The following is a 243,793-nucleotide window of genomic DNA, read 5'->3' as shown; positions in this document are numbered from 1 at the left end:
CTGCTGTGTCATAACAAGGGGCTTATCTTATGAAGCAAGGTTGGGCTTATATTCATTGGAGTTTAGAAGAATGAGAGGTGATCCTATTGAAACATAAGATCCTGAGAGGATTTGATAGAATAGATACCGGGTGGATGTTCCCACTTCTGGGAGTGACTAGAACTAGGGGAAAAAGTTTAAGAATAAGAGGTCTACCTCTTAAGATGGAGATAAGGAGAATTTTTTTCTCTTGAGGGTCGCTAGTCTGTGGAATTTTCTTCCCCAGAGGGCAGTGCAGGTTGGGTCATCAAACATATTTAAGGCAGAGCCGGACAGATTTTTGATAGATAAGGGAGTCAAGGGTTATGGGGGAAGATGGGAAAGTGGAGTTGAGACCACAATCAGATCAGCCATGATCTTATTGAATAGTGGAGCAGGCTCAAAGTGCTGAATGGCCTACTTCTGCCCCTAAGTCCTATGCTCCTATAAGACACTTACTGACATGGAATGGAGTGGAGTCAAGAGATATATACCTGTAATGTTTCACTCTGTGAATAAATCTATTCCAAGTAAAGACTAGTCCTGGTTTCCTCCTTCACCAACTGGCTATCAGAGGTTAAACAAATGTGTGGAGTGCTCATAGGTCGAGGGATGAGTGGAGTTGGACAGTTTGACAAAATCATTTCAAGGACCAGAGCCTTCCACATGGAAGGATGACTGAAATGTTTTTCAAAGATATAGTAACAAACTAACAAAGAACGGTAGCCCATCTGCATCCATTTTTGTTACAGATTTTATGTTCATTCTAGAATTTGTGCCACAAAGGCGAATTCAGAGAGGAATTGCTGATGCCCATAATTTCCATGTAATTTTCCTGTTCACTTATTGCTGATCTTAAAATAGCAATGTTATGGGAAAAGAAACCTGAAATTACTAATGTTGACTGCCAACATTCAAAGCAGAATCAAGTAGTGTATCTTGAAACTGTGCTTTGTGCAGTATGTCATAGAACATACTGAAGCAACAATGAGTTAAATTGTTATGTCAATACGAATACAAAATTTTTTTTTGGAACATAAAACAGGAATTTGGCTTAATATCACCATTGACCTACCCCATTCTCTCTCAAGCTTATTTCCAAAAATACATTTGTCTTTGTTAATTTTCAGGAAATAGTAAATGTGGCTATGAAGTAGTGTATGCCTGTGACTATTGTTCATCCATCAGCCCTGTGATCATAGACCTACAATGGCTCCTGGCCCACAAATGCCTGGACTTCACACTTTTCATTCTTGCATTCAAAACCCTCCAAGATCCTACAACCCTCTGGGTTCTGCATTTCTCTAGCTTTGGTTTCTTGTGCGTCCCCCACATCCATCACCCCGCCAGTGGCAGCAGTGCCTTTGGCCATCCAAACACTGAATCCTGGAATCCCCTCCCTAAGCCACTGCACCTCTCTTTCGCCTACCTTAAGAACTTTGATCTGATTATGCTCTTGTGAAGAGCCTTGGGACGCTACTACATTAAAGGCACTTTATAAATGCAAGTTGTTGTTATTCACTAAAATTAATTTAAAAAAAAAATTTCAACTGTCTCGTCAACTTATTTGTGTTGTCCGCTCCAATGGTTTGCCCTAGTAAGCCATTCCAGAAGACACATGAATGAAAGAAATGCATAACTTTACTCGTTACTTCGGAAGTTTTATCTGCAGGATGAATACTGACATGGATTAAATTACTGTCTGTTTTTAACTTGCACTCTCCTTTTCTCAGTTCACACCCTTGAGATGCACGAAAGCATCAACAGGCAAAAATATAAAATAAGGAAATGTACAGGAAGCATAATAATTGTCTTATTGTACGCACCTTGATTTTCATCTATATAAATAATTTAAAACGTGAGACAAAGTAATCTAAGAATAGATGGAAATCTGAACATTTTAAATAATTCTTAGTAAGGCTGATCATCATGAAGGAACAGAAGGTCACCCAGTCTAGGCAACTGTGAAATCTTCAGGGCAGACAGATTCCTTGTAGTTACATAAATTAAGTTTAGATTTAGGATCTCAAATTTTAAATTTGAGGCATTAAAGGCCTGGGAACCCATGTAAGTCAGCAAGCATAGGGGTGCTGGGTGAGTGGGATTTATTGTGGGATGGGATAATTGGGATGGCAGCAGAATTTTGGATGAGCTGAAGTTTATACTGGGTGGAGGTGGGGAGGCAGGCCAGAAGAGAATTGCAAGTCAAGACTAGAGGTGACAAAGGCATGGATGAGGGCTTCAGCAGCAGCACCAGTACTGTGGGATAGGGTTTAAACTGGAGTGGCAGGGGGGTGGGAATCTGAGCAGGAAGACACAAGAGAGGGAAACAAAGATAGAAATGAAAGATAGAAAAGTAAAATGCAAAATTGAAAGGCAGAGGAAACAAGGGTTAGAAGCAAATAGGGTCATAGTACAAAAAAGGTGTATAAATGTTAAAAAGACAAGCCTAAAGGTACTGTATCTGAATGCATGGTGAGAAAGGATATTGGCTCAGAAAATCAAGATGTAGAATCAGTCTGATTGGAGCTAAGAAGCAACAGGGGCAGCAAACATTAGTGGGAATTGTCTATAGGTCTCCAAACAGTCGAGGTAAGCTCAGTGATGGCATTAAACAGGAAAAGAGAGACGCATGTAACAAGGGTGCTACATTAATCATGGGTGACTTTATTCTACATATAGACTGGGCAAAACCAAATTATCAATAATACACATGAATTCCTGGAGTATGTATGAGATGGTTTTTAGACCAGTACGTTGAGGAACCAACGAGGGAACAGGCTATCCTAGATTTGGTATTGTGCAGTGAGAAGGGTTTTGTGTGGGGTCCTTTAGGGAAGAGCGACCATAACATGATAGAATTCTTCAATGGGACAAAAAGTGAAGTAGTTGAATCTGAAACTAGCATCCTAAATCTAAACAAAGGAAACTACAAAGGTATGAGGGGTGAGTTGGCTACAATAGATTAGGGAACTTCATTAAGAGGCATGATGATGGATAGGCAATGGCTGATATTTAAGGAACAAATGCAGGCATTGCAGCAGTTATACATTCCTTTCTGGCACAAAAACAGAACAGGAAAAGCAGCCCGACCATGGCGAACAAAAGAAATTAAGGATTGTATTACATCCAAGGAGGGGTCATATAAAGTTGCTAGAAAAAGTAGCAAGCCTGAGGATTGGGAGCAGTTTAGAATTCAGCAAAGGAGGTTGATCAAGAGGGGAGAAATAGAGTATGAGAGTAAACTTGCAAGGGATATAAAAAAGGAAATTATTTACGTATTTTTCCGTGAGGACAGAAAAGAAGTTGTTTAATTGCTCTGCCATTTTCTTGTTCTCTATTATAAATTCTCCTGTTTACAGTCTGCAGTTGAGTCTATTATAATGGATGTGATAATAGGACACTTAGGAAGTATTAACGGGATTATATAGTCAACATGGACTTATGAAAGGGACGTCTTGTTTGATAAACCTACTGGAGTTTTTTGAGGACATAACTAGTAGAATGGATAAGGGAGAACCAGTGGATGTGGTGTATTTGGATTTTCAGAAATCTTTTGGTAAAATCCCACATAAGATGTTAGTGTGTACAATTAAAGCACATGGGATTGGGGGTAATATATTGGCATGGATTGAGAATTGGTTAGCAGACAGGAAACAGAGAGTAGGAACAAGTGGGGTCTCTTTTCAGAGTGGCAGGTGGTGACTACTGGGGTACCACAGGGATCAGTACTTGGGCCCCATCTAGTCATAATATATATCAATGATTTGGATGAGGGAACCAAATGTAATATTTCCAATAATAATAAAAACATGAAAGCAAGATACTGCAGATGCTGGAAACCTGAAATAAAAAGATTAAATGCTGGAAAAACTCAAGTCTGGCAGCATCTGTGAAGAGAGAAACAGAGTTAACGTTTCGAGTCCTTATGACTATATTTCAGAGCTAAAGAAAAGCAGAGCTATGATGGATTTTATACTGTTAAAGAGAGGTTGGAGCAGGTGAAGCAAGATAGAAAGTCGGGGATAGGTGGGAGCTAAGGAGAGATTGACAAAGATGTCGTGGACACAAGATAAAAGGAATGTTAATGGTAGGGTAAAGACTAAAGAAGATGCTGATAGTGGCAGAATGTGTTAATAGCAGAACAAGGGTCAGTGGTCTGTGAAAGCACAATATAGAAACCAGAGACAGATGGCCCTGTGGGTAGGGGGGTTGGGTTTGAGGAAAAAGAATAAAAATGAATAGATAAATAAATAAATAATAAAAATGAAAATAAGCAAGAATTAAAATTGAAATAAAAATTGGATTAAAAAGGGTTAAAGATGGAGGAGAGAGTTCATGGTCTGAAGTTGCTGAATTCAATGTTAAATCTGAAAGGCTGTAAAGTGCTTAATTGGAAGATGAGGTGCTGTTCCTCCAGTTTGCGTTGGGCTTCGCTGGAACATTGCAGCAGGCCAAGGACAGACATGTGGGCATGAGAGCAAGATGGTGTGTTGAAATGGCAAGCGACAAGTCATGCAAGTCATGCTTGCAGGCTGTGCAAAGGTGTTCTGTGAGGTGGTCACACAGTCTGGATTTAATCTCCTCAAGATAGAAAACTAGGTGGGAATGTGAGTGATGAGAAGGGTGTTAACAGGCTTCAAGGCGATTTAGACAAGTTGAGTGCTTGGGCAAATACATAACAGATGCAGTATAATGTGGGTATGTGTGAAGTTATCCACTTTGGTAGGAAAAACAGAGAATTATTTAACTGGTGATAGATTGGGAAATGTTGATGTACAAATGGACCTGGGTGCCCTTGTACATCAGTCACTGAAAGCAAGCGTGCAGGTGCAGCAAGCAGTTAGGAAGGCAATGGCATGTTGGCCTTCATTGTAAGAGGATTTGAGTACAGGAGCAAGAACATCTTACTGCAGCTGTACAGGGCCTTGGTGAGACCACACCTGGAGTATTGTGGAGTCTCCTTACCTAAGAAAGGATAAACTTGCCATAGAGGGTGTGCAGCGAAAGTTCACCAAATTGATTCATGGGATGGCTGGATCGTCGTATGAGGAGAGATTGGGCTGACTAGGCCTGTGTTCACTGGAGTTTAGAAGAATGAGAAGGGATCTCATTGAAACGTATAAAATTCTGATAGAGCTGTGTTGAGGAAGGAAACAATTAAAGGAGTTCAAATGCTAATTATTAGTTAACAACCTAAGTACCCATTTGGTTGTATAAAAGGGATAACAGGTGAGACAAGTTCTCTCTGTGGAAAGGTTTATGACCAGTAATAAAACCCTGTCTTGGTTTTCGTTTTCAATTCCAAACAACTATTGAAGCTTAACAGTGGTAACAGAGAATGGTTGATGCTTGCAAGTAAAAAGATTGAAACCTCAGCTTTCTTTGGACAAAAGGCTGTATTTGGAGTTAACTTTAAGAGCAGAGTGGTTTGGAATCACTCAAAAATGGCTGAATCAAAATGTAGAGTTTTGGGTACGATTACCCACCGATGCTTTCTGAGAGTGAACCCTATAATCAATGGAAGAATGAAATAACCATGTGGACACTGGTTAAGTCCTTGCCAAAGAAAGAACAGAGAATGGCCTTGGCACTTTTGTCACCATACAAAAGCAAAATAAGATGCAAAGTATTTTCTGAAACATGATTTATTAAGTGCTTATGAAGCAAGGTCAGATTTTGACAAATTTAGAAAGTTGGAGGGCAGTTCCATAGAAGATTACATCATGGAATTCAGTAGATTATATGCAAGATTGCAAAAAGTTCTGTCTGGAAATTCCCCAATCATGCTGGCATTTAAATTACTAGGTTGTGCCTGAGTATCAAATATGGACAGGCTTCTAGTTCTGATGGGAGTTAAATTTGCAGAAAGGCACACACACTTTTGGAATGATGTCAGAAGCTCTTAAAAAAAATTCCTTGGGAAACATTCCTTTCCGGCAGCATTCATGGCGCAAATGAGCCATTCGACGATAAGACAGAAAATGGAGGATACAATGTTAACGGGATGGCGAGATCATTTAGAAACAGGATGCAGGCAACAGTACAAAAGGAAATTTGTAGCTAGAAACAATGAGGACAGAAACACCTTGGACAATTATGGCAGGAGAAAAGAATTAGGGATTTACAACAAAAGGATGAACCCCAGAAATGCCCAGGGTGTGGTCAATCAGTGTTTTAGATGTGATTCAAAATACCATTATGCAATGAACTGTCCTAAATGATATAAAGTGTTCAAAATTAAACATGAGACAGAAGACTTGGAAGAAGAAGATGGAGATATTAACCAAAGAGAGAGCATTGTATTGGTTACAAGAAGTTTCAGCCCAGTGATGAATGTGTTGGTTGCAGAGTCCTTCAACTGTGCGGTGCTAGATAGCAGATGCATGTCTACAGTCTGTGGAATAGACTGGTTAAAATGCTAACCTGGACTCCTTAAATGACAAGGACTGGAATAAGGTTAAAGAATTTGAGGGTTCCATCAGTTTTAGATTTGGAGATGATAATACCCTAAAATCTTTAAAAAGGGTAGTGATTCCCTGTAAGATAGCTGGAGTCAATCATTTCATCAACATTGACATAGTGTCTAGCAAAATACCGTTACTGTTGAGCAGACCATCAACAAAGAAAGCGCAAATGAAGCTGGACATGGAAAATGACAAGGCCATCATATTTGGAAAACCTGTGGATTTACAATTTTACACAATCTGGACATTACTGTATTCTTTTAATGAAACCTAACTTTTCTACTAAGGAGATAAAGAAGTGTTATTAGCACCAGGGGATAGGAATTTAGAAGTCAAAAAGGAAATTGTGTTAAAATTGTATTGGCAATTTGCCACCCTTCTTCGCAAAGATTAAAAATTTTGCAAAGGGATGGAGAGTGCACTAAACTTATATCACACCTATCGCTTATCTCCTCTATATGTAAGAAATACAGAAGGACACCGTTACAGCTGATAGTGAGCCTACCCTTAGCGAGGGATTTCCATGAAGTTGTAGCGATGGATTTAAAGGTGTAGGATGAAAAAAAAAAGGACATTTTTATTTTACATTTCGTAGATTTGGCAACAAAGTTTAGCCAGTCCACAATCATATACTGTAAAGAAGTGAAAATAGTTGTAGATCAGGTCATGGAAAAGTGGATAGGGACCAGAATGGGACCACCAGGAAAATTCCTCACTGATGATGGGGGAATTTGCTAATGATAAGTTTTGGGATATGTGTGAAAACATGAGTATAATAGTTATGAATACAGCAGCAGAAAGCCCTTTTAGCAATGAAGTGTGTGAAAGGAATCACGCGGTGATTCCTTCATAAAATATTGGCAGATGGATCAAGCTGTAAATTAACATCAGCTTTAGTATGGGCAGTCTCTCCTTTGCCCCCTGCCTATCGCTGGCCTTCTATTCAGCTTCACCTGCTCCACCATCCCCCCCACCCTTAAACAGTATACATTTCAACACATTTCTACTTCTCTTTAGCTCTGAAGGGTCATGCGGACTCAATGTTAACTCTGTTTCTCTCCCCATAGATGCTGTTGGACCTGAGTTTTTCCAGCATTTTCTGTTTTTGTTTCAGATTTCCAGCATCCACAGTATTTTTGCTTTTTTCCCTCTTTAAGATAGCTTTAAGGTAGGACATGAGCTAATCAAGTTACAATTTGAATTCCTGGCAGTTGGAGGACAGTCACATGACAACCCAACCATTTTGTGAGTTTTATGCACAGGCTCTCTCTGTAGAATGGAACAAGCAGCTGAGAGAGATCTCACATGTCTCTCTCTTCACGCAAATTGCAAGCTTTGGGTTCTGCCTGTTATTGTTGATTTTCTCTTTCCATGTGCAACAGACAGAGATTTTAAAGGAAGAACTTAACTACACAGCTATGTCTGCAGAAGAAAAACCAACAACTCCATCTTTAAATCTGAAGCATTGAGACCATCAAATTCAGCTTGAAGCCGAACTACTGACTGTATACTCTTAATTTTTATAGGCTCTAATTAGGCCAACCTTTTCTTCCCTGCTCTAAACTGTATTGGTTTGTGTGTGGACTTTGAGTGTGCGTGGGAAACTCAGTGCATATTTTATTATTTCGCATAGATTGGTTTAAGTATAATAAAACCTCTTTCTTTGTTGAACTCAAGAAAACCTGTCCTATTGGTTTTTTTTATGATCACAGCATGTACTCATTGAATTGGCACATATCCTCCTCGAACAAGAAAAACATAGTTGCAGTCAAACGAAGAGAGGGAAAAGAGGAGAGCAATTTCAGCCCTCCTCGCTTGGTCGTAACAACACCTTCACCTATTATATGTGTTTGCTGTTTCAACGTGCACTACCCTATATTTATCCACATTTCAGCGCCATCTGCTAGTTTTTAGGAACCTACTTGCTCCAGATACCTTTGAAGTCCATCAACCTCTTTTGTAATAGTCATCCCACCACATAACTTAGTATTTATTAACAAACCTTACTGAGTGCTGGATAAACTTTACCATTTGGAAGCAGTCTTTTTTTTTTAAAAACCAACTGAATATGTATTAATGTCCAATTTAACTGAGTTCTGCCGAAGGGTCATGAGGACTCGAAATGTCAACTCTTTTCTTCTCCGCCGATGCTGCCAGACTCGCTGAGTTTTTCCAGGTAATTCTGTTTTTGTTTTGGATTTCCAGCATCCTCAGTAGTTTTTTGTTTCTAAAGAAAAAAAAAGTTACGCAGCGAGATGTGGTATGATTGAAAGGTTACGGGGAGAAGGCGGGAGAATGGGGGTTGAGAAACTTATCAGCCTTGATTGAATGGCGGAGCAGACTCGATGGGCCGAATGGCCCAATTTCTGCTCCTATGTCTTATGATTTGAAACACACTGGCTGAAAGGATGGTGCCTGTAGAATCACTTTCAAAATGGAATTGGATAAATACTTGGGGGGGGTGTGGGGTGTGCAGGGCTTTGGGGAAAGAGCAGTGGGGGCTGGTTGGATGGATCTTTCAGGCACAGCAAGGATGGGCTGAATGGCCTCTTCCTTTGTGTTGGTGAGACCCTGCGATGTAAGGCTGGGGAACCTGGGACCTGTGCCTGTCGTGGGGGGGTCATGGATGGGAGTAGGTCAGTTTTAGAGGGTGAGGTGGGGCAATGTAAATGATGGATGTGTTTCCCAGAGTCGCAGTGAATGTTGCCCCCCCCGCTCCCTTGGCTCTGGTGCTGCACTCGCCCCGGACGCATTTGACGGTCGTACCCGCCCTTAGCAACCCGGCTGGGGTCTGACAGGCGGCGGCAGCGGGCGGCGGCTCCGACACCGGGGATCATGAGGCAGGTAAGGAAAGGCCATTGTCGGACAGGCCGCTGCTCTCAGGCTGTCGAAGGCCGTTTACAGGCATCGTCCAGCCGCTGGCGGAGGTCTCGCTTCCCCACCCCCCCCCCCCCGCCTCCCCGCAGGTAAAGGCTGACCCGGGTCCTTTCATTTGCTAAAACCCCATTTCTTCTTCTTCTTCTTCACCATCTTCAGGCGCTGGTCGACGACACCGAGGACGTGTCCCTGGATTTCGGCGCTGAGGAGGAGGAGCTGGCGCTGAGGAAAAATAGGATCAGGTAAAGGGCGCTAACGGCATTGACACCTGAGCCAGGTGTGGGTAGGACAACATTGACCCCCCCTCCCTCACCCAACTCTCTCTCTCTCTCCCCCCCCCCCCCCAGCCAGGTGTGGATAGACAACATCACTCCTCTGAGCCAGGCGTGGATAGGACAACATTGACCACCTGATTGGACCAGGTGTGCCTGGGACAACATTGACCACCTGAGGTACTAGGTGTGGCCAGGACAACATTGACCACCTGAGAAGCCAGGTGTGGATAGGACAACATCACTCCTTTGAGCCAGGCGTGGCTCGGGGAGCACTGACCCCCCGATGGACCAGGCGTGGCCGGGAGAACACTGACCCCCCCCAATGGACCAGGCGTGGCCGGGAGAACACTGACCCCCCAATGGCCTAGGTGTGGCCAGGAGAACACTAACCCCCCGATGGACCAGATGTGACCAGGAGAACACTGACCCCCCCGATGGACCAGGCGTGGCTGGGAGAACACTGACCCCCCGATGGACCAGGCGTGGCTGGGAGAACACTGACCCCCCGATGGACCAGGCGTGGCTGGGAGAACACTGACCCCCCGAGGTGCCAGGCGTGGCTGGGACAACACTGACCCCCCGATGGACCAGGCGTGGCTGGGAGAACACTGACCCCCCGAGGTGCCAGGCGTGGCTGGGAGAACACTGACCCCCCGAGGTGCCAGGCGTGGCTGGGACAACACTGACCACCCGAGGTGCCAGGCGTGGCCGGGACAACACTGACCCCCCCATGGACCATGCGTGGCCGGGACAACACTGACCCCCCGAGGTGCCAGGCGTGGCCGGGACAACACTGACCACCCGAGGTACTAGGCGTGGCTGGGACAACATTGACCTGAGTAGGTGTGGCTGGGACATTATTCACCTGAGCCAGGTATGGCCGGGAAAAACTGGCCTTTGTACCAAGGACAGCTTGGAAAAGGAGAAACTTCAGTTCAATTGCTCTCATATAATTTTCCTAAGATACTTTCAGCTAACATTCATAATTTTGCATCTGTCCCAAAATCAGGGGCTGAGGTTTATGTGATTTGAAATGATTACATATCCCTTTTAGATCTGTGAAGATGTATTTAGTCTTAAGAATGACCCATATATGTAGAGTTTGCTTTTCAAAAAAAATCCCAAATGGATGAGACTTGGCAGGTTGAATTTTGAAAAAAAGGTACAGTTCAGTAGTTTGGGTTGTGAGTTCAAATCCCATCATGACAAGCTTTGAATTGAATTCAGTATTTGTGGCAAATATGCAGGCTGGCATCAGAATAAATGGCTATATTGGTTTGTCAGATAATAGCATAAGAAATAGGAGTAGGCTATTTGGCCCTTCAAAAGCCTGTTCTGCCATTCAACTACATCATGACTAATCTACCTCCACACCACTTTCCTGCCCTATCCCCATATCCCTTAGTATCCAAAAATCTATTAATCTATGTCTTGAATATACTCCATGACTGAGGATGCGCAGCTCTCTGAGGTAGAGAATTCCAAAGATTCACAACCTTTTGGGTGAAGAAATTTCTCCTCATCTCAGTTGTAAATGGCTGACCCCTTATTCTGAGACTGTAACCCCCCTAGTTCTAGATTCCTCATCAAGGGGAAATGTTTTCCTGGCAGCTACTCTGTGAGATCACCTCACTGTTAATTTTTCTTGGAATCATAGGCCTAGTGTACTCAATCTCTCCTCATTCCATGACAATCCCCTCATTCAAGGAATCAGTCTAGTGAACCTTACTGTAAAAACCCATTTGGTTTACTAATATGCTTTAGGGAAGGGAATCTTCCACTCCTTCCTAGTTGAATCTACATGTATCATCAATCCCACATTATATGTCCCCTTAGGTGACCGAGCAAGCCATTCAATTGTTAGAGCAGTGACAGGAAGCTAATAAATGCACTCTTGCCTGTGTCACCCATATCCTGGTATCAGATTAAAGATGAAATGAACAATGAGTTGACTGTCAAGATTAATCAAAACTCAGTGATTATCTCACTCTCTCAGTTAGCTTAAAACCCAATCCATTTTCATAAAGCTCAGTCTAAATAATAAAGATGGCCTCCTTTTGCCTGTGGGTTTGTAATCTGTGTCACTTTACGCTGTTGGTAACAGTTACTGCTCACGTTCCCTCTTGTTGATATTAGGATTCAGTTCCATCTTCTAACTCCTATCATTACCTCCTAATTAGTCATTGTCCCTTGTTCCACTCTAGGACTGAAGTGCTTGTCTGAGTGTTAAAATGTGATGTATTTGGATGTGTTTATGCAGTGCGACAGCTCTAGTGTTGAACCAGTTTCTCCCTATCTGTGAAACCACATCCTAGTGTGAAGAAAGCAGTGAACACTGGGAAAATGCAAGGAGTGAAATTTATGATCAGCAAGAATGAAGTTGAACAATAAGCCATATAACTAGCTCTGACCCTTTTTAAATTTATGTTGTGATGTTGCATACTTGAAAAAATCAGTTACAGTCTTAAACCAAAATGATCACCACTGTCTTGTTCAGAAATATCTTTCTTTCATTATGCTGGTTGTCCCACTTCTATCAGCTTGTGTTTTTGGTGTTAGGCCCAGTAAGTGTCATGACTGTAACTTCTTGTTACAGTTGTTACAACTGGATTTATATGAAATTTACATTGGGTGCTGAATGCCTTCTTTTGTAAGAGGTAGTTTTCCAGTTTGTTTGCTTATCCTGTCAATATAACATTATATGTTGTGACTGGCAAATGCTAAGCACTATCTCTGATGTACTCTTTGTACAGTAGCAGTCTTGTCGGACCGCTTGTTAATTAACAGCTCTCTGACAGTCACACTGTTGGCCGATACAGAAGAATGACAATTCAGCTTCAGAGATAAAGCATTGTTAATGGGAGCTGACCTATTCCTGATGTAAACCAAACCAGGTTTGTTTTCTAAACATCGTCGTTACTTTAGTAGCTGTTTTTTTTTTAATAAATGCTTGCTGCTGCCATTCAGGCTCTGACACTGGTGTAAGAAGCTCCACAGAAGCAGAGGTGGCGGCTACTGGCTGATCTTCACTTCAACACCTATTTACTAAAGCAATTCAAAATTGATTCCGTTGCCTGTGCTCTCCCTGTGGCCCTCTATTTTTCCCTCCTTCAAATATTTATCTATTTTTCCACATAGACATGGCATACACTTATGATTTCATTTCAAAAATCAGATTCTAAGTTCCTGTTTTGGTAGAGCAATCTCTCAAGTGATGCATGGTTCTGTTTTTACAGTGCCTGTCTCTATTGTGTAATATGGAGACCCAGGGCACATTTACGCCCTGGGAGCGAGCTGCAGAAAGGCATGAATTTCTTCCTCTATTGACTGCAATTCTAATTGTGAATGAAATAAGAGTCAAGGCGCACCTGAGTGTTTCATAAACCTATGGAAAATTGGGGCTTTGAATAAGCTTGTGGGTTAAGGCTGGTGGTTTTAGTGAAGATTTCAGTATTCCACAGTCGAGTCCATTTTGTCCGCAGAGATGAACTCCTGATGCACTGTATAAAAGGAGGAATGAACCATGCAACATTATTGTACCAAAATGAGAGGCTAGAGTTTGATGTAAAAATACCTTGCAAGTCCAATAAGTGGGACAAGCTCCCAGCATTTACTTCTCTGAAATTGTCAGCTTTAACCCGATGACAAATTTGTATAATTGCTAAAATGTGCTACTGGGCCTCTGAATCGCAGTTCGTTTACACTTAAAGAGCACAGCAAGGAGGCAGTATCATGTGCCTGTTTCCCATATTTTAAATGCACCTTGAAGAACTAACTGCAGTTTGGGCATTTGGAGTACTTCTATTATGCCCCTTGACCTTCCTTAATAACATTAACTGTTTTGGATAATGTAGTATTTTACAGCATAGAGAGGGGCTTTTTAGTGCCTGTGGTGATTCTCTGAAAAAGCTTTCAACCTAGTTCCATTGTCTTGCTCTTTCTCCATAGCATTTTGTTTATGTCAATCCCTCAGAGTTTGGGAAGAGATCAGTAGGTTTTGATAGGCAAGTTTATCAATGGATATAGAAGAAAGGCAGGTGAATGAAATTCAGTTACCCATCATCCATGTAATAGAATGGCAAAACAGGCTTCATGGGCTGAATGGCCTCCTCCTGTTCCTATGTTGTACTCTCACTTTTAAAACTTTTGTATCTGGAGCCTGGAGTCTCACTGCTTTTCTCTTTTTAACATTTAGCAAATTAGTAAATATTTTTTCTTATTCCTCCTCCCAGATATATTACCTCAACATGACTGCATTAAATTTCACCTGCCAATCTAACTGACTAATTGGTAGTGGATAAGCCTTTAGAAGACAAAAATGGGCTAAATTTATTCACTTAGGGAGATATTTGTTAACTAAAGGCAGCTAGCAAGGATTTTTAAAAGGCAAGTGATATCTGATAAATTTATTAGAGTTCTTTTGGAGGAGTGTTAACAAATTTGTGATGGATGTAATGCAAATCAATTGTCAAAAAGCATTTGATCTGGCACTTGTTACTGAAATCAAGGTGTACGATATTAATAGGAATGTGAATGTATGGATAGAAAATTGGCTAAAGGACAAAGAATAATGGTTAATGAGGGTGTTTGGGCTAGAGGAATGTAAGACAGTAGTATTCCTAAGGATCAGTGTTGGAACTAATGCTGTTGAAATATATATGATCTTTAGCCTAATCATCTCCTGTTTAAAAATTTCCCATTGCTTTTCAGTTGTTTTTCTGTTCCATTCATTTCCATCGGTTTCTCTCTTTATTTACTTGAAATTTGCCTCATTTTATCCCAAATTAAGTGCCTTCATCTTTGACTCTTCTCTCCTCTTTTAAGTTTTTATATTGAATCTAATTGTTAAGATTGCTGTTTCTCCTACACCTGCATTATCTATTTGCCCTACTTCATTTCTTAGAACTAAATCCAACTAAAAATACACGGTCTATAAGGTATCCTAGAATTATTGAAATCTCTCTTCTTTGTGACACACAGTAAATGTTGAGTTGATGGGTCATGAAGATGGTGATCTTGTAGCATAAGGATCTGGCACATAAAGGGTTAACGTGGACTTAGTACAGTACTGTCCATACAGTGATACAAGAGGACACATGACCTGCACCTAGGGGCCTGTGCAGTGTTGGACAGAGTTGTGTGTAGAAGTAAGCATGGAGACAGCTTCTAGCTTGGACCTTTACTGTATCTATGTATATAGTTCCTGACAGTTAGTAAATACTTGCTATTGAACTACCTTAGACTATAAATACCTTAATAATACCTAACAAACTATGCCCAACACCTTAAAAAAGATCTCATAACTGAAATTCTCTCACCTTTTCAGTGACTTTTTACAGTGGTGCTTCCAGCTCTCTGATGTAAAACCAGGGGCCAGAAATCAGAGTTCTAAATTGGTGGAAGGCCGATTTTAATAAGATCAGATATGATTTGGCCAGAGTGGACTGGGAGCAGCTACTTTTAGGTAAATCTGTGTCAGAGCAGTGGGACTCATTCAAGAAGGAAATAGAGAGAGTACAGGGCCAACATATTCCAGTAAAGGCAAAGGGTGGGACCAAAAAATCCAGGGAACCCTGGATGTCGAGGGATATACAGGATTGGATAAAGCAATAAAGGGAGGCTTATGGCAGATACCAAGGGCTCAAAACAGCGGAAGCCCTAGAGGAGTATAGAATGTGTAGGGGGGAACTTAAAAAGGAAATTAGGAGAACAAAAAGGGGACATGAAAAAATATTGGCAGGTAAAATAAAGGAAAATCCAAAGTTATTTTACAAGTGCATTAAGAGTAAGAGGATAACGAGGGAAAGAGTAGGGCCCATTAAGGACTGTAGTGGTAATTTGTGTGTGAAGCTGGAAGACGTAGGTAGGGTTCTAAATGAATACTTTGTGTCAGTGTTCACAAGTGAGAGGGACAACATGGGTATGGAAATCAGGCAGAAGGACTGTGATATAATTGAAGAAATTAGCATAGAAAGGGAGGAGGTTCTAAGTGTTCTGGCAGGCTTAAAAGTAGATAAATCTCCAGGCCCGGATGAAATGTATCCCAGGCTGTTGAGTGAGGCAAAGGAGGAGACAGCAGGTGCGCTGACAATAATTTTCAATATCTCTCTGGCCACAGGAGAGGTGCCGGAGGACTAGAGGACAGCCAATGTGGTACCGTTAATCAAGAAGGGAGGAAAGGATAAACTAGGGAACTACAGGCCAGTCAGTCTAACCTCAGTGGTGGGGAAACCATTCGAAGCAATTCTGAGGGACAGAATTAATCTACACTTGGAGAGGCAGGGATTAATCAAGGACAGTCAGCATGGTTTTGTTAAGGGGAGTTCATGTCTGACCAATTTGATTGAATTTTTTGAAAAGGTGACCAGGTGTGTAGATGAGGGCAATGCATTTGATGTTGTCTACTTGGACTTCAGCAAGCCTTTTGATACGATCCTGCCTGGGAAACTGATAATGAAGGTAAGAGCCCATGGGATCCATGGCAATTTGGCAAATTGGATCCAGAATTGGCTGAGTGACAGGAAGCAGAGGGTGATGGTCGAGGGCTGTTTTTGTGACTGGATGCCTGTGTCCAGTGGGGTTTCACAGGGATCAGTGCTGGGTCCTGTGCTGTTTGTGGTAGATATAAATGACGTAGACTTGAATTTAGGAGGGTTGATCAGTAAGTTTGCGGATGACATGAAAATTGGTGGGGTGGTAAATAGTGAGGAGGATAGCCTTAGATTACAGGAGGATATAGACGGGCTGGTCAGATGGGCTGATCAGTGGAAAATGGAATTTAATCCAGAAAAGTGTGAGGTGATGCACTTGGGCAGGACAAACAAGTCACAGGAATACACGATGAATGGTAGGACCCTGGGAAGCACCGAGGATCAGAGGGACCTTGGTGTGCATGTCCACTGGTCCCTTAAGATAGCGGGACAGGTAGATAAGATGGTTAAGAAGGCATATGGGATACTTGCCTTTATTAGCCGAGGCATAGAATATAAGAGCAGGGAGATTATGCTGGAATTGTATAAAACGCTGGTTAGGCCACCGCTAGAGTATTGCGTGCAGTTCTGGAATCTGCGTTATAGGAAGGATGTGATTGCGCTAGAGTGCAGAGGAGATTTACCTGGACTGGAGAGTTTTAGTTATGAGGAGAGATTGGATAGACTGGGGTTATTTTCCTTGGAGCAGAGGAGATTGAGGGGGGATATGATTGAGGTGTATAAAATTATGAGGGGCATTGATTGGGTAGACAGGAAGGAACTTTTTCCCTTGGTGGAGGGATCAATAATCAGGGGGCATAGATTTAAGGTAAGGGGCAGGAGGTTTAGAGGGGATGTGAGGAAGAATTTTTTCACCCAGAAGGTGGTGGGAATCTGGAACTGACCGCCTGAAAGAGTGATAGAGGCAGATACCCTCAGAACATTTAAGAAGTATTTGGATGTGCACTTGTGATGCCATGGCATACAAGGCTATGGGCCTAGTGCTGGAAAATGGGATTAGGTACTTGTTTGACCGGCGCAGACACAATGGGCCGAAGGGCCTTTTTTGTGCTCTAGATCTCTATGACCAATGGGTAATCTTGTAATATGTTTATATTTAGTACACAGTTGGGCATTTTCTCTTCAAATTTTGACAGATCAGCTCTGCTTTTCGAGGAATGTCATTTTTTTTAAGTGTGTGTTCTGTTTTATCAAAGATTGTTTCTGGCTTCTATTTCACATATGTTACGAAGCAGAGGGGGATTAATTTAAACAGCCCTGATTTCTCCTCTCACTATCCGTCTGCAAATAGAAAGGTGTTTTTGATTTCTAATTTCCCCCCCTTTATAAGTGATGGTGTGTTTTCTCCAGTGCAAGACCACGATAAAAGTAAGAGTTATGGTTTCACGTGAGTCCAGTGCCCAGAATTAAAAGTCCAGTGGTGTATTCCTTCAGAGGTTAGCAGGCTGAAACTGAAACTTTCCAGAAGCAAGGACTTCCATGATAGGAAAAGACACATAGAGATGAATTACTGTTGAAGGCACAGATACAGAAGTTCCAATGTTCCAGTAGTTTACAGTGTAGATGAGGGCCAGGCACCTCACCTGGGCAGAGCTCTTTCTGCTGCTACCTGTTGGATGATAAAAGGGTAGACTGTCTGGTTCAGTTCCACATGGCAATAGTACAGGTTCCAGCAGCTTGGGGGCAACATACCTCCCACTACTTCTTCTGGGTGTTGGACGAAAGATGTATTTTCCCAGGTCTGGAATCTTGAGGTGTTTAATAGAGGAGTTAGGGTCCCTTTTGTCCTTGCAGACATACAGTCTCCGTTGGCCGGAGCTCTGCCTTAAAAATGCAATGGGGGTTGTTGCATTTCTTTGGAATTTGATTGTCAGCAGTCACACAGGGCATTGGCACTCTTTAAAGATAACGAGGTTGCTACTGGTTTCTGAAGGTTAGAAATTCCTCTGGTATGAGTCATGGCTAGTCAGGGTAAAACCTTGTCCATTTTTAAAATAAAAGTAATAATTTTATAAAGCAGCCAGGTTGATGTCGACATATATATTTTCCTTCCTACTTCTGGCCGGGACACAGCTTGTGGTACAGAGATTGACACAGGAATTAACTAGGTTTAATATGTTTACATATTATAGGTTGTGCTTTAAAAAATGGCCTAGGACTACATTAGTAAAAGCAAATGGCAGAAACACTCAACAGGGCAGGTACGTTTGTGGAGGGAGAAACTGAGTTAACGTTTTGGGTTTCATCAGAACAGTGTCCCACTGTGCTATGGGCATTTGTATACTAAATGTAATAAATCTTACAAGGCTTTCTTACAGGAGAATCAAAGGGTATAAAGGGGTAGACGAAAAAGTAAAGGCCACAATCAGATCAGCCATGATCATATGTCAGGAAAACCATGGGCAGAATTTTGCCGTCGGCGAGCAGGGGGCGAGGCTCACTTGCCGCACATAAAATGACGTGAGATGATGTTGGGCGGAACCCCCGACGTCATCCCGCCCCATTTAAATTTTCAGGAAGGCGGGAGCACAGCAAAGTCAGCTGCGGGCCGGCCAACTTGTCAATGGCCAATTGAGGCCATTGACAGGATCATTTAAACAATTAAAGGACCTGCCCGTCCAACCTTAAGGTTGGTGGGCAGACCAGGAGCCCCGGCCACAAATAGAAAAAACATTATACCTCATCCAGCGGCGGGATGAGGTTTGATGCAGGTTTTTAAAAAGTTTAATAAAGTTATAGTGTAAATTATGAACATGTCCCATCTCATGTGACATTGTCACATGAGGGGGACATGTTAGGGAATTTTTTTTCTTTTCTATTTTTAATTTTTCTCAATGTGGAAGTGATCTCCTTGAGGCTGCACTTAGCCTCAGGGAGATGTGTGCTCTATCGTGCTCATGCGCGAAAGAGCGCACTCTCGCTTTTGGGGAATCCCCCCCCCCCCACCCGCACAGGAAGCGCATAGCGCTTCCCGCCAGACATCACGCTGGGCGGGCCTTAATTGGCCCACCCATGTAAAATGGTGGCGCGACCCGCTTCTCCGGCGGGGATCGGCTCCCCGCCTGCCGGAGATTGGGTTGGTCCCGCCCGCCCGACAGGTAGAAAATTCTGCCCCAAATCTTCATGAATTGGATTTTTCTTGGGAAATTTTGAAGGACATTGAATTGTTTGGACCTTTGGATGCTGACCTGGAGTTTTTTTTTAAAAGGTCATAGGGTCACCATGGAACTTTCAACAAGCATGCCTTTCCCCAGAAATCACCTGATCAGCATGGTACTCGAGGGGGGAAGAGCTGCGTGCTTGTTTGCATTACAATTACTTTAATTGATGTAAAAAACTGGGTTAAAGGCAAAGAGCTAGCGAGTAACTGGAAATCACATAACTGGGATAAGCTTTAAGTTTTGGACTTGTGTTTCTGAGTTCAGTTGGGACGGAACTGAGAAAGTAGAAGCTGCCCATTTCGCCGCCTTGCTTGGAATAAAGTTGTTGGCAGTATCTAGCCAAGAACCCTCAGCTCACTGGAGTTTGTCTATTTCTTGGAAACTGAGAGGCTGAGAAAAAGGATTGACCCGAATATATTCTCTGCCATGGCGAAGCTCCGTTGGTGAGAACGTCCAGACATCTACTGGGACCAGCGGCCCATCTTCATAAGGAGGGACTCCAGATAGACAGCGTTGAGGCCCTGCGAACATTATCCTTTTTTTTATAATGCTTATTCTCTAAAGCCTATCTCTGCAGAGAGACCCTGTTTGTCCTTTGTGTGTGCGCTGGTGCTGGGTATTTTTAAAAGAGATAGATAGTTCTACCTCTAGAGTATAATTGCGTGTTGACCAGTTCTTGCAACTTGTTTGAAATAAGGTTTTATTAATAGTAAATCAATCATTCTGAGTTTATTAAAAAAAGCCTGGTTAAAGGCTTTTTTTTTAAGGGTCTAACAGTAGCGAAGGTAAATAATTGACCATTTTGGTGAGGTGAATTAAACTTTTAAACTAATGGTGCGACCTGCAGAGTAGTGGGGCCAGATAAACTGCGCACTCCTCCCTTCCTGGTCATAACATAATCAAATGGCAGAGCAGACACAAGGGGCTGAATGGCCTACTCTTGGTCCTAATTTGTATGTTCGAACATGCACAATGTCTCAATTCCGGTTGTCCAAAAACCGAACATTTTTATAATGTGCAATGTGTCGATTTTATTTTTTGTACTTTTTTCATTTAACTTACCTGGGCAATTAGGCTATGTGCTGCATTGTTGTGATTTGGAGTCTGACTGGCTGTCACTTTGCATGTTGGTCTGTCCCACACTCCGAGCAGCCCCTTGACCTGATCTGATCAACCCAAAATCCCGGCAAGATCTGAAATCCGGCATGGCCTTGGTCCCAAGGTTGCTGGTTTTAAGACAATGAACATGTGTGTTCTATCTGACAGTTCACTGCAAACATTTTACTTAAATATTTGTCAAAATCATTTGTTCATCTTTCAGTTTCAGCAGCAAGGTATTGCAATTAGCTTTGAGGTCTCTGGACAAGGGAAAGGGAACAATCAGAGTTGTTGCTCCTTTTTCCAACCGATTGGGGGGAATGGGGTGGCGAGGTGGGGAGCATCTTCTGGAAAGTGATCATTGGCTAAGGACACAATCAGATTTGGCTGTACTGTATATAATTCCTCCTCCTCACTCATGAGCGAATAGCCTGATGATGGTCACTCTTGTGTTGCATGTTCAATGAAACATACCAAGGGATAATTGTTGCCCGGAAAAACTCAGCAGGTCTGGCAGCATCGGTGGAGAAGAAAAGAGTTGACGTTTCGAGTCCAACATGACCCTTCAACAGTTCTGTTGAAGGGTCATGTTGGACTCGAAACGTCAACTCTTTTCTTCTCCACCGATGCTGCCAGACCTGCTGAGTTTTTCCAGGTAATTCTGTTTTTGTTTTGGATTTCCAGCATCCGCAGTAGCTTTTTGTTTTTATTATGATAATTGTTGCCCACTGCTTACTCCACCATGAATCATTGCTTTTGGGAGAATAAAGGGGAAATGGGGAAGGGTCTACAAATTTTTGGATAGCATTCTATTAATACAAATATTATTCTTTAAAAACAAACTGGTATTTTAAGAAGGATGATTAAAATGCATTACTGGTGTATTCCTACCCAGCCTCTGATAATAGCTACTTCCAACATACTGCTTCATGTCTGATTTTCAACAGGCCAGCTGCAGTCCAACTTCAGCTGTTGATAATTCTTCATTTTTATTAAATCTGTAAGCTTTAAAAAAAATCAGCATTTTATTTGATGCTGATTTGAATAGAGCTGATTGAATAAGGCTATAAATCAGTTATCAGAAAATGTAATGTCTGTAAATGTAAAAACTTTATGAATGTATTTGAGCCTTTAATTCAAGCATAACTCAGTGAGGGAACCATATTAAAATGAAAAAGACAACATTTATTTGTCTTTTAAAGGATTAAAGTACATGGAAATTGGCAGTATGCTTTGAAAATCCTCTCCATTACTTCTGCTCAAAAAAAGTAGTTTCTTAAGGGCTGTGATGGTGGAATCTCCTGTTATGGACAACTGTAAAAACAAAATTTGTTAACAATAGAGGTGTGGAATATAAAAAGGCACAGATTACTTCATGTGGACCAGTTACTTTCCACTTTTAATCCATGATCATATGATGACAGAAAATTAAATTGACACCCCCCCACCCCCACCCCATGCATTATTTAGCATTTTGGAATAACTTGAGTGAAACATTTTTCCCACATTTATTCAATAACAAAATTAGGATTTACCTTTTCTGTTTGATCTTATTCATAATAATCTTGTAAACGATTATCAACGTAATTAGTTTGGAAACTTTGACCCTTGCGCATTAGGAGCCTGCGTCTACTTCATTTTAAATAAGTTATTTGGTATATGTTAAATTGTTATATTAGTCATAAAGAGTTAGGAACTAATTGTTACACAAATGTATACCAAGTGTCGCATCTACTGCTGCATGGTGGTCATATGCTGAGCAACAATGTAACAGTGCATCAGCCAAATAGAGAACTGGAAGAAATACACTCAATGAATCTCCAACGTTTTGAGAGTAAAAGTGTGATTATTTTGAACTTCTGAGAACTTGAAGACACAACAGTATATATATGTTGTGCATGTCCATTTTTTTCCTTCCTTTCTGTGAAGAAGAATAGCTCTCCTGTCTTTTTATCTTACTTGGCTACACACTGCTTTGAATGGGTAATCTGATTCAAATCCTCCATCACTATCACTTGCCAGCTGGTTACTAAAGGGGCTGTGTGTGCAAAGCAATCCAGTGATAACTTTCCCTCCAAATCTTTAGTAGCTTGCACCTCCCCAGTAAGGTTGAGAGCGGGAACTCAGCGGAATGAGGATTAAACCTTTACACCTCTGCCCAGTGGCACTGCACTTTGCTTTTCTAAAGAGCAAGTGCTCATCTTTCATTCCCTTGACATGAAATGGTTAATGATTAACAATTGTCATGAGGAAATCTAATTGTTGCATGTTTAATCAAACAGCCATACAATCATTAACAACATAATTATGTTGCTGCACTGCAACTCTGCTGTGGCACATTTGGCTTTTGGCAATACGTTAGCCATGTAATTTGATCTTGAAACAACTTTTTTATTCAGTGCCAACTTCCGCAATGCCACAGTACAGTGAGTGGCATGTAGGAGGAAAAACTGAAACTTGTACAATTTGCCGTTGGCGGAGGCTTGGAGGAAACATGTTGCTTGTTGCTGCATTAAGTCTGGGAATGCTGCAATGTTATTAGCAGGATCAATTATTAATTTCCAAGAAGAAACATGACATAGCTGGTTGGCACTGAGAAATAAAAAAGCTGGTCAGTGTTCTTGCAGTTTGACCCAAGCTGCTTTAATCTGGTGCCAGTAAATGATATAAAATGCTGAAGTAACTTTATTCAATTTGGCTAATGGTTTATGATCCCACTTCTTCAAAAATACCCTGAGTATCCAGATGTAGTATCTGTTCCTGCATTGTGAAATTGAGATCATTGCTAACCCTTGTTACATTAGCAGAATTCCTCCCTTTTCATTACAGAATTTTACTACACGGAAACACGCCATTCAGACCAACATTTCTAATGTGGTGTTTATGCTTCACACAAGCCTTTTCCAATGTTATGCCCTGTCACTTTATCAGTATATTCTTCTATTTCATTCTCTCTCATGTACTTCTCCTTAAATGCATCTCTGCTATTCACTTCAACCACACCTTGTGGTAGTGAGTCCTAAATTCTTACCACCCTCTGAGTAAAGAAATTTCTCCTAAATTCCTTTATTGGATTTATTAATAACTATCTTATGGGGAGAATTTTTCCTATGGCGGGTGGGCTGGGCGGGAGCGAGGGTTTCGGAGCTGATTGCCGCCCGTGATCGGCTGCGTGCTGCCATTTTATGCAATTGAGGCCCGCCCAGCGTGACACGCGGCCGGTAGCACTCAGCGCAATCTGTGCAGGCGAGGGGAGGAGGAAGAGTCAGGGCCTGCGCTCTTCAACGCGTGTGCACGAAAGAGCACAGAAATCTCCCTGAGGCATGGAGCTGCCTCAGAGAGATTGAATAGGCAATAAAAAACTTTATTAAATGATGTTGAAATTTATTTAAACATGTCCCCTCGTGTGACAGTGTCACATTAGTTGGGACATGTTTGTAAAGGTGGGGAAATGATTTTATTGATTTTATAAAAGCTTCAGGAAACCTCCATCCCGCCCGTGGATGAGGTTTCCTGAAAAACGCGAAGGCTGCTTGGGCTTTTCGTCTGCCTACCAACCTTTAAGGTTGGACGGGCAGCATTCTTAACTGATTTAATTACATTCTTAATGGCTTTAACAGGCTGTTGACATTTCGGCCTATGCGCACGCACCGAACGAAATACCGAGATGACGCGTGATGACATCGGGATGCATGCCCGACGTCATCGCGCATCATTTTACGCGTCGGCCCGCCCCTGCATGCCCGACCGGAAGATTCAGCCCTATATTTATGGCTCCTAGTATTAGGCTCCCCTACCAGTGGAAACATCTTCTCTGCATCAGCCCTATTAAACACATTCATAATTTTAAAGCCCCCCCCATCAGGTCATTTCAGTCCTTTCTTTTCCATAGAAAAGAGCCCCAGCCTGTTTAGTTTCCCCAGTTTTATTCTCTCAGTTCTGGTGTGATGTTTTTATTTCTTCTTCAGCGCTTCCATGTCCTTTTTTAATATGGAAACCAGAGCTGTGCACGATAATTGTGGTGTAACCACAGTTCTGCATCAGTTGAACATAACTTTTGAATTCTTATTCTCTAAAAATGAAATCCAAAGGGAAACATTTGTTTGCCTAGCAACACTTCAAGCAGTGCTACAAAGATTAGGTTAATTCCAGGGGTGCAGACAGTGCCATCAGCTGCTAGCTGCATGACCCGCGCAGGTTTAGAACCATAGAACCATAGAACACTACAGCACAGAAAACAGGCCATTCGGCCCTTCTAGTCTGTGCCGAAATATTATTCCGCTAGTCCCATTGACCTGCACCTAGTCCATAACCCTCCAGACCTCTCCCATCCATGTATCTATCTAATTTATATTAATGAATAAACTCACCAGCTTTCAGAGGCGTTGTCTATCCCTGGGGAATGTGTATAACTGTGCATTGCACTGCTTGAAGTGGCGCTATATGAACAAGTCTTTCCCTCCCGGTACTCTATTTGCACTTTTTCTGGCTTTGCTAACCTACGTTGCTACTTTTAATGTTTTCTGAATCTGTACTCAATATCCCTTCGCACTCCACCCTGATTAGATTTTCATATTTCAGGAAGATGTCCGACTCACTCATTCAAAGATCGCCACTTCACAACTACCTGTATTGAAATTAATTTGCAATTTACACATCCATTCTGCAAGTTTGTTAATGCTGCTTTATATTTTGTTGCAGTCTTACCCTCAAGCCCCAATTTAGCATTAGCTGCAAATTTTGATAGTATACTTGCGATTCCCAAGTCCAAATCGTTTATGTAAATGGCAAACAATAGTGATCCCAAAACCAATTCCTGCGGAATACCTTCATCCCACCTTCCGACAGTTGGAGTAATTTTTATTACTATTATTTTTTTTCAGATTATTTTGTTATAGTTTTTATGTCTTCTACTGTTAAATGAATGGAATTAATGAAACTCTTAAGAAGTTATATTGAGCTAATCGCTGTCCTTTCCAGAATGTTTGTTTATTTTAAGTGTGCAAAATTTGGACTGACCCCAGAGGTAAAATAAGTTTCTGTAGGCGACCTACAGATTTAGATTGGAGTAATTATTTTCCAAATACTTGGACTGTAGAAGACTGACAGTTTCTATCTTTTTAGATGTCAGATTTAGCTCAGTGGTCGCTCTCAATCAGAAGGTTGCGGGTTCAAGCCGCATTACAGAGGTTTGAGCACATAAGATTGAAATTCTCCTGGTGTCCGGACTGATATTTTATTCCGTGACCAACATCGCAAAAAACAGCTGATCTAGTCATCTATCTCATTGCCATTTGAAGGACTTTGTTTTGTGAAAATTGACTCCTGTGTTTTCTACATTAGCACTTCACACAAAAGGTAGTGGAATTCTGGAACGCTCTCCCTTCAAAAACTGTCGAGGCCAAGTCAAATGAAAAATTTCAAAACTGAAATTGATAGATTTTTGTAGGCAAGTCTATTAAGGGCTAAGGCAGTTAAAATGGGGTTAAGATACAGATTAGCCATGATGTAACTGAATGTTGGAACAAGCTTGAGGTGAATGACCTACTCCTATTCCTATTACAAAAATGACTGCACGCCTAAAGCAGTTAATTTTTTTTTTGCATGTGAAATGTCCCAACATCTTGAAAAACACTGTATAGTGCAACTTATTTTCTTCCTTCAGTTGTATTTTCAAATCTTCTTCAACCTCTTCTTTTCATTCACCCTCCCTGCAGCAGTTCTCCTCGCTGCTACTGGTAGCACCCATGTAAGATTCATCCATAATGTTTTCCTGTCCCCACAATACAATTTATTCTTGTCTCAGGAATTTGCAAATGATCTGCTCTACCAAGGCTCTCTGTAATCATCTGTTAGGAATTGTTTAAAAAGTAAAACTGGGATAACACACTTACAGTTTCCCTCCATCTCCATTTTCCATGGGGAAATGATTGGTCTCTAATCACTCCTTCCTTGGGATAGCATAGATTAAATCATTACATAACATATGGCATAAGTATACATGTTGTACAAATTATTGTTCCCTTTGGAATTTGGTATTCTTGCATCTGTCCTGATGAGTGCTTCGATAACTTTTTTTTTAGCAATACTTAAATTCCAATCTACATAATTAAAGGTCCTGTGCAAAATGTTATAGTCATTCTTTTTGAAGACATCACACCTAAAGATGTGGGCATAATTATACTTCAAAATGTAATATGTAATGATAGGTGAATGTTTGAGCCTATCTATTAAGTTACCAAATATATAATTTATTAAATGTGAATGAATCAAAAATTAGAAAAAAAAATACCCAATTAGGGATGAGTAACAAATAGAAAACAGAGCACTCGAATTCCCATTTTTCTTCCCAAAGTTATCATTTACAAAGTGGCAAGTATTATAAATCGACCATTTGCATGAAGATCATTACAGGTGAAGGAAGCCATTCAGCCCGTATAGTTTATGCTTCCACTAAGGATAAACTAACCTACATATGACCAATCTAGGAGACTTGCTGTAAACATCTTTGAGTTCAAATCACTGTTGCTGCACAAATTAAAACACGTATCCACTGAATCAACATGCTGCACTCTACTTTTGAAATCCAGTTTCCTTCTTCACGCAAGTCATTTTGGGCGAATAAGAATAACATCAGGAGCCTCCTAGTATTCCCCTCCTTGGCCCAGGGACATTGAAACTTGCTGAGATCTGCTGACAAGCTTGGGACCTTCCTTGTATGAATCATCTGGTCACTGACCTAACCAGCTGAATCACCAAAGGAACCACTAAATTATTGCTTAGGCTGAGAACTTTATTGTCTTTATATTCCTTGAATTCCCAAAGTGATTTGAAAACTTGAGCAAGAACCAGAGTGAAACCATGAGGATGTATTCATTCATTCATTCATTCCACGGCAGTGCTGAAAAATAGATTAATCGGTGTTATTAAGTAATGTATGTTGCATTGTGACCAAAAGTCTTAACCTGCTCCCTTTGACTAAGTTAATTGCAATTTCTATAAACTACAAACCTCATACGAGAAGTGGTAATAGAATTGCCTGGTGTGTTTTTTAGGTTAATGAAATCAAAAACTGTGGTCCTTTTGAATGCAGACGTGAAATAAAACAATGGTGAAAAAAACATCAATGAACCAAACTTTCCCCATGGAAATAACCTTGATTTTAGTTCAGATGGGGGAAGAAACGACTGGGTTAGCGGGGAGTGGGGTAGACAAAAATAGTTGAGCTAAACTGGTATTCCCCTGAAGGGGTTGCAACCATTCTTGTAAAGAGCATAAATGCTATTATAATGTTGCAATATTGCCTTGAATTGCTTTGAGACTTGAATTTCTTTTCAGGAGAAAAATAGTAAGATAATGTGTAAATGTGCAACTGGTTAATTGTTGGTGGCAATGTATCAATGATCAAGAACCCACAGTACTGTAGAAAATCGGATTTTTAGCGGGGTAGAGAGTATTTCTTGAGACTATTTCCTGGCACTCCCACCTCTCACCCTGAGCATTGGCTGGTGCTGTATGTTCTTTCCTAGTGACCATATTGCACATGAGTATATACACAGAAGTACAAACTTATAGGTGTATGTATCATCCTTTTTGTCCTCACAATATCTCAAAACACTTCAGAGCTATTGAACTTCCTTTGAAACATAGTTCCTGCTTGGTTGACAAATGCAGCAGTCAATTTACATACAACAAAATTCAACAACATTGATGTAAACGGTAGGCTGCTTGATCATGTAGAACAGCATTGTTTTGTGTGATTCTGATGTGCACCATCTAGCAGAGGTCACTGTGGCAACAATGAGTGGTTTCTCCATCTGATAATCTACTCTCAGAATCACACAATGCAGAAGAGGTCCTTTGGCCCATCGAGTCTGCACCGACATGTGAGAAACACCTGACCTACCTACCTGCCTAATCCCATTTACCAGCACTTGGCCCATAGCCTTGAATGTTATAACGGGCCAAGTGCTCATCCAGGTACTTTTTAAAGGATGTGAGGCAACCCGCCTCCACCACCCTCCCAGACAGCGCATTCCAGACCGTCACCGCCCACTGGGTAAAAAAGTTTTTCCTCACATCCCCCCTAAACCTCCTGCCCCTCACCTTGAACTTACGTCCCCTTGTGACTGACTGACCCTTCAACTAAGGGGAGTAGCTGCTCCCTATCCACCCTGTCCATGTCCCTCATAATCTTGTACACCTCGATCAGGTCGCCCCTCAGTCTTCTCTGCTCCAATGAAAACAACCCAAGTCTATCCAACCTCTCTTCATAACTTAAATGTTTCATCCCAGGCAACATTCTGGTGAATCTCTTCTGCACCCCCTCCAATGCAATCACATCCTTCCTATAATGTGGCGACCAGAACTGCACACAGTACTCCAGCTGTGGCCTCACCAAGGTTCTATACAACTCCAACATGACTCCTTACTTTTGTAATCTATATGCCTCGATTGATAAAGGCAAGTGTCCCATTTGCCTTTTTCACCACCCCACTAACATGCCCCTCTGCCTTCAGAGATCTATGGACACACGCCAAGGTCCCTTTGTTCCTCAGAACTTCCGAGTGTCATGCTCAATAGATTGGTAATTCTCCTGCTGTCGCCCTGACCAAGATCAGGTAAATTAGCACAAACTGTATGGATTAGTTAATTGTTGATTTAACCAGCTGAACCATTTGTGAAAGTATGCCATAATGACTTTGTGGAACTTGAGCAAACTGATTGAATGTGCTCATTTATTTTAATTATACTGAAGTTTGGTTGTAGTCCAGTTCATGTCACCAGCATTCCTCGTTTTAAAGAATTATTGACCATACTTTTAATTAAGATGGCAATTGTTAAATCAGGATTCAATTTATACACTAGTTTGTGATACTTCTTGATTTGAGTCACTTCTGTCTAGTTACTTCCCCATTTAAGAGGGAACTAAGGTTCACTAGAATATTTATAGCTAGTTCTAGCAATGCACTTTGCCTCTCTTCAGTTGGAATTAGGCTACCTATTTGGGAATTTAATTTTCTCTTGAGGTCATCTAACCTGTAATTGTACATGTTGCCACAACAACGTGGCCTCCCTGAGTTACCTTAACTAACCTGTTTCTGGAAATTTGCTTGTACACCAATCTGTTTAAAATAAGCAATGATTAATGCAATAACGCACACAGAAGTTTGAAATTACTGTGTCAACTAATACCCGACCTTGCTGTTGTGTTTACAAAACGCCTGCTTAACGAACAAATCTCAGCATTTGTTCTCTAAATATTTAACTGGTTCAAAATAATTTTGACTGACTTTACTTCCATTTTAACTGATGATAATCAGCATTTATTATTTACATAATATTGCCTGGTTCCTGATTAGGTATGATTGTTACTCTCGCACTGCAATGTTACTAAGTTAGTGACCATCTGAAGTTCTAATGAATGTTGTCTTGTGATCAGCAATTATTAGACTAAAACAGTTAGTGAACAAAGTTTACAGGAAACTGCCCAAAGTTGTTCAAAGAAAACTAATGGTGAAATACACTCTAATAACAAAAGGCATCAATGAATGTCACTGTCAACATTTAATTGCTTTTAACTCAGCTATACCAAGTTCATAACAGCTATGAAACATCTCATTTCCCTTGTCTGACTCCTGTATTTCCTTGATGAAAATAGTCCCAAGCAATCTCAAAGCACTGTGGATATAGCATTTAGTGAGATTTAAAAGAAGCTACAAACACTAGAAATCTGAAATTAAAAATGGAAAATAATGAAACTATGTACTAATTTAGTCACTAATTCTAACAAGAAAAGACAAGCGTTTGGAGTTTTGATGGAAAGTCATTGACCTGAAATGTTAACTCTTTCTTTCTTTACAGATGTTGCCTCACGTGCTGAATATTTCCAGCATTTTCTGTTTTTAATATTATTGGAGTATTGATTGTGTAACTCTTTCATCATTCTTCAATTCTGATGATGGGTTAGACGCCAAAAATGTAAATAACTTGTCTTTTCTCCCTACAGTTGCTGATTGACCTGCTGTGTATTACCAGCATTTTCTGTTTTGTTTAAGATATTGTGTTTGTGGTTTTTTTTTTACATTCATGTTTATAATACTCAGGTTGGAAAGTACCAGCAATAATAAAAATCTTAATCTACATCAGTAACATCGTAGGTCCTCATTACTAGTTTGATATCCTACAATTTATAAGAGGTAGAATATAACCTATTTTGGAATAATAGTCCTTACAGCTATGCTAAATTATTGTGGTAGGTACCTAGTGATTGAAATAAAATTGTAATACATTTGTGTATTCTTTGAATCTCTGTTGTTAATATCTTCATGTCTTGAATCTTTTTCAGGCATCCACTAGCTACGTTTTTCCACCTGTTTTTCCGTGTAAGTGCCATCATTACTTACCTCTTCTGTGACTGGTTCAGCAGAAGCTTTGTGGCCTGTTTTGTGATGATACTCCTCCTCTTGTCCTTTGACTTCTGGTCAGTAAAGGTAAGAAATATAAATCTGCTGACTATAGACCACTGTTTACATGCTAGGTCAGATACGATCTGCAATTGTGGTAGTCTTTAGTGGCCTTTTTTAAAAAAAAAAATTCCCACCTTACTAACCACTTAGATAAAAAGTTAAGTACTCTAGCACAGGCAGTAAAGTACAATGCTTTGATTTTTCTGTGCGGTTTCTGTCAGAAAGTTTTAAAGTATTCATGACCAGCTCTGGACATTCTTTTGGAAGCTCACGCCTTGAGGGTAGAGGGAAATGGAAAATAACCTTGGCCCCTGTTTTGCTGGAATATGGTCATCATGGCTTTGTGATTGAATGTATTAGACAAGGTGTTCCTTTTATTTGGTAACCCCCCCACCCACACCAGCTTACGGGCAGAAGTTTTCTCTCGGCGTGCAGGCCACGCCCAACACGCTGAAGCATAAAATGATGCGCGATGACGTCAGAAGAGCGTCCCGACATCATCACGTACTCGCGCGATATTTCAGTTGGCGGGCGTGCACTAAACCTGAAAGCGCGCCTGCCGACAAGAGGGCTACTAAGCCCATTAATGGCACAGTTAACCGGGATTTTTCGCTGCCCGACCAACGTTACAGTTGGCGGGCAGGCGAATCGGCCAGGCGGCCTTTGCATTTTCAGGAAACCTCATCCAAGGGCAGGATGAGGTTTCCGTCATTAAATTTAAAAAAAAAATAAAAACACTTGCACGGAATTTTCATGTCATATACGTTCAGGTGACTGTTTCTGATGCGTGGGCATTTTTTCCCCGGATTTTAAAATCTGTTTTTATTGGATTTGAATTCCTCAGCTCCCTGAGGCAGCTCTCCGCCTTCAGGGATGTTTCTGTGAGAGCTCCCCTGCGCTGATGTCAGCGCTCGCTCTCCTCCTGCCCCCCCCACCTCAGCCGCGCTGACCATTTCAGCGCGCCTTTCACACTGGCCGTTAATTGGCCATCGATTGTGGGCCCCCCCCCCACCATCGGGCCCCCGCCGACTGTTGACCTCAAAAACTCTTGCTTACGTTTCCCCATCATCACCGCACAATTTGCTTTCCACTGTCCAAACGTGTTGGAATCTTCAGCATCTGCCGTCATTTTTAACAGATTTCCAGAAGTAGCAACACAAATCCGGGAACAACTACTGCTCCTGTGCATCCAGAAGCCACACCTAAAACAGTATAAATATGGAGGAAAACATTGACCCTTGTGCTCCCGTGACCAACATGGCTGCAGGTTCAAATGCCTTGTTTGTGCCGACTTGTTTCAGCTGTGTTGAGAGGTTTGCTGGTACTTGGCCGGTTACCAGATGATGTTTACTTCTTTGATAGGATGATTATTTTTTTGAGGGATGCAAAACTGAAAAGTTATTCTTCATTTGACAAGTTCACCACCTATTGGTCAAGAAGTAAATGACACTGCTCAGTGATAATGGTGGACTCTGCACCCAGGAGCAATTTTGCTATTTTCTTAATGGATGGAGTAGGCAGACAAATGGGGTATAAAATTCTTCCTTTAATAAAGAATGCTGTTTATTTCCTTTAATAACCTGGCAATGAATCTATGTTTTCAGAAAACACATATTTCAAAACTGTAACAAAAATAAAAATAGCTGGAAAAACTCAGCAGGTCTGACAGCATCTGCGGAGAGGAATACGGTTAACGTTTCGAGTCCGTATGACTCTTCATCAGAACAGAGGAAATATAGAAATGAGGTGAAATATAAGTTGGTTGAGGGGGGTGGGACAGGTAGAGCTGGTGGACGTTCTGTCTACGACATCTTTGGCAATCTCTTCTTTGCCTCCACCTATCACTGGCCCTCTATCCAGCTCCTCTGTTCCTATGTTCCAAATTCAACTAATTCGTACTTTTAAAAAAATAAGGAAAGACTATGACCAGAATCTTCTGGTCCTACTAGCAGCCGGAATTGTGGCGGGCAGGGGCACTTTATTTGGCAGGTGGCAAAAAAGATCAGTTTCCCGACGGTGGAATAAGTTTCGTTCTCCCGACTTTCAGGGTGGGCTAAAGATGAGTTGAGTTTCCCGATGAGCAATGCTGGGAAGCCCATTCAAATTCATTAGCATCTCATGCATGCATCTTAAAAGGCCATCTCGTTGGAATTGAGCTTGCCCTCCAAATTAAGTTCGCTGTCAGCAAGAATTTAGAACATTCAGTTTTACAACTGTATTTAAGCATCGTGCACCTGGTGAGCTTCGCTTCTTCCATGACTTTGAGGTCAGTAGATGCTGCTTTCGCCATCTTGGAGACCTCTCATAACTTCACTCATGTCGAGTGCCAGTAATAAAAGCTGTACCAAGGCTGAACACAGGAGGCAGGCGAAGGCTGGAGGTGGATGGGGGTTGGTGGGGCTAGGGTGGAAGGGTGGAGCGAAGGCTGGACAGAGGAAGCAGGCTAAGTGGGGAAGGGGGAGGACAAAGAGTGTCTGGGGAAGGCAGCAGGGGAGAGTGTTTTAAAGGGTGGGGTCGGTTGTGCCGATGGTGGGGTCCTGGGGGCTGAACTCAGGGTACCAGTGATATGGGGGAATGGTCACAGTCAGAGTAGGGAGTGGGATGCACTAGGGTGACAGGTCCAGGTTGAGAGTTTGGTAGGTGAAGATGTCATGGGTGGGGGGGGTGGCGGAGGGAATCGTGGGTGGCTCGGATAATGGGAAGGGGCAAGGTCAGGGTGGGCATGAGAACGGTAAGGGGTGTTGCCTCTGAGGGGAGAGAAGGCATGTGGAGGTGGATCGTGATAGGGTCCTGGGTAACGGGGGGAGGTTCAAGGGTGACAGAGAGGAGAGGAATGGTGATATTTGGTGGGTCAAGGGTGATGGGATAGAAGGTGATGGGGAGGGTAGAAGGTGGTGTACAGAGTCGAGAAGGTGACGTGCACCGTTTTTCAAATCTGATCTTAACTATGCAGTTAGTCAGTCGGTGAGACCCCTTGAAGTGAGAGAAGAGTCTATTTGGGTGGGTGGAGTTCAAGGTCAGCATAAGTGGCCAACTAAAGGGCCACCCTAATAATTATGAGGCAACTAGATTTCAACCATGCTCAGTTGTGTTCTCTCTATAGTGAAGCCTACAGGGCAGAAGGTTTGTTCCCAACTCATGGAGCTCATAACATTGGGATCCCAATAAGGTGTGGAGCTGGTGTTCATTCTGTGCCGTTTGCCATTGGCTGCGATCAGAGGCAGGGATGAAGGGAGGGAGGAAGGTGGATACCTCCAGGGGGAATGCCTGGCGGATGGCAGTCAACTCCTGACTCCAAACCTCCATTCTCCTGGATGAATGGTCATGGCTGACAAGGGCCCCTGGTTAGTCCTTCCATGCTGCCAAGGCAATGGTGTCTCTATAGAGCCTCGTGGGCAGTGGAAGCAAGTGGAACAGTGTCAGAGGGAGGCTTCTTGCACATGGCTGTCATCACCCTGGTCAAAGAGCAATGCCCCCATGCGCAGTCACGTGTGAATGGGAGGAACGCCACCTGGAAAGGGTTGGGTGGGGATGCCATGTCTAGACAGAGGCCGGGCGAAGGGCTTAGCACTGGCCTGTGGGCTTTGAGACGGATGGAAACATGTAAAGAACATGCTCACTAAATGTATCACTTCAGTTCGTTCATACACCCACTGAGGTGTCGATGATGCAGGCTGCAGGCAACCCTGTCTTGGTGATGGTTCTCATCCAGATGAGGAGAAGGAGGGCACATTGCAGGTTGGCACAGGGGCAGGAGGAGGAAAGACCTAAGCAGCAAGAGGGAGCGGAGCTTTAAGAAGGTCAAGATGTTGGTGAACATGGACCACTGCAATGGCGAGCATTGACCCGACCATGGGTGCTATTGCCAATTGTGCTCTTGTCTAGAGATGAGCGAAAGGCAGTTCCGGAGGTGCCCTTGTTTGTCCCGGGATGTGGTTGCTCACATCTGCCAGCTTCTCCATAAGAGCTGCAGGGACTCTGGAGGAGTAATGTGGAGCTCTTGGTCTGCAGAGAGTGAATGGCTGTCTGGGTGTCCTTTAAATATGGCGTCAGGACTGTAGACCCCATGAAGTAATGGCGGGGCTGGCGACTTCCTGCCCCCTCTGCCACGAGATTTGCCGAGCTCCTCATGGATACATAATTGATGAGCTGAACAGCGGAAGATGGCGCATGTTCAGCTGTCCTGCCACCCAGTGGGAATCACACCGATTTCCCTGCTCGCCACCAGACTTAGACTCCAGGATGGAAGATTCCACTCTGTCTTGTTGTCAGCTTTAGTACAGTTCCTAAAGTTTATAAAGTTGTCAGTTCTAACATAAATAGTGCATCTGTTTTTTAATAACACAATTAATTTAACCTGAATAAATTTGTCCTCTAGCATTTAACCAAATTATTGAAAAAGAATAAATAGATTTTGTTAGAGACTCTGGATGCAATCGTTTGACTAGCTTAACTGCTGCTGATGAATCCTGGAAAGAACTGCACATTGCTCAAGTTCAGGATGGGGGACCTACCTTTAGCTGAAAAAAATCACTGCTCTGAGCATAAATATATCAAATCCAAGCGAGGCTGAGGCCTTCAAATAAAAGCTGTAGCTTAAAGGAGTTTTAAAAAAAATCAGTGGATACACTTAATTGTTGTTGCGTAATGTATATTATTGCATCTGTCTTGTTTAAAGTTCTTAGTTTAGAAATTTAGCTGATGAGTTGTTTTGAATGTGATTAATTGATCAAACTGGCAAAATGTTTGCATATGGTTTTCCCATGTTTAAATAGGAAATTTCCATTCTAAATATGACAAAACTTGTTATGGGAAGTAAAGTTTATGGGCAGGAAGTGTGTATTAATCACAAGAGCCTGGTGTTTCTGCTTTGGGCACAATCAGTAAGTTGGGCGCAAAGCACACTCAAAATTATGCTTGTTTCGAGAAGCTGTTTTTTGTCTCAAGTTTCCACTCAAACTAATTTCCAAATCACCAAATGTAAAATCTAACATGGACCTAGTAGAATCGGGCAGCACATTTTGAAGAATTTCATTTAAATAATATTCCTTGATATATTTTAAGATTGGTAGCCTGGTGTACTCTTATTCACACGGCCGAAAATGGGTTTATCACAAAAAAAAGCGTCTTGCCTGCCACCTGTGAGCATCCTGATTTTTAAATAACTGAAAAACTTTACAGAAACACCTACTGATTACAGTGGTGAGCACCAGTCAGTTTCTTAGTAAACAGATATAAAATACTTTAAAAGCTTTTAAAATTATAGCCAATAGGGTTCTCAGTCCTAAAAAAAAACTTAATTTTAAGAGTTTTCTTGAAGTGCCACAAACTGATACAATTAACGGGGACTCAACAATGGCAATTAATTTGACCTGGGAGTGCGGCGGGGCTGGTTTTTAGCATGATTTTTTTAAAACTAATATAAAAAAATTGCAGAAACTCAATTTGTACTTGTGTAATTTGTGTTTAAAATTTCTTAATCTTTTCACTGACTTGTGTTATGACCGGGGTGGGAGGAGCGCGCAGTTTAGCTAGCCCCCACTACTCTGCAGGTCGCACCATTAGTTTAAACGTTTAATTCACTCACCAAATTGGCCAATTATTTACCTTTGCTACTGTTAGACCTAGTATAGAAGAGATTTTAACCAGGCTTCTTTCAATAAACGAGGAGTGATTGATTTATTGTAAAACAAAACTTTTTAAAAACAAGTTGCAGGAACTGGTTAACGCACAATTATAATCTGAAAGTTTAACTAAAATTCCAGGCGCGCTTGCGCACATACAGACAAAGGACAAACAGTTGGGTACCTGCAGAGATGGGCTTTGGAGGATAGGCTTTTTAAAATAAAGGATAAAGTTTACAAGGCTTCTGGAGCCCCCTTGTGTTTGGAAGTTCTCACCAACGAACCTTCAGCATGGAAGAGAATATAGCTGGATCAATCCTTCTTGTTTCAGCTTCTTGGATTTCCAAAGACAGAGAAGTTCCACTGGGATGAGGATAACCTATCCAGCTAGGTAATCATATGGTTTCAGGCAAGGAAAAGAGAGTGCAAGCTGGGCAGCTTGTCACTTCCTCTGTTCAGTCCCAACTGAATTTAAAAAAAGAATGCAAGCCCAAAACTGAAAGCTCATTCCTGTCATGTGATTTCCAGTAAATCACTAACCTTTTGCCTTTTAAACCAGCTTTTTTTCTTCCATTCATTAAAATAATTGCAGTGCAAACAAGCATTACAGCTCTTGCCCCTCAAGTGCCATGCTGGTTAGGTGATTTCTTGGAAAATCATGTTTGCTCCCAGTCCACAGGTGAATTTATCACACCTTTTAAAAAAAAATCCAGGTCAGCTTCCAAGTGACCAGATAATGCAGTGTCCTTCCATATTTTAAAAAAAAATTATGCTTTTTAGCATTTGGTTGATTTTCTAGTAAATTGCGCTGAAAAAAATGAATACAACCTATTGGAAACCACTGCCTCAAATGTTCCTATCATTTTCATTTCTTTTAAAACTCTTCCTCTGCCAGTGTTTTGACTGATGTTTTGCAAATTAATAAACAATTAGCGTGGAGCATCATGGTGCTGTTCCATAAATCTCCATGGAACAAGGGTTTAAAAGTTTAACTTGTAAACCTGGAGAACTATTCACTGTGCCCACAAGCAACTTGGACATGTGAATGTTTCTCTACCAACTGCCAGGTACAGAGTGGGGGTGGGGACTGAACAAAGCATTCCCAAACACCATAACATTCGTTCACTTTGAACAGATACAAATCCTTTGCTAGATCATCCACTGAAAGGTTCCTTCTGGCTGCTTTCGCATTCAATAGATTAAGGGGTCATAAAGAAAAAAAGGATGAATTATAATGTTGTGGATTTGTATATGTTGTTGACTGCAGAATGTAACAGGAAGGCTACTAGTCGGTTTACGCTGGTGGAACCAGATTGATGAAGATGGAAAAAGCCATTGGCTTTTTGAGGCCAAAAAGGTAAATAGCTTCAACATGAAAGCATTCAGTAAATGGTACGGTCTCTGCCTCTCTTGCCCCTGCTAAGTCTCTTGCCCCTGCTAAGTCTCTTGCCCCTGCTAAGTCTCTTGCCCCTGCTAAGTCTCTTGCCCCTGCTAAGTCTCTTGCCCCCTCTGTCTATCGCTCCTTCTCCGCCCCCGCTGTCTATCGCTCCTTCTCCGCCCCCGCTGTCTATCGCTCCTTCGCCGCCCCCGCTGTCTATCGCTCCTTCGCCGCCCCCGCTGTCTATCGCTCCTTCGCCGCCCCCGCTGTCTATCGCTCCTTCGCCGCCCCCGCTGTCTATCGCTCCTTCGCCGCCCCCGCTGTCAATCGCTCCTTCGCCGCCCCCGCTGTCTATTGCTCCTTCGCCGCCCCCGCTGTCTATCTCTCATCCCTCCCACTTCCTATCGCTCCACCCCCGTTTGCTATCTCTCCTCCCCGCTGCTTTCTATGTCTATCTCTCCTCTTCTCCCCACCCCCCCCACCCCACTTTCTATCTCTCCTTGCCCCTCATGCATCTCTTTGCGCCCCCCCCCCCCCCCCAACCCCCACCCCAACTTCTCCATGCGCTTGTTCTCTCATTCTTCTCCACAAACCCCACCCCTCTCACCTTGGGTGCTTGTTCCCTCATTTTCAAGTTTGGAATGAGAAACTATGGTAGATATGTTTTTGTTTCTTCACAGACTAGCCCTAAGAATAGAGCTTCTTCCACTGAAGCAGAAGCTCAGATCTTCTGGCTTGGACTGATTGTCTGCCCCCTAATATGGACAGTGTTTCTCTTCAGTACTTTGTTCTCCCTGAAGCTGAAGTGGCTGGTAAGGTATTTTAAAGAAATGCTGCAGGAATATGAACTAATCTTTTTTTTCTTGTTCTTTTGAGAATGTAGTTATTTTCTTTGACCTCTACAGGACAGACCCTACCTACAAGTGTGACTTAGCAGCCAAATCCAGGCTACTCCTGGTACTTCTCCAGCCATGGATGTTTTAAGTTTTTACTCTAACCCTCTTGCAATAAAGGCAACATTCCATTTGCCTTCCTAATTACTTGCTCTATATCTTGATTCATGTACAAGGACATGAAAGAATAAAAAAATTGTGCAGTACGGGTGATCAGTCTTTGTTTATCCTTTCTCCCATCTCCCAACCTTCAGTTAATTCCTGCCCTTTATACCACAGCATTCTGTTGTCTCCATTTTAATAAAATTCTGCTTTTCTATTCTTCCCAACAATGTGGACAACCTCACATTTTCCACATTATACTCCATCTGCCAAACTTTTGCCCACTCACTTAACTTATCTATACCCCTTTGCAGACTCTTCATATCCTCCTCACAATTTGCTCTCCTATCTTATCTTTGTATCATCAGCAAATTTGGTCACAAAGCAGTTGATCTTTCCATCCAAGTCATTGATATAGATCATAAATATTAGAGGCCCCAGCACTGATCCCTGTGGCACTCCAGTAGTTACAGTTTGCCAACCTAAAAATGTCCCATTTATCTTGACACTCTGTTTGCTGTTAGATGGCTTATCCAATATCCCGAACTATGAGCTCTTATCTTGTGCAGTAATCTTGTACCTTATCAAATTTAAATTTAATTAAACAAAATCGGGAATAAAAAGCTAGTAGCAGTAATGATGCCAATGAAACTACTGAGTTGCCATAAAAACCAAACAAGTTCACTGATATTCTTTCGGGAAGGAAATCTACCCTCTTTATTCGGTCAGACCTACATGTGACTCTGGATTCGCAGCAATGGGGGTGACTCTTAACTGCCCTTGACATGGCCTAGCAAGCCACTTGGGCAATTAGGGATGGAAAGTAAATGCTGATCTTTCCAGAGATGCTCACATTCCATGAATGAATAAAAAAATTGTGCAGTACTGGTGACTTGTCTTTGTTTATCCTCTCTTCCCATCTCCCAACCTTCAGTTAATTCCTTGCCACAGATGGGCTAAAATTATGAATTTGGTGTGCTCAGTCTTTGAGCCACATTGCGTCACTCAATGCTCAACACACTAGTCTTACATTCTATTTATTGGTAATTGTCATTCAAGGTGCATATCCAATAGAGACATACACTCCTGGACCTCAAAGGAAAGATCTTACTGCCCAAATGTACTTATGGCAAACATCTTGTACTGATGACCATGAATTTAAAAAAGCCAAAATCATATCACAGCATTCATAATGAGCCCAGGTGGAAAACCCAGATGTCTGACCATCTGTTTCTACTGAAACAATTCCCAGGTGGCCTCATTATGAATGTTTGACTGAGCTCCACGACTCTCAAATGCATTGGCTCAGCATGGGTTCTGTTTTGACAACTGAGTGGAGTGTTTATTTTGCTTGATTTACATCTTTAAGTGGTTATAATTCATTTTTCTGTGATCTCTGCCAGTGTCTGAATGTTTGTTTATTTGGACCAGTTTAAGTGGTGTGAAGTGATTACTGATGCGATAATTACCGTGTCTGATTGACACTTTTAAAAGTTTGTAGGAACCGCAGTTCTTTTTTTCCAAAGGAGGTTTGTGAATAGGTATTTTTTTCTCAGCCTTTAAACACTTGCCATTGTTATTACATGGCTCATTGGCTCTTTACATAGTGCATACTGGATGAAGGGGCATGGAAATAACATGGGGCCATGGAGATGATATGGGGGCATGTTTTGAACTTCCCTTTCAAAAGGTTCCCAAATCTGGACTTTTGTCACAACTCTCCTGAGGAGCCATGAACCATGAGTCATAGAGAAGCTGGCCCAACTCCACAAAAATTGTGGGGGTGAGGAGATACCTACCCCTGCAATGGAGCTGGCCAGTTTGGCAGTGCAGGCTCACTACCTGCAAGTTTATTCCAGAATGGGGGCAGGAGTCCTGGAATCAGCCCCGCCCGCTGTTTTTAAATGGCTCTGGAGTTGGCCTGACTCTGCAAAATTCCAGACCTTAGTATTTATTAATTTCAGATTTACTACGATTGTGCATTTCCTTGGAAAGTGTGGCACTGTTGCAAATTTGAGTTGGCAATGTAATTTTAGAAAATCGTAGAGTTGGTGTTGCAACATATGATATTCATGTATTCAGAGAAAGAAATTGCATTACTGTCTTCAACTCATTCCTACTTTCTATTAATTAATATTTAATCTGTCCATTTAATCTGATTTAATATACACAGCCATGTTATTTGCCTTGTGTATCTTTAGCTCATTATTTAATGTGTTATACCTTGCAGGCCTTGGTGATAGCAGGACTTTCCTTACAAGCAGCTAATCTGTACGGATATATCCGCTGCAAGCTTGGAGGCAACAAGAACGTCACAAAAGCGGCTTCAACGTATCTAGGCCAACAACTCTTTCAAAGGGTAAGGCTAAAAGCATATACAAAAAACTAACGTTTGTTAGCATCAGTGAACATCTAACTGCATCTTTGAAAGTGTTTTACGTTCTTAGTGAAAGTGTCTTCTAAATGAAGATCTCAAGAAAAAATATTTTGGATCTTTCTTGTAAAGCATTTCACACCAAAGGAAAGTCAACTTTGAAGCAAATAAGTCGAGCATTAGAGTTATACTCCAAATGGTGGACCCAAACTTAAGCTCCAGTTTCAAGTAACTTTTTAATGTTTTTAGATGTTTTATTTTAAAGGCGCTATATAAGCTGTTTTCTTTTAGACAGTACATGCTTTTGTTTGAGGTAAAGTGATTCATTGTTGAAAAAAATGGCAGGTCTGTTTCTCCGCTCAAGTATTTCTCCAGCAGGCTGTGAGCTGGGTTATGTTGACAGCGGACATTGAGATGTGCAAGGATCAGACTAGCCTTTCCTCCCAGACAAATTAACTTGTCAAATGCAAAATTCAATATCCCAGCCACAGAAAAAATGCACTGCTTTATTTTTGAATGTAAGTAGAAGCCACTTGTGATCATAAAAGCAAATTACTGCGGATGCTGGAAATCTGAAATAAAAACAGAAAATGCTGGAAAAACTCAGGACTGACAGCATCTGTGGAGAGAGAAACAGAGTTAACGTTTCGAGTCCGTAGGTCATATGGACTTGAAACGTTAACTCTCTTTCTCTCTCCATAAATGCTGTCAGACCCACTTGTGATCATGGTATGCTCTATTTGTAACAAAATGTATGAAATGGAATAATGTACTTCTACAACTGCTTGTTATTGATTGAACTGATCATTTTTCAGTTCTGCCCATTCATTTACTCACATGGAGTGCTCTGACTAAAATTATAAATGTATTTGTTTGTGTAAGTGTCAAATGATCCAGCGATCATTTGCACGAAGACTTTGGACTTGGGCTTTTCTATAGATGTGCTACAAGCTTAACTGTCCATAGCCCATAGTGGGTTTAAAGAGTGTTTCAGTTAAATCATTTGGTTTTCTGCAACTCACTGGAGTTGTGGCTATGTAGCTAGCAGAGGCTCCTTGCTTGTGGAAGTCTTATTCCTTTGTAAGCACTTGGTCAAGGTACAGTTGAGATGTTCAGGAAATAGCCTGTGGACCAAATGGTCCCATGAGCTGCTTAATCTGACCTCCCAAGTCCTGTTGATTTCTTTCTTCTTTGCGCACATCTGGACAAAGTTGCTTTAAACTTCAACTCTATTGACTTCCCAGGCTTGGAGGTCCAGAAAAAGTTTCACCCTGTTTGGTCAAAATCCACCAATCAGGAATGAGCCTTTACCGGTTATCCAGGCTCAGGAACTTTGAAAGAGCTGATGCTTCCACATGTACAAATTTTGGAGGAGAGAGTTGAAAATGAGAAATAAAGAAGGAAAGGGCGTAAACTTATTTTGCTTGCAGGGTTGGAATCCATTATTGTCTGGATGTCTTGCTTTTTGAACTTGGGAATGTGCGGTTGTGCATAAACCTATGCAGCCTACTCAGGCTCTCCACTCAAAAGTTGAATGTCCCTGATGGAAAAGATCAGCAAGTTAAAACAGGTGCAACTGAAACCGTAACAGAGACAATATTGCAATCTCGTGAAAGGAATAGCTCCTTTTTAATTTTATTCAACCCCAGCGCTATTACACAAGATTTCTTTTACTATTGTGGCTTGAAGTTAGAAATGGATGTTGCCTTTTGATATTTTGTTTTCTCCAAGTGAGAGATATAGATACTTGGTAAGACTAATTTTGCACACTTGACACATCAGCTTAGAGTTTTCAGCTGGGCGCACTCATTTTTGTTGGGGATTTTCTCTCTAAAAATTGTGTGGAATTTTAGGAATCACAGAAGGCTAGTGTGCAAGTACAGCAAGTAATTGGGAAAGCTAATAGAATGTTATCATTTATTGCAAGGGCAATTGAATACAAAAGTGGGGAGGCTATGCTTCAGTTGTACAGGGCACTAGTGAGACCACATCTGGCGTACTGCGTACAGTATTGGTCATCTTATTTAAGGAAGGATGTAAATGCGTTGGAAGCAGTTCAGAGAAGGTTTACCAGACTAATACCTGGAATGGGTGGATTGTCTTCTGAGGAAAGGTTGGACAGACTAGGCTTGTATCTGCTGGAATTTAGAAGAGTAAGAGGTGACTTGATTGAACCATATAAAATTTTTAGGGGTCTTGACAGGTTGGATGTGGAGAGGATGTTTCCTCTTGTGGAAGAATCTAGAACTGGGGGTCAGTGTTTAAAAATAAGGGGTCGCCCATTTGAAACAGAGATGAGGTGAAATTATTTCACTCAGAGGGTTGTGAGTCTTTGGAACTCTCTTCCTGAAAAGGTGGTGGAAGCAGAGTCTTTGAATATTTTTAAGGCAGAGGTTGATAAATTCTTGGTAAGCAAAGGGGTGATAGGTTTTTGGTGGTAGGTGGGATCCAGATTTCGGGTTACTATCAGATTAGCCATGATCTTATTAAATGGCAGAGCAGGCTTGAGGGGCTGAATGGCCTACTCCTGCTCCTTGTTTGTATGTTCGTATGATTAGATTCTTCAATCAGGATTTAATTTGAGCACACAGTATCTGACAGCTCACGGCAGTTCCATGATCCATGTACACTGATGTGCAAATAGGATTACATCATGTGCACCATTTTCCCTTATCGCCCATCCCACAGCATTTCCTTTGATTGTCCAGTTAAATTGGGTGGAAATCAGCTGAAAGTTAGGCCAAAGTTAATTTATTATTTTTTTTTTCCCCTTTTGTCACTGAGATTTAGCCTTATGGCTTTTGCTGTGGTGTTTCATTTTTTTTCTCTACTTCTGTGCAATAGTGCCATAGTAACTTTTCCATGGGAATTGTTCTAAACCTGTGCTTTTTGGAGGCCGTAGAGGTTGCCAGGCAGGTCATGATGTACCTGAGAAGGTTGGCTCCCTCCTGACAATATCCTGAACAGCAGCATCTGCATACCTGCACTTGTCCGTGAAGTGGTGTTTGATTTATCAGGTAATCCTGAGATACATCGCCTGCTGCAAGCAGATCTACAACCAGACTGTACCATCAGCGTCGACTATGGTATAATAATCTAAGGATTAGCCTGGTACACAGCTTCACCCTATGCTTTGCTGGAAAGTAATAGAATGCAAAGGAAGGCTAGCAGAGATTCCTCACAAACTCAGAGCTGGCTGCTGTCCTTCTATTTCCCCATCTTTGGCACAATTGATGGACATCTACCTCAGGATTTCCACAGTTCTTTTCACATGGAGTAAGAAATCGCAGGTGTGCATGGCCATCACCTGTCACTGCTTTCTCTCTCTTATAAATTTTTGATTTCACAAAAGTTTCAAAAAAATTGAATTAACTGTTAATACCATAACTGGCAGTAATTGTCAGCCTGTGGATGACCAATTCAGACAGCTACTTTATCTAAGAAACTTTGTGTCCATTAAATGCCTGTAAGAGTGAGTGAAGGAACAGTCCCAGTTGCAGTTTGGGGGTGTGAAGGATCCCACCCACTGCCTCATGAGCACTTGCAGCAAGTAATTAAATTATCTTCATCAGAATATGAAGAGAGGTACTTATCGTTGGTAGATGGCCATGCTATAAGATGTAAGATCTGGGTAGTTTGCACTGGTCTATGTTGGATAACACTTTTTTAAAAAGAAAATTGATAAATATTTGAAGGAGGAAGACGCAGTGCTATGGAGAGAGCATAGGGCAGTAGATTTCATTTTTTATCGTTCCAGCAGAGAACCCAGGACATAACGTTAATTTGTAATCCAAGAAAGGACCTAGAAATTCAATAGGACCGTATTAGTTTTGGGCACTAAATGGGTGCCTAAACCTCCAATATGAAAGACAGGAAGTGCACGCTCATTATGAGCCAGATGTTTCCTCCTTTTTTTTACGTTCATGGGATGCAGGTGTTGCTGGCTAGGCCAGCATTTATTGCCCATCCCTAATTGCCCTTGTTGAGAGGGCCTTTAAGAGTTAACCACATTGCTGTGGATCTGGAGTCACATGTAGGCCAGACGAGGTAAGAACGTCAGATTTCCTTCTCTAAAATACATTAGTGAACCAGATGGGTTTTTATAACAATTGGCAATGGTTTTGTGGTCCAGATGTTTATTGAATTCAAATTTCATCATCTGCCGTGGTGGGATTCGTACCCAGGTCCCCAGAGCATTACCCTGGGTCTCTGGAATACTAGTCCAGTGACAATACCACTACGTCACCGCCTACCCCATTGGTGTAGGCAAAAGAGTATGCATCCAGGATCCCCACCTGAAATAGGCATTAAGCCCTTTACAGGTGAAAAATTGGATTGCCCTGAATACAGCTGGCACCTGTTTGGTTGTGTTCAGGAAGGCCAGGTATACTCATAGCCTAACTGGCAGCCCTTAAAGGGACTGCTAAAGGTTGCCATGAAAGAGATAAGTTTGTAGAATATGTTTGTCTGGAGGAGCCATTCATGTCTTCCCTTGATTCTTATTGATGTTTGCATTGTATTCTGAAAATCTTTCATTATATGAAAATCTGTCGCAAAGGATGCATACAGAAGAACGTGAACTCGCTTTTTGTATCTATTCAGCTTGTGTCACTAACTCCTGGTAATTTTTTTCAGTCGGACATCATATTTGGAGAGCTGTAAACTACAGGTAATGCAATAGTTAAGTGTTCACATCACACTTTCTCATAAGGTGAAACAAAGGAACAATTATTTTTAAAATAAAAATCTAGCTATCCAGTGTAACATAAATTCAGTTAAATAAGTACGATTTTGTCAAGTGACTAGTTAACTTTTAGTGGGAAGATTAAGGGTGTCAAAAGACCAAAGCCCTTATACTAAGCATTGAGGATCATTTTTAGGGCGATGTGGGGTTTACACCATTTTGTTTCAGTGAAATCTATTACATTGAACAAACTAAAGGTCTGCTTTGCAGGAGAACTTATTTCCTACTGTTTAAGGGTTGGAGGAGTGAGTTTTAAAATTTGCATTAATTTATGCTCCATCTTGTATGTTATCCTCTACCTTAACATCCTTGCTTACACATTCTTTTGTGCGGAGAACTGTAGGGAAAATAGAGGGACTGTTTCCTGAATAGGACCCTGCATTGTGATATCACTGATCTATCCCTTCTCATATTGTCTTAAACTTCAGTCTGAGCTGTTTTCCTTCAACTGTAATTCATAATCAAATAGAGATTGCTTCCAAAAGATTTCACAGGAAGTGATATTGGCAATTTTAAACAAAAAATAACAAGATGGGCTTGCTATTTGTAAATAAGCTTAGAATACCGGGCAGATTTCTTGTAAGAAACAGTAAACTTTATTTACAGAGCTCCAGATGAAGCTACATGTTTGTACCGAGACCAAGACTAGAAATCTCCGCCCCTAAGATTACCTGCACTTAGGGCTGATTCCTCTGTACCATCACATGATCCTCAGAACAGTATGAAAGGTTTTGCTTACAATTACTACATTCCGCCCCCTTTGATTTTGTTTTACCACTCTTACTTACAAAAATATCTTTACCCATATCATGTACAAATATACAATTTACGCAATTACACATTTAGTCTTTAAGGTGGTTTTCTGATTCGGGTAGAGCGAAGCAACTCTACAACTTTAGATTCTTCTATTGGATCGACTTGATCAGGAACTGCAGCATCAGGGACATCCTTAGACAATGACAATTCAGAATTATTTACTTCAGCAGAGACATTTGCTTTGTCGGTCTGACACTTCGGGGATCAAAGGTTCGACTACGATTTCAGGTGGAGTAACTTGGTGTGTGTCTCGACTTCTGAGATGATCCACATGTTTCGTAACAATCCTGTTTTCCACTTCCACTTGATATGACAAAGGTCCTGTTTCAGAGACGATTGTACCAGGAACCCATTTTTAGTCCAGTTGCAAAATTTTGCACAAAAATTGTCTCTCTCTCAGTTAATTTTTGGTCTTTAATGTGAACACCACGATTCACTTTCTGACTACTCTGGTTCTTCTCCACCTTCCCCTCTAAGTTAGGGAATACTAGACTCAATCTTGTACGAAGGTGGCACTTCATTAGCAACTCCGAAGATGTTGAACCCGTGGTTGCATGAGGAGTTGTGCGATAGTTGAAAAGAAATCTTGAAATTCTTGTTTCTAATGTTCCTTTGGATAGTTTCTTCATGCCTGTTTTAAATGTTTGCTCTTTCTGCTAACCCATTGGATGAGGGTGAAACGGTGCTGTTCTGACATCTTTAATCCCATTTTGGTTCACGAATCTCTGAAATTCAGTACTAGTGAAAGCAGTACCATTATCTGACACAATAACTTCTGGTAGGCCATGTACACTAAAACATTGGTGCAGCTTTTCAATAGTTGCACACGATTGGTGGCCCCACTTCATACACACCCATCCACTTTTTGTCAATGATCACTGAAAACGTAGTACCTAAAAATGGACCTACATAGTCTATACGTAGTCTAACCCAGGGTCGACCAGGCCTCTCCCATGGATGCAATGGAGCTGAAATGGGCAACTTCTGCTGTTGCTGACATTGGAGACAGTGTTTAACCATTTTTTCTATATCACTGTCTGTACCTGGCCACCAGATATAACAACTTCATGCGAGCATCTTCATTTTAGAAGTATGCGCACTATGAAGCTCTGTCAATAATGTTTCTCTTCCTTGCAAAGGGATGATAACTCTTGCTCCCCATAACAAGATACTGTTAGGAAATAGAGAGAGTTTAAGTAGGTTATATTGGTATTTGTTGGTGTTAGGAATGAGTTTTAGCCTTAACGTTTAAGTTTGATTTGTATTTTCTGCGTCTGTGTGTAAAGAGAAGGTCAAGTTGAGATTTAGTTTCACTTTAAAAGGTGCCTGCATTTCTAATGAGAGTTTACGAGTAGAAAAACTGGGCTGTTGCCGAGCAACAAGGGTCTAGAGAGGCAGCGCCTCCCACAGACACACACACACAAGAAACTAGAAATAGCAGTTTGATTTGTAAGCTGTTTGAGCTCAGTTGGTTTTGAAGACAGCTGCCAGGCAGAGGCAACCTGGAAGGGGCAGATAGCCAGTCCCAAGCTAAAGAAGAAATCCAGGGGAGTGGAACAGGAGAAAATCAAGAAGACCTTCTAGTCAAAGGAAGGACAGAAACCTGGAACAGGTCCTGTTAAGTGAAGTTAAGAGTGAGGAGCAGAGAAAGGCTTCAAGCTTAAAGAGATAAAGGCTTGTGATAAGCCAGAAGGTCCAAAGAGGCAACTGAATGTTTGTAGCTCTTTACTATGGGCATGTGAAGCAGTGATGTACTGTTGACAGCTGAGTCAGTATGTGGAAGAAAGCTTGAATGCATGTGGTGACCGAAGGAACAGGAACATCGGAAGGAGAGTTAGGAACCCTGGAGGTGAACCCTTGTGGAAGGTGTCTGAGAGAAAGCATCGGTTTGGGAGGAGATTCCAAGGCGAGTTCTTAGAGAGTGGAGATTGGAAACCCTCATATGAAAGACGGAGTTTCGTAAGACTGGCTGACTCACGGGTGTGACAAGCGTCTGGAGGGAGTTGAAAAGATCCATCGCATTTGGTTGAGGTGACATCTTTCACTTGGTTCCAGAGTGTGGTATGTCTGTCCACAGGTTGCCTATTGGCCTACATGGAGTGTGTACTTACTGTGGACATTGGGGTATAAGATAGTTTATGTAACTTGTGCTATCCTTACAAATCTTTATGTCTGGAAAGGTATAGTTGTGGGTGAAGGAGTATTGTAATATAGTTCATCCTTCCTTTCTTGTTGATTAAAAATTTTATTTTGTTAAAAGTTCATCAGCTGACTCCTGTGACTCTGTTCAGTAGCTATACTTCACATATCTGAACAAACAAATAAAAGTTCGGATCTATGAAGCTGGGTTCCACCCTGGGATCAGGCTTGTCCAGGGGTAACCTCAACTGGGGATCATAACAATACTATTTTGATAACTCAGTTCAGATTTATGGGTATAGAATGGTTTTAATTCTTCAGACTTGTACATTTGACCATTCTTGCAATACCTGTTCTCGGACTCTTGATTTGGATCCTGGTTTGTCCAATTCTTTATCTGTTTCGCATAGACCGGTGAGGAGTCCAGGAAATTCAACACAAGTACAACCTCTTGCGATACTGGTGTATATGTAGTGCTATCTGGCAAAGGAAGACAACTGAGGGTGTCTGCATTTGCTATGTGCACACCCAGATGGTGTATAAAAGTGTACTCATATGCCTACAAAATTAAAGCCCATCTTTGAATTCCAGCAGAGGCTATCAGTGGGATTGCTGTATCTTCACTAAACAAACCCATCAGTGGCTTATGATCTGACACTATGGTGAAGCATTGACCATGCAAATATTGATGGAACTTCTTTACTCCAAATATGACAAGATAAACTGCCTTTTCCAATTTGTGAGTAACCCCTCTCGGCTGCATAGGGGGTTCTGGATACATATCCTATTGGCCTTTCAGATTTGATTTCTGTTTTTTCTTATGTTTGCCACAGGGTTTTGTCTCATCCTTCATTTTAATTTCACAGTCAGGCAAATTTCTCTCTGGTGAAATCTTAACTTGGTTCAGTTCAGGGGTTGAGCTACCCATTTGCATTTTGGACAGTTCCATAACTTTTCCTTCTAATGCCTCTTTTGTCCCAGTCAACTGATCCTTCAACTCTTCTGTCTCTCTTGTATCTTTCGGCTTCCTCTTTGAACATTGAACGTTGTTAAGTTTTTTCTTACAACTGGGTTCAGTTGGTTCAGAGTGGCACTGTATTCGTTTAGCTTCTCTCCACGATTTTCCTGTGGAATCAGCTCTGACCTGAGGGATCCTTGCATCCTGTGAAGGTCCTTTGGTTCTTCTACCTCATTCTAAAAGACACCACCATATTCCCTTGTCAACTCAGGATTTCCTCCTGTTAACTTGAAAAATTTCTGACCAGTTGAGTTTAATTTCTTTCAACCAATCACAGCCCAGAAGGCTAGGTCCTTCACCTCTTACAACAACTATGGCAGCTGGGCTGTCTGTTGCCTGTAGGATGCAGGTACAGAGGTGTTGCCTTTCACCTGTATTGCTTCTCCAGTGTATGTTTTTAGCTGAGCTGTGGGTTTGCTCCAAACTCAATGGCTGGGTACTTCTCTGAGGTATTTAAAGATGTGTTCTCCCGTCACTGTGGTCGATACTCCTGTGTCAACCTCCATGACTAGAAGCTTCCCATTTACTTGAAAGGTATCGCTGATTGGTTCAGTTTTTCTGGCCTTGAGATTGTATAGGGAATAGACATCAGTATCAGCAGCTTCTGTTTCATCTATATTGTGCACTTCATTCAATTTAGCCTGCTGTCTGAATGGCTGCCTTGATCTCGCCCTGCACTTAAATTGCAGGTTTCTGGTACATGATTATCCCCACATCAGTAACACTTTAATTTCTGAATTACCGGTGAGCTGCTTCCAGTATTTAATTTTTCAAGCGGGAAAGACTGTGTCCCACTTCGCGGTTGCCTCACTGGTCTTCGTGTCATGACCGGTGGCAGGTTCCCGCCTCATCTGCAGAACGGCGCCATGTTGCACACTCTGCAAAGCCTGCGAGTCTCTCTCAGCACTCTCCATTGCTAGCGCTATCTCCATGGTGCGCTTCAAGTCTGTATTAACTTGTGCAAATAAATGGTGCTGTCGTGTATGCCACAAATCAAACGATCTCGCAACATGTCATTTAGAGTAACATCGAAGTCACGGTACTCCGTTAACTGTTTTAACTTTGCAATGTATGTTGCGATCGACTCATCGGGGGGCCCTTACTCTAGCGTTGAACTTGAACCTTTGCATGATCACCAATGGTTTAGGCTGAAAATGTGCCTTCACGAGGTCTACTAGCTCGTTGAAGGATCTGGAATTTGGCGTATTTGGAGCTGTCAGACTACGGATTAGGTTATACGTTTTACTCCCGCACTTAGGAGAATTGCCTTCTGTTCCTCCTCCACCATTATTTCATTCACCACAATGTAGAAACCTAGGCGCCCTATGTACTGACTCTAATCTTCGTATGGGTCAATTCTGCTGAAGAGAGGCATTGCTGGCAAGTATACTTTTCTTTCTTCCCTTAAAAATCAAAATACTTACATTCAAGAGGTGAGGTGCAGCTTTGGAGCTACATATCCTCGTTGCCAGTTGTAATAAACTTGGAATATCAAGCAGGTTTCTTGTAAGAAACAGTAAACTTTATTTACCGAGCTCCTGATGAAGCTACATGTTTGTACTGAGACCAAGGCTAGAAAGCTCTGCCCCTAAGATTAGGACTGATTTATCTGCACGGTCACATGATAACAGTATGAAAGGTTTTGCTTACAATTACACTATTGCTAAAATTTCTATTTTTTGATATCTCTTATTACTGCTATGAAAATCACAAAACACTGAGTTATAGGAACTGCACATGAATGGACATTCAAAAGCTTATCAGAATGGAAAGGGAGCTCTAGAAACTCATCAGGAAACGAGAAACCATACATAGCTAGAAGATATGATTTCAGCCACAATACTACTACAACTTGCATTTAAGTTAGTAGAATGTCCAAAGGTGCTTCGTCAGAATGTAATCAAACAAAAATTTCCAAAGGAGACAATGCAGATATATTTTAGAAAGCATTTCAAAAGAGGAGAGTGAAGTAGAGGGGTATAGAGCTTTGAGCCTATATAGCTGAAGGCATGACTGCCAGTGCTGAGACAAAGGGCAGAAGGCAAAACAGATAAACATCAGAGGAATGCAGAGCTCTTGGAGGGTTTGGGCACACACAGATTTGGGAGGGCTGTGGCAATGGAGGGATTTGAACATGAGGATAAGAATTTTGAAGAGTGCCAGTGATGGCTGTAGATCAGCAAGTATAGGGATAATGAGTGAGCATGGCCTTGGTATGAATTATGATACTGATTGAATAGTTTTGGATGAGCTCCAGTTTATGAAGGATGGAAGATGTGGGGCTGGTCAGGCCAGCATTGGGATAATTGGACATGGATAAGACTTTTCAGCAGCAGCTGTGTTGAGGCAGAGGTGATCTGGAAATGGAAGTAGGCGACCTTGAAGATGTGGATTTCGGGCCATAAGCTCAATTCCATCAAATATGGTGAGGTTGCAAACAATCTGGTACAGTCTGAGATAGTGGCCAGGGAGGGGGATGGAATCTATGGCAAGGGAACAAAGTGGTAGAGGCTGAAGACAATGGCTTCAGTGCTTCCAGTGTTTAATTGGAAAATGTTTCTGTTGCTATTTCTATGTAATTCTATCATTGGCACAGACTAGTTGAGCCAAATGATCTGTTTCTGTACTGTAGGGGTTAAGAGAGGTGGTGGTGAAGTAGAGCAGGATGCTGTCAGCATACATGTGGAACTTGATCCAATTTCTAATTTTCCCTGAGAGGCAGCATTAGATAAGAAATAGGAGAGGGGGGCCAAGGAGAGATCCTCACGGTCATCAGAGGTGACAATGTGAGAATGGGAAAGGAAGCCAATTGAAGTTGACCCCCCTGATGCCTATGGCTATGCAGGGAAGGTTGAAGCCAGATGAAGGCAGTTCCATTTAGATGGACGGCAGAGATGTTGGAGGATGATGGTGTGGAAGATCAAGTCAAAGGTGGCAAGAAAGTGGAGGACATGGAGGGATAATGCACTGTGACTAGTTGCAGAGGATATCATTTGTGACTTTGGCTAGAGCCACTTCAGTGCTATGGCAGGGTGGAAACCTAACTGAGGAGATTCAGGCATGGAGCAGCAGGAAAGATGGACATGGACTTGAGAGGAAAGGGAGGTTGGAAATCGGTAATAGTTTGCAAGAACAGAAATGTCAAGGGTGGTTTTTAAGGAGGGTGATGACCGCAGTTTTGAATCTGTAAATGAATCATGAACTTTGAATGCATCACTGCTGGGTTGAAAATGCACTTTTAAAATTACTTTCATAATTGTGCATAGAAAGTTGAATGATTCATGTGGTTTTATAAAGCTTATGAAATGTAAATTTTTAATCATTCAGAAGTAACTGTAGTTTCCATCAGTGTGCAGTGATAGATAACTACTTTTGTATTGAATATCCCTAATACAGGATAGTGGTCAGATGTGGTACCTAAGAACTATTGAAATGCACAGCAGTTATTTTTGTTGCCTAATGTATTTTTTTTTTTCATTTTAACTAATGCTATCAGTGATATTAAGGTAAGAAACAATGTTTTCAAAACTATAGTTTAAGTCATATTTATGGCTTAAAGATTTTAACCAAATCACTTGGTACTTATTCTTTGCATTCCCAGCACCACATTCCATATTTTCCAGCAAACTTAAAGATCGTATTTATGCTTACTGTAGTCTGTAAGTGGAATAATCTAATTGATTAATCACTTCTTATGTATTTGTCTTCATTCACAAAATAACCTTGCCTTGATGTAGAATACCTTTTATGTACTCAGTGATTTCAGCATGTTTGGAAGCATAAATGACAAGAAAGATTATTCATTGTGTGTATGGAAGCTGTTTCATTGTTTCATGAAGGCAGCAGTATCAAAGTACTGGGCAGTAGTCCGCACCCTAATTTAACTCTAGCTATACTATTTAATCTTTCTGAAAATTTTTGTAAATCTTAAAAATCATTTTGCTTTAAAAAAATATATTTTGTAGATTTTTTTCAAAGCCGTGTTGATTCTGGAATTGTTTAGTGTCCTTATAAAAACTTAGCATAAAATTCTGTTCCATTATGTCACTACAGAAGTATTTGTCAGCCAAGTACTTTGGTTAATATTTTCCAACTAGGAACTTTTTATATTAGTACAGACATGTATCGCTTAGGGAGAGAAGTTTTCCATTTGACATTGAAATCACAGAAACCGACCAGAATGCAAAACGGCCTATAGTTAAAAGTATCCCTGAGAAAACTTTAATAATATAACATGGGGGAGAAAGTGGAGAGATCAGAGAAATGCTGCTGATGATGGGAAAATAAAAGGACTGTGTCAATGATGTTTCATTCATAAGGTGAGACAAAGGAAGACCAGCTAACCCATAAAAGGAGGAAAATGAAAAGAATTGCATTTATATCCTGTGTAGAGAGGACATTAGCATTGTCGCTTGAAATCTTTTTCCTTTAAGTAGACTGACTCAGTGGTAGCAATCCCACCACTGAGTCAGAAGGTTGTGGGTTCAAGTCACATTCCAGAGAATTGAGCACAAAATCTAGGCGGACACTCAGCTGATGCTTAAGGGAATGCTACACTGTCAGATATGACTGTTACAGGTAGGGCATTAAACTGTCTGTACTCTCACGTAAAAGATCCCAAGTGATTTCCCCAGTTTTCTGGCCAATATTTATCCCTCATCCAATACCAAAAACTGATTATCTGGTTGTTATCACGCTGCTGTTTATGGTACCCGACCATGCACAAATTGGCTGTAATGTTCCTTACGCTTACAACAGTGACTACATCTCAAAAGTACTTCAATAGCTATAAAGCTATTTGGAATGTACTGAGCTTGTGCAAAGTGTTATATAAGTATCCTTGAGGTTTACATCTTCCTGACAGTAAAACTGCCCTGTTTGTAAGTGCCTTAAGAATGTGTTTGTTACCAGTTACCAAAAGGCAGCCTCCATTCTCCCATGCAATGAGTGGAGTGATGTTCGTTTTTACTCATGGGTTGGGTGCTTCCCCAGTGATGGCAGAAATGACTGAGTATTTTAAAAATTGATTTGGTCCAAAACCACTGAGGCAGGTCATGACTTTTGGTTTTACCATTGTGTCCACTGGTGGAAAACCCAAGTGTTGGGAGTAAGAAAATATTGTATAAAATTACATTATTTACAGTAGAATCTGAATTGTTAATTAGTTTGGCTTCTGATGAGACATGGAAGAATGGTTTGCATGCAGCAGCAAACTTGCCAGTGTCACTTAATTGAGGTGATCTCTGAATCAGTTTTATTACCATACAGTTCTACCCACAGTTTAAAATTAATACAAACAATGTCGTAGGGAAATACTGTGTATTAAAACATTTGTGCAAAAGAATGTTGATCACATTTGACTTGAAACCAGTTCTCTTCTGTCTGCAAAGTATTGCATGGACATTGTTCAATTGATGACTTATGTACTGCAACTGCACTAAAGCAGTTTTCATTTATTTCTGAATTCATTAAAAAGTTAATTTAAAAAAACAAAATGAAGTAAAATAAATTGGGCAAGAGGAACAAAATCCAGCATTAGTGACTTTATCTGCATCTCTTTCCTTCCTTATCTTTCAAAGTTCTTTGTTTTAATGCCTGCAGATTTTTATTTAAACTATGAAGTTAGATTAATGCAGAATGTTGCAAGTCTACTAACAGTTACAGACTGCTTGTATCTTTATGGGAAACTTCTGAGTTTTGTAAATTCAAAAGCAATAATCATTGCCAGAATCCCCACAACTAAATATAGCTTGTCTGGCTGTAGGTTGATACATTTGGAGAAAACGCTTTCTATAAAAATAGATAAAACAGTTGTTGGTTCTCCCGCAGAATGTGTGTAACACTTTTTTTTAAGGAAGACATCAGTTGTGAGAGAAATTTCATGGAGGATATGTATTATAAGTTGGCTTCCACTTACTGCCTCTTTCTAATGGTTTCACCTTTATTTTAACCATTAGACTGCCAGCAGGGAACTTTTTAAGCTCCTTATAATTAAAAATTAAGCAATTAATAGAATCTCTGTCATTGAGTTCCGAGTTCAGAAGAAATAAATCTAATATCTAAACAATTAGAACAAGAAAAAACGCAAGTACAAATTTCTGGCACAAAGTACAAACTTTGGTTATGCTTCTTGCTTATCGGAAATTCCATTTAAGTATAAACTTCAACAGTTAAACTTCTGCCTGCTGAATCTCACTGGCACATCTGGAAAATTGGCCTCTGGATGAGCTTCAAAAGTTGTGTTTTTTCAGCTAGTCATGGCTTGGAGTTCTGAAGATACAAACACCAGGGTAAGTTGGGTAGTCTGTACTCGAATACAAAGTTAGCATATAGGTCCAGAATGCAATTAGGAAGGCAAATGGCACATTGGCCTTTATTGCAAGGGGTTGGAGTGCATGAATAGGGAGTTGTGCTACAATTGATCGAAGTTGTGGGGAGACCTGGAGTACCATGCAGTTTTGGTATCCATATTTAAGGAAGGATATTCTTGTGTTGGAGGTGGTTCAGCAAAGGTTCTCTAGATTGGTTCCTGGGATGACAGTGTTGTCCTATGTTGAGAGGCTGAGTAAATTGGACCCATACTCTCGAGTTTCGAATGGGAGGTGATCTCATAGCTACATACAAGATTTTGAAAGGGCTTGATAGATGAGACGGAGGTTGTTTCCCCTGGCTGGGAATCTAGCACACCAGGGCACAGTCTCACACTAAAGCTTTGAACATTTAGGACAGATGAGAAATTTCTTCACTGAGGGTTGTGAATCTTTGGAATCCTCTGCCTAAGAAGGTTGATGGGTTGTGGGTACTCTATCATTGAGTATATTCAAGGCTGAGATAGATTTTTAGGATCTCGGGGAATCATGGAATGTAAGAAGTGGGCAGGAAAGAGGGGTTGAGACAGAGGATCAGCCATGATCGTAATGAATGACAAAGCAGGCTAAAGGGGCCATGTGGTCTACTCCCACTCCCGATTCTTTGTTGTGCAGAGTGACCAGTGAGAGTGAGAACTGGATCAATGGAGTAGTGGTAGATCTCAGGAAATGAGTAAGTGCAGGACAACAGGCACAGGGTAGTGCTGGTGGAAATCTGGAGACCAGAAGGGAAGTAATGGCAAAGATAATAACTCACAGTCTTAATCTTCAGGCTCAAGAAATCCATTATCTCTTTTGTGCTTGAGGTGTGGAAAGACTGCTCTATTTCCTTAAACAATCTAGATCTTTCTGCAGCTTCTCCCTTCCCTGCACTGCATAAACTGCATGTGCTATTTTGATGTCACCTGGAACTTTTTAAAAGTAATAACTGGTGTGTTCCTGCACATCATTTATAAAAATGACAGAATACCTCGCCCTGCAGGATCCCACTTGGCTACCTCCGTTCACAGACCCTGTTTTTCATCACTCACCCAATTTTCAGTCCATCTTCGTACACACCCAGCAGTACCAGCTTTGCTGGTTGTGAGGCGTTTTAACTTACTAAAATTCAGGCATTGATGTTTGACTAAATGATCGATACTTAACCAGATTGCCCTAGTTCCCATCTTAGAAACCATTACTATATGTGCTATTTTTCAACAGGTCTCTAAATATCTCTGCCACTGCTCTTGCTAATTTGTCATACCAGTGGCTGTATCCTACCAGGTGCATTCTTTAATACTAAACTGAAGGTCCAAGTAATGTTGATTTTAATACATCACTGAATTTCGCAACCTTGGAATATCCATGCTGTATTTTTAACTTGTAAGCACCTATTAACTTGTTTAACCTTTCAGCTAAGTCTACATCGGGGAATGGTAGCATAGTGGTAATGTTGCTGGACCAGTAATCTAGAGACCTGGATTAATGATCTAGAGACTCCCATCATGGCAGCTGGTGGAATTTAAATTTAATTTAAATCTTGAAGAAAAATCTATCATCGATTGTCGTAAAGACCTTTCTGGTTCGTCAGTGCCCTTTAGGGAAGGAAATCATTCGTCCACTCCTGGTCTGGCCTGTGACTCCTGACTGAAAGCACTGTGGTTGACTTCTAACTCTCCTCTGCAATGGCCTAGCAAGCTACTCAGTTGTATCAAAACTGTTATGGAAAAATTGAATCATTGTGGGTAACCTCCATATGGACTGCAGTGGTTCAAAAAGGCAATTCCCCACCACCACCTCAATGGCAATTAAGGATGGGCAATTACTGATTCCCATGTCGCATGAATGAATAAAAGAAAATTCATTAAATAGACTTGTTTCTAAACTAGTGCCTCTTTCCCCCCTCATATACTAAGAAAAATGAAAGCTAACACTTAGTACCACGTAGAGATGAAGCAGAGAGCATTTGTTTTGACTATTTCTAAGTTCTTGGGGATCAATGGAACATTTTTGGTGCTAATTAGCACATATCCCATAGCCAGTGCCAACAAATTAGCATTTATCACAGCTCATCATATTACCAGCTAGCACATCTGTTTTTTCCACAAATTCCTCTAATTTTCTAATGGGATATTCTGATCTGGTGACTTTGGCTTCCTCACAGCATTGGTCGTTGCCATAGCTTAGGCAAAAATGACAGATGTTCAGTGGTAAATCCATCCTATTCATGTGTTCCTTAATCATCTAACCAAGTACAATAAATGCTACTTTTCTGTTGCTGGGAGAAGTTCTTTAAATTGGCAGATACTTGGAATTCTCCAGCTCTTGCCAAGGTCAGAAGAAACTCAAACAGTAAATGGAAAAGTATGAGACCCAAATTTACATTTGTGACAGAAATGTCTCCGAATGGCTGGCGATGAATAATTGTGGAGTCTGGGATTGAACCCTTAAGGGGTTTAACCCTCTCTTGGTATTAACTTTCTGTATTTAGTAATATTTACACTGTACAGTTTTCATAGATCTTGCTGTCTTTGTATGCAGGGTCCTGCATGCCTAAATAGAAATTGATTTTTGACATCTCTCTTCTACATGAGTGACACTATACTGCTTCACCTCAAATGGTGTGGCTGTATTTTTGCAGTGCTTAAAACCAAATCAGTTTTCCAATCACCAGAAGAATGTATCAGGAACTCTGACCCCAGTTGTTGAAGCAATCATCCTATATTGAAAAAGCCATTCCAGCTAGACACAATTTCAGTACCATCTCCATGGTCTGATTTTCAAAAATGATCAAAACAATGAGGATCTTAATCACAAAAGGTTTAATCATTATTGCTAATAATTTTTTTTTTCCCCTAGACACTTTGGACCAACAATGATGGGAAAAGAAAGTCCTTCAGATAAGTTTTGTTTGGTTCCATGGAAATTAACCTATTGCATCGACCAAATGGATTTATTTCTAAATCATTCATAGTAGCTATAACTGCACATGTTCTGAATGGGACTGTAATTGATAATCATCTGTGAATGCCAAGAGTAGAGATGTAAGCTAAAGATAGTTTATTTATGTTGTAAATTTTGGAAAACACTTTGTTCTGAAAGTACAGTGCCTTGCTCGCCTTTGAGGTCAGGTTTATTAAAATGTCAACATACAATTTCAATGTATAATAAATTACTTTACATGATTACTCTTCTGATTTTACAAAACGTTAACAAACTTGGTCAGAATCCAGCTATGTCATGTATCCTTGGGGGTGGAATACAGACTTTTGCACCCACTTAATGTCAGATTACAGGCTAACTGATCATTATATATATTATAATCTATACATAGACACAATACACAAAATCAAAGGTTTGTGCTTCAGCCCGATCAACTCTTGTTTGCTCAAAGCGAAAGCAGCTGAAAATAGTGAGGAGGATAAGGGGGGGCTCTTGGAATCATTATTAACTGAATTATTTCCATTGTAATAATGCAGATTTATTTGGCTGAACTGCTTTGACTTGAGGTATCAAACTTTTATTAGCCAGTTAAACAATATTTAGCATTGACATTTGGAAAGCTCTGCATGATATGACAATTTCCTAAAAAGTATACTGGCAGTTTGAAAACAAACAAACAAACCACTACAATAGTCCAGATGAGTAAAGTAGCTTTCCTTGACAGAGGTTGAAGGAGCTCAGTGTCTTCCTTTCGGTTCAAATTAGACCACTTTTAGGAGTGGTATAAACTTATCATAGTCATAGAGACTTGGCAGCAATACAAAATGTTTGTATCAAAAATTACTAGTGACAGAAATTTGAAATACCGATTTAAATGTGAAGATAATATCTCACTGTAATCTGAGAGCAACTAGGAGAAGGCAGATATTAATGGTCTTTTTCTCTCAACGTATAAGTTAGTAACAAACCTACCAGAAAGCACAGGAGTGAAATTCCTGTGTTGCACAGGAAACTGCAGAATATATTTTAGAATTTTCACATTTGTAAATAAATGGGTATTGAATTCCTACTGACCTCGTCAAATACCTGGTATGGTGCTCTGATTGCTTTGTCTCCAGTAAGAGCATTACGACTTGGCAGCCATGAGAACAACTCTTTTTCCTTCAATTGTCCTGGCCCTCTCTCCACCATATATTGGAGTACAGCCAAACAGGGAAATATTTCCTATATTTAACTCCTCTTCCCATCCTAATCAAACTACTCAGTCACAAATGTTATCTCTCCCCTGTATTATCTTGCCTAGTGGTGCAACAAGTGTAACCAGACCCTTTACTAAAAATCTTTACAGTCATGGTTCTGTTCCATCAAAGCCATTTTAACTGAAATCTAAAATCAAAACTTCATTGAGTACAGGAGTAGAGCCCAGATAGCAAAGAGCAGTTCTTGAATTTCAGAGATTACCAACAAAGATTGAAAGTATGCAGTCAGAATGAGGTCGGTAAACTTCAGCAGCGGTTTCCTCCACTGAATAAATTTGCTCAGCAGATCTCAGAGACTTTCCTTGGACACACTTTAGGCAGTTGTTTCTAAGTCAGGGCTATGAGTGGCACAGTGTTCCTGGATTCCTGTTTCAGAAACAAATTTTTTTTCATTAATTACTATATATATATATATATAGATAGAAAATGGTGCATATTATGGACGAACCTGACAACTTAAAGCACACAACATATCTCGCAGTCAAGTACAAATAATCACAATTTCCATAATTGTCATGAAGGTTTTGCAGTAACCAGGGCAATTTTTAGAGAACACACCTTTAAAGTATCCAAGGTGATGAGGTGTCATGCCTTGGAATTGCTTATGATTTTCTGATGTAATGGAAATGAGAAGGGAACCTCGCCACTGGTACAAACTCAGGAAAATTTAGGCTCAAATGTTTCATCATTTTGTTACTTCCCTTCAGTATTTGTGGTCAGGAAAGGCCATCGTGCATAGTGAACTGGTGCAGCAATTGTTGGGTTTGCTATAAACATGCAATTCTAACTTTATATACTTGCAACACAGTTCTCTTATTCTTGGTCCTTTTTGAACAGATTACTACATAAAAAGCAATTCGACAAATGGGAGGTACTACACTGGGATAAAACAATGATGATCACTTGACTAGTTGTTCTGGCTTGATCCATACAGCTTGATTTACTCACTTGCTACCTTTTGATAAACATTATTTCAAATGGTAAAAAACAACACTGAGCTGCCACAATCACTCCTTTTAGAAAAGGATAAGTGGAACACTTAGCTTGGAGATAAAGTCCAAATTGAGCTTAATCCACTGAGATAATGTCGCTTTCGTGCAGCTGATGCATTCTAAGACCTATTTATTATCTAAGATTACGATTTCTCGATTCTTACATGCTTGTAGAAATATTCTGAAAGTGAGCATTACTTACGCTGAACAATATCGTTGTAGGCGATAGATGCAGAAGAACCTGGAATTTCTGTCAAAAATGACTTGCCTTCATCACAACTCTTTCCTTAAAATTAAAAATCACCAGAGTTAATTAAATCAAAACTCTCACCAGGTAAAAGCTTAAGTCTAACTTTTGTGAAAGTGAAGATATAGATGGAAGAATTTCACTTTTTCAGTTTTTAATAAATACTCTGCCATTTTAGAACTGTGAAGGCATAAGAAAGAGGCATTACCTCATTTACATTCTAGTGCTTAACATGAGAACAAAGAAGTTACTTAACCCACTTTAATTTGTCTACTTTTTTAGCCCTATGATACAGACAGAGTTAAATCAGCTCCAGCACCTATCCTGCATCCTTTCACTTTAGGGAAGTAATTTTTGTGCTTTCGGCCAAGGCAACTGAGGCATTGCCGTCAATGGTGGAACAATATAATGGACCTACCCATTATCTAGCTGTTTAGTGCTCAGCTATGCTAGGGATAAGGTACTTCAGAAGTTTTGTTTCAGTTTTTTTTTATTCGTTCATGGAATGCGAGACCCTAAAAAAGCATGAGAGACAGCAAGAGGCTAAAAGAGCATGAGTGGAAGCGAGGGGGAGATACCCAACGAGAGGCTTAAAGAGCGCGAGAAGGAGAGACCCAACCAGTGGCTAAAAGAGGATGAGAGGGAGACCCGGCGAGAGGCTAAAAGAGCCATCCTATCCATTCTGGTTTATGGACCAACCACAGTCGGAGAAAACTAAAGAGTGGCATCAGAGTGAAATAGGTAAGTGATTGGTTTGTGAGTATTTTGCTCATTTATCTTTCAAAACTCATTGAATTTATTAGTAATTGTAAGGTTTTATTGGTATTAGCAAACTTTACTAGCAATAATAAAGTTTATTGGGAGTAGTAGGAATTATTAATTATAAATTAAGAAAAATAAATTGATTAAAACATAATAAACATGGCAGGGCAAGTAATGTGTTGAGACTGCAGAACGTGGGGGCTCCTGGATACCGGTGTTATCCAGGGCAAACACATCTGCAGTAAGTGTCTGTGGCTTGAGCTGCAGATACTGCAATGGATCAGGAAGGGGTAAAGTTACCTGGACATTTTGTACCTTGAGGCATTCACACCCCTTAGGATAGGGTCTTCTGATTTGGTCAGGGGCAGGAGGGTGTGACTGCAAGTGAGGCAGGTATGGGGATCGAGAAGATAGAATTGGAGGAGCCTCAGCCTTTGCAATTGTCCAACAGGGTTGAGGTTCTTGCAGTCTGTATGGATGAAAGCAGTGGCTACAGGGTGGATGAGCAAACTGACCATGGTACAGGAAGCCATTCAAACACAGGGAATAGGAATGTAGTGATTGTAGGACACATTTCTCTGCAGCCAAGAGCGAGAGTCCAGAAGGCTGTGGTGCCAGCGTTTGGGACGTCTGCTCGGGGCTGGAGAGGACTTACAGTGGAGGAGGAAGATCCAGTGGTTGTGATCCACATAGGTACCAATGACATATGTAGGACTAGGAAAGAGATTCTGCTGAGGGAGTATGAGCAGCTAGGGGCTAAATTAAAAAGCAGAACCTCAAAAGGCAATAAACTCTGGATTACTACCTGAAGCACGGGCAAATTAGCATAGGATAAATAAGATTAAAATGTTGAATGCATGGCTGAAAGATTGGTGTGGGAGAAATGGATTTTGATTCAAGGGGGACTGGCACCAGTACTGGGGAAAGTGGAAGCTGTACCATTAAGATGGTCTTCACATGAACTGTGCTGCGGCCAGTGTTCTGGTGAGTTGTATGACTAAGGCAGTAGAGAGGGCTTTAAACTAAATAGTGGGGATGAGGGATCAAGTTTGGGAAGATGTGATAAACAGAGAAAACAAAACAAGAGAGCAAGGTAGCAATGAGGGAAATGATGATCAGAGCATGGCAAGAAGGGACAAAGTGCAGAAGCTTAAGTGTGCACCAGCAGATACGGCTAGAGGTTACAAAATAGTAAAAGATAAAACTAAAGTCTCTGTATCTGAATGCATGTAACATTTGTTACAAAACAGATTTGAAATAAATTCATATGATCTGATAGCCATTACAGAGACATTGCTGCAAGATGACAAAGACTGGGCCCTAAATATTCAAGAGTATATGACATATAGGAAGGACAGGAAGCTCGGAAAAGGTGGAGGAGTAGCTCTGTTAATTAAGAATGACATTAATAAAATAGAGGACCTTATTCTGCATCTTAATCTTATGAACTCAGTTTGGGTAGAGAAAAGAAATAGCAAAGGTAAGTCAATTGTGAGAGTAGTTTATAGGCCGTCCCAACAGTAACCACACTATAGGATGGTGTATGCAGGCAGAAATAATGGGGGCTTGTGAGAATGGTACAGCGATAATCATGGTGATTTCAATCTACATGTAGATTGGACAAACAGATTGGGAAAGTTAGCCTGAATGATGAGTTCATAGGAGTGTTTTTGGGACTGTTCTTTAGAGCAGCATGTACTAGATCTAGTACTGTACAATGAGACAGGATTAATTACTAACCTCATAGTGAAGGCGCCTTCATAGCAGTGATCGCAATATGATTGAATTTCACACAGTTTGAGGGAGAGAGGAGTGGATCTAAGACTAATGCTTTAAACTTGAATAAGGGAAATTATGAGGGCATGAAGACAGAGCTGGCTAAAGTGAATGGGGAAATTAGATTAAGGGATAGGTCAGTAGAAATACAGTGGCAGACACTTGAAGAAATGTTTCAGAATTCTCAGAAAAGATAGTTCTCCTTTCTCACTGGAATGTAAGGGAAGGATGCACCATCCATGGCCAACTAAGGAAGTGAGAGACAGTATCAAGTTGAAAGAAAAAGGGTATAATACTACAAAGATGAGTGGCAGGTCAGATGATTGCACAGAATGTAAAGAACAACAAAAAATGATTAAAGATTAATAAGGAAGGAGAAATTAAGAGTATGAGAGAAAGCTAGCTAGAAATATAAAAAGATATTTAAAAAGGAAAAGAATAAGTAAAGTGAGTTTTGACCCCTTAGAGAGAGTGAGTCTGGGAATTAATAATGGAAAAGAAGGAAATGATGGATGAACTGAACAGATATTTTGTGCCTGTCTTCGCTGTAAAGAATACAAATACCATCCCAAAAATAAGTGTGTAACAGGAGGTGAAAGGGAGGGAGGAACTTAAAACAATTACAATCACCAGGGAAAGGGTACTGAGAAAATTATTAGAATTAAAAGTTGACAAGTCTCCAGGTCCTGATGGACTTCATCCTAGGGTCTTAAAAGAAGTGGCTGCTGAAATAGTAGATGCATTAGTTTTAATTTTCCAAAATTCCCTAGATTCTGGAAAGGACCCATCAGATTGGAAAATAACAAATGTGACTCTTCTATTCAAGAAAGGAGAGGGACAGAAAGCAGGAAACCAAAGGCCAGTTAACTTAACAGCTGTCATAGGGAAAATGCCAGAATCTATTATTAAGGAGGTTATAGTGGGGAATTTAGAAAATCTCAAGCAATCAGACAGTGTCAGCATGGTTTTGTGAAAGAGAAATCATGTTTGACTAATTTCTTAGCATTCTTTAAGGAAGTAACAAGCATTGTGGATAAAGGGCAACCCGTGGGTGTGCTGTACTAGGCATTTGACAACGTGCCACATCAAAGATTACGATGCAAAATAAGAGCTCAAGATGTAGGGCGTAATATATTAGCATGGACAGAGAATTAGTTACCTAACAGAAACAGAGAGTAGGCATAAATGAGTCATTTTTCAAGTTGCAAGATGTGATGTGTACTGTGCTACAGTACATTTTTATATCAATGACCTGAATGAATGTATTATTGCTAAATTTGCTGATGACAATGAAAGGTAGGAAAGTAAGTTGTGAAGAGGACATAAAGAGCCTGCAAAGGTATGTAGATAGGTTAAGAGAGTGGGCAAAAATTTGGCAGATGGAGTATACCTTCTTACCACCAATCTCTAGGAACATAAACTCACTGTTGAAAGCTGCTGTTTAAGGTTGGCCACTCATCTGTTGAGAGCCATTCACCTCACCACACACAGCTAATTAGAAAGCTCAATTTGTGGCTTGGTGAATGCAGATTGATTGGATCAACCACAATTCATGGCTTTATCTTTGAAATGGATTTTAAATACCAGAGACCTTTGGCTAGAGACCTCAGACTGGTTTCACAGTAGATTTAAAAATATATTAGCTAGCAAGTTCAATATAACAGTATTTGTTTTCCAAAGTCCTTACTCTGCTTTGGAAAAATCAGGCCTATTTAAGAATAGGGCATACCTATCCTGGGATCCAAGGGCACTTTACCAAGAAAGGGAATGCTTAAATCCTTGCACATCTTCATGGCACCTCCTGTGGTTGGTGGAAAAATTTGAGATTCATGCTGTAACATACAGAAGAACACAAAATAAGGAACAAGTAATTATATTCTAATGATGGCCATTTGAAAACATTGCAGACGAAAGGAAAACAAGACTTATTTAAGACTTAATTTATCTTGCACTCTTTGGCAAGGCTGCCTTTCACTGGACTAGGTTGGCAATCGGCTCTAACCCCACAGGCCTCTGTGAACTGAACTCAGCAGCCTGAAGAGTTTTACAGCCATATGTATTGATGGGTACCCACAAAGCCACTACATCAACACAAAACTAGTATAAATTCAGCCACAAATTTTCACTGAAAATTCTACTCTCTCTCTACCCATCCCCTTGAACATTTACAAACTCACCCATTAGCCATAAGCAAAAGGTTTTTACAACTGTCCTTACAAATACTTATTGGAACAAATATACATATTGCAGATTCATTTCTGAAACTTAAAGCTGTGTATTAGGGAACCACTGCCATGTTCAGTTGTATCATGTCATGCATGGAGACCAACAATGCAATACTAGGATTAAAAGCTATCCAATATGATTTCTTTCAACATGTAGTCATGTCCCATGCTGCCACTGGAAACCAGGTAATTCCCCCAGAAGGAATAGAAAAAAAAGATAGAACCGAGCAACTTTCCAGTCCAAGGCACATTTATCTCAAGCTGCCTCAAGTGGGGTTTGATGCATCAAGAGCCAGAACAGAGAAAAGAGGTAGAAACTGGCTTGCACATTTTAAAATAAAGTTTTCATTCTTTATGAATGAAACATCTCACCTGGCACTTTGGACACACAAAGCCACTCATATTTTCCACAACTCCTATTATTGGCAACTTCACTTTCCGACAGAAATTGATTTCCTTTCTCACGTCCTGAAGTGACACTTCCTATCACAAGATCAGAATACAATTTACAGTACGATAAGCAATACAAGATTGGAAACGGAATTCCAAAAGCATTCATGCTCAACACTAATCAATTCAGGATTCCTTATATTAGATTTCAAGATATCACAGAGATGCCTTCCCAAAGATTTCTGTAAGCTTTTCTCAAGAACAAATTAGAATCTCTTCAGATTCTTCAAATTCTAAGCTCGAGTCTCTGGGCTATGAAAGGTATTGTCACATCAAGGTTGAAGAATTCGACAATCAACATTGCTCAAGTGCTCACAAAACTCAAAATGATCCACTTACACTATATCAAGTTCCAGTGCATAATCACAAACATATTCCCTTCATAAATATGCCTAAAATAGAGATTAATGGAGCCCTAGGTGGAAGGGACCAATCTCTGATTCAGTTGCTTTGTAAAATTCTATGTTATAAGGCGTTGCAATTAGATCCCTGGACAACACATATTGGAGCATTTGCTCGAGTAATTTTCACCAAAAACACGATCCCCCTATGTTCAGCTTTCTAAAAGGACAATTTTTAGGCCCACTGTAAAACTAGTCTGTGGTGTCTGACAAAAGGTTTCTGGTATTTAAAATTCAGTTCAAAGTACTCTATGCTGCCTAAGAAACAAGTGATCCATTAGCCCTTGTGGACGAGCCCACAAACTGGGCTTTTGACTAACTGGACTAGTGGTGAGGTGAACTGTTTAGCAGTTGAATGGTCCTACCGTAGACACCAATCTGGACTTCTGATTGGTCCCCTTCCACCAATCCCTACAATGGTTTACCAACTTTATCAGACTAACATCTCAGGGTTTTGGTTAACCACAATTGCTGCTCTAGTATGTGTTGTACAAAGATCCTAACTACAACACAATTATTTACCTGGACTAGTTTTGACAGCTTGAGGGGTCTGAGAGGGGTATTTTCCAGATGTCTTTGTCCTCAGAGGCTGTGATTTCACCATTTTTTTTTGCCAGGAGACAACATGCTCCAGTTGGGGTGGGGAGTGTATTATGATGGATGGGGATGTATGCATTGTGATGAATTGAGGATGAGTTTCAACATTAATTCCATGTTTATTTGGATTAGGCCAAATTTGCAGAATTAAGACCAGTTTGAACTTGACACGCCTATCATTTTACAACCTGCACAGCAATGGGCTGGAGACCCAAAGTCTCCTATAAGAAATAAAATATATTGTTAACTAATCTGTAGTTTCCAAAACGCATGATCTGAATTTGGAGCAATGCTTCAAGCAACTGAACAAGAAGCTAGAATAAGTTATAATGTCATTCTTGGGATGTTGGCATTAGACAAATTCTTCCACATTGATCATCAACCTGGAAGCTGCGAAACCTTTTCAAAAATTTATCCATATCCATAACATCTCTAGTTATACATACTGTGAAGAGAATGGGCAATGTTGGAAAAACTGTAAAGCACAACTGTTCAACACAAAATGCACTTAAAAATACATGTGGCCCAATTTTCTAGATTTATTAAACAGCATTTATGCTAGATATTAGTAAATTACAATGCTTCCAATTCATCTAAACATAAGTGGATTAAGAAAATAATGTAACTCTACAGAGCACAAACAATATCACATGACTGATTCTCATAGGCTGCTCCAGTGGCTTGTATTTTTGGAAAAGGTTCTGGTTCCAGCAGTTCAGATTTTATTTCCACATTTTTAACAAATTAATAAAATTTGATTTTTTTTCCCCCCTCTTCCTGACCCATGATGTCCTCTGCTTCTTTCAGGAAGTTTCGTCTACCTTGGGTAATGAACCAACAGGTGTTCTGCTCTTTTTCCATATCCATACTTACTTCATAGCTCATTAAAGCAATTGCTTTTCTTTTAAAAGGTTAGAAAAAAATATTTGCAATCTGGGTACTAACTGATGAAACTCATGTGTATTCTGCAGGATGGGGTTTATTCCTGGAGGTTTCATCACATGACCTCCCAGTTCCATCATCTCACCAAATCAAGTCTTTTTCTACCCCGTGTCCAATATAAAGGTGGAGGGGTGGGGAGAATTAACTCTCATTTGATTTTTCTCCTGGGTTTTCCAGAGATTAATCTTTAATTCCCAGAGGCTTGACAACCCTTGGGGCTGGATTTTATGGCTCACCCTGCCAGTGTATTTGAAGACGGAGAGCTCGTAAAATAAGGCAAGTGGCCATCCTCCCCCCCCGCCTCGCCTCCCATATTACTGTGGGCAGGGAAGGCATCAGATAGCCTGCCCACCCTTAGACTTATTGAGGCCCTTAAATGATCAATTAATGTCCTCCGCTGCTATTTTACATATGACATGGGAAAGTAGAGGCAATGTGGGTAGCCCGGCAGCTTTCACTGCATAGGCTACTGTCCAGCAGGAAAGTGGGGGGGGGGGGGGGGGGGGGGAGAGAGGGGGCTCCCTTGTGCCCATTGGAGGCACTTCTCCCCATGAAGATTATACCCTTCCGTTAACCCTTCCCCCTACCACCCGGCCTCTCAAACATGGCCCCCCACACCTCTTCCTCTCCTCACTGGGGTCTGCCAACCAGGTCCGTCCAAAGTCCTAGACGTACCTTTAAGTCCGGGCTCCAACAGTCTTCTTCCTTGCAGACTGCCTGTAATCCCAGCAATGGCCATTGCACTGGGACAACAGAGCTGCCAGCCAATTGGATTAGCCAGCAGCTCACTAAGGTGGGACTTCCTTCCAGTTGGGGGCAAAAATCCCACTGACACAATTAAGGCCTCCCCCAGTGTAATTAGGGTAGCCAACTCTCGCAGAGAAAATTAAGGTACACTCTGGCATGAGGGTCCATATGAGGCGGGGGGTGCAGGTGGTGAGTGCTGCCAAAGCTGTGAGAGTGGGCAGATATGAGGGGAGCAGGCACTGCATATCCACCGAATATAAAAGGTCCAAATTACAGGACAAACACGCTGTAAAATCTGGGACGGTTGGTCACCCTGAACTTGATATCGCTGCGAGACAGGAGGGTTTCAGGTGGGCGGGCTGTCGACTGACTTTGGTTAGGTGGGGGAGCATGGGGAATACGTCATCTCATAAAATCGAGCCCTAGTATTCTATTTACATAATGCAGCCTACCTGTGGAGTGGTAATAATCACAGCTCCATCTACTTGTGTAGCACTCAGGTACTGTACAATAGAAAGATGTTCATCGGAGGTGCCAGGCGGTGTATCGATAATAAGGTAGTCTACTTCACCCCAGTCCACATCTCGTAGAAACTGCTTGATTAGACCTAAAGGGGGGTGGTCAACATTTCGTCAATCCCAGCAAATGAAGATCAAAAACTAAAAATAATCTGATCAGTGCATTGCCATCAGGTCCATACCCTAGATTCCTCATTGGCCTGTTTTTCCAATTTGAAACCATACCATTGCTAAAAAAAAACACCAGGCAGAGGTAGGTGCTTCCTTACTGTAAGGCAGCAAGAAATCAATGGAAGAATCATCATTGGACAACACTCTCGCCCAGCTTCAGCGTGTGGTTCCAGTGGTGCCTGCGAGCAGAGCCTGTGCTTGCCCAGCTGTGATACAAGGAGATGTAATTGTGGAGTGGGAAATAAACTTTTAAAAGAGGGAATACTACTGAAATGTTAATGCAAACTTTTATATTTGGCGTTGATTGTGGTAAATCAAATGATGTGCTATCTCAAAATGATAGAAGTATTGTACCATGTACACACAAAATATATTATTCTGTTACCAAGGTGCGTCTGTATTTACGATCATTTGTCTTTGAAGACCAGAAAATGTAATCGCTTTAAGTATAAATAGCTGGAGATTACACAAGAGTTTAGTTGAAATTTGGTGAGGAAACTTTGCCGATTGCCACTGAGAAGCCCCAAAATGCAATGGCTGGGGTGAGATGTTCAGACGCACAGCTTTTAACAAAAACAGAAAATGCTGGAAAACCTCAGCATCTGTGGAGAGAAAGAGTGAACTTTTCGAGTCCATATGACTCTTCTTCAGAGCTTTCAGCACAGTTTTTAATATTAAAATACAAATATAATCTTACATAATTTGAGGTATCATTTGACTTTGCTGTAGCTTAGGTGCAGAAAGCACAAAATTGCAGCTCATTGTGAACTTAACACTCACCTTATTTAGACATCTGATTTATTTATGAAAGTAATGTGGGTACAGTGGTTAAGAAGAATACAGTTCGACAGAATGGACAACAAAAACAGAGCCACAGATCAGCGGCACAACATTAAAAAAATTATTATTTGTGTATGGTCTCTGTATATTTTATGATGAAAGTTTCTTGTCTCTCACACTGTCTAAAACAAATTTCACAGTTTAAAAAAAAAAGACAGTTAATCGCAATGTACTTAAGAGCTCTATAGAAAGAGAAGTGTACCGAGCCAAAATATCCACAGGTTCCTAAATAACTTTCCCACGATCAAAGGCAGGTCATAGATTCCTAAATAGCATTTAATCTCTGAAAGAATTCAGTGTTTGGTCATTAGTTAGACTTTAGCTTTCAAAAGAAAAACATTTTAGCAGTCTAAGAATAATAGCCTGTGTTGTACATAATGTTTTTGTCCTTCCTAGTCATCTGGGTCAACCTTGTAAAATTGTTTGAAGAAACAGAATGGACAAAGAAAATTCAGTGGGTATCACTTATATGGATTTTTAAAAATACATGACGAATCAAGGAAAATGTGGCTACAATCAATAGGGAATTGACTAGAGGACAGAAATACAAAGTGTAGGTTAAAAGGAAGATTTCCTGACTGGAACAATTTGGTAAGTGGTGTTCCATAGAGGTCGTTATTATTTACTATACAACAATGAACTGAATTTGGGAATCAAAACACCACATTAAGGATTTGGAAAATTGTAATGAGAACTGTGAAAGATTGCAGGGGGTCATGGAGAGGCTGGTAGGATGAGCATAAAGTGTCAGGTGTAGTTGAATAAGCAACAATATGAAGCAATACATTTTGGAAGTAAAAATGGGTAGGAAATAGACTTAAATGGTAAGATTTAAAATGGAATAGAGGATCACTGAGATATTGGGCATGCAGATATACTGGCCATTAAAGATCACAGTGCAAATAGATAATATTGTTAAAAAGGCAAAGGAATCCTTGATTTTATATTAGAGACAAATAAATTGTACAACGCTTTGCTTAGGTCTTGTTGGAGAATAGTGTAATTTTGAGCATCCCCTTAATGGAAGCATATAACAAATGTGAAAAAGGTGTAGTTATGCAGGTGTTACCGGGCTGGGGCGGGGGGGGTTACAGTTAAGGAGAGGGAGACATTAAAACTTTTTCAACTCAAGTGGGAAGTTTAAGGAGTAACCTAATCAAGGTCTTCAAAGTTACGAAGACTGCAGTAGGATAAATTTTTTAAAAATCGAACATTTCAACTGGTTGGAGAGATGATAATAAGGTTACAAATTTAAAATAATCACAAAAGGAATTACCAAGGGGGAAAAAGTCTTTTACAAAATGGTTAGAATTTAGAATTCCTCGTCACAAAATAGCTGTTGAAGCAACGTTCATAAATTCTCTTCAGAAGGAATTGGGTGTTTGCTTGAAAAACAAGAATATTAAAGGGTATATGGGGAACTATGTGGAAGACTGGAATTAGACTGGGTGGCTCAAGAAGAGAAAAAAAAAAACACCCAAGCAGATTTGATGGGTCAAATTCCCCATTTCCATGTTGTAATGTTATATGATTCAATAAAACTACTCATCCTCTGATTTACCAGGAGTAGCACAAAAGGAGAGTCACTGGTAACTCCCAAATACTGAGCAGCATTCAAATGAACCTGAAAAATGTTGCGTATCTAGCCAACACAGTAGCATACAAGCAAGAGGAAGTCTCGATCGTGTTGCATAGTGCTCTGGTCTGACCACATCTTCAATAGTGCGAGACATTCCATGCAGTTCAGAGAAGAATCTCAAGGTTGATCCCAAGTGTCAATGGCATGAATTATGAGGAAAAACTAGAGAAAAGTGGGCGGTTCAACCCTGAAAGGAGGAATCTGAGAAGTGATTTTAAGAGGTAAATAAGATTGGAAAAGGTAAATCCAGAAAATGACTTCAAAATAGTGAGTAGGACATACTGTAGTTTAAAAAAATAATGTAGGAACTGGTGCAAGAAAGTTCTTAATCATACAAAGTGTGATTCATCCATGGACTTGTAGATATGGTGGAGGCAAAAACCTTAAAATCATTTAAGAATTGGATGCTACAGTAGGAGTGGGGGTCCTTCTGAATGGATGAACTAAGATGTACCAATTGGAGTCCTCATCCATAATTGTCCTGTGATAGCTATGAGTGTGAAGCAGCTCATCAATCTGTATAAAATTAAGGCAAATAATCCCTCATTTAAAAGGATTTCTAAACTCCTTAACTCTGCGGGTGTGGTTTTCAGTTACAGGGTTTATTAAAGAGAGGAGACTCAACAATAATGAATTTAGCCCATCTCCAATCATGTGGATGGGATCTAATCTAGTCCAGCAACTACAATCATCTTCCTTCCAGTACATACGAATTAGGAGCAGCAGGAGTAGGCCACTCGGCCCCTCGAGCCTGCTCCGCCATTCAATAAGATCATGGCTGATCTGATTGTAACCTCAACTCCACATTCCCGCCTACCCCAATAACCTTTCACCCCTTTGTTTATCAAGAATCTATCCACACCTGCTTTAAAAATAGGGAATTAGAATTAGAAAATTCTTGTTTAAAAGTAATATCAGGCTAATAACAGATGTCAAAAATAAGTAGTTCTGCTTTTTGCACTCAGTTTTACATTTGAAATGACACCATAAACCAGTTTGGTAACTACTGAAAGTATAAACTGTTTCCACAAATTGAATTGGTACTTTAAAAAACCCTCCATGCTAATAAGCACGATTGCCAGTTTAAATACTGTAGCTTTTGTGCATTTTATACGTCAAACATAAGTGATCTTCTGTCTATACCAAGTTAGCTTCCCCTTTAAACTCCCAATCCCAAAACCGTATCCATGTAGTGACTGATTTGAAAAGAGGACTAAACAGAATGTTTCTCTTACCTTTGATCCCAAACCATGTACCACTTTCTGACTCTGACTGACATGACCAATGTTGAAATTCAGCCAATGACTCTCTTAAGCAGGCATGGCTCATGGAAATTTGATCTCTGGGTTTTCTGCGCAACTTGTGGAAAATCTCCCGAATGCAATTTCTCTTCTCCCCGGTTGGTAAAATTAAGATTGGATATTTGACGAGTGTAGAAACTCAGGTGAAAACTAACACAGCACACTGGGGTTCCCGAGTAACTCATTTGGTCTTTGTCTCGTTTTAGGACACACTGCACCGAAATATGTTTTTCTCTATGATGTGGCTCTTATATTTTCCCAGTCAAACTTTATGGTTGCTACACATTTGAAACCCTGTTCCATTGTAATGCTACACAGGACATTGGTTAAGTCAGAAAGGATTAACTCAACAAAAGAATACCAACCATTTTTCTTCGGCCCCCTCCAGATGACAGCATCATCAAGGCTGCCGAGCAAAAATCCTACTGACATTACACCCAGATTTTCTTCCACATACTGCAAGGAAAAAAAAACAAATGAGAAACCATCAATATAACTTGTAGCAATGTTGTTGGACTGTATTCTCTCACAGCAAACCTATTCCTTTATAAAATAGTATTGGGAGACATAATGAACTAACAGTTACAAAGTGGATGTTTTACATAAGTTCTCTAATGATAAGGGAATTGTGCGTGTGTGTGTGTGTATTTGAAGCTACTGTACAACAAAATATTAACAAAGGGGTTGGAAAGGGGGCAAATGAATTGAACAGCATTGAAATGCTCTTCCATTATAACGTTTTGGGTCATGATTTATTTCGAAATGCATTGTTTATAACATTCACTTTTTAACATTTTTTGGTCAATTTTGTCCTTATGAGTGCAATCAAAACAGGGTTGGCATTTTTTCACGGCGTATCAGTATCAAACTCTTCTAAGGCTATCGGTCTACATAGCAATGAGCTGGAAGCACCCAAAGCGCGCCGCCCCCCCCCCCCCCCCCTCCCCCCCTCCACCCCTCCACCCCGTCCTCAGCAAATGAATTTTTCAATTTGTCACACTAGCTACCCCAGTTACAGAGCAGCGCCATCAACTGAATGTGAACCTGTGGAAAGTCCTGTGTTATTGACTCGTGCTGCTGGGCAATAAAAAAACAAGACACCCATCACTTTCACTTCCATTATGTTTCTATGTGAGGCTTTAATCAATTTTTTTACACTGGGTCAAAATGTCCTTGCAGTGCATATTCTGATTAGGACTGTGATCAAAAGTGTTCTTGGACTTGACATCAGAAATGGGCCCACAGTCAATGTTGAGTTGGTCTTCAGAACCGCGGAGTCCAGTTCAGAAGCTTGGGACTCGAAGAGGGATTCCACACTCCCCTCAGACAGCCTCCTCTGATGGGAGCACGGGGGTGAAGATGAGGCTAAAACAGTGTAATCACAATTCTCCAACCTGCACTCCCATCAAGCATGACTGCCTGCTAAATCATTCACCTGCTCGTGATTAAATGAAGCAATACCTACCACAGGAGACCATCCTGACCCACTCTGATGTACCTGTAAGAGCAGAGGAAAAGACAGAGTTTAGTTAATATATTTTATTTAAAAAAAATTAGCAGGGATGATTTGGGATTGATTCAACACATTAGTTAGAATAAAGGTTGGGATCATGGGGAAAGGAAAGATTTTTTGCTGCTGTAACTTGTGTTTGTGACCATGTTGTTGCTGCTTAATCCAACTGGGGCTCCTTAATAATATGTTGTTGGTTAATTGTCTACTTTTTTCCTATCTAATCCTTTCCAGTTATTAACTGTGCCAGCTACAGGGGTACTTCCTGGAAACCCAGGGAAGGGAACAAAAATATAATGAAGAGTGAATAAGCCCAGTCGACCCACATACACATCCTAAGGGCCAGCCAGCCACATTTCAATGCTGTCAGAGAACTGGAACCAAGAACTATAGCTACTATTGTGGCCTTGAATGCAGTATAAAACATGACACTGACAGTACAAACTGTTATAAGCCCAAAGGACAAATTTCACGGTCGTAGATTATTTCTGATTTAATGTACCAACAAACTGATAACTAAAAAACTGAAATGCGGAATTCCTACCTGATCTAACACCAGTTGAGTATAACAATAGCAGGATTACAACCTAATGGTACTCCGCCTTGGTCTGATACATTTCAGATAACATTCTCACAATTAGCTTTAGGGACGTGGCTAATGTTGACAAGGAACACATTTCAGATCCCTGAGGTGGTGGTGTAGAGCCGATCGGAACCATTGCCATGCACTTGCTGATGATGCTGCTGCCACAACACTCCTGGAATTCTATCCAGTGAAAATGAAAGAACGGCAATAGATATCCAGTCAGGGTGATGTCTGACTCGGAGGAGAACTGGGAGGTGATTGCTGCTTTCCCTGCACCCCCCCTCTCTAGGATAGAGATTGTGAGGCTGTGGGATGTTATTTGGAATTCTGCAAGTTCAGGTATGACTATATCAAGTTGTCGTTGTACTAATCTGCTGGACAGCTCTCCAAAATCAAGCACCAGTTTTCAAAGAGGATTCTGCTGGGTTGATGAGGATGAGCTTGCTCGAGTGCCATCACGGCACTATTCCAGAGGTCACAGGCAACTGGTCCTTCCGATATTTTTCTCATTACCATATACTGATTGTTTGTACAACTCAAGGGTTTGCTTGACTGCTTCGTAGACCATCAAAAATAAACTACATACCGTGGGACAGGAGTCAAGTCTAGGCCAGTCAAGGTAAGAGTTGCAGAGTTCCTTCCTTGCAGGGCATCAGTGCAGACTTTACAACAGTTTCGCAGCTTTCGTGGTCCCTTTTCTCTGGATCAGGACTGGTCCATGTATTGCACAGAGTATTGAACCAACTCTTTTAATTTTACAACATTTCATAACCAACTATTTGTCTAGCTTCTTTTAAACCTCATTACTGGATGATACTTTCACTAACTCCAATGAGACTGTGTCACATGTGTATATTCTATGGGAAATCAACAGTGCCAGTTGCTCCACACAGCTTTCTAGGTTCTGTTGCAATGTTCTCTGCCCTTTCCAGGTCCCCAGTTACTATATACACCTAAGAGTATGTATGGCCATGAACTGGGCCCCATGCTCTCTGCCAATGATGACTGTGAGCCGGCCGCCAGGCACTGGGGGATAGCTGTCTGGATCATCAGATAGCCAGGCTAAGATCAGGAACCAATTGTGTGGGATCCACCAACTAAGTTAGTCAAGACCTCAAATATTATTTCATGCTGGAGGACCAAGCAAACTACAGGAGATTTCACAACAAGCCAATCAGAACTCAGAAACTGGGATAGCAAATCAACCTAAGTTACTGATATAGTTGAAAGATTTTGGCATCAACCAATCATGCAATAAAGGCAGAGCAGCTTTGTCATGTGACTTAACAAAACATAAACGCGGCATCAAAAATTAGCCCTCGCAATGCAGAGACATCGCCCACGGATGTATTTAACGTACAAGTTTAGCTACTAAGTGTCACATTGAAAGTAAAAGCAGAAGGCAAATATATGTCACGGGTGGGAACGTCCTCTAGAGGTAAAACGAAAGACACATTGTGATGTTAAGTTTGCTCACCGCTCACCATCTCCAAACAGTGTGTGGTGGTACTACTTATGCTAGGATGTAACAGGATGCTAGGTTATCCTGTCTCATCTGTTCAGTTTCAAGGCCCAGCAGTTATGCTGAAGCTAAGCACTGCTGTGGTCAGGAAAACATAGGGAACTGTGCTCAGTTCTGATTACAAAACAGGAAACCATTCTGCCTATAAAAGACAGACTGATGAGGTTGATCTCCAGCTTTGGAGCAATGAGGAATACTCAATAAAATGAGGGGTGGGGGGGGGGGGGAACGAATAGAGGTTCATGCAGTACTGAATGGAACCGAGAAAGAGATACCCAGAAAAATACTTTCAACACACACAAGGCACAAGTTAAAAATTGTGAAATGAAAGCTTAGGGCCAGGGAGCAATTCTCTATGTAGCAGGTGATCAAACTGGGACGGGCTATCAAAAATGGTGGCCAAAGGCGATATACTGGGCTCATCCAAGACCCAGATCACTGATGTAATGGGGAGATGTACTGGCACTGAGAGAGGATGAGATCTAATGGGCCACAGAGCTTTCTTCATCCAAATCAATCTTATGTCACAAGGATTGCCTCCAGCCACACTATGTACTTTCTTTAATGCAGTAATTTACTATTTTTTCTGCCTTCAAATATGTAAACTAATTTGGCAACAAACCACTCCTTGTCTTGGGGCCTGTGCCCCAAGGTTACAATCAATTTGTAACCTAATTCACTAAATTAGAGTTTAACCAATTTAAATATCTACTCCAATTCAAGCATCTAACTAGAAATACAAAACAACATTTTCAGAACAAATTACTCTTTGTACTTCAGCAGAACTATTAGAAAAAACTTTTAATTATACACTCCTGATAGTTATAAGTAAATAGTCTTGTGTTTAATAAGAGCGTCTATAGGACATAGAAAAGAAGAGACCAGAAATATTAGCAATATTCACAAAATATGTTCATAAAATATGATGGGGGAGTTAATTACAGAATTAAGGTCCAAAAATTCTGAAAAGCCTTGTCAGTCCATCTTACATTTCTGATCTGCTGCAGTATTACTGGTGGGCAGCAGATGGTGCTGCTGAGCTGTCAATCCCTACCTTGAATTTAGGGACTGACAGTTCAGTACCAAATTATTGACAATTTGGTCCAATTAACCTATTCTGAATAGAAACGGAAAAAAAAATGTTTAAAGCAAATTTATGCAGAATGGTTTATAACCAGATCTGAAGGAAACTTTGATTCTATTTGTCCTGACAAATTGGTTGGAAATCAGGATGTCCCAAAACACTTTACAACGAACAAAGTGCTTTTTGAGGTGTAGTTACCGTTATATTGTCGGAAAATTGGCAGCCAATTTATGCACAGGAAGCTCCCACAAACAGCAATGTGATAATGACCAGATAACCTTTTTAGTTAAAAGCAAAATACTGCAGATGCTGGAAATTTGAAATAAAAACAGAAAATGCTGGAAAAACTCAGCAGGTCTGACAGCATCTGTGGAGAAAGAAGCAGAGTTAATGTTTCGAGTCGTATGACTCTTCTTCAGAATGATACTGATTGAGAGATAACTATTGCCCAGAACATTAGAATAACTCCCTGCTTTTATTTGAAATAGTGCTATGGGATCTTTGACATTCACCTGAGGGGGCATACTGGACCATTGTAACTCTCTACCTTGCTCTCACTCTAATCTCTCTGTCCTCGATTTCCTGCACTGTTCCAATGAAACTCAGCATAACCTCAAAGAACATCTTTCAATTAAGCACTTCACAGCCTTCTGGCTCAACACTGAGTTCAACAACTTCAGACCATAAGCTCTACCCCATTCCTTTCCCTTGGCTGGTTTTGGTTTTACTCACATTTTTAAAAAAATCTTGCGGACATCATTCTGCCATTTACACTTCCTCTTGACACATCTTTTGTTTCTTTACGTGTCCCATTCCCACTCCCCCTGTCCTTGCACCACCAACTCTTTCAATCTTTCCTGTCTTCCACCCTATCACAGATCTTCCCTTTTGATCTTCTTCCCCCCCCACCCACCCCGCTTATAACCTACTATTAAAATCCTAACTTTTCCCAATTCTGATGAAAGGTCATTGATCTCAAATGTTAACTCCATTTCTCTCCCCCACAGATGCTGCCTGACCTGCCAAGTACTTCCAGCCTTTTCTGTTTTTATTAATACCCTTCTGAAAATGTTTGTGTGAGGAGGCTGGCTAACAACAGGGTTTGTCTTGTCTTTAATGTCTGCCACAGGCAAAAAAAATTTGCTGGCATCATGCTCAAGACTCACAAATAGAAAACAGCCACTCAATTATTAGCAATTGTAGCATATGCCAATGAGGGAACTGATGCATTGGGAGGAGAGATGAGGAAATGGAGGTGGGGACTGAGGGGAGAGAAATGTAAACATTGCAGGAAGATATTCCAATGTAAACAATGTTATTTGAAGATATAACTTTCAGAACTTTCTGCTCATTTTACTGCTTGGTGAATTAGACTCAAACCCAACATCTTTAGTGTGCATTAGAGAAATCAGCCCCAACAAAATTTGCAAAATTGAATTCAAATAATATTGAACTATGCTGTTGTCATATATGCTGTTTGGTTGACTATCTACAAGATATTTCCTGTAGAAAGAATTAAGAAGGTTTCCTGTTGCAAAAGGACACGTTTCTTTCAGATTATTCCATGCATTCCCTGAAAAGCTAAAAATAACAATACTTTCCACCTGTGAATCACCATTTCACAGTAATTTTATCCATGCAAGTGAACAGCGGTTACAAAAAAAAAAATGTGCCTATTATAGAATTGAGTCATTCATTTATCCCTTCTTAACACACGGATTCAGGAGTTAAAATGAAATTTGGTATGACGTTGTAAACAGATCTAATTTATAATGAATGAACTGGATTAATTTTGAATTAGTAGTCTACGGCTCTGCTTAACTTCTGACAACATCCCTGTAAGAGTTAAAGCTAAAGATTATGGGTAGGGTTAAGTTGCGGGTTTGACAGGGAGCCACTCCATTGGCAAAGACATAAACAGTGCTCCAATACATGTATATACATATAGCCAAGAGACTTCTGGAGAGAATTTCAGTACTGCACTAATCACTGTCACTGTGACAAGATGCACAACCAGAATTCTGCACAGAAATAAAAGGCACTGGTGCATATCCATGAAAGCCAGGAGATGTGATATTAACTGTCAAACTGTACCCATTCTGGCATTTCAATATTGTCACGACGTGGATCACAGCCCTGGTTTACTTATGGGTATATTGAACTTTTTCAGGAAGATGTGTTTTTTAAAAAGACATACAAGCAAAGAAATTGAGCAAAAGCTGGCTGAGAATGTCAAGTAACCAGTTACTGGAAAATTACTACGTGGATTATACTTGACCGACTAGTCCAGACAGAACATGGAATGTCACACCTAAAAAGGTGTCAAGGCCTTATTCAGACAGAGACACTTGAAAGGAAGAGATAAAATGCAAAAGACTGAACTTTAATCCCCTGTGGTTGCGGAGACAATGGAGACTGATTGCCACATCTCAGCAAACCTCTGAAACCATCTCCTGTTGAATTATATCTCAATACGAAAATGATCTGAGCGACAGGTATGTTTGTCTTTTCCCTTCCAGGAATACACAAGGAAATGGGTTAAAAAGCTAGCTGCCGACCTGATCTAGTGTGTGCTGTGAGAGTCACAGAAGGTGGTGATTAACTGGGCATCCCTGCAGCTTGTAGGCAAAAGGCTATCCCTCTCTCTCTCTTTGTTGCTGGGGGCAAGTCAGCAAAGCCACAATCAAAAAGAAAATAGGACAGCATCTTCAGCCAACCTGAAGAACCAAGTATCTTCAAACCAACTGCTAAACTGCCATAGTCAGATCTACCAGAATCACCCAACTTAATGGCTGCAACGTTTTGCCATCTACTCCTCACGGACAAGCCAAAGACTGATTCATTTTTTTTTTTTTACTTCTGCTTTGGACTCACCTTATTTCTGATCACCAGTCACTGAATAACCGAAGGAATTTCTGACATTGCAACAGTGACTACACTTCAAAAGTATTTACTTGGCTATAAAGTGTTTTGGGAAGCTCTGAAGTCATGCAGAGTCCTATATAAATGCAAATCTTTTTTTGTTGTGTTTTTGTTATTTTTCCTCAGGTTTTAGTAACGAATAAACATGCTCTTTCTTTGACTCAAGCAAGCCTGGTTAAATTGGCTCCTTCTATAACATAAATACATTTGGATCGGGAAAAGGTATTCACCAGGTTGTGGGGGGGGGCGGCGAAGGGATCCTTTTTAAAGTAACCTCGTTGCAACCAACCGAGGGGGTTGAATAAAGAAAGGGAGCTAGCTCATTCTTCCTCACCCGGAGACATAACAGAATTGGGGTTCGCTTTTGGGAAGTTAACAAATTGGGGGACCTCGCCCAGGGACCGGTCATAACAATACAGTGTAAACTCTAGAATTTTTTGTGTCCTCCATAAATGCTACTATGATTCTTTGCAGATTAATGAAGATATTTATAAAAGCATCCAAAACGCGTTGCACTGAGATGCACAAAAGGGACACAAGCGTGTCTAGACTGCTTTTTAAGCAAGAACCCAAAGGCTAATCTAAGAGACCGAATTCACCAGTCACTCAATAACCGAAGGAATTTCTGACATTACAACAGTGACTACACTTCAAAAGTATTTACTTGGCTATAAAGTGTTTTGGGAAGCTCTGAAGTCATGCAGAGTCCTATATAAATAGGCTATATAAATGCAAGTCTTTTTTTTTTCCAGTCAGTCAGTGGACTCTCTGGCTGTTCCAGTCCATTTCGCCCTTGTTCTGGTTTAATGTGCTATGATAAAAAAAAATTCACATGAAAGAAAGGACTTCCCTGGAGGCAACAAAATCATTCCAATCAAACCACTCATCTTGCTACATTTTATTTCCTGCCTACCTAAGCCCAGTCAAAGGCTCTTTTACAGTAGACTGGGAACTTTACTTAGAAAATAAAAAATAGATTGGTAGAAATGTGACTTGAGGTTTAACTTGGCCAATTGTACTCAATACTATTATTATTGCAGTAACCTGCTGCTTAGAAGAAAAATTGTTCATAAGTATATTCCCATTTAGTTGCTAATTACCAAGTTACCGGAATGGTAGCACGGTGATTATGTTACTGGACTAGTGAACCCACCATGGCAACTGGGGAACTTAAATTTAATTAACTAAACAAATGTATCTGTAATGATAGGAAAGCTGGGTGGTAATAGAGATCAAGGCAGGCAAGGAACGATCTATCTAAAAGAGTCTCACAAACTGGACGAATGCACCACCAACAAAGATGATCCACACCTCCAGAGCAAGATTAACATGAAAGCCCATGGTCGCCTACACCCTCTTTGGGCATGATACCTGAAGAGACGGAGACCCATAATGGTGACTGTGTAACTACCCGATTGTCATTAAAACCCATCTGGCTCGCTAATGTCCTTTAGGGAAGGAAATTTGCCGTCCTTTGCCTGGTCAGGCCTACACGTGACTCCAGGCCCACAGCAATGTGGTTGACTCTTAACTGCCCTCTGAAGTGGCCTAGCAAGCCACTCAGTTGTCAAAAGCATGGCTCACCACCAACTATCTCAAGGGCAATAAATACAGGCTTTGCCAGTGAAGTTCACATCCTGTGAGTGAAAGCAAAATTAGCACACACTTGTCATGCTACAACTGCAATTTTAAAAAGCTGTCCATTTGAAACAACCCTCATTAGGCATGCCCAATTATTCACAATTGAGAAATTTCACTCCTACCTGTTCACCTTCCACTCCCATTATTTTTGGAATGGACGGGCCACACATGTCAACATCCAGAAGGGCAACCTGTTATCAGAAAAATATAAAGAATGAAAATTATGCACTTGCCAAACCGGAGCCTCCAGAATTGCATTACTCAAACACGGAAATAAGACTACAGAACATGGAGACAATGTTACAAGGGTTAACAGGTCTAACACTTATCCTCTCCAGTGCAAAATTCCTCTCCACATTTGTCCTTTTCTGGAGTAGTGTCTGTGCGTAAAGATACAGCACAGGATAGTTTTGTGAGGGTGCACTCCATTTTGTAACAAAAATTAAATGTGAATAAAGTCTGTTTATAGCAACAACAAAAAGAAACCCTACAAATGCTGAAAACAAAAAACAAAATTGCTGAAAACGCTCAGCAGGTCAATCTGCATCTGTGGAGAGAGCAGCGGAGTTAATTTGGTAGTCGTGGACCTATCATCAGAATCACTTTTATTTAAACAGGGAGTACCACAGGGAACTGATGCTCCATCGTACGAGTATTATGAGCAGGCAGGACACAGGTCAGAGCGTCGCCATTCTTGATTGTGCCAATGGACAGAACATAGTAAAAGCCTCGAGCTTGTCTCCTGGCTGGTAAACTTGGAGCCACGTCGATGGGGAGTACTGCTGAGAACTTAGAAAATTCAAAAATAAGCAATTTTACACTGAAGTTTGCATAAACTTGATTTTCTCCCCCAAATGTCGAATGCAGGGACAAGCCGTTATTTAGTCGGATTAAGCAATACCCAGTAACGATTTCCGTGCATTTTCCCACCATTTTGTCTGACTGTGAAAGATGATAGAAAATCTATCCTTCTGTTCGAAGTCTCCAAGTCTTTGTCACAATGGAACAGTATAGCAGATGGTAAAAACAAAAAACTACTGTGGATGCTGGAAATCCAAAACAAAAACAGAATTACCTGGAAAAACTCAGCAGGTCCGGCAGCATCGGCGGAGAAGAAAAGAGTTGACGTTTCGAGTCCTCATGACCCTTCAAAAGGGTCATGAGGACTCGAAACGTCAACTCTTTTCTTCTCCGCCGATGCTGCCAGACCTGCTGAGTTTTTCCAGGTAATTCTGTTTTAGTATAGCAGATGGCGCTGGCTACTTCAGGACAACACAGGACATTTTACTTAAAGCAACTTGAAGCAGGAATTCAGAGTCCAGAATCATAAGATGGCTTGTTTTCACTTACACATATTTATACGCAGGACATTGTGCAAACAAACTCTGTCATTGTCAAATTAGGCATCAATCACTAGCAGAAAGCACCAGTTTACAATATAATCCCTGTGGGAACAACTCTTCACGGTTATATAGTTATGTGCCAAGCAAGCCCATTTCTTTAAAAAGAAAAGTTGCTAGAACAACCCTCCCAAAGGAGATTTTTTAACAATTTCAGTCACAGGATGTGGGTGTCACTGGCAAGGCCAGCACTTATTGCCCATCCCTAACTGCCATTAACCGAGTGTCTTGCTTGGTCATTTCAGAGGGCAAGGGTCAACCACATTGCTGTGGGTCACATGTAGGCCAGACTGGGTAAGGATGACAGATCTCCTTCCCTAAAGGACAACAGTGAACCAGATGGGTTTTGTTCTATGACAATCGATGATAGTTTCATGGTCACCATTACTGAGACGAGCTTTACATTCCTGATTTATGTAATTAATTGGATTTAAATTCCCCAGTTGTTGTGGTGGGATTTGAACTCCTGCCTCTGAACTATTAGTCCAGGCCTTTGCACTGCTAGTCCAATAACATAGCTACTATGCTACCATTCCCCATATTGGAAGTCAATGTCAGGATTACTAAATATGCTTTACTGTACAGACCATTTATCTCTACTCTTACTTCCTTGATTCACATCAATCACAGCACCAGAACTCAGGGGTGAAAAACAGGAACCATTGATGCATATTTCCAAACTTAATTTCAACATGGCCACACCAAGGAAAGCGCGCACCTCCCTCCTAATACCAATAGGAAGCTGACTCCCGTGTCTCGTAGCTTAATAACAGTCAGATAACAACTACGGAGCACCACAGCTTAGAATATCACTGCCTGGAAAGCTCCTGGGTGTGCCTGGGACAGTGGTTGGGATTGAAAAGAATTAGCCATGGGCTGTGGGGAAAGAGAACAGGGGTTAGGAAATTGGCCAGGGTTCCTGCTCTTACTCACTAACTAGTGGTCCCTGCTGGAAACTATGCACGTACACGCAAAGGCCAGGACAAGCTGGATGAACAACCCACCAGCGTTCATTGGTGAGGATCAGGCACGTGGACTCGGCACTTGGGTGAGCTATGCACACAAGAGAAAGACTCACAAATGTTTATGCGACGTGATGCAGTTCAGCCTGCCCAAGGTTTTGGTTTCAGATATTTCCACTGCCACATCTGCTAATGTTTATGTTTTCCAGGCTAATGCTTCTATCCAGAAGTGGATTAAAAAGGAGCCCGCTTTCCTCCAGCACATTTGTTAGCACAAAAATCACTAATGTACAGAATGAGCGCAATGCTTACAAACAGAGATTTGACTGGAGCCATCTGCAGCTTAATCCCATTTATGTGGCTTTTAATGATACCAAGAGTCCCACAGTCAGAAAGGCAGCACAAGTGAATTAAGGGTGTGTCACACCCATTTGAGACAATGAAAGATATTCTGCTTTGAAAAAATCTATGCCAATTTAGAAGTTTGGGGGAGGAAACTTTACAGACAGCACTTTCTAAAGAAATGCTTCTCTTTTCCTTCTTCAGTGGTTCATCACTTCACTAAATTTGTAATTATTAGGAGAAAATTTCTGTACTGGTCAAGTGATAGTGATATTATTCAGCTGACAAAGCCATAAACTACATCAGTAAATGCTTCAGTGACGCAATGATGAAATTTACGATCTGTTCATTTCCTGCTCACTATCAGAAAGAAAGCAGACATGAGACAGCTTACTGAGTACTGGGTCAAAATAAATGTTCTTTAAATTGCAAGGCTTGTTTTCTCCCTTCCAAATTAATAATTTGCAGTATTGGGTGACCGGGGGTGGATCTATTCGGGATCCTTTATCTTATGGACATGGACTCAAATCCCAATTAGTCTGACAGCATGAAATTTATTTTCCTCTTCAAGTTGTCAGGCATTTACCCACACACCATTAGACTAAGCGACTATCGAAATCATGGGGGTTATCATTGTCCAGAAACTGAATTGGACTAACCGTATCAATACTGTGGCTACAACAGGTCAGAGATTAGGAATCCTGCGGTGAGCAACTTACTTCCTAACTCCCCAAAGCCATCTACAAGGCACAAGTCAGGAGTGTGATGGAATACTCTGCACTAGTCTGGATGAGTGCAGCTCCAATAACACTCAAGAAGCTCGATACCATCCAGGACAAAGCTGCCCACTTGGTTGGCACCCCATCCACAAAAAATCACTCCCTCCAGTGGCAGCAGTGTGTACCATCTACAAGATACACTGCAAGAACTCACCAAGGCTCCTTAGACAACACCTTCCAAATGTTGTTTTTATTCATTCATGGGATGTGGGCGTCGCTGGCTAGCCAGCTAGACTAGCATTTATTGCCCATTCCCTAATTGCTTTTGTCAACCACATTGCTGTAGATCTGGAGTCACATGTAGGCCAGACCAGGTGAGGACAGCAGGTTTCCTCCCCTAAAGGACATTAGTGAACGAGATGGGTTTTTACGGCAATTGGCAATGGTTTCATGGTCATCATTAGACTTTTAATTCCAGATTTTTTTTTTACTGAATTCAAATTCCATCTGCCATGGCAGGATTCGAACCCAGGTCCCCTGAGCATTACCCTGGGTCTCTGGATTACTAGTTCAGCGACAATACCACTACGCCATCGCCTCCCACGACCACTAACATCTAGAAGGACGAAGGCAGCAGATACATGGGAACACCACTACCTGAAAGTTCCCTTCCAAGCCACTCATGAGCCTGACTTGGAAATATATCGGCCGTTTCTTCACTGTCGCGGGTTTGAAATCCTGGAACTCCCTCCCTAACAGCACTGTGGGTGTACCTACACCACATGGACTGCAGCGGTTCAAGAAAGTGGCTCACCACCACCTTCTCAAGGGCAATTAGGGAGGGGCAATAAATGCTGCCCTAGCCAGCAATGCCCACATACCATGAATGAATAACAAAAAAAAACCAAACACAAGACATTTTGGAACCTACTGGGTTAGAGTGGACGTGGAGGATAAATGGTGGCACTGCCACAGTGACTACACTTCAAAATTATTTAATTGGCTGTAAAAGCATTAAGGGTTGCCCCAAAGTCATGAACGGCATTATATCACTGCAAGTTCCATCTTTCTTTCGCTGCAAGTATTAATATTCTTCTAAATTTCTGCTGTCAACTAGATACAACAGGGAGCTTCCACATACAATTCGGGGGGGGTGGGGGGGGGTTAACTGAATGACAGCCCCAACAGATTCACTCTTCATGCAATTGATCAGGGGTCATTGGCACCCAACCTATCTTCCTGACTGTAAGGATTACGTGGCCAGGGAGAGGAGAACTCGTGTTATAAACAGCTGATTCATATGGTTCGCGTTACCCGGTGCATTCCTCATAAAACACCCACCATTCCACACAATATATCTCCTGTGTAAGTAGCTCTCTGCAGTGCTTTCTGAAACATAAGGCTCAATTTCCTCTTCGAGCACCTAGAGGGAAGTTTCTTGGATGGGGACAGAAGCTGGAGATTTAGCTTCTTCAAACACAATGTAAATACAGCCCATTACTCGGAACGGGCTGGATCCTTTTCCCCGGAAACCCACCCCATCATTTTTCCTCAAATCTGTAACAATCGCAAAAGAAGCTTGATCAGTGAAGTATGAGAAATGTTGGCGTGAGATCCAAGCCAGTACATTTGTAAATACGTGCTTGGGCAGGTACCTGCTGCTGTCGCTGTGTTGCATTTCATTTCTACAGCAGGTTCTTTCAACAGATATACGTGTGTCTGAAAAGCTTTGAAAATCCACAGGGCTTCCTGTCGCTTTGTTTGAATTTCTGGATCGCTATTTAAACAAAGTCAGTCCTTAGGACAAGTTTAAAGAAAGGATTTTTGCAGTTAGCTGACATGCCGACTATCCATTCAGTGTACCGGTCAATATTTGTTTTGGTGCGAGAGCAGCTTTTTATTTATGTCAGCCGTCACGGTTTCAAACTGTAAGAGATGACAGGGATGGAGCGTGAGCCTCCAGCAGAAATCTGTTCACATTTCCAGATATTAAGGCAAAAAACAAAATAATAAATCAAAAAATTGAATGATTGTGGCTACAATGCTATAATCAGAACTTGGACTCAGATTCACCAGCCGTTAAGGTTCTAGGAAGAAAGTAGCACCCTGAGGTCCATTTGCCAGTGTCATAAGCAGGTAACATTATTTTCTGGTTTTATTTCCCTTAATGATACTTGAATCAGACGTTTTGGCTTTTACATTTCAAACCTGTGTGAGAATTTTACTTAAAGTACACTTAACCTTTTCCGTTTAAGCCTTCCTATGGTTTATAAACAACAAAGTCAAGACCAATCCCTCTTCTTAAAAGCTAAACTGGATGCACAACTTCTACAAGGGTTTGACTGGCACAAAAAAACATTCACTGTTACAGCCAACAAGAGATCTATAATGACCAAATACAAACTGGTAACATCACTGTCTATTACTATTAGTGTAATGTCAATATATTTAATTTGCTAAGTATGTTGCACACGACATTGACCATACAACAGAGAAACAGGTTTTTCAGTCCATGCTGGTGTTTATGATCCACTTGAGCCTCCTCCCATCCTTCCTCTATCAGCATAACCATTAATTTCCTCATGTGTTTATTCAGCTCTCTCTGAAATATATCCATACCATCTGCCTCAACCACTCCCTGTGGTAGCAGGTTCCTTATTCTCACCACTCTCCAGATAAAGAAATTTCTTCTGAATTCCCTATTTGGTTTCTTGTTAACTACCTTATGTTGATGGCCTCTAGTTTTCCTCACCCCCACAAGTGGAAACAATCTCTCTTTATCCAGTCCATCAAAACATTTCACTATTTTAAAGCTATTAGATCAACCCTCTGGCCTACTTTTTCCAAAAAGTTACTCAGTCCGTTCATCCTTTTTTGGCAGGCTGAAAGTGATAGTTTTGGTCTTTCTGATGTTAGTGGAGAAAATCAGGACTCGTTCAGGAATTGATATTGGAGCAGGTAACTGCCTGCATAAGAATTAGGAAAGAGGTGAGGGTAGAGCTGTGTATCGTCAATGTTTGTATGAAAGCTAACTTCATAATGCTAATAATATTGCCCAGGAAAAGGGGATTGAGGATAGATCATTGGTGGAGGGAAAAAGAACCATTGCTTGGAGATGCTTTAGCTTTATTTGCATAGCTGAGAATGGAATCATGCAAGGGCAGTCGCACAGCAACACAAGAGACATTTTAAAGGAGGATGCCGTGGTCAACTGTAGTGAGCATTGCAGAAATAGTGAGAAGACATAATGTGCCACAGTTACAAAGGTGTCATTTATAACTTTGCCTAGAGGAGCCTTGCAGCTAAGTGTAGGGCCAAAGACAACTGGAGTTTTGGAAGAGATGAGAATGGAATTGAAACGTGACACATTTGAGGATCTTGGAAAGGAAAGAGATAAAATGAAAACACAATTGGGATAGAAGATTGTGTGTGTTATACACAGTTTCTCTCTGGAAATGAGAGATACGGTAAGCACAATTTCTAATGGCTTTATAAATTTTTGAAGGTGGCAGGGCGTACTGAGAGAGTAGTTAGCAAAGCATATGGGATCTTGGGCTTCATAGAGATATTGAATACAAATGCAGAGATGTTATGCTAATTTTTTTTATAAAGCTCTGGTTAGGCCACAACTAGAGTATTGCATCTAGTCTGGTCACCACACATTTGGAAGGATGTGAAGTCCTTGAGGGGCTGCAGAGGAGATTTTCCAGAATGGTTCCAGCGATGGGAGTTTTTAACTACAAGGTTAAGTTGGAGAAGCTGGGATTGTTCTCTTTGAAGCAAGGGAGGCTGAGGGAAGATTTAATAAAGGTGTACACGATTATGACAGTTTTAGATAGGATTGACAAAGAAAAGTTGTACACATTAGACGATTGTACAAAACGAGGGAACACAGGTTTAAGATTTTGGTCAATAGATAAAGCAGGGATGTGAGGAAAAAGTTTTATATTCAGCGAGTGGTAATGACCTGGAACTTGCTGCAATCGAGGGTGGTGGAAACTGAGATGATAATTTCAAAAGGAAATTGGAAGGGCACTTGAGGGAAATAAATTTACAGGGCCACAGGATAGGACAGGGAAATGGGACTGACTGGATTGCTCTACAGAGAGCCCACAGACTTGATGGGCCAAATGGCTTCCTTCTATGCCTTAATGACTCATACTGTGAACTGACATGCAGTAGGATAGTATGATTTACATGCCATCATCTTTAACAGTGATGATCCCACACAAACGCCCATGTTGTAACCTGACACTGCTTCACATAGTGCAGTACAAAACCAAGCATTATTCAAGGTTAACGCATCAAAAAATACACTTCCTCCTCAGAAAATATCAAAGGTCATTTTGAGATGTACTGACTGCTCAAGCACACATACCAGAGTTTGATAAAGTAACTTGTTTTACTCAGTGTTGCACACACAAAGCAACTGATTTGAAACAGAGTTTAGCTGCTTTTTCATACAGTTATAGTGATCCCTTAAAAAACTGTACAGAAATCAAGTTATATTTAATATATGCATGATAATATCCAGCATTATTTCTATCCATGAATGAGTCTGCCTAATAATTGCAATAAAAACAGAAAATGCTGGAAAAGCTCAGCAGGTCTGACAGCATCTGTGGAGAGAGAAACAGAGGGGAGGATCTTCCGGTCGGCGAGCGGGGGGGTGGGGCCTGCTTGCCGACACTTAAAATGACGCGGGATGTCATCGGGCGGAACTCCCGACGTCACCCTGCGTCACTTCCATTTTCAGGTCGGCGGAGGTGCAGCCAAGTCAGCTGTGCGCCCGCCGACCTGTCAACAGCCTATTGAGGCCATTAATAAAACAGTTTAGGTCATTGACAGGGCTGCCCGTCCAACCTTAAGATTGGCAGGCAGGCTGGGAGGCCTGGCAGACTTAAGATAAGAAAACAGTCTCATCCACGGGCGGAATGAGGTTTCATGAGGGTTTTTAAATATTTAATAAAGGTTGGAGTTAAAGCGATGGACATGTCCCAACTCATTTAAGACAAATGTTTAAACGTTTGTCACAAGTTTTAATTCCGAGGTGATCTCCCTGAAGCTGCACTTAGCCTCAGGGAGATCAATGTGCTCTTTCCCGGGCATGCACGAAAGAGCGCACTCCTGGCTGAGGGAATCCCCCCACGCCCGCACAAGGAGCGCATAGCAGACGTCATGCTGGGAGGGCCTAAATTGGCCCACCCACTTAAATGGTGGCGCACCCCCAATTGGGGGCGCCGATCGGAGGCGCGCCTGCCCGCACCCGCTCCTGCACATCCCCCCCCCCACCCCAACGGAGGGAAAATGTTTCCCAGAATTAATGTTTCGAGTCCATATAACTCTTTTTCAGAGTTAATAATTGCAATGTTAGATACCAGTTTGCTTCACCCCTCCCTATCTGTAACCTCCTTCAGCCCTCCAAACTGCCAAGATTTCTGGCTCCTTCAATTCCAGTCCTTTGTGCAGCCCTTAGTTGCTTGGACCCTGGGCTCTGGAATTCACTCCCTAAACGTCAATGCCTATCTCTCTTCTGTTAAAGTTTGTGTTACGTATCCTAGTATCACAGTTGCAGGTTGCAAGTTCCATTTAAAACACATAAGGCAAATCATTATTAAAATTCTGAAGCTTGATGTACATTTTGATGACAAAACAGAGCCATACTGATGCAGAGTGCAGAATGTTTCAGTGATGTTACTGTTTTCCCTTCACAGTACTTGACATATGTTGTAATTTTGTGACCTCAACAGCGCGAAACTAAGAAAAAAAAGCAGCTCTCCCCTAAATGACTGCTTCACATGCCACAGATGTACAAATATCAAATATCAGCATCATTCTGATTGAGATTTATTACTTGACAGAGTTTCTGCAGAAATAATTCCATTATTTCGTTGCCAACTCAATTTCTTCTCCCTCAAAGCAAAACCTGAAAAATTAGTGCTGGGTGTCAGGCAATGGGCATTTTTACCATCCCAATTTCCAAGTGTGAACAGGGGAGTGCCTCAGGCATCGGAATTTATTTCCTAATTGGTTAACTAACCCTTAGCACAGCAAAGAACCTCTATCGTGTTTGAGAATGTGAACGTTTCTGACTAAGATTCAAATAAGCTTTGCAATGGCCTTTTCACTGTAATCGAAAAAATATCCTGTGTCTTTTTACATTGCCATCTCTCTCTATATTTTTGGGGGTTGGGTTTACTGCATCTGGATAATGTTACAGGGATGGTATTGTCGTGACTTCTGTACAAGTCCACAGATTCCAGAAGGAAGAACTGGACAATGTGCCGACTCAGTTAACAGATACCCTGTCCCAACAACCTGATAAAAGGTATTTCTGTAACTATGTGCTCTCAATTATGTAACTATGTACTCTATGTTGGCAAATTGACTAGCCAGCCAATCAGCACCCTTTTCTCATACAAAATAAATTGTTGCCCCCTTTGAAATTTGGCATTCTTGCGTCTGTCCTGATGAGTGCAAGACAACAAACTTCAACTGCAATTTCAGGCTTCTGCATCCAAATATTTCCTTTGAGATTGATGCAACATTAATTTTCTTCTGCATGTTTGATCTAATGAGAAATCCATACAGATGTATTCCAACAAAAACTGTAAAAATACCCAAAGACCATCCATTCTGCAGCTGAATTTAATCGAAAACGTAAACCATTCAGTAAACTCCATTTATTTTTTTCCAGATAAGTGGCTCTATCTCTTTAATGCACTAGGTGACATTTAGTTTTGCTGTTGACTGTAGATTAATGAATGCACACTTGATTCAACAGAATTCTAAATGAAGCACTGGAACACCATCTAGCAAAGTATTCCCATTCACTCCCATTATAACAAACAAGTTAACCACAAATTACCAATCTAACAAAACACCCTGTACTACATATAATGTTCATCAATTCTAAATTCCACTCGGGCAGCAACATGTTCTGGTAGTCTAACTATGCTTGTGTCAATTATTTATTTCCACTTAGCTGTTTTTGTTTCAGGAAACTTAATGAATTCCACCAAAGACGTTGAGATTATCTATTTTGAACTGAAGTTAGAGAAAGTCAAAATTCCTGATCTAAACACCTCGGCAAACTAATGCTAGGTTACCAGGAGTCAACAGTGTCCAAAAGGTCCCATCAGGAAAGCTTACCCTGATCATGGGGTGAGATACACATCTGGAATTGCATGAAAGAAATGTTGACAGGATTATTTACCTCCTGCACAAGCTATTTTAATGCATACAGGAGTAGTGTCTCTCTCTCTCTCTCTGTTAAGCACTGCATTCTTAATTAAAATCTTCTTCCATCCATTCCTAACCATTGTCCAGTACCACCACCCTACATTACATATTTTGTCCATGTCAGTTAGCTACTTAACCAAATAGAACATTGAAAAAGACAACAATATTGGTTAAAAAAGGGAGGAAGCTAATCTATATACATTTCTATATTCACGCAGCAAGTGGTTAGGATCTGGAATACACAGTGGTAGAGACAGGTTCAGTCAAGGAATTTAAGAGGGAATTGGATTGTTATCTGAAAAAGAAGAATGTGCAGGGCTACAGGGAGAAGCTGGGAAATGGCACAAGGGGAAATTGCTCCTGCGGAGAGCCAGCACACACACGACGGGCCAAATGGTCCCTTTTGTGCTGTTACAATTCTGTGATAATAATTAAACTGCTGCAAACTTAATCAAGGCTTGGGAATAGTTTTCCCCAATACATTTTCAGAAATGCAAAAGTGTACAATAGGAAAAGTCTTCTGTGCTTCATCATTGGGTCACTTCTATCTTCAAGGACACCTCTGCAGAACTATTAAAAAGTCCAAAAGTTAAAATTTTTAACTTGTAGCTGATTTTAAAGTTCACTCTAGTGTGGGATTTGTGGAACATTACATTTATGCAATGTTCCCATTTGATTTATGATTGGCTTCAAAGAATATTTTTAACATCACTTGTTGCACTTTTTGGCAGGCACTGAATACTCGTGAATTTAGAATTATTGAATCTGGTAGCACAAGGAAGCCATCCCTTCTCTGACAGAGCTATCCACTCCCCTGCTCTTTCCCCATAGCTCTGCCAAATTTCTCCTTTTCCAGTATTTATCATTCCTTTTTGAAAGTTGCTATCGACTCTGCTTGCACCATCTTTTCAAGGAGTGCACCCAGTCTCTCACACGCTCAATTTCGATAAACTGATATTCGAAGCATCCTGCCAGAGGAGCCTGCCTACCAGTCCAGACGAGTCAACTGAGACAGGCAATGTACATGTTTAGGCAACACGGCTGTTTGTTAGACTGACAGAGACACATAGAAAGTCAGGTTCTTAGCAATGGATATGAAAAGAAATCTGTCTATTTTAAAAACCTATGTGGGGGAACGTGTTATACTCAAACTACCCCAAAGGAAGGAATTGAAACAAACTTTCGTGATTCACTATGATCTTGCCATCAATAGTGACTGATATTTTGACCTAACAACACTTGCCTAACACAGAGTGTTAAGTCACTTTTATAATGCTGTTCACTTTTTAGCTCTAATAACCTGGACCTCCTTGGCCACATGAAAGTAAAATGGCTGCGTTTGTTAGACTAACAGCCAGCAAGGCCCGCATTTCATTGAGTCTTACCATCTGCCACCAATGCACCTCAGGCCACCAAAACACTTTTACATTAGCAGCAAAGTGATTTAGACATATTTTCACAACACTTCCTGTGGTCATCAAAGAATTTTACAGCTGAAGGAGATCATTCAGCCCATCACATCTGTGCTGGCTCTATGAAAAACTACCCAGTATGTCCCATTCCCTTACTCTTTCCCCACAGCCTCATAGTTTCTTCCCCAAATATTTATCCAATCACCATTTGAAAGTTCATTTGAATCTATTTCCACCACACTGTCAAGCAGTGCACTCATATCAGCATAACTCATCTACGAGAAAAAATTCTCATCTCAATTTTGGCTTTTTTGGCTATCACCTTTGATCCAGAAGCAGTGCAGTAAGGAAAATTTGTAGTTTCTTTAAAATATCTGTAGAATCTATAATTGGCTTTAAGAATGGTTCAAAATGACTTTTAAGAGGCTGTAGCAATGGCAAAGGGATCAATCGTAATTTTCTTGAATAATAAGAAATACTGGCCCATGTGACCTGGTGACCCTTAACTTGTAAGCAGTACCAACTGGAAGGAAGTTGAGCTACAGAAGCCATGTGGCCAGCCTCAAAGAGCTGAAAGCAGAATGGGATCAGCACACAGACACAAAGAGAAAGCAGAGAGAGACAGGAGGAGGAAACAGATTTTTTGTGAGGAGAAGAATCTCTCAGGAAGCATTCAGTTTTCTGTTTGGCAGAAAAAGAGAGAGGAGCTCTTGGAGACACTGTGCTAGCTGGCTAAAAAATGGTCTAAAACCTGGAAGGCTGTGAGAGTAGTTCAGAGCCACCGAAGAGCTGGGTGTTTTATCAAAAGTGACCAAATCGTGAGCCAGGGCATTACTGGTTGGTTGGTAAAAAGGGACTCTGGAAAGCTACAACACCAGGACTGTTGTAACCCGAGGGGGAGAGGGTTTTATAATTGTGTCTTGCAGATGATAATCGTAACAATGAAACTCGGAGGTGAAAGCTACTGTAGGATAGGACTCCTGCTCTACCCTGCATGTATAAAGAATGTCATATTGTGGAACAGAGTAGCTACGCAGGCCACATGTCTGTAGGCAGTGATGTGGGTGCTTTGTGGTTGTGTAAGATGTAACTTTATTGTATTGACTACTTAAAGAGAAATTTACCATTGTATTTGAAGTATTATCTGTCTGTTAATTCGTGCTTAATTTACATTGGTCCTGATTCAAGTAAAAGTTACAAAAAGTGAAATCTTGTTGGTGATTTCTTTATTTGGAGGTCATTCAGTAAATTTGGTCATTTTGGTTTACGATTTCCCCACAGGGATCACAACGCCTTCAATCTGTGTCCTCTGGTTGTTGACCCTTCTGCCACTAGAAACAGCTTGTCCTTACTTGCTCTACCAAACCCTTCATTGATTTTGAACACCTCTATTAAATCTCCCCTTAACTTTCTCTGCTCTAAGGAGAACAATCCTAGTTTCTCTAGTCTCTCATGCCTGCTGCCATTCTAGTTAATCTCTTCTACACCTCTCCCCAGGCCTTGAAAGCCTTGGCAGTGTTAACTTTGCACCACTAACATGATGTGGTCATACCACAAGTCATTCTATTGCACTAGCAGTGGCCAATTTATTGTGGCTGCTCTCCACACATACAGCTACTCTGGATGCACTTTGCTGCTGGTTCAGAGGGAGAGAATGGTAGCCATGAGTGCAGTGCCAAATTGGAAGACTGGCACTCTTAGCTGCTCTCCCATCACATGGCTTGAAAGATATCTGGCCTTAAGTTCAAACAACCTAACACTTGGCGTCAGACAAATCAGGCACATTGACCAAAAGCCTGGTGTAGCCCTTCTCAGCTCTTGATTCTAAAAGTTATGGATTCAAGTCTCACTTTCACCTGGTAGTCTAGGCTGACACTAAAACACAGTAGTACACATGTAAAATACTGTCGATGCTGGAAATCTGAAATAAAAACAGAAAATGTAGCTCTGGCTGCATCTGTGGAGGGAGAACAAGAGTTAATGTTTCAGGTTGATGAACTTATTTCAGAGCTGGACTAAGTTAGAGTTGCAAAAGGTTGAAATTTTTGATCTCAGTATTGAATCCAGTAGGTTGTAAAGTGCTAATCAAAAGGTAAGGTGCTGTTCCACAAGTTTCCACTGAGCTTCAATCGAACAGAATAGAAATAGATGACAGACAGGTCAGAGTGGAGTGGAGAATTTTTTTTAAAAAGATATCCTTACATGGGATGTGGGCTTTGCTGCCTGGGCCAGCATATATTGCCCACCCCTAATTGCCCTTGAGGTGGTAGTGGTGAGCTGTCTTCTTGAACCGCTGCAGTCCTTGTGGTATAGGTACACCCACAGTGCTGTTAAGGGAATTCTGGGATTTTGACCCTGTGACAATGAAGGAATGGCGATATATTTCCAAGTCAAGATGGTGTGTGGCTTGGAGGGGAAATTGCAGGCGGCGGTGTTCCCATCTATCTGCTGCCCTTGTCCTTCTAGGTGATAGAAGTCGCCAGTTTGGAAGGTGCTGTTTAAAGAGCCTTGGTGAGTTGCTGCAGTGCATCTTGTAGATAGTACACACTGCTGCTACTGTGCATTGGTGGTGGAGGAAGTGAATGTGGTGCCAATCAAGTGGACTGCTTTGTCCTGGATGGTGCCGAGCTTCTTGAGTTTTGTTGGAGCTGCACTCATCCAAACATGTGGAGAGTATTCCATCACACTCCTGACTTGTGCCTTGTGGACAGGCTTTGGTGAGTTAGTCTCTTCAGAATTCCCAGCCTTTGACCTGCTCTTGTAGCCACAGTGTTTATATGGCTGGTCCCGTTCAGTTTCTGGTCAATGATAACCCCCAGGATGCTGACAGTGGGGGTTCAGCAATGGCAATGCCATTGAATGTCAAGGGGCGATAGTTAGATTTTCTTTTATTAGAGGTGGCCATTGCCTGGCAATTGTTACCTGCCACTTATCAGCCCAAGCTTGAATGTTGTCCAGGCCTTACTGCTTATGGGCATGGACTGCTTCAGTATCTGAGGAGTTGCAAATGCTGCTGAGCATTGTGCAATCATCACCCAGCATCCAGCTGAAGATGTTTAGAAATGGCAAGTTACCAGAAGCTCAGGGTCACGCTTCTGGACTGAATGAAGGTGTTCCAAAAAGCTACCAACTGATCTGTGCTTGATATCCCTATTGTAGGGGAGACTGCATCATAAGCAGCAAATACTGTCTAACAAATTGAAAGAAGCACAAGTAAATGGTTATAAATTGTTCAGATGAATGGTCATCAACTTGAAATGTTAACTCTGTTTCCCTCCACAGATGCTGCCTGACCTACTGAGTTTTTCCAACATACTTTTTTTCTTATTTCAGATGTCCAGCATCCAGTGTTTTGCTTTTGGAAATTATTCTTTCACCTGGAAGGAGTGTTTTGGTCTTGGACGGTGTGACGGGTGATGCTAAAAGGGCAGATGTCACATCTCCTCTGTGCTTGCAGTGGGAAATGTGCACTAGGAAGAGGAGGGCTTGCTGAGTGGACCAGAGTGTCACAGAAGGAATGGTCCCTTCAGAATGTTGAAAGTTGAGGGGAGAGGAAGATGTGTTTGGTGTTGGCATCTTGCTGGAGGTGGCAGAAAATGATCCATCGAACGTGGAGGCTGGTGGGGTGGAAGATGTGGGACGTAGAACCCTATTGTAGTTCTGGGTAGGGGTAAGAGCAGAAGTGAGAGAGAAATGGCTTGAGGGGCCTGTCAGCCATGGTGGAGGAGAATCCTCTGTTGCAGAAAAAAGACTACACTGGAAGCACAGGTATGGAAAAGGCATCGTCAGAACAGATGCAATGGAGGCGGAGAAACTGGGAGAGCAGAATAAAGTGCTTACAGGAAATGGGATGGCAGGAAGTGTAATCAAGGTAGCTGTATCATCTCTATTTTGGTGTCCTAAGGAGAAAGGGAGGGAGTGTGTGTCCAAATGGGCACTTGGTCCCAAACCCACTTTAAACAAGAGATGAAAGGGTCTCTTCTTGTCACACTGCAATGATCTTACATAAAAGGATGTTCAGATAAGCTAAATGCAATTCCAGTCTACACCATACAATTTACAACAATTCAGTACAAATCTCAAAAGCCATGAGGTTCTAGCAGGAAGCAGAAACATAATAATGAATACAGCACTTAACAGAAAAGCAAGAAATTCCACAATTTATAACTGTGAATTTCAAAAAGGGACATAAGGAGGAAGTTTCAGGAATAACAGGACATTTTTCAACCCACAGAACTCTGGACAAAAATAAAGCAGAATTCCAAATTGGCCTACAAAATATTATTGCTGTCGAATGCAAAGGGTTCATGGCTTCTGGCTTGAAACCTATATGAACAGCCAAATTATTTCTGACCATGGGTATTTTTAATTCAGATTATCCTCTCTTACCCTGTTGCTGAGTAAATTACAATTTAAAATGAGTCATCAAAATAACAAGTAGCAACAGATTCAAACTACTTTGCATCTGACTGGATGGAAATTATCTTGAGCTTCCTCTTAACCAGACACATGGCTGAACCCAACGTGCTTTGATTTCCCATACATAAATTCAGTGTAATTATATATTTTTAAAATAAAATGGTTTAATACATTCTCCTTTTGTTAAAAAAAATCTTCTCCTTAAAGGGAATGTCTTGCACGCAGTACAATTTTAACTCAGCTGACCACATCTGCCACCTGATCAGATCAAACAACAGACAAGTTGTCGTTTGTGATTGCAGCTCTTCCACACAGACAGGCAACAGCAGGTTTGCGGTTGCAATAATTTGGAGCCTCCCTTTATTTCATATTGCGTGGGTGTAGATTACTATTGCAGCAACCCAGTAACCATGGTTAAAACATTAGATATGACAACTAAAGAATACCATTCCTTGGATTCATCAGTCTCAAATAATTGTTTCTGATAATGAAACACAAACTACTCACAATTAGAAATCGCATTTTGGAGTTTAATTATGTTTGTTAAACTGTATTTAGATTATCCTTTCTTGGTGATTTTATTTACGAGGTTATGCTGGACTCTTAATAAAACAGTTTCCTTGAGAAAGGTACCCACAGTTTAACAAAAAAGGCACCATACATTTAATTTGGAGGCCATGTGGCGCAGTGGGTCGCGTCCCTATCTCTGAGCCAGAAACTCAGTTCGATCTGACTCCAGGATCTAATGGCCAAGGAAGGTGCATTCATCACACGTTCAAACATGTTAAGCATCAACCTGTAAATCCTTCCAACACAAGCCAATGGCAGGTGGTAAGGGTGGGTCAGCCCTGTAACGGAAAGAAATTGGAGCCTCTACCATCACTATCCATAGCTCCAGGCTACAACACACATGCAAAAGTACATATTGCCACAGCAACTTGGACTCCAGGGAGGTGATTGGCAGGATGGCTGGTGTGAACCAGGTTGGTGCCAACAGCAAAGGGTTCGATTCCCATTCCGGCTGGGATGGATTTGGGACCTGCCTCCTTGCCCTTCCTGTGGTGGAGATCACAGTGCTGTGGGTCGGACTGGCCTTTGGGTAGAGAACTGAAGAAGAAATTCAATTAAACATCACATTCCACAGTCCAAGATGAGCTTTGCCATTGTCTTAATAGTTGAAAAATCAGAATTTGTCAGAGACTCTCAAATGTTTATTCTCTGAAAATAGAATAAGCTCATTAACACTGTTTCTTCATGGGGCTCAATTCCTACAATAAAGACAGATAATAAAATTTCATTTACTCAGACTATGAAAGATATGCAGTACAAAGCAGAAAAGATCTTTTGATGCTCAAATGGTCAACTACATCCTTCCTCAATGATCTGCAGATGTTGAGGGAGGGCCAGTAGTTTGGGAAAATGACTAATATAACTCAGCAGATATCAGAATTGTCAAAGCTGTATCCACAAAGATTAACTGTAGTAACAATGTGTAATCTGGATTTCTGCACCTTTCCCTCCAACCTAAGTCATCTTGACAATAATTCCAATTACTCCTTGGAATTATTTAATTTTCAATTGTTTTAATTTTCCCTTGTAATTCCTTTTTGGTCCATTTGCAACACTATACAATTCCCCAAAATAAGAAGGCAACACACTGACTTTCTCCAGACCTAACTCAATGAGCTGCTAGCAAGGGCTGGGCAGCAACTAGAATCACTTCATATGCAATTTCTCTATTCTGCAGGGCAGCATCTAAATGGCACAGATTTTCCCCCTCAACAGTACAGCCAGAACTTGCTGTACTGAGGAACTGTGTTTGAACCTAAACTCAAAGCAGTCAACATCCTTTAGTTGGAGTCATTAGCAGCATCAACAACCTTTGCTGACATGCATTAACCATCTCCCAATGTCACTGCATTTTTCTACTCGAGGATCCTGGTGAATGTTAACTTCGGCCTAGGCACTGCCTAACCCAGAGAGAAATGTTGTTCCAATTAATTTTTCCACAAAATTGGAAGCAAAAAACTCGTTCCTTTCCTTTCATTCAGAAATATGCCTCGTTGGAGAGAGTCACTGTACATTTCCATTTGGCTCATGTTCTATTTGAATTTATCGGTGGGGTGACTTTTAAGGAGTTAGTATTGAAAAGCAGTTTGCATTTTCCAAGAATTGTAAACAAGGAAGACAAAATTACATTAAGTAGTTTTATAATTTAAAATCTGTGCCTTGCAACGCTGCACAGTCCTTTTAGAGACAAAGGCCCCTTCATGATGAACAGGCACTACCACAATACTAAATCTCCACCTGATGTCCCAACCATCACACAAGTTAGACCTCAGTAAATTTGATTCCCTCCATGTGATATCAGGAAATGGCTGAGTTTGATATTGCAGAGGCTACAGGTCTGAACAACATCCTAGCTGCAGTGCTGAAGGCTTGTGCTCCAAAACTAGCCATGCCTCTAGCCAACTTTTCCAGTATAGCTACAAAACTGGTATATATATATATATATGACAAAGTGGGAAATTGTCCAGGTATGCCCCGCCCACAAAAGCCTGGCCAATTACCGTCCCGTCAGTGTCTTCTCAGTTATCAAAGAGATGGGAGGTGTCATTAACAGTACCACCAAAGGGCACTCACTCACCGATGCTCAATTTGGGTTCCACTATGACCACTCGGCTCCTGACCTCATTACATCTTTGGTCCAAACATAAAGCAAAGAGTTGAATTCCAGAGGTGAGGTGACAATGACTGTCCTTGACATCAAGGCAGCATTTGACTAAGTGTAACATCAAAGAGCCCTAACAATCATGAAGTCAATGGGAATCGAGGGGTAAACTCTTCACTGTCAGGAGCCATACCTAGTACAAAGGAAGATGGTTGTGGTTGTTGGAGGCCACTTATCTCAGCCCCAGGATATCGCTGCAGGAGATCCTCATGATAGCATGCTAGGCCCAACTGCTTCAATGGCCTACGCTCCATCATAAGGTCAGAAGTGGGGACATGTACTTTTAATCATACAATTTTCAGTTCAACTCGCAACTCCTAAGGAAATGAAACAGTTTGTGCCTGCATGCAGCAAGACCTGGATAACATTACACTTATAAGTGGCAAGTAACGTTCCTACCACACTAGTGCTGAACAATGACCATCTCCAATAAGAAAAAGTCTAACCACATCCCTTTGACATTCAATGGATTTACTATTGTCAAATCCCCAACGATCAACATTCTGGGGGTTACCAATGACCAGAAACTGAACTGGACCAGCCATTGAAATACTGCGGCTACAAAAGCAGGTCAGCAGCTGGAATTCTACAGCGAGTAATTCACCTCCTTATACTCTAAAGCATTTTCACCAACCAAAAGGAATAAGTGAGGAGTGTGATAGAATCCTCTCCACTTGCCTGGATGAGTATGACTCCAACAACCAAAAAGTCCTACGTTACCCGGGACAAAGCAGCCCGCTTGATCGGCATCTCATCCACCACCTTAAACATTTACTCCCTCTATGACCGACGCACTGTGGAAACATCAAAGCTTCTTCAGCAGCACATCCCAAACTCACAAACTCTACCACCTAGAAGTACAAGAGCAGCAGGCAGATGGGAAGACCACTACCTCCAAATCACACCATCTGACTTAGAATGGTATCGCCATTTCTTCATTGTTGCTGAAACAAAATCCTGGAATTCCCTACCTAACAGCACACCACACAGACTGCAGTAGTTTAGGCAGGCAGTTCACCACCATTTTCCCAGAGGCAATTAGGGGTGGACAATGAATTAAAATGAAAGCTGAGGCTGCCTGGGATGCCCATAATCCTTGAATGAATAAAAAAAATATGATGATAGAGTGAGACGTAGTAAGGGGTGATATCTGATCTTGTAGAGCATTAACACACATGGACCCGATAGGCCAAATGGTCTGTTTTTGTTCTGTAAAATTTGATGTAATTCTGTGGAAATATTTTACTTCCAAACATTATTTCAGTGAGCAACAAAACAGCCTCTGAATGAACAAAATCCACTGCATTTGCTAATTTAGAATTTTCTAATTATATATGAAGTTCCACGATAACCACATGATAGTAAAAACTAGAGAACAAAATCTTTTATCATGTGTAGCAATTTTTAATGCCAATTTTCTCCATTTCTCGACAAAGTGTTTATTATTGTTTGATAACAACTGACCGTGAATATTCTTCCCCTACCCTCCTTCACTAATGCCACAAAAGGCTTTGGAACAAGTCTGTACCATTGTGTCTTCCCCATTACTCCTCCAGCACAAATTGCTGAAATACCTTGCTGTATTTTCTTCCTTAGCAACGCTGTTGTCAAGTGTGATTAAGTCATGAAACAGGGCAGCCCATGACACTGTGTGGCTCACATATGTAGCCAGTTTGTTGATATTTGTGGTGTGTTTGGAAAGATGGTTAAACACTGTGCAATTTGGGGCAATTGGTGGAAGGGGTTTACTTTAAACAGAAATTCTTTCTCACACAGTCATGCTGGTGAATCACTTGAATTATTCCACTGTTTATTTCACAGTTTGGGAAATAGTTCAGAGAAAAAAGTCTGACGTGGGGGTGGAGAGATTTCTTTTCGCTCTGACAGATCAAATATGCATTTGCTACAGATATTTAAGGGAGAGGAATGCATTTTTCCCACGTGTTTTTGGAACAAAACTCTTTTGCAACCCTAAGACTAGTCCTCCCCTGCTGCCAAACTAACCCATGCATTCTTCACATCTAGAACAGATTTTAATTTCTTGAGGAGGTACATCTAGTAATTGGAAAAAAAATTACCATGACGGAAGGTGTAAGAAACAATGTCAGCTCATATTAAAGCATATAAAGTGATCAAACATGAAAGAACCCTCAATATATACTGAGATCAAAGCCATACTCAATACCACCAGTAAAGAATTTTGTTTAAAGGATCAGCATTCACTAATGGGAAGGATACCAGTCCTTGCATTCATTTTTACTACTGGGAGCTGAAGACAAACCCATCTGATAGCAACATGGGAGCAGGGAGACCATTCAGCCCCGCAAGCTTGGTTATTTTACACAATTTTTTTTTTTGTGGGCATCGCTGGCTAGGCCAGCATTTAATTGCCTCTTTAATTGCCCTTAAGGTGGTGGTGAGCCCCCTTCTTAAACCACTGCAGTCCCTGTAGTGTAGGTACACCCACAGTGCTGTTAGGGAGGGAGTTTCAGGATGTTGATCCAGCGACAGTGAAGGAACGGCGATATATTTCCAAGTCAGGATGGTGAGTGGCTTGGAGGGGAACTTGCAGGTGGTGGTGTTCCCATCTGCCTACTGCCCTTGTCTTTGTAGGTGCTAGAGGTTGCGGGTTGTTCTACCATTCTATTAGATCATGGCTGATCTGTATCACTCCATCCACCCCTGCCTTGGTTCTATACCCATGGGAAAACAAGAAGCATTAACAAAAACAAACAGGAATTATTAACTGAGCTACAGCAATAACTTGCATTTATATAGCTCCACAGTGTTGCGGGAAAGATTGGCTCAGATTTGGGAGGCGGGTTCACATTCAAAGAGAGGAAAGGGAGGTTGGAGATGGGCCCGTAATTTGCAAGAACCGAGGGGTCGAGGGTAAGTTTTTTGAGGAGTGGTGACAGTCGATTTGAACGTGAGAGGAACATGATCTAAAGAAGAACTAACAATATCAGCTAACGGTGGGGCCAGGGGGTCGAGTTGGGTGGTTAGCAGTTTGGTGGAAATAGGATGAAGAGAGAGCAGGTGAGTCTCATGGACAAAATCATCTCAAAGAGGGCATAAGAGGAGAAAGGTGAGAAACGAGAGAAAGTTGCATGTTCAGGTTAGGGCAAGGGGGAGCCCTAGGGACAGTTAAGGGTGAAAGCATCAGAGGCAGTAGAATGAATAGTCTCAACCTTATGACAAAGAAGTCCATGAACTCCTCGCACTTGCTGTTGGAGACGAGGGCGGAGGAGGCAGGAGAGAGGAGTTTAAGAAAATGGTTTGTAGTGGAGAAGAGAAGCCAGGGGCTATCAGGATGATTCTGGAATAGTGACAGAGAAGAGCAGGAACCAATAGTGCTTAGAGTGCTTCCAGCCAGATCTGGCAATCGATGGTTAAACCAGTTGTCTGCATTATTCAATCTGTGCACTTTGCACCTAAGGGAGTGTAGGTGAGGGCTATACTGGGTGAACTGACCAGGGTGAGAGACAGTAATGGCCTTAATGGGGACTAGAGTATCAAAGATGAGAGTGAGGTTGTGATGGAGTAGATTGGTAGCTGCAGAAATGTCGTGGTGAACGGAGGGGCAATGAATGGCTGGATAGTTGGAGATTTTAAAGCACATTTGTAAGTGACTTGAGGGGAATATTTTTCCAGGGCTGGATACGGAACGAAGTGGGCTTGGGGTGTGGATGATGGATCTGGGTACAAGGGACTGATCAGAGGTGGCCTTATCTCTGCTCGACACAATGGAAGTAGCGAGGCCACGTGAGATGGTGGGGTTGAGTGGGCGGTCATGAATATGGGCAGAGGAGTTCACATGGAGGAAGAGGTTAAGGGAGGATAGGAGAACAGTGAATTCATAGGAGAGAGCGCATAATGAATTGAGACAGAACTTGAAATCATCTCGGGTGAGAAATCATTCAGTGCAGAGGCTGAGGGGAAATATAGTCAAGGTATCTCAGTAGGAAACAAAGCATGACATCTGGGTGGGCATCAGGGAACAAGAATTTTAAAATGAGAAGGGAAAGGGGTGGAACAAGTGAAATGCTCTAAAGGAGGTGGTCCCAAAAGGGTAGAGGGTAGGCCAAGGCGTGATTTGGGTGTGGCAAGCAGTGAAAGGTATAATTAGGAAAGGAGACTTCATCAAGGGAGAAGGTATCATCACCACCAGCCAAGTTTCTGTCAGGACCATGTTGTCAATACAATTATGCACAATAAGCTCATGGGGGCAGGGGCCTTGTTGACACGTGAATGGCCATTCTGAAGGGAAATGTGAAAGGGGTGGTGAAAGGCTATTCACTGGCAGAGTTCACAGGGTCAGTGGGACGGGAAGGAGGTTGCAAAGATTAGCCTCCAGCAGGCACGCTGGGTAGGAAGGTCAGCGAGAGAGCAGGATGAGATGCTTGGGGTCACTGCTGAAAAGGAGGCAGCAAAGAGTGCCTTGATAGGCCCATCGGAGGATGCTAAGAGAAGCACAAAGGGAAGCTGGAAGCTTATCTGAGAGGAATCAAGGCTGTGATGGCTGCTGGAGAGTGGGAAAGTCGAAGAGTGCTGAAGGGTTGGAGTAGGGATTTGCCGGGGGTGGGGGGGGCAGAGTGCCCGAAAGGGGAGAAATGAAAGAAGGCATGATAATAGGAGAGGGGTTAAAGAGAAAAGAATAAAAGGAAGAGAGAAAAAGGGGGAATAGAAGTGATGCACACAAGTCTGGAGCAGCAGGCAAAATAAGGGGATGGGGGATAAGCCAGCATATAATGCTTTTCAAAAGTTTTCTGGGAATGAAATTCCCCTTTAAATAATGTCATTTTCAAACCATGGCCCATATCTTATGAAGAGCAAATATTTATATGGAGATAAGCACGTCCTAAGGAAAGCACATGCTTTCAAAATCAGTTCTATCATTTGCCAACTCTCGTGTTGGAAGTTGCAAAATGAAGAAATAAAACCAATGAAACTGTGACTCTACCTGCTTAGTGTCATCACTCGCTATCCCATGAGCTAAGTGTGCACTGAAAGTGCTCTTGCCAACACCTCCTTTTCCAGATAAAACCAGGATTTTATGTTTAACGGATTCCATCTTCTCCTTAATCTCCTGAATGGCTGCAGGGTAAAAACAAATATAGGAATTTCACCTTCAGGACAGTAGCCACATTAATTGCTTTACGATGGGTAAAGTGACTCTTGAAAATCTACCTGGATCTGGAGCTTTTGCAGCACCCGAAGCACATAAAGCTTGATTAGGACAACCCTGGCAGGCTGAAACTTTACCGGCATTATCACTGTCTGTTCCTGGACAATCTAGAACATAATAGAAGAAAATATATATGGTCACTGATGTATAACAGATAATAACACGTAATATCTCACTGTGACTATCAGAGCACTGGACAGGTAAAATGTATTGGCAGAAAAGATTAGATATATTATATACTATATACAAGTTTGCCCATTACTATTTGTTTAAAATGCTGCTCAAAATATCACACGACCATTTTGCATCATACGTCTTTATACATGGCTCATTGAACAGTTCGGTGTTCGTATTAGGTCAGTTATGTGCAAGATAAAAAAAAACTGGGCCATGATTTTAATATGGAAAATGCTGAAAATACTCAGCAAATCTGGCAGCATCTTTGGAGACAGAAACAGAGTTAATGTTGCAGGTCGATGGCCTTTCATGAGAACTGGAAATAAGTAACAGGTATAACAGGTTTCAAGCAAGTACAGACGGAGAGCTGGAAGGGTTGGAGGTGAGGAAAGAACAAAAAGTAATGTCTGTGATGGGGCGGAAGGCAGATGACATTAAATGACAAAAGTGATGATGGTGCAAGGCAAAAGGAAAGGGTAATGGGACAAGTATAGAAATAAAAAATGGGCGTAGAGGTGTAAATGGCATTAGCAGGAAACAGTTGATGTCGGAGGCAGGGGGTGGAAAATGGAGTGGCACTTATGATCTGAAAACATTGAACACATTGTTCAGTTCCGAAGGTTGCAAAGTGCCTAATCAATAGACGGGTGCTGTTCCTCAAACTTACATTGAGCTTCTCTGGAACAGTGTAGGAGGCTGAGGACAGAGCGGCCAGAATGGGAGTGGGGTGAAGAATTAAAATGGCAGATGACCAGAAGCTCGGGGTCAAGCTTGCAGATTAAATGGAGATGTTCCACAAAGCAGTCACCCAATATCACCCCATCGTGAGCAGCAGATACAGTATTACTACACTGAGGAAGGAGTACACCTAGAAGGAGTGCTTGGGGCCCTGGTTGTGGGAAGAGGGGTAAAAACGCAGGCATTGCATTTCCTGCACTTGTACAGGAAGAGGAGGGGGGTGTTGGGGGTGATTGAGGAGTTGACCAGGGTATGGCGGAGGGAATGGCCCCTTCAGAATGCTGAAAGGGGAAGGGAAGATGTGTTTGGTGGTGACATCACGCTGGAGCTGAAGGAAATGGTGCAGGATGAGAATCCATTCAAGGTAAAAGCTGGTGGGGGTAGAATGTGAAGGTAAGAGGAACCCTATCATGGTCTTGTCGGGGGGGGAGGGGGGGGGGTGGAGAAAGAGGATAGGATAAGAACTAAAGAGCGGAAAATGGAACGGGCATGATCAAGGGCCCTGTGGAATCCTTGATTGAGGTGAAAAGTTGACATCGGAGGCACTGGTATGGGATCTGGCATCATCAGAACAGGTACAACGGAGACGGAAAAACTGGGAGAATGGAACAGAATCCTTACAGGAAGCAGGTGGAAAGTTCAAGGAAGCTATGGGAGTCAGTGGGCTTATAGTGAATATTATTTATTAGCCAGTTCTGAGAAATTGAGATAGTAAATCGAAAAAGGGAAGAGTTGGAGATAGAACCATAGAAAAGTTACAGCACAGAAAGAGGCCATTCAGCCCATTGTGTCTGCGCCAGCCGAAAGAGAAAAAATAAAAAAACTAGTTGCCCATTTTAATCCTATCTTCCAGCACCTGCTCTGTTACCTTGCAGGTTACTGCACTTTAGGTGCAGATCCAGGTACCTTTTAAATGAGTTGAGGGTTTCTGCCTCCACCACCAAACCAGGCAGTGAATTCCAGATGCCCACCACCCTCTGGGTGAAGAATTTTTTCCTCATGTCCCCACTAATCCTTCTACAAATCACCTTAAATCTGTGCCCCCTGGTAATTGACCCTCTGCTAGGGGAAACAGGTCTACTCTATCTAGGCCCCTCAATCAGGTCACCCTCAGCCTCCTCAGTCCTAAGGAAAACAACCCCAGACTATCCAATCATTCCTCATAGCTGAAATTTTCAAGTCCTGGCAACATTCTTATAAATCTCCTCTGCACTCTCTCCAGAGCAATTACGTCCTTCCTGTAATGTGGTGACCAGAACTATGCACAAAATTCCAGCTGTGGCCTAACCAGCGTTTTATACAGTTCCATCATTACATCCCTGCTCTTGTATTCAATACCGCGCCCAATAAAGGAAAGCGTTCCATTTGCTTTCTTTACCACCTTATCCACCTGTCCTGCCACCTTCAGGGACCTATTGACATGTACACCTGGGTCTCTCACTTCCTCTACCCCTCCCAATATGCTCCCATTTATTAAGTATTCCCTAGCTTTGTTTGTCCTCCCCAAATGCATTACCTCACGCTTCTCTGGATTGAATTCATCTGCCATTTTTCCACCCACTCAATCAAACCATTGATATCATTCTGGAGACAACAGCTATCCTCTTCACTGTCAATGACAAGGTTAATTTTTGTGATACCTACAAATTTCCCAATCACGCCACCCACTGGACTATACGGTGGAAGGGTGAAAATTGGAGGCAACGTTGATTAAATTTTCTAGTTCAGGGTGAGACAAGACATGGTTTGGATGGGGACTAAATGGGCCTGTGTGCAAAGCAGAAGCACAGGACTCTCAGGCCATTTTGGTGGGGATGGACAGGAGATACACCAATCAATCGCCATAGAATTCCACATGAATAGTCAGGAATAAGTTTAGCCTTCAAGTGAAGCAACATTAGAAGCCAGAGAATAATTGGGCCAGAGCACGTACACGTAACTCAATCTTCATTTCAATTCATATATTGTGGCCTTATTCTTATATTTCCATGATAAACTCCTATGTCCACATTTATATTGCAAGCCGCCCAGGTAAATTTGTCACATTATAATTGCACCTTTCCACCAGATAGTGGCACTGAAGCATCTCCAAAGAATGGAGTGAGACAGGAAGATTGCAAACGTAACATGGAAAGTTTACATAGGCAGCTTCTATTATGAATGTGGATACAGGGATTTATAATAAAAATTGTTCACTGAAAGTACACAAACATACATTATTAATATATTAGTTGCTTATCTCTTTTGCCACCCACCTCTCATCGAGTCCCTCCTCTCTTAAGACCACCCATCTTCATCAACTCCCACTTTTCCCCTCTCAATCACACCTTAGGCTCTCAATGGCCTATGATCCCTCTCCCACCTTTTTAAACTCTCCTGCCTCCCTCATTCTTTTTCTCAACTGTTCCCTCCTTACCAACCCTCATCCCTGACATTCTCTCTCAACCGCTCCTTCACTCAATCCCATTTCAACTGGTTGCTCTCAACTCCAGTCCTGATTCTTTTCCTAGCTAACAACTCCTTTTCTCTCTCTTCCAATGACTCCCGACTATCTGAACGTACACCCCCACCCCCATCACGCTTACTCATCGCTCCTTTCTTCCGACGTGTGTCTCATATCAAGACTCTGCTTTGAAATCTCAACAACATCAAAAAATTCAAATCAGTATCAGGAAACTAATGGTTTTCTATTCATGACTTTCTGTGCCTGGATCGTTGGTGACAGAAGTTAGAATCTCTGTCTCGCAGGTATAAGCCCTCAGGCAATGCCATTTTCTGTCAAAATACAGGTGGAGATAATTATTTGGATCAAAATTCAACTGGTTTTATTCTGTTGATACTGGACAGTAGCATGAACCAAGACTCACTTCTCTTGCTTTCTCAGCTTAATACACTTCCTGAAGTTTTTACAACAAAAACAAAGGTTGCAGTTGGTGTTTCATTAGCACAGTCATTTTTCCTCAGTAATATAGACACATTAGCTTTTTTTAAAAAAAATCTGCTGATATATTTGACCTCAATTATGCTTATAAAATGTGCCCTATTGTTTTTCAAACTATTGGAAAGTGCTAGAAACTGAAGGCAAATTTTTGACCAGTACAGCTGCCCGAAAAGTCCCTGGGAACAGCCATTTCCTGCACATGCTCAAACAGCACAAGCCAAATTCATTCAGTGAACCACATGCCAAAGTAAAAAATATCAACTCTAGGTTCACACTTTTGGAAGAGATTGAAATCTTCAAGCCAAAACTACAATGGAGGCATTAAAAGACAACTCAATGGATTATTCATATTATTTTGAAACATGTCAGTGTTTTTTTTGATTAAACCCTTGTTCAAGCATTAGAAATTTCAGTTACTGAGGGGAAAAAGTGGCAGGTTAAAAGTTTTCAAAAAGCATTTTGAACAAATTGTTAAAATATGGCGACCAGTTGGAAAGAATGATGAGCTTATGAAGGCAAGACCCATGTTATATGTAGACATAGGAATTTATAATTGACAAAAATATGAAAACAATATGTTATATGGTACTGACATGAAGTACGCAGTGATACAAGATTATAGATATATTGATATATTTCTCATGGCATTACGCACTGAGAGTTTAAGGATATGATGTCTTATCCAATGCCCAATATATTACTAGAACCACTGGGTTATGGTGACTCAATGAGTCAAATAATATTTTTATAGTGCATTATTGTTGTATTTGAGTTAAGTAATTGTGTAAGTTTACATGGAAAATGTAAATCAACTACTTTGATTATTATTGCAATAATAACTTTAAGCATGTAAGTGATGCTAATTCCTTTGGAAGGTGTCCAAGGATGCAGGTCAGTATGACATAGGGTATTACATCGTGTCACGTAGAAATTACAACATGAAAACAGCCCGTTCGACCTCATCAGTGTGTTGGCATTGATCCTCAATCTGAGTGGTAGTCAATCTCCAAATTTTTATTTTGCTTAAACCTTTAGGCATTAGAATTTTCAGGTTCAAAAGAAAAAATGGCAGATCAAAAGTTTTCACATATTTGTTCACTCCCCTTTCCTTAAACCTATTTTTAAATGTCAACACGGTCTCTGCTTTAATCACTAATTCTGGTCGTACTTCCCACAGAAGCCTCAGAACTCATAGCGTAAAAATATTTCTCAGCCTCTGTCGGAAATCTCTTACATTTAATCTTATACGTACATCCCCTGGTTCTAGACTCCCTCAACTACTAAAAACAGTCCTTCTCCACTTACTCTGTCTCGCCCCTCCATAATTTTAAACACTTCTACCAAATTATCCCTTAACTTTCTTTGCATTAACAAAAACAGCACCAACTTTCATACCTTTCTTCATGTTTGCATTTTCTCATACAGATGGTACCTTAGAGAATCCCCACCCTCTGTGTGCTTTCCCCACAGGATCTCAACTCTAGTATTCTGTAGGCCACCACAAAACCCAGCATTCCAGGAGCTTTTATACAACCCTGTCCACTTGAGGTGTTGCTTTTAATGTTGTGAACCTAAACCTCTCAGTAAAGTCCAGGATTACAACTGGTAACAAGTGAAGAGGACACTCAGGTGGACTGCATACCTCAAACATACTATTTTAACTCAACATTGTATGCAGCTCTTTCTTGAGATTTTCCCCTGCCTGGTTGATGCTCTGAAACTACAAAGCTGAAAAAAGGAATCATTTTATTAGGAGCTTCCATCTCTCTGAGGAGGCTTCAGGCCAATTCACATCCAGCAACCTGCTCTGAAAACTCTGCTCATATTTTGACAGCCTTGACAAATTGCACCACAGCAGCTGAGACAATCTACAACATTCTAAATAAAGCAACCCACAACATTCTTAAAAAAAAAGCAAATTTGCCCTCTCTCCCAATGTTAATGGATCCTCTTAAAAAATTCCAGGGTCCGGATCTACACGTTTATCAAAAACTAATTATTTCTTCCTTGGGCCATACTCTTATCTGTATACGAAGTTTCATTGAAATCCACCCATTAATTCTTGAGGTATATTGTTTACAGACAAATAGACAAACGGGCGAAAACATTACCTCCGCCCACCTTCAGTGGCAAAGGTAATAAGCATGGTAATGATTGAGAGATTAAGTATGCAAATAGTTTAAATAGTGTTGCTTGTTAAAGGAGATTCAGCATGCATTGAGCAAAGGAAGGTCATGCTTTATTAACCTGGAGTTCTTCCAAATATATTACTGACATAGGGGACAAGGGGAATAAATTGACATCATAAACTAAGATCTTCTGAAAGTTCTGGACAATGGTATATCAGGGTAACTAATGGAATAGAACAATTGCCTTAGAACGATGCCATAAAAGGATTCGTTCTGTGGCTAAAATCAGTCGAGGGCTATTGAACATGTTGTGCTGATTACACCAGTTATCCACGGTTGCGTTCCTTATCTCTGGGCATGTTCTAAGTCATTCAGCTGTACTTCCATCAAAGACAGAGTTTGTAGTATTTTGAAAAGAAGAAACACTCAGTGCCCTTGCCTCAAAATCACGTGCAAGGACATTATTCAATTTTTGTTACTTTATAGAAGTGGTACCCTTTCATCAATGATCTCTATTACAACATTAAGTCAATATATGGAAAACAAGAGTGATTGAGTACAGTGCTTGTTAACGCGCAGATACGGCAATTTCTCTAAGTGGGCATTTACGAATGTAGCGACAGTGCAAAGAAGCTTCTGTTTCACAAAGTCACAGTGGGCTATAAATAAGTTATTAAGACAGAGATGGACTCTGAGTAAAACAGGGAGAGAATCTCTCCAAGAATACATCAGTCCAGCATAAGATCAGACCCTGAGTCCAGATTCAAGCTGCCTTGCATGGATAGTACAGTTTCAGTGTAAAAGTGACTCGACAGTTGTAGTATAAACACATCCTACATTTCTTTACACACGGACATAAGAATGAGACGAGCTTTGTAAATGTATAAAGAGAGGGAGATTACTAATCCTATGTATTAAAAGATTTATTTGGTTAATCTCAAAAGGCATCTTCTAACCAAAAAGAATATTTTATCTTATCCTGATTACCACAAGGAAAGCCAACCTCTTATATTCCACTGAGCACTGAGTGCTGTCAATGGGGCAATGCAAACGCAGATATTCAAGTCCACTTTTCTCCCCTCTAGCACTTCAGCTGCACCCAGTCATGCCCTACACATCCTCGTTTTGCATTGGGTCACAATCAGGAATCCCGGTTGATTTCTCTTGTCCTCAATTAGGGGTGCTGAACCCAGCCATGGCAATTCACCTCTACCATGACTGAGACCAGCTGACAGCACAGTCAACAGGCCACTCTGTTCACAGGGCTCAGCACCAGGCTTGGTCATGCATTTGGCTGCCTGAACTATCCTTACATTGGTCAGGTCTGGCCCTCAAGCACTATGAGTAAAGTGTTAAAGATCTGAGTAAGTTGTGTTAAGGCCATGCATAAATGCTTATTTCAGGATAGAACTATAACGATGTTAGCTTAAAATGAAACCCAAGGAAGCAAATTGAACACATCACAACAAATAAAGCTCCTGTGCCCCTCAAAAACAACCTGCATTTACATAGTCTTTAATATTGCAAAACATCACAGAATGCTTTACAAGTCTGACTATCAAAATTAAATTTCAGACTGAGCTACAAGATAGCAGCAAAAACTTAGTCAGAGAGAGGTTTTCAGAAACATCTTAAAGGAGCAGAGAGCTAGGGAGATTCAGGGAGGGAATTCCCAGAGTTTAAGGAGCCGAAGGCACATCAGAATTGAAGTACAGAGAATTTGGAGGGTAGTAGGGCTGAAGGAGATTATAGAGATAGGGAGGATTTGAAAGCAAGGATTAGAATTTTAAAATGGAGGCATTGCCAGGCAGGGTTGAACGTAGGACAGTGAGCACAGAACTGGTAGATAAAAGAGACTTGGTGTGAAGTAGGGTTTGGGCAGAAGAGTTTTGGGTAGCCTCAAATTAGTTGAAGATGGAAAATGGGACGCTGCCCAGGAAAGCGTTGTTATCCTAGTAATCAGATCAGTAACAGGTCAGCAATCTGCTGACAATCCCTAGGGTCAGTGACTGACCCTCACTGTGTCCACCCCCAGGGTTAATGACTGACCTTCATTCTGTGACTATTCCAAGGGTCAGTCACTGACCCTCAACCTTTGTCCATTCCCAGGGTCAGTGACTGACCCTCACTCTCTGACAATCCCCGGGGTCAGTGACTGACCCTCACTCTCTGACAATCCCCGGGGTCAGTGACTGACCCTCACTCTCTGACAATCCCCGGGGTCAGTGACTGACCCTCACTCTCTGACAATCCCCGGGGTCAGTGACTGACCCTCACTCTCTGACAATCCCCGGGGTCAGTGACTGACCCTCACTCTCTGACAATCCCCGGGGTCAGTGACTGACCCTCACTCTCTGACAATCCCCGGGGTCAGTGACTGACCCTCACTCTCTGACAATCCCCGGGGTCAGTGACTGACCCTCACTCTCTGACAATCCCCGGGGTCAGTGACTGACCCTCACTCTCTGACAATCCCCGGGGTCAGTGACTGACCCTCACTCTCTGACAATCCCCGGGGTCAGTGACTGACCCTCACTCTCTGACAATCCCCGGGGTCAGTGACTGACCCTCACTCTCTGACAATACCCAGGGTCAGTGACTGACCCTCACTCTCTGACAATACCCAGGGTCAGTGACTGACCCTCACTCTGACACTATTCCCAGGGTCAGTGACTGACCCTCACTCTCTGACTATTCCCAGGGTCAGTGACTGACCCTCACTCGGTGACTATTCCCAGGGTCAGTGACTGACCCTCACTCGGTGACTATTCCCAGGGTCAGTGACTGACCCTCACTCGGTGACTATACCCAGGGTCAGTGACTGACCCTCACTCTTTGACTATTCCCAGGGTCAGTGACTGACCCTCACTCGGTGACTATCCCCAGGGTCAGTGACTGACCCTCACTCGGTGACTATCCCCAGGGTCAGTGACTGACCTTCACTCGGTGACTATTCCCAGGGTCAGTGACTGACCCTCACTCGGTGACTATCCCCAGGGTCAGTGACTGACCCTCACTCGGTGACTATCCCCAGGGTCAGTGACTGACCCTCACTCGGTGACTATCCCCAGGGTCAGTGACTGACCCTCACTCTCTGACAATCGGGGGAAGGATACTCGGGGGCGGGCCTGCTTCCGGTCCCCTCTCCTCCTGCTCTGGGGCTTACGGACTTTAATAAATTAATTCCCATCGACTCCATTCCGCTCGCCGACCCCACACTCACGTGCTGGTGCGTTATTTGGGACGTCCGCCATCATTGCCTGTTGCCGGAACCCGTACTTCCGGTGTCCCTAGTGCAGCGGCTATTTCTACCGCCCGCCGCTCGCGCCGCTGACAAACGTTCCCCCCACAAATAACAGCCTTGCACCTCACACTGTGCCCTGCTGCCAAAATGCACCACCTCTGAATTCTCTACATTGAATTCCATCTTTGCCACTTTCTTGCCCATTCTGCTAGCCTATTTATATCATGTTGCAGGCGATTTGTATCATCCTCACTGTTTGCCACTCCTCCAAGTTTAATATCATTGGTAAATTTTGAAATTCTGCTCTGTATTCCAAGATCCAAGTCATTTATAAATAGCAAAAAAAAGAAGCAGCGGTCCTATCACTGACCTACTAGGAACACACTGTCAACCACCCTCCAATCAGATAAATAACCATTTACCACAACTCACTGTTTTGTGTCTTTAAGCCAATTTTTTAAATCCAACTGGATACTGACCTTCCAATTCCAAGAGCCTCAATTTGTAAACCAGCCTTTTATGTGGTACTTTGTTGAATGCTTTTTTAAAAGCCCATATAGACTACATCCACTGCATTCCGGTCATCACATTTCTCTGTTACTTCATCAAAAAATTCAATCAGATTAGTCAAGCATGATTTGCCTTTTACAAATCTGTGCTGGTTATTCTTAACTAAATCAAGTCTCTCCAAGTACTTGTTGATTTTTTTCCTGATTATTGTTTCTAAAACCTTACCCACTATTGATGTTAAACTAACTGGCCTATAGTTGTTAGGACATCCATCCTTTCTTGAATAAGGGTGTCACAAGTGTTACTCTCCAATTCTCTGATACCTCCTCTGTATCTCGGGAAGATTGAAAGGTTGTGGCAATTCCTTCCACTATCTCCATCTCCACTTCATTCAGCAACCTGGGATGCAAGCCATTCAGACCAGGTGACTTATTCAGCCTAAGTATAGCCAGTCTTTCCAATGCCTCGTCCTCTCAATTTTCACCCTATCCATTGCTTCTTTTATCTCCACTTCTACCAATATTTTGTCAGGTTCCTCCTCCATATTAAACACCAATGCAAAGTATTCATTAACTATTATAGCCTGGTGTTGCGCCTCTAAGTCTATACAACTTTCTTTGTCCCTAATAAGACTCACTCCACATCTTACTACCCACTTACTTTTTACAAGCTGAAAGAAGATTTTTGGGTTCCCTTTCATGTTGACTGCCATTCTATTCTCATACTCTCTCTTTGCCAGTCTCATTTTCACCTCCACTCTCATCCTATTGTATTTGACATAGTTCTCACTTGAAGAATTCACCTGACATGTGTCATATGCCCTCTTTTTTTGTTTCACCATAATCTAGATCTCCCTTGTCATCCAAGGGGCCCTGTTTTTGGTTCCCCCGCCTTTTGATCTTGTTGGAATGTACCTAACCTGAAGAAACTCTTCCTTAAAATTCACCCATTGTTCCATTACAGTTCTTCCCGTCAGTCTCTTGGTTCCATTTTACCCTGGCTAGATCCCTTCCCATCACATTGAAATTAGCCCTCTTCAAATCTAGACCTTCAGCTGTATGTTGTTCCTCACATTTCCCCATTATTAATCTAAACCTTATGATATGATGATCACAGGTATTCACGTGTTCCCCTATAGATACTTAGTCCACTTGAACCCCTCATTTCCCAGCAGCAGATCCAGTAATGCCTCCTTTCTAGCTGGGTCTTATTCACCCCAGGTATAGCCAGCCTTTCCAGTACCTCCTCCTTTCAGTTTTCACCCTATCCATTGCTTCTACTGATCAAGGAAGTACTTCTGAACACATTTCAGAAATTCTTCCCCCTCCTTATCCTTTGCTCTAACATTATCCCAAATGATATTTGGGTGATTAAAGTCTCCCAGCATCACCACTTGATTGTTCTTGAACATTTCTGTGATTTCCCTGCAGTATGCTCCTCTATGTCTCTCTCTTGCTATTTGTAGGCCTACAGAATACGCTCCGTAGTGTGATCATATCCTTTTTTGCTTTTCAATTCTAATCAAATGGATTCTGTCCGTCCTCTCTCAAGGACGTACCTTCTTTCCAACACTACAATTTCTTCCCCAATCAGTACTGCCACTCCACCTTCTTTTCCTCTTCTTTATCTTTTCTGAACACTATATATCCTTGTACATTAATCGCCCAGTTCTCACCATTTTTAAGCTATATTTCCTTTATTGCCACTTTATTACATTCCCACAAGGCTATCTGTGCTTTTAGCTCATCGACCTCATTCACCACACTTTGTGCGTTTACATACATGCATCTTTGCATTCTCCACAGTCCTTTTTAGTCCACTCTTAATTATTATGGAACTACTCCCCTGCTCTAGTACTGCCCAATACTCACTTTACCCACCTTATTCCTCTTTTCTACTTCTATATGCTAGTGCCCCTGTCAATTCCCTGCAAGAAATTGTATAAAACAAACATTTTTGACTAAATTTTTGGTCACACACCAGCATCTTCATTGCTCACTATCCATTCTTTAAAACAATTGTGCCTCCATATAGTGTTTGGTATATCACAGGTGCTTTATAAATGCAAGCTATTGTTAATATTTTTGGTAGTCAGCGTGCCACTTATTAAAACCAGAGTGATTTAGTTATATGATGACATCATTAGGTGATCTGCAGGTAGGGGAAATCTGGATCGAATGAGGGTGGTTTGTTAGTGTTTGTCATCTGGGATTTTCCCAGAAATGACTGCCATCTCCAATTCCATTCACCATGAAAGCAGAAAAGGATGATAAAAAGAAATTCAAACCAACATAACAACATATATTTATATAGCACCTTTAACATAATAAAACAACCCAAGGTGCTTTACAGGATCATTATAAAACAAAATACAACACTGACCCACATAAGCTGATATTAAGTCAGATGAACCTAAGGAGTGTCTTGAAGGAGAATAGCAAAGGGTACAGAGGCGGAGAGGTGTGGGGAGGGGATTCCAGAGCTTAAGGCCTAGGCAACTGAAGGCGCGGCCACCAATGATGGAGGCATTAAAATTGGGGATATTCAAGAGGCCAGAACTAGATGAGCGCAGATATCTCAGAGTGGTGTGGGGCTGGAGGAGATTACAGAGATGGGGGGGGGGCGCCATGGAGGAATCATTTTTTGACTGGGAGACAATGTAGGTCAGCAAGCACTAGTGCGATAGCTGAACAAGACTTGCTGTGCCTTACGTCCTGACAGCAGAATTTTGGATGACCTAAAATTTACAGCAGATGGAATGTGGGACACCAGCCAGGGGTACCTTGGAATAGTCAACTCTAGAGGTAACAAAGGGATGAATGAGGGCCTCAGCAGCCAATGAGCTGACACAAGGGTGAAGTTGGTCAATGTCACTGAGGTGGAAATTGGAGTCTTAGTGATGGTGTGAATGTGTGAGTGGAAGCTCATCTCGGGGTCAAATCTGATACTAAAGTTGCCAACAGACTGGTTTACCCTCAGACTGTTGCCAGGAAGATGGAGAGAGGCGGTAGCTAAAGAAGCAGTTTGGAGTGGGGGCTGAAAACAATGGCTTCAATATTTCCAATGCTTCATTGAAGTAAATATCTACTCATGTAGTATTGGATGTTGGACCAACAGTCTGATAATTTAGTGACAGTGGACAAGTCAAGAGAGCTACTGGTGAGGTGCAGCTGAGTGTCATCAAGTAGCCATGTGAAAGCCAATGCTGTGCTTTTGGATGATGTTGCCAAGGGGCAGCATGTACATGAGAAGTAGGAAGGGGTCAAGGATAGATCCTTGGGGAATGCCAGAGGTAATGGTGTAGGTGCAGTGCAAAAAAAAAAAAGCTATTGCAAGTGATTCTTTGGCTATGATTAGATCGATAAGAATGGAACCAGGTGAGAGTGTTCCCATCCAACTGGATGACAGTGAAGAAGCAGTGGAGATGTGGTCACCCGTGTCAAACAGATCGAGAAAGATGAGGAGAGAAAGTTTATCTTTCTCACTGTCGCGTAGGATATTGTTTAAGACTTTGGTGAGAATTGTTTCATAACTGCGGCAGGGGAGGAATCCTGATTGAAGGAATTTCCACACGGAATTCCATGAAAGATGGGAACAGATTTGGGAGGCGACAACATATTTAAGGACTCTGGAGAGGAAAGGGAGGTTGGAGATGGGATGGTAGCTTACAAGAACATTAGGGTCAAGGGTTGATTTTTTTTTTGAGGAGGGAGGTGATGGCGGCAAATTTAAAGGGCAGAAGAGCAACATCTGAAGAGACAGAACCGTCAACAATATCGGCTAACTTGGGGAACAGGAGATGATTGGCAGTTAGTGGGAGTAGGGCTGAGGGAGCAGGAGATGGGTCTCAAGGATAAGGTGAGCTCAGAGAGGGCAGGATGGGAGATAGGGGAGAAACTAGAGAAAGGTGTGAGTTCAGAGCTGGGGTAGAAAGAGTTTTAGAGGAAGTTTGGCCTAGTGGGTTAGAGAAAGGCAGGCACACATCAGAGGCAGCCAGTCAGATATCCTCACTCTAGTGCATTAATCCTTGCTAGAAATATAGCAATGAGAGGTCACCAGAACACGGAGGCCGAGGTTACCCACTATTGCTGTGCTTTAGACTTGAACAACAACTTGACCTTACTGAAAGTGTAGACCCAGTTTTCAGAAGTCTTTTATTAGCATAGTTTTAGGTGTAAATTAGGGCAGGTGTAAATTGCTCACTAATGGTGAGAGTGAAAATATCATATAAATAAAATTTAATGGGATGCAGGGAATTAATGGAGCCTATCCCAGTTGAAGCCTATCCCAATTGCAGCACAATTCTGCAGGAGTTTGGAGACCCTTGAAGGACACTAACACTAGTAGTGTTAACACTATAGTTAATAGGCACTAATACCAAAACAATTAGTGTTTTTGCCAAGATTGAAGGTGTAGGAGACTAAAAGGCAGGCCGTATTGAAAGGAAAGGAAACTGAGATTGAAGAATTGAGCCTGCGGAGAATTGACAGAGTAGCCTAGGGTCGGACCCCTGTTTAATTGTTGCTACATTTTTTTTTATTCATTTACAGGATGTGGACATCAGTGGCTAGGCCAGCATTTATTGCCTATCCCTAATTGCCCTTGAGAAGGTAATGGTGAGCCGCCTTCTTGAACTGCTGAAGTCCATGTGGTGTAGGTACACCCACAGTGCCGTTTGGAAGGGAGTTCCAGGATTTTGACCCAGCATCATTGAAGGAATGGTGATATATTTCCAAGTCAGGATGATCAGTGGCTTGGAGGGAAACTTCCAGGCAGTGGTGTTCCCATCTATCTGCTGCCCTTGTCCTTCTAGATGGTAGTGGGTGTGGGTTTGGAAGGTGCTGTCTAAGGAGCTTTGGTGAGTTTCTGCAGTGCATCTTGTAGATGGTACACGCTGCTGAAACTGTTCGTCAGTGTTGAAGGGAGTGATTGTTTGTGGATTGAGTGCCAATCAAGTGGGCAGCTTTGTCCTGGATGGTGTCAAGCTTCTTGGGTGTTGTTGGAGCTGCACTCATCCAGGCAAGTGGGGAGTATTCCATCACACTCCTGACTTGTGCCTTGTAGATGGTGGACAGGTTTTGGGAAGTCAGGAGGTGACTTACTTGCCAAAGGATTCCTACCCTCTGACCTGCTCTTGTAGCCACAGTATTTATATGACTAGTCCAGTTCAGTTTCTGGTCGATGGTAACCCCCAGGATGTTGATAGTGGGGGATTCAGCGATGGTAATGTCATTGAATGTCAAAGGGTGATGGTTTGATTCTCTCTTGTTGTAAATGGTCATTGCCTGGCACTTGTGTGGTGCGAATGTTACTTGCCACTTGTCAGTCCAAACCTGGATATTGTCCAGGTCTTGCTGCATTTGGACACGGTGGTTGTGAGGATGGAACTCCTCTGTGACACTCAATGCCACTATTCCAATAGATCAGCATTGCAGCATGACTGCAAGGAGGTGAAACCAAATTTCAGGCCACGGTTGACTAATACTATCAAGGCATGTGCCAGCCTGATGCTGCACAGTAGCTGCAGGTGTCTGTGCAGCCAGTGGCTTGACTCTGTCCCTGTCAAAGTGTCAAAGTGTCAAAAGTTGCAAAGAAGCGAAGAAGGATCAGGAGGGATAATGCACCACGATCAAGGCCACATAGGATGTCATTGACTTCAAAGCTCATGGCAAGGGCAGAAATTTGATTGCAGAGGTTTAAACATTGGGGTCACAGAAAAGATTAACATGAATTTTAGGGGTGACAATTCACATGTTTGAGGATGTTAGAGAGGAAAAGGAGACTGGAAATGGGGGTGTAGTTTGTAAGGGAAGAAGGGTCAGGGGTAGGTCATGGAATATTTGGGAAAGAAAGGAACATGAAATGGGAGGGTGTACTTTGTAATGCCTGTAGCATCGAGGCCAGGAAGAAAGGATTAGCAGGAATTAAGTTGAGAGAACACGAGGTAGGACTCACAGACAAGGTGAACTTGGAAAGGGAATGAGGGGAGATATGGGAGAAAGTAAAGAAAGAGGTGGGTTCTGGGCTGGGGAAGGGAGGGACGAGGCTGGGGTAGCTAAATGGATTGTCTCATTCTTTAGTGACAAGAGGTCTATGAGTTCCTCACACTTGCTGTTGGATGTGAGTCTGGAGGGCAGACCGATGAGGGGTTTAAGGAATGTTTGGTAGTGGAGAAGAAGTGGTGTTAGTTATCTCTGCATTCCAGGACAACCCTATGATATTGAGAATTTTTGGCAGAAGAGAGTAAAGCTTGGTTGTCCCTCATGTGGTGCAGCCAGATCTGAAGCTGAATGATTAAACCAGTTGTTTGCCATATATGTTTAAATCTTGTACTTAAGGAAGTGAAGACGGAGACTGTAGCATGGGGGTAAACAATTCAGGCAACCTGTAATTATCCGCTCCCTCTCTGTCAGCATTAGCATTCTCACCTCTGTGTCTGAAGATGATATGTTCAGGACTTAACCATGTAATCTGCTGACTCTTTAGGAAAATACTGTCAAAGTGCTGCAATATCAGCAGTGGGCAAGATATTAAACCAAATCTTCTGTTCAAGTGTATATAAAAGATCACAGAGCACTGTTTGAAGAGCAGGGGCATTCCCATGGTTTTTGTGCAACATATATGCCTTGTTACAGTCAGGGAAGAGAGGTAAAACTGAAATCCTTTATTTCCTCACCTTCTGTCCATAAGCAGAGGTATTTTAATTTTTGAAATAGGCTGTGACGCGTTTCCTCAAACCCTGTTTGTGACACTAATTTTAATGTGACTTGCGGCAAACTCTCTTTAAGGTTAAACCAGAAGTATTGTTTATTCATACATTCAAACCCAGTGGATGGTCACAACTTCATACACACAAGCACAAAATAAGAAGATAGGAAATACGAGGTTTTACAACTATGAATAACTTAAAAGAAAAAGAACCACAGATATGGATATCAGTTCACACGATTACCGGAGTCCAGAAAGTCAGAGTCCAGTGTATGTTCCTTCATGGAGGAATTACAGTTCAGGTGGCTTCAGCTAGCTGAAGTAGGAGTTGCAGAATTCCTTTAAAGTTGATGGTGACACCTCGAGCTGAAGTTGGTATACAGAGACTTGGTCTGTTCAGCAGGCATTGGTAGGACTCTTCCAGAGAAACAGGCTTCAAGGAGGCTTAGACTTGGTGCAGGCTGTTGGCCAGCCTGGAGTCCTGCTGTGGTGGCTGCAGGTTGGAGGTTAAACAGCAGACCGAGTTGTGAGTCTAGAAATGTAATATTAAAACTTTCCAAAGGCCAGAAGCTTCAGTCATGTGATGTTTCCCATTAATAAGTCAGTTGCAGGCTAACAAGCAGTTTCTATGCCTCTGGTCAAAATCCATTGTTCGCCTTAGGAGATAGATGGTGGCTATTAGCACTTCTGCAGGTATAATGGCTCTCCTTTGTTATAGCACCAGGCTGGAGAGATTGTCTGCTGGTCCCTGGTTTCATTGATTGTAATGTGTCCTCACAATGAGAGGTGTGAGATTCTACAAAGATAAGGGTTGAGCTTTTGCTCTGTAACTGTTGTTGGAAATTTGCAGAAACTGTAGCCAGCATGTGAATCATGTGACCTGTGGCACCCATCTTTTGGTCTAGCAAAGTCCACCTTTTAAATAAGCAAGAAGGTAAGGCTTGATTTAAACAGATTATGATCTATTTCATGTCTTATCCACATTATCAAAAACAGAGTAACTGATCATTTATGACATTGTAGCTTATTGGATCTTGCTGTACATAAAGTGACTGCCATATTTGTCTATGTAACAACAGTGATTACATTTCACATATTGTCAAGATCGAAGCCATTGTCTTTGATCCCTGCCACAAACTCAGTTTTGTAGCCACCGACTCTATCCCTCTTCCTGGCAAATGGCTGTGGATGTCCATACTGTTTGAAAGACATGTGTGAGGTGAGCTTCTGACTACAGTTATGAAAGCCAGACTTACCTTGGAGCTGAAAGCAGTGGTCAGGAACTCCGGGTCCTGACAAGCCTCAGAATTCCAGTGCGTGCGCACACCGGGAGCAGGCTGCACATGCGCAGCTCTGCATTTTTAAGCTCTTCGGGCCCAGCACGCCTATGCATAAAGGAAAATGGCACGAAAACGCAGGTCATGTGACCAGGAGCGGAGCACCATTGAAAAGGAAGAGTCACAGGCAACGTATGGGGTGAGGGCACAGGAGAGAGATCCCAAAGGGAGAGGTCCCAAAAGAAGAGCCCCAGACAGGGAACAGCATCAGGAAGAGGTCCCAGTTAAATTAAGGAAAAAAAAGAAGAGAGAAGAGGCTCCAAACAGGAAAAGGGTTACAGTTTGCAGACTTTAAATGAAGAGGGCTTGAGAGAAGCCCTGAAGATCCAAGTAGGCAGCAGGAGGTTGGTGGCTGCGTACTGCAAGCCACTGGGGCAAAGGTAACCCTTTGGAGCAGTGCTGTTCTGCTCGGCGTGGCCAAAGAGCTGAAGTTGTGCCCGTGAGTTATTGCTGGTGCAGACTCGGGAATCCAAGAGAACGGAATCGCGGGAGATGAGATCGAAACCCTGTGAGGTGAACCGTCGTTGACGCCGTCTGAGTTGGAGCGACTTTAGGAGAGAATTCCAAGGCGAGATCTTCGAAGGTGAAGACGGGAAACCCTCGTGTGAGAAACGGAGTTCCAACGAGATTGGTTGACTCACAGTGCTCACTGATGCCTGGGTGGGTTGTTGAGAAATCAGTGGAATCTGTCTTGGTTGCATCTGTCATTTATTGTACAGTGTGGTGTGTTCAACCACAGTTTGCCTGTTAATTCACATGTACCTCATATTTACCCTGAATGTTAGAATATAAGATAGGTATTGTAAATTGTTTTATCTTTTTGACCTCGTCTGGTAGGTTTGTTTTTGTTTGTTCAAAACCCGTGGAATCTTGTGATTTTATTCTCTGAGCAAGATTCTTCGTCTACTTTAAACAAAATATTATTGATCCCTAGCCAGATCTTACCAAGAACTTGGGAGTCCAGTCCATGGTCATAACTGTACACATCCATGACTTCATTGACGGTCTATTTCCAACTCTATAACATCACCCAACTCTGCCCCTGCCTCAGCTCATATGCTGCTGAAATCCTCAACTTTGTTGCCTCTGGTCTTGACTATTAGAGTCATAGAATCATACAGTCACCACAGCACAGAAAGAGGCCATTCGGCCCATCGTCCAATGCAATCCTGGTCAGTCTCCCATATTTTATCCTGCGTAAACTTGAAGTCATCCAAAACTTGAGCATCCCCAGTTTTAATCACCGTGTACCAGCTGCCAAGATCCTAAACTCTGGAATTGCCTCCCTAAAGTTCTCCCCACTCTTCCTCTTTTCTTCCTTATTATGCTCCTCAAAATGTACCAAGCTTTTGGTCATTTGCCTTAATATCACTTTATGTGTCTTGGTGTCAAATTTTCTTCTTTATTATGCTGCTGCGAGGTGTGTTTGGACGTTGTACCATGTTAAGGCACTATATAAATTCAGGTTATAGTCGTGATTGGCCTGAGGATGTGAAGAGCAATGTCTAAAAGCAAGTTCTGTCCTTTTTATCCTTCCACTCTGTGCATTTACTCGGTTGTCCACCATCCCACAAGGCCAGTTCAGTTTGCTTCAGGCCGCTTAATGTACCTTTTTATTGCCTTGCAATTCACTGCTAAAATTCCAGCTTGTTAGAAGGGCTCTTTTCTGTTTGGAGTATAATATGAATCATTTTTGGGAAAACACTTAAATTGATTTTTAATTTTTAACAAGCCAATGAAGGAAATGAATCAGTTAAGGCTGTGCATTGTCATGCTCCTCTACCCCAACCCAAAAGTAATGTTGTGAGTGTGAGCAAAAGTTAGCTCACATGCAAAATAACCAGACCAAACCATACATTTGACACATGCGCTAATGCACAGAGTAATTTTATCTCCTTTCTTACATCCTCATAGAATATATCTATTTTTCCTTTGTAGGAAATTCTAAGACTAGGAGTAGGCCATTCAGGCTGTTGGACCTGCTTCCCCATTCAATTAGATTGTGGCTGATCTGAGTGATTGTCAGAAGTGGAGATTAAGAAAAATCATATGTCCTTTGTGTATGACATGATAATGACAAAGTAACATCATAAAGCAGCTTCAGCTGTTTGTGTTACCCAGCACTGAGTTGTAGCAAGTATTATAACTGCAGTATATCATAGTCAGCAATGGCATATGAGAAGTATCGCCACTTCTGAAAGTGTCATAATTAATAAGTGACTACTAAAACTGGTAAGACAGCTGGTCAGTGTATGATTCTCTACCTTAATCAGATTTATCTCTGGATTATTTTTCTGTTTTTTCGATCCGTTTCATTTTTCATTTACATTTCCTATACACAGTTTCAAAATTTGCCAAGGAAGAAATATAGAAAAATTAAACTGTTTATTTTTTAAATATATTTTCCCATTTTCTGTCTGCAGAACTGTTTTATTTCAAGGTGCTTTTCCTTCCTAGCACTTTCCCACATTTCCTGATATAACTTTATATGTTTGTTTCTGTTCCTTTATTTCTTTCTGCTGTCTCCTTTTATTCTCTGTCACTCCTCATTTCCTGAGTTTCAATATTCCCCATGCTTCCCCCTCTTCATCTCTCATGGGAGACTGATGTCCCTGTCTGTTATCCTCTTATCCCTGTAAAGTTAATCCTGTCCCTCTCACACTCTCACACCCCATCAGCCTCTTATTTCTGCAGCTTGATCTCCTCCACGAATATTTTTTGCATTCATTCTTGGGATGTAAACGTTGCATTTATTGCACATCCCTAATTGTCCTTGAACTGCTGGGCTATTTCAGAGGGCAGTTAAGAGTCAACCACATTGCTGTGGGTCTGGCGTCACATGTAGGCCAGACCAGGTAAGGAAGATGATTTAGTGAACCAGATGGGCTTGTGAGGCAATCTGGTTAGTTTCAGGAATAGTTTTTTTAAAAAATGTTAATTGAATTTAAATCCCTCCATCTGCTGTGGTAGGATTTGAACTCAATTTTGCAGAGGGTAGTGGGTGTCTGGAATTCGCTGTTCAAGTTGGTGATAGAGGCCAGAACTCTAAACTCTTTTCAAAAGTATCTGGATCTGCACCTTAAGTGCTGTAAGCTGCAGGGCTATGGGCAGGGGTGCAGGAAGGTGGGATTAGAAAGGGCACCTGGGTGTCCTCGGGCTGGCATGGACAAGATGGGCCGAATGGCCTCCTTCTGTGCTGTAACTTATCTATGGCTCTATGTCTCTGGATGCTGCTACTGTCGCCCACCTGCATGCTCGCCACTCACACACTTTCAAGGATTAGTGCAGGCAACAATTGCTGGAGTCAGTCTCATACCACCCTGCACATTGCACCTGGTCAGGACTGGCAAGTGGATTACAGAGAGCTGATTTGCGGAATATCTAACAATGGAAACACTTGTAGGACAAGAAGACACGAGTCCCGGAAGGTAAGAGCATTAACCAGACCGCAACTCTGCTAACGAGAAAACCTCGGCGGCAAACTGTCACAGCTGTCAGGCCAGAGGAACTGTGACGGCTGTGAACTGGTGAAAAAGCTAGATGGCCATGGCCATTGTATGGTCTCTGAAGCTCTGTGAGAAGCAGCAGATGAAAGCAAGCCTTATCACACGATCAGCTGAAATTCACTGAGTCTAGAAAGTAGAAGCTTCAGCTAATGAGCCCAGAATGGGCGATCTCCTGACCCAGGCGGGACCATCTACCGACAGGCTGAGAGGAGGCAGAGGCGTAGACTTAAATCCAACATTAGCTGGTTCCTGGGATCCAGGGGCTATGTCTGAAGATTGGAAGTGAGGAATAATAATCCTAATCTGGAAAAACAAAGGTTGGAGAGCAAAGCACAGAAGCCTCAGGGGAAAACACCCTCCTGTCTGCAATGGTCTTGGCACACACACCATTCTTGGAAATATTAAAGATCTTCCGTTAGTTAAGAGGAGACCATAGCAACATGACAAGTCCACCATGGCCAAACATCGGGGTTTAGCATCGGAAGGAAGACATGTGGATTATACCAAAAGTCACTCTGGGGAACCCTACATTGATTTTAGCAGCGTTTGCCTTGGAGTGAGTGCACTGCTGGTTAAAGCATGAATTGTGAGGGACTGGGTTTGGAAGCATTCGCTAACTTTCACTATACGGATTATTTATTTATTTATTTATTTATTTTCACGAAATGTGGGCTTCGTCAGCACTTATTGCAGCAATGTTGGAGATAATGAATCTGGCACTGGGTATTCTTAAAGCTGAGGCTGAATCACCAACCAATGTACAGCACTTCAGACTGGCTGATGCTCCCTATTCCACTGATCATTTCAGCCGCCATAGGAGGTCAATACACAGCGTAAGTACCGCTGAAGAGGAGATGCGCTAATACATAGAAATCACGGGGGTTATTATGTGATTTCTTGATAAGAACATATGGATCCAACCACCAACCACCATTAGATTGTACACTCAGGTAACAGCTAAATACTGCGGGCGCTGGAAACCTGCAACCCTCTTGTTATTCCAAACCTGACATAGGCACCAAACACATGGCTTCATACGGTTCATGACCAACCAGAAACTGGATCCGTTCGACTAATGGCGCCTCTGACAAACGCTTGGAGTCCACGAATACAACTATGTCAGGAAAGTGGAGATCAAAAGGTGCACAGCAAAAATCCTCTGTCTTTGAAATCATCCGTCTCCGACCGTTGCAACTGTTTGGGCATATGGTTCAGTCAGATGAGGGCTTGGACATGTAGGGAGCCCTGCGGGCACGACGATCAAGGCTCCCTCCTGACTGGCGTAGACATCAAGGCCAAGCAATTACCACTTGGAGCCATACAGTCAAGCAGGACCTGAAAAGGCCCAATATAGGCTTCCACACTGCATTGTATTATGTGCAAAGCTGGAAGCATTGCACACCTGCTGTCATGCACCAATTGGTGGAGTAGACGGTCAGTAATAACAGGAGATGTAGTGGGAAGAACTATTCCAACTTTGCCTGCAACGTGAAAATGCTGCAGGTGCATCTTCCAACCACAGAAGAAATTCCTGTGGTCAGAATGTCCACCTACAGCAGAAGAAATTTCTGTGGTGAATGTTTAACCAAATAACCATAGCCAAATTAGTTAGGCTCTAGGTAAACCATTTGTACCATCCAAAAGCTTTGGGTTCTTGATGACCTAATATTCAATTCAAGGTATTTCTGTGCCTCTGATCTGCATATATCCGCTTTCTCTCATTGTGAGAAAACCTTACACAGTAAAGCTCAGAGCTCAAAGACTGCCTTTGCTGGCCAAATGGATTTCATCTTCCACAACCTCTTTTTACATGCTAATTGTGAATTGAGTACTTGTGTTTCATCTCAGTACTGTTGTGGTTGGCATGTTTCAGAAATGTCAACTCCATCAATCTCTTCGATGTGTTGTTCCTGTTTGGTTGTCTATTAGAAAGGTAATGGGGGGAAAAGAGAAGGGCCAAGGCTAACAATCAGGAGCAATAGCAATCAGTAGTTTTGTACCTTTCGTGCCACTAGCACTAAAACTGAGCGTAATGTCACAAGCGTTATTTTAATCTGACTAAAATATCAGTTAACAAAGTACTGCAATGAGGTAATCAATGAGGCCGAGCAATCCAGAGTGCGCTAATAGCTATACTAACAACCAATTTAAGATAATCAGTCAAACTTGTAATGCAAAACGAAAACAGAATTACCTGGAAAAACTCAGCAGGTCTGGCAGCATCGGCGGAGAAGAAAAGAGTTGACGTTTCGAGTCCTCATGACCCTTCAACAGAGATTTTAAAAAGAAGAGTGCAGTAAGTTCAGAGAGAGACAGATTAGAATGGGTGAGAGGAGCAGAGAAATTGAGACGACTAATGTCACGCCGACAGTTCTCAATGAAAAGATCAAGAGAAGGTAAGAATCCAGAGGGAGGGGTCCAGGTGGAGGGATAATATTGGAGGTGGGTAAAAGGATCCGTTGAACGGGGAGAGGACTCCTGGCCAAAGAAGTGAGCACGGGGACGAAGACGGCGGAAGAAGAGTTCAGCATCATGCCGAGCCTGAAATTCATTGAGATGAGGGCGTAAGGGTATGAAACTAAGTCCTTTGCTGAGCACTGAACGTTCAGCATCGGAGAGGGGAAGGTCAGGGGGTATAGTGAATACACGGCCGGGGCTGGGATTGGAAGATGCGCCATTTATGCTTGTTAGAAATGACATTCATTCATTCACAGGGATCCATTCTCTGCAAACAAAAGGAATTTGCTCAAGCCTTGTTCCTTTTTTGAATTAACTGGAAGCTTGGAGAGCCTCTAGTTTCCTGTTGCTTTCTCCATGTCACTGCCTTGGCCAATCAGAGTCAACTTGCAAATCAATCAGCACCCTTTTCTCTTGTATATATTGTGATCGTTTGAAATTTGGCATTCTTGCCTTTTCCTGATGAGTGCAAGATGAAAAGCTTCAGCAACGTGTCTATCTTTTCAGCAATAGTGAGGTAATTGTAAGTGCATTTTTGTGTAGCAAAGTATCATTTGATGAGAGGTTAATGGGTGGTTGTTCAGAACTGCCTAACGCTCTGGAAATTAGGTGAATTAGGAGATGGATGGAGGCACGTAACCAGCCTAAATATTTGAGGCAAGCAGGAGTGCTCATTCCACAACTATGATGCTGACCACCACCTGTGAACTTTATTATTACACTGCACTTTCATCTCCATATTTTAAACACATTTTATTTTAATGAATCTTGTCCTGTCATAAATGGCTTTCACATCTTGCACTCAACCTCTCTCTCTACTGGCTTTCAGCCTCCTTAGGGTAAATTAAGGTGGTTGACATGATTGCTTCAATAGGGGCTCCCTTGCTTATAAGGGAATAGAGCAGTTTCACATTACAGGGGAGTCTGGGATGGGGTCAGCTTTTTAATTGAACTCTGAATTGAACTGCGAGAGCAGCAGTCACTGACAGCAGCAGAATGAGTGAGGAGGAGAGAAGATGACAGTCAGGCTGGGTTGAGGGTGGAAGCAAGAGGTAAACGGAAAAGCACCTCAGGCTGAAAAGGCGGTGGGGTTTTTTTCCCCCCTCTCCAAGTAGTAGGGAGAAGGTCAAAATGCACAAAGTGCAGGAACCCTGGTAGGGAAGGGAGCACCGCTTCAGAGCTCGAAATGTGCCTGCAGACCTAATTGCACCACTTTTAAAAAGCTTCGGATTGCAGATGGGGATTTCATGTCTGGTGATGTGCAGTGTCGATGCCGAGCACTTACCCCCGCTTACATCAATCATTGGATTAGAATCAAGTCATTTCTCATAGGCTGTAAGCAGCAGCAGCAGGCGTCAACATGGAGGAGTGAGCTGGACCCTCTGACTCGAGTAGGAAATATGCTAAGCCTGTTTCTATTCCGGGAGATCCCGTGGCTTGGCTTTTCTCCACCTCCCCTCCCAACCTTTGCGCCTATGCAGCTGGCTCCAGTTGCTAAGGTCGAGGATGTTGCAGCGTCCATAGCAACCGCCTGCTCCCGCGATCCAGAGCACAGCTGCACTGAGTAGGCAGACAGAGGCACACAGCATCAGCCCAGCTTATTCTATACAACGGGGATATAAGAGAAAAAGATGCAGCAGCGCTCTCGTTTACTTCTACGTGTGAGCTCATGGGGTTATAATAAGCCCGTTAACTCGGAAGTGGTTCGCTATGAGGCATGGACGCCCCCTTTTATGTTTGCAATGTGATTAATGATTTTTTTTTATTAAAAAAAAAACACCTGCAATAGGTGCAGTTCACATCCATAGACCAGACCTGGCACCGTTTTAAACACCGGATCTTGGCTAATTGCAAGAATGTCAGTAACGTATGTTGGTTATTTAGAGAGCTTCACAATGAGCTGCTTTTTAATAGCCAGCTTTATGATGTTGCGTATGTCATAATGCGTCGTAAGAAAGTTTTATGATAACTGTGTTATGTCATTACTATAATTAGATGTGGTCAAGATCTGTTGCACTAACCTTTAGTTGGGTTGATCAGATATTCATTGCGTTTTGTTGTTTGACGTTGATAGGATCCTTTCTCTCCCACTCTTTTTAATTTTAAGGTTCAGTTGCCTTAATCTGTCTTAGATCTGCAGAAATAGCTATTTATTCCAAACTAATAGGATACTGTTTATTTTATAGGAACTGTAACCATCATGTATGGCAGATGTTGTACAGCAGATGTGGAAACAAGGTGCAGTAGCGTCAACTTGCCATGGAGACCGAGCACCTATTACAAGGTTGCAGGCGTCAATACCACCCTTGGACCTTATACTAGGAATCTGTGTGGGAGGCAGTACCCTGTGATGACATCGTATCCACCAATGACCTCCTGCCCAACAGTGAGCGGGGGTCCCATCATCAACTGCCCCGTGCCTTCGTACCCCGTGATGCATTCATGCCCGGCAATAACCCCACGACCACCAATAAACTGCCCTGTAGTGAATCCTTGCTCTGTGATAGACCCGTGCCCTTCGATGGATCCGTGTGCCCCGGGTGCTTCTAATCGTATTGCCCTTTTCAGCAGATACACCCCAGGTGAATGGGTGGAATCCAATCACAACAACTACAAGCAATCAGATTGTTCCAGGCACAATGCTGAGAAGCTCAGGGAGGACACCACAAGACTTATCCAGGACAAGGCCCAGCTGACAAGAAAAATACAGAATGACACCAGCAACAACATTGGAGAGAGAGTGCAGGACATTAGCTTCTGGAAATCAGAGCTTGATCATGAACTTGACCAAATTATCATGGAGACGCATGCTCTCAATCAAGTTAAGAAAAGATTGGAGAGAGCACTGGAAGAGACAGATGCGCACCTACAGGTCAGAGAGATAACCATATCAGCTGTAGATTGTTTCTTGATAAGTGTTCAGCAATGACATCACAATCATCAATCCTTCACCCTAAACACTATTACATACCAATAGCATGGTGCACACAATCACTTTTAGCAGAAAAGACAATTGACCTTTTTAAAAATAAGTTTAATTTTGTAGGACAGTTTTAAGCCTGGATTTTTTTTTTTAAAAAGTAGCTGGAAGTCATTACACAATCTTATTTTTCAGCTTCAGATGCTAACTGAAACTGCTTCGAGTTTTGTTTCCCAGTTGCTGGTACAATCTGAACCCTATTGGATTATTACCCACTCAGTTTCCCAGCTGTTCACTATTCTGGAGGCAACATGGTTATTTTACTTATTAAATAATGAACAAAAATAATCTGAACAATCAGAGGATTTTTGGTATGCGCATTTTTATATGCCTTAGGTGGGGAAGATTAGGTTTGATCCATTTTCACATACATATTTATGAAATTAGGTGTGTTTATAAATGTTGATTTCTTCATTATTGTTTGAATGATTAAAAATTAAAATTAAAAATATAGCAAAAAGGATAATACCAAAGGGATATCCAATTCACTCCGCCTTTTAAATTTCTTTAGTATAGGTTACTCCTGACTTTTCCCTCCTTGGTCACTTTAAAAAAAGGATGTTAATTAGCTATTAAACAGTTAGTTTGATTATACCCAATTATACCGTCGATAAAATTAATAAACTAAAAAATCTGGGGCAAGAAGTCGGGCAAGCAAAGTGACAGGGTGCTTGAGAAATAGTGATTACAATATCATTAGGCTTAGAGCAGTTAGGGAAAGGGACAAGGAACAAGCAAACATGAAGATATTCAACCAGAAGAAAGTGAATTTCAATGAAGTTGGAAAGTGATCTGGCCCAGGTGAATTGGAAACAAAGATTGGCAGGTAAAATAATGACTGGGCAATGGGAGGCCATCAAGAATGAGGTCGTTTGGGTGCAGACTAAATACGCTCCCATGAGGGGGAAAGGAAAGGCAACCTGAGCTAGAGCTCGATAGATGACGAAAGAAACTGAAATAAAAATGAAGCAGTAAAGGGAGACTTTGAGAAATGTCAAGTTCATAATACAGTAGTGACTCAAACAAATTCAGAAAGCAAAGAAGAGGACTGAGAAAGGAAATAAGAGCCCTCAAGCCTGCTTCATTATTCAATAAAATCTTTGCTGATCTTTGACCTCAATTCCACTTCTCCATTCTATCCTTCTATTCCTTGATTTCCCTAGAGTCCAAAAATCTATTGATTTCAGCCTTGAATATGCTCAATAATTGAGAATTCCAAAGACTCCCAACCCTCTGAGTGAAGAAGTTCCTTCTCATTTCAGTCTTAAATGATTGACCCCTTAACCTGAGCCTTCCAGTTCTACACTCTCCCACCAGAGGAGACAACCTCTCAGCATTTACTCTGTCAAACCCCCTGAGAATCTTATAAGTTTCAATGAGATCACTCCTCACTCTTCTGCTCCAGAGCATATACAGCAATTCTACTCAACCACTCATCATAGGACAGCACTCTCATCCCAGGAACCAATCTAGTGAACCTTCTCCAAAACAAATATATCCTTCCTTAGATAAGGAGACCAAAACTGTGCATATTTCTCCAGGTATAATCTCACCAAAGCCCCGTACAATTTTGTCAAGACTTCCTTATTCTTGTGCTACAGCCTCCTTGCAATAAATGCAAACATGCCATTTGCCTTCCTAATTGGCTGCTGTACCTGCATGCTAACTTTCTGTGTTTCTTGCCTGAGGACCTCAAATCTCTCTGAACGTCAGCATTTAAATGTTTCTCACCATTTAAAACATATTCCGCTTTTCTATTCTTCCTACAAAAACAAATAACCTAATGTTTTCCCATATACTCCATCTATTGCCTTATTGCCCACTCAATTAACCTGTCTATATCCCTTTGCAGCCTCTTTGTGTCCTTCTCACAGCTTACTCTCCCACCTAGCATTGCAACATCAGCAAACATGGATACATTACTCTCAATCCCTTCATCTAAGTCATTAATAGTTTGTAAATAGCTGATCACTGATCCCTGCTGTAACCCACTAATTACAGCCTGCCAACTTGAATACACCGTGTTTAGCCCTACTTTCTGTTTTCTGCCTGTTAACCAATTCTCTATTCATGCTAATATATTACCTTCAACCCCGTGAGCCCTTATCCTGTGTAATAACTTTTATGTGGCACCTTGTTGAATGCCTGTTGGGAATCCATTTATATTGCATCCACTTTTTTTATTCATATAGGTGGGGAATCAGTTATAGTTTGATGTTAAGTTTAAGAACCTATTCAATAGCTTCAGCTGACTGAATGGATGTGATGCCACCAGGTGTGGATCTGTCAGATCAGGAGTTCAGTTTATTGTCGTTTGGTAGTACAGAACTTGAGTATTGCTGAAAAGATATATTTTGTCAAAGCTTTTCATCTTGCACTCATCAGGACAATCACAAGAATACCAATGTCAGGGGAAGCAACAATTTTATACTGCATGAGAAGAGAGTGCTGATTGGTTGGCAAGTGGACTCTTGCCAACCAATCAGCATTCTCTTCTCATACAGTATAAAGTTGTTGCTTCCCCTGACATTTTTTTTAATTCACTCACTGGATGTGGGCTCCGCTGGCTGGGCCAGCACTTATTGCCCATCCCTAGTTGCCCTTGAGAAGGTGGTGGTGAGCTGCCTTCTTGAACCGCTACAGTCTATGTGGTGTAGGTACACCCACAGTTAGGAAGAGAGTTCCAGGATTTTGACCCAGCGACAGTGAAGGAACAGCGATATATTTCCAAGTCAGGTTGGTGAGTCACTTGGAGGGGAACTTCCAGGTGGTGGTGTTCACATCTATCTGCTGTCCTTGTCCTTCTAGATGGTAGTGGTCGTGGATTTGGAAGATGCTGTCAAAAGAGCCTTGGTGAATTCCTGCAGTACATCTTGTGGATGGTACACACTGCTGCCACTGTGGGTCAATGGTGGAGGGTGTGAATGTTTGTGGATTGGTGCCAATCAAGTGGGCTACTTTGCCCTGGACGGTGTCAAGCTTCTTGAGTGTTGTGGGAGCTGCACTGATCCAGGCAAGTGACGAGTATTCCATCACATCCCTGACTTGTGCCTTGTAGATGGTGGACAGGCTTTGGGGAATCAGGAGGTGGGTTACTCATTGCACGATTCCTAGCCTCTGATCTGCTCTTGTAGCCACAGTATTTATATGGCTAGTCCAGTTCAGTTTCTGGTCAATGGTAACCCCCAGGATGTTGATAGTGGGGGATTCAGTGATGGCAATGCCATTGAATATCAAGGGGCGATGGTTGGATTCTCTCTGATTGGAGATGGTCATTGCCTGACACTTTTGTGGTGCAAATGTTACTTGCCATTTGTCAGCCCAAGCCTGGATATTGTCCAGATCTTGCTGCATTTGGACACAGACTGCTTCAGTATCTGAGGAGTCGCAAATGGTGCTGAACATCGTGCAATTATCAGCGAACACCCCCACTTCTGACCTCATGATGGAAGGAAAGTCATTGATGAAGCAGCTGAAGATGGTTGGGCTGAGGACACTAACCTGAGAAACTCCTGCGGTGATGTCCTAGAGCTGAGATGACTGACCTCCAAAAACCAAAACGATCTTCCTTTGTGCTAGGTATGTCTCCAACCAGTGGAGAGTTTTCCCCCTGATTCCCAATAGCTTCAGTTTTGCTAGGGCTCCTTGATGCCACACTCGGTCAAATGTGGCCTTGATGTCAAAGGCAGTCACTCTCATATCCCCTCTGGAGTTCACCTCTTTTGTCCATGTTTGAACCAAGGTTGTAATGAGGTCAGAAGCTGAGTGGCCCTGGCAGAACCCAGCTGAGCGTCAACGAGCAGTTATTACTAAGCAAATGCTGCTTGATAGCACTGTTAATGACCCCTTCCATTACTTTACCGATGATCAAGAGTAGACTGATGGGACGGTAATTGGCCAGGTTGGATTAGTCCTGCTTTTTATGTGTAGGATATGCCTGGGCAATTTTCCACATTGCCGGGTAGATGCCAGTTTTGTAGCTGTACTGGAACAGCTTGGCTAGGGGCGCGGCAAGTTCTGGAGCACAAGTCTTCAGTACTATTGCCGGAATATTGTCAGGGCCCATAGCCTTTGCAATATCCAGTGCCTTCAGCTGTTTCTTTATATCATGAATTGAATTGGCTGAAGACTGGCATCTATGATGCTGGGGACCTCCAGAGGAGGCCGATATGGATCACCCACTCGCCACTTCTGGCTGAAGATTCTAGCAAATGCTTCAGCCTTATCTTTTGCACTGATGTGCTGGGCTCCTCCATCATTGATGATGGGGATATTTGTGGAGCCTCCTCCTCCAGTGAGTTGTTCAATTGTCCAACACCATTCATGACTGGATGTGACAGGACTACAGAGCTTAGATCTGATCCGTTGGTTGTGAGATCGCTTAGCCCTGTCTATCACTTGCTGCTTATGCTGTTTGGCACACAAGTAGTCCTGTGTTATAGCTTCACCAGGTTGACACCTCCATTTTCAGGCATTCCTAGTTCTGCTCCTGGTATGCCCTCCTGCACTCTTCATTGAACCAGGGTTGATCCCCTGGCTTGATGGTAATGGTAGAGTGGGGGATATGCCGGGCCATGAGGTTACAGATTGTGCTCAAGTACAATTCTGCTACTGATGGCCCACAGCACCTCATAGATGCCCAGTCTTGAGTTACTAGATCTGTTTGAAATCTATCCCATTTAGCACGGTGGTAGTGCCACACAACGTGATGGAGGGCATCCTCAATGTGAAGGCAGGACTTCATCTCCACAAGGACCGTGCAGTGGTCACTCCTACTGATACTGTAATCAGCAGGAGGTTTCCTTGCCCATGTTTGACCTGATGCTGTCAGACTTCATGGGGTCTGGAGTTAATGTTGAGGACTCTCAGGGTAACTCCCTCCCGACTGTATACCACTGTGCCACCACCTCTGCTGGGCCTGTCCTGCCAGTGGGACAGGACATACCCAGGGATGGCAATGGTGGTGTCTGGGACATTTGCTGTAAGGTATGATTCTGTGAGGATGTCTATGTCAGACTGTTGCTTGACTAGTCTGTGAGACAACTCTCCCAATTTTGGCACTATCCCCCAGATGTTGGTAAGGAGGCCTTTGCAGGGTCGACAGGGCTGTTTGCCATTGTTGTTTCCGGTGCCTAGGTCGATGTCGGGTGGTCCATCCAGTTTCATTCCTTTTTTGTGACTTTGTTACAACAGAGTGGTTTGCTATTTCAGAGGGCAGTTAAGAGTCAACAACATTGCTGTGTGGGTCTGGAGTCACATGAGAGATGACAGATTTCCTTCCCTAAAGGACATTAGTGAACCAGATGGGTTTTTACAACAGTCAACAATGGTTCCATGGTCATCATTAGACTTTTAATTCCAGATTTTTACTGAATTCAAATTCCACTATCTACTGTGGCAGGATTCTTTAAGAGAAACTTCTTTAGCCAGAGAGTGGTGAATCTATGGAATTCATTGCCACAGAACGCTGTGGAGGCCAGGTCATTGAGTGTATTTAAGACCGAGGTAGATAGGTTCTTGACTGGTAAGGGGATCAAAGGTTACGGGGAGAAGGCGGGAGAATGGGGTTGAGAAACTTATCAGCCATGATTGAATGGCGGAGCAGACTCGATGGGCCGAATGGCCTAATTTCTGCTCCTATGACTTATGGTCTTATGATTCAAACCCAGGTCCCTAGAGCATTACCCTGGGTCTCTGGATTACTAGTCCAGCGACAATACCACTGTACCATCGCCTCCCCTTACACCATTGCTTCCCCTTGGTATTCTTGTGATTGTCCTGATGAGTGCAAGCTGAAAAGATTTGACAAAATGTATTTTTTCAGCAATACTCAAGTCCAGCTTATGGGCGATGGTCTGACTTGGATGGCCACAGTTACAATTTGAGCTGTCCCTCACATTCCACTTGTGGAGCAAGTGGCCACACCTTCCCTGGTCCATCCTCAAGTGGTTGGGGGTTGTCCAGATTTTCCACGGGAGGTTGAAACCCGGGACTTCACTGCTCGGGTTAGCTACCAGGTTGTGGTTAGTGGCGTCTGCAGTGAATCGGGAGGTACGCCATCGCGAGGTGGGGCTGTCATATTGTAGGATGTGGATTGTATTCCAGTAGGGACTGTGGAATTTCAGATGAGCGTGTGGGGTTTATTTTTTAAAGCCCTATGTTAATGGGAGTGCTTCGTTAGCTGTCAGATGGTGGTGTTCTTTGAGGAGGATGTTCTCTCTATGGACATTGAGAGGTTCAATATGTGCTAGCAATAGTTTCCCCTTTATCTGCTCTGTTAGTTACATCCTCAAATAAAAAGTAAATTTTCCAGATATTATTCCCCTTTCACAAAACCATGTTAACTCTGCCTATGTTTTTTTTAAGTGCCATGTTAATTAACACTTCTTTAATATTGGATTCCAGCATTTTCCGATGACTGATGTCAGGCTAACTGACCTGTTGCTCCTTGTTTTCGCTCTCCCTCCTTTCTTGAATAGCGATGGCACATTTGCCACCTTCCAATCTGCTGGGACCATTTTAGAATCTAGGGAATTTTGGAAGATCACAATCACTGCATCCACTATTTCTGCATCTCTTGCAGCCCTAGGCTATGGACCAATCTGGCCTAGGGGATTTGTTGATTTTTAGACTGACTAATTTCTCCAGCACTTTTCCTCTACTGATATTGATTACTTTAAGTTCCTTACTCTCATTAGTCTCTTAGTTCCCCACTCTTTTTGGTATGCACCCAAGGTTGCTGACGAAAGTAAAGATTGAAATACTGGAGGTTATGGCCACAATCATTCAATCTTCATTGGACATGGGAGTGGTGCCAGAGGACGGGAGGGTTGCAATAATTCTAAAAAGGGAGGAGAGATAAACTTGTTAACTACAGGCTAATCAGCCTAATGCTGGGGGAAACTTCTAGAAACTGTAACCTGGGATACAATTGTCTTTTGGAAAGATCTGGGTTAATAAATGACAGGCAACATGGATTCGTCACAGGTAAATCATGTATTATAAATATGATTGCGTTTTTTGAGAGGGTTGATGAAGGTTGTGTCATTGATGCTGTGTCTATGGACTTTTAAAAGGCGTTTTATAAAGTAACATATAATAGATTTATTAGCAAAATTGAAGCCCATGGGATTAAAGGTACAATGGCAGCATGAATACAAAATTGGGAAGAAACAGAAGGCAGAGAGCGATAGTGAACTGTGGGGGCCGGCGGGGGTGGGAGGGGGTGGCAAGGAGTGTGAGTCAGAGATGGGTAAATTAGAGATTGAGAGTGGAGTCCAAGTGTCAGTCTAATTTATGTGCTAAAGTGCGTAGGTAGTGCGCAATAACACTATTTCAGACTTAGATGAAGACAGTACCACTGAGTGAAGCTGGCATTACATGGATGTTGTATCAGATATTTAGTTAAGCATTAAGTTCATCATCAGTATTAAGTTAGGCACTGACTATACAGCATTTCGGCGGAGAATATTATCACTGATAGATTCTAAATCATTACAGACATATATAACTTGCTGGAGTATGTCAGCCGTAGCCAGAACGTACTCTCTGGAATTTATTCTTCAGCTCTTTTAATTATGCAGTTTTATAATTATACAGTTAATTTACTGTATGGAATCAGAGACTTAAGATAGTAGCTAACACCATTGATGTAATGTATAGGTAGAGAATTTTCAGGCCCTGCACCTTAAGCAGGGCAGTGAATGCAGCAGTAGATTATCACAGCAAACCACAAATGTATTAATATCAATAGATGGACAAAGCACTTGTGATTTTCTGATATGTAGTCCACTGTCTGTAAGAAAAGTTATGGTCCTATATATTTCATTTCTCTTCGATTAGACACATGCTTAGTCTTTCCAACAGTTATTCTTCATATTTTTCTCTCCTTTTTTGTAGAAACTTTCTAATCTAGGGATGGGCATAGCATGACCTTCAACACCTTTATTCTTCCCAAGCAAATCTCACTTGAGAGACAGAACCATTTGTAACCAATCCAAAGTGACAAATTTGGTCATATGGCCTCTATACAAGGTGAAATTCAAATAATCAGGCATTTGTCAGAAACTAAAATTAAAGGTATCAATTAGTTTAATGAAGGACATGATGCCTGTTGTGTGCTACACTCCTTTGCTTTGTTGCTGGCAGCTATGTTATAATGACAGGGGCCTTGATATAAATTGGTTTCCAAAATGTCCTTGTGCTTTGAGTCAGAATGGCTTAATGATGAGGCAGAGCAGCGGCAGAGAAGGGGAAAAAAAGGGAGCAAATCCTGCACTCCAGATCCCACTGGTTCGTAGGACGTCCTGCCCCATGTGCCCAAAGATCTGTGGGTTGAGAATCGGCCTGTTCAGTCACGTGAAGACCCATGACAGAAATTCATGACACTGAGTAGGCGTCGTCCTCGAATCAACGGAATGCCAACAGCTTATTTACAGGACCCGTAGCGTACAAATCAACCCATTCGTCCACAATTTAACAGATTTAGTTATAACTTGCACCAGTATTTATAGAACAAATAATTCCTTGCAGGATTCAAGAATTAACACTTTTAGTTTTCCTAGAATATAATTTAGATTGTCTATTGTCCAACATTCTCCAGCTCCTTCCTAGAATAGTTTCCTTTATATTACCTGTTACCGGTGCTAGGCCTGTTTAGGTCAGATTCGTCACTTTTTAAAATGTAGATACTTGAGGCTAATCTTCATCTACTGTCTGGCTGTCAATCTGCCTAGGCAGAATGCATGCCCTTTACTGATTTTCATTCTATTGATATTATTGATATATTTGGGGAGATGTTGGTGTAGCGGTAATGTCACTGAACTAGTAATCCAGAGACCCAGGTAAATTCTCTGGGGATATGGGTTCAGATCCCACAATGGCAGCTGGTGGAATATGAATTCAATAAATAAAATCTGGAATTAAATGCTAATCTCGGTGATGGTGACCATGAAACTATCATCAATTGTCATTTTTTAAAAAAAAACTCATCTGGTTCACTAATGTCCTTTAGGGAAGGAAATCTGTTGTCCTTATCTGGTCTGGCCTACATGTGACTCCAGACCCACAGCAATGTGGTTGACTCTTAACTGCCCTCTGAACTGGCTGAGCAAGCCACTCAGTTCAAGGGCAATTTGGGATGGGCAATAAATGCTGGCCCTGCCAGTGGTGCCCGCACCCTGTGAAAGAATTAAAAAAATTTAATGGAATAACAATCAGGTAGAAGAGCTGCATCCGCTATTATTATTTTCAATCTTTAGAACTTCATCAGCGCTTAATGATTCTTTCATGATAGCAGCCAGAACCCCACAAATGTCCTCCCAAGCCTCCTTTGTCATCATTGGACATCTCCAACCTGGCCTGAGATTTGCTAAGTATCCCTCTTTCATGAACTTCAAAATTCTCCAAGGTAGTTGATGTTCTACAAAAATATAATCCATTAGAATGGGTATTCTTCCCTTTGGTAAATGTACACACATAATATTTATTACTATATTTTCTAAATTTTTTGCTATCAATTTTTTTATTTATTGAGTGGCAACGATGCTGACCACACCAATTTCCTGGGGGCAGGTGTAAGTGGGCCACTACCCATGCAGTTTGTGCCACGCTCAGCAATGAGACAAACAGGGAAAGCTGTGTGAACCCTACAGTTAGTGCCCCGTACGCTGCTTTCCCAGGGGAAACCGATGTACGTGTGCATGGTGCCACACGATTGAATATCCCCCCCTCTATGTTTCAGTAAGCTCACCTCCCACTCTTCTGATCTCCAGACGTTATAAGCTATTTCCAATTGAATGAGGGCAATTTTTTTTTTGTATAGTGTCTCAATCAAAGGATGGCACCTCTGACATGCAGCAATTCCCTTGGTACTGCTCTGTAGTGTTAACCTAGATTGTGTGCTTAGGTGCCTGGAACCTAAAACCCACAACGTTCTTTGCTACCACTGAGCCTCAGCTAACACGTAGGTTAGTAGATCTTCTGTTCTGCTGCTCAAAACCTAATAAAAATATATGGAGTGCAAATATAAGTAAAACATGGTTAAATAAATAAAACCCATTTGTGTCCCTCATGGATTAAGGTTGCAAATTCTGAATGCGGCAGTGCATGCCATGCATAAATAAATGTAAAGACTAGGGACATAAAATTCAGATCTGTAGCACCACTGGGGATGGCTATACAGAAGCCAAATGCCCCCGACTGGGACATGCTGTGCCTCCAGCTGCATTTGGTGTGACCTGCATGGTATCCCTTGCTGAGGAGGGCACTCGAATGGGCACCTCTGCATGCTCCAGAAGCATGTGAAGTGATGCTATCATCACATCGCTCAGCCATATTGGCTGCTGTGATGTCAAACTCCCAAATTTGGACCACACAGGTCCAGTGAATGAATTCGCCATCACCAAAGAATGTTCGGCTGCTAGAGGAGCTCAGTATTAGCATTACTTAAAGGGCCAGGCACCCAAATATGCAGGTACGGTAATTTTTAATGACTTCTGCCATTGCATAGTCTCTGCAAGCACTCCAGAGTGTGTTTTGGGGCCATTGTGGTGAGTCCTTGCATCTGGTAGAGAGTGTTGCTGCATCTTCACAAGGAGGGCAGAGGATTTGGGGACCTGTGAACACAAAGTTTGCAATAGGTACAGGGGCTGCAGTGCCTCTGGATCAGCAACTGACAGAGATGAAGTAGAGGGTGTGGACAGGGCAAGCTCTGTGCTTTGCCTCCTGCCAACTTGGAGCTGGGCTCCGTCATGCTCTTTGAGAGAGACAGGAAGCTTTCTGGCAGGTCAGCCATTGCACCCAACAGCTCAGTGAGCATGCCCATCTGCATTCTCTTGTATAGCATCCCATTGAGGTCCTCATCTGAGTCCTTTGCAGCAGAACTAGCCTGCGACTTCACCCTCCAGTGAGCTGGCAGACAAATAATCCTTGCCCCTTAGCCTGGGTGAAACCCATTCATGCCCAGTGACTTACTATGTACAGACCCTGACTCCAAACTTGCCTTTAAGGCACTTGTAGCGCCAATGCCGGAGACCATGCCAGGAGCAGCAACATGAATACCTAAAAATGAGATGCCAACCTGGTGAAGCTACATAATGCTAAACGATGGAAGCAGCATGTGATAGGCAGAGCAACTGATGGATCAAATCAAAGCTCTGCAGTCCTGCCACATCCAGTCAAAATGGTGGTGGACAATTAAATAACCAACACAAGAAGAAAGCTCCCCACCCTCAATGATGGGGCATCCCAGCAGGTCCCTGTGCAAAGGACAAAGCTGAAACATTTGCAACCATCTTCAGCCAGAAGTGCCAAGTGGATGATCCATCTCCGCCTTCTCCAGAGGTTCCCAACATCACAGGTGTCAGCCTTCAGCTAATTCGATTCACTCCACATGACATCAGTAAATAGCTGAAGGCACTGGTCACTGTAAAGGCTACGGGCCATGACAGGATCCCGACAATAGTACTGAAGACTTGTTCTCCAGAACTAATGGTGCCTCTGGACAAGCTGTTTCAGTACAGCTACAACACTGTCATCTACCTGAATGTGGGAGATTGCTCAGGTCTGCCCTGTCCACAAAAAGCAGGAAAAATCCAATCTGGCCAACAACTGCGCCATCAGTATACTTTCAGTCATTGGCAAAGTGATTGAAGGTGACATTGTTAGTGCTATCAAACGGTATTTGTTCAGCAATATCCTACTCACTGATGCTCAGTTTGGGTTCTGCCGGGGCCACTTGGCTCCAAACCTCTTATAGCATTGGTCCAAACACAGAGAAATGAGGTGAGGCGAGAGTGACTGCTATTCACATCAAGGCAGCAGTTGACTGAGTGTGGCATCAAGGAGCCTTAACAAATTGAAGTCAATGGGAATCAGGGAGAAAACTCTCCATTGGTTGGGGAGTCATAAGTAGCACAAAGGAAGATGGTTGTGGTTGTTGGAGGTCAATCATCTCATCTCTAGGACATCACTGCAGGAGTACTTCAGGGTATGTCCTAGACCCAGCCATCTTCAGCTGCTTCAGCAATGACCATCCGTCCAACAAATGGTCAGAAATGGGGATGTTTGCTTATGATTGCACAGTATTCAGTACCATTTGTGACTCCTCAGATACTGAAGTAGTCCATGTTGGCATGCAGCAAGACCTGAACAACATTCAAGTTTGGGCTGATAAGTGGCAAGTAACATTCGGGTCACACAAATGCCAGGCAGTGACTATCTCCAACAAGAGAAAATCTAACCATCTCCCCTTGACAATCTATGGCATTACCATCACTGAATCCCCTACTATAAACATCCTGGGGGTTACCATTGACCAGAAACTGAATTGGACTAGCCATATCAATACTGTGGCTACAAGAGCAGGTCAGAGGCTGGGAATCCTGCAATGAGTAACTCACCTCCTGACTCTCCAAAACCTGTCCACCATCTACAAGGCACAAGTCAGGAGTGTGATGGAATACTCCCCACTTACCTGGATGAGTGCAGTTCCCACAATACTCAAGAAGCTTGACACAATCCAGGACAAAGCAGCCCATTTGGTTGGCACCACATCCATAAACACTCACTCCCTCCACCATTGACGCACAGTGGCAGCAGTGTGTACCATCTACAAGATGCACTGCAGGAACTCACCAAGGCTCCTTGGATAGCATCTTCCAAACCCACGACCACTACCATCTAGAAGGACAAGGGCAGCAGATAGATGGGAACATCACCACCTGGAAGTTCCCCTCCAAGTCACTCACCATCCTGACTTGGAAATATCTCGCCATTCCTTCACTGTTGCTGGGCCAAAGTCCCAGAACGCCCTTCCTAACAGCACTGTGGGTGTACCTACACCACATGGACTGCAGCGGTTCAAGAAGGCAGCTCAGCACCACCTACTCAAGGGCAACTAGGGATGGGCAATAAATGCTGGCCCAGCCAGCGAAGCCCACATTTCCTGAATGAATAAGAAAAAAGTAATGCATTCCAATTCTTATCCCTGTGGATTAGCTCTGAGTTGTCATTAGCATAGATTTTCAGGAAAGAAATTTCCTGAAATCTCAGAATATCCAAAGCACTCCATAACCAATAAGACATTTCCATATATTATCAACTGAAATCTGTATGCAATTCTCCCGCCTTGTGACTGCATAAACTTCCAAATGGGAACTTGAGAATGTTGATGTCATGCTTATGATCCCCATACCCATTCTATTAAGAAGACTGTTAAACCTCTGTTATTCTCCTACAATGTTGTCTTTTCTTTTAAGTCAAGCCCATAAATCAAATGCTCTGAAAGTATAACTTGAATACGAGGGTTCTTTTTGTAATTGCTATTTTTGCTTATTTCAGATGGTTCAAGAATGTTTATACCATCGTGAAAAGAGGATAGGCATTGATCTAGTCCATGATGAAGTGGAGACACAGCTACTTGAGGTGAGTTACACACAGAGATACCACTGTGCACACTAATAAACTCAAGTCAGGACAGACTGTAGTGTCTTATCAATAATTGCAGTAGTATTCATTGCAGATTCGCTAGCAGATAGTAGAACACCTCCATTTTTCACCAGGCACCAATGAGCAAAAACCTCATGCATAGCCAGTTGCAACGAAACTTCATTGATAATTCAGTGATTGATTTTGAACCCCATGTTTCACTGCCACTGTCTGTATCAGAATGTAGTCCTGAGCATTGGTAAGACTTAAATACTGCTTATGTGTTGAACTAAATGAAGGTATTTTCAGGAATGAACATAAATTCTAGTCCTTCCACAGTTGTATGTGTCAGTTATGTAGCAGGAGATAATATGAATGGTTTGTTGTGCAGTAATACATTCAAGGGGTCTGAGTGATACCATAAATGAGTCAAAGATGAGTCAGGGAGCCCTGACTAACTATCTGATTATTACAGCTTGTATATCAATGATGTAAACTGCCTGAGCAGTTATAAATGTCATATGAACCCATTAGTTGGTATATACATTTTGTAGCTCAGTCATATTCATTGACCTGTGTGAATTTATCAGCAAATGTTCTGCTTTGGCCTGCATTGTTCACAGATAGGCTGACATCAGTGGGGTAGGTGTTTGTAAAACTGAGACTGAATCCCTTTGCACCTGTGAAGTGAAAAATTAGACCACTGCAGTTGTTAACATAGTGAGATATAGGTTATGCCCAATAGTATTCCTTTCAAAACTTTGGATTTGATTTTTAGATCCGATGGTTAATGTCGAACCAAAACAAAAATTGCCGGAGAAACTCTGGAGAAGAGTCATACGGACTCGAAACTTTAACTCTGCCTTTCTCTCCACAGATGCTGTCAGACCTGCTGAGTTTTTCCAGCAATTTTTGTTTTTGTTTCAGATTTCCAGCATCCGCAGTATTTTGCTTTTAGGTTAATGTTGAACGTTGGGCTTGGAGAGTCTCAATCTAACTGAGGTGACCTGAAAGTCATACCGAATTCTGTCTTTTAAAGCCAGGTCAGTGCTGTGGCCATTGGCTCTAACGCCCATGAAAAGATGAATAATGTAAATGTCTGACTGTTTAGAGGCCTGTTGTGAAATTGTTGCGGAGGTTTCCATGTGTTGCAAGATGAAGATGCACATTAAACTGACTATTGCTGAGATTTGCCCTCAAAATTTAATTTCCATTTGCCACCCATTGTACTATTATTAAGAAGAGAGTACATCATATTGAAAGAATCATATGTCCTATGTGTGATTTTCTTCCCCCGCCACCCCCAAACCCATATACATCAGGTATTGCAGCAACAGTTGGAATACTTTTTTCTACATAGCGCAGTTTCAAAGATACTGAAATCTGTAGGAAATGGATATTGCTTTGAAGAACAATAGCTTGCTTTTATATAGCCCCTTCAATGTAATAAAATGTCCCAAGGCACTTGATAGCCTTCAAACAAAATTTAACAGTAAAGACCTATTAGGGCAGGTGATTAAGAAGTTGGTCAAAGACATGTCTTAAGGACCGCCTTAAAGAAAGTGAGAGGCACAGGTAGGAAATTCCAGAGCTTTAAGGCCAAGGCTGCCAAGAGTAGAGTGATGAAAGTTAGAGATGCACAAGAGGCCAGAATTGGAGGAGTGCAGAGATCTCAAAAGGTTATAGGCCTGGAGGAAGTTACAGTGATAGTGAGAGGCGAGTCCCTGGAAGGATTTGAAACAAGGATGAGAATTTTAAGATTGAAGTGTAGCTGGACTAGGAGACGATGGAGGTCAGCGAGCATGGGGGTGATGAGTGTACAGGCCAAATGAAGATTGAGGCAGCGGATTTTTGAATGAACTCAAATTTACAGCACTTTGGAGTTTGATATGTTATGGATGGGAATCCCTGGTCTTGGAAATTTCTATCTGCAGTCAAGTTCCAGAGAAGCATCAACCACAGCGTTAGAGCCAACGTCTACACCACAGGGACTGCAGTGGTTCGAGAAGGCAGCTCGCCACCACCTTCACAAGGACAATTAGGAATGGGCAATAAATGCTGGCCTAGCCAGTGATGCCCACATCCCGTAAATGAATTTTTAAAAAGTATGGAGGCAGGACCCTGCTGATTTTTATCAACAAACTCAGATGGCCCGATTTACGTCAAGCGCAGCTACTTGGCATATATAGAAACTCAAATGTGTGAAAAGCCAGGAGTGCCAACCGATGTCCTACTTTATGGCTCAGTGCATGGTTACGCCTTCCATGATATGTTATTTTATAAAGAGGCAACATCCAGGACAACGACTCTTACAACTCGATGCAGGTGATTAGTTCGTATAAGTGTAACCCTAATGAAACCCCTTCTTTGACAGCAGTTCTCTTGGTATTCTGCCGCGGGAGTCTTCAGTATTTAGAAAGGTCACAGTTCATTCCCTGGAGTTTGTGGATTAAAATCGCCCAACTTTTTGATGACTGTCACGTTAGTGAGGTAGGACGGGAAGTTTGTGAAACAGGGGGGGAATTTTCTGCCTGTTGGGCAGGCGGTTCAGAAGCGGGCGTGGGGCGGGCGTGTAGCCGATCACGCCCGATGTCACCATGTGTCGTTTTACGCGTCGGCAAGCAGAGCCTGCCCCCGCACGATGACCAGAAGATTCAGGGCACAGGCTGCTGCTTTGCCGTGGCTGCTACTGCCCACAACCAAAGTCGCCTCCAAAGAGGGGGTATTCTCTTCCTTTTGGGGCAGAATTCTGGCAGCGCAGGACTTCGCCTCCCACCTCCCTCTCTCCCCACTGATCTGTATTGGCCCCAGTCTCTGCCCATTTTCCTGGGTCAAGGTTCATTCCAGGTGCACAGTGGGTCATGGAAGAATTCCTGTGAACATGTGAAAACCCTGCCCATGTAACCATGAAGCTGCTGCAGTGGGGAAGCTGCTGCATCACCAGGAGAGGCAGTGTGGGACCTTTAAAGAGGTAGATTCACCCGGAATGTTGGGATTAAGACAGCTGTAAGGGCCTCGGCAAAGAGTAATGTCTTCAGCAGGGAAGTGCTGAGCCCCACTTGGAGAAAGGAGGCTGCTTCAACCTCCTCTCCTTCCACTCAGGAAACTTGGGCCTTTACTTCTGTTCCCTACTATCACCTTCCATATGACGGCCCTGGGAAGTGGGATAGGTGGGAGGGAATTCCGCTGGATTATGCAGGGCCCAATTGCCCCACCACCATTTGCGTGCACCAAGTGAGGAAGTTCCAGCATGGAGGGAGGCGGGAAATCCTGGTTGGGGATGATGAAGTGGCAAAAGCCCTGGTGCTTACTGCCATCTGTAGGGGCTGCTCCATTTCTCACCTTCGAAGAAATAAATTTTCAACTGTAAGGGGCCTGTAATAATTTACAAATTCTTAAATGCTTCTCTGTTCTTCAAGAGTCCAAGTTGCTTCCCTGGTCTGGACCCGCTCAAATTTCCACTGTTTTGGAGATCAATGATCCTCATCTCGTTCAGCTGCAGGCTTCCACCACACGTCTGGCAGGTGGGATCAAGGCAACTGGGAGTCTCTGCCCTTTGCTCCACTCCCTTTACATCACTGGCCTTTATAAAGGATGGAAGATCCACTCCCTTCCCAGATCAAGTGGAATTTCCCAGGGTGCACTGGGGCCTGACCTAGCATAGAATCCGTCCATAACCACACAGAAGTTATCCAATTTTACCAGAAAATACTCCAAGCTTTCTGTTTTTGTTTCTTCAAAGGAAATGAGAATAGTCAAATGTGTTCAAGAAAGATTGAAGAGGGGCATAGAGAGAGCTTCTGTACAACTTGCGTAAGTAAAACTTTTTTTTAAAATCCTGCTGTTGCGCTTTAGAATTGAGTGAAACTTTGCTGGATACAATCACTTTGAGGGTATATTTTCTGATGCCTTGCACACTGAGTATGCATTGGAAAATCGTGGACATGAAAGTAAGGTTTCAGAAAATGCACTGCATGATATTTAATTCGATGATTCATTCTACTGATGTACGGTTAGCTCACTTGACTAGATGGTTAGTATGTGCTGCAGTTTCAATCTCCCTACCTGTTGAGGTAGTTTTTGGGGCCAACCTCCTCACCTTGCTCATGGTGATATCATGGCATAAGCCATGATTAGCAACCCTCGGTCGACAAGGATGTTACATGAAGAGAGAGAATTCTATTGGATCCATGTTGATCATCCCAGCACACAATATAACAAAACAAAAGTATTTCACTGTATTGACCCTCAAGTACTATAGCCAATATTGTACAATTTCTGATCTCAGCCACACCTTTAGAAGGAGGAGTCAAAAATTGGCCAGGTGTTGGTTAAGTAAATGGGAAAAAAAATTGGCAGGTGGAGTATAATGTAGGATAATGTGAAATTGTCCACTTTGGCAGGAAGAATGGAAAAGTAGCATGTCATTTAAATGGAGAGGGATTGCATAACTCTGAGGTACAGAGGGATCTGGGTGTCCTGGGACATGAATCACAAAAGGTTGGTATGCAGCTAGAGCAAGTGATTAGGAAGGCAAATGGAATGTTGTTTGTTGCAAGGGGAATGGAATATAAAAGTAGGGATGTTTTGGTACAGTTGAACAGAGCATTGTTGAGACCACATCTGGAGTACTGTGTACAGTTTTGGTCTCCTTATTTAAGAAAGGATATAAATGCGTTAGAAGCAGTTCAGATAAGGTTCACTTGACTGATACCTGGGACGGGATGTTATCTTATGAGGAAAGGTTGTGCAGGCTGGGCCTGTATCCACTGGAGTTTAGAGGAATGAGAGGTGATCTTATTGAAACATAAGATCCTGAGGGAACTTGACAGGGCAAATCCTGAGAGAATGTTTCCCCTTGTGGGAGAGACCAGAACTAGGGAACACAGATTAAAAATAAGAGATCACCCATTTATGACGGAGATGAGAAGAAATTTGTTCTCTCAGAGGATCGTGAGTCTTTGGAACTCTCTTCCCCGGTGAGCAGTGGAGGCAGGGTCATTGAATATCTTTAAGGCAGAGGTAGGTAGATTCTTGACTAACGAGGGAGTCAAAGGTGATCGAGGGTGGGCAGGAATGCAGAGTTGAGGCCACAATCAGATTAGCCATGATCTTATTGAATGGTGGAGCAGGCTTGAGGGGCTGAATGGCCTACTCCTGCTCCTAATTGGTATGTTTATATGTTTCTTTCCACTGCATTCCCTGGCCCTCGATTATCACCCGCATCTCCAAACAGCTCGGTCATGAATGACAATGGCAGACAGTCAAGACTATGTCATCTGCTACCTCTCTCAGCCAGGGAGACCATAGCTTGAGTTTTTTTGTGTATAGCTGCTTGTTGCCACAGCGTTAGTCCAAGGGGAGTGTTGATAGTGGAAAATGGGAGGGAGTTCTGTCCCTACAAGACTCTGCCCACATGATGCCAAGGTTTTAAGATGGGTGGGGCTGAACAATGATCATTGAATCGTTGAACGATACAGCACTGAAGGCGGCCATTCGGGCCACCATGTCTGATGCTGAAAGTATCCATCTCAAAAGTAGGCCCTCAGAGCCTTTCCAAAAACTTTCAGAATTTTAACTCCCCTGTCCTGGCACTTGCATTTTAATTTTCCTCTACTGCTGTGAATGATATTTCAGAGATTAAGCATTGGCACTAATACCACTGGAATGGTGTTGTAGCAAAAAGCACTCAAACTCCTAGGTCAGTTCAGCTGCGTAATTCTTCACTGATTAATGTGCAGCGTTAGATATGAATTGGGCGTTGGATATGAATGGGGCGTACAGTGATGCTGGGAATGGAAAATTGCCTGTAAGTGGGAGAGGAATTGAAACACGTGCATTTATATAGCACCTTTCACCTCAGGGCATCTCAAAGCACTTTACAGCCAATGAAGCACTTCTTTTGAAGTGTAGTCATTGTTGTAATGCAGTGAAATTTAAAGGGATTGCACCAGGGAAAGGGGAGAGCAATGAAGAGTGGAGGAGAAGGTCAAATGCTGTGTTAGCAACCTCTGCTGAGACTGAAGGGGGCAATAGACGGGGATTAAGAAATCACAAGCAAGACAAAAGGAAAGAAAAGCTCATATGTGCAGGCTTGAGGACACGGTTGACCAATTCTGTCACTTAGTTGCTTGTTTTGTTGTGCATGTTAACAGCAGCTGTCTTCACAGCAGATGTTTAAGCTCCATGGCTCTCTGCAGACTCCCACCCTGTGTACCTGTTACCAGATAGGCGTGACGATGCCTCAGATATGATTTGTGGTCTCCTGACAGGTTTTGCTGGCTGTTGATCACCCTGGGATGCTTCCTTTCATGCAACTCGTTGTAAATCATGATGCGTTGTGACTCAGCTGCTTCTGAGGAGTCATTCAGCACAATAGGCCTATTCACATATCTGTGCTATTTGACCTCCTGTCACATCCAACTTTTAGAGGTAGCACTATTCAAATAGGGGTTTGGTCACCTCTATGTCCAGGTGTGGATGCTCAGGACGGGCAGGTGGATGCGGAGCACGTCTTGTGCAGCCCAGCTTGCCTGGCAGCTCTTCAGAGGATGTTCTCCTCCCCTTCCCAACCACCCAGAGAGGGGGAATCTCACTTGGAAACCAAACCCTTCGACACCAGTAATGGTGGAAAGAATCATTTTAAACAATAAATAATAAACATTATGGCCTCGAAATTCAACCACACGGTAGGAAGTACTGTTTAACAAGCTGGAAGTTCAGGAAAACCATCGGGCCTAGTGAGCATAGGAACAGCAGGAGACCATTTACCCCCTTGAGCCTGTTTTGCTTTTCAAGGAGACCGTGGCTGATCTGTGACCTAACTCCATATACTCAGATTTGCCCCATATCCCTTAATACCTTTGGTTAACAAAAATCTATAAATTGCAGATTTAAAATTAATCATTGATCAAGCATCCATTGCCACTTGTGGAAGAGTGTTCCAAACCTCCACCACTCTTCAATGTGTGTTACACATGCAATACATAAAGAATCCACTGCTTGCTGCAGCCAACAAGGTGTTTGTTTGAGCGTGGAGCAGGAAGGACCACTTCAGATCCTTCCAACTTCATATGGAAACTAGGCATATGATGGCCCCAGTGTCACCCCAACCCCACCCACTTCCAGTGCCTCCCACCAATTGTTCCCACTTTGATCAATCCCGGCCTCTACCCTCCCCAACCTCTCACAATCCTGCCCATTACCCATGCTCCCATGTAATTTATACATTATAATGACCTTTCACCCAGATCCTGGCCCACCAGAGTGTATACCCTAAGCAAAAGGAGTAGAGACCCACTTCTCCTGTCCTCAACACCCTATGTCCTCATACAGGGCAGGGCTAGGGCGGTGTCTTTAACAGAGGAAAATCGGGCCCAGTACTTCTAAGCAATGCCTCAAATTAGCACACTGCCAACTCCAAGAGTGAAAGGGCTCATCTTCCGATACATAATTACAGAAGCTAGAACGTGAGTGTAAAATTAATAATGCCTCTACCCCAGAGGGCTGTGGATACTCAGTTATTGAGTATATTCAAGACTGAGTTTGACAGATTTTTGGGCACTAAGGGAATCAAGGGATAAGGGGATAGGGCGGAAAAGTAGAGTTGAGGTAGAAGATCAGCTATGATCTTATTGATTAGTGAAGCAGGCTTGGGCTGCATGCTGTACTCCTGCTCCTATTTCTTATACTCTTAAAGCTAGCTTTGAGATTAAAATGCATTTTGCCTCTTGGCGTGGTGGATATTGCATATAGAATAGGCTCCCGGATATGTAATTACTGTTAACTTACTTAAAAAAAAAAATGAGATTGGTGTTTGCCTGGTTAAGAACAGGATCGAGGAATATGAGGATTAGCCCTGATAATTTGCTATTTGGAATATGAGAGGTCCACAGCTGGGAACGATTGAAATCTTGTGCCAGGAAGGCATCAGACGAAGGAGAAATAATGCAGGAAATCATTTTGATTAAAGAAAATTTCAGGAGGCTGCTTAATGCAGCTTTTGTATAGAGGGGAGCAGGGGGAATCTTCCCAAACCATTTCTTCAGCGGGTGGCTGGGGACCCTGTTGACTTTGAAAGTGCTAAAATGCAAATTTCCAGCTGACTTTAGCTTGCTGACTAGTGTTCCTCCAACCCTTGCAGCAGTGTAAATAACACGCACAGCACAATTCCTTTCTGGATCCAGCATGTGTGTGTGTGCTGATCAATTCCATTGGAACTGGGAGTTAATGAATGGGCACATGAATCAATTTAATTGACTGAAAGAGCCACAAATTTGACAAAATATTTGATGACAAGGATGAATTTGGAAAGATCAATTATTCAATATGTATGGCCAATTTTATTTTTTGTGTGGTCAAGTTGGGCTGGGGAGGTGGGGGGAGAGTGGATTTGAGTCTGCAACATTGCCCAAGCTTGGCACCTGGTGCTGTTTTTGTGAACACTTGAGTTGGCAGTGTTAATGGGCAATATTGATGATTTTTATCAACTGCCAGCCTTTTTGTAGATCAGTGGCGCAAAATGTGGAGAATACCAGTGAGCAAATTGTCTCATACAGTCCATGAAAAATGACAACTCTGGAAAGTGCAGTGGGTCAGACAACGCTACAGTCTCGTCAGTTTGTTTTTTTCATTCGTTTGTGGGATGTGGGCGTCACTGGCTTGGCCAGCATTTTGTGGCCCATCCCTAATTGCCCTTGTTTAGAGGGTATTTAAGACTTGCTGGTGGGTCTGGAGTCGCATGTAGGCCAGACCAATTAAGGGCGGCAGATTTCCTTCCCCAAAGGACATTAGTGAACCAGATGGGTTTTTACGACTATCGACAACAGTTTCATGGTCACCATCAGACTTTTAATTCCAGACTTTCATTGAATTCAAATTTCACTCTCTGCCACGGTGGGCTGTGAACCCGGGTGCCCACAGCATTTCCCTGGGTCTCTGGAACACTAGCCCAGTGACAATACCACCATGGCCACTGCCTCCTCCTATTTACACCAAGCAGGATTCCCTGTGCATACTTGCATGTAGATAGGACACTATGACGTACATAGGACCCCTGAGGCAATCTCAGGCCGCTGCTACCTTGTAAAGAACACCCTGCCCACTGCCACCCCAACCAACCCCCACCAAAACAAATGCCAGAAGGCAGGGTCAGAGAGGGAACAAGGCAATAAATGCAGCATAGTCATTTTAAGGTACCCCAATCCCACCAGTGGCCCAAGTTAGATTCCGGCCCTGAGTTTAGAGCTTTTAACTATTAACCTTTGACTAAACATACTGCCATTGTTGGTGCAGCTGCTCCTCTAATTTCCTTGGGAGTGAGGTGCAGGATGCAATGGCAATTTTTTGGGCATGCGCGTAATGGGGACTTACCACGCAAGTGCTTGTTTTACTGTTTAGTTTTGTCTTGTGCCAGAGTAATACGCCAAAATACATAAACATCTTGTTCATTATTGACTGGAGAACTTAAATTCTTTAATCTTTCAATTTGACTCACAAAGAGGTTGCCCTGCACTGTGAATGAGCAGATTTTTATGAGAATAGTAGAACATATGGTTTTTTTAAACTTTTGGCTGGAAGGATGAAAAATACCAGTCAGCATTAATCAAATCCAAACCTTTCCTTCAGACCAGAATAATGAGGCCATGACCAGTATTTTCCTTTTGCTCGTGTTTTTTTTTTGGGGTGTTAGTGGGGGGGGGGGGGGGGGGGGAGGGTGGGGGTTGGGGTGGCGGGTGGGGGGTGGGTTGGGGGGGTGGTGGGGGTTGGGGGGGTGGGGGGTGGTGGGGGTGTGGGGGTTAGTGAGGGGGGGGTGGTGGGGGGGTGGGGGTCGGCGGGGGCGGGGTGGGGGTTGGGGGGGGTGGTGGGTGTGTGGGGGTTAGTGGGGGGGAGGTGGTGGGGGTTGGGGGGGCGGTGGGGGTGTGATGGTCGGCTGGGGGGGGGGGGTGGTGGGTGGGGGTGTGGGGGTTAGTGGGGGGGGTGGTGGGGGTTGGGGGTGGTGGTGGGGGTGTGGGGGTCGGGGGGGGTGGTGGGGGTTGTGGGGGGGTGGGGGGGGTTGGGGGGGATGGGGGGGTTGGTGGGGGTGTGGGGGTCGGCGGGGGGGGCGGGGGGGTGTGGGGGTCGGCGGGGGGGGTGTGGGGGTCGGCGGGGGGGTGGTGTGGGGGGTCGGCGGGGGGCGGGGGGGCTGTTGGGGGGGAAACATCAAGTGTTAGTTTGACTTTTTCAGTGCTGTAGCTTTCCCCACTAGACCAAACCTTTAGCACCGTTTAGTTTGTCACCTTTACAAAAAGTAAACAGAAAGGAGATATTCAATTGGCATTGTCTGGCCGTTTTCCCCCTTCCTCCTTGCTGGTTTCTCTACCTGTTGTGATGCTGATCATAAATCGGCAGAACAATCTGTGAAAATTGGCCTACAGCGATCAAATTGAACGACCAAGCAGTTCATAGCAAACCTGTCGACCAGCTTTTAAGCAACAGTACACAGAGTGCAACTGTATAGTATTCTCTTACAGGAAAGGGTTGGGTCATGTACACTCTTCTGTGAAGTAACCTTGCAAATATGAATACTACTTTTCTATTAAAATAGGAACAACAGGGCAGCTCAGCATGAACTGGAACGGGATCTGTGTGACAAATGTGCAGCGTACTGGATAGATGATAAGGCACACCAATTGAAGAATACCTCAGATGGTATCAGCTATTACTGTGGAATTGAACAAGTGAATGCCACGTAAGTGCCAGCCTTAGCCTGACACTATTCTCTGTTCTGAAAATGTTAAATCTAAGGTTAAGACGTTCAAAGTTTAGCAGCGAGGTCATCAGAATAGTATGGCATGCGCAATGGGACTCATGAGATTGGTTGTTTTCAAGAACTCATTGCAAGGACGGCTGATGAGAGAATTGCAATTATTATATTAAACCAGTAGGGGAGCTATTCTGAGGCTGAGGTACAATAGAGCACCGTACCCGAGAAATTGCTTTTTGGTGATATTGGTGGACAATGCAAAATGGGATAGGCCTTGACTTCACGTGATAGTATAAGCTGGATAACGGTGAGTTGGCAATCCAGTTTACATCTCTCTCCATTTTTGTTTCCACTGACTTTGTGGAAATGACTCTGAAGCTCAATGGAGATTAAAGTTGGGAGAGTTGTCAAACAGCTTGTCGACTCACTAAAACCCGTTTACACCATCGCGCAGTTCAAGATCTACTCCCCCTGAGTTCATGTGACTTTCCTCTGTCCACGGTTTGAATGCTGGGATTAACCCCATTTATTCTGAAACCATCTTGCTGATGTCCTTCAAGTTATTTTGTAGGATTTAATGGAATAGAATGGCGAGAGCTTTATCCAGCATACTGTACCCGATCTACACGTGCTAGACGCTGGCACTGATGTCTCGTTTTTCTGCTAATGACAAAACTGAAGTTGAATAGCTCTGTGTCACAGCTTAGAGAGTGGCCTGCGCCAAAGGTCCCAATGGGTGTCTTGCCCCATCATATGAAAAGCATGCCCAGGTCATTTGGCCTGTAGCATACTTGGCCTGGGGGAGTGTGAAATTGGATGAGGCAGCAACTCTTGAAGAAACCTCAGCTTGTCATTAAAGGAGAAGCTGGTAGAACAATAGAGAACTACTTGTTCACAATAGAACAGGTGAAACCTCAGCAAAAGTACTTCCTGGGACACTGAAGACTTGGAGGAATGGCTGCAGGAGGTACACCCAAAGGAGACTGTCCTCATTCAGGGGCTGAATTTGCTCTTCAGTAAAAGTACAAGTGCGAACCTGCTGGAGGAACATCACCAGCGAGGTCAATGCATTCACATCCCAGTACCTGCCTACAACGGAGGAAGAATTTTCCTATTTTCGGATGGAAGCCTGAGGTAAGTGTTTTCCTCTCTTCCTGTGCATGTGGGTGCAAGTCAACAATGGCACCAATCTAATCTGGGAATTCTTGCACACTCTGGCATTTCAAGCACTGTCAATCCACTTCCACTTTACACTTGCTCTTGTCACTGTGTCAAAGCTGAAAGGCACACTTCTTGCAGGTGGAGTTGGCACACCTGGAACACTAAACAGGGCTTTTGATCAGAGGCACTCAAGAGCTTTTCGGAGTTTGCCAGTGGAGTCACCAATCATGGAGGCAGATGTTAACCTCATAGTCTCCCAAGAGGAAATCCCCCAATTTCCCTCTGCTGCAAATGCAACCACTGTTGAATGCCACACATTGAGGGCATAGTGTTTGTTTCTCATTGACACTTATTGATGTGCATAAAGAGAATTATCTGTTATCACCTCAATGTTATGTGAATGCAAACCATTTTTGTTCAGGTAGGCCATGGAGATAATAGGCAGAACGATGATGCCGTTTACAGCATTTTGCACTTGAAGGCACTCTGCTACTTAGTGAAAGCGCTAGGTAGAAATTGAATCTTGTTGTGCCTGTTTTATGGGCACAAAACAGGCAGAACAAAGCTCAGATTTGAGGACCAACGTTCTTTGTCCTGAGAAAGATCAGTGGTGGCTGCTGAAAACAGACAGTTGTCAATGAGGAGCCTAAAATCTTTGTTAGCCCCTCAGGATATTCATGTCTAGGCGTTGGTGTGGAGGTGTCCGAGGCATTGGCTGCCACTGCACAGACAAAAAAAAAATCATGTTTTTTTATTCATTCAAGGGATGTGGGCATCGCTAGCTAGGCCAGAATTTATTGCACATCTCTAATTGCCCTTGAGTAGGTGGTGGTGAGCTACCTTCTTGAACCGCTGCAGTCCCTGTGATGTAGGTACACCCACAGTGCTGTTAGGGAGAGAGTTCCAGGATTTTGACCCAGTGACAGCGAAGGAACGATGATATATTTCCAAGTCAGGATGGTGTGTGGCTTGGAGGGGAACTTCCAGGTGGTGGTGTTCCCATCTATCTGCTGCCCTTGTCCTTCTAGATGGTAGTGGCATTGGGAGGAGCAGGAGTGCCTCTTCCAGTTCGCTAGGAATTCTGATGGGTGCAGTTGGCCCTCGCACCTACTGTCCTCCCCCACCCTCATCCCAGGACTCACCTGAGGCCGCTACAGCTGAAATTCGTTCACATGGAAGTGGTACAAGTGCCATTTATTTGGCCGGATTATGGCCTGAGGTCCAGTTTTGGGCCTGCCTCTGAACTCCCCAGTTTGGCACAGATTGTGGCTGCATCGCCACCTTCATGCCCAAGCCAGTCAACAACTCACTTCTACTCTCACCCCCCCCCCCCCCCCGCCCCATCCCCCAACCACCCCCGCCCCACCAAGGATGCTTCCTTTCCATATGTACTGGCCTCTTGTCAAATATATGTCTGATGCTTCAGACATATGTATATTGCAAACAGCCTGGTGTGGCAGATGATTTGGTAAGATCTGTTGCCATGAAAGTTTCATGAGTGAAATCCTTCACTTTTTTGGAAGCCATCCAGTTCCATTTTGTCTGCTGGCTGTCCTGCAGCAGATGGTAGAACTCATCAACTCATCAATTCACTTCATCATCCATTCAGAAATTCATTTCACGTATGTTGCTCATTTGTTAAAAAATTACATAGAAATTAATAACAATAAAAGAAAGAAATTACCCTATCACAGAGATCTAACTTTAGTTAAAATATGTATTAAAAACTATTCCAATACATTAAAATAATTAGAGAGTCCCACCCTGAGTGCATATATCCTCATCCATACACCAAACTCCTCTTAAACGTTCTTTCTTATAGAGATGGGCACAAACGAGTTCAGGAACTGATTTGTTCGGCATCTGAGGGATTGAAGCCTTTTCCCTGCACACCACCAGCAGTAATACTGAGACAAGGGGTGTTTCTCATTGTTCATGATGCTCTTCATTTTCGTCAAAATTCTTTGAGAGCAGATTTTGGCATGAAAAATCTGATCATCAAATACCCTTCCTGCCTGGGGGTTCAATAACCTCCGTACCCTAAAGCAGTCTGCTTTCCTAAGGCAACAATACCGGTAGAGACATTCAAAAAGGATAACACTCTCAACTACAATCGTATAGAAGAGTTTCATGATTGTGGGATCAATTCGAAAGGATTTTAATTTTCTGAGGCAGTATAATTGGGTATTTCCCTTGGCCACCACATCTGTCCAGCTGTTCCCTCCGAGTCAACTTATCATCTACTCTGATACCTAGATGCCTGTTGTTAGTAACTACTTCAATGTCCGCATCATGAATCTTCACAGGTATAATATCATTAACTGGGCTTCCTCCTAAAGTCTATAACTAGTTCCTTCGTCTTGTTTTCACTCAGTTTAAGAGAATTGTTATTGCACCACTTTACAACCTCCTTCACTGAGTTTCTAGTTTCTTTTGTTCTTCCTTGTGAGACCCACCAGCCCCATATCGTCAGCATACTTCAGCATTGCTACGTCATTGTGCTCTGACTCTGATCTCCATTGAGCAATATCTTGTGAAGCTCAACCGACAAGGTTAGATTTCCTCTGACATTCCTAGAAAGGTGCAGGGGCTCAACGAATGTAGGTCTGGGGTCATGACAAGGTACCAATAAACCATCCCAAGTTCTTTTTCTCACCCACGTTTGTCAGCTTGTAGTGAACCCCTCTTCCTGAACCATATCATGTAGCTCATTCAGAACCTCCACTTTGGATGCCGTAACTTAAGAGAATAAACATCTGGCTTTGCATTTCTCAATTGCTGTGACTGCATAGTGGAAAATCGTAAGCAGCAGGGGCCTGAATGCTGATGCCTTCTACCAGCAGGCGAGGGTCTCTGTCAGGCGTGCAAAGGTAAAAGATTGATCTTAAAGGCCAGGAACAACAGAGAACAAGGAGAGTATATGCAAAAAATGCATATCTGGCAGATCACCCAGCAAGAGGAACTAAAGGCGTAGAGTGACACAGAGCTGCAAATATGAAAACGTCAAAAAAATTATACTGACAAGCGAAACCACAGGTTTCCCTTTAAGAAGCCAACTAGAGCAAGTCTCCTCCCAGGATTTGTCATGCAATGATTGTACACAGGCAAAGTGTGTGTGTTGGAGCCTTGCCCAAAATTGGAAAGATTTGGTGTCAGACCACATTGAAGCACTTATTTCCTGTGCCCTGGACCACGCCTTGGAACAGGACTGGCACAACCATGAGACAAACTAGGCAGTCACCTAGGGTGGCAAGATTTGGGGGGGCAGCAGCCGTGGCTCACTGACACCACAGCAAAAAACTGCAGTCTGAATTCTGAAACCAAGGGAAAAAGCATTTCGGGCCAGTTTCCCAGTTTTTAACGGTGTTCCATTTTAAGGTGCACAAGACCAGTTCCGACCAGAATTCTTATTTCCCAGTTTTTGCAGATTTTTTTCATTCTGGAATAATATTGATATGACTCTATAGTGAGCCTGAGCGTGGCACAATGCTCTTTCAGTACAGTCCCTCCTCCCTTCCTCCCTGTCCCTCTAGAATTTTCTAACAGGCAACAGCAGCGAGCAGCTCTTTCCCGGCCCTGCCCACCAACCTCCCGTGCATGCTCGCTGCCTCCCGGACGTTTCCCTCCGCATGCACGTGCTCGCTGACTATCCAATCGCTTCCCCTTCCTTGCTCCCACCTTCCCCGCCCCGATCTGGGTGATGATCACGTGATGGGGGTGTTGAGGCCTCACGAGAGGTGCAGGAGTGGAGCATGCAAATCCAAATGGCGCCGAGGAAACACGGTGCTGCAAAAGCGGGGCCTGTGGATTGGCACTTGGGAAGCTGAGACCAGAGCGAGGGCTGAGGTCAGGCTGCGGATGATAACCACCCGTGAGTTGGACAATTTTCAGCAGTTGTGAGAGTGGGACCAGGTTACTGTATTTATTTTTGAAAGTCAATTGTGGGGATGGGGAGAGGCAACAACCTAAAGGTTCATCTAAGGCGGCAAATACCCTTGCGCCAGGTATATTGGGGTTTTTACATTAAAAGTAAGAAACTGTTTTGTTTTTCAGCGATGATTCACCTGCGATTGGTGAATATGACACAGCTTTGTGTGTATGAAGGTTAACCTGTCTTCACGTTTCCTCTGGAGTGTTCTCTGCCCTTTTTGAAATGCCTTGTGCAGGTTCTCAACCTCCTGTCCTGCATGAACAGGTTGAGAACAAACTGGAGCATCTTAAGTCCATTGCTACACAATTCCTTGAAAGGTCACTTTGAAATGGTTGAATCTCGACATGAAGGAAGTCAATCGCCTGACAGGCGTGAAGTATCTACCGTCTTGTGGTGGATACATGGCAAAATGTATATAAATAAAGTTAGGCAGGTAATTTTTTGAGTTTGTAGGAATGGTGGGGAATCCTATTCACGAGCTACGCTTATTGCATGAAGACCATCCTGCCAATGATCACACATTCAAGGATGTACAAGAGTATCTGAACTACCCTCAATTTCATATGCATTTATAATTAAATTCAATTGTCTGACTAGCTGAGCTGGACCAGCTGACCAGGAATCCCATTAATGATTGTTACTCCTGCTGGAAGTCCTCATCCATACTCATTGGCTCAGAGCCGCATGGCCTGTCGATGTCTTTTAAATCTCACCATTGACCAACCTACCAACACTTGCTGCCCAGGGTCACCTGCAAAGAAAGGACATGTGGTACTAGGAGCCTAGTGCATGTGGAATTGTACTGAGTTGCGGGGGCAGGGGTGTGAGGTCAGTACCTTCAGAGAAGGAGCAAAAGACAATGATTAAAATTGGCAACAAGAAACATGACTAAATGAAGCAGTTGCACCTTTCCATCTAATGTGGAGATTCTAGCACAATCTGAAAGTAGGTGGCAATCGATCCATTGTTGACTTGGTTGTTCCCTGTGCTCAGCTGGTGCAATAAGTTGCTGATTCCTACATGAGTGAAAGTGGGAGAGGGATTTTGAAGGAAGTGAAGATATACTCTTGCACTCTTCTCTGGAATTTGCCCTGGAGCAACGCATTTTTACTCTTAAAGAGGAAAGGGCAAGGAGTAAATTGAGCCATGCTCTGTTTTGTCTGGCTCAGGTATTACAACCAGATAACTCCTTCCATCGGCTATGGCTTCTTTGCTCCAATAAAAGCATTAGATCATTTGGCGGAGGAAGGAGCTGCTAGCAAACACATTTTTTTCCAAATCTACATTAGTACAAATGGATAGAATGGTTGTTTCTCCACTTGACAGTCTAAAACTGGTCTCCCATTGTCGATTGTCAATGCGACTTTTTAATCATATAGGCATGGGTTTCATGAGTTCTGCAAACTGTAAACTGATTGTAGCTGTCTTGGTAAATTGCATGTTTACCTCTTGTCAAATGAGCTCGGCATTGGTATTAGCCATGGAATAACTGTGGCCTTTGACTTCCCAGATGAAAGAACCAACAAGCATGTGGTGTCATGTTTTTGAAGAGGAAAACCTCAGAGGGAAGGCAATAACTTTTTACATATTTCCTGCCCTGAACATCATTTTCCAATCAAGAACAGCTGGCCTCCTCTCAAAACGTTTGGCAGTGATGTCTAGCGTCAATATGTTGGTTAACCTGATAGCCATTCTCCTCCTCTGCTGACAGAGTAGTGGAGTTCATGTTTACCATACAAAACTCTCAATATGTTGTGCTCCCAGCCTTTGCTGATATACCAGAGGAAATGCCCAAGTGCTTTCGGTGTCAGAGGAAATCAATTGGTTGTCTTTTTCCATCTTTGCATCTTTTATCTGTAAATAAAATGTGGAAATGATGATGCCAATAAGAGTATGTTCCATCTCCTATTCTTATAGCTTGGCTTAGTATAAACAAACCACAAGTAATAATCTCAAGTGCACATCACAGGAAGAGGCAAAGAGGCTATTTGGACGAACACTTTTTTAATGTTCTGAACCATTGGCTGTGGGTGTGGAGGTAGACAGTTTGTAAACTTATATTTCTTTACCACTAAGCAAACAATATTTCTATCCCCTACTGTGCCTACTGACTCATAGGTTCCTAAGCTGAAATAATTTTAAGTGGCACACTTGGTTCATGGTGTTCTGGTTGTTTACAAAATACCAATTCTACTCAGTCATTTTCAGTCAAACACATGCAGAAAAAAAGGCAAAACTTGCTTACTGAAAACTGGACTTTATGAGGAAGAATATAACAGGTCGTGATTCTGTGCAGATATTGTAAGTTTTTTAATAATGCCTATTTTTCAATTTTCCTCTTCAGTTCTCTGCCCAAAGGCAGATCTGACTCAGAGCACCACAATCTCTACCATGGGTAGGGCAAGAAGGCAGATCCCAAATCCACTCCAGCCAGACTGGGAATTGAACCCTGTGCTGTTGGCACTGATCTGATCCACACCAGCCATCCAGCCAACTAGACCCCCAAAAAGTCTGAGTTGCTGTGGCAACATACACTTTTCCATGCATGTTGTAGCCTAGAGCTATGGGTAATGATGGTAGAGCCTCCAATTTCTTTCCATCACATGGCTGACCAGGAATCTTTCCAGCTCTTACGCCTGCCATTGGCGTATGTTTAAAGGATTTACAAGTTGATGCTCAGCCTCTTTTGGCTGCATTATGGATGCACCTTCCTTCGCCATCAAGTCCTACTTGAACCCAGGGCTTCTAGCTCAGAGGCAGGGACACTACCCATTGTGCCACAAGACCTCCCCTTAGTTTTCAACATGGTTTTAAATGATCAAACCTATATGAATGTACTGTTCACTTGTATTGATCTATTCAAATATGCATTATTTTGTTAGCATCTCAACTCCTGACTCCTGGTTAAAGTTTACAGAAGACAACATTCTGCGTTCACAGTGTGAACGGGCTGCTTCAGCAAGACTGCGAGATGAGCTTGAAAAGCTTCTAGCTGCCACTTCAGAGGAGTTGTGGAAACAGTTTAACAATGTCAATCTCGCATTTACACATCGCATCTTTGAAATTGGAGATGCCAAGAAAAAGTTACAGATGCACCTGTCAAAGGTAAGGGATGACATAAATATGTATATATTATACATAAATGTAGGCAGCATTCACATGGATGCTTTACTCCCCATCTCTACTTTTCTTGAGCAGGGAGCGTAAGCCCTTCTTCCTGAATGGTTACAAAGTTTCCTACAATGGCGTTGGTTAGACAATTCCAGGATGTTGACTAAGTGACAATGAAGGGATGTTGGTATACGTCCAAGCTAGAATGTAACTTGGATGGGAATGAGGAGCTGATGGTGTTTTCAGCACAGTGCTGCTTCTTGGTTGTATAGTGATCATGGACTGGGAAGGTACTATCATGGTAAGCTTGGTGAGCTGCAGCAGTACAGCCTGTAGATAGTCTATATTGTAGTTACGGTGCCCTAATGATGGGGAAAGGTGGAGGAGATTGGTGTTTGTTGGCGGATACATCAATCAACCAATCTGCTCTATTCTGGATGGTATTGAGCTTCTAGAATGTTGTTGGGTCAACACCCATCCAGTCAAGTGATGAATTTTCCATCACACTCCTGACTTGAGTTTTGATTTTCCAAACCTGGCATAGCTGAATGGGTGACACGGTTTATATGTCCTCTCTATATCACCTTTGCAGCTAAATACCACGACTGTGGTGATAGATGGTACAGTGAATTGGAACATTTTACTTTCCCTTCTGGGACTTCTAGCTCAGGGATGGGATGAACATACTGGTGTAGGAATGTGATGACACTGCTTGTTTTACAGGTTTAAAATGGGCAGCCAAAGCATTGACATGTTGGCAGTGTAGGCGCAAAAATCCTCAGCTGAAATTGTGCCACCTGCCATGTTGGTATGGGCATCAAAACACTCTTTAAAATGTGTGTCCTTTTACATATGTAAATAAGGGACACAATGATTGCTTGATGGCTCTATTACCAAAATAGCTTGCCCTGAGTGTAATAGCTGACATCAGGCTGGCTGCATTCAGGAAAACTAAAGGTTCTGCTAAAGGCAGCTATCAAAAAGGTACGATTGTAAAAAGAAAACTACCTGAATGTGGATTCTGGAGGCGCATGGGTGTTCCTCCTGGCTCCATATGAAAAACATGGGCTGCTGATGATCACTGCCCTCCCCCTGAAAATGGCTGCTTCAACCCCTCTCAAGATCAATCACCCCCACTCACAGTTACTCCATTGACCCCCCCCCCCCCTCCCCCCCTCCCCCCCCACCCCCGGCACCCCCACCCCCCACTCCTGATTATCCGCACTGCTCCCATCATCCCCCCACCTCCCCACCTCCCCTGCACACCTTCCCTATCTGATCGTTCCCTCCTCTTGCAACCCATACCTTTGGAAAAGAAAACTCACCTGTGGTGTAAAACAGGCTGCGGATTCACAACCAGCCGGTTTGGCACAACTAGTGAAGGCCAATTTCATCTTGTTTGGACTGAGAAAATCCCTCATATCCGTGAGATGTGTATCCTACTTTGTATTTTCCTTCAGATCACTATTCCTCAGTATGTTTCCTGTATTTGATCAGGACAAGGTCCTTGTTTTCCCACTTCACTGGTATTTCTGTTTCTGACACACTTGTTAATGAGACTGAACGGTTTTTAGATAGATTTGACTAACCTGCTAAATTTAAGAATGCCCTCCATTTGAATCCTAGCTGGAGAGTATTAGGGAAGATTGTTGCTCCTATTCCTTTGTCAGTGAAGATATGTTTTTTTTAAATTCTCTTTCGGGAATACAGCTTAACCTAAAATCAAACTTGATTTTGAATAAAACAGGTTCACTGCAGGCACAGATCCCTGTGCATCACCCCATTCATCTCAGCAAACCTGAAACCCTGACAGGAACAATTTCCGTGACCTTTATAAGAATTAGCTAGGTTAATTTTGTGGTACAAATTGAAATATTGTAAGCACTTGTTTTTGGCCTGAGCAAGCTCATTGTAATCAGATGTACCTGGGAAATCAGATTTTGTGTTGGATGAAGACAAAAAGGAAGACTTGCATTTATATAACGTTTTTCACAGCCACCAGAAATCTGAGTGCTTTCTAACCACTTTTGAAGTGAAGTAACTTTTGTAATGTGGGAAAAGCCATAGCCAATATGCACACAACAAACTCTCTCAAACAGGGACATGATAAGGATCAGATAGTCAGTTCTTGCGATATTGATTGAGGAATGAAAATTGTACAGGCCACCAGGGATAACTCCCCTACTCTTCTCTGAAATAATGCTGTTGGATCTTTTGCGTCCATCCAAGCAGGTAGATGAGGCCTCAGTTTAACATCTCATCCAAAAGATGGCACCTCCTACAGTGCAGCACTCCCTCCGTACTGCGCTGGAGTGTCAGCTGTGATTTATGGGCCTAGGCCTGGAGTGGGACTTGAACCCAGTACCTTGTGCTCAGAGATGAGAGGTGCTACCACAACTGAGCCACAGCTGCCACGTCCTGAAGCGTACAAAAAAACAATTACTATTTCTGTCCACAGCATTTCTGTTAAATTATTTATTTTGGAAAGCGTGCACTTTCATCCAGTTCATTGACGACAACAACAACAACTTATATTTATTTACTGGCTCTAATATAAATAGATGTCCCAAGGCGCTTCAAGGAGCATTACGAAACAAAGATTGGCACCGAGCCACATAAGGAAATATTACGTCAGGTGGCCAAAAGCTTGGTCAAAGAAATTGGTTTTAAGGAGTGTCTTAAAGGAGAAAAGTGAGGTGGTGTGATTGAGGGAAGGAATTCTAGAGCTTGGGGCCTAGGCAACTGAAAGTACAGCTACCAATGGTGGAGATATTAAAATTGGTGATATGCAAGATGCCAGAATTAGAGGAGTGCAGATATTTTGGTGGGGCTGGAGGGAGTCAAGGGGACAGGTAAGAAAGTGGAATTAGGGCCACAATCAGATCAGCCATGATCTTAGTGAATGGCGGAGCAGGCTTAGCGGCCGAATGGACTACTCCTTTCTCCTATTCTTATGATCATACAGAGAAGACAAATATTTATCCTCCAGTTTTATTTGTGATACTGGAACCTATATCTGTAATCTCCTCCAGCCCCACAACCCTCTGAGCTATCTGCTGTCCTCTAATTCTGTTCTGTTGTGCATCCTTAATTTTAATTGCTCCACCATTGGCAGCCATGCCTTTAGCTGCCCAAGCCCTAAGCCCTGGAATTCCCACCCTAAAGTTCACCACCTCTTTACCCCTCTCTCCTCCTTTAAGAAGCTCATTAAAACCTATATCTTTGACCATGACTTTGGCCCATCTGACCCTTATATTTCTTTATATGGCTTGTGTCAAATTTTGTTTTAAAACATTCTTGCGAAATAACCTAAGGAGTTTTATTATGGTAAACGCACTTTCATAAATGGACCAAGTCTTATGTGAGCGAAAGCCTGTGCTATAATTCGTGGTGTAAATGGGATAGTGTTCAATAGGATTACCAATTACACTTAACTGTGTAACTGTGTAACTTACACAAACCACTTCTTTGCGTTTTTTACCCGTTGCCCACCAGAGGACAGAAATTCCAGATGCAAAACTTTGTCAGAACTAGAGACGAGCGATCTGAATGCTGATTTATGTCATTGGGAACTTTCAAGTTATAGCCAATTTAAGGGTCCAATTTTCACCTTTAGGCACAGCCCTTGAACTGGGATTTGTCAATCTGTGACCTGTTTCATGTCCTGCCTGATTTTCAGTTCCACTGGAAAGGAAAACTGAGCGGTACACGTAGCAGGTGACCAACTGAAACTGACAAAATTATTGCTCACATAAGAGTGGAATAAACCCCCTTGACACCAGCTCACAGTTTGTGTGAAGTTAGGTACCGCTCATGACTCCTCAGACACTGAAGCAGTCTGTGCTCACTTGCAGCAGGACCTCAACAACATTCAAGCTTGGGCTGATAAGAGTGCTACACAAGTGCCAGGCAATGACCACCTCCAACAAGACAGAATCTAACCATCTCCCCTTGATGCAAAATGGCATTACCACCACTGAAACCCCCACCATCGACATCCTAGGAATTACCATTGACCAGAAACTGAACTGGACCAGCCATATTTTGGCTACAAGAGCAGATCAGAGGCTGGGAACTTGATGGTGAGTAACTCACCTCCTGACTCCCCAGAGGCTGTCCATCGTCTACAAGGCACAAGTCAGGAGCGTGATGGAATGCTGTCCACTTGCCTGGATGAGTGCAGCTCTAACAATGCTCAAGGAGCTGGACACAATCCTGGACAAAGCAGCCATCTTGATTGATATCCAATCCACCCAGCACCTTAACTATTCACTCCTTCTACCAACGACACAGTGGTAGCAGTGTGTACCATCTGCAAGATCCACGGCCTCTACCAGCTAGAAGGACGAGGGCAACAAAGGCATGGGAACACCACCACCACCTGCAAGTTCCCCTCCAAGCCACAACACCATCCTGACTTGGAACTATATCATTATTCTTTCACCATTTGAACTTTAAGGAGTCTGATTTATAGTCTGCCTAATTTTACACTCCATTGACATCAATCTCACACAAACGTGTCCCATTCCTGCTGGTTTTAAACTGGGGCTAAAGAGAAGCTCTCCACCCTGTTGCCCCATCCAGATAAAACACCCTCTATGGAGTATACTGTGTTATTGACCAGGTGAGAAGGAATGAACTGGCTCCACTCTATTCAACCTCCTTGGTTGATCACAACAAATGTTTAAGTTTCTTTTTCATGAGGATATGCCTTTTCCAAATTAGAATGTATTTAACTACTTAAGCTGTGAGCAATAAGGAGCCAACCAAATAAGGTTTCCTTAAGCCAAAGAAAGAGCAAATTTATTAACCGCTAAACCTGAGAAGATAATAAAAATGTGACATCAAGCATTCTGCCCTCATGCAGTCATTCGGGCACACACACACACACACACACACACACACATATATCAGAGGTAAGGGGAGTTAAAGTCTGATGTAAAAACAGGTAAAAGAATATACAGTTAAGTGCCCTTTGATTGTGCTTGAGGAGTAGATTTTAAATGTTTTGGCCAATTTAGGTTAGCTGGTTTTTTTGGGTGCAGTCAGATGTAGAAGATATTGCAATTATTCCAAGATCTCTGTTCGCTGGTAGGTTTCTGGTAGAGTTGGCCTCTTGAACCTGGCGACACACTTTTCCCAAAGAGAGAGAGGGAAAGGACGCAGCCCTGAACCTGTTTCCTCTGCTGAAGACTTTCTCGACACCGCCTGTGTCATTTGCAATCTCTCTCTAGTGGCTGGGCAACCTTGACTTGAAATATTTCACCCACTGTGTATTTCAAAGAGGCTTTGGGTGTGTCTGTCTGTGGCAGCCACTGTTTCAATATCTAGTGCTTTGCATTTTTAATGTCTCTTTAGACCGTTATGAGTCTTGATAGGTGTCTGGATTATAAGAAATGTCTCTCTCTTCACACTCCACTGAAGGTGATTCAGTTGTTTCCCATCTTCACCTTGGAATATGGTCATTCATTTTTAAGCAACTTGCTCTGTCTTTGTTCAAATTGCAAAATTTCCAGTCAGAGGAGAGTTGAAAAATCATATTTTCAAAAATAAGGGGGCATAACCTCGTGACAATTGATAGACCCAGCTTGGTACAGGTGTTGACAAACACTAGATGAACTGTAGACATTGTTAAAAAATACATTAATCTGACCTGTCTAAAATTAAACGACCTCAAACCCAGAATTATCCCTGTTTTTCTACCCATACCTTTCACTCTGAGGTTCTGGATCTTTTAGGAGCCTCTTAATATTTACAACTATATTCCTTTTATTTATCTTTTCTTTTACCTACCCACACACCATCATTTTTAAATGAGAGAAAAGCCAACTGGTGATAAGCTGAGAGATTCCTGGCCGGTGCACCCAGCAATTGGCCATGAAGAGAGGCAAGTTTGAACTCACCCTGTTATTTTACCCTTGCTCCTTGTGTGGCCTGACTGAGACTGAAGGCTGAGCACAAGAGGAGCAATGTACCCTGGGAGGCAGCATGCGCTGGTGATGTGGTGGGCGGGATGGTGGTGGGTGATGAGAAGCAGTGTACCCGGGGAGCAGTGTGCCCTGGTGATGTGGGGAGTGAGGAGGGGGAAGGGGGCAATATGCAGTGAGGGAAGTATGTTTGTATCCCAGCATTTTGAGACCCAACGTCAACAAAATGAAGAGGAAAAGTGGGAGCAGCGAAAAGAACACAATGGGACCTGAACTGATGATACATGACCAGGCGTCCCACATACAAATGCCCTACATGCCATGAAGCCTGCAGAACCCACATTGGCCTCATCAGTGATCTTCGGACTCATGGCAGATGATATCATCCTTGCTATAGGAATAGCCTATAAAATAATGGGCAGAATTTTACGACAGTGGGAGTTTACGTTCCCGCTGAAGCCAATGGGGTTTATAATGTCTCGCCACATTTTACAGCCCCATCCCCACCAAAACGGGGCCGTAAAATTCTGCCCAATATGTTTGGATAGTGGAATGCGCAAATTTACATCCCAGCAATCTCATATGGCACCTCTACAAAACAATATTATGATGACATTAATGATTATAGATCATTCATCTCTTAAGATGCTGATGTTATGGAGTACTGGAGCCACAACATAAAGGGAGCCTTAAGGAGAACTGAAAAATCTTTCTGTGGGCGAGCAACTAGTTGGCTGGTGATAGGATGCAGTACAAAGTCTATCATTTCTTATTATTGCAATGCAAATGAAGAAAGGAATGGCCAGTGTAACGTTCATATATTTTCCAAGGGTGCGGCACTATGTTAAAACATCTGATCCCTTAGATGCCAAAAACCTGATTAGCAACTTTCTGCATTTGTACATGTTCATTCTGGTAGAATACAAAGGTGCTGAAGGCTTGCTAAAAGCCTTTTAGCCAATTTGATTTCACCTTTCCAAGATACTAATCACTCCACCTTTCAACTACATGTGTTTAAATATGTAAACTGAGATTACATACAATATATGTTTGATAGTGAGAATACTATCAATGTTGGCATTTTCCCTACCCCCACCTCCCCTCCCCATTGTCGGCTTAAAAAAAAACCTCCACAACACAGGGGCTAAACTTCGGAAGGATCTAGTCGATCAAAGGAAAGGAAAATCAGTCAGGGTGTAAACAAGCGGTCAATTCACTTCCAGCCATTTTGCACCAACCAAGATTGAATGTCACCAGATATGGGAAGATGTTCAACATTGAAACATAGAAACATAGAAAATAGGAGCAGGAATAGGTCATTTGGCCCTTCGAGCCTGCTCTGTCATTCAGTCTGATCATGGGTGATCCTCTATCTCAATGTCCTACTCCCACTCTTTTCACACACCCCTTGACGCCTTTAGAGCCAAGAAATCTATCTATTTCCCCCTTAACTATATTCAGTGACTTGTCCTCTACATACTTCTGTGAGAATTCTACAGGTTCACACCCTCTGAGTGAAGAAATTCTCCTCATCTCAGTCCTAAAATGGCCTACCCCGTACCCTGAGACTGTGACCCCTTGTTCTAGACTCCCCCAGCCAGAGGAAACATCATCCCTGCATCCAGTCTGTCCAGCCCTGTCAGAATCTTAAACATTTCAATGAGATCCCCCCTCATTCTTCTAAACTCCAGTGAATACAGGCCTAGTCGACCCAATCTCCCCTCCATACCGCAATCCTGCCATCCCAGGAATCTCTTTTTTGAGTGAAAAATGAAAGATAGGGGGATGAATTTCAGATTGCAATCTGCCCCAAAAATGCATCATCTGCTAAACTGGAGGCCAGCATTTTCCAGGTGTGATGGGCACCTGTCTTGAAACGGGGAGTAAGCTAATAATAAAGGCCTTGCCAAATTTAACAGTGGCCTGGGCACACATCCAAAATGTGAATTTGCCTTTCCAATGTTACATTTGTCTTTTTTGTGCCTGTTTTATGGCCATAAAGAAAGAGCAACAACATTGAGTTCAAACTATAATGACCGGGATTTTCCAGCCTCACTGTGGCAGGTCCCGATGCGGTGAATGCAGTGAGCCATTCAAATCTCCGTTGACTCTGGTGGAACCGGAAGATCCCGCCGGCGGCAGGGGCTGGAAGATCCCGCCCTCTGTGTCATCAGGCCTGATCTGAACCCAATGAAAGCTTTGCCTAATGGCATTGCCATTGTCTCATCCTGCGATGACCGGACTTTACAATGGTGGAGGGACGAGGGGCTGGGAAGAAACTCGGCTGCGCTTGTGTTAAGCTCTTTACTCTCCTACAAATGGGAGGGAAGACTTTCCTAAGTGATAAGCAGAATACCGCGGACGCCGGAAATCTGAGGTAAAAATAAAAAATGCTGGAAACACTCAGCAGGTGAGGCAGCATCTATGGAGAGAGAAACGGAGTTGATGTTTCAGGCTGGTGACCTTTCATCAGAACTAGGAAAGGTTAGAGATGTATTAGGTTTTGAGCAAGGGATGGGTGGGGCAAGGACAAAGGGAAAGGTCTGCGATAAGGTGGGAGACGGGAGGGATTGAATGACAGAAGAGTTAGAATTCCAGGGCCAAAGGTGATGGGGCAAGAAAAGAAACAAAAGATGCGTGTAGGGCAGTTGTGCCGTTGACTGAAAGCGAAAATAAGAAACAAAACCAAAACATGCAAAGTAAAGAAAAAAAAATGGGGCAGAGATTATGGTCTGGAGTTGTTGAACTCCGTATTAAGTCTGGACGGCTGTTAAGTGCTTAATTGGAAGATGAGGTGCTGTTCCTCAAGCCGACATTGTGATTCACTGGAACAGTGCGGTGGGTCAAGGACAGAGAGGTCAGGGTGAGAGCGAGAGACTTTCCTACACTGTCTGAGCCATTGCTAATATCATCTAATGACTGAAAACAAAAGTCAGGAATTGTTTGGTCATGCGGACTCGAAACGTTAACTGTGTTCCTCTCTGCAGATGCTGCCAGACCTGCTGAATTTTTCCAGGTATTTTTGTTTTTGTTTTGGATTTCCAGCATCCGCAGTTTTTTGGCTTTTATCTTAGGAACTGTTTGGTATTGCTGGAATAATGGGAGGCTGGATGGGCAGCACAAGGTAAATATTGGCTTGTAGTTTAGGGTCCAGTAGCGGTATGCCATCGTTTGCCACTTATCGGGCCCTCTGCTTTAGCTGCGTTTGGAAGATGCCAAGCGGAGGCACAGCAGTTACCCTTAGAGAGGAAGGGTAGCTTGGGGATTCAATAGGTTATAAGAATGCCAGTTTCTACAGTGGGTGGGCATTCAGCTCTGCCAGCTAACCATCAGGGTAACAAAGTTTTAAAATTATCCACATCCCAGAAGCCAAAAGTCCACACACACGTTTCCCATCAGATTTCTGCTTGTCTCTTTAAGCTTGGCAGCTTTTGTATTGAACGTGCAGTTTATAAATAGAGGAACAGCATGTACCTGGCCAGCAGCCAGCAGTGGTGGAGCTAACTTAGCGGCGGTCTGCAATTATGTCAACTCAGCTACCTTAAATCAAAATTTAAACAGGACGCTTGTTACAGGCGTGATGGAGCAGCCATTACCTAACCTGTGACTGGAAATGTGCCCGAGACACAAATAAGGTAGATGCCAACCTGAGGGCTCTTCATCCCCCGTTTTCATCCAAGTTACAAGCCACAAAGTAAGTGCAACTGAGGGGAATCATGGAGGGGAGCCGGGATCAGAGTTTTGCTCAAGTCTGGCCACAACTTAGCATCGGACAACTTTCCTGAAGATGGTCTGTTTATACTTGTTAGAAAAGCAACAACAACTTATATTTATATAGCAACTTTAAACGTAATGAAATGTTCCAGGGCACTTCACAGGAGCATTGTCAGAGTAAGCATGACACCGAGCAGCATAAGGAGATATTAGTTCAGATGATTAAAAGTTTCGTCAAAGGTGTAGGTTTTAAGGAATGCCTTAAAGGAGGAAAATGAGATAAAGAGGGATTGAGGTGTAGAGAGAGAGAATTCCAGAGCTTGGGACCTAGGCAACTGAAGGCATGGCCACCAATGGTGGAGCAACTAAAATGGGGAATGCACAAGAGGCCAGAATTAGAGGAGTGCAGATATCTCAGGGGATGTGGGATTGGAGATTAGAGATAGGGAGGGGAAAGGTTATGAAGGGATTTGAAAACAAGTGCTAGCAAGATGGAAGCACATAACTACTTATACAATACACTTGTGCATATTAGAGCATACTGTACCCTCTGACATTTTTTGAGTAGTTTTTGGGAAGATAGGGTAAGATTCAACAAGATTTAATAAGGAGCATTCATAATCAGAACTGCACATGCTGTTAAAACATAGATTTCTTTGTTCTCCTTCTAGGCTCCCTCTGCTGGTCCTTTGGGTATGGTAGCCTTAAGTGGACAAAATGCACAATGCAAATTTTCAATACACTATAGTGCCAAAAATAAAAGATATATTTCAAAGTGCCTTTCAGATCCTCAGGATGACCCAAAGGGCTTTGGATCCCTTGGGAGCTATTTTTGTAATTGTGTTCAGGTTAGTAAGGGTTAACGTGGGACTGGGGAAAGAGAACCGCCCACATTATGATGCAGATAATCACGTGATAGAAGACTGTGTGGAGACAGCCTGAAAGAAGTCAGCATCAAGATAGCACCTAGTTAGGGCTATACCTTGGAGATAAGTATATAGTTGCATGTTAACCATAAACAGTTTATGTTCAAATACACAAGCCTCAAGGCTTCTTAGTGAGACGTCAAACAATCTTACAACATGATGGCAGAAGGTGAAGGATCCTGAAATCCCAGAGAATGAAAAAGTAAAGAAACTACAGTTTGACCTGAATGAAGCGTGCCTAATCCCAAGACACAGCTGGAGATCACCTTAAAAAGCTCCATTGCAGGTGGAGGCTGAAAGGCAGAAGAAAGATCCACTATGCAGTTTAGAGGGACTCTACCAGATCATGTAGAGGCCCATTGCAAAACCTGACTAAACAGAGTCAAAGGACCTAGCCAGATCACTCAAAGGGTCAGCAAAATTCAAGGAAAATACCATGGCCAGATCTGATCGAATGCAGAGTCAAAGGTGAAAGCAAAATACTGTGGATGCTGGAAATCTGAAATAAAAACAGAAAATGCTGGTAAAACTCAGCAGGCCTGGCAGCATCTGAGGAGAGAGAAACAGAGTTAATGTTTTGAGTCTGTATGACTCTTCTTCAGAACTAAAGAGGATTTGAAGTATAAGTCAAAGGACCTAGCCAGCTCATAAAAAGGAGTAAAATTCACTAAAAGGCTGAATTAACCTTTTTAAAAATGATCGTAGCATACTGATTGTTTACAGCGCAGCTAGATGAACGCTGAAGCTGGGTCCGGAGTCGATACCATACCATGTGGCCGCTGAGCTCGAATGAATGAAAAAAAAACATTTAAAACAGAAGGCACAGCAAAACAATGTGGCTTCAAATCGATTTCCCAAGCTCAGAGAAGCAAATCACTAGCCCAAAACTGTTAGTTTAAAAGATTTCCTGCCATATTGCAAAGTTTTAAAGATGGCTCGGAGATCATAACAGGAGCCCTCCAAAACCCGACAAGTGCGGGAAGAGAAAAAAAATAGTTACTCTGGCGCGTCTTGAAAATAAATTAAAGCTGTACTCCCCTGTTCTGAAAACAGCCATGGAGAGTAAACTAAAACCAATTTGAGCTCACGCAAGGGCCAAACCAGGCGCAAAGTTGTGCGTCATGGAGAAGAACATTTTTAGATGACAGGAGTACACCAGGATGAAGTAGGAAATCAAAGGAAGTGCAAGTTAATATGTTCTTCTTCTTATTTGGTGAAATTTCCAACAAGGTAATCATAAGACAAGGCATAGATAAATCCCCAACCACATTTGATGGGGTATTAAAAGCCTTTGACTTGCATTTTAATATCCAAGTTGTGGAGATTGCAGACCTTTTAAAAGGTATAGAACACCCGCAATAAAGCACCAAAAAAGGAAGGTGACCCCAGGGCAAGGGAGACAATGCTCCAGCAAAACGCAAGATGGCCGCAGACCATTTCAGCACAATGAAGTGCACGGGCTGAAGAATTTAGTGCAGAGGAAAGAAGCACTGAAAGGCTTAAAACTAGAGCTTTTTGAAAATGCCGACAAACTGCAACAGGAGGTGGCAGTGCTGAGCGAGCAGATGACTGTGAATGAAGGGAAGTTACCTAATGTAACCCAAAAGCAGCAAAACCTGCAAAAAGAAAATGAAGCTATTCCACAGGAAAATGTTCATATCAGAGTCGAGTTGGAAGAACTCAACCAAAAGTACAGCCAAGCACAGCAGCAGGCAGGAAAGGCACTCAAAGAGGTCACTGCTTGAAAGACTTTTGAAGAATCAGTATGAAAATCATGAGGAGTTACAAAAAAATGTTGAATACTACAGAAAAAGCTGCATTGGAACTATCAGTAGAGACAAAGCAATGCACTGAAGTGCAGCGTGAGTTGGCAAGAGGTCAACATGAAAATAAACAGTTGACAGAACAGCTAATTGTCCTTCAAGATCAAATGCAAAAGGAGTACATAACTCTTCAGTATGAATAAATGAAAACTGCTTTGAACAGCAGAATGGAAGAACAGCAGAAAAAAGTCGAAGATTCTGTTGAATTACAAGAAAACTCAAGATGAAACAATTAAGCTTCAAATAGAAAAGGAAAACCTGGTGAAGGACCTTCACATGCAACAAGGACTCCTCAGGTCAAAGTTTGTTCCTCTGGAAGATTACGAAGAGAAGCAAAATGAATTTAATGTCAGTCTGAAAGAACTAAAGAACAAGTGGCAGAGAAGACTCAGCAATGTTCAATATTCCAGGAGGAAGCCATGAGATACAAGAAAGAGACTGCAGAACTGAAGAAACGGTTGGACATTTTGAAGAAGACTTGGAAAACATTACATTTCCAAAGATATATATGAAGAAATGGAAAGCAAGTTTGTTAATGCTACACGTGAAAAGGATGAGCACGAGGAACAAGTGATGAGGAAGTTTGCAGAGGTTGAACTGCAAAGTGAAAGACTGCAGGAGGAAAAGGGAAAGATGAAGAATTCTTATGTACAGGAGCAACAAAAAGTAAAAAAAGCTTGCAGCTCCAATTCGACAGTCAGAAAAAAAAGCTCTGTAGTAATTTTACAGCATGCCCAATTGAAAGAGAAGATGAACATGGATATTGTTAAGCTGAAGAACCAGCCGAATGGAAAAGAGGAGGCCCTGAAAAAAAAACCTGTAGAGTTTTCCATGTTGTGAGAGAATACTGAAACCATGAATAGCACGATTACAGAACTGAAACAGGTTAAGACTTCACCAGAGAGAGACCTGGTCAACGGTGAAACTAAAATGAAGGACAAGGACAAAGTTTTGCTGCAGACAGAGAAAGAAAAGCCAGAAGTAAGATCGGGAAATGCAAATCTGACATTGAAGGTCAAGGAACTAGAAGGAAAAGCACTGGGTGCTTCAAACTCAGAACCATTGCATTGTTGAAAAATGACATGGCTGAAAGGCAAATCAAGAACCTAGAATGTCAGGAAAAAGTTGAACAGTTGCAAAAGAAAGTAGAAGTTCTCACAAAAGAGCAGGATCAGTCTCAGAAACAACTAGCGGAAGTAACATTTAAAAATGTGAACTTGCAAAATAGCACAAAGAAATTTAGGCTCTGCTAGAGAGAAACTGTTCAGTGTAGAGAGCCAACTTTAACTTATGGAAGATGAGTTTGCTAATGAAAAATTAAAACTTGATGATCTTCAAGTATCAGAAGTCTCTATTAATCGTGAAAAATGCCTGGAACAGAAAAAGGAATTGTTGATGAATTAGAACAGTTTGTTGAATGCAGAATTAACAGCCAAAGCTGTTGAAGTGTTGGAACTCATGAAAAGAGTCATAAAATTCATGAACTTCAATCCAATCTGAAGAACATGGAAGGTGTTATGCGCAGTATGGAAGAGCAAATCTAGGCTTTAAGAGCAGATAAAGAAAATTCTAAGACAAAGATTAAGAATCTAATGAGTTAATTGAATGAGTCTAAGGAGCAGTCAGTGCCCGGGGAAGAAAGACTCCAAAAGGAATTGAATGCTGAGGTGAAGTTGTTGAGCCTGTACAAGGATTTCACAGATAACTCTGCAACAAAGGCAACTGAACTCACCAGAGTAGTTGCTGAGCTGAATGAAAAGATTAATCAGCTTGAAAAAGAACTAGAAAATAAGATAGTAAACAAATATTTGACTAAAATTATGGAACAAATGGAAATGAAGGTTCCATTAATGAAACGTCAACTTCCAGGAAGAACATGGCAGACCCCAATGGAGAAAGAAAACCCAAGCTCGCTTTATGAATGAACGGAGCGAACATTCCCTCTGGATGGAACGGGATAAGGCCATGGTATCTGATCAAAGAAGACGGATGGTTAACAAAGAAAAACATCACACCAAAGAGCGCAAGAAACAAACCAGAGGTTGAAACCCAAGTATTTGAAACACCAAGTACTACAACTTAAACTCCAAACTAACAAAGTCAGCCTGAAGCAACTAAGATTACCACTCCTTCAAACGGGAAGAGAACGAGATCGGGAAGAGCCATAAAGTCTGCAAACCATCTGAATTTGTAAAGTCAGAGACTTGGGAGAAGGGGTAGCATGGAAATATTGTATTGTAAATATATTTGGGTAAGGACTTGGGGGAGGTTTAGTAAGGGTTAATGTGGGACTGGGGAAACAATACTGCCTACATTATGATGTACAGAGTCACATGATAGTAGCCTGAGAAAAGTTGGCATGAAGATAGCATCTAGTTAGGGCTATACCTTGGAGATGTGTGTATATAATTGTGTGTTAATAATGAACAGTTTATGTTCCACCACACAAGCCTCCAGACCTCTTAGTGAGACACCAAATAACCTTACAGTGGTAAATTACAAAATGCAGCAGCCAGATCATCTGTTGTTTGTTTGTGATGTTGGATCAGACATAAATATTGGTCAGGAAGCAATCTCCTGAAATAGTGCAAGGGATATTTTGCATTCAACTAAGAGAGCTGGTATGGTCTTGATTTAACATCTCATCCCAAAGATGGCACGCCTAACAGTACAGAACTCATTCCTTACTGCACTGAAGTGTCAGCCTAGATTTTGTCTCTGGACTGGGACTTGAACCCATGACCTTTGACTCAGAGGCAAGAGTGCAGCCCCTTGAGCCATGGTTAACATCTTAACTTTGCTAGTATATAGAAATAATGAAAACAGATGTGGAAATGGAATCAGAGGCTGCTTCACTAATTCTCTCTGCTCAATGATTCATCTTAGATCATGGATATGCCAATAATTTGTTCTTGGCTGAGGTGTTTTAGGGAGTAGCTTGATGGTATTATACATAACATCTGTTTTGTTCTTAAGGTTCTGCAAGAAATATTCCAAACGGAATGCACCATTGAGGAGCTGAAGATGGCCATAAGGCAAAAGGAAGCTCCCATGAAGGTTGCACAAACCCGTCTGGAGGAGAGAATCAAGAGGCCCAACATGGAGCTGGTTTGTGATCAGCCTCAGCACAGGTGAGTGACATGTGACTCTGACTCGCAGTGTGTGTGTTGTCTATTACATTTTGCTAGACTTACGATTAGAGATTGTTCCTTTCATGGCTACTTGTCATAAGCCAACCAAGGATGACCACGGTCAGCAACCATTTAAAAACTGACCATGTGCCCAAAAGAACTTGTTGCCTGTGTGGCCTCCCTTTCAGCTCCTGTACTTGTCTGTCCTTTGCACTTTTTCCATTCAGATCTTCCCACAATCTCAACTTTGACATTGCACATGAGCGTTTTCCGGCCAGGATGTATTTCTTTGCCTTTGACAGGGTTCAATTTCCAATAATGACATCTATATGACATTGTTTCCACTTTTGCATGGTTTGTTATTGCACCTACACACTCCTTATTACCTCATTGTGGCCACTGTCTTTCCAGATAACACTCAGTATCTTCCTACCATAGAGTGTGCCCAAAGAAGCAGCCTCTGATTCTGTACATGTAAAGAAGCAATAGACTTACATTTATACAACTGTTTATTTGTGCTGCAGTGTTAGGGGAAGCACTTCCTGCACATGTACAATGTCTGTCTCAGGGTGAAGTTTTCCCTGAATTGCACTAAGTGCAGTGGCGGGCGTCACTTTTCCCTCTGGCCACAATGGCGGGTTTTTGCACCGTATCGTCTGCTTCCTGGCATTTCTCGCCTCATTAATAACGCGTGCACAGGAACCACGCCGGATCGCTGGCGGGTGGGCTCGGATTTGCCCGCCATGCCATGACCTCAGCGCTTCCTCGCTCCAGGCGCCATATTTAAAGCACGCCAGAGCGCAGCCTACTTCGTGTCTTCAGACCAGGACTGCTCCAGCCGACAGATGGTCCCAAAAGCAAAGAAGATGGCAGCCCCCAAATGTAGCGACGCCTCTCTGGGGCACCTGCTGGATGCAGTGGAAGCCGCTGCAAACTCCCCTGCCCCCACTTTGGGCAAAGACCATCCACCAAGCTCACCAATCCAGCATGGGAGGCGGTGGTGAGCACCAACACCCTCAAAAAGAGGGCAGCCGCCTGGTGCCACAAGGGGGTGAATGGTCTCCTCTGTTCTGCCAGGGTAATTCATTCAGCTCATCACTCTCAACTCTCACGCTCTCAAACCCACCACACACCCACAGGGTTCGCACTCACTGCCAGCTCAAGGAACATCACCACTCACTGTCTCGCAAACACCCTCATCCCCCCTGCCCATCATGTCCTCATGCCATCCATGGCACCACTCACACTCCGCACATCACAGAATTGCATTATTGCTATGGTGCAGAAGGAGACCATTTGGCCCATCGTGTCTGCACATGCCAGGCATCCTTCTCCTCTGGCCTGCCAGGCATCTTGATTACACTCTCTCCATCTGTCTCCATGCAGGATAAGCTAGCCCACAACAAGAGGGAGATGACCTTGGCTAGTGGAGGAATGCCCGGCATCAAGGTCCTCACGGCCTTTGAAAATAGAGCCATCCAGCTGGCCGGTGAGGCTGTGGCCCGTTCCTGCGCAGAGGGTGAGGCCGGCAGCACTTAACCAAGTGAGGAACCTGCACTTGCAACATCCATCAGACAACCATACTGAGAGTGATGTCTCCTGTTCCACAGTCCCCTGCCATGCACTAATTATCTCTCTTTCCTCTCGCAGGCACATCCGGGAAGAAGCCGAAGGTGGCCATGAGCCAGGTCATCTACTCCAGCCCCAACATTGAAGACCTATCACAGTGCTCACCCACACCCTCCACCAGCGCAGAGACACACACCTCGGTGGGTCCTAGTTCTAGAGTAGCCTCGGGGTCACAATCTGGTGAGCACATCGCACTGTCTGATCCACAGCAGGCGTGGACGGGGAAATTCAAGGGTGCCAGCACTCAGAGGACAGCTGGAGCCCAGGAATTTGCTCAGTCCGAGTCAGATGATGAGCCTCTGGATTCTGTTCTGCCTCAGTTGCTGGAGCTGGAAAGGCAAGCTCGGGAACATCAGGAAAGGATCTCCGCTGCACCCTTCAGATGGCAAGGCCCAATGGAGGAGTTTGTCCGCCTCCAGTATGAGGTGAGAGCACTGGCATGCCAATGCACTGAGGTCAACACTGGTAGGATGGTGGCCGGCATGGAGACCTTGGTCCAGGACATTGGTCCTGCACTGCTGCAGGAGCTGCACTCCATCACTGAGGCACTTGCTGGCATCCATCAGTGTCAGCGCAAGAGGGGGACGGGGAATCTCGAGCTCGCTCCAGCTGCCCCTCCCTTTCATGGAGTTAGCCAAGGGCCCTCGAGCACCCATAGGGAAGAGGATAACAGGTGCGCACCCCGGGGCCAGCCACTCAGGTGACTCCGGGAGTGTCCGGCTCATCCGACTTTCACCCCCCTCCGCCTTCCTGTGACCTCAGCAGCTCCAGCTTCACAGGCCGAGGAGGGTGCCACTGCCACACAGCAGGACCCTCAAAGCTGACCGGAGTTCTCCAGGTCTCAGCCCTCCAGAGGGCACCCGTCAAGTTCATCACGGACAGGGCGTAGCAGTCAGCAAGCTGCCTCTACCTCCATTGTGGATGTCTGGGGAGCACCAAGACATAGCGGCAGGGTTAGGAAGGTTGGGAAGATGTAGTTGGACAGCCTGGGCACGGGTGTGAATCACTTGTACATAATGTTCACTATTGTAAAAAAAACTCCCAAGAATGTCTCCCTGCCTATGGCTCCTTGTTCTGATGGGCAGTGTTCATGTCACTCAGATGTGAAACCTTAGTTCCTGCACAAGATAAAGGCAGGTGTCTCAGTCCAGGGCCTCTTCCCTGTGCATTGTGTAAGCTTCAGAACAAAGTGATTGTCCGACTTCACGTTCACTGGACACATTACTGATGCCCGCACCTCGATGGTGCTTGTCATTGCTGCCAGAATGTAGTGGGCAGCATTGCAGAGTTCCAGCATTCTCTCTGTGTGCTCTCAGCACCTTTTGGGCTGCCCGCCCACCGCTCCCAACCCCCCCTCCCCTTCTCCTCAGCACCTGTGTCCGGTGATGGTGTAGTCCTGAAAAGTACAGGTGATAAAGGGTGCCATAGGATTAGGTTGCTGTAAAGTATCATCGCTGTGTCTCCATGATATGACCCTGTGGTGTGACCATGTCCTCACTGCATGTCATCATCCTCCTGGAACCTAGCGACTATTGGGGCCTCCACTGTGTCTGCATGACATGAGCCTGATCACAGAGGGTATGTGCATTGCCATCAGCCAGACTGGAGTCAAACGTTCAGAGATCCAATATGAGGATATCAGGACTATTCTCACTGCATCTGGTCATCATCCTCCAAGAATCCTGTGGCTATGAGGGCCTCACGTGCATGTCTGCCTCATCTGGCCACTGCGATGGCCTCATCATCGGCATCCTCGCCTTCCAGGACCTCATCATGCTCATCCTCTTTGATGTCCTCCTCATCGGAGGAGACGTACAGCTCTTCCATCTCCTCCTCAGCCAGGTCCTCCCCCCATTGCGGCACCAGATTGTGTAGCACACAGCAAACTATGATGATGCGTGACACCCTCTGGAGACTGTACTGCAGTGGCTCCACCAGACCTATTGAGGCACCAGAACCTCATTTTCAAAATGCCAATCATGTGCTCCACCAAAGTCCAGGTTGTGGCATGAGCCTCATCGTACCGCCTCTCTGCTGCAGTCTGAGGCTGCTGCACGGGTGTCATCAGCCACCTCCTCAGTGGGTGCCCTTGTCCTTGTGGAGCCAACCCTGCAGCCTCTGTGGACCCTGGAAGATGCCAGGGATCTGAGACCTGCTGAGGATGTAAGAGTCATGGACACTTCGGGGATATCGTGCGCAGACTGGCATGATGCATTTATTATGGTCAAAGACCAACTGAACATTCAGCGAGTGGAAACCCTTGTGGTTCACATACTGGATTGCTTGTTGCCATGGAGATGCAAGCGTCATGTGGGTGCAGTCGATGGCACCCTGCACCTGCGGAACACCAGAGATCTCCACCAATCCTAGCGCTCCTTCTTCCTGGCTTGTGTGATCCCGGTCAAAATGCACAAATTTCTGTGCCTTCACAAAGATGGTATCGGTGAGGTGAGTTTGGCTGCCCTCGACATCAAGGCAGTATTTGACCGATTGTGGCATCAAGGAGCCCTAGCAATACTGGAGTCAATGGGAATCAGGGGGAAAACTCCCCCTGAAAATTCCCCTCCAAGTCACTCACCATCCTGATTTGGAAATATATCGCCGTTCCTTCACTGTCGCTGGGTCAAAATCCTGGAACTCCCTGTGGGTGTATCTACACCACATGAACTGCAGCAGTTCAAGAAGGCAGCTCACCACCACCTTCTCAAGGGCAATTAGGGATGGACAATAAATGCTGGCCCAGCCAACGAAGCCCACATCTCATGATTGAATAATAATAATAATAAAGAAACCCCCTGGATGCACTTGTGAGAGGAGGCTTGCAAGATCCCGTACAGGCTGCCTATGGAGCCCTAGAACGAGCCACTGGCATAAAAATTGAGCGTCATGGTCACTTTCACTGCCACTGGCTGTGGATGCCCTCCAGATCCCCATGGTGCCAAATCCTGCAGAAGGTGGCATATGTGAGTGACCAGTTTCCTGGGCGTGGTTCTCATTCATATGCAGGAATGACAAGCGCCGTCTATAGACTTTGGGTCTAGCAAGGCGCCTATGAGCAATGGCTTGCTGTGGGTCTGCTGCTGAGTCCGGAGGAGGCCCTGCTGCCTCTTGAGGGTGGTGCTCCTCCTTTTGCCAAGCCAGGCGCCTCCATCGCAATCTTCCTCTTCTCTGCTCTCTAAGCCATGAGGCACAGAACTAGATCACCAGGCTCCTGATGTTCTCCTCCTGCAAGATCAAAGAGAGCGACTTGAGGGTTAGCATATGCTTCCTAAGGACTTCTCTTGGTTAAGGCTCCGGCTGTGTCTCGAGGCCCCTTCACGCGTGCCAGAGAAAGCTGGCCACCATTGGGACGGCCAGTGTTTAGCGCACTTCATAGCTGCCCAAAACCCCACCCACCTCCGCCCCACTCCACCTGACCGATTGGGGGCAGCTTCGCCCACTCGACTGCATGCTGTGCCCTCCGCTCTGGCACAGGCATTATCCAGGTTACTGATCCAAACTTGAATAAATACACTGCGAGAGGGTGTGAGTACCTCCATCAGTGACTGTTCCATGTCCAACCTTCCGCAAGGGGATTCTACAACTTGCCCAGACAACCGATTGTCCTGCAGCCCCCAAAAATCACATTTAATTTGCAGTCTGCGCCTGAAGGGTGAAAATCTCTGGAGTACTTGGCGGCATTTTCATGCTTTTGCGTTGCTTGAGTGGACAGAAATGCTTCAGAAAGGCCCGACTCCAAGCCTGTCGATGGAGCTGCTGGTGAGCGGGCTCAGCTGTGGAAGAATGCTCACTTTTGACCAGCTTCTCCAAGTGCGTGGTCACTTTGTCATTCTCCCCCACCCTCTCTCCACACCCAACATGTGCATGTGTACTTCCATCAGTCTGTGCTGCCTTGCCCACCCCCACCTAGCTGCACTGGAGCCCTTGCCCCGGCACCACACTGAAAGCCAGCCGGGCAAAAGCGACTTGCCTGTGGCCCCCGACCCCCAAATGCACAGCGCCTCTCGATATCCTACAAGGTTGTGCGCACTCACCTGCGAGCTCCCCGCAAAGCTCAGCTTGCCAGCTGCTCACCTTTTTAAGGGCAGTTATAAATCACGTCGTTCTGAAGTCATGCTGACGTGGGAATTAAATTTGACATGGGGGGGTTGGGGGGATGATTTCGCCGTGTGGGCATAATCATGAGACGCAAATGCATTAAAATTAAGTGCCAGATGTTGGATGGTGGGAAATGCAGCCCGCCCATTGATAGGGAGGAGACAATCGCGTCCTGGATTTACGTTGTCGGGAACCGCAACTAGGGGCCGTCTCACGATATTTTCCGCTCACGCCGCCATGGGCGCCCGCCGCAAATGGGAGCGGAAAGTTCCGGTTTCAGTGTCAGAGTGTCCACTGCTGCGTTAAAACTGACAAGTTGGCTTGACATGGGCTAACAAAACTCTGCAGTCCTTTATTATCCATCTGTAGATGCAGCCATTTTTCTACTTGGATATCATTGCAGAGCTTTAACTAACTAATCAATTGCCAGTCACAGCACCCTCATTCGATGGTGATGGAAAGAGGCAGCTTTACAAAACTGGATTTCGTATAGTAATCCTGATATGGAAAAGTTTCATCCTGTCGTCAGCGTCAGGAACAGTTGTGCATGTGCCAGCAACTGTAGTTTGGGTCAAGTGCACTACTGGTTCCCGCTGCGCTTCCAGTCAGCGGCAGGAGTTACGTGCATTAAAGATAGCGCTTTTCAAAATCACCTGATGTCTCAAAGTGATTTGTAGCCAATGAAGGGCTTTTAAGGCCTAGCACAGGAAATGCAGCAGCCAATATGCGCACAACAAACTTTCTCAAACAGCAGTGTGACCATAATCAGATAATCTGTCTTTGTGATGTTGTTTGAGGGATAAAAATTGGCCAGGACACTAGATATAACTCCCCTTCTTCAAAGCTGTGTCATGGAATTTTTTACATCTACCCAAGCAGGCCAAAAGTGCCTTATTTTAACTTCTCATCTGAAGGGTGGCTCCATGCTATGTCTATATTGCCTCCTTCAGTTCTCCACTTGATAATTATTTGCCAAACCATAGCAAAGTGCCATGATCCTTTACTATTTGTAAGGAAGGAGGTAAGCCCCCAGCTACCTTAGCCAGAATGGGAGTCGAACTGTTGATGTTAATCTCATCCACATTCTAACCATCTAGCGAAGCGAGTTAACAAATCCCCTACGTTGGCTCCCAACATCTCAAACTTAGAATTCTCAACCTCGTGGTTAAATTCTTTCAAGATCTCACCGCCCCCCTCCCAATCTTTGTTACTTCCTTCAGCCTTACAATGCTCCTCCCTCAGCAAACTGCTTTATTCTTCTTACCCTGGTCTCTCATGCATCTTCCATCCCTTTATCCCACCATTTCTGGACTGCCTTCAGCTGCCTAAATCCCATAGCCCAGATTTCCATCCATAAACCCATCCGCCTCTCTGACTCCTCTCATCCCTTTAGATGTCCCTTTCCTTAACAATAATGTCTCTGACCAAGGTTTTGGTCCAGCCTCCTATATTTCCTGACTTGACTTTGGGACATTTTGCCATGTTAACAGTGCTGTTTAAATGCTTTTGCTTGTTATTCACTTTGGTCTTCTTCATAGTTTATAGATTACTGGTGCTTGTGACACTGTAGAAATAACCTGCATATTTAATTAGCCCTGTGGGGGACTTGCTCTCCACCATGGTGACCCAGCAACCATGGCCATTTTAAAATTCAAAACATTTTAGAGCTGCTGAGGGGTCTCTTCAAAATGGAGGCGCCTTTTCCCCTCCTTACCTGCAATGGTAGGCTGCAGCACCTTCCATGCTGTAGGACCTCCTACTGGCCCTCCAGCATCAAGGACCCACCTCTTGTCTTTAATTGGATGACAAGTTTGCCCTCTGGCCACTAATTGACCAATTCAGAAAATCACTTTCGGCTGACTATCCCCTGCCAATGCAAGATGGCGGCCTGGGCATGCGCACTGGTCCGCACATGCGCAGTATTCTACTGACATCGTGCACCACACCCATGCGCAATTAAGGGCTGCACCAGCTGGTGATGTTAGGAGGATTGCACATGCGCGAATTTCAAAATTTGGCGGTTCCCAGCGAGTATGTCAGTAAGCACAGGGTGTTCATAGGGAGTCTTGGACAGTATTTGTGCGGGTCCCCATCCACTCCTCCTCACTCCCATATCCTCCCCTCCTCGTTTCACAGGCAACTCTACAATTATCCCTTGCAAAAATTCACTTTTTCCAAGCTAACTAGCTATATGAATTCTGGCTACAAACAGCTGTGATTCATTCCAACATGCTGGAATCCATGATGGAGAGAGTGTAGTGTCTTGTCTTAAATCTGTGTCTTTCCTTTGTGTATGTATGCTGTGATGACTTCAGCAGTGCCATCTTTGACCCTGGCACTCCAAATGACATCATGGAGCAACATGCACGAAATCACATGCTCGGAGTATGTGTGGTATTTGGCTAGAAACACAGTTTCCCTGCACAGTGAGGGGTTGGGGCCTCCATTTTTTCCTCCAAAAATATACTTTATTCATAAAATTTGTATAAAAGTACATTACAAAATATTTCGACTTGAAATTTTCAGAAAGTGCATTAAAATTAAACTTTCTCCATACACCATGTCCCACTCTTAGTTGCCTCAAAACAATTGTAATACTCTTAATACTTACAATATACATTCCATTTCAGGCATACAGCCTGAGGGCAAAACTGAAAATGACAGAAAGTGCAATAGAATTCAACTTTTCTCGATACAGCATGTTCCACTCTGAGGTGTCTCAATACAGTTTCAATACCCTTGATATTCACAGGGTACATTCCTTGTTAGGCATACAGCATACAGAGGGGTTCTACAGTTTCCAGCTGCATGGTGTATAATGGGGCTGAAGGGTCTTAGACAGTGGCCTTTCCCCATTGCGCCTTTTCCACAGCTGTCTCTAGCTTTATTGCATCCCTCAGTACATAGACCTGGACCTTGGAATGTGCCAGTCTGTAAAACTCAGCCGAGGGCAATTCTTTGCACTGGAAGACCAGGAAGTTTCAAGCCGACCAAAGAGCGTGTTCCACCAAGTTGATGGTCCTCCAGCCACAGTTGATGTTTATCTCAGTGTGTGTCCCTGGGAGCAGCCTGGAGAGAACAGAGTCCTGTGTCAGGATGAACCTCAAGAAAATCCATTGCATCTCTCCAGACTTTCTTTGCAAAAGCACATCCCAGACGGAGGTGGACAATGGCTTCTTCCCCGCCAAAGCCACCTCAAGGGCAATGTGCAGAGAGGGATGAGACTCTGGGAGTGCAGGAAGAACCTGAAGGATAGGGCCTTGCTCAACAGCAGCCAAGTCTTGGTGCTTGTTTGGAAGTTCTGATGACGTTTGAACCCGATGTCAGGGTTCCCACCCAAAATCCTGCCCTGGATGTTAAACGATATGCATCAAGAATAGTGCGCTATACAACATTGTAGACATACTGTCCCCTGGATTGATGTGAAAATTGTGAGTATTTTACTGTTCAATCATGTTACAAGATATCTTGCCCAGATGCCCTTGTCCCACTTGTAGGAGTAAATTTTCATCTTCCCATCATGAGTGGTTACCTGGTGGAGTGGGATCACTCACCAAGTACAAGAACCACCCAAATTTAGTTTAAAACCAGTTTGTCAAGTGACATACTTTCTTCTGCTGAAGATAAGGTGCATTCAAATTCCTCCTTTCATCATGTACTAATTAAATACAGTAATGTACAAAGCACGAAGTGCAACAGTGCTTTTATGTTCTGCAAAGGGCACTGGGCTGTTTGGTTTCCATTTAATTGGGTTGGGACACCTTGAAGTAAAAAGAATATTTGCATATCAATTTATACACCTTGTTGTGAAGAATCATCCTTTTCCGCCTAACTTTTGGGAGGAGTTTTTTATGGTTGGTTTGCTTTTGATAGCGATGGGTGGTTTCTCTGCTAACAGAAGCATTTCCTCATCAGATTAAAAAAATAAACAAGATCATAGGGAGTAAGTTAATCTAAAATACCAATGCCTTTTACGCCAGGTCTCAATTGGCAGGGCTAATGCCTGCTGGTACTTCCATCCAAAGAGCAGGGGTTTTGACGAGCATTGTTAGCATGAAGTGAAGTTAGCCTCTTTATGAATTAAAAAATAGGCCCACAACCTAAATAGAAATATTACTGCTACTAACCAAAGGGGTCAAAAGGTGGGAGCAGCCCCCAAACTGCAAATCCCATTGATAGGACCAATACTGTAGCTTGGTTGATATGTCCTTCATAGCAAAATATTTGGCCCCAGAACTTGTCAAGTTGTCATTGGCCAACTACAGAATAGTACAGGCGCTGACACAAGTCCAGGGCTCCTTCTTGGCTGAGGATGATAGATGGTCTGGGGGGAAAAGGAGAAAAACACTTGAATAATAGCCTGTATCGTTCCAGTCCTTAGTGAAAAAGCTTTCCTTAATTAGCATTAAGTGACCAGTGTCAGGGCATAAAGTGGGCCAGTGTGGGAAATGAAAAATGTCATATATGTGCTGCAGAAACTCTAGTGAAAATAAGGCTTATTAGATAAAATTTTATTCTTTCAACTTATGCCAGTGAGCATAACGCAAGGTACAGATAAAGAATCAGCCAATTTGACACAGCATAAAAATGTCCGCACTTGGCTCAGATCTTGGCACAAAATCCAAATGTCAATAGTGGAAATGCTAGTGAGAGGACAAGAAGATGCAAGATTCTTGTAACTTCAAATAAGTTTTATACTTCTTCCTCTTCCAATTGCTTCTCTTTGTGCTGAAACTCCTGCTAAGTTTCCGCAGGTAATGTGAGCTAGTGGCAGTAGACACCAAGTTGGCCATCATAGCAATTTTCAATCCTGTCCTCACCTCACACCCACATGTGTCTTTTCCAGTGTGGCTCACGGACAGCAAGAGCCCAGGTTAAATTTTTCCTCCATAGGTGAGGAGGCGTGAAAAGCAATCCTGGTGCCCTCTATAGCCAACTCACCACAAGTCAGGAATCATAGTTAGGACATACTTGCTTTCTATGACTCAGCTCCTCTAGGCAAAGTGTCTACAGACAAGGCACTGGGGGAGCAACTTTAACAACTCTTCAAGTTATTTAAACAGAAGTCCTTCAAAAGAAAAAAATTACAAAATAAGCACTGTAAATACATATGTAAAAGTCAAATTTTGTTGGCTTACACATGGTAATGTTTTCAAAGGGTTGACATTCATACTTGATTTGGGCTCGAGTGAAAATCACAATGGAGTACAGTAAAAAACCAATAACACTAAAGATTTCTTATTAATTATCATTCCTAATCTGATCGCAGAATCACGGACTCACAGAATCTTAACAGCACAGCAGGAGGTCACTTGGCCCATCATGTCTGCACTGGCTCTCCAAATGAGCATTATGACCTAGTGCCATTGCCCTGCCTTTTCCCCGTACCCCTGCACCTTGTTTCTGTTCAAATAATCATCTAATGCCGCCTGAATGCCTCGATTGAACCTGCCTGCACCACACTTTCAGGCAGTGCATTCCAAACCTGAACAACTCCTTGTGTGAAAAAGTTTTTTCTTACGTCTCATTTGCTTCTTTTGCAAATCACTTTAAATCTGTGCCCTCTCGTTCTTGATCCTTTTACGAGCGGGAACAGCTTCTCCCTTTCTACTCTCTCCAGCTGCCTCATGATTTTGAAAACGTCTATCAAGTCTCCTCTCAGCCGCCTTCTCTCCAAGGAGAACAGTCCCAACTTCTCCAATCTATCCGCATAGCTGAAGTTTCTCATCCCTGGAACCATTCTTGTAAACCTCTTCTGCACTCTCTCCAATGTGTTCACATCTTTCTTATGAAATGGTGCCCAGAACTGGTCGGGGGCCATATTTCTCCTCGAGGCGAAGATGACCATGTTCATCATCTAGAGTGTTTGGTAGGGTTCTGTGGTATGTAGGTGACTGTGCCCAGAAGGTTCTGCAAATAGGGCAGGATACCGCAGATGATTGAGTTTTGGATGAGTTGCTGGCTCAGGATTTCCTCATTTTGTGTTTACTCTTTGCCTCTGAAATGCGCTTGCTTTCGAAGGAGGCTGCACTTTTTTATTTGGTTGCGCCAGGTGCAGCGATCCTGGGTGGGCTTCTCCCAGGACTCAGGGTCGATATCAAGACACCTAAATAAAGCCTCCAGAGTTTCCTTTTGCGCTTCCTTTGACCACCATGCAGAGCCCACCCCAGACTGAAACTCTCCATAGAAGTTTCACTTTGGTAAGTGAGTGTCAGGCATTCTGGCTACATGACCAGCCCAACTCAGTTGGGACTGTCTCAGTATGGTGTGGACGCTTGGCATGCCAGCTCGAGTGAGCGCCTCAGCGTCTGGTATTTTGTCCTGCCATCTGATGTTCAGGAGCTTCCAAAAGCAGCTCAAGTGAAAGTGGTTGAGTTTCTTGGCATGGCGCTGATACACGGTCCAAGTATCACCTGTGTAGAGCAGACTGGACAGCACTATTGCTCTATAGACTTTCAGTTTGGTAAACCAACTTACTCCTCTTCTTTCCCTGACTGATGCTTAATGTCAACCATAGGATAAACTTGCTTCGGCAATTCTTGCATGTGCCTCATCATCAATATAGACAGATCAAGAGAGTGCGTTGCTGAGATAAGTGAACTTACCCACTGCTGACAGGTTCTGCTCATGGACTGAGACCTTGGACATGAGATAGCGATTTCCTGGAGCAGACCAGGTACATTATTTCAGTTTTCTTCATGCTGATCATAAGGCCGGAGTTGTCGCATGAATTAGTCCATGCTACATTGCATGTCCAGGTCTGAATGGGCAGCTAGGACACAGTCATCGACAAACAGGAAAGTATCTCCTTGGAGACCTGAGCCTTTGCCTGGAGCTGTCTCAGATTGAGCAGCTCCCTGTCTATGCAATATCTGATTTCAATGGTAAGATCACCATCATGGAAGCCATTGGAGAACATGGTGGTGAAAAAAAAGCTGAAGAGGGTTGATGCTAGCACGCAGCCTATTTGACTCCACTAGTGACTGCGAATGGGTCAGAAAACTCACCTTCATCCAGAACGTATGCGAGTATGCCATCATGGAACTGTCCAACCATTGTGATGAATTTCTCAGGGTAGCTGAATTCCTCCGTGACCTTACAGAGGCCCTCACGTCTGATTGTGTCAAAGGCCTTGGACAGATGAACAAACATGATGTAGAGATCCATGTTCTGTTCTTGGCATTTTTCCTGGAGCTGTCTAACTGCAAACATCACATCAGTGGCTCTTCAACCTTTATTGAAACCACACTGACCCTCTTGCAGCAGGTCCTGGTTGAGATGTTGCACCAAGCGGTTCAGAAGGATTCTAGCAAAGATTTTGCTGGCGATAGAGAGGAGATTTCTCTACGATTGTATTCTTCTGGAACGGTTCCTTGCTCCCACATAGACTGAAAGAGTTCAGTAAGCTTGACCAGGCATTGACCTCCTGCCTTTTAGACCTTTTAGTTGGGATAGCATCAGTTCCTGGAGCTTTGCCTCTAGACAGGAGTTTGATTATTCTCATTGTTTCTAACAGTGTAAGAGGGTGATCTAGAGAACAGTTGATGGCAATCTGTGGCAGCCTATTCATTGCTTCTTCATTGATGGATGAAGACTGATTGAGGATGTGGTTAAAGTGCTCTGCCCATCTTTCTAGAAATTGGGCTTTTTCTGTGAGCAGTGTTGATCCATTGGCACTGAGGATTGGTGAGACATCAGTAGACTGGAGCCCCTAGACATACTTCAGAGCATCGTAGAATCTCTTTCAGTCTTTGTGGTCTGCACATGACTGGAATTCATCTGCTTTGTGATTTAGCCAAGTATCTTGCATCTCTCTGAGCTTGTATTGGACAGTCGTATTACTGTTTTGGGAGTCATCATGCTTGGATAGTGATGCCTTGTCATTGAGGTAAACCCCGCAGATTCGATGTTTCTCCTCATTGTTTCTGGATTACCTCATTGTTTTCATCAAACATCGTTTGATGAAATTTGTTTGTCTGACTTTGGCACGGCAGCAATCGGACAGGAGAGGTCATCATAGAATTTATCCCTGGCTTCATCAGGGTTCGTCATGGTAGGGGTGTACACACTGATGAGATCTGCTTTCCTGTTGCTGTGCAGGGGAAGTTTAAGCACCATCAGACTATCATTCACACCATTGGGAAGGCAAGTCAACTTACTGACAAGATGGTCCATGACAGCAAAAGCCTATACCAGCTTTGCGCTGTTCTTTTTTCTTTTCTTTTTCTTTTTTCTTTCATTTTCTTTTTCTCTTTATTTTTTTTCTCCTTATGAAGAAGATGAGCAGGCAGCTCCTGCTGTAATGTCAAAAGCGATGGATTCAGCCGTCTAAATAAGAAAGTCAATTGCTGAAGCCCAGCCAATATCTTCCTGTGACTTACTGCTTGTGGCAACAAAACTACTGTGCTCTAGTTATGCTACTGCTGACTAATTAACTGCTGTAGAAATACAGAGAAACAGAGCATGATAATCCCACCCTGTCTTCTAAAACATGTTGATCTTGGAAGTAATTTTTTTCTTCACTTTGTTTCGATCCCCAGCTGAGGTTAGCCCTGGACAAGTCTGACCCCAGAGTGGAACCCAGCTTGATAGACCCTAACTTTTATTTGTTTGTTTAGATATGTGGAGAGTAGCTACTGAACAGAGGCACAGGACTCAGCTGGTGAACTTTTAACAAAAGAATAAAACATTTATTCTACAAGAAAAGATTAACTATATTTCAATATTCCTTCGCCCACAACTATACCCTTACAGATGTTTACAGATTTGTAAGGATAATACAAGTTACAAAAGCTATCTTATACTCCTAATGTACACAGTAAGTAAACAGCCCATGTAAACCTATGGCACCCTGTGGTCAGACAGACCACACTCTGAAATCAAGAGACAGATGTCACCTCAACCAGATGCTATGGATCTCTCCTCAACTCCCCCCAGATGTTTGTCACACCGTGAACCAACCAGTCTTACTTAATTTCATCCTTTACATAAGGGTTTCCAACCTCCACTCTCCAAGACCTCGCCTTGGAATCTTCTCCCAAACTGATGCTTTCTCTCAGACACCTTCCACAAGGGCTAACTCCAGGGTTTCAAACTGTCATTCTGACATTCCTCTCCCTGGGTCACCTCATGCATTCAAGCTGTCTTCCACACACTCTGACCTTCAGTTGTCTCTTTGGACATTCTTGCCTCTTGCAAGCTGCTCTCGCTTTAAACCTGGTTTCTGCAGCTTTTGTCTTTTTTAAAGCTGAAGCATGGAGCCTTTCTCTCTGCCTGTCACTCTTAACTTCACTAATGGGACCTTTTCCCAGGTTCCTGTCCTTCCTTTGACTGGAAGATCTTCTTTGGGCCTTAAATTCTTCCATTCCCCTGGATTTTTTGGGGTTTTTCTTTAGCTTGGGACTGGCTATCTGTCCCCTTTGCTCCAGTCTCTCCTGGCAACAATTTCAGAACCAACTGCACTCAAACAGTTTCCAAAACAACTGCTGTTTCTCTTCTGCTGCCTGTGTGTCTGTGGGAGAGACCTGCCTCTCTGGGCCCCTGTTGCTAGGTCCAATCCCTCCGCCCTTGTATGTTTACCTTCTCTTTAGGGGTTGTAAAACTCCTCATTAGAAATGCAAGCACCTTTTTAAAGTGAAACCGAAACTCCATTTGACCTTTCTTAACACACAGATACAGAAATACAAATCAAACTTAAACTTTAAAGCTAAAACTCATTCCTAGCACCCACAAATACCAATATAACTTACTTAAACTATCTCTATTTCCAAACAACTTTAGTTTTACATAGGAACAACCTGTGTTCTTTATATGTTGCAGTCCATAACTGTTCTACTATCTTAACTTGCTTGCTATCTTAACATCAATTTTTGAGATCTATATAGGGAGGGTACAACTAGCTGCCAATTAACAATTGTCCATTAATTTCTCATAGCTCAGGTGTCTACCTCAGCTAAGAACTTAGCTGCCCGTTTAGCAACAAAAATATGCCTTAAATGATGCATTAGTCTCATTTCCCAGAGAGCTGTTTCCAGCCAGCTGTTCCATTTCAGAACAAGGCAAACTGTGAAAGCTTTGGTTTACGGAAGCCTTTAATTGGACAGACAATTAGCTCTGTCTCACTACTGCAGCCATGTAATCAATATTATCTGTCAACTATATGTCCTTGGCAATTAACACTTGTCTACCAAGACACAGGTGATTAATCTGCTTCTCCGAGTGACTTTAACATGTGTGACAAAGTAGCATGTTCTGGGTATCTACCCAATCTGTTTCTAGTCAGCAACAAAAAGCTAGAAGACTAGCAACATTCAGTGCAGATTTTTTTCTGTTTTTTGTTTAATCCATTAGCACTGTCCAGCCTTCTTAAATGTGACCAGAAATGAGGAGGATTTTGTGATGTTTCCTGCACTACTTCCACTGGAGACCCCTCCACCCCCACTGCCCTAACCCAGATAGGTTGCACTTTAGTCAACGTTTGAAATGATTCAACCACCATAAGGCTAGACTAGAATTAACTGTGAAACATGAGGGTTGGACTACACATTGGATTTGATAGATTAGAATTGCACGATTGGGCTGAAGTCGAATTGGCTATGGAAAGCTCGATAGAACTTACTGTGGGGGCCTGTACCAGACCTAGTGATGATACAGCATGGCTAGGCTAGAATTGGCTGTACCACAATGGTTTGGATTAGAATTGGCTGCAAGATGAGGTTGACTAAAATTGGCAGAGACAGGGAAGGATAATATAGAAATGGTTATGACGCATGGGTTACACATTCCATAGTGATGGGAATGCAATGAACAATCAGCTCTGAATGTTGTGTATTTTAAGATTCTGGATTGTAACTTTGGCGAGGTCACAATAGCTCAAAATTTTTATCCTTGCTAACATTAACAGATGTCGACCAAAATGGTCGCATTGAAGTGCCTTAGGCAGCGATGTGATCCCTCCACTTTAGCCATATCTCAAATTGAAAATCCCAAAATTGGACACTTCCTTTGCTGGCACTGCTACAACAGGGGAAATAGATGAGTCACAAATGCACAGAAATATGTATCCAGAGGGATGAAGTATTGAGGGAATTGTGGAATTAAACCACAAATACACTGGATGGAAAACACCAATCACCACTCTGTTGCTTTGGAGATAAGCAATCTGGCACTTCAGATGCAGTTATTTTGATTTCAGAGAAGTGGCCTTCACTTTAACCCTTCAAGTGTAGATATTCCTCTGGGATTGAGTGATCTTCCATAAGTGTGGCCCACAAGTGATATCTCTCCTAGACAATGCTCTGGTAGAGGTCCAAAAACTCCTGTGCCAGCTAAGAGTGGACCTTGAAGGTTTTGCCCAGCCCTCGTAGATTGGGAATATCTAAGAAAGGGCTGCCAGCAACTTTCCCTCTTGTCAGATAGGTAGGTGGACATAAGAACATAAGCAATAGAAGCAGTATTATGGCCCATTGAGCCTGCTCCACCATTCAATACGGTCATGTATCTTGGGCTTCAACTCCACTATACTGCCCGCTCCCCATATCACTGATTCCCTGAGACCAAAAATCTGTCCATCCCAGCCTTAAATACATTCAATGATGAAGCATCCAGAACCCTCTGGGGTAGAAAACTCCAAAGATTCACACCTTTGTGAGTGAAGAAATTTCTCCTCATCTCAGCCCTAAAGGATCGGCCCCTGACCCTGAGACTGTATCCCCATGTTCTAAGCTCCCCAGCCAGGGAAAGCAACTTCTCTGAATCCAAGCTGTCAAGCCCCTTCGGAGTCTTGTATGTTTCAATGAGAACACCTCTCATTCTTCTAAACTCCAGAGAATATGGACCTAGTTTACTCAGCTGCTTGCCAGAGGACAACCCCCTCGTACCAGGGGCCAATCGAGTGAGCCTTTGCTTTAGGGCTTCCAAGGTGCTTCCTATCTAGAACTAACTCAGAGCGACTGGAGAACTCTTGGATGTTGTTTCTGGCAAAGTTGGCTAATAGCTTAAAAAAGAGACACTTGCTCAAAAAGCTGAAAGCCCAGATGCAGCCCTTATGTAAAAATAAGAAGTTAGACTGAAAGTTCTTCAGAGCATAAATTTCCATGACTGTAACTCCAGATATGCCCATTATTCAATCCCTTCCATTGCAACGGGGAAAAAAAAACCCCCCAAGTTGTACAAAGGAACAATTTGTAACGCCACTGAGGTGTCACTAAAGTGCAGAGTCCGGGAACATTCCCCATTCCTATACTTGTGGACTTTTTACAATGTGGTCCCAAAGTTCCTGGGACCAGGAGAGTGAGGGGAAGAGGGTGTGGCCGGGACACTTCCATGTCTTTGGTGTACAGAATTTTTGGGCTATGGAGGGGGCTGGTAGAACTCAAGTTCCAAAAGGACTGATTTTGGCAATGAAGTTAGTTGATTTATTGATAAAACCGTGCAGCTGAAGAAACAAATGCGAGAGTTTAAAACTTTTTGTTCTGGACTCCGGTTACAGCAAAGATGGTATCGATGTTCACCCAAAACATTTAAATGCCCCCCCCACCCCCACCTTCTCTGATTTCAGCTGGGGTAAGGGTAATAGGCGAAAGGTGGGCAGATCTGCTGTGCCCCAGGCCTGCTCCTCATGGCCTTCCCAGGAGTTTTGTGGCCTTTCTTAAGTGGAATTCCAGAGCCTAAAGTAATTCTGTCATTCAAGTCAAAAGAGTTTGTCATTGAAGGGTGCAGATATTATTTTTACATATAGAGTAGAAGTCGTTACAGGGATTTCTTCAGTAAAAAGCTAGAGGACCCAATTCCTTTCATGGCAATAACATCATGTGGATTTACAGACTCAAACCTCTATGCAGCTTCAATAACCCAAACTGGTGGTGCACTCCACATTTACAAGATAAAAGTGGCTCACCATGCATCTGTCCCTGTCTTTGACCAAGGGACAGCTCAGAATCATAGAAATTCATGGCACAGAAGGGGGCCATTTGGCCCATCATTTCTCTGCTGGCCAAAAGAAGAGCTATCCAGCCTAATCCCAATTTCCAGCCCTTGGTCCATAAACCTGTAGACTACAGCACTTCAAGTGCATTTCTCAGTACTTTTTAAAGGCCGTGAGGGCTTCTGTCTCTGTCACTCCTTTAGACAGTGAGTTCCAGAACCCCCCACCCCCAAACCCCACTCGCCACCCTCTGGGTGGAAACAAAATCTTTCCAACTCCCCTCTAATCCTTCTGCCATAAGTCGGTGCCCCCGGTTATTGAGATCTCTGCTAAGGGAAATAGGCCCCTCATAACCTTATATACCTCAATTAAATCTCCTCTCAACCTCCTCTGTTCCAAAGAAAACAGCCCCAGCACATGAGAGTCAGGATATTAACAACAGTGAAATATTTGCAATGAAGAATTTTTATGTCCAAGTTGCTTCAGAAGGCAAAACACTAAATCCAAGTTATCCAAATAAGACTTCAGGACCAAATACCATTGAAGAGTTACAGCTTTTCCATTTTTTTAGATATTGAACAACCTGCTGGGAATTTCAATCTTTTTTAAAAATATTTTTCCAAGTCTAAAAATGACTATTGACAATAATAGCAAATAGGCATGCAATACATTAGACTAGCCTCCATTATTTTAATGCAGGCTTTACTCCATTTATTTTAATCAGCGATTCACCTCGAAAGGTCTTTATCTTCGGTTTGTTTGCGACCAGCAATAATGGGGAGAAAGGAATGTTTAGTTACTTAGTTCAGACCTGCCTGGGTATAGATAGGGCAGAACTTTCCCGTTGGTGTGTGGGGATGGGCCCCGCATGCCAACGTGTAAAATGATGCGTGGTGACATCGGGCGAACGTCCTGACATCACCATGCGCCATTGTGATATTTCGGAGGGCGGGCGCGATGATCTCCGAAGCGCGCCCGCCATTAATTAACGGGCCACTTAAGGCCCTTGAGGCACCAATTGACGGCGATTTTCCGGGGCCCCGTGTGATCTTCAGGTCGTCTTCCGGGAGCAATAGGCAGGCGAGTAGGACACATTTGTATAAACCTCATCCAGGGGCGGGATAAGAGGGCTCAGTGGGGTTGCGATTGTGCTCTGTCAGATATTTAATTTGGAAAGTTACTGATACTTGCCTGTGTGAGCAGAAATACTTCAAAACTCATACCAGCTGCTTGGACAGGATTCATAGCCTTCAGGTCAGCAGTCTACAGTGAAGATCCTTTTGGGGGCCTGCAGGTTTCAAGAAGCCTTCCCTTAGCCTGGGAATGGGAGTTGTGCTCTCCACTGGAGGCACCTCCTCTGAGGAGGAAGGGAGGGCCGGAAGGGGGAGGAGGCCAGAATTGCACTTTCAGCCTCCAGGGGAGCCACCTTTGGGAGGACAGGCGCAGGCACAAGAGGCGCAGGGCCAAGAGGTAGTCCAAGGCGGAAGGGGCCGCAGAAGACGCCGTTATCCTGCTGCCAGGGTATACAGGCAGCGAAGCAGCTACCTCAATATGTCTAAGGTGCAGTGCCGAAGGAGGCTCCGACTCTCAAGGGAGACAGTCAACTCTATCTGTCAGATGATAGGCCCTGAGATCTCCGCCAACTGTGTGGGTGGACACCCCATGCCAGTGGCTCTAAAGGTCACAAGTGACCTCAACTTCTATGCCTCTGGCTCTTTCCAGGGCTCGGTGGGTAATCTTTGCGGTGTCTCCCAATCAGCTGTCCACACTTGTGTCAAGCAGGTTACAGGCGCTCGGTTTAGGTGTGCATTGACTTTCATGCACTTCCATTGGGACCAGGCAATCCAGACACAGCGAGCCAGAGGCTTTGCGGCCATTGCTGGCTTCCCCTCTGTCCAGGGTGCTATAAACTGTACACATGTGGTCATCAAGGCACCAGCAGATAAGCCCGGTGCCTTCGTCAACAGGAAGGGCTTCCACTCCATGAACGTGCAGATAGTGTGTGATCACAGGGTGCAGATTCTGCATGTCTGTGCAAGGTACCCAGGCAGCTCCCACGACGCCTACATCCTCAGACACTCCCAGGTGCCGGGGCTCTTCAGTGCTCCAGCCCGGCTGGATGGTTGGCTGCAGGGTGACAAGGGCTATCCCCTCAGAAGGTGGCTCATGACACCTCTCCGCCATCCAAGAACAGAAGCTGAGCAGCAGTACAATAGGAGCCACGCCTCCACAAAGGCTGTGGTGGAGAGAACCATTGGTCTTCTCAAGATGCGCTTCCGATGCCTGGACCATTCAGGGGGCGCACTCCAGTACCCCCCAGATCATATGTCACTTATAGTGGTTGCATGCTGCACTCTCCACAATCTAGTTCTGCAAAGGGGGGACGCTGTGGATGAAGATGATGTAGATGCAGTTGCTGCAGCTGCACACAATGAGTCCAGCAGTGAGTCTGAGGATGAGCAATCACAGGGAAATGTTGAGGGGGTAGACGCTGACCTGGGCATACCCCAGGGAGGCAAGGACACCCAGGAGGCTTTAATCCAACGAACCTTCAGCTAGAACACCACAGATGGACCTCCAGCAGAAGTCTGTGCTGCAGACTCCACACTCGATACCTGAATGCAAAATCTGCCTAGATAGGAACATTAACTAAGGGCCTTGTCATTAAAGCTCAATGTGACACAACTCACTCATAACATCATGGGTAACCATCCACCTGCAGAGGAAAAGAGGCACCCTCAGCCATGGTCACATGTCTAAATTTAATGATAAAACAAAATGAACTTAAGGAAACAAAATGACAAAGGTGTTGAACAGCACACCAACTAATCATGACCTCAATGCGGGGCAACACAAAAGCACCAGTGAGCAACCTGTGGTGTGCCTAAGGTGCCTTATGTTTACGCTTTCGGGTGCTACGTCTAGGTGCTGTCCCCTCGCTGGCAGTGCCATCTGAGACAGCCTGCTGACTCTGCTGTCGTTTTGGCCTTGATGACCTTGGCGGCCGTCCTCTGGCCCGTGGAGCCTGTGTTGACCCCGCCTGGGAGGGAGTTGCCAGTCCCACAGCTGGTATCTCACCAGTTATCGCAGACTCATCAGATGCAACTGCTGCCCTCATCCGGAGCGCCCAGAGAGGAGCCCGCAGAGACGACAGGCAGCTGCTGTGCTGACATGAGGTCGCTTCAGAACTCCTTGCTCACCGTAGATCAATGGGCACCAAGCTGGGAAACTTGGTCCCCAGACCATCTCCCACACTGGCACTGACCGGCTGAGGCCAATGCCGATATGAGGGCTTGCTGGTCCAAGCGCATCCCCGGGAAGCCCTGATTGTTCTCCTGGAGGAGCCTCTCCACGAGAGTTGCCACTCTCTCCATGGAGGAAGCTTGGCGCTTGGCCATGAGGCTCATTGTATTGGCAATGGTCTGTGTGAACTCCTCCACCATGGAGACCAAGCCAAGCAGAGCCTCATGTATCTCCGCCAGATCCTCCCGCACACCCTGCTGGACTTCCAGCGTTTTCTGCCCCATGGACAATTCTAGAGGCACATCATCAGTCACCAACTGAGCATGTGCTTGGTCCCCTGCAGTCCTCCAACTGCTGGCACCATGGGCACTCTCTGTCTCCGCCAGCTCCTCCAGCGAGTGTGAAGTGCCCTCACCGCTGTGCCCTGGGACACTAGCCAATGATCTAATTGCCACCGAGGTGCTAGTAACAGCGCTGGTGCCTACCTGGCAGAGATGGTGTGATGCTGGTGGGTCAGAGACTTCAGGACCCTCAGGTGTGAGAGGGGGCCCCTGTGCCTCCTCCTCCTGGCCCTGATCCACTGATGCTGAAAGGAGGAACAAGGACATTTGATTAGTTAATGTGGAGACAATGTCAATGTGCACCCTTGTCCCTGGATCATTATGCACTCATCCTTCCATAGGCATTGGTCAAGCCATGTTGCGAACTTCAATCACTGGACATTCAGCATTGCCATGGCTGCTGGGACACTAATGGTGACCTCAGTGCTGGGCAAACATACCTGCCTGTGGCACCCCAGCCTCACTGACACTGGTGGAACTGGGCACATGGCACCTCTCCAGATCCAGGGCCTCCTGCTTGAACCTGGTAATGATGTCCAACTGGGCCAGCCCTCCACCAATCCTCAACCGCTCGGCGGCATTATGAGTATTCTTCTCCTGAAAAGGAGAGAAGAGCATTGATTAGTGCAACTTGTACCTGGAATCTCTTCTCTGCTGTCCCACCCCAACCAGACTGGGACATTGCAGGGTTCGAGCGCCTCCTCACCCCGCAGCTGCCGAACACTCACACAAAGATGTCAAGCTTGTCCCGCCCACTTGGCCAAATGCAGCCTACATCACACTTGACACCACACGGTCCAACCTTGCAAAGCAAGGAGGTGCAAGCATGTGGAAAGCAAAGGGCAGCAGATCGATCAGTGCCCCACCACCTGGAAGCTCCCCTCCCAGCATGTCAGCACCCTGACTTTGACATGTTTTGCAGTTCCAACACTGCGCCCAGGTGCAGATCCTCCAGGTTGCCCCCAAAACAGTAATACGGGTGTCACTGTACCACATGCTGTGGGTGCAGAACCCATCTCATCACCACCATCTCAGGGTGACCTCGGCATGGGAAATATCTGCTGTCCCACCCAGCGAAGGACACATGCCGTCAATAATTCAATGCAGTAACTGCACTCAGAGTTGGCGGGGGGCAGCAGGGGGGAAAGCCTGCCTGTTGGGTTAGGTGACCAATGCCAACATGGTACTCACCCTTCTTGAGCGCAAAAGGTCATCAAAGCACTTGCGACACTGGATCCAGGTGCGTCGCACCACGTTGCGGGAGCTCACCACCTCCGCCACCTCCTCCCAGGCACGTTTGGTCATGTGGGGGGAGCCTTCTCCTCCCGTCCCTGGGAACGAGGACCTCCCCCCGTGCTGCCACCTCCTGGAGGAGGGCAGCAAGGCAATCCTCTGAGAAACAGGGGACACAGTGTGCCCCCGCTGCCATACCCTCCTGCCCGGCCTGCCCACCAGCAGCGCTCCGGGGAGCCCTTCCGCTGGCCATGTTTGACAGCAAGGCTGCAGGAGCACTTTTAAACAGGCCGCCGGCTCGCCATTGGACCCTGCGGTCATAGCAGTCCCGCCGCCGCCCGCCCACTGTCCTCGGGAGCTGCGTCTCACGCTGGGCGGGCCTTAATTGGCCCCGCGTAAAATGGCGGCGCGGACCCGATCACGGGCAGCGATCGGGTCCATGCCCGCTTCTGCACGGTCTGCCCGACAGGCAGAAAATTCTGCCCGTAAACTCAAAGGAAAAGGCAGCAACAGGTTTTCTTGGAAAATGCTAATAATTTGACCCATACACTAAGGTATCAATGGATGCATATTTCCCATTTAGAAGTAACTGTAGTGATATTTTGTGATCGTAGTTCACCTGAGGTCACCCACACCAGCGTGATTTTAAATGTACTCTAATGAGCCTGAAATTTTAGAGGAATGTTCTCCTGGTCTCTCGCTGTAACCCCAGCAGGGAACTAGCAAGAATTCCAGAGGTGCAGTGAGTGACCAAAGTGGCTCATTTACAACATTTCTCTCGTGGTTTCATCAGTCTCTGAGTGAAGTTGGAGCAGAGACTAAAGGACCTCTGGCGGGATTTCAGGGTGCAGTCATGTATATTGAAATTTATGGCCTCAATCACCGAAAGAAACTAAAGGCATCATATTTCTGCAAATACTTGGAGGAAAGTCTATTGTGTTCCCTGTAGTAAATCAGCCCAAATACAAGAAACAGCCACTTGTCCAAAATTCAGAACCTGCTCACATTTCAGTCAAACTCAGGTCTTGGACCGCTCAGCAAGTCTTGTAGCAACTGTGGAGAACAACATGGTGGTAATGTCACTTAACCAGTAAAGTCAAGAGGCCTGGACTAATTGTCCGGAGACACACGTTCAAATCTCACCGCACCAGTTGGTAATAGAAAGTTAGTATCAGTCATAGTGACCAGGTAACTATTGGATTGTTGTAAAAACCCATCTGGTTTACTCATGTCCTTTAGGGAAGGAAATCTGCTTTCCTTACTTGGTCTGTCCTATATATCACTCCAGACCCACAACAATGTGCTTGACCCTTAACTGCCCTCTGCAGTGGCCCCATACGCAAGGGCAATTAGGTCATAAATAAGTTCTGCTCTTGCCAGTGACACCCAGACCCTATGAATGTATTTTTTAAAATAAAACAATGCAACGTATAAAAATAAATTTTTTAAAAAATGAATAGTTGTCCGTTGGGTCAGTGGTAGCACACTAGACACTGAGACAGGAGGTTGTGGTTTCAAGCCTCACTCCTGTGGTTTAACGCTGACTATTAGGGGTAGAAATGTGTTTTCACCTATTTGCAAAGCCCCTGATTCATGTTGTGCTATGACCTGGGAGGCCCAAGGCCTGCCCAAAACGCAATGTGCTGTACACAGAGGCCTCATCTAAATGATGTGGGTGAGCTGCCAGTGCCCACCACATCTCCACAGGCAAGTCATTCATTTCAGACAACTAATATTATCCATGAGGCGCTGTGGGACATCAGCAGCGGCAGAACTGTACTCAAACAGAATCTGTAACCTCATGGCCTGGAATTTCCCCCACTCTGCTATTATCATCAAGCCAGAGGATCAACCCTGGTTCAATGAAGAGTGCAGGAGGGCATGCCAGGAGCAGCACCAGGCACACCTAAAAATGAGGTGTCAACCTGGTGAAGCTATAACACAGGACTACTTGCATGCCAAACAGCATAAGCAGCAAGTGATAGGCAGGGCTAAGCAATACCACAACCAACGGATCCGATCTAAGCTCTGCAGTCCTGTCACATTTAGTCGTGAATGGTGGTGGACAATTAAACAACTCACTGGAGGAGGAGGCTCCACAAATATCCCCATCCTCAATGATGGAGGAGCCCAGCACATCAGTGCAAAAGATAAGGCTGAAGCATTTGCAACAATCTTCAGCCAGAAGTGACGAGTGGATGATCCATCTCGGCCTCCTCCAGCATCACAGATGCCAGTCTTCAGCCAATTCGATTCACTCCATGTGATATCAAGAAATGGCTGAAGGCACTGGATACTGCGAAGGCTATGGGCCCTGACAACATTCTGGCAATAGTACCGAAGATTTGTGCTCCAGAACTTGCTGCACCCCTAGCCAAGCTGTTCCAGTACAACTACAACACTGGCATCTATCCAGCTATGTGGAAAATTGCCCAGGTATGTGCTGTACACAAAAAGCAGGACAAATCCATCCCGGCCAATTACTGCCCCCTCAGTCTACACTCGATCATCAGTAAAGTAATAGAAGGGGTCAACAACAGTGCTATTAAGTGGCACTTGCTTAGCAATAACCTGCTCAATGACACCCAGTTTTGGTTCCGCCAGGGCCACTCAGCTCCTGACCTCATTACAGCCTTGGTTCAAACATGGACAAAAGAGCTGAACTCCTGAGGTGAGGAGAGAGTTACTGCCCTTGACATCAAGGCAGCATTTGACAGAGTGGGGCATCAAGGAGCCCTACCAAAACTGGAGCCAATGGGAGTCAGGGGGAAAACTCTCCACTGGTTGGAGTCATACCTAGCACAAAGGAAGATGGTTGAGGTTGTTGGAGGTCAGTCATCTCAGCTCCAGGACATCACCGCAGGGGTTCCTCAGGGTAGTGTCCTCAACCCAACCATCTTCAGCTGCTTCATCAATGCCCTTCCTTCCATCATGAGGTCAGAAGTTGGGATGTTCGCTGATGATGGCACAATGTCCAGCACCATTCTCAACTCCTCAGATACTGAAGCAGTCCATGTCCAAATGCAGCATGACCTGGACAATATTCAGGCTTGTGCTGATAAGTGACAAGTAACATTCGCACAGCACAAGTGTCAGGCAATGACCATCTCCAACAAGAGAGAATCCAGCCTTGATGTTCAGTGGCATTACCATCACTGAATCCCCCACTATCAATATCCTGAGGGTTACCATTGACCAGAAACTGAACTGGATTAGCCATATAAATACTGTGGCTACAAGAGCAGGTCAGAGGCTAGGAATCCTGCGACGAGTAACTCACCTCCTGATTCCCCAAAGCCTGTCTGCTCTCTCCAAGGCCAAAATCAGGAGTGTGATGGAATACTCCCCTCTTGCCTGGATGAGTGCAGCTCCCACAACACTCAAGAAGCTTGACACCATCCAGGACAAAGCTTGATTGGCACCACATCCACAAACATTCACTCCCTCTACCTCTGACGCACAATAGCAGCAAGCAGTGTTTATCATCTACAAGATGCAGGAATTCACCAAGGCTCCTTCGACAGCACCTTTCAAACCCACGACCACTACCATCTAGAAGGACAAGGGCAGCAGATACATGGGAACACCACCACCTCGAATGTCCCCTCCAAATCACCATCCTGGCTTGGAAATATATCACTGTTCCTTCACTGTCGCTGGGTCAAAACCTTGGAACTCCCTCCCTAACTGCACTGTGGGCGTACCTACACCATATGGACTGCAGCAGTTCAAGAAGGCAGCTCACCACCACCTTCTCAAGGGCAGCTGGGGATGAGCAATAAATGCTGGCCCAGCCAGCAAAGCCCACATCCCGTGAATGATTAAAAAACAATAAAAACAGCCTGCAGTAAAATTCCACTTTGGAAGTACTTAATTCACTGCTGGAAATATTCACACTGAAGGAGGTATGCAGTGAAAAGTTTTTCAATAAGTTGAGTTTTTTTGAGATCATTTATTATTTTACCGAAGCAAAATCAATGATACACATAATGTTGTCACCCTGTGAAATATATTATTCAAATTGAGTTTATGCTAACACTGGAAAGCTTTACTAAATACTTCAGCTGGTGTCAAGGCCCCTTTACCAAATCACTGATGCGTAAAAGTCAATAGTGCGTTTACATAGGCATATATATACTATATATATATATATACTGACATACATATTGTACATATATATATGTACGTATACTGAAATGTAATTGGATTTGTGCAAATGGAAGAGAAAATTGGAACCTATAAGATAAATTCAGAGCTCCTGTTTATCCAGTAGGGAGCTGCATTCAAGTGAGTATGGGTCAGAGAATCAAGGCCCTCGTGTTGTAGATAAAAGCAAAATACTGCGGATGCTGGAAATATGAAATAAAAACAGGAAATGCTGGAGAAACTCAGAAGGTCTGACAGCGCCTGTTTCTCTCTCCACAGATGCTGTCAGACCTGCTGAGTTTTTCCAGCATTTCCTGTTTTTACCCCTCATGTTGTAGCCCTGTCTCTGACAGGTGCTGCTTTTTATCACGGCTCGGTGGTAGTACTTTCGCCTCTGCTAGGCGCAACTTGGCTGCCGCGATTCCTACTTCAGTGACTACACCTCAAAATCCTTTGGCTATCCTGGGATGCCCTGAGGTTGGAAAGGTGCTATATAAACCCACGTCTTATTTTTTCTTATGTTTCCACAGAGGGAGGGCATGAGCACCAAATTCATCATTCCTTCCAAAGTAAGATAAAACCTAGGCCTTTACCTCTCCCCCTGAAAAAGCTGGTGAGACTGGCTCTTCAACTGGCTTAGCACATGCACGTTACAAAAAGTGATTCTCTTTCCTCTGCAGGTTGGTCTGTGAAGTATATACCATCGACGCAACCATACAGACATTGAAACAACGCCTACAAGAGGCACAAAATGCTCTGCAACTGCTGGTGCAAACCAAGTCTGTCCTGGAATATGACATTGGTGTGAAGGCCAACTCCCTCTTCATAGATCAGGAGAAATGCATGGGGATGCGTAGAACCCTTCCCAACACACCACGCTTGATTGGTTGCACTCAGCTGAACATGGGCACTTATTGTGCCCCCCCACTCCCCGAGAAGAAGCCGTGCAATTGTGGGTGCAAAAATAAAAAGAAAGTAACATAAAGGAATTAAAACAATGGAGCCCCTAGGCTTCAGTTAAGTGCATGTTTTGGTCTGTTTCAGAAAACAAGGCTTGAATATTGTGGAAAAATAAAATAAAGAAAATTGGTGGTTTAACAAAAACGTTCTCGTGTGATGTGTTTGCCAAATTTGCTAGACTGCACTTGCCACTTTTCTGACCTGTCACTGCGTGCACATTATTCATTAACCCCCTCGAAAGGGATTTATAATTCTTCAAAACTACCCCACTACCCCCAACCGAACGCCTGATTTTTAATGTAGCTTAATTTTCTTCTCTTTTTTTCCCCTCTCTGTGCTGACACACAGTTTGTAAATATGTACCAGCAGCATTCTTGAACTAATTCCCTACGCTAACACAATAGCTGCCCAGGCTGACTGATTTGGCTCCCATTGCTTTTAAGAAAAAACACAAATAGGTGTAAAACACCACCTCTTCGTTATCACTGGGTCAAAGTCCTGGTAAACAGCTGGCGGTAACAAAATCTCGAGGTTTGGAATTACTCCATTGTGCTATAGCTTTGTAACTTGTTCCAAGCTAACAATTATTACCCTGTTCATAAAATATACTGAACCTGCAATCTCCCTATAATTTCTCACAAATCGTGGTATTGCAAACCTACAGTTATGGTCACCCTAGTCGCAGGACAGATTTGAGGCACCAACCATTTCACCATAAGGATGTACGCTCGCTTATGTCATTCTTTTCTTGTCAAGATCTTGATCTTAGTTGGATCGTCAAGTGTATGAAACAAAGTTGGATTGTCATGTCAGAGGGTTGAGTTAATTTGTGCTATGCTGTCCAATCGCTGGGGAATCAGTTTACAACGTTGCATCGCCTAAGGTTTTTTTTTACGTTCTTTTATTCAGGGAATTCATGCAATAATCATCAATTAATAGAACCCTCTTCTGTGATCGGTGTTCTCGGAAATCTGGCTAGAAACCTGGGAATGTTTACACAAATAGGGAAAACAACAGCCCTCGGATTTGCTTTGTGATTGGAAAAAAAGTGTGTTTCTTTGAAAACTGGAAGCATTTAAAACAATCCTAAGCTCAGTTATCTTCAGCTGCTTCCACAGTGACATTCCCTCCAACATAAGGCCAGAAGTGGAGCTGTTGGCTGGTGGTTGCAGTGATCAGCTCCATCTGCAATTACTACGATAATGAAACAGTCCGTGCCTGGACGCAGCAAGGACCTGGGCAACATCAAAGTTTGGAAAGTGATAAGCAACATTATGCTACGCAGTTGCCACAAAATGGCCAACTCTAATGAGAGATGCTTCCTGCCTCTGCTTGACATTCGACAATAATCTGGGAGAAAATTAGAAGTCATTTGAACAAGCACAGACTAATAAAGGAGAGATAGCACGGATTTGTGAGGGGCAACTGAATCATGTTGGGCTAACTTGACTATTTTGGTGAAGTAACAGGGAGGGTGGATGAGGGCAGTGCAGTTGATGTTGTGTATATGGATCTTTGTTTGATGAACTACCACACAACAGGCTCATTAGCAAAATTTGAGCCCATGGATAAAAGGGGCAGTAACCAGCATGGACATAAAATTGGCGTAGGGATAGAAAAAAGTGTAGGCAAAATTCCTTTGCATCACATCACCTCCATTGGCATCAAGGAGGCCTAGCACTGCTTTTGTGGAGTGCTCTGAGCTGCTGGCTGCTACCAGTGTGAATCACACAGCCATCTCTGAGGAGAAGGGCACTCGCGAGGACATCCTCTGTGTGCACCGGAAGGCATCGAATCGGCACTATCCAGAGCCAAACTAGTGAAATAACACCAGGATACCAAATTTGGGCCACATAGGTTCAGGCAGTATCTTTGTAGCTCACTCTGCAATCAGCAGACTGCAAGATGGACTCTGCACTAGCATCATCTAAAGGGCCAAAACAGGCAAATTGCTGGTTAAGTCATTTTTAAGATCTTTTTGTATTGCAAAGTGTCTGGAGTGTTTTTGGATGATTTGTTGTGTGTTCCTGGATTTGCCGGGAAGTGTTGCCGCATTCTCTCAGGGAAGGCAGAGGAGGTGACCTGTCCATGCAAAATTTGTAACGTGTCTGGGGTCTGCAGTGGGAGTGCCGCTGTGTCTGCAGGGAGATGGAGCATAAGCTGCAGAGAGAACAAGCTCTGCGCATGCCCTTTGCCAACCTGGGGCTGGACTCCTCCATGCTCCTTGAAAGTGTCAAGAGGCTGCCTGGCAGACCAAGCAATACACCCAGCAGTTCATCAGTGTTCTCCTGTATGCTGCCCATTGAGGTCCTCATCTGCATCCTCTGCAACAGAACTCATCTGCAACCTTGCCATCTGGCGAGCTGGCAAAAGAACCATCCTTTCCCCTGGGCCTCACTTCTGCCCACTGATGCCTGAGTGACACACCATGTGCTGATCCCAACTCTATACTTGCATCCAAGCTATGTACAATGCCATTATCTGAACAGATGGCTGCAAGTGTCAGATCAAGTGATGTGGCCACTTAGGCAGTGTTGTGCTGTTGCTCTCCTTCTGCCTCGGGCTGCTCTGTGTGGCACAGGAGTTCTCATATTAGAATAGGTGACTGGGCTCTCAGCCAAGCCTCATTATGTATGCTTGGCTGAGAGCCCAGACAGCTATTAGAACACTAGAACACCTGCTCCCCAGAGGAAGCATTGTTTGATTGGCAGCTCAGGCTCTCTGATCTCTGCAGTCAATTTCAGAATGTTTGTCAACAAAAGTTAATGGTTTCATGGGTTTGTGGTTTGTGGCTTTTGAAACATCAAAGGGCCTGGATGATTGACACTTTTATTAGCTTGCAGTCCAAACTTTTTTTTCAAGCACAGTAGAAAGTTATCAATGGGTTACTTTTTCTCAAAGCATTTTTTTACACATCCCACTATACACTGTGGGGTTAATTGATTCTAGTAAGTATACATAAGTCAATGGGCATGGAAGTACCATAGCTTGGCATAGAGAGCATGAGGGGGCCATGGGGGGTGAATAGAGAGACATAGGGGGCATGAGGGGTCTGAAAGTGTGGGTGGAAGGGCAGAGCTTGGCATGGAGGACATGAGGGGACATAGCAGGTGGCTGGTGGGGCCATAACTTGGCAAAGGGAGCATGAGGAGGAACTTTTGAGCTTATCTTTGATAAGATGCACATTAGGGTTCACAACTCATCTGAGGGGCTGTGAACTACGACTCTTTAAAAACCTGGCCCGACTTCATGAAAATTGCGGAAGAGTAGGAGATGCCTATCTCCACAATGGAGCCTGCCAGGCCGGGAGTACCAGGTATGGGCTCATGACAGAAATCAGCCTGCACCCTTTAAAGGCTCTCCCAAAAATTGCACAGCCCAGGAATAGGGTCGGGAATCCTGGAATTGGGACCCACCCATCATTTTTAAAGGGTTCCCGAGTCAACCCGACTCAGTGAAAATCCAGGCCAACCTGTGAATTTTCCCATTCCTTCCGAGGCAGGTTAGGATGAGTGACCCGGAGCAAAGTTGGAACATATCGCGCCTGTTTGGCTACACCACGCGTTCCTGTGATCTTGCCAGAGGTGGGGTGAAAGTGCCAGAGGACGCCCACCTGACAGCGATGGGTAACCAATTAGTCCCATTTTTGGGCTTCTTGGGTGATGGTGCTGCTGGGATCTTCCTCATGTTGGCTGGGCTCCCCGCTGACGCTGGAGCCCAGCAGGTAACCAGAGGCAACCTCCCAGCTGGTGGGACTGGAGGCCAAGCAGCACTGAAGGATCTCCAATCAGACCTGGTCTGCCCGCCATCCTTAATTGGACGGGGCTCCTCGAGGTGGCTTCTCAACTGGTCACCTCCAGGCCGATATTGACTGACATCCCACCACACCCGCTTCCGAGCTCCTGACCCAGAATTGAGGTCGGCATTGGAATTGCAACCCATCTGGGGAAACTCAATCCATTATCTCACACCAAAAGCACTATAAACGTTGCCTGGCACTATAAATACAGCCCTACAAAGGAAAACATCACACGCAGTTACTCAGCCCAATTTTAACCCATTCAAAACATATGCACCGACACAGAGTTAAAATCGGGCCCCTCTATGTTCATGTGGAAGACTGAAGCTGCTGCAGCAGATGTCTGCCTGTGTGTTTGCATACATACAAAGAGAGGTGGTATAGATTTCTTACTCTAAATACTGAAAGCCTTCTAGCCCATAGGAAAAGATGACTCATTTCCTGGCAGTGTAATCTCCTAGACTTGGCAATGCCTGTACCTGTGAAACCTCAGTCCAGATGCTGTTAACTAAACCCTGAAGAGCACAAACTATGGAGCATCTGTGTTTGTTTAATTAGTGTGATTACCTTGTGAAACACATTGATTTAAAACAACTGGTTGATGAGTTAGTGCTAATGCTTTGTTGTACAGAGACGAAGCTATGTTCAGTTGAATCTGAAAGGCTTGTTTGAAAACTGAACAACATTCTGTTCCAAACACCTCTGTATTTTCGGATTAAAATTCCTTTCAAGCATCCAAGTAAAGCAAGGCACAGACAAGGGCGGAAACTCCTGCCAGTGAAGGGACCTGGTTGTCTGCAGTAATGCTCTCTCTCTCTCTCTCTCTCTCTCCCTCTGTCACACAGAAAGCAAGAGAGGTTCAAAGGAAAATTCAATGTAAATAAGGGCATAATGAAGCAGACTTGAGTAGCCTGTTTTGCCAGCACATCACACCCTCCAAAACATTAACAACTTATACTTATATAGGACTTTCAACATAGCAAGACCTCCAAGGTGCTTCACAGGAGCAATATCAGGCAAAATGTGACAGCAAGCCACATTAAAAGATATTAGGTCAGGTGAGGTAAGTTGTAAGGAGCGCCTTAAAGGAGGAGAGAGAGGCGGAGAAGTTCAGTGAGGGAATTCTAGAGTTTAGGACTGAGGCAGCTGAAGGCATGGCTGTTGAGGCAGAGCAATTAAAATCTGGGATGCTCAAGAGGCCAGAACTGGAGGAGGTCAGGGAGTTCAGAGGGTGATGGGACTGGATAGATATAAGAATGGAACCAGGTGAGGAGAGTATCGAAGTACTAAAGCCATCAGGCTTATCACCTGATTGGGATGGATTCTCAAGGTAGATGAAGTATAGAGTTTACTTTCAGTGGTCCCCAACCACTGAACAAAGAGAAAAAAGAGAGATCAGGTGGTGTTACAAAGGGTCTGTCTGCTCCTGCCATTATCCCAGCAACCTTACCTATAGACCAAGGCACACATCTCCCTCACAACTGCAGGCATTTAAAGGGCAGTGTCATCTTTTGCAAGGAGACCAGTCAGCTTTCATCATAGGGTAATACAGGGTGTCACTGCAGAAACATTGGAAGGCCAGTTTGCAGGTGCTTATTCAATAGATGCTCTGTTAAGTGCCTGTGTTGCCCTTGAAGAATCTCTGCTATCCAGGTGGAATTAGGAAAATGGCCACAAGTACCTTCTGTAGCAATGTGCTCTGCTGAATTACCATTAAGATCCATTCTTTTCCTCAATGGGTAAGAAAAGTTCCTGTGTTAAATGGGGGCTGGGGGTGGGGTGGTATGAGGGGAGATCAATTGACCAGTGGGGTGAGCATCAGCCTTGCCAACAGGAGGCTCAAGCCTGGGTCCTCTTTTCAATAAACTAGTCCCAAGTCCTGCTAGAAGCCTGTCCCAATTACATGGAGCTGACAGGGAGAGCGCGGCGTGAGGTTGAGGCCGGGAAAAGGTGCAAGTTTTCTCCAGCAGTCTGGTAAGTGTTGGGAATTGTGTGGGGGTGGGGCTGTAGGGAAGGGTAGGAAGGTGATTGTGGTCAGGGGCAGGGCAGAGGAGCCCAGGACCCTTCAATTCCTTTTCTGGCCTGAAGGAACACGTCTTCTCTTACTGGCACACAAGGAAAGGCTTGAACAAAACAACATCACTTCAGCCCCCTTCTGGGTCAAATGCTCATTCTCTCCTGGTGAGGTCAAGGTTAAAATATAGTCAATGTCTTGCTGGCATCATCAGAACCTAATTTTTAAATTTTAATGAGGTCCTCACCTGTTTGTCATAAGGGCCTGGCTGACTGGTCAAAACATAACTGTTAAAACGCACATGGAGCGAGCCCAGTGAAGATCTACCTGGCGAAGGAGGTCACAAGGATTTTAATTCCCTTTAAGTCCTGTTCCTATCGAGTGAGGAGGTTAAATTTAAAATTCAAATTCAAATGCAACCTACTTATTTTCTCATCTTCTGGTATGTCTCCCTATTTTCTCTCCACAGGCTTTCCCCCTTAGTGTTGGTGTACCGTCCAGGCTGCCTCACACCTAACCCCCATATTCCTGGGCGCTATTACAGCACAATGGAATTCTCAGTGGCAGACGTTTGCACAGGATCTGTTTCTGCGGGGTCTCTGCCCTGTAAAGACAGCATAAGCATTTCTCAGAACTCAATTTATCTGTCAAGAGTTCTCATTTCTGACCACCTTTGTTGCTACTGTTATTCCTCCTAATCCCAGGTCTTCACATCAATTATCAATTCTTCAGTACAGCAGTCATCCTAGAACATTGCATTATACCAGGTCTCTGTGGTCCTAAATGGCCATGCAAGTGTACATAATATGAATGAATAACTTGCAGGACACGAGTGCACTCTTTCCTGTATGATTACAATGTCCATGAATAACTGAATATGAGCTAAAGGCACATTGTTCCCAGGTCCTACAGAGATTAAAAGGTAGGGACCTAGAACGTTGTAATTCACTGAATGAAGCCCTTACAAAATAAAAAGGACGTGGTTTAAAAGGAGGGAGCCAGTAGTATCAATACACAACAGTATCTAGTTATGATCAAGTGTTGTAACCCAGAATATTGTTCGATTTCACTGATTATGAATGCTTGAGATCCTAATGAGTTAGCATTGTGGCAGAAACAATACTCAGGTGCAATCTTCTGTGGCGTGTTTCTGTCTTAGATTCATAAACCATTAATGTCAGACAGCAACAAGAGAATTCACAGCACATGCCACTCATGAAAATCAAATTTAAACTCTGCAGCAAACATCTGTACTAATACCAGCAAATAAATTTACAAGTTTTAGCAGCACCACAATTGGGTGATGGAAATGAATACGAGAACCGTCTTTTTGAGGGGGAGGGCGAGACTGCAAGGGGGAAGTAATGGGGGAGAAAGTCCATGAGGAGGTTAAGGGGCATGAGAGTACAAGGAGCAGGCAAGGAAAGAGTTAATGTTAGACTAAGACATAGGGTTATAAGAACACTGGACTTCAGTAACCTGAGAAATATATGTCAATTTAATATCTCATTTTAACTCCTCATTAAGGGCTTGTCTGAAGTTCACTACCCAGCATATGCCTAGGGTTACTGCAAATTTGGCTCACCAAGCTGCCTTAACACCACCCAGTTCTGACGGAATATGTGTTCATTTAACCTATTCTCAATTAGGATACCCACAAGCTATTGAGTGAATTAATTAACCCTGTCTTGCCAAATCAAAGACATTTAACACCAAGCCACACACTAACAATTTGTATTGCCTATAAAATCATAATTACCACTTCTTAAGCTTAAATATTAAGTACACAAATGACTACTAGATACTATATCGACGCACAGTAGCAGCAGTGTGTACCATCTACAAGATGCACTGCAAGAATTCACCAAGGCTCCTCAGACAGCACCTTCCAAACCCACAACCACTACCATCTAGAAGGACAAGGGCAGCAGATACATGGGAACATCACCACCTAGAAGTTCCCCTCCAAGTCACTCACCATCCTGACTTGGAAATATATCACCGTTCCTTCACTGTCGCTGGGTCGAAATCCTGAAACTCCCTTCCTAACAGCACTGTGGGGTAACCTACACCACATGGACTGCAGTGGTTCAAGAGGGCAGCTCACCACCACCTTCTCAAGGGCAACTAGGGATGGGCCATAAATGCTGGCCCAGCCAGCGAAGCCCACATTCCATGAATGAATAAAACAAAAAAAAGCAGGCTGCTTTGTCCTGGATGGTGTTGAGCTTCTTGAGTGTTGCGGGAGCTGCATTCATCCAGGCAAGCGGGGGGTATTCCATCACACTCCTGACTTGTGCCTTGTAGATGGTGGACAGGCTTTGGGGAGTCAGGAGGTGAGTTAACCATTGCACCAGTTCAGTTTCTGGTCAATAGTAGCCCCTAGGATGTTGATAGTGGGGGATTCAGTGATGGCAATGCCATTGAATGTCAAGGGGCAATGGTTAGATTCTCTTCTGTTGGAGATGATCATTGCCTGACACTTGTGTGGTGCAAATGTTACTTGCCACTTGTCAGCCCAAGCCTGGATATTGTCCAGGTCTTGCTGCATTTGGACATGGACTGCTTCAGTATCTGAGGAGTCGTGAATGGTGCTGAACACTGTGCAATCATCAGTGAACATCCCCACTTCTGACCTTATGATGAAAGGAAGGTCATTGATGAAGCAGCTGAAGGCCGAGGACACTACCCTGAGGAACTCTTGCAGTGATGTCCTGAAGCTGAGATGACTGACCTCCAACAACCACAATCATCTTCCTTTGTGCTAGGTATGACTCCAACCAGTGAAGAGTTATCCCCTGATTCCCATTGACTCCAGTTTTGCTAGGGCTCCTTGATGCCACACTCAGTCAAATGCTGCCTTGATGTTAAGGGCAGTCACTCTCACCTCACCTCGGGAGTTCAGCTCTTTTGTCCATGTTTGAACCAAGGCTGTCATGAAATCAGGAGCTGAGTGGCCCTGGCGGAAACCAAACTGGGCGTCAGTGAGCAGGTTATTGCTAAGCAAGTGCCGCTTGGTAGCACTGTTGATTACCCCTTCGATGACTTTACTGTTGATCGAGAGGAGACTGAATGGGCGGTAATTGGCCAGGTTGGATTTGTACTGGTTTTTGTGTACCAGGGCATACCTGGGCAACTTTCCACATGGCCGGGTAGAGGCCAGTGTTGTAGCTGTACTGGATCAGCTTGGCTAGGGAAGTGGCCATGTTCTGGAGCACAAGTTTCCAGTACTATTGCCGGGATATTGTCAGGGGCCATTGCCTTTGCAGTATCCAGTGCCTTCAGCCACTTCTTGATATCACATGGAGTGAATCTAATTGGCTGAATACTGACATCTGTGATGCTGGAGGAGGCCGAGATGGATCATCCACTCGTCACTTCTGGCTGAAGATTGTTGCAAATGCTTCAGCCTTATCTTTTGCACTGATGTGCTGGGCTCCTCCATCATTGAGGATGGGGATATTTGTGGAGCCTCCTCCTCCAGTGAGTTGTTTAATTGCCCACCACCATTCACGACTGGATGTGGCAGGACTGCAGAGCTTAGATATAGTCCATTGTTTACGGGATCGCTTAGCTCTGTCTTTCACTTGCTGCTTATGCTGTTTGGCACACAAGAAGTCCTGTGTTATAGCTTCACCAGGTTGACACCTCATTTTTAGGTATGCCTGGTGCTGCTCCTGGCATGCCCTCCTGCACTCTTCATTGAACCAGGGTTGATCCCTGGCTTGATGGTAATGCCAGAGTGGGGGATATGTCGGGCCATGAGGTTACAGGTTGTGTTCGAATACAATTCTGCTGCTGCTGATGGCCCACAGTGTCTCATGGGTGCCCAGTCGAGCTGCTAGATCTGTTCGAAATCTATCCCATTTAGCATGGTGGTAGTGCCACATAACACGATGAGGGGTATCCTCAATGTGAAAGCGGGACCTCATCTTCACAACGACTGTGTGGTGGTCACACCCATCGATACTGTCTTTGACAGATGCATCTGTGGCAGGCAGTTTTGTGAGGACGAGGTCAAGTATGTTTTTTCCTCTTGTTGGTTCCCTCACCCCTGCAGCAGACCCAGTTTAGCAGATATCTCATTTAGGACTCGGCCAGCTCGGTCATTAATGGCGCTACCGAGCCACTCTTGGTGATGGACATTGAAGTCTCCCAGCCAGAGTACATTCTGTGCCTTTGCCACCCTCAGTGCTTCCTCCAAGTGGCGTTCAACATGGAGGAACACTGATTCATCAACTGAGGGAGGGCAGTACGTGGTAATCAGCAGGTGGTTTCTTTGCCCATGTTTGACCTGTTGCCATGAGACTTCATGGGGTCTGGAGTCAATGTTGAGGATTCCCAGGGCAACTTCCCTCCTGACTGTATACCCCTGTGCCGCCACCTCTGCTGGGTCTGTCCTGCCAGTGGTACATTATCTCTAAGATATGATTCCGTGAGGATGACTATGTCAGGCTGTTGCTTGACTAGTCTGTGAGACAGCTCTCCCAATTTCGGCACTAGCCCCCAGATGTTAGTAAGGAGGACACCGCAGGGTCGACAGGGCTGATTTTGTCCTTTCCAGTGCCTAGGTCGATGTCAGATGGTCCGTCCAGTTTCATTCCTTTTTTGTGACTTTGTAGCAGTTTGATACAACTCAGAATGCATTTAAGAGTCAACCACATTGCTGTGGGTCTGTAGTCACATGTAGGACAGACCAGGTAAAGGTGGCAGATTTCCTTCTCTAAACGGCATTAGTGAACCAGCTGTGTTTTTAACAACAATCGACAATGGTTTCATGGTCATCATTAGACTTTTAATTTCAGATTTTTATTGAAGTAAAACTCCACCATCTGCTGTGGCGGGATTCGAACCCAGGTCCCCAGAGAATTACCCTGGGTCTCAGGATTTCTAGCCCAGTAACAACACCACTACACCACCACCTCCCAAGGTAAAGACTGCAGAAGGTAACGGCTGCAGAAGAAGACAAGGGAGGACATAGAAATCAATGTCCAGCAAAGGTGAAAAAAAGCCTTCGACAAGCTAAATGAAAATAATCTGAAATTCATGAAAATAAGAAGGCTCATCCAATGCTGTGCCAAGAAACCCCTGTAAATTCAAGGAAATACTCTTTTCTGTTCAATTGACTAATCTGGGTGACACATGTGTCAGATAACTTCGCCTCGCATTGTGTCAATCACTCCTGACAGCCATGTAAATAACTTGGAAGACCCCTAAGTTAGTGAAGCATAGTTACCTGGGTATGCCAGATACTTAGGCATGCATTCTTATTCCTTTCTTTAGGACAGGGTCCACATTCAACAGGACCACACAAGTCACAACATATTCATATCCCATTACCAAACTATCCCTGAGCCAATTCCTTAATTCTGAACTTCTTAACTCAGATAAAGAATGTTCTGTTATATAAGCTGTTGTGGTTTTCATTAGTATCAAATTCACGGTCACTTGCTAGCTTTCTGCTTAACTACCATCTCTATTTCCCTGGACACCTTTAAGCTGAAATTCTTTTCTTTAAAAACACATCCCAGGCAATTTACAGAGCAATTTCCCTACAGGTAGACAATGCAAGGGCAAGCAATAGAGGAGAGAAAGCGAGAGGAGGGAGGAGTAGAATACATTGCTGGGGGAAGTGGCAGAATCTTTGCTGATGGGAAGGAAGTGGGCAAAATTCATAGCAATGGAGAGGGGGGGGTCACTTGCATAGAGAGGGGACAGGCAGAGTGCATGAGGAGAGAGGAAATGGGGAAGTGGATGGCAGTGGAAGAGATGAAAGACAGAAAATGAAGCAGGAGGAGAGGGGGAAATTGATTGCAAGGAAGTGAACTGAGGGAAAGGGGAAGAAACTGGGAACTGTGCTGGGAGAAGGAGAGAAACCCAGAGCAGTGCTTTGGTTTAGGGGGGAAAAGAATAGTGCCACTATTAATTGGGAGAGGAAGGGGGCAGGGGGAGATAGAGTGCCCGCATAATCTCTGAAAGAGGAGGAGGAATGGAGTGAATGGGGTAAGAATGGAACAGAAGTGCCAACTTAACTCAGTTTCAGGGAGAGAAGAAGGCCGGATTGAATTTGTGAGGGAGAGGGTTGAGAGAAGCAGCATGAACTAGAAGGGTTAGACAAGTGAGTATCTCTGTGAAACAATGGAGAGTTGGATTGGGTGTCATGTCTTTGTATCATTATGGTATCCCCAAAATATGAACCAAATTTAAAGCTTGGTATTTTATTTATATTACACTTATGGAAATCTGACAGGGGTGATGCCAGACTGGTTTGGGGGCGGGGGGAGGTGCAGGGTGGTGCCGGGCTGGTTGTGTGGGCGGGGGGAGGTGCAGGGTGGTGCCGGGCTGGTTGTGTGGGTGGGGGGAGGTGCAGGGTGGTGCCGGGCTGGTTGTGTGGGTGGGGGGAGATGCAGGGTGGTGCCGGGCTGGTTGTGTGGGTGGGGGGAGGTGCAGGGTGGTGTCAGGCCGGTTGTGAGGGCGGGGGGAGGTGCAGGGTGGAGCCGGGCCGGTTGTGGGGGTGGGGGGAGGTGCAGGGTGGTGCCGGGCCGGTTGTGTGGGTGGGGGGAGGTGCAGGGTGGTGCCAGGCCGGTGAGGTTTGGGTGGGGGGGAGGCGGGATGGTGGTGGGGCGAAGGGCGTTGTCAGTTGAAATGAGAGGAATCACTTACTCCCTGTGAGCTCGCTGCCTTCTCACCATGTCCCAGTCTTAACCTGCTCCTTTGGGCAGTTGAGCTTGACACCCACAGGCAGGAAGTGGGTTCAAGCCCCGCTTCAGGGAAAATGGCTTCCTTGATTCTCTTGCGCTTTGACCTCCTTTCTTTTAATTTAAGTATGTAGAGATATTGGTAGAAGTTTCAGAAACAAAATTGTAATCTCAAAAGGTTTTTATAATTTACTAAGAAGAAAGGAAAAGAGGAAACACCACAAAATTCAATTCAATTCAGTTATATTCAAATAATAAACAACATAATTCATAAAATAAAGTGAACAATAAACCAAACACTTAATTAATAAAAACAATAACAAAAAATGTTGTTCACTATGATTCCAAGACTTAGAAAGTGACCCCGCATTCCTTTGGCATGGCATCTCCTGACAATGATGCCCTAGGCAGTCACCCACCAGTTAGTCTCCCCTAAGCAGACTCCATCCTTAAATATTCAACATCCTGGGGGTTACCATTGATCAGAAACTGAACTGGACTAGCCATATAAATAGTGTGGCTACAAGAGCAGGTCAGAGGCTAGGATTCCTGTCATGGGTAACTCACCTCCTAACTCCCCAAAGCCTGTCCACCATCTACAAGGTACAGGTCAGGAGTGTGATGGAATACTCTCCACTTGCTTGGCTGAGTGCAGCTCCAAAAACACTCAAGAAGCTTGACACCATCCAGGACGAAGCAGCCCGCTTGATTGGCACCCCATCCACAAGCATTCACTTCCTCCACCACCGATGCACAGTGGCAGCAGTGTGTACTGATGCACCGCAGAAACTCACCAAAGCTCCTTCCAACTTCCAAACCTGCAACTGCTACCATCTAGAAGGACAAGGGCAGCAGGTACATGGGAACACCACCACCTGGAGTTCCCCTCCAAGCCACTCACCAACCTGACTTGGAAATATATCACCATTTATTCACTGTCGCTGGGTCAAAATCCTGGAACTCCCTCCCTAACAGCACTGCGGGTGTACCTACACCACATGGACTGCAGCGGTTCAAGAAGGCAGCTCACCACCACCTTCTCAAAGGCAATTAGGGTAATAAATGCTGGCTTAGCTAGTGATGCCCACATCCTGTAAATGAATAAAAATAAATTCAGATTCCATCCAAATAATGTCATCAAGATCCAGCTGCAATGTTAGTTGGAGCAGATACAACATTACCCATTTTATACAAATCACCCAAAGCCAATGTTGTTCCTTTAAAAATTAACTAGTGAATTTTCATAATGAATACAAAAAATGCTGGAAATGCTCAGCAGGTCAGGCAGCATCTGTGCAGAAACATAGAAACTAGGAGGAGGAGTAGGCCATTTGGCCTACAGAGCCTATAGAAACAGAGCTAACATTTCAGGTCGATGACCTTGCATCAGAACTGAAGAAAAGTAGAAGTGCAAGAGCTTTTAAGCCAGTAGAAGAGGGGAGGGGGCAGGAAGAATGGAAGAGAAGGGCTGTGATAGGGTGGAGGGCAGGAGAGATTAAATAACATAAGATTTCATGATGCAAAAGCCAAAGAGAGTAGTGAGAGGTAGAGTAAAGAAACAACGGTCCAGGTGAGGTGTGAATGGTATGTGGCATCCATCTGAATGCAACATGAAGGGATAAAGGAAGAAACAAGCTAGGGAAAGAAAACAATAAAAGCCCATAGAACAAGGTGGAGGCAGAGGTTATGATCTATGGAACTCAACACTGGTTCAGAAGGCTATAGAGTGTCAGGATGATAGATGAGAAGCTGTTCCTCAGGCTTGTGTTGAGTTTCATTGGAAAGCTGTAGCAGGCCGTGTATAGAAAGGTCAGAGTAGGAACAAGGTGGAGAATTAAAATGACAGTTGACAGGAAGCTTAGTGTTTGTAGATTGAATGGAGGTGTCCTGCATCCAGTCTACGCTTGGTCTTCCCAATGCAAAGGCGACCACATCATGAACAGCAAATAGCGCATACTAAATTGAAATATGTACAAATAAATCACTGTTTCACTTGGAAGGAATGTTTGGGGCCTTGGACAATGAGAAGGGAGGAGGTGAAAGGACAGGTGTTGCATCTTCTGTGCTTGAATGGAAAGGAATGGGGTGTTAAGGGTGCCTGTGGAGTGGATTTATGTATTTGACTGAGAGAATTTATTGAGAAACAATTGCAAATCATAAAAATGGGGGCCCCATGCATTCTAAAATTCTCTCTCCAGATTTTTTTACTAAATATAAATACTGAATATGGAGCATAATAACTAACTTCAAACTCACTGCTCACTTTCAGACATCCACAGACCTGAAACTGTGCCCAAAATCTCCAACCAGAAAATAGGCTAACAATAAACACATTTATCGCAATCATTTCAGAACCATACTCCTACAGTAGAACTTATGAAAACAGATAATAAGAGGAGCCTGCCAAGCCATACTTTTCGACCACTCAAATACCTCGGAGTAGAAGAGGTCACACAATAGGCTTGCACACATCAGAGTCGAGTGGAAATACCAGGTACACCAGGAATTCAGGTTTTCAGTTTTCAACTCACATTTGTATGAAAGTTGACGCGCTTGTTTTTAGCAAGGTTTGGAAGTGGTTTTGATGAAATAGCATGAATGGAAGCTATGTGAGAAGGTGCTCTCTGCGTCTCTAGATGATGATGGGAAGGAGAAAGCTGGAGACTGTCTACACACTGGGCAGACATGACAGTCAAAAGAAGGTCTCATGTATCAGATTGGCATGAACATCTCTTGCAGCTGGCAACGGGTTGTCCACTACAGGCCCCCTGTTCAGGTTGGTGCTCATCCTGCAGCTGCATTTAGGGGCCTTCACCCTCCAGGGCTCTGAAAAGGGATATCCTTGCAAGGCAAAGTTATGCAAAATATCATCATGATGCCTGAGGTCCTGGTCAGACTTTATTGCTGGGCACCTCCAGACTGACCCAGACACCTGCAGCGCCTTTAGGATTCAAATAGTTTCGCCACCATAGAATTTTGAGATCTAAAATCAGTATTTCTCCAACTCAAACTGAGGAGCCGATCAAAGAGTCAATGCACCTAATTAATTAAGGAAAACGCCTGGCCCTGGGTGTTAACCCAACAAGCCTAATTAGCCTTGTATTTTTCCTGCACTATCTCTTTCCATTTTCTCCTCAACATCGATGTAACATTGGTTCTCCAGTCTTTGGTACATTTTCCATTATGCAAAACTATTTGAAAATTTATGTTTTTTTGTTCCTTTTATAATATTTTTTTAAAGAGTTTTCTTCTGTGATATGACAGATGTATCTGAGGACATGTTTCCTTAGAAAGGTTTTATTTTGACACTTCATTTGGTGCATTTTTCAGTTACAATGAATTACATTCTTTAGTGGCAATTAGAGATGTATAAAATGTGCCACTGTGGGTACATCTACATCACAGGCACTGCAGCGGTTCGAGAAGGCTACCATCTTTTCAAGTGAAATCAGGGATGGACAAAAATGATGGCTTTGCCAGTGCTGGCCACACCCCATGAACGAATAAAACAAATCCCCTAACCTGTCTATTTCTCCATTGTCATATTCAAACCCCAGACCTTCATACCCCTTTTACTCCTAGTTGGAATGTATTTAATTGTGCCTTATCCATCATGTTTTTTTTATTAACTCCAAACTACCAGTCAATTACTTTTGCAACCAATTAAGCATGAACTGAAATGATTTTTAATGTAATGCAGCACCCAGATACATACAGATTGAAGCTTTTGCCACTGCTTTCCTGTAAAGGACTGGCTCACGCTCACTCTGTACTTGTCTTGCTTTCACTGGTGAGTTGCAACAAGCCCGGGAAACCCGTGGACCCAACGTTGAAGTTAATAGTGTCTGTAAATATCCCTGTAATTGAGCCATTAACAAATGTTGATTGCCAACCCGCTCCTCCTGAGGGTGTTACCTTGCACAAGGCCTAATGCAATTTAATGAGGGAGTCACCAGGTTGGAGCCGACTTCTTGACGCTGTTAATTTTGTTGACTATAACATCACCACACCGCCCCCACTTGTGCCACTGCAAACACAAACACTCCTGCAGGTTAAAATTCAGCTCTATGACTCAGTTCAGATATATTGGAATGTGGCCAGGCCCGAATGATCCAAAGGTCGTTGGGGTAGAGGCAAGTTCAGTTTTTTTTTAAAAGTACAGGTCTAGTGACCTGCAAATGCTCCGCAGAACAATGTGAAAGCAACTGTGTCTCAGCTAGGCAAGAAAAATCTACGTTTCAAATCTTGCCTGGCATTTGTACTTGGAATGCAATGTCAACTTCAGAAGTGCCAATTGCCTCATTTGAGGCTAACTACCTGTAATTGGTTACCTGATTACTCTCATGCAACATTGTGCAATATGAGGATGTTCCTCAAACATTTCAAGAGCAATTGCAGGTATTCTGTGCACATTTCAGAGGGGTATTAGTCACAGTGCTGTATTTGCAAAACTGCAGAAGCAAGCTCACTCCCATTCCAATGCACTCATTAAGATTTGCATGAATGTTTTAGGTGCAGAATAGTTGATGTGGTGTCTGATTTCTGAAGAGTTACAGTTATGCTTGAGGACATTTATTTAGAACCAGGGGGACAAATTTTTTTTTAAAAAATTGCACTTGCATAATCCAATTGTCTCATAATGCTTCCCATGATGAATCACTTAACCTACCCAGTAAATACCGTGGCTGCTGATGACAGCTGCCTGGATGAGTGCAGCTCCCACAACATTCAAGAACCTTGACACTGTCCAGGACAAAGCAGCCCACTTGATTGGCATTCCATCCACTAGCATTCACTCCCTCCACCACTGACGCACAGTAGCAGCAGTGTGTACCTTCTACAAGATGCACTGCAGGAACTCACCAAGCCTCCTTAGACAGCACCTTCCAAACCCACAACCATGACCATCTAGAAGGACAAGGGCAGCAGACACATGGGAACACTACCACCTGGAAGTTCCCCTCCAAGCCACTCACCATCCTGACTTAGAAATATATCGCTGTTCCTTCACTGTCACTGGGTCAAAATCCTGGAACTCCCTCCCTACTGCGGGTGTACCTACACCACATGGACTGCAGCGGTTCAAGAAGGCAGCTCACTGCCACCTTCTCAAGGGATGGGTAATAAATGCTGGTCTAGCCAGTGACGCCCACATCCAGTAAATTAATAATAAATAAGTAGTGGGACCTGTTCCTGGTTCTGCTGCTGCCCCTGCTTCCAGGACTGTCAAATAAATGGGTGTGGGAGGCTAGGGATAGAGAAGCCAATGGACCTAAATGCAGCAAATGGAAGGGGAGAGCCTGGAAGAGGTTTCTTTTCCCTCCCATTGTTTATTGCTGAAGGCTTTGGTTGTGGGTGCTCGTGTGCAAGTCCTGCTGCAGGACAGCATCGATGTCCCTGGTGGGCTCCCATTTGCTGATGGGATCTAGTGATCCGCATGCCACTCCAACCTCTCCCGCAAGCTGATAATTGGGTCATGCTGGCTCAGGTTGCTGGGCACCTTTGTAGGGACCGCCCAGCCCCAACCTGCCAGGAGGGCCAAAAGCACAAAGTCATTATGTCTCTTTCTGGGGAGAGGGGGAATGTGCAATCAGAGTCACTCCAGCTGCCAGGCAGGTACAGATGGAGCATTTTGTACCCTACACCAGCCAAGAGGGTGGATCAGACTAAACTTCCTACCATGCCTCTTGTTCTGAGTGAAAGGGTTGGCTATAGTGAGACCCACGCCAGCACATCCTTTCCATTCCAGCTGGCAGAGCTGCTTCTAATAAGTGCAATTAAAAAAAGGTGAGATTGCTATATTGTCAATTTTCCCACATTTGCACCCCCCCCCCGCCCCCACCCCATCATCCATTCTATGAATCACAGTGCCATTGTGTGTTACTCAGCCTGGAGTTGCAAACCCCTCCCTGGATTGATAAAATGGCTCTGACAGTAAATATAGTGAACCTTGCTTCTCCGTGTGACTCAGTCTGTGGTTGCTGACACCAAATAAATTACAGAATTACTGTACCGTGGCATGTTTTTTAAAAAATGCAGTTAATCATGTGCAATTGTGAGCAATCCTTCTTTAAACTTCTGTGTTTTTTTTAATGGTATTTTTACTGGATGATGTTTGGGAGAGTGACTCACCAGTGACTCAACGTCAAGCCCCCAGCTGCTAAATTTGTTTCTCACCGCTGTTGTAGTTTGATTGAAGATCATGCTATTTTACAGGGTTTAAAAAAAAGAGTGACAGGGACTTGACAGTCAGTAACTTCCACTGATTTATATTGAGCGGTATAGTTTAATTTTGCCCGTACTGAGAAGGGCTGGAACTAATGAGAGACAGCCTGTGGGAAGAAGGGATCTGCTCATATTTATAAACAGCCCCTGTTATCTTAGGGATTTCTGTTCAGGGAAAGGACATTGCTGTTGTAAGTGAATGTCATAGCAGGACAGTCAATCTGTGCAGACATGTACCTGTGGTAAATGGCGGGAACACACCACAATACAGAACCACTAAGTTGCCTCACTTAGCACCAAGACTTTGGTTTCTTCTTAACATATTGCCGCAGACAGGCCACACCTGAAAATGCTGCAGGCAGTGTTGTCAAGAAATCGTTTTCAACTATGTGGAAATACAATACACACCCAGCAACTGAGCTGTGGGTAAGAGGAGGTTTTTTTTTAGAAGGATAATAATCATACAATCATCTCTTCATGCACTCATTGCCAACACTGGCTTAAAAAGAACTGATCTCCATGGTTCAAAAAAAAAACCCTTGCAGCCTTTATTCCAGCTAAATCATACTTCAATTAACTACTGCATTTATTCCAAATCACATGCGCTATGCTTCATTAAAGATCCATTAAGCGATGACTAATAAGGCCCTCTAAAACAACATTATGACCCACCTTCCAACTGTCTTCAAACCATAAATCAACATAGGCCGATGGCCGAATCAAAGACTTCTTGGTACAGTACAGGGCTCGACTTGGGAACATCACCACCTGGAAGTTTCCCTGCAAGTCACTCACCATCCTGATTTGGAAATATATCGCCGCTCCTTCACTGTCACTGGGTCAGAATCCTGGAACTCCCTCCCTAACAGCACTGTGGGTGTGCCTACACCACATGGATTGCAGCGGTTCAAGAAGGCAGTTCATCACCACCTTCTCAAGGGCACTTAGGGATGGGCAATAAATGCTCGCCCAGCCAACGACACCCACATCCCGTGAATGAATTTTTAAGAACTTACTGCTGTAACCAATTTAAGCCATTGGGGAGCCAGTTTCAATGGGCCACTTCACACACTAGTCCAATGGAGGCCCAAATCTTCATCAGCATATTTCTCATACAGATGCCCAGAAGTGCGTGAGTGCAATCCAGGATGATTATCCTTAAATTTCCCCTTTTTCCTTGTGGGAATAGGAGTGTCTAAAAATCGGACACATCACCCTAGAATCTCGAACCCTGCCTACTGACTCAATGTATCCTCAACAGCAATTGTGAGTTTGTCACTAGCATTGCGGTGAAGGTAACAGAAAATGCTTGCTCTTGTAATTGAACAACACAATTGTGACACTAAAATGAGTGGCAACAAAAAAAGGTCAGCCCCTGTGTGAGGTATGGAATGGAATCTTACTACTTTGTGGAACAAGAGTGTTGTTACACCAACACTCCAGATTACCAGCTCACCTCAATTCTCCGTTTCACAGCATTACCCTTATTTTATGAAAACTTTGGCCTTTGTAACATACAATAGCTGGTGATATCTGGTTATTTTTAATTGCAATGTGCCAGTTTAATAGCAATTGGTATTGATTGGGTTATTTCTTTCCCAGAAAATAAGCAATAAGATGATTAATGTTGCCATGAAGTGCCAGAGTTTGAGCCCTGAATTTCCCTTGGAGAAGAAAATGAATAAATGTAGTTCATGCTATCTTCCAGTTCAGAACTGCCAATGTCCCTCACTAAACTTCTCCATCTCTCTGCCTTCTTTGATAAGCTCCTTAAAACCTACCTCTTTGACTGAGCTTTTAGTTACATATCCTAATAACTTCTTCAATTTGTGACTGGTAATACTCCTGTGAAGTGCCTTGGGACATTTCACTATGTTAAAGGCGTTATATAAACACAGGTCAGTGTTGTTGGAGGAAGGGAGGCAGCAAGCAGGAGGCCGTACCCACAATGGTCATCAAGGAGCACCGGTCCTACTTAAATCTCCCTGAGGAACAATGTCTCAGGCTTTACAAGGAGTAGCTATCCCTGAGTTACAGCCACAACTCAGGCCACACACCACAGCAAGCACAGCACTGCCAGCAGCTCTGACGGTCATTGTGTCCCCTAACTGTAGCCACAGGCTCCTTTCAGATCAGTAGGTGACATCAGCAGTATCTCCCAGTCTGCAGATCACAGTTGTATCAGGGAGATCAACAAAGCTCTCCTATAGAGACCGAACACTTAGATCTCATTCCTCAAGATGAGACAGCACTAGGTCTTTCCTATACTGTAGGCTTGCCCAGCATCTAAGGTAGGTACCATCAATTGCAATCGCATTGCCTTGCATGATCCCCATCATCAGGCTGACATCTTTGTCAACAGAGGTTCCATTCCTTCAACATCCATTTGGTTTGCAACCACAGGCAGCAAATCCTGTAGTTCAATGACCAGCTTCCTGAAAACAGTCAGGATTCATTTATTCTGCACCAGTCCTCTGTTCCATCTTTATTCCAATCAGGTTGCAAGGTCACAGGCTGGTTACTAGCGGGACAAAGGCTATTGACACCTTGACAGGTGGCTCATGACTCCCATCAGCAACCCAGGCACAGAAACAGAGGAGGCCACAATGAGTGCCATGCTGTCACCAGGGATGTTATCAAGTAGACAGTGGGTGTTCTCAAACAACAGTTCTGCTGCCTGGGCCACTCTGGACCAGTAATACAGTAAACTGCTGAGCATATAGCCAGCTTTGTCATTATCTGCCATGCATTCAATAACTTCACTGTCATAAGGGGCCAGCCCTTATCACCATCTGGGCAGCAAGAAGTGCAGTGAGGAGGAGAGGGCTTGAGCAAGTGGAGGGTACGGGGGAGAGTAGCGAGGTGGAAGAGGAGGAAGAACATGGAAAGCAGTGCATGAGCTCTCTGATAGCAGCTCATCCAAAGCAGTTCGGGTGAACCGTAGTTCCCATCCCCATTACTCCAACCAAGACCCACAATCTTCATTGTTACCTGGACAACTCTGGACAGGTCTTTGAGCTTACTTTGGCATTGCAGACTTGCTCTTGGGAATCACCAGCTCAGCTATTTCTTCCCATTGGCAGTGCAGGTGTTTCCTGGCGGTTTTCTGGCAGCTGGAGAGGGAACAGCCTGCCGTCCAGCCCCTCCCCACCCCCGCTTTTAGGTCCTCCAAAATGGCAGCTTAGAATCTGGGTTCCCTAGCTGTCAGTGTTTCTTCGAACTACCTGTTTTGAAGTATTCTGCCATCTCTGCACCCAGAGTGCACCTTACCTTTAAGAGCCACTGCCTGCCATCAAGTGACGTTAGTAAAGCCTTATTTCTGGCTCCACAAAATAGGACCTGGAGCCAACGAATAGTGTGCGCAGTGCTCGCTGCATACCTGCCACATTAGAATGAGGTCCCAATGTCTATTTCACCCGCTGACTCAGAGCAGGCAACCAGGCGTGTAAATTTCAAAACAAAAACAGAATTACCTGGAAAAACTCAGCAGGTCTGGCAGCATCGGTGGAGAAGAAATCAGTTAACATTTCGAGTCTTCATGACCCTTCGGCAGAATGAAGACTCGAAATGTTAACTGATTTCTTCTCCACCGATGCTGCCAGACCTGCTGAGTTTTTCCAGGTAATTCTGATTTTGTTTTGGATTTCCAGCATCCGCAGTAGCTTTTAGCTTTTTGTTTTTATCTCTGTGTAAATTTCAAACTCCGCCTCATTTTCAGGCACGATCGAATTTCTAGGCCAACCTGCTTAATAGGGGGATAAAAAGAATCTACAATTTTAAGAACTGGAAATTAAAGTCTGTGCGACATTCTTTAGGATATATTCCAAAATATGTTTTAAAGGTTCAATATGAAGGCTACAGTGTCTTCTGCTGACCTGTCCACCAAGCTTTTTGAAGAAGGCAGCAACATCTTGCAAGGGAGCGTTTATATAATCTGGTTGCTGTTGTTGAATAATCCTGTTGCATGTTGGTGATGTAGTTTCTGCGCTGCTTACCACAAAATGTAGTGTTTAGCTAACAACTCTGAGCTTGTCTGCAGGCAAAGTAAATGTTCATGAAGGTGGCGGAATTTTAAATAGCACTGGCCATGCCCGAACTGATCACTGGTGCCTGGGAAAACTGCAGTGAAGCTGAAAGATTGACAGTATCATACAGACCGTGGAGGTTAAAATGGATGATAAGATAACACAGCCCAGTCCTGCCAGAATTCACGCTTTTTGCAATATCCACCATGAGACAGCTTTATAAGAATTTTACTTGTGTCAGAAGATTGTACCAATAATTATTCAATGTTAATTGTTATTAATTGATTTTGAATGTATTTACTTTTAACTTGCTGTAATTCGATAAATTAAAATAATATGAAAGCTGTGTAACTTTTAATTTATCAAATTACAGTAAATGAAAAGTGAATGCATTTGTAATCAATTAATAACAATTAATATTGAATAATTATTGGTACAACCTTCTGACACAATAGATAATTGGACGCCATTGGGGCCATAATTGTGGTTCAGCCTGGTATTCATTAACCAGAGAAAACAGCAAAAATTATGCAATTGACATGATTGAATATAATGGATGTACATAGTAAATAGCCTAGGATGAAGGGGAAAGGTGTTTCCCTCCCTTCCCTCCTTCTGTTTTTCATTTTACAACCCTGCCATATTAAGATGTTTCATAAGGCATCTTGTTACCTTTTGAATTGAAATGTAACTTTAATACTGTGAGGCACATCAGTCTGGGATTATACAAATCATTAGCTACATTGTAATGTGTAAGGGTGTCAGAGTTGTATAGCCTGTTATCATGTGCCTGAGTACATATCATTCCAAGTGCAATAAAACTTTAACCAATGGATCTGTGTTCAACAACACAAACGTTATCTATCCAATGATCAGAGGAGCTGACTCCCTCACACCCCCAACCACAAGTTTTTACTGAGCGTTCTTTGAATAGAAAATTGGACTGTTTTATCCTGGTGCCTTAGTGCACCATATAATCTTTAAAATGATACCATGATGCACAACAGAATAAGATCATAGAACATAAGAAATAGGAACAGGAGTAGACCATTCGGCCCCTTGAGCCTGCTCTGCCATTCAACAAGGTCATGGCTGGTCTTCTTGTGTTTCAATTTCCACACTCCCATCGAACCCCGATAACCTTTGATTCCCTTGCCTAACAAGAATCTACCTACCTTTGCCTTAAAAATATTCAATGACTCCGCCTCCACCACCTTCTGAGGCAGAGAATTGCAAAGTCGCGAAACCCTCTGAGAGAAAATAATCCTCCTCATCTCTGTCCTAAAAGGGTGGCCCCTAATTTTAAAACAGTGCCCCCCACCTAGTTCTGGACTCACCCACAAGAGGAAACATCCTTTCGACCTCCACCTTCTCAAGGCCATTCAGGATACACAAACAGATTAAAGAACAATAGCATAGTTTCCAATGGCACTCTAACTCCCTGTGGAATAGTACCTTGTCTAGTTGTACAGTGGTGCCTCGGTAGAGAATAGAGTGGTGGAAGATTAGAATGATCACAAGTGGTTATTTCCAATATGCGGGGCTGGCTATGTGGAAGGGTGACATGGGCAACTGCCCGGGACATTGTGATCAGTGGGGTGCCTTGGTCAGGATGGATTGTAATCAGGGAGTGCCGTGGTAAAAAGGATATTAAATAAAAATAATCAAAATAAAAACATAACAATTTTGATGGAAGGAGCTCATGCGCAATGTGCGAGCCAGAATATTTTTTTTGCTAAAAGTTTAAGAATGTTCATTTCCGATAACGTGGCTTAATATATCAAATGGAGGACTGGTTAAAAGGCATGCAAATATGAAGAAACTTTAAATTGGAAACCCTTCAATGAGGAGATATAGGGTGAGAAATGTATTTGTGTGGCACTGTTTCTAGTGGCCTGTGCAACATTGTTCAGTGATATCACTGGCAAATGCCACATAACCGAGCAGGTAGCAGCTCCCCAGGGAATCAACATAAGAATGAATATTTCCCCTTCCATAGCAGTTTGAAATTGACTTTTTTTAATCCAAATCATGTAATGTGACAAATTTCTTGTTGCTTAGCAGGCCTCCTTTTATTTGTTATTTTGTGAAACTTGGAAACTTGGAAATGTCATAAGTACCTAAGAACATTGACTCCGGACCCCATGAAGTCTCATGGCATCAGGTCAAACACGGGCAAGGAAACCTCCTGCTGGTACCATGTACCGCCCTCCCTCAGCTGATGAATCAGTGCTCCTCCATGTCGAACACCACTTGGAGGAAGCACTGAGGGTGGCAAGGGCACAGAATGTACTCTGGGTGGCGGACTTCAATGTCCATCACCAAGAGTGGCTCGGTAGCACCACTACTGACCGAACTGGCCAAGTTCTAAATGGCTCGGCTGCTAGACTGGGTCTGCGGCAGGGGGTGAGGGAACCAACAAGGGGGAAAAACATACTTGAGCTCATCCTTACCAGAAAAGCAAACAAAGCCTCTGCAGTGAAGAAAAATGCAGAAGCAATGGGGAAATACTTGAAGCTGGTTAATGGCAACTCATGCTGTAGTAGCAAGACAGTCACAGTGGAGACATCAGATGAAAAAATGCAAAGATGACCCAAAATTCAACCTCCAAGAATCATTGCAAGAGAAACAAAGGGCATAATTTTACAGCCCCTCCCACTTTCCAGTCCCGCCAGAGTCAATGAACTTTTGAACAGCTTGCACATTTTATGGTCCCTCCCCCACCTCAACTGGACTATAAAATTCCACCCATGAAAACCAAACTAAGCAGGAATTTTTCACCTGGACCAGAATAAGGACATTGCCACTAGCGATAGCAATGAAACGATTCCCATTATAGGCACTGGCGATGACATTTTCATCCCACTGAATATAAGGCCCAAAATTCAAGATCTGCCAGTGACCAATGGTTCACCGAGAGTAAAGGACATGGATTTTCTTCTAGCTGTGCAGAATCACTAATTATCAAAGACATTTTTATACAGAAAGTTTGATGCCAAAGTTTCTGAAGCGGCTCTATTCGCCACTGCCAAGGTTTTCTTTTCTGCTGCAAGCTCTTTGACTTGAATCTAAAATCATTCCTAACGCTTCAGGAGTCGACTAATTGAAAGCATATGTTTCATATTCTTATGCACCACAAGATGTCACCTAGTCATTCAGGTCATAATCAACTGTTTTTTTTCTTCATTCATTCATATGATATGGGCATCACTGGCAAGGCCAGCATTTGTTGCCCATCCCTAAATGACCTTGAGTGACTTGCTAGGCCATTTAAGAGTCCACCACATTGCTGTGGGTCTGGAGTCACATGTAGGCCAGACCAGGTAAGGATGGCAGATTTCCTTCGCGGAAGGACATTAGTGAACCAGATGGGTTTTTAAACAACAACCAATTGTTATGGTGACCATTACTAAGACTAGCTTTATATTCCAGGTTTATTAATTGAATTTAAATTCTACCAACTGCCACATAGGACTTGAACCCATATCCCCAGAGCATTAGCCTGGTTTATGGATTACAAGATCAGTGGCATTAGCAGCATGCCATTGTCTCCTAGTGTGTGCTCTGAAAGCAGAGCAAAGGATAAAACAGGATAACTGCATCAGAATGGCGATTCCACATGTGATTAAACAAGAGACAATACATTGGGAGGACGTTCTAGAGAGAGGCTTATGACAATGACCTTTACCTCTCTAAAGGCTCTCTGTGGCTTAACTTCTGACAGGCTCTTCACGAGAACTTCCTGGGTTTGGTGGAGTTACTAGGAAAGCATGAAGAAGGAATGAAGGAATATTTCCAAGGATATGATGAATCGCTATTGTGGAAAAACAATCCTGAATGAGACAACTGAATTAATGGTGAAGGAAGTGCTGCCAGGCACTCCTAAAAGGTTGAGCTGTGCCAGGTACTAGCCTGTGATATTGGACTGCATTCCAGATACAAACCATTCTGAAACAGTGTCTTTTACAGTTAGGTTTTGAATGGCAAATTCCAGAGCACTTTATTTGTTTTAAAAGAATGGATGCGTCCACTGGGGAAGGACTAATTGATGCTACATGTACCACCCTGAAGAAGTGTGACATAAATTCCAAAATTGGCGTGGCCAGGATTATGATAATACTGCTGACATGAAGGGGTTAGAAAAAAGTGTACAAACAAGAATCCTTAATCAAAATCAATTCATGTGGATGAAATGAAGGCCACTTCTCTCATTAGAGATGGACAACTGGTGGTAAGCTTAACCTGATGGTCAGCACATGAAGACAGGCAAGGTCTTCATGGATAACCTCAGCTGGTACAGGAATTGAACCCATATTACTGGCACCAGTCTGCATTACAAATTAGCCATCCAGCCAACTGAGTTACGGATGCCACTTGTTCAATCATGTGGTGTGGAATGCTGTAACATCTTCAACAGAGACCATGTCCCTTTTTGGCATTCAGTAAATAACCTACAGTCTGTTCTGTGCCTCTGTTCATTGTTGGAAGATTCTCACCAATTGTATCAGTGGGGGGACAGTGGTGTAGTGGTAATGCTCCTGGCCTAGTAATCCAGAGACCCAGCCTAATGCCCTAGGGGCAAGAGTTCAAATAGGCTCCAATCCCTAGGATGTGATTTACCTACATGCCCCCACCCTCCTTTTTTTTAAAATAGGGAACAAGTCAGGAGTGGGTGGGAAGGAGGCAGGCTGGGCATTCCCACTGCAAACATGCCCGGTGTGGTGACCATCAGCCTCTAGCTTAATCTGGTGCTTCAGGTGAAGTACAGTGGGCAGGCTGCTCTATCAGAGATGATGTCCTTTAGGCATTAAACTGGGACGCCATCTGATGGCTCAGGTGTAGGTTAAAGGTCACTTGGCACTCCTCAAAAAAGAGCAGAAAGATTCCACGGTGTCCTGACAAGCATTGCTTCCTCAGTCTGGAACTCTCACCCTCAAAAAGCTATTGAGGCTAGCCAAAGTGAAAAATTCAAAACTGAGCTACACTTTTGTTAGTTAAGGATATTAAAGTATGCACAGCAGTGGCAGGCACATGGAGCTGATTTGCAGAAAGGCTCGAGGTATTGGGTGGTCTACTCGTTTTTTTAAAATTCGTTCATGGGATGTAGGTGCCACTGGTAAGGCCAAAATTTATGCCCATCCCTAATTGCCCTTGTGAAGGTGGTGGTGAGCTTCCTTCTTGAATATAACTGAATGGCTTGCTAGTCCATTTGTCTGTGTTTTGTGCTGTTCTAGGCACTCTTTCCCTTAAATAAATGGCCTAACAAGCGATTCAGTTATGAGTCAACCGCATTATTGTGGATATGGCCAGACCGGATAAGGGCCGCAGATTTCCTTCCCTAAAGGACGTTTTGTGAACCAGATGGGTTTTGGCAACAATCTGGTAATTTCACGATCACGATTACTGCTACTAGCTTTTTATTCCTGATTTTTAAAAATAATTGAAATCAAACTCCCAGCTGCCATGATGATATTTGAACTCCTATCTCTGGATCATTAGTTCAGGCCTCAGGATTGTTAGCCCAGTAACATTACCACTATGCTACCTTACCCCTGTCAATCACCTACACCACAGGGGCTGCAGCGGTTCAAGAAGGCAGCTCACCACCAACTTCTCAAGGGCAATTAGGGATGGGCAATAATGCTGGCCTAGCCAGTGACGCCCACATCCCATGAATTAATTTTTTAAAAAGTCATCCTAAATAAAGTAAATGGTCATTCATCGCATCGCTGTTGTGGGTCCTGACAGGAACAAAATGACATTTGATGACATAAGAACAGTGGCTGCATTAATTTGGTGTGAAGTGATTCAATATACTTTTCAGAAATGGGATAAGGTCCTTTATAAATACAGGCCTTTCCTTCTTTCTTGTTCATCTTTAAACCCGGCAAATAGTTATTTTTGACAAGCTACAGCACCCTTTTCAGAAGGCATTGAGAGCATTTCTAATTCACAATATAATGAAAGGGCAGGCTGATGTATTTGCCAGGAGGCACTGGAGCGGTACAGAATAAACATAATTAATGCAATTGGTTTGTAATGCAGTCACTCTTTCACTGGTTTATAACAATTTACATATTGTTCCACTTTTGCAAGCTCAGTGATGTGATGGCGGGGGGGGGGGGAGAGAAAAATAATACCAAAGTGGAACAAAAACATGCTAAAAGTAAACAAAGGCCTGGCACTTCTCAGGCTCATTAATCTTTGTGAAAAAGTTGACGTGAGTACAAATAAGGTTCTGTTGGGAGAAAGTGCCAGTTGATAATTTGTCTGTGTTTTGTGCTGTTCTAGGCACTCTATCCCTTAAATAAAGAAATCCAAAAGCCTAGTCAAAAGCAATAAAAAAAATGCAATATTTTTGCGTTGAAGAACACAGTTGTAGAGCCAAATTGGAAAGTGTGCAAATTATTCTAGGTTTGGAATTAGCTGAACAAACTGCAAGATTTGCAGTTTCACCAAAACAGCGACAGGGGTGAATTGTACAGAAGATCTTTCTGCTTGACAGCATGGATATAGTAGGCACTGGTGGGGATATGACAGGGGAGCAGCAGAAGCAGAAGATCTGGGTGCGCAAAGGCCATGGCAAACGCATGGCCACTACAAGTTGCCCTTCAGGTTACTGATGTACCACCTAACCTTAATGGAGGAGTAGTTCATGAAGAGATCCAGACTCATCAGGGAGGCTATGGCCTGATCCCCAAAGATCTGCATGGATGGTGAGCCATCTACATACACCACCATTGTCAGTAAAGACACTAGTATTCTTAAACTTTACATCCTAATGTTCTTCAAGTCCTCCTATGGAAATAGCTCAGGGGTTAGAGTTTTACATAGAATACATGGCACAGAATCAGACCATGTTGCCGTTTATACTCCACTTGAACCTCCTCCCACCTTTCCTCGGGTACAGCTATCTGCCCAACCCTCTATTCTCTTCTCCCTCATCTGCTGGTCTAGCCTCCTCTTAAATGCATCAATACCATTTGTTTCAACCCCTCCTTGTGACGCATGTTCCACGTTCTCACCACTATTTGGGCAAAGACGTTTCTTCTGAATTCCCCATTGGATTCCTTTGTGATATCTTCTATCAATGGCCTCTGGTTACGCTCTTCCCCACAAGTGGACACGTTGGGGTGAATTTTACACCACAGAAACAGGGCTGCCATGGTTCTGCAGAAGTGTAACATCTGGCGTGACGATGTCAGGTTGCAAACATTATGCCGGTGCACAAAAATAGAGTGGGTGTGTGGGCCCCAAAATCAGCAGCCCACCCGCCATCTTGAAATCATGAATTAAAGGCCATTTAAGTTAGTTGGCAGTTCAACTGACCGCAATAAAACGTTGCTGATGCTACAATAAGGTCACTACATGTAAAACACGTCTGGCAGGAAGCATGACTTTTTTCAGGTTCTCGGGAAAGGATGGATATAAAGGCTGGAGATGGGTCTAGGCCTGACTTTAGCAGGAGATGCTGCTGACAGCTATTTCTTCCTGACACTGTTACTGTCCGTAAACCTCTGTTGATAATCAGGGCTGTCCCTCAAGGGAGTGCCCAAAATGTTGGTGCTCCAGTCATCTAAGAGCACAGCTCCTTTTGGCCATTGTATATTCTGTGAGAGGCACCACTTTCAGTGAAGAGGAGAGGAGGAGGAGAAGAGGGGGAGGAGAAGAAGAGGAGAAGGAGGCCAGCTGTCCAGGGGCAGGAGCAACATGAGGTGCAGGAAGGTGGGACAGCTGCTGAGGAGCAAGGAGCTGCGGAAGGGAGGTAGCAGCAGGCACTCAGACATAGGTGAAGGCTGTACCAATTGCATTTACAGGGTGCGAATGTCATATCGCCAGGCGATGGAGTGAGAGTGTCTCAGCAGACTTCACCTTTAATAGGAGACTGGCACTGCCCTATGAGAGATGCTTGCATCTGAGATTGCCTCCAATTGTGTGGGTGGCCACCTGGTGGTGCCTGTGGCATTAAAAGTGACAGTCATGTTGAACTTCTACACTGCTGGGTCATTTCAGGTCACCTGTAGAGGCCTGAGTGGGATCACCCAGCCTGAAGCACATTACTGCATAAAGGTATTCGCAGACGCATTATTTAGGCGTGCCCATCAATACATCTCCTTCAGTACAGGCAGCAGCAGTCAATTGGAAAGAGCCTGAGGCTTTGCAGCCATGGCTGGTTTCCCATGGGTACAAGGGGTCATTGACTGTATTGATGAAACCATCAAGACATGAGCAGGGCAGCCAGGGGCTTTTATAAACAGCAAAGGATACCACCCCCTAAATGCACAGATTGTGTGCGACCACTATCACTGAAACATACAAATGTGTGCAAGGTACCCAGGAAGCAGCCACAACTCATATATTCTCAGACACTCCTGTTAACGGTATGCTAATTATATTGTTAGGATACAGGCGAAGGGCAATATTTAAGTGCTTTGAGCACATATAAATAGGCGACAGCAGCCGTGTGCCCCCCTCCCCCCCCCTCCGACCTATTGATTTTTTGTTTAATTTATTGAGTTTTGTTTTGCTTAAAAAGAGTCTATAAATAGGGGGCAGCAGCTAGGTGGTCCTGGAGAGGGAGCACGTGGTGTCCGCCGGTATATTAGACGCCTTCCGTGATTGGTGGGCACCACGGGGGCTGGAGCGCATCATCACCCTCAGAAATGACATTTTGATTTGAATTTGTAAGTTTCCTTTCACGTTCTTGTTTTAATTACAGCGCCCCATCAGGGGCTGTCACCCCCTCTGATTTATCGATTTTTACTTTCATTTATTGATTTTTGTTTCTCAAAAAGAGTTTATAAATAGGGGACAGCAGCCGGGTGGCCCTGAAGAGGAGGTACATGGTGTCGGCTGGTAGGCTTGAGGCCTTTTGTGACCGGAGGGCACCACTGCAGCTGAGGTGCATCATCACCTCTGGGAATGATATCTTGGTTTAGTTAGTTAAGTTTCCTTTGGTATTTTTGCTTTAGTTACAGTGCCCCATCAACGGCTGTCAATCCCGTTAATTAGCTTATTTTATTGATTTTTGGTTTTATTAAAAGAGAATATAAATTGGGGAAACCTGGGACACTGGGTGTGAGGAGAGCTATGAGACTGAACAAAGTCAATAAAATCTCTCAAGGAAAAGCTCTGTGTCTTGGTTATAACTTTGCCAACTGGCCTGGATTCTATTAACAACTCCCAGGTGCCAGGGATGTTTACGAGTCCAGATGCTTTGGATGTTTGGCTGCTTGGAGACAAAGGATATCCCCTGAAGAAGTGGTTGATGACTCCAGTTCGCAGTGCTAGGGTGGCAGCTGAGAAGTGTTACGATGAAAGCCACACCACAATCTTTGGTCTGCTCAGATGCCTGGACAGATCAGGCAGGTCGCTCCAATATACACTAGCCAGAGTTTCCCTCATGGTCGTTGTCTGGCCTGCACTGCACAATCTGGCCATCCAGAGAGGGGGAACCCTTTCAGGGGAGACAGGCTGTTCCTTTGATGAGGATTCAGAGGAAGAGGCTGAACCACAGCAGGCAAATGTCCAAGCCGGCCCCAGGGAGGGTCTTGATGGCTGTGAGATATGGGAAGCCCTGATTATCAGACGGTTCATGTTGTGGAGTCTCTCCAACTCTATCAGCCTCATTGCCAGTGACACCTTCTCCAGGCACCTCAGTGCCAGATATGGACAATGTTACTCAGCCAAGCAATGTCAATCGGTAGGACGCACGTAATCACAGCATTGAATCCTTGTCCATACATTCTCACACAGTTAATGAATGAAATCGCCCGGATAATACGTGGAATAAAGCAATCACTTGTGTACGCAAAAAGCCATGAACATGTGCAAATTTTAAAAATCAGAAAGGCATTCATGAGCACCCAAGTGTGACTGTGGTGTGGTTTTGTTGAATCTTTTCCAGGTGCTGTGGTGTGCTGTGCTGGAGACAGGCTGCTGACCCTTATGCCTCCTTGTTTGGGATGACTTTGGCACCTGTCCCTCAGTTGCCTGAGGTTTTGAGGGCCCCAGCATGGTGGGAGCCTCCTGCACAGTGGCTAGACGTCC

The 243,793-nt window shown here is 43.3% G+C and overlaps 3 protein-coding genes and 1 long non-coding RNA gene across 7 annotated transcripts; 2 read left to right on the top strand and 2 right to left on the bottom strand.

Moving 5' to 3' along the window:
- The first annotated feature begins 8,981 nt into the window (after positions 1-8,981).
- Positions 8,982-59,479, top strand: LOC144691028 (Golgi apparatus membrane protein TVP23 homolog A-like). 2 transcript variants are annotated; one of them, XM_078559030.1, is made up of 7 exons: positions 8,982-9,329; positions 9,522-9,604; positions 30,736-30,880; positions 37,748-37,837; positions 38,539-38,670; positions 41,084-41,212; positions 45,863-45,907. In XM_078559030.1, the coding sequence occupies exons 1-7, from the start codon at positions 9,321-9,323 to the stop codon at positions 45,887-45,889; spliced, it is 615 nt and encodes a 204-aa protein (XP_078415156.1). In that variant the 5' UTR covers positions 8,982-9,320; the 3' UTR covers positions 45,890-45,907. The 2 variants fall into 2 exon arrangements, with proteins under 2 accessions (XP_078415156.1, XP_078415155.1); XM_078559029.1 differs by lacking the exon at positions 45,863-45,907 and adding an exon at positions 59,154-59,479 and having other exon boundaries at positions 9,088-9,329.
- Positions 21,552-32,032, bottom strand: LOC144691030 (uncharacterized). The gene is made up of 2 exons (XR_013579028.1): positions 31,913-32,032; positions 21,552-21,688 (listed from the first exon to the last, which is right to left on the bottom strand). It is a non-coding gene; the product is annotated as an uncharacterized LOC144691030 (long non-coding RNA).
- nubp1 (nucleotide binding protein 1 (MinD homolog, E. coli)) lies at positions 59,332-117,111 on the bottom strand. Its single transcript, XM_078559028.1, has 11 exons — positions 116,993-117,111; positions 107,787-107,891; positions 107,560-107,693; positions 83,492-83,560; positions 75,570-75,602; positions 74,470-74,560; positions 70,088-70,242; positions 66,871-66,981; positions 66,003-66,105; positions 61,691-61,774; positions 59,332-60,862 (listed from the first exon to the last, which is right to left on the bottom strand). Exons 1-11 carry the CDS (start codon positions 117,024-117,026, stop codon positions 60,810-60,812), a joined length of 972 nt encoding a protein of 323 aa, XP_078415154.1. The 5' UTR covers positions 117,027-117,111; the 3' UTR covers positions 59,332-60,809.
- A 12,738-nt stretch (positions 117,112-129,849) lies between these two features.
- On the top strand, positions 129,850-211,126 carry LOC144691261 (tektin-3-like). Of its 3 annotated transcripts, none has more exons than XM_078559309.1 (8): positions 129,850-129,907; positions 133,718-134,403; positions 147,853-147,936; positions 151,682-151,752; positions 158,525-158,668; positions 166,658-166,880; positions 182,253-182,407; positions 210,703-211,126. In XM_078559309.1, exons 2-8 carry the CDS (start codon positions 133,732-133,734, stop codon positions 211,004-211,006), a joined length of 1,653 nt encoding a protein of 550 aa, XP_078415435.1. In that variant the 5' UTR covers positions 129,850-129,907; positions 133,718-133,731; the 3' UTR covers positions 211,007-211,126. The 3 variants fall into 3 exon arrangements, with proteins under 3 accessions (XP_078415435.1, XP_078415433.1, XP_078415434.1); XM_078559307.1 differs by lacking the exon at positions 129,850-129,907 and adding an exon at positions 130,137-130,215; XM_078559308.1 differs by lacking the exon at positions 129,850-129,907 and adding an exon at positions 132,839-132,922.
- The last annotated feature ends 32,667 nt before the right edge of the window (positions 211,127-243,793 follow it).

The sequence above is a fragment of the Cetorhinus maximus genome, chromosome 15 (genome assembly GCF_964194155.1).
Source record: "Cetorhinus maximus chromosome 15, sCetMax3.hap1.1, whole genome shotgun sequence".
Lineage (NCBI taxonomy): Eukaryota > Metazoa > Chordata > Chondrichthyes > Lamniformes > Cetorhinidae > Cetorhinus > Cetorhinus maximus.
The sequence above is the reverse complement of the archived record's forward strand: the minus strand, read 5'-3'. Positions and strand labels throughout refer to the sequence as shown.

Bases quoted from the DNA above. Each gene is read 5' to 3' on its own strand.
- LOC144691028 (XM_078559029.1), top strand. The intron at 30,881-37,747 runs GTAAGAAATATA...TGTTGACTGCAG, and splicing joins TTGACTTCTGGTCAGTAAAG to AATGTAACAGGAAGGCTACT. The intron at 38,671-41,083 runs GTAAGGTATTTT...TATACCTTGCAG, and splicing joins CCCTGAAGCTGAAGTGGCTG to GCCTTGGTGATAGCAGGACT.
- nubp1 (XM_078559028.1), bottom strand. From the start codon at position 117,026: ATGATGGCGGACGTCCCAAATAACGCACCAGCAC. The intron at 107,892-116,992 runs GTGAGTGTGGGG...ATTATGTTCTAG, and splicing joins CCCAAATAACGCACCAGCAC to ATTGTCCAGGAACAGACAGT. The intron at 83,561-107,559 runs GTAGAGTCACAG...TTCTGATAACAG, and splicing joins CGAGTGATGACACTAAGCAG to GTTGCCCTTCTGGATGTTGA.
- LOC144691261 (XM_078559307.1), top strand. From the start codon at position 130,191: ATGTCAGGAAAGTGGAGATCAAAAG. The intron at 134,404-147,852 runs GTCAGAGAGATA...TGCTTATTTCAG, and splicing joins AGACAGATGCGCACCTACAG to ATGGTTCAAGAATGTTTATA. The intron at 151,753-158,524 runs GTAAGTAAAACT...CTATTAAAATAG, and splicing joins AGAGCTTCTGTACAACTTGC to GAACAACAGGGCAGCTCAGC.